This window comes from Hemiscyllium ocellatum, chromosome 23, assembly GCF_020745735.1.
Source record: "Hemiscyllium ocellatum isolate sHemOce1 chromosome 23, sHemOce1.pat.X.cur, whole genome shotgun sequence".
Lineage (NCBI taxonomy): Eukaryota > Metazoa > Chordata > Chondrichthyes > Orectolobiformes > Hemiscylliidae > Hemiscyllium > Hemiscyllium ocellatum.
This window is the reverse complement of record NC_083423.1, coordinates 42,307,192-42,520,179: the sequence shown is the minus strand read 5'-3', so window position 1 is coordinate 42,520,179 and position 212,988 is coordinate 42,307,192. Positions and strand designations below refer to the sequence as shown.

At 40.1% G+C, this 212,988-nt stretch overlaps 1 protein-coding gene across 1 annotated transcript; it reads left to right on the top strand.

Annotated features, from left to right (window-relative positions):
• The first annotated feature begins 59,540 nt into the window (after positions 1 to 59,540).
• On the top strand, positions 59,541 to 200,230 carry lrrk2 (leucine-rich repeat kinase 2). Its single transcript, XM_060842940.1, has 48 exons — positions 59,541 to 59,644; positions 75,329 to 75,463; positions 78,546 to 78,680; positions 79,022 to 79,153; positions 79,270 to 79,389; positions 80,299 to 80,408; positions 85,432 to 85,511; positions 85,643 to 85,749; positions 85,837 to 85,966; positions 90,128 to 90,252; positions 94,975 to 95,090; positions 100,512 to 100,653; positions 102,323 to 102,462; positions 109,099 to 109,215; positions 109,320 to 109,490; positions 118,395 to 118,656; positions 120,091 to 120,291; positions 120,955 to 121,046; positions 123,065 to 123,137; positions 126,359 to 126,579; positions 128,293 to 128,537; positions 131,630 to 131,778; positions 135,249 to 135,342; positions 140,527 to 140,713; positions 140,949 to 141,130; positions 143,332 to 143,567; positions 144,405 to 144,532; positions 146,503 to 146,721; positions 147,799 to 148,000; positions 149,076 to 149,164; positions 149,806 to 149,993; positions 150,793 to 150,947; positions 153,305 to 153,457; positions 153,891 to 154,082; positions 156,858 to 157,004; positions 157,852 to 157,964; positions 161,462 to 161,652; positions 163,358 to 163,518; positions 167,057 to 167,227; positions 169,516 to 169,616; positions 177,273 to 177,467; positions 179,372 to 179,565; positions 186,813 to 186,885; positions 188,401 to 188,582; positions 195,260 to 195,409; positions 198,079 to 198,251; positions 198,903 to 198,983; positions 199,298 to 200,230. Exons 1-48 carry the CDS (start codon positions 59,626 to 59,628, stop codon positions 199,417 to 199,419), a joined length of 7,101 nt encoding a protein of 2,366 aa, XP_060698923.1. The 5' UTR covers positions 59,541 to 59,625; the 3' UTR covers positions 199,420 to 200,230.
• The last annotated feature ends 12,758 nt before the right edge of the window (positions 200,231 to 212,988 follow it).

Genomic DNA, 212,988 nt, shown 5'->3' with positions numbered 1-212,988 from the left:
ACATTGTCATCAATTTGTTGGCTGCTAACAGCTAATATTTGTGACTTTGCTTTCTTTTTAATAGTCACGGTTTGATTTGTCAAGTGGAGAATTACTGGATTGAACTCTTCCATTGAGTTGAAAGTAAAAACATTCTGAAAAAAAAGTCTAGTCGGAAAAACATTGTTTTTGTTTGTATAGTCAACAAAGGTTATTTATCTCAGTTAGTATGTGTTTTTTTAGTTCCCAATTTCTGTTAACGAATGATAGTATATAAAATTTTATTTAATACAAGAATCATTTTGTGATGTTGATACTAATTTGAAAAGTAATCATGCAATTAATATGGGTACAGTAAAGAACCTTAACTGAAATTTATTTTTGAGCTTTTCCTGAAAAGAGAGCATTGAACAATTCCATTTCAGAAAGTATAGCTCCACCCAGAGGTACATCAACCAACAATTGCAAACACATCTCTGCTAACACCATTGTTTATTTCTCTGGTTCTTGACTTGAAAACAAAATACCTGTGTTTCTGCTTCACAATTTTGGCCAAATGCTTAACCCACTTGAAGAGTTTGAAACAGATTATTGTAATGTTAAGTCGTTTAAATTGTTTTCCTTGTTATCTGTATAGTTAACTAATCTAATTACAAGTCACGTTATAGACTGTCATTTAATAATCATTCCATTATTATCTAATTGTTAAGTTTTTTTCCCTTGGGATTCTTACACTCTTGATGCAACTGCAATACCCCAACTTTGAAAACAACCAAATTTTATTTGAAATTACAAACTTTCTGGAAGAACCTTTAAAACATACTTCACAAGTGGAGTTGTCAACAATCTCCCTGAACAAAGGAACCAGTCCTTCCTTTATACAGTATAAGAATTTCACTTTACAGTCAGTAATGCCCACAAGACAACCCTTAGCCATGTTCCCCACCATCACATGCCACTCAAGACTCAATGTAGTGATCACATCATTTCCAGAAATAATATAATGTAAATCATCTCTTTAATGGTTAAATCTGTTATGCATCTTTTTTTAAACTAGAGGGAGTATTCAAAATTCCAACTGTAATGTTCTTTCTGAATAGAGGATGAAAATGTAAATTGGCTTCTGAATAATTAGGAAATGGCCATGCAAATGGTTCTGAATGACAAGAGATGGGAATGTAAATTCCTTGCATTCTACCTGTAAAACAGACATCCCATCCTAGTCTCTGGACATCCAAATTCCTGCATGTCAGCAGAGCTATTTAACTCTTTAATATCTCATTCCATCTTATCATTCTGTGCTAACCACCTAAATGGGGGATGAGAAAGGTGCGGCCAGTTTATTAATAAGAATCTTGCAGCAAGTTATTGATAGACAACATACAGTGATAACAAAAATTACTCGAACATGCAGTAGATCGATCTGCAGGTTTCTCCCACGTGGGAAAAAAGTTCACCAGTAAAGTTCTTAAATTCACAGTCCTTAGTGACCAGTCCACCCCTTCCAAGCTGAGTGGGAATGAACCAGTTATCCAAAATTTCGTTCAGTAAAGCTCAACCTGGAAACAATATCTAGTCTGTGCTTGCACACCACTCCATGGAGAAATCTGAATTCTTGGATAAAAGCAGTTAAATACTTATCAAAACTGATCAGACTTGCATCCTTGCAGAGATGCTTCAGATGGTGGATACCAGTGCACCTAAGTGTGAAGTGGGATGGCTGCAGCAGCAGAGTAGGTGAACACAACATTCTTTGCTGCTTCTGCTCCCACTCTGCTGTCAAATGTAACAATGCCAACTGGCTAGTTTGATCAATGGACCTACATATGCCTTAAATGATTGAAAGAGAACATAAAGCTCACATGGTTTAATATCCATAGGAAGGCTACTGACAAAAAGCATACAAACCTCCTCTTCACTGTTGTTAGCTTCTTCACTTTTTTCATGCTCATGACTGAAGAACTAAATGAATCCATTGGATCAGGTTGTGAAGGGGTGGGTGGTGGTTCAAAGGCAAGCTTTACCTGTGAATGGAGAAACTCTAGAGACGATGTGAACTGCTGGAAGTATATGAGCATTACTTTTCTCACTCCTTTCTTACCAAGGTGGGTATCAGTATGAAAACAGTCACACATTTAATCACACTAAATTGTTTCTGCCTATTTCAACATTCTGAGTTGTGTTGAAGTCTGTTACTCTTCACTATTTATGACGTTATCAACTTTTATGCAATCCACAAACTTCTAAATTGTACCACCTAAACAAATCAGTGGTCCTAAAATCAATCCCGCCGCCCAGGTACCTCATTCAGGTTATTCAAAAATTATTTTCCTTTAACAACTAAATACTTGGCTAATTGAAAGCTGTCAGGAAAAGTATTTCAAAAATCTGGAAAAGCAAAAAAACAACAGTGTCCTGTATTTTAGCCATTGAAGAGGCAGTTTCAGTTTAGATTTAAATCTCAAATATTTGTGGGAAACAAATGCAGAATATTTCAAAATATGTTCTCCAAATGAAAACTCTCTAATTTCTCTGTTAAAGTAAACAATAACCCAGTACCACATATACACATATAAAATCTAACTTCAGATATAGTTTAAAGGTCTGACATTAATGACAAAAATATTTGTTTTTTTTAAGTTTCATGATCAGTGTTTTTAATTATAATGTATGATTGCTGTCAAACTGACATTGTAAATTTAATTTCCCAAAAAAACAGTTACAGTGGTTCCAGACCAGTAACTGTACAACTTTGGTACAGATCAACATTGAAGGGGGCCAATGAAGTCTTAACAATAATTGACATCTCAGCCTCGAGTTCTAATATTGTCTGAAATCTTAACAAAATATCAAAATTAAAATGCACTCTTTTTAGGAACACTCTGCATTAAATAAAAACAGCAAAAATATTTTAATACAATACCCTCATCTGGCTAAAGCATGACCACTGACACATTATTTTTGAAACAGGCATCGTAAAATTTCTTACAAATTAGGGGCTCAAAGCCCTCAATCAATTTGTTTTAAGGTTACATGTTTGATCATTTTAAAAGGACCTAATGTTCTATACTATTAATGTAAAAACAAAATCTGCCCTATTATGTAACCAAAAAAAACACACTGAATTGAGATTCAAATAAGTCAAAACACTTACTTTGATATTTTCTCAACCAGTATTTTAACAAACCAAAATATTGAAATATCAAACATTTTCAGTATTGCATAATTTATATTGAAACTTCCCTTTTTGACCCAAGTATTAGTACAACCTTAATTTCAGCGTTTCTCGTTTTTTTTTTTTGTCGCATGCTTTCAATGAAATCTCACGTATAAAAAGAGAAAACCTTCACAGCAGACCACACGGCGCTGCAGTCTAAGCCACTCCCCATAAAGTTTAATTTCAAAACTTCTACTTTCCTAATCACTTAAGTAAGACTTTACCAGTAGTATTCACGTGTAGAGTTTTCCTTGAAATTTAATTTTTTTTGCTGCTGTATCTGCTAGCCAATCTTTAAAAGTCCTGCCAGCTGAGAATCATTCAAATGGAACCGATACCCCATTGCTGGACTCATTACATTGTCCTGTCAGAAATTACAGTAAGCACTATACTAATTAAGTTCTTATGTCATCTTGCACAAAGATCTCTGATTCTAAAATGTTGGAAATAATTGATAGAAATAATGTTTTACATAGAATATGAAATCAGTACACAAAATATTTTGATTTTTTTTTACCAAGTACTAACCGCTGATAGTGTTGTGTAAACTTATAGAAAAAAGAAATAAGTAGTCACTTAACAAAACAAAGTAATGTATGAATATTTTCTAAACAACTGCAATTTAAATTGACATATGTGAACTGAAACTTAAAATGACAATAAAAAAAGAATAAAATTAAATATTCCAGGTATTATGATCATTGGTAACAAAGCATCAGGTACACACACTTGGCCAACTGGAGTAACCCAGAGTAGAGGCCTTTTGACGCAGACTGCGAACACCCATGTGTCTTCCATATTTGTTTTTCTGGGTCGGGGTGCCCGCCCCGCCCAAACACTACACAATGACAAAGTCTGGTATATCTGTTGTTTTTGAGACAGTGCCTGACGGTCCACAGAGAGCAGCACATTTGATTATGGTCAATTGCTTGGGGAGAAGGATGGCTTTGAGGAGATTTTGAAAATATAGTGAGTTCTGAATAGGTGTCCCTAAGAAGGTCAGAAATCCATATTGTGACTATAGCTAGTCATCTGTGTCATTATTTTGAAACATTATCAGCAGACCAGACGTGTCAGGAGGTACTTCCATTTTATCCCACTCGAAAGTTCAGCTTGGCATTTCAATGCTGATTCCTTATTTTGTCTTTCCTTTCTAAATTTTTCCTGTTTTCCTTTACTTATGTCATAATCCTCACAATAACTCGTCAGCATCTGCCAAGACTTAGGGTTTCCCTCTAATTCCTCTTTGACATGCATTATTCTCCCAGCTTGTCTGTTTAGATTTGTTCATAATTTCCTCAGCAGTCTTTCTTCATGTGGATATGAAAGTTTTTTTCCATTTAGTTCCTATATCTTGTTTCAGTTGCTGCCTCTGCCTTTAAACATTTAACTATGTCCCAAGCTCCTGCCGGCAACCAAATTTCATTTCCCAGCTTTTCATTTAAGCATCCTGATAGGTGCCTGAATCTTTCCTCATTTTGGGGAACCTCCCAGCATAACTAATACAAAGGAGTCCCGACACCCAACTTATCCAGCGTTTGTCTCTTTTTTTCATTTAAAAGTCTGAACTTCCGACTTATTTCTGCATACTAGTCTAGTGTCTTTAGTCTCCATACCCACTTCAGGGTACTGATCTTTGTGTGGGGATCTCCCCTCTTAACCGGTCTAAGGCAGGCTGTTTGAGACAGATACAGCAATTTGTTTTGCACTATGCTCTTGAGCCTCAAACCTCACCACTGGAAGACTCCAGCCTCTTTTCCAGGGGACATAAACCTTCTTTTTCTATTGGATTTTAACTTCCTTTTCCCAGGGAATTTGAACCTCCTTTACTCAGGGTGACTGGAACCTCCCTTTCCAATAACTTGTGATTCTGAAAGCAAACTCGTTGGCATGCAATTACATAAATCAACTTGAGTATCTGAATATCAACTGTCCGAATTTCGGATTATCCGAAGAAAATCTCAAGGTGCCGATAGAAACATTACATCAAAGAGGTGTTTCCAACACTGATCACATCTTTTGTTTATAATGATTAAAAATTAACTCCACTTACTGAAATGCTGCCAAGAACAGTCCAGCCCAGGCACTGTCTCCAAATGACTGATCACCAGCCCTCTCTTTCCCCAGACTTTCCCTGGAGCTCTACACAGGGGTGTACCCTAAACCACCCCCCCACCCCTCCATTCTTCCCCAGATAATCTGCCCAACATAGGGCAAAGGAACTTGCCAAAAGGTTGCAGTTAAAAGTTTGTGTGTATTTTGAGACTCATTCTTCCCCCCCCCCCCCCCGCCCAGGCAGTAGCAGTCTTGCTGTTGGCGTCCAGTCCGGCTGACGGGGACCAGGGGGAAGGTGGGAGGTGGCAGTTCGGATGGGGGTGTGGATGGTGGGGTGGGGAGGACAATGTGCAGGGTTGGAGGGGCGGGCAGGTGTGGGAGCAGATGAGGATATAGGGGCTCGCATGCAGTGTGCTGCTGCTTAGTTTCCTGAACAGGGAGTGGACTTAGCAAGTGCTTGCTGTGTGAATCCCATTGAACTGATTGTGTTTGGGGCGGGGGGGGGGGGTGCAGTGTGGGAGGCTCCAGCAATGCTGCAGGTCCCTTACACATGTGTATGTCTGCTCTGAATCAAACCATGAGAAAGAGAGGGAGCAAGGCAGGCAGAGCGAGGAAAAAGAAAACTCTGAACTCCAGAGGAGAGACATTGAATCAATTAACGAAAGAATCAATTAACCAAACAAAATACTGCCCGCCCATCTCGGATTTTCAGATTTTCGAGGTTCCTCTGTACAACAATAATCAAAATGAACCGATACAAACATAACCAAAGAGACAAAACTAAAGTCTTGATATAAGAATGCTCAAAGCATTCAAAGCAATGTAAACAAATTGATAGAACACATTGGAATAAATCCAACTGATAGCAATTTTGGAGGTATGGCTACAGGATGACAAGGATTGGAGTCTTGAACAATGAGAAAATAGGAGGCTAAATAAAGGTAGAGGGGCACATCGTTAATTCAGAATGGCATTTGTGCAATAGTTAGGATGACCTTGGTTCAGATCAGGATGTGGAATCAAGTTGGGTAAAGATAAGGAATAATTTTATTCAATCTTTTCCTTTTGTAAGATTACTCATTCTATCTATTTCTATATATTTATCTCGCTTTCTATTGTACTTGCTCTTCTTTCCCATATAATGCTTTAAATTAATCTTTGCTGCTTATATATTCTGTCCAACCTTTTCTTTGTATGTCCCTATGAGTTGATAGTTTCCTGGTGATTTGGGGTTTGCCCACTGCTCCATGTGTAATGAGCATTGGCTTATTAGTAATGGTAGAATGAGGGGTATGTTAGGTATCCAGATTACAGATTGTGACTTAATTACAAATCTGTTGTTGCTGATGGCCCACAGTGCCTCATTGATACCCAGCTTAAACTACTAGGGGCTCCAGGTTTACTTTGACCAATTAGTTTTAAAAAATGTTGGATTGTACATTGCCTAATAAAAACATGTGTCAGAAATAGGGCAAAAGAGAGCGTTAGCAGCTTTTTAAAAATGATATGATTATTATGAGTGCAATTCCCATTCTTCTGTCCAAGGCAGGGTGGTAAAGATTCAAACTGGAGGGGATCCAAGATGGCGGCGACCCAGCAAGACTGAGTCCACAGTGCTCTACCCAAAACTTGGGAAAAGTGGCTATCCACCCCCACCACACTCACTAAACCATTTATAATAGTTGTTAACCTTAAATAGTTACCTATTAGTACATTTAAATAGTCTAATACTAGCTGGAAAATGAGTAAAGGGAAGGGAACAGGCGGGTCTAAGAAAGCAGGGACCCCTCCCCCACCCTCTCCCTCTTCATCTGCAACAAAGGTGTCTTCAGCTACTTCAGGAGATTTACCAATGAAGATGAGCTTTGAGGAGATGTTTGCCAGGTGGGAGGCGAAGATTGATGCTTTTATCGATGAGTCTCGGCAGAGCAGAGAAGCACTATCAGCCGAGCTGCAGAAGCAGGGCAGAGACATTCAGGAATTGGAGTGCCGAGTCAGAGAGGTGGAGTCGAAGGCCGCAGCCTCAGAGACTGGGATAAAATCAGCCGACCACATCCGTTTTCTCGAGAATCGAGTCCAGAACCTAGAAAACCACATTGATGACCTCGAAAATCGATGTCGTAGAAAAAATATTCGGTTGTTGGGCCTGCCCGAGCAGGAAGAGGGAGGCCAGCTGACAGCATTCTTAGAGCATTGGCTGCCACAACTTTTAAATCTGCATAATGGATCAGGCCAGGTAAGGGTAGAATGGGCCTACCGGGTCACAGTACGTGGGCCCGGCTCAACCCAGCGCCCACGCCCGGTCCTTTTCCAGCTGCAGAGCTACAGGGAGAGGCAGATGCTCCTGGAAGCCTCAAGAAATCTGGGAAAAGATCCCCAAGCTATGACCCACAAAGGATCCAGGATCATGCTGTTCCAGGACTACTCCCCAGCTTTGGTCCGAAAGAGGAAGGCATTCGATGAGGCGAAGAAGCGTTTAAGGGACTTAAATATCCAGTACTCCTTACGATATCCAGCGACACTACGCCTTAGCCACGAAGGATCCATATATAACTTCGGATCACCGGAGAAGGCTAAGGAATTCTTGGACTCTCTTAAATAAACTGTAAGAGATTGTGGACGCTGGTCTGCCTTTCCCATTATTTTGGTTTACATCCCTTCATCTTTTCTTATCTTTCCCCCTATGTGTGTATGTATAATATATATATTGGGGCGTTTGGTTAATGTTGATGGGGAGAGGTGGTCACCTTATTCTATTTTACTTCTGTTTTTAGGAGCGGGGTTGTTTTTCTTTCCCCTGTTATTTTGTGGTATTATATTTAAGTATTACATGTTGAGATTGTAAGCTTATAGTTATATATGGTATTAATATTCCCAAATATATTTAGATGTGGGGGTGGGTGGGGGTGGGGTGTTCACTGTTAACTCTAGCTTTATATTATATTTGAATTCTCCTCATTTTATTGAGGAACACCTGGGTCAAGGGTGGGGCACTGGTTGGAAGAGGGTAAGATGGACTGTGGGAGAGGAAGTGACGCTCCCTGGGAACAAGGGAGAAAATCTCCAATTCGGAATGTTTTATATTTTTTATACTTAGAAAGAGTTTTTTGTTATATTGTTTTGAGTGTATCAGAGAATCTTTACTTTTGTAAATCTTGTATGCTCCATGCTCGGGATGTTCTAGATAGGGTTTCCCCTCCCGAGGGGTCTCGGATCTGTCCAGATGATTATGGCTGAACAGTCGGTTAAGTGGTGCACCTGGAATGTCAGGGGGAGTAATTCGCCAGTTAAAAGGAAGAAAATATTATCAAATCTTAAGAAGGAGAGAGTTGATATAGCTCTCCTACAGGAGACACACCTGTCGGATAAAGAACACTTAAAATTACGACAGGGCAGATTTGATCAGGCCTTTTTTTCCTCTTTTAATTCAAAAAGCAGGGGAGTCGTTATCCTTGTCCGGAAGAACTTCCCTTTGAAAATTCTAAATCAGATAAAAGACGAATCTGGGCGATATATTTTGATTAAAGCCCTCATAAATGGAGAGGAATATGGGATCTTAAATGTATACTGCCCCCCGGCACACCCCTTTAAATTCATAACGGAAGCTTTTTCAAAACTGATGGCCTTTGGTGCCCGTCATACAATTGTAGGGGGAGACTTTAATTGTATTATGGATCCGGAAATAGACAGGATTCCCAAGAGTGCCGCTGGAGTATCTCCCAGATCTAGACAACTGGCGGACCTGAATAAAGAATTAGGATTGGTAGATGTATGGAGATGTCTCCATCCACAGGGTAGAGATTTTTCTTTCTACTCTAATCCACATAAATGTCACACAAGAATTGATATGTTTTTTGCCCCATCGATTTTTCTAAACTCTATAGCAACCTGTAAAATAGGTACTATAGCAATCTCTGACCATGCCGCTGTATACATGGAAACTAAGGTAAAGAACAATGGGACATCTGCTCGGCATTGGCGTATGGACCCCTTCCTGATAAAAGATAGCAAATTTTTAAAGTACTTCTCCCAAGAACTTAAAACTTTTTTAGAAATTAATACTGGTACGGCTAGCAATCCGTCAATGATGTGGGAGACCATCAAAGCTTATGCACGAGGTTTGATCATCTCCTATTCAGCGACCCAGAGGAAAATGAAGGGAGAGCAACAGCGTCTGCTCGAAGCTCGCCTAAAAGCAGCCGAAACAGCATACGCTGATAGACCTTCTATCACAAAATTGCAGAGGATTACAGCTCTTAGGACAGCTTTAAACACCGCGCTTACTCAAACGGCTAAAAGGGAAATATTATTTGCGAAACAAAGATTATATGAATATGGCGACAAACCGGGTACTTAGCATTTCTTGCAAAGAAAAAGAAAGCCCCTCAAACTATTCCGACCATCAAGGAAAGTACAGGTACCCTGACTCATGATCATAAAAAGATCAATGCGACCTTTAAAGAATTTTATTCTGAACTGTATAGATCGCAGGATTGTGAAGATAGGATTAGGAGGATGCAGTCATTTTTTAAAAATTTGACCTTCCCGGGCCTGACTCCGGAACAGGTGTCGGCCCTAAATACTCCTTTAACAGTCCAAGAAATACTTGAGGCAATTAGGCAACTTCAGAGCGGAAAAGCACCGGGCCCGGATGGTTTTCAAGCTGAATTCTATAAAGAATTTACAGGAATATTGGTTGACCCACTTATGGATATGTATAATTTTGCACATAGTCAGGTCTGTCTCCCGCCCACGCTGAAAGAAGCAAATATTTCTCTTATCCTCAAAAAAGGAAAAGACCCAGAAAATTGTGCATCTTACAGACCAATATCCTTACTAAATGTAGACTTTAAAATTCTCTCAAAAATGTTAGCACTAAGACTAGAAAGGGTACAGCCATATATTATAAAGGAGGACCAGACGGGATTTATTAAGGGCCGCAGATCATCCAATAATATCAGAAGGGTCTTGAATATGATCCAAGCCTGTCATCAGGGAAAGATACCAGGAGTAGTAATTTCATTGGATGCGGAAAAGGCATTTGATAGGGTTGAATGGTCATATTTATTTTACACATTGGAAAGGTTTGGCGTTGGACAGGTGTTTACCAAATGGGTTTCAACATTGTATAATGACCCCAAAGCAGCTGTTATTACTAATGGGTTAAGATCGGATGGCTTCAGTGTGGGTAGGGGCTGCTGTCAAGGATGTCCTCTCTCACCATTGTTGTTTACACTGATAATCGAACCATTAGCAGAAGCCACCCGGACTGATCCTAATATAACGGCCCCGAGGATTGGTACAGGTAAACACAAAATTACCCTCTATGCAGATGACGTTCTCTTATTCCTCAGTAATCCTTTAATGTCAGTGCCTCGTCTAATTCAAGTTATTAATACATTTAGTGCATTCTCAGGCTATAAAATTAATTTTTCAAAATCGGAAGCCATGCCAATGGGTGGTCTGGCTATGATACCACACTTAATGGACGGATCCCCTTTTCCCTTCCGTTGGTCCCTGGAGGGCTTCTTATATTTAGGTATTTTTATCACGCCAGTATTTGATCAGCTGTATAGGGCTAATTTTGTACAATTAATGGAAAGGATAAGGCAGGACCTCCAGCGATGGAGAGACCTTCCGATTTCCTGGCTAGGGAGAATAGCATTAATTAAAATGAATGTTCTGCCCCGTCTCTTATATCCTATGAGAATGCTCCCGCTGACGCTGCCAAGGCTAGCCCTACGTAAATTATATGGCTGGTTGGGCTCCTTTATTTGGAACCATAGACGGCCCCTTATTAAGCTGAAGAAGCTACAGCTTCCACAGGCAAGGGGAGGACTGGACTTCCCAGACTTTAGGAAATATCAGTTAAGCTCCCTACTAAGTTACATAGCTGATTGGGTTTCATCTGATCCACAATCAATTTGGCTGGATATCGAAGCCTCCCAAGTAAAATACCCACTTATTAACCTTTTATTTTCAGATAAGAGGAAAATCATTACAGACCACTGTAAAAATCCCATAATATTAAACACAATTAAGGCCTGGAATATAATGCGGCAAAATGAGGGTAACTCACATAAAACATCCCCCCATGCACCAATAGTAGGCGCATGGGGATTCCAACCGGGGATTACAGATGCCACCTTTAAACTCTGGAGATCCAGGGGCATCTCATGCTTAGGGGACCTATTTAAAGATGGGATCCTGATGTCCTTTGAGCAGCTGCGTCTGAAATTCGGAATACCTAATGGGGATCTCTTTCGATACTTCCAAGTTCGAGATTATATACAGAGGAAGACTACATTAATAGATAGTCTTTATAAATCAGACAGATAACGTAATGTCTTACGACCAGCGGGGGCATCCTCCGTTAGTACTATATACCATTTGCTACATGATGGAGTCTCAGGAGACATGGATGACCTGCTTAAAACATGGGAGCAGGACTTGGGGCTAGAAATCTCTGAGGATATGTGGAATGACATTTGGGAAAATGCTAGAAGAATTGCTATCTGTAACAGAACTCAGGCTATCCAACTAAAGATACTTCATAGGGCCCATATAGCTCCGGCTCGACTGGCAAAATTTAAGGCAGGAGCATCTCCAATGTGTCCTAAATGCAAAATAGAGGTGGGTACTCTTGTACATTGTCTGTGGACTTGTCAGAAAATCCGCAGATACTGGACTAAAGTGGCAAATACCCTGACAGAAATTTTAGGAACGGAAATTAGGGTGGACCCTGTATCTCTCCTTTTGGGCTTTTCGAACCTCTCATCTCTGGATATGCATGGGAAGAGACTATTTTCTATTCTCTCTTTCTGTGCAAGGAAAAATATTTTGGTGAACTGGGTGGCTGAGGGCCCCCCTGGACTTTCAAATTGGCACAGATTAATTATGGAATATATCCCCCTTGACTTCCTCACAAATATGGTGCACCGAAAGACTGAATTATTTTATAAAATATGGCAGCCCTTTTTGAATTATATAAATGCAGATATTTTGGCTATCCTAACAAGGGCTTTTATTTAGTGAAGATTTCAGACCGTGCTGCTCCGGGGCCCCTTGGGAGAGGAATCCTGCGCGAATACGGGTTTTATTATATTTGATGTTTATACATTCCGAGCATGTAAGAGACTTAGGTATACACTCTGGTTAGTTATAGGTTAGATTATTAGAAAGTTGAGTTTTTTTTTTCTTTCTTTTTTCGTTTCTTTTTTTTCTTTTTTGTTTTCTTTCTTTGTCTTTTCTTTGTTAAATTATGACTATTGTATATGTGATTTAATTGTACATCAATGTTTGTATTTGAGAGTTTTGTTTATTTTTGTAAATTTGCAAAAATGTTAAATTTCAATAAAAATATCTACAAAAAAAAAGATTTAAACTGTTGAGTCTAATTTCTGTATGTTTCCTTTTGTGTTTTTTTTCCATCTGTCTTAATGCCATTTATCATTTTTTCCCTCATTTCCCTTAGAGAACCTGAAAAAGACGGTTAAACACAATATTCATTCACAATATTCACAGAAACCCCCTGTCCTATCACTATTATTGCAGTGGTACCTCACATTTCATGCAAGAAAAAAAGAGTTTTGTGCTGGACTCTGTGCATCCTTAAAATGTTTCCTACAATAGAAATGCTCCAGTTCAATATTTATTCTAACTAAATCCTGCATTCAACCTAAAAATATTTAGTGGTATCTGGCTATGGTTTCTCATTGCTACCAGATGCACACTGTGAAAGGACTCTTTTTGTCTTCACAGGGCTGCTTTGGTGTACCCAAGATATGTAGATTTATTTTGCAGAATTTGGCTGCATTATTGTTGACATCATTTTTAGGCTCTTTCTGTCTTTTCTTAGGTCAGTGTTCAATCTCATCTCTGACATTATCCTCCTTCCATCTCATTCCATAGAGGAGAAACATGACTTTTTTTCCCCCAGGACCACATTGTAGGGATCATTCAGATGCATCTTGTGAATGCCTCCACCAAGTGAAGCAAAAAGTACACACGGGCAGGGACACTCCTGCAGATGCCACTGCTCAGTGATGGAGTGGCAACAGCAGCTGCCTGTCACATATGACACTGCCGACATAATCACATATACTGTGCCTTTCCTTCCTTTTGAATGTTGATTTTCTTCCCACGCCTTCCCTAGATTGAATCAATATGAGGAGCAGGAAAGGACATGGAAAGTGGTCGCGGCAGCAATGTGGGAATTGTTGCTGTTTTTAGAAATTAATTACCACCAAATGAAAATGTGTTAGCGTGCACATGTGCATACTGACTAGTGATATCATCAGTGCATATGCAGACAAACCATGAAGTCTGTCACATACAGCTGATATGACTGGTCATTTGCGCTTGGGTGGGTGGCCACATTGACATTACCAACAATTACTGTATTTAAAGATACATTGATATGTGTATCACTGTCAATGTGTATTCAAAATATTTGTTTATAATTAAATAAAGAAAAAGGTAATACTCCATAGATGAAGTAGAAGAACAGTCATTCTTGAAATTCCACAATTGAATAGCCAAGTTACTTCTGACTTAAAATCAACAGTGCAGAATCTTCTAAAAGAAGCAAGAAAAAATGCTGGTGAGGGGACAAGTCAAAATTTCAGATTCTTGCCAGCAGAATAAACTTTAATGATTAAGTTATCCAACCTTAAAAGGCAGATTGATCTTCCTGAACATAAATGTTGGAAAGCCTACCGATGCAGCTGCATCGCTTTTAAATCACAACTATTGGAATTATGTGTTGACTCCAAATTAAGTTCTACCCAATCAAAAAATTCATCTTCGATACCCGACCATATTTAAGAAGCATTTACCTGATGACCTTGACCTGTTGCTAGACTTTGGAACACATCTATGTCCCTGTGGTAATACGGCTTTAAATCAATTCCATTGAGTTGCAATCTTCAAGTGGAGTGAAAGTGGCAAAGGGACAGTTCTCCATTCTACCTGTTGACAACGATGATTTCTTAATGTTATATATGTCTCTGTCCTAAATGCATTAGAATGTTCAAATCCTCTTTGAGGTAATTCTCTGTCGGCTTAAATAACTCACTGCTTTGCATACAATATCATAGTCCTGTCTTCCTTTGTAATTTTAAGCAAGTCTTGGTTTTGAGTTAGTAAGCGGGAGAGAGAGGTTGAAAAACCTATTAAATTATGGAGGAGATTCAATGGGCTGAATGGCCTAATTTCTGCTTTAATGTCTTATGGCCTTATGGTATAAACCCCTTTTGATATCTATGGCTATGTGTCGCTCCTACAACTAGTTACTAACTTCTACATCAGCACTACTTCATAGCAATCCCGGGTCCAGTTTCCTTCCTTTATTTTCATCAAACTAGGCATTTGTCTCTGAAACCAATCTCAGTTCTAGGTCTATATGACATTTGGTCACGAAAACAACATTAGCGCACATACGTTGCTGATGATGTGACAAAACGTGCTGATGGAAACACAGTATTACACTCCACTGGGGAAAGAGCTCCATTCACTTTGGAAAACCATGAGAGTACTGAGCAGAATGAGACTACGACAAATGTAAAGCAGTACAAGTTGAAGATATATTTTTTATTCTCGAATGACATGCTGATGAAGTTTGAGAACCGCAAAAGTAAAACATTCTAGCTTACTAGCTTATCATAGTATTTCGGAGTATTGGGAACTGAGGGGTTAAAGATCCTCTCTGAGAGTGGCTAACTATATGTTTGATTGTGAACCTCTCCTTTGACAGGCTGAGACCAGAAATCACAGCAGGTGTCTGGCTACCTCTGAACTGTCAAAATTGTCTGGAGCCGTACGTGTGTATTTTGCTCTCAGCCCCAGGTAAAGATATTTGTTTCTCTGAATAAGACTGTCGGCCCTGATTATAAATTTTATTAACTGCCTCCAGTTCCTATTAACACACTTCCTTACCTATTAACAACGGAATGCGAAGACCAACAATGAGGACAATACTAAATCCTATTGTCTACCTCCTTTCCGATTAACATAAGATTGTGAATAATACAGTAACAAGCTCCTGTGAACAATTCAATATCTGTCACAGGAAGGTAGCAATTACTACTCACTGTAAAATTGAGAAATATCTGTTCGAACAACATAATAGCAATCAGCCATATGATGTTAAGAATTTTGTTTTAGTCCACTCGTACAAGGTATAAAATATTCTGCTTGCATGTGATTTGTCATGTGGTTCCACACAAGAAGGCTACGAGACTCTTTTTGGTGTCACCCAGAATCTCTCACCAGCTGTTCACTAATAAATGGCTACCTTTGAACTGAAACCTGTGTCATTCGGAGTTAAGAGTCAACAATGCAAACCCAAATGCTCTCAACAGATTGTCTTTCTTGCTCTATTACAATGTCTAAGTACTATCCCAACTCAGGTGGAGGCAGTGTGCTGACTGCACCACCCTGGTGACTGATGAACTGGGCAGGCATGCTCTGAGCTCACAGCCTGGTGGGGCCTATCTGCTGAGAGCACCCTGCCCAACTGCAGGTGCAGTCTACCCAGCTTGATCTATGGGAAGTAACAAGTTCACACACAGACAAGAATTGAGAGATAGAATACATTGAGTGTCTCCTTGGAGTGCCAAACTGGCACATACTTCCTGTGAGTGCCTGGTAGCACTTTTCTCAACTTGAGGTGAAGGGGCACCTGGTGTGAAGTCAAATGAAATCCCATAATTTTAAAAACTATTACAATTAGAATAGTAGAAAAACAATTTCGGGGTCCATTGTTTATGCTTGCATTTAGGAACACAATCTCATACACAGAATTCCCACAGGTGGAAGCAGGCCATTCGGCCTATTGAGTTCACACCACCTCTGTGAAGTGTCTCACTTAGACGCACCCCACTAACTAATCCCTGTAACCCAGCATTTCCAATAGTTATTCCACCTAGCTTGCACATCCACAGACACAATGGATAATTGAGCATGGCCAATTGACCTAACCTGCACATCTTTAAGCTGTGGGAGGAAACCCACATAGATATGAGTAGTGTGTGCAAACCCAATACAGACACTTGACTAAGGATGGATTTGAACCTGGATTCCTGGTGTTGTGAGGCAGCAGTACTAACCACTGAGCCACCTTGCAAGGTCTGATATACGGAAGTTTCCTTATACTTACAAATGGTTCTTTTATATTCAAAAGATGTGGTGCTGGAAAAGCGCAGCTGCTCAGGCAGAATCCGAGGAGCAGGAGAATCGACATTTTGGGCATAAGCCCTTCATCAAGAAGGGTGTTCTAACTTGCATATGAATTGACTCCTGACCAGATTCAGGAATGGAACCCATTTGCAAACCTGGGACTTCCTGCATTCCCAAGCAGCTTCCTTCCATGCATGGAACAATGTAAGAGCTAACTACAGGAGGCTGAGATCTGATCAAACAGCTATCTCCTTTCTCTGTGGTACAGCAAGAACCACGCCACATAGCTCTCATGGATGTAGCTTTGTCTCTAATTGCCTGTCCATTTTGAATCTTTTCCTTTCCTGCTCCTCTAGGTGATGCTGACTGCCTCTGCAAAGGTCCTCATCTTCTCAAGCCTATGCTAGACAGTGGACGCATTGTGAGGTGAATGTATCCATGCCTGTGAAGGGTTTCAGTGAACTTTATGGAGGTACATTTTCAGAGATGAACATTTCAGTTTTTGATTCTGCTAGATGAAGGACATGATGTCTTGTTCTTCCTTATCTCTTGTTTGCCACATGCACCCTGTAGTGGAGAAGAAATAGAAGTAGCTGTTAAATATGCAAAGTAAGCAAATGTCTGACACATCTGAGAACAACATATTGAAGGCTTCCTCATGCACATGAAGAGAAGAATAAAATGTGATTGCAATGAATACATGGGTTGTCTGATTTTGTGGCCTCCCCAGTAAGTGACTTGCCATGTTACTGTCATTGCAACTGTCAGATTATTGAGAGCATGAGGTAACTATTAGGAATTCAGTGCTCAGGCTTGTGGATAATTACATTATTCTGCACTGGCATATGTAGAATGAATAATGTCATTATGAGTGTCAGTTTACAGTATTAGATAGTGTCACGTAGCCTTGTGATGTATAGGAAATAATTCAACATCTTCCCACACTAGAAATGGATTCTCTTGAGAGCCCAAAAGAAAACTAACATGAATTGTGATCTTAGTTTAGGCCAGTTTGGACTAGAAGGCTTCCTGTTGCCTTTATTGGGAAAGAGGATTCTCCCATCTCTCCTAGATGGTCTGGATGAGATCCTCTGTCATTGGTGGAGTTGGACAAAAAAAATTATCTGCTGCAAATCATTTCTAGGGAGCGGGACAACAAATTCAGACTGAATGATGCTGCATGCTTTCAGTGAATGCAGGGCTGTCAATGTGCAAAAGCAAGTGGTGAGGATGACACAGAGTCTACAGAGGGATATTGACAAGTTAAGCCAATGGGCAAAAACTTGGCAGATGGAATATAATGTGGGAAAATGTGAGGTTATACTCTTTTACAGGTAGAGAGGATAGTGAAGAAAGCATCTGGTATGCTTCCCTTTATTGGTCGGAGCACTGAGTATAGGGGTTGGGAGGTCATGTTGCAGCTGTACAGGACATTGCTTACGCCCTCTTGGAACATTTTGTGCAATTCTGGTCTCCCTCCTATTGGAAGGATGTTGTGAAACTTGCAAGGATTCAGAAAAGATTTAGGAGGATGTTGCCAGGGTTGAAGAGTTTGAGCTAAAGGAATGATTGAATAGTCTGGGGCTGTTTTCCTTAGAGCATCGGAGGCTGAGGGGTGACTTTATAGAGGTTTATAAAATCATAAGGGGCAGATAGGGTGAATAGACAAGGTTTTATTCCCCTGGAGTGGTGGAGTCCTGATCTAGAGCCCATAGGTTTGGGGTGAGACAGGAAAGATTTAAAAGGGACCTCCAATTGAAGATTCTCCAAAGGGTCCACTTGGCTCCAGATCATCTCTCAAAATTTAAAGTGGGAGTACCTTCAATATGTCTCAAGTGCAAAATGAGTATATGGGTACTTGTACTCATTGTCATTGGTCTTGCCATAGGCTCTGGGCATACTGGAACGATGTGGCAGGCAGAATAGAGAGGGTCTTGGAGACAGAGGTGGAGATGGACCTCGTATCTCTTCTTCTTGGCCTAGCTAATGTACCTCCTTTAGACATGCATGAAACAAAAGCTTTTCAGTAACCTCACTTTTTGTGTCAGAAAGAACATTCTGTCAGGGTGGATGTCTAAAACTTCCCCAGGGTTGTTGGGCTGGCGTAAACTAGTCATGGAGCCTTTGGATTTTGTCAAAAGCATGGTGCACCATAAAACGGAAAACTTCTATAAAACATGGCAGCCCTTTTTGGACTACCTGGGCACATGTGTGTCTGCCATATTAATAATGGACTTTATATAACCATGCGATTCTATTTAATTAATTTGGTATCTAGAGAGGAGGAATTACGAACACATGAATATTTATAAATTTATGCTCTCGATGATCGAAGGCTATTTCATTGTTTTGCTGAGCCGTATTATTATCATTACTATTATTATTGTCATAATCTTTTTAAGTTATTATTTATTTATTTATGTAATTAGTGGATTTCTTTGTACTGTTATGTTTTGTGTTTATTGTAATATCCAAAAAAATCTTCTTTTTCAATAAAAATATTTATTAATAAAAAGGGACCAAAGGGGCAATTTTTTATGCAAAGAGTGGTGTGTGTGTGTGGAATGAGATGCCAGAGGAAGTGGTGGAGGCTGGTAGTATTATAGTATTTAAAAGGCATCCAGATGGGTATATGAATAGGAAGGATTTAGAGGGATATGGGCTAAGTACTGGCAAATGGGACTAGATTCATTTAGGAAATCTTATCAGCATGGACAAGTTGAACTGAAGGATTTGTTTCCATGCTGTCCGTCTCTATGCCTCTAACAGTGGAGCAGAATATTATTTAAATGGAGAACAACTGCAGAAAACTACAGACCAGCGAGATTTGGTAGTCCTCATGCATGAATCGCTAGCATCTAAGTTAAGCGGGTACATTCAGAGGGAAGGCAAATGAAATGGTGGCTTTTATTTCAAAGATAATGGAGTATAAAACTAGGAAGTCTTGCTAAAACTTTCCAAGGCACTGGTCAGACCACAGTTAAAATACTGTGAACAATTTGAGACCCTTATCTAAGGAAAGATACACTGACATTGGAGGCAGTCCATGGAAGGGTTATAATGTTGATACCACGTGAACGAACCTTTATTATTGTACTCGTTGGAATTTTAAAGAACAAGAGGTGAACTTATTGAAACATGCAAGATTCTTAAGAGACTTGATGGGATAGATGTGGAAAAGTCCTTTCCCCTTGTGGGAAAGGTATAACCTCAAAACACTGGATTGTACATTTAAAACAATGATGAGGATAAATTTCGTCTCTAAGTGGATAGTGAATCTGTGGAATTCTTTACTGCATTGAGGTGTTGAGGCTTCTTCATTAAGTAAGTTCAAGACTAAGATAGACAGAATTATTTTAATAACTAACGGAATCGGGTTATAAAAAAACGGCAGGAAAATAGAGTAATCCATTTGGGACTTATAAGGGATTAGCAGACAGAGGGCACAAATAAATATTGATAAGGCATGAAACAAACAGTACCAGGCAGAGTGAAGCTAGGATAAGATTAAGCAGCCCCTGCTGGATGAATGAAGATACATAACTCGAACTGGAGATAACTGTTTATTGCAAAATGTGTAACACTCATCCATTTATTTCCTCCCTCCTCAGTATCCAAAGACCCAAACACACCTTCCAGGCGAAGTAGTGCTTTTTACCTGCACTTCACCCAACCTAGTTTACTGCATACACTGCTCACAATGTCGTCTCTTCTACATTGGGGAAATGAAAAATAGACTGGGTGACTGCTTCACAAAACACCAATGATTTTGTCTGCAAAACAGTTCCTGAGTTTCCAGTTGCCTGCCATGTCAACACACCATCTTCCTCCTGGCCAACATCTCTGTCTCAGACTTGCTGCAGTGTTCCAGTGCACACTGGAAGAACAGCACCTCATGTTTCAACTGGGAACTCCAAGACTTGGAGATTCAATGTCAAGTTCAACAATCTTTGGGCTTGAACTATTACACAGAACCCATTGTTAGCTACTAATAGTCCCCATTGTACAGCTATTCACCCTCCTAACTGATTGTTATCCACTCCTTTGTCTGTTCTCTCTCTTTGGGCTCTATCTCCGTCAATTGTTTACTCCTTAGCCCCTCCCCATACTCTATCCTCTGCATAAAAACCAACATTTTCCTACCTGCCATCAGTTCTGAGGAAGGGTTACTGGACCCGAAACATTAACTCTGATTTCTCTCCACGGATGCTGCCATATGACTTGCTGTGCTTTTGCAGTAATTTCTGTTTTTGTTTCTAATTTCAGCACCCACAGCCCTTTCAGGTTTTTTCTAAATATTTTTATTGAAAAGAAAAAAAATTTTGAGTTTTTTTACAAAATTAATACAGTATGACTAACTACTAATCTGGTCTGTAAACTACCGAAACACAAGATATAAGAAAGAAACCTCCATTTAAAAAAAAGTGTTGTACATTATTGACAACAATAACAAAAGGAAAAAAAAGGTAAATAAATAAATACATATTCAAAATAAAATTATATCAAGTCACAACAAAACCCGTATTTATACGGGATTCTTCTTCCCACGGTCCCCCAAACCAACAAACATCATCCTCACGACTAAACAAAGGCCCTAAACCGTATGGCCGATACATCTGCATCGGTGTAGCTCAAAAAGGGCCACCATGTTCTGTAAAATAATTCCATTTTTTGGTGGAAGTCCAGGGGAATATATTCCATAACAATCCTATGCCAATTCGAAAGTCCTGGGGGGCTTTCTGATACCCAACTTACAAAGATATTTTTCCTCGCGCAAAAGGAAAGGATCAGAAATAACTTCTTCCTGTATGCATCTAGAGAAGGAAAATTTGGAAAGTCCAAAAGGAGAGACAATAGGTCCAACCCAATCTCTGTTCCAAAATTTGTAGGTGGCACGGTGGCGCAGTGGTTAGCACTGCTGCCTCACAGTGCCAGAGACCCAGGTTCAATTCCCGACTCAGGCAACTGACTGTGTGGAGTTTGCACATTCTCCCTGTGTCTGCGTGGGTTTCCTCCGGCTTCCTCCCACAGTCCAAAAATGTGCAGGTCAGGTGAATTGGCCAAGCTAAATTGCCCATAGTGTTAAGTAAAGGGGTAAATATAGGGGAATGGGTGGGTTGCGCTTCTATGGGTCGGTGTGGACTTGTTGGGCCGAAGGGCCTGTTTCCACACTGTAAGTAATCTAATCTAACCTAAAAAAAAATCTTTGCCAAGGCATTCTCTACACTATCCCAATATCTATGAATCTTATGGCAATGAGTGAGAGTGCCAACTTCTATTTTACATTTAGGGCACACTGGGGATGCTCCTGCCTTGAACTTTGCAAGCCGCTTTGGTGCCATATGAGCCCTACAAAGTATCTTCAATTGAATATCGTGTTCTATTATAGATAGAGACCTTCCGAGCATTTTCCCAGATATCCTCCCATATCTCTTAGGGGATTTCCATCCCTAATTCTTGATTCCAGGTTTTATATAACCGTTCCATGTCCTTCGATACCCTGTTACCTAGCAAGTGGTAGAGAGTACTGACCAAGTGTGCACCCATCGGCTGAAGCACTCTCTTTTCCATATCTGATTTGTATGGATTAATCATTTTTTGTATGAAATCTTGCACTTGAAAATATCAAAAAAGGTCCATATTAGGCAACCCGAACTTCTGACCCAGCTGTCCGAAAGATATGACCTCCCCATTGAACAGATCTCCCAAACAGGAGATGCTTCTGGACTCCCAAATTTTAAATTCAGCATCAGTCAGGCTTGGCTGAAATCCCAACGTTTCCATTATGAGAGTAGAAGGAGAGGTTTTTGTGAATTACCCTCATCCTGTCGTGTCATCCTCCAAGCTTTGATTGTATTTAATACAATTGGGTTTTTACAATGGTCTGTAATAACTCATCTTATCCATAAATAATAGATTGATATGGGGTCATTTTGCTTGGGAAGTCTCAATATCCAACCAAATTGATTGTGGGTCACAAGAGACCCAATCAGCCACATATGATAACAGAGAACTCAGTTGGTACCGCCTGAAATCCAGAAAATCTAGACCTCCCTTACTTCTGGGAGCTGCAACTTATCTCATTTAATAAGGCCCCATCTATGATTCCAAATAGAGGAGCAAAGCCAACCATAAAGCTTACGCAACGCCTGTCTCTGCAGCATCAAAGGAAGCATTCTCATGGGGTATAGTAGGCGAGGTAGAATATTTATCTTGACCAAAGCTATTCTTCCTAGTCAGGATATTGGGAGATCTTCCCAGCGTTGAAGGTCCTGCCTTATTTTCTCTAATAAATGTGTATAATTAGCTTTGTATAGCTGACCAAATACTGAGGTAATAAAAATACCTAAATTGAAAAAAAACCTCCCAGTGACCACCGAATGGGGAAACGGGATCCATCCGGAAAATTGGATATGCTAGTCAGACCTTCTAGCGGCATGGCCTCTGATTTCGCAAAGTTAATTTTGTAACCTGAGAACATACCAAATAAGTTAACCACTTGAATTAAGCGGGGCACAGGTATCGATGGGTCACTTAAGAAAAGAAGAACGTCGTCTGCATAAAAAGTGATTTTATGCTTACCTGATCCTACCTCCAGGGCCGTTATATTAGGGTCAGTTCGGATAGCTTCCGCCAGAGGCTCAATCACTAGTGTAAATAGTAGTAGTGAGAGGGCATCCTTGACAACAACCTCTGCCAATACTAAAGCTTTCCGATCATATGCTGTTGATAATCACCGATATTTTAGGGTCGTTATATAATACTGCGACCCACTTGGTAAAGACCTCTCCAATGCCAAACCATTCCATAGTGTAAGAGAAAGTGAGGTCTGCAGATGCTGGAGATCAGAGCTGAAAAGCCCTTCCTGAAGAAGGGCTTATGCCCGAAACGTCGAATTTCCTGTTCCTTGGATGCTGCCTGACCTACTGCGCTTTTCCAGCGTTCCATAGTGTAAAAAAGATATGGCCATTCTACCCGATCAAATGCCTTCTCTGCATCTAGAGAGACGACTCACCCAATATTGCTCCCTACTGGCAGGCTTGTACCATGTTTAACACTTTTCTAATGTTACTAGTAGATCTGCTACCCTTGATAAACCATGTCTGATCCTCTTTTACAATAAATGGCAAAACTCTCTCCAGTCATAATGTCAATATTTTTGACAGGACTTTAATGTCCACATTCAGTCAGGATATTGGTCTGTATGAAGTACACTCATTCGGAGTTTTTCCTTTCTTAAGAATGAGAGAGATATTTGCTTCTCTCAGGGAGGGCGGGAGGCTACCCTGACTATATGAATAGTTTTACATATCTGTAAGTGGTCCGGCCAATTTGTCTATGAATTCTCTGTAGCATTCAGCCTGGAATCCATCTGGTCCAGGCGCTTTACAGCTCTGGAGCTGCTTCACCACCTTTTGAACTTCCTAGGTTGTCAGGGGGGCATTCAGAAGCGACACATGCTCCAAGGTTAAGCCAGAGAGGGCCAGGTTTTTAAATAAAGACTCCATCTTCCTCGCTCTATCCTCACAGCCCTCCGACTTGTACAGCTCAAAGTAGAACTTTCTAAATGCTGCATTGATCTTTTTAGGATCACAAATCGAGGTACCAGCACCCTCTTTAATCGACAAAATGGATTGGGGAGCCTTTTTCTTTCTGGAAAGATATGCTAGATACCTGCCCGGCTTCTCGCCATGCTCAAATAATCTTTGCTTCGCAAACAGTATCTCCCTCTTTGCTGTTCGAGTAAGTGCGGTATTCAAAGTAGCCCTGAGGGCTGTAATCCGCTGTAATTTAATTGGACAGCCTATCAGCACATGCTGTCTCAGCTGCCTTCAGGCGAGCCTCCAACAGATGCTGTTGTTCTACCTTTTGTCTTTTTGTGGTCGCAGAATGTGATATAACCAAGCCATGCGCATATGCCTTAGCAGTCTCCCACATCACCGATGGATTGCTGGCCATACCTGAATTCATACCCCAGAAAATTTTAAATTCCGGCGAGAAATATTCAATGAACTTACTATCCTTCAATAGGAAAGGGAGCATACACCAATGTTGAGAACCTATCTTGTCATCACTAGTCTTGACCTCCATATACACTGCTGTGTGGTCGGAAATAGTTATATTCCTATTTTACAAGACAATATTGAATTCAGGAAGGTCGAGAGGACAAAAAACACATTGATTCTGGTATGACACTTGTGTGGGTTAGAGTAAAAAGTAAAATCTTTACTCTCAGGGTGAAGACACCTCCACACATCTACCAGTCCCAACTCCCTATTCAGATCAGCCAACTGCCTAGATCTCTGAGATATACCTACAGAGCTTTGAGGTATCCTATCCATCTTGGGATCGATTATACAATTAAAATCTCCCCTTATGATGTACGCTGAGAGCCATCAACTTGGAGACCGTGTCTGTTACAAATTTAAAAGGATTTGCCAGGGGGCAATATACATTTAAAATCCCATACACCTCTCCATATATTAGGGCTTTAAGTAATATATACTGTCTGGACTCATCTTTTATCTGGCTTAATATTTGGAAGGGAGGATTCTTCTGGATAAGAATGGCCACTCCCCCCTACTTTTTGAGCTGAAAGATAAAAAGAACACCTGACCAAATCCTCCCTGCTGCAGCTTCGAATGCTACCTATCAAGGAGATGTGCCTCCTGTAAAAGTGTTACATCCACCCTCACTTTTTTAGCACTTGATCATGTCTTTTTTCTTTTAATTGGCGAGTGGCTCCCCTTGACATTTCAGGTGCACCATTTAAGCGAATGACTAGCCATGATCGTTCAAGAAAGTCTGAGAACCCCCAAGAGAAAAAACCCCACTCAGGAAGCATTGAGTAAAGACCATAACAATTCACATAACTTTAAAAATACAACCTCCAAAACAACTAAATTAAAACAACGAAGAACTACACCTAAAAAAAAATATATAATTCAAAGGAGACTTTCCCCCTTGTCCATGGGGGGCACTCCTACTTTCCAGTAATCCTGCCATAACACCTCCCAGCTGGAGCCATGCCCTCGGCCCAGACATTACAAAGTAAAATAAACAAATGCCAATATCATATAATGTAGGAGTTGGAAGTGAGAAACCAACCCTTCCCTCCAAATTATTATCTAGGCATTCTTAACAAGACAGCAACATAAAATAGAATATATAAAACTACAATCCCAGCAAATATTAAGGAAAAAAAGACCCAGAAACATTCCCCAACAACCGAATAAATCAAACAAATTAAGATAAGAGTTAAAAAAGAGAACAAAACTCCCCACCCAAGGAAGAATGGAAAAGAAAAAGGGGGAGAGAGGAGGAGAAAAACAAAAGGGGGTAAAGTAAAGTCATTGTCCATGTAATCCAAGTCCATCAGTCTATTTGAGAACATCCAAAAATTCTTTTACTTTTTCCAGCAATCCAAAGTATTGCACAGACCTCCATGAGTGAAGCGCAGTGTTGCCAGGTATTGCATGGAATATTGAATATTTAAATCCCTCAAATGCTTCTTTACCTTGCCAAATGCCTTACTCTTGCATGACACATCTGGAGAAAAGCCATGGAACAACATTATTTTGGATCCCTTGTATACCATGGCTTGGGGATCCCTCCTCAAAACTCTGGAAGCCTCCACCAACATTTTTGTTCCCTATAGTGCAGGGGCGCTGGTCCAAGCTGTGCCTGCGTACAGCAACTGGGTGGGCCCGCTCAACCTGCATCCGGCCTAACTCAGACTCCAGCTTCAGCAGTTGTGGGATCCATTGCTCCAAAAAATCAACAAGCTGGCCTTCCTCCTCCTGTTTGGGAAGGCCCAGCAACCGAATATTTTTCCGCGACCTCGATTTTCTGGGAGGCCGCGGCCCGTTGCTCCACGGCCACCAACACACTGCTCAAGTTTCTCAATCGACTCCCACCTGGACCAGGTCTTTTCAATCAACGTGTCGATCTTCTCTTGGAACTTTACAAACTCCGAGATCAGGCTCGCCTCTGCAGATAAGTTCCCCAGGACGGCTGTGGATGCATCTGTTGCTTTTGGGGTGGGGGGAGGGGGGTGGAAGGTAGGGGTCCCTGCCTGTTGTGAACTCCATGGTCCTTTGCCTTTGGTCATTTTAAATTGTATTAAACTGCAAAATTTTGATGCAGAGTGGCTGTAGCTGCTGGGAAAAAGCTATTTTTAGTAGTTGAGAAAGTGAGGGGAGGGTAGGCACCTCACTTTGCCTGAGTCCTGGGCAGAGTTCAGCAGACTCAGACCGGCTGTGTCTCCGCCATCTTGAATCCCCCCATCCTTTCAGTTTTTATGAAAATCCATTCAAAAGTCTGATAACAACGGGGAAGAAACTGTTGTTGAATCTGTTCATATGTCTTCAAACATTTTTATATAAATTAAGTTGCTGTCTGAAGAGAGAGACCCACTAAATGCCCACCTGGAGCACTAAAGGAAATCTCAAACAACCTTCAAAGGACAGAAGAGGTAAATCAAAGTTATGTCCCAAGCTGCATTTTCTTATGTTTGTTTTGCAAGATGCATGAGGACAGGCTCTTTCAACTCGACTAAAGTATGAAATTGAGACTGAATATTCTTTTGTACACCAGCCTGGCACCAAAAACAAAGAGTGATCTTATGGATTTAGTAGAATGCACAAGGGTGTCCAAATTTTTCTTCTAAATGTATTGGTATGTCTTTCCAAACTGGAAATAGCAAAGCTTGTGAGGAATACTGCAAAAAAGCAGATAATTTTGTATCTGACAATTTTTCCAGCTCTTTGGTGTATTAATAATCTCATGCCATCCCAATAATTATCTCAACTGTGTTTTCACAAAATTCAGATGCATTTATCAATGATGTGTTATCTTCTATCCCAGTATATTCGTTTGCAGTATTTTTGCAGAATATTCAGAACTGCAAAGTGTATTCCATCAACAATTCTGGGAAGTTACGTTTTCGTGAGTTTCTTAATAAAACAATGGTACATTTCTCGAACCACATCTTAATATTGAAGATTGGGATGTTGGCCTTCAGAAAGCAGAATACAACACCATCTTAAGCACAAGCAGCCACCAAGGGTGGTTACCTTTGAAATATAAAGTACATAAAACTATCAGCTTCCTCAGTCATAAAGTTGAGAAATGACTCATTTAGAGTCAGAGAGTCATAGAGATGTACAGCATGGAAACAGACCCTTCGGTCCAACCTGTCCACGCCAACCAGATATTCCAACCCAATCTAGTCCCACCTGCCAGCGCCTGGCCCATATCCTTCCAAACCTTTCCTATTCATATACACATTCAAATGACTCTTAAATGTTGCAATTGTACCAGCCTCCACCACTTCCTCTGGCAGCTCATTCCATATACGTACCACCCCTTAGGTCTCTTTTATATCTTTCCCCTCTCACTCTAAACCTATGCCCTCTAGTTCTGGAGTCCCTGATCCCAGGGAAAAGACTTTTTGTCTATTTATCCTATCCATGCCCCTCATAATTTTGTAAACCTCCATAAAGTCACCCTCAGCCTCCGACACTCCAGGGAAAACAGCCCCAGCATGTTCAGCCTCTCCCTATGGCTCGAATTCTCCAACCCTGGCAACATCCTTGTAAATCTTTTCTGAACCCTTTCAAGTTTCACAACATCTTTCCAATAGGAAGGAGACCAGAATTGCATGCAATATTCCAACAGTGGCCTAACCAATGTCCTGTACAGCCACAACGTGACCTCCCAACTCCTGTACTCAATGCTCTGACCAATAAAGGAAAGCATACCAAACGCTTTCTTCATTATCCTATCTACCTACAATTCCACTTTCAAGGAGCTATGAACCTGCACTCCAAGGTCTCTTTGTTCAGCAACACTCCCTAGGACCTTACCATTAAGTGTATAAGTCCTGCTAAGATTTGCTTTCCCAAAATGCAGCACTTCGCATTTATCTGCCCATTGGCCCATCTGGTCCAGATCCTGTTGTAATCTGAGGTAACCCTCTTCACTGTACACCTCCAATTTTTGTGTCATCTGCAAACTTACTAACTGTACCTTTTATGCTCACAACCAAATCATTTATGTAAATGACAAAAAGTAGAGGACCCAGCACCAATCCTTGTGGCACTCCACTGGTCACAGGCCTCCAGTCCGAAAAACAACCCTCCACCACCACCTTCTGTCTTCTACCTTTGAGCCAGTTCTGTATCCAAATGGCTAGTTCTCCCTTTATTCCATGAGATCTAACCTTGCTAATCAGTCTCCCATGGGGAACCTTATCGAACACTTTACTGATGTCTATATAGATCACATCTACTGCTCTGCCCTTATCAATCTTCTTTGTTACTTCTTCAAAAAACTCAATCAAGTTTGTGAGACATGATTTCCCATGCACAAAGCCATGTTGACTATCCCAAATCAGTCCTTGCTTTTGAAATTATATGTACATCCTGTCCCTCAGGATTCCCTCCAACAACTTGCCCACCACTGAGGTCAGGCTCACCGGTCTATAGTTCCCTGGCTTGTCCTTACCGCCTTTCTTAAACAGTGGCACCACGTTTGCCAATCTCCAGTCTTCCAGTACCTCACCTGTGACTATCGATGATACAAATATCTCAGCAAGAGGCCCAGCAATCACTTCTCAAACTTCCCACAGAATTCTCGGGTACACCTGATCAGGTCCTGGGAATTTATCCACCTTTAACTTTTCAAGATATCCAGCACTTCCTCCTCTGTAAACTGGACATTTTGCAAGATGTCACCATCTATTTCCCTACAGTCTATATCTTCCATATCCTTTTCCACAGTAAATACTGATGCAAAATATTCATTTAGTATCTTCCCTATTTTCTGTGGCTCCACACAAAGGCCGCCTTGCTGATCTTTGAGGGGCCCTATTCTCTCCCTAGTTACCCTTTTATCCTTAATATATTTGTAAAAACCCTTTGGATTCTCCTTAATTCTATTTGCCAACGCTATCTCATGTCCCCATTTTGCCCTCCTGATTTTCCTCTTAAGTATACTCTTACATCCTTTATACTCTTCTAAGGATTCATTCGATCTATCCTGTCTATACCTGACATATGCTTCCTTCTTTTTCTTAATGAAACCCTCAATTTCGTTAGACATCTAGCATTCCCTATGCCTACCAGCATTCCCTTTCACCCTGACAGGAATATACTTTCTCTGAATTCTTGTTTTCTCATTTCTGAAGGCTTCTCATTTGCCAACCGTCCCTTTACCTGCGAACATCTGACTCCAATCAGCTTTCAAAACTTCTTGCCTAATACCGTCAAAATTGGCCTTTCTCCAATTTAGAACTTCAACTTTTAGATCTGTTCTATCCTTTTCCATTATGATTTTAAAACGAATAGAATTATGGTTGCTGGCCCCAAAGTGCTCTCCCACTGACCTCAGTCACCTGCCCTGCCTTATTTCCCAAGAATAGGTCAAGTTTTGCAACTTTTCCAGTAGGTACATCCACATACTGAATCAGAAAATTGTCTTGTACACACTTACCAAATTCCTCTCCATCTAAACCTTTCACACTATGGCAGTCCCAGTCAATGCTTGGAAAGTTAAAATCCCCTACCATAGATACCCTATTATTCTTACAGATAGCTGAGATCTCCTTCCAAGTTTGTTTCTCGATTTCCCCCTGACTATTAGGGGGTCTATGATGCAATCCCAATAACGTGATCATCCCTTTCTTATTTCTCAGTTCCACCCAAGTTACTTCCCTGGATGTATTTCCGGGAATATCCTCCCTCAGCACAGTGTCAAAATTGCCACTCCCCCTCCTTTCTTGCCTCCCTGTCTATCCTTCCTGTAGCATATGTATCCTATAACATTAAGCTGCCAGTCCTACCCATCCCTGAGCCATGTTTCTGTAATTGCTATGATATCCAAGTCCCATGTTCCTAACTATGCCCTGAGTTCATCTGCCTTCCCTGTTAGGCCCCTTGCATTGAAATAAATGCAGTTTAATTTATTAGTCCTACCTTGTCCCTGCCTGCCCTGACTGTTTGACTCACTTCTGTTCTCAACTGGACCAGTCTCAGATTGATCTCTTTCCTCACTAACTCTCCTCACCCCCCGCCCCCCCCCCCCGCCATCAACCTTTCTAGTTTAAATCCTCCCAAGCAGTTCCAGCAAATTTCCCTGCCAGTATATTAGTCCCCTTCCAATTTCGGTGCAATCTGTCTATTTAGAGCTTGGTCAGGGAATTTCAGAGATGAGTGCTTAATGTAACTAGATAGCCAGTTTATTGTTTCAACCTCCTACAGTAATTAATAAGTGTAAAAATGCCAAGTTGTTCTGAGTTTTTCAGGACATTTCAAAATCTTAAGCATCCACAATTTTTGTGATATCTCTATCTAATATGATTGTTCCATTGAAGGGAATTCTCATGACCTTGTTAGCCCTGCCTAAATGGCAAAACCAGGCAAGGGGGTTTGTTCCTGAAATGGAAAGTAAAAAATGGGCCATTTCTTTGTCACTGGTATAGTGGCCAATCAAAATAGCAGCCAGCTGTCCTCACAAGAAGGTAACCAGCGAAACATCAGTTAAGATGAAACTCAAATCATTAAAGTTCAGGTGGACTCGGTAAGGTAGACAAAATAATTCAGAACAGACCTCAAAGCTTAATGTGAGGCTTTTCATGAAGGATAGCATTATTGTGAAGATTTTTGTCATGGGACCTGGGAAAAAAAGTCAATGCATAACACAATGACATAACTGTAGTTCAATATTGGATTACAAGAAAATTCAGAGCAAAGAAAAGAAAGAAAAACAGACAGGACACCATATTTGCTTTCTGAAGGACCAAATAATAAACCAATGCACATGGCTACCTCAGGGAGAGTGATTCTCAGAAATGGATGAAACATAGAGAGGCATTAATGCTCATTGACAATAAGGAATTTAAATATTTCTATCATTTTTATAACCTTTAATTAATTTAGAAATATAGGGGTTTCATGTTTCTCCCTTTGAAGTGATTACCTGGCAGACACTTCAGTAAATCACTTCTTCGTACAGATGTATCTTGATCCATCAGAAGTTGGGTGGCATGGTGGCACAGTGGTTAGCACTGCTACCTCACAGCGCTAGAGACCCGGGTTCAATTCCCGCCTCAGGCGACTGACTCTGTGGAGTTTGCACATTCTCCCCGTGTTGGTGTGGGTTTCCTCCGGGTACTCCGGTTTCCTCCCGCAGTCCAAAAATGTGCAGGTCAAGTGAATTGGTCATGCTAAATTGCCCTAGTATTAGATAAGGGATAAATGTAGGGGTATGGGTGGGGTGCGCTTCGGCAGGTCGGTGTGGACTTGTTGGGCCGAAGGGCCTGTTTCCACACTGGAAGTAATCTAATTTAATCTAAAAAAAAAGTTGCCTCTAATTAAAGCTTATGGTCGTCTCTTGATTGTCAAGGGTTTGTTGGGACGGACCCGTAGGGTCTCGTCTCCACGTGTTCTTTGGAAGGAGAAATCACACCGGCTAGAGTTTGGAGCATAAACACCGTTTATTACAGAATCAAGACTGGCAAACTATACAATTAATTCAAGAGCATGCAATTCGTTGGAGAAGGCGTTCTGTCTTCCTCTACGGACCTGGAGCAGTTATACTTCGCGCTTCCTCGAGTTCCCGGTCAGGTTCCCCTCGTTCGGTTCTCTCATTGGTCGGTTCACCTGTCTGTGAAGGGATTAGTGTCTCTATTGGCTGCCCCGAGATACCTGTCCAGCTCCTGCTGTGCTGAACAATGGGTAGACATCCTGGGTTCAGCAGTTTCCGATCTTGTAATTTAAAAGTTTATTGTTTGGAAGGGTTTCCTCATTGCTGTGCGTCTGGCTGTCTGGGCGTTCACAATAGTTCTCCATAGTTGAATATACAGGTATTATCATTTAACACAGGACCCGAATGAGTTTGACGTCAGCGGAGGCATTAGCAAGTACTTTATCAATCAAGTGTAGTATCGGTGCGATTTACACTATCCGATAGTTACCGGTTTCCTTTATTAACAATGAGATTGTAACAGGATGATCTGAAACTGACGGACATGTTCTAATCCCCAAGGAATGTGGCCTGCAGTGGCTGGGTTTACTTTACATGGCTGTGTTTTAGCTGGTACCTGACAGTGTCTGCTTTAATAATGGTGCTCCCCTCCCTAGCCCCAATGTAGGTACCCCGATAGCAGATTATCCCCAACATTCCCTCCCTTGGCCTCGAAAGAGGCCACACCCCCTTATCCCGTAAGGAACGCAACCCCACGAGGCGACTGGTGTCCAGTGTTGTATCGACCAGACTCATCGGTTCTAAGGAGACAGTCATATGGGGATGAAGGGTGCCCTGAAAAACGCGCCGCTACACAATTAAGCAATAGATAGTCACAGCTGCATGCTAAGCTAAACTAATAGTTGAAGTAATTGAGGCAGTGTCTGCAGAAATAACGAAAAGCACAGGATTAGACAAGCATTGCAATAAGTCATTCAGAGCTGGCAAAATGTACGCGAGTGCGTTAGAATGAGTAAGCCATTTAGTAAACGCAAGTCTGTAGTCCAAAGAGCCGGCAAATGTAAATAGGCATTGTAAGTTTGGAAAGGGAGTAGGAACAGCCTGGTACCAGCAGTTAGGTACCCGCTAGAGATCTGAAACCCAGTGTGAAACTGTACTGTGCCCCGGTGGTCCCGTAGATCAGTATACTCCAGAGAGCAGCAGTGCTGTCCAACCATCCGACACGGATGCAAGCAGGCAGAAATCTCATCAAATGGAGACGGACGGAGGCCACCCGTTCCGATGTCAATGCGCGACTGTGCCTGTCTTAGGTTGTCCCTCGCCCGAGGGATCTTACCCGTCATTGGCTAACCAGTCGTGCTGCATTGAGTAATAGATGGCGACATCCATTTCACCGCCACAAGGACAGACGTGGGCAGCTCAGTAGCATGGTCAGTGGCCTCTGAGAGTGGCTGAGGCCAGTCAGGAATATTGGACAGTCCGCAAGGGCCGCTTGCGAGAACAGCAGTGTTTCGATTGCCAGGGCGCACAGTACATCTCCCCCACCCGCTGTTATGGAAGGATCAATTCACATATCCCCAATTTAGACGGGCAAAATAAATGAGTAGGGGCTCTTTGGACAACCAGGCTTCATTCAATGTACATGAAGATGAAAATTTAGTCATGATCACAACAGGATGCACAACAGGATCATATGAATTCGAAAGAAAACCATTGAGGGAGCTGGCACACCCCGGAGAGATAGCCTCTACTACGCCCGAACCCCGAGCTCATGCAACGGCGGTACTATAGCATTGAAGAAAAGAATTGGGAGGTCCCCACTCGCCCGCCCTTATCGCAACCAGCCGTAAGCAAGAAACCCGGTATCATGGCTCACGAGCGGAAGTCGCATTACAGCATGTATTGGATATGTCCCTGTCCGTTTGTAGGAGGTCACACACAGGCTGTCGTGTTGTCGGAGTTGGTGGCAGCGGCGTCTCCTGGTGGAGCTCAACGTATGGGGGTCCGGTTGAAAAGTAATGATACCTCAGTACCTTTAAATCAGTGAGATGGGGCTGTGGGAATGCAGTAAAAAGGAGTCCCCGCATCACCAGGGTGATATATGGCGGGGTCAGTCAGGAACTATGTGACTACTATGGGAAATAAAGTGTTGTGTTGTATGGGGTCTTTGAGGTGGCATGTCTGGGAGACCGGAATGGACGGGAGGCAGTCCCCAAATTCTCCAGTCAGTACTTCTGAACATAAGGTCTGTGCTCATGTGGACTGTCAAATGAACCAGGAAGAGTGTACTCAACCATTTGTGCAAGAGGAATGGGGGGGCAGATATAAAAAGACAATGGTGAAAATAATGAAGGTAGTCTGAAACCCTTAACCATTCTTATGAGTTGCGTACCTGTACGTGGCAGTATTTCAATGAAAAATATCCACCAAAAGGAGTCACATAAAAATAGAGAGAACTCTGTGTGAGGTAGAAGGAGTGGTTTCATGTAAGGGAAAGGGTACAACTTTACACAAAGGAAGTCAGAGGGATTCGTGATCTCAAATCAGAGAAAAAAGGCTCCCCAGCACGGGCTGCCACAAAAAGACAGTCGAGGCAGGGGTAGCCAGATTATACTATAGGTGTTTTAATGTTCGTCGAATTACGAAGAGGCAGAGGAAAAATGTAAAAAACGTAATCATGACACTGGTCCAGTGTCGGTGAGGTAATTGCGGGGAGCAGTCACGCAAAAGGTGTCAAGTCGCAATATTCTGACAAAGTTAAAATCAAGTGTGCGCAGACTGTGGAAGACAATTAGTAGGATAATCCGTGTCCATTTGAGCAGCAGCACTACACGGGGTAGATGAAAGTCGGGACACTGATACAAATGCAAGATAGTACGAGTGGCAGTTATGACTCGGTGGGAATGTGTGCTAGCAGCTGCAGGAGCGCAGGCGCCTGTATGTTTTAAAACGCAATGTTTGAAGAGTAAAAACATTCGTCCAGGAGTTGTGTCGAAAAAATAGAGTAAGTCCCTCGAGAGGGAAGTGGGATTGGTAATAGTGAGAAGGGAACCACAATAGACTGCATAGGGGAAGGCAAACAGTACGCTTTGATAATGCACAGTAAGGGACACAAGTAGTTTCGATTAGCACACCGGGGAACTGCCGGTGCTCGGGGCGCACAACCAATGGTGTTGTCGTAGGACAATCGTTCGATGAGGCGCCCAAGGAGACCGTTTAGTATAAAGGTGGAAATGATGAGGATCCCCATCAACTCTGTGGTAATAGGACAATAGAGCAGGTGAAATTCCAGTGTGTGGTTAGGGAAGACAAAGCGCAGGAGATGCCCCTAGCCTCACAGGGCGCGCAGAATAAGCGGCAAGGTAGCCGGGAACCCCCTTTAGCAAGCAGGGCGGGATTGTTGCCCTCAGACACTTGGGTAGGATATTGGAGCGATCCGCGACTCTGAGGCAGAAAGTATTGGTAACATCAGGAAAGGCGCCTATACAATGGAGAAAGACCAATGTAGACAAAAAGGGGGTTGAGCCACCAGCTAAAGGGCACAACCTTATCCTGGCGGCTATTTGCCCGCTCGAAGCGGAGTCCATGATAAACAAGGTGGATCTCTTAAGATAAGGCTGAATGAAGAGTTTAGAGAGCGGAATAAAGTACACGAAGAGTAAGGATATTAGTGAAATGGACCCATGTCGGGCCGTGTGAAGGTGGGGCTGCATGTTTCCAGCTCAGACTGCACCTCCCCATCAGGTCGTGTCTCATCGAGTGATTTTAGAGATATATTAGGTTCTGCTGACCTGGAGCAATGAGAGAAGTGGTGCGTGTAGTGGCGTATGTGTTTCCAGCCAGCTCGGTACAAGATATGATGATGATGATTATGGAGCGGAGCTGTTCTCACTGGGAGCCTCATGAGCAAAGCAAAACTCTGGGCAATTGGGAGATTTGCGGTGGTATGAAGTTGGACCAATTCCCTGAGGGGGCTTGTTGCCCTGAATGAGGCGCAGAACGAGAGGTGCAAGGACGATCCTGGCCTAATGAAGAACCTGCTTGTGAGAGGGGCCGTGTGCTCTAGCCAAAGGAGTGTGCGCAGGTGCTGCGGGCATGTTGGAAAGGAGACAGAGAGAGAGAGAATCTCAAAAAGCTGGTCAGACAGATCAGGCAGAAATTGGCTGTGTAGCAGTTTCCTACGTGAAATACATGAAGATTTGATGAATTTGGGGGAAGTAGCAGCCTTTAAAACATACCCCTAGGAGAGGATTCATAGAGGAACCTGGTCACCCTGCCGTTCTCAGTGCGAACCTGCGCGTCGCAAAAGATATGAACAGATGAATTGGTGAGGAGTACTCGCAGTTGAGGAGACTGAAGGATTTGGGTAGGAGCTGAGTATTGATCCCCATGGGAGGCGTTTGTATGCCTTGAAGCAAAAGGCGACGGCAAAGTGCTGCCGAGACTGTAGGTGCGGTGGAGGACAAAAGAGAGCGTTGGCAAGGAATGTGACAGAGAAAAATGATAGGCCGGCGTGAGCGCCCACAGTGCAACAGAGGGGTCGGAAACCTTTAAGTTTGCAGTGGCGGTGGACCCATTTATTATTTGGAGATGACGTGACGAAACCTGGTAGCAAACCTCAGGGAGAATAAGACTTGGGAAAGACCTGGTAGCAAATCTCAGGGAGCATGAGACTTTGGAGAGAAGATGGAGTATGAGAGTGTGGAAAGTCCTGGTAGCAAACCTCAGGGAGCATGGGACTTTGGAGAGAAGATGGAGTATGAGAGTGTGGAAAGTCCTGGTAGCAAACCTCAGGGAGCATGGGACTTTGGAGAGAAGTTGGGGCGCAGAGAACGGCAGTAGAAGCATAGTGAGTGAAATGCGGCCAGAAGATGAGTTACTGTGTCCTGGTAGGAAACCTCAGGGAGCTGAAAACTTTCTATTCAGTGAGACCCATGCAGGCTGAGTGAAAGATAGAACTAAGATGACCTCAGATCCGGCGGTGAACATGAAGTGTGTAGGTTTGGGAGAAAACGATGAAGGGGCGTGACCATGGCGTGGGGAATGGGGAGCGGGGGTGTAGGATAGGGCAGTACAATCGGCAAGAGGAGTCTGTACGAGATTTCAATGGGAAGGTTTGGTACTGACTGGCAGTTACAGGTTGCATGTTCAAAGCATTGGAGAGTGTAGCCTCAGACAGGTAGACTGGCTGGCATCTTCACCCCGCATGGTTGCCAATACCCGCTTTAGGGACTGGAAATGGCAGTGTCTGTGGCAGCAGTAGCTCAACCCTCCCTAGCCGCAAACTTGAGGAGGGGGGACAAGTAGCAGGAGGAAATTGCTTTAAAATGAGCGTCCATAATGCTTTAGCGAAAGAAAAAATCTGTGGACTTGGGAGAAAAGATAAAAATGGGTGCGTGAGAAGGGGCATTAAAATTTGGAGGGCATAGACGGAAGAAGGAGTAGGTGGGCCCCCCCTCGTTCTTGGCACTTTGTGAACACGAGGGGAAAAGGGATGGCCTAAACACCCATGTAGGCGGACAAAAAGATGAGTGAGCGGCCGCGAGGAAAAGAAATGGGCCAAGCACCCTGCTGTGTGCTGAGTAGCACGTCCTAGTTGGAGGCCTGAGGCCTGTGACCAGCGGGGGAAAAAGAGAGAGAGACAAAAATAAGTGGGTTGGGGGATATTTGGGCAGTAGGACGGCCAAACACTGGACATACAAAACATTGTAAATGAAAACGCACAGTATGGCGATACGGCAATGCGCATGTTGTTGGTCGGGACGTTATAGTTAAAAGTAAAAGGTACAACCTGTCAGACAAGATGTGGTTAGAGGCATGATTCATATCGACATCCCAGTAACTGAAGTGGACCTGTTCATCGAGTAATCCCATGGAGTAGGGCAATGACGCTTGAGAGACCCATCGGTGTAGTGGTGGCGCGGTAGTTGAGCTAATAGGGTCACGGAACGTCCGCAGGCGAGCAGCCCCTTCTAGACTGTGCAATCCTGCCAAGAGTGAGCATTCGCGCCAAATGCGAACGGGCACCGCCCCAACTGAGCGTTCGGGCCAAAAGTCAGCTGGCCTCGCCCAACCTGAGCCTTCGCGCCAAAAGCAAGAAAGCCCGCCAAGAACTAAGGTGACCCGCCCAGAGAAGGGTGACCCGCCAAAACTAGGGTGAGCACGGGACACCCCGGGATTTACCGTCTTAGGATTCCACAACCGTAGTGTTATTAAAATAAAAAGCTCCACCATCCCTTCCTGCACCCCCTCCCTACATCCAGGTATTCCTTTCCAAGTATAAGAGTAATTAAAAGTGATAGTGGGGGGACAAGCGGTCTTTAATCCTAAAAATCAAGACGAGACTATGGAGAAAAATCCCAGACCGTTAAGTGATCAATCCCAAACCACTAAGTGTAGAGAACAACACTCACGTACTCCGACACCAGTGAAACTGCTTTCGGCTGCTGGGCGGCTTCCCATGGTCCCTCTCCGTCACTCAGGCTGTCGGCGCCGGTCCACTGTACACCGAGACCTGGGATGAAACATTTGCTGCGACACCTCCGTTCGCCACGTCTGTTAAAAATCACTGCACTCACTCACTCACTCCCTCTCTCACTGGGCCGGCCCCACACTGGTTTTCACCCACATACATGCCAAGCCACACATACTGTCGGTGTGTCCGTACCCTCGTCTCCGTCTGTCGCAGTCCCTCATCCCCAGTTTTAGTTACATGTTTCGAGGCATTACATCCTCGGCGGTCCGAAATCAAGTCCCCCATGTCGGTACCGCTTTAAAAACAGCGTCTTTCAAAGCCTGACCTTCGCGTGGCAGACTTCTGCTCTTAACAACCGGTCTAAGGCAGATGCCTGTGCAGGTAAACCCTATCCAGGAGATGAGATCCGCCCTCTGTCCCCTTAGGATGCTAGCAGCAAGTGTGTCTATCGATAGTTGTCAGAGTTAAAGTGCTTATTAAAAAGAGAAAGGATCCAATCAGTCAGCGCTGTATTAATTAATTTCAAAAAGCGTCCAGGCTCCGTAAGCCACGCTGTAGTTTAACTCAGAAAGCTGCGTCCAGGATCCGAAATCCACGCGTAAAACTCAACTCAAAAAACTGCGTCCAGGATCCGAAATCCACGCATTAACTTAACTCAAAAACCGCGTCCAGGATCCGAAATCCACGCATTAACTTAACTCAAAAACCGCGTCCAGGATCCGAAATCCACGCGTAAACTCAACTCAAAAAAAAACTGCGTCCAGGATCCGAAATCCACATATTAACTTAACTCAAAAACCGTGTCCAGGATCCGAAATCCACGCGTAAACTCAACTCAAAAAACTGCGTCCAGGATCCGAAATCCACGCATTAACTTAACTCAAAAACCGCGTCCAGGATCCGAAATCCACGCGTAAACTCAACTCAAAAAAAACTGCGTCCAGGATCCGAAATCCACGCATTAACTTAAGGCTAGCCACGGATCAATTAGTCACTTCAGTACCGCGAAAACAGGCAGGTATTAGTGAAGAAGTGAGAAAATAGCTTACCAGTATGGACTCTGCAACGTTGCTGCCAAACTGATTTAAAAGTACTGTTTGTGTTGGTGAGGATCAGGGAGCAGACAAAGACTGACTAACTAAAAGAAATTTACCTACTGGAAGTCTTTGCTTTAACAGGCGCTTCCTCACCTTTTGAAAGTTCGGCCGAAAGTTTGTCTGCCCTCTGGTCCGCCAACGTGGCCAACTTGCGGTCGTCTCTTTCCCTTCCCACGTTCAGGCTCACCAGCTGTTGGGACGGACCCGTAGGGTCTCGTCTCCACGTGTTCTTTGGAAGGAGAGATCACACCGGCTAGAGTTTGGAGCAAAAACACCGTTTATTACAGAATCAAGACTGGCAAACTATACAACGAATTCAAGAGCATGCAATTCGTTGGAGAAGGCGTTCTGTCTTCCTCTACGGACCTGGAGCAGTTATACTTCGCGCTTCCTCGAGTTCCCGGTCAGGTTCCCCTCGTTCGGTTCTCTCATTGGTCGGTTCACCTGTCTGTGAAGGGATTAGTGTCTCTATTGGCTGCCCCGAGATACCTGTCCAGCTCCTGCTGTGCTGAACAATGGGTAGACATCCTGGGTTCAGCAGTTTCCGATCTTGTAATTTAAAAGTTTATTGTTTGGAAGGGTTTCCTCATTGCTATGCGCCTGGCTGTCTGGGCGTTCACAATAGTTCTCCATAGTTGAATATACAGGTATTATCGTTTAACACAGGACCCGAATGAGTTTGACGTCAGCGGAGGCATTAGCAAGTACTTTATCAATCAAGTGTAGTATCGGTGCGATTTACACTATCCGATAGTTACCGGTTTCCTTTATTAACAATGAGATTGTAACAGGATGATCTGAAACTGACGGACATGTTCTAATCCCCAAGGAATGTGGCCTGCAGTGGCTGGGTTTACTTTACATGGCTGTGTTTTAGCTGGTACCTGACAGTGTCTGCTTTAATAATGGTGCTCCCCTCCCTAGCCCCAATGTAGGTACCCCGATAGCAGATTATCCCCAACAGGTTACAGGAGAAAGCGGGGGAATAGAGCTGAGAAGACCATAAGACATAGGAGTGGAAGTAAGACCATTCAGCCCATCGAGTCCACTCCACCATTCAATCATGGCTGATGGGCATTTCAACTCCACTTACCTGCATTCTCCCCGTAGCCCTTAATTCCTCGTGACATCAAGAATCTATCAATCTCTGCCTTGAAGGCATTTAGCGTCCCAGCCTCCACTGAACTCTGTGGCAATGAATTCCACAGGCCCACCACTCTCTGGCTGAATAAATGTCTCCGCATTTCTGTTCTGAATTGACCCCCTCTAATTCTAAGGCTGTGTCCATGGGTCCTATCAGCCATGATTGAATGGCAGAGCAGACTCGATAAGCTGAATGGCCTAATTTATGTTCCTATGTCTTAATGTCTTATTTTAACAGCCATTACGAGCAGCAATACCACTTCAGATGCCATACAGACTGCACAGCAGCACAAGAAAGCAGAAGCAGCAAACAAGGTAGTGTCTTTTTTGGGGAAGAATCACATTGATTGGGATCATGGGGAGAGGAACATCAGTAGTAAGCGTAAGAGGTGTCTCACCTACCAGGGACACAATTAATTGGGGTGGTCGCAGGATAAGGCCCTTAACTGGTCATTAATTTCCCCCATTTAAGGGACTTAATTGGTGAGGATAACCTTCCTGACCAGAACTTAATTTTGGAGGTAACAGATAGGGGCAGATATCTGTGCCAATCTGCCTAATTATTTGTCCTTCTCACAATCTTCCTGACACTTCTCAGGGGAGAAAAGTCCAAGCCAGATTTTTGTACTTACCTCTTACAAGTTCAAGATGTCTTTATTCTTGCACCAGGTTGGCAAAATCCAATGCAGGCTCACAGTCGTGCTTTCAAATGATTGTGTCCAGCTGCCTTAATTCTTGAACCCCCCCCCATGATCTAGCATTCCCTGCCACCTCTCCACTCACCTTTATTGACAGCCTTCTGCTCCACTGTGCTGTGGTCTATATTTTGGATGTCCTCCTGAGATTTCGTTTTTATCTACACAAGGACTAAGTAAATTATACCTGTTAAATAGGATCAATTTCTTTAGATCCTTATTCTCTGTGTCTTCAGGTTTCCTCCTGTTCTAAGCCAATCATATCAACCTTGTTCTAATGCTGCACCACAACTCATTGTGACCAAAGTCTGGCATAAATTGTTCAGATACTTCCTCTAATTCTAACTCAATCACTATGAGCTGTGCAGATGCAAAACAGAGACATGCAACACAGATATGCTCATTTAGAATGGTGTTGCTTTCCATATTCCCTAGACATACAAACTTCTCCTTTATTTTAATCCAGAGTCATAGATTCATAGTGAAAACAGACCCTTTGGTCCAACTCAACCATGCTGACTAGGCATCCCAGTCTGACCTGTTCTTATTTGCAAACATTTAGCCCATATTCCTCTAAATCCTTCCTCTTTATGTACCCATCAGGTGCCTTTTAAATGTTATAATTGTACCTACCTCCATCACATCCATTGGCAACTCGTTCCATACATGTACTATACTCTGATTGACAAAGTTGCCTCTCACATCCCTTTTGAATCTTTCCCCCATCACCTTAAACCTATGCTCTGTAGTTTTTGATTCTCACTTTCCAAGGAAAAAAAACCTTGGCTAATCACACTATCTATGCCCCTCATGATTTTATAAACCTCAATAAGGTCAGCATCCAACGTTCCAGGAAAATAAGCCCCAGCTTACCCAGCCTCTCCCAATAACTCAAACCTTCCAGTCTGAGGAACATTCTTGTAATTCTTTTCTGCATCCTCTCAAGTTTAGCATCCTTCTAAATTATTGAATTCAATATATATTTTGTTGATTTGTTTTCTTTCTTCTACTCTAACTTTCACAAAGCAGAGGAGAACTGAACACGAATCCTCCCGCAAATCCAAGTCACAAGGAGCAGCAAATAAGAACCATTTCCTTCCCACTTCCCAATTTTTGGAATATTAGAATATCCTTTATTGTCACCTTATTGGCACCAAGATGGCAGTGAAGTAGTGACATTCAGGCTTCTCAGTCCAGGGCTTGTCAATCCTTTCACCTTTTCACCCCTTTTGTTCTCTCTTTTTTTTAAGATTTTAAAGTGTTTTTTTTCTGATAAGATGACTTATTTTGGAGCATCTGAGAGCCAGAGAGAAGCAGACTTGGAGGCATGGAGCGGCTGAGAACCAGAGTGGAGCAGGTTTGAGTCCTGGAGGTGTGCATTGCTGCTGAGAGCTGGAGCAGGGTGGACTGGAGACCTGGAGAGGTCTGGAGCAGGCTGGAGGCCTGTAGCTACACAGAGCAGCTGAGAGCCAGAACAGACGGGAGACTTGGAGGGGCTGACAACCAGAGCAGAGCAGGCTGAGGGCCTAGAGTGGTATGGAGTGGGTTGGAGGCCTGGAGTGGTGTGGGGCAGCTGAGAGCCGGAGCGGGTTGGGCTGGTGGCCTGGAGGGTTGAGGAGGGGCTGAGAAGTGGAGTGGAGTTGGCTGGAGGCCTGGAGCAGTGTGGAATAGCTGAGGGCAGGAATGGAGCAGGTTGGATGCATGGAGCAGTGTGGAAAAGCTGACAGCCAGAGTGGAACAGGCTGTAGATCTAGACCTATGCAGAGTGGCTGAGAAGCAGAGTGGAGTGGACTGGAGGCTTTGGGCAGTGCGGAGTGGCTAAGAGCGAGTGTGGAGTGGGCTGGAGGCATGGAGCAGCATCGAGTGGCTGAGAACCAGCGTGGCCTGGGGCAGTGCAGAGCAGCTGGAGGCACGGAGTGGAGTGGAATAGTTGTTAGACTGGGGTTTGGCATGGGCGGTCAGAACACGTATGGAATCTCCTGTGCTGAGCTACTGCAATGAAATGTTTATCTGAGTGTAATGTTTATCCTTTTAGCTGTGTCTTAATTCTAACTTATACTATGAGTCACCTTAGGATAATGCAATTTCTTTTCTTTTTCTTCTTCTTTTTGTATTGAAGATTTTTACCAAGGTACTTTGTACCTCAGGTGGCACCATGAGAGGCGACATTGTAAACTTTTATAAAAAATAAAACTGCAGATGCTAGAAATCAAAAGCAAAAATTGATGGAAAAACTCATCAGGTCTGGCAACGTCTGTGGAGGAAAAGCAGAGTTAAAATTTCAGGTCCACTGATCTTTCTTCAGAGACATGCAGACATTTGTTCTCTGTTAACAAGGCATTCAATCTATTCAGCAGCTGATACAATTTACTTTTGTGCATTATTTTGTGTTACACATAAATGCTCACTCAGCTTCCTGTTCATGGTATTTTACAGACAATTACAAATTAATAGAAGATAATTGCCACTATTGACGATCTTTTATTTTCTTCTAGATGCAGGTGTTAAAAATTCAAAGTCAAATTCAAAATGAAAAACTGAAGTGATGGTGGTTGGGTCTTGGAATTGAGGTGGGCTCCATTAGCTGGATGGCTCTTGTTGATCAGATTGGTGACAACAATATGGGGTCCAATTCCTCTTCTGACAGGGGTTGATTTCAAAACTGGATTCTTGCTGAACATTTGTTTGGATTGCAGCTCTCTGAGTTACACCTGCCTTTGAACTTAAGAAGACGAAGACCGTGGCAGGGATCTTCACTTTAAAGTGAGAGAGGAAATCGTGGGTTATAGGGTCACAGAGTCATAGAGCATGGAAACAGACCCTTCGGTCCAACTCGTCCATGCTGACCACATATCCCAACCCAATCTAGTCCCACCGGCCAGCACCTAGCCTATATCCCTCCAAACCCTTCCTCTTCATATACCCATCCAGATGCCTTTTAAACAATGCAATTGTACTAGCCTCCACCACTTCCTTTGGCAGCTCATTCCATACACGTGCCATCCTTTGAGTGAAAAAGTTGCCCCTTAGGTCTCCTTTATATCTTTCCCCTCTCACCCTAAACCTATGCCATCCAGTTCTGGACTCCCCACCCCAGGGAAAATACTTTGTCTATTTATCCTATCCATGCCCCTCATGATTTTGTAAACCTCTATAAGGTCACTCCTCATCCTCTGTTGCTCCAGGGAAAACAGTCCCAGCCTGTTCAGCCTCTCCCTATAGTTCAAATCCTCCAACCCTGGCAACATCCTTGCAAATCTTTTCTGAACCCTTTCAAGTTTCACAACATCTTTCTGATAGAAAGGAGACCAGAATTGCACGCAATATTCCAACAGTGGCCTAACCAACGTCCTGTACAGTCGCAACATGACCTCCCAATTCCTGTATTCAATGCTTTGACCAATAAAAGAAAGCATACCAAACACCTTCTTCACTATCCTATCTACCTGTGACTTCACTTTCAAGAAGCTATGAACCTGTACTCCAAGGTCTCTTTGTTCAGCAACACTCCCTAGGACCTCACCATTAAGTGTATAAGTCATGCTAGGTTTTGCTTTCCCAAAATGCAGCACCTCACAATTAATCTATGTATCTGCCACTTCTCAGCCCATTGGCCCATCTAATCAAGATCCAGTTGTAATTTGAGGTAACCTTCTTCGCTGTCCACTACACCTCCAATTTTGGTGTCATCAACAAACTTACTAGCTATACCTCTTATACTCACATCCAAATCATTTATATAAATGATGAAAAGTAGTAGATCCATCACCGATCCTTATGGCACTCCACTAGTCACAGGCCTCCAGTCTGAAAAACAATCCTCCACTACCACACTCTGTCTTCTATCTTTGAGCCAGTTCTGTATCCAAATGGCGAGTTGTCCCTATATTCCATGAAATCTAACCTTGCTCACCCAGTATCCCATGGGGAACCCTGTCATTAAAGTGAGGAAGCCTGTTTGATCTGTTTGCAATCAGACCATATAACTATAACTGAATTAAGACTTCAGATGAGGAAGTCCCACACATATGAAGTTAGACTAATCACAGGGCTATCAGCTCTAAAATATAGCAATGCCACTGTGGCTGTTGGATAACACACAACTCTCCAACCTTGTTCCCCCTCCCAAGAGTCCTGAGAAGGAAGGATCATTGATGCGTAAGGCAAATGCAGTTTGAGGGAGATTTTTGAGATTAGAGGTCACAGGGTCAGGGGACAGTTGTGGTCAAAAGCTTGTGCAAGGGGAGTGACTCTCAATAGCCAGCTTCCTACTTCAGTGTATTGTCGCAATCATGCACAAATGAATGCATATTAAAAGACTCCACACTGACAGCTTGCACTATTGGTTAACCCATCAAATTACCAACTCTTTACTTCCCCATTTAGAACTGAAATATTCGCAGATTGACTAATTAAGGTTTCCAGTTGGCAGTATTCTGAGGGCCTTTCATACTTAATTTTTCTTGGAGACAATATTTTAAGGATTATGTGTGATATTGCTGTTCCTTTAACAAGATTGTGTTGTACCTAGTATTTTTTGAAGAGCAGTTGTAAAAGACACAGATTCCGAAAAGTCTGATTTTGTTTGTTTTAGAGCAAACTTACAACCTGAATGTCAGGGATCTAAGAAGGGATCCTGGTCAAAACTACATTGAGTTTGAAAGGATCAGACCATGTAATTTTTATAGGTTGATAAGGGCATTAGATTTAAAATTATAAATTAAAAATAAAATTTAAAAATATGCTGCTCTTAGAGAGACAATTATTTTGGAGGAGTTCAAACATTGACTTCCTGAAGCAGTGAGAACTCGTGCAACAGCAGAGCATTTAAATGGCAAGATTAGCAGCTGAAATAGCTGATGATGATGAGTTGGTCCATAAATCTAAATTTGGATTCCAAACTCAATTTCAATCTGTGAAGAATAGAAATTATGGAAAAGAGAAATCCTCACCTGGAAAGAGAAAGGTAGATCTTGGTGAAGATCGTAAGGATAACTTACCACAGGGTAAAAAGGAAACCCCTGAAGGGTCAGAGAAATTAAAAGAAAACTCTGGTGTTTTCACTGCAATAAAGTAGGCCGCATGAAATCACAATGTTGGTGGGTTAGGAAAAGCACTGGGAAGCCAGATGTAGGAAACAGGATAAGCCAGTTAATTTTGTTGGAGTGGTAATGGAAAGTATGGTGGAGGCTAGAAAGCTGCACCAGAATATATGAGCTTGTTGGAGGTTGTTTAAGGAGGAAGTGCTAGATTTTCTTAAACCATATACCTGCGAGTAAATTTTACTCGCATAAGCCAGGAGCAGCAAGTAAAGGGGTTACAATATTAAGAGATATAGGATCCTCTCAATCTGTGATTTTAAAAGATGGGATGAGTTGTACTACTGCCAGAAAAAATACTAATAACGTGAATTTACATTGAGACAAGAAGTGTTCAGTTATGTAAAGTGAGATTAGAGTGTCCAATGAAGAGTGGAGAAGTCATAGTAGGTGTATTAGACAAACTCAGCTCCAGGAATACAATTTGTCCTTGCTAATGAGATAGTTAGTTCACAGATGGGAATGCTGCCCACTGTGGTTGAAAAGCCAGTGGAAACTCAGGCAACTGAACTATTGCAGGACATGTACTTGGGACTTTTCCTGACTGTTTGGTAATGAGGTCACAAAGTCACTAGTTGAATCAGAAGAGATCAAAGGATACAGATAACAAAATTGAAGTGGAATGAGCAGAGACCCTGTTTGATCAGATGGTGGAGACAAGCCAGAAGCAGATAGATGACACGGCAGACATCTTTAGCTCAGCTAAATTAACTGAGTTACTACAGAAAGATGAAAATTTAAAGCAATTGTATCAAAAGGCATAAACAGAAAAAGAATTTGAATGTATCCCTGAATGTTATTATTTTAAAATGATGCCTTAATGAGGAAATGGAGACCATCACACATTCAAGCAGATGAGAAATGGGCAGAAGTTCATCAAGTCATATTTCCAGTGGATTAAAGAAAGGAGGTGTTGAAAGTGGCACATGAGGTACCACTAGGGTTTAATTTAGGAGTAAGAAAAACTCAAGCTAAAATACAAAAACATTTTTACTGGCCTGGACTGCACAAGGATGCAGTTGAATTTTGCCAGACATGTCGAACATGTCAGGTAATTGGAAAACTACAGACAGTAATAAAACCCACACCTTTAATACCTATTCCTGCATTTGAGGAACCTTTTACAAGAGTTTTAATTAATTGTGTAGGACCCCTACTGAAAACAAAAAAATGGGAATCAGTATTTGTAAACAATAATGGATGTGACCACTAGATTTCCAGAGGCCATCCCATTATGCAATATTACAGCTAAAAGGATTATACAGGAGCTCCTCAAATTTTTCACTAGATACAGACATATAATCAGATCAAGGGTCAAACTTCATATCGAAACAATTCAAGGAAGTTATGGACAGCTCAAGAAGAAAACAATTTCAATCTACTGCATACAGAATTGCAGGGAGCCATAGGGTTTGTGTTGCAGGCTTATAGTCAAGACTATCCAGATGATTGGGATAAGGGAATTCAGTTTGTTGCTTTTCGATCAGAAATACACCAAATAAATTGACCATATTAAGTTCAATTGAATTAGTTTTGGGGCATAAAGTGAGAGGACTGCTAAAATTGATTAATTAGAAATTGGTAAGTCAAAATTCAGAAACCACATATTTTGACTATGTGCCAAATTTTAGGGAATTATTAATAGAGTCTGAAGAGTTGGATAGACAGCATTTAAATGTATCACAGCATACAATGAAAAAGGGAGCAAACAAGAAATCAAAAACTTGCAGTTTTGCTATTGGACATAAGGTGTTAGTGTTACTTCTGGTGATAGGTGGACCTTTAAAAGCCAAGTTTAGTGGGCCTTATTAAGTTGAAAGGAAATTGAGTGAGGTGAACTATTTGATAGGACTCCAGACAGAAATAAATCTCACAGAGTGTGTCATGTGAATGTGCTCAAAATGTATTTTGATAAGGAAGGAAAGTAGGTTACAACACAGAATGAAGAACCATGTTCAAGGATTCTGAATTTGACATTCCTCAAATTAAATTGGACAAGGAGGAAGTTGTCAAAAATTGGGATAAATTATCAAGTTACCTTCCAGAGAAAAAATGAAATGACCTGAACAAGTTATTATTATCACATGGGGAGATATGCGGAAATAAGCTGGGAAATACTAACCTAACTATGCATGATATAGTTGTTCTGATTAAGCAACATCCTTATAGGCATAATCCTTTCAAGTTGGCACACATTCAGAAGGAGATAGAACACATGTTCTGAGATGGCTTAATCAAAGTGAGTTACAGTGAATGGAATTCACCTATAGTAATAGTGCCAAAACCAGATGATACCCAATGGATATGTGTGGGCAATCGCAAAATCAATGCAGTTCCAGAGACTAATGCATATCTGAATCTGAATTTGGAAATCTGTGTTGAGAAGTTGAGATAAGCAACTTATATTTCAAAGTTGGACTTGCTCAAAGGATACTGGCAGGTACCTTTGTCACAAAGAGCAAAGGCAATTACAGCTTTCATAATGCCAAATGGACTGTATCAGTTTAAAGTCATGCTGTTTGGTATGAAAAATGCACCAGCCACATTTCAGAGACTAACTAATAAGTTCATTGCTGGATTACCCAATTGTGTTGTATATATTGATGACCTGGAGATTTTTAATCACACATGGAAGGAACATTTGCAACGTTTATCAGACTTTTTTGAGCAACTTTAGGAGGCAGGCTTGGTGTTAAACCTGGCTAAAAGTGAATTTGCCAAAGCCTAAGTCACCTTTTTGGAAATTGACAAATGGCTCCACATGACGCAAGAATAAAGGCAACTGGGGAGTTTCCCATACCATTGACAAAAGGAGCAGTACTATGGTCCCTGGCATTGAGTGGATTTTATCAAAAATTCATACAAAATTTTCGCAGTGTGGCTGCTTCACTCACTGAGTTGCTAAAAGCAAGAAGTTTCAGTGGATTGTCAGAAGGCATTTGACAGCCTGAACGCTGTGTTAACCACTGCCCCAGTATTAGCCACACCTAATTACGCAAAGCCATTCAAGGTAACTATGCAAGTATTCTGGGTGTCGGTGCTCTTGTAGGAAGAGGACAATAAGATGGAAAGGTATTTCTCCAGGAAATTTACCATTCGTCAGTAGAAATATTTGACGAATGAGAAGGAGACTTTTGAGGTTAGTGTTGCCGTTACAACATTTCAATGTTTATGTTACCAGTAACGCAGCTGAGACAATTATATACACTGATTATAAAAATTACATTTTGTAGAGAAATTTAAGGACAGAAATGTCAGACTGCTTAGATGGAGCATGTTGTTCCAGCCATTCAATTTGAAAATTATGCATGTGGCAGGATGAGAAAACGAGATGGCTGATGCATTGAATGAAAAGCAGAGGCTTTCCGTGGCAGGAGTAAAACAGACTGAAACAGAATGTAGTAGAGCATGTTTGCTTGATTATTATCAATATAATGTATATGTGTAGTGTAGAGTACTAACAGTTTAAGATAAAGGGGTTTTAAAATGCAGCCACCTTTACATACTGATGGTTCATTTTTTTAAGGGGGGGGGGGGCGGGGAAGTGTGGCAGTGCTGTTCCCTTAAAAAGGTTATGTTGTCCTTGGTATTTTTTTGAACGATGCCATAAAAGACAGACCCCAAAAAGACAGATACTCTGGGTTTGGATTGGTTTTTGGGCCAGTTTGATTATAGCTACCAGATACTGACTATGGAAAAATGCTTTCAAGTTTTAAAAAAACCCTTGTACAATGAAAGTGGAGTGGCCAGTGGTCCCAGCTCAGCTTTACTCAGGTTTGGTTTGGTTTTAGCACAGTAGTGGACCCAAAGAAGCAGGTTCATGCTGATACTCTCTCTAACTTCTCTCCTGTAAGAATCTATGTTTGATTTTACCTTTTGTGCCAAGAGGTGTTTATGTGGATTGTTGCAAGTATTGGGAGCAGCATCATAAAGTTAGAATGATCTGTTGAGTTTTCGGATAAGTTAAGTTATTCTGTACTCTTTTGTTTGTGTTTCATTCAGTAATTTTATAAATAAACTCTGTTTTGTTAAAAACTAAGTGGATTGGCCAGCTGCATCACTCCTGGAATATTGTGTTACACCTGTTTAAAGCAACAAGCAAAGTAAGGTCTGGGCTACTTCCTTGACATATTTTGAAGGGATCTGGCCTGGTCCAACACATGTGACAAAATTGATTTATTTCAAGTTAGTGGTCATGCCTGGAGTGGTTTCTTTGAAAGATTATTTGTAAAAATTGCAGTAGAAATGAAAGAGGAAAGTAAATGTACTATTGCAAGTTTACAGATGACACAAAAATAGATGGGATGACAAGTGGTCAGGACAACACAAAGAGATTGCAGAAAGAGATAGATCTGTTAAGTGATTGGCCAAAAACTTGGCAGATGGAATATAATGTGGGAAAATGTGAGGGCAGGAAGAAGAGAGATTAATATTATTTAAATAGAGAAAGACTGCAGAAAGTTACAGAGGAATTTGGAAATCCTTGTGCATGAATTATAAAAAGCTAGCATCCAAGTTTAGTGAGTAATAAGAAGGTAAATGGAATGTAGATCTTTATTTCCAAGGGAATGGAGTGTAAAGGTAAGTAGATTTTGCTAAAGCTATGAAGGTACTAGTCAGATGATAGTTGGAATGCAGTGAATGGTTTTGTGCCCCTGATAATAAGGAAAGATATGTTGCCTTTGGAGGCAGTGCAGAGAAGATTCGCTGGGCTGATCCTGGGTTTGCCAGCTTCTCTTATGAGGAGAGATTTATGTCACAAAGCTGGTCCCTTTTTTCTAAAAGCTGTTGCTTTTCTCAAGGGTACTGTGTCCTTGATTTTTTTCAGAGGGATCGTAAATGGGCCAGGCTCTGATTAGACTAGTTTGGTACAGAGATGAAAAGCATTTTGAGAGACCTTTTGTTTATATGTAATCAGATGAGACTTCAGGCCAAAGTGGTCATGTTTTAGAAGTGACCTGCATAATGAAAGGGGAGTGGTCAGCCCTCTAGCTGAGCATTTCAGTCCAGAACTAGTTTGGAGTTCAGTAGTGGACTGTGTGAACAGGTTGTCTCTCTTTCTGCCCCTCTAACTTCAATCTGTAAGCACCTGTTCCTTTTTTTATTGTGTTTTAAGGGCGTTTGCTTAGTGGGACTGTTGTGTACATTCGGAACAGCATAATTAAGTCTAGTTTGGATAGACTGAGTTCTGTAGGGGTTGTTTTTTCTGTTCTTTATATTTCATTGGGTAATTTTGTGAATACATTTTTGTCTGTTTCAAAACCTGGTTGTCGACCTCACTAACCTACTCCGGGTAATTTTCACTGTACAGTTACTGAAACAAATTTCAAAGTTATGGTCTGCGCTGTCTGCTTACGAATGTTTTGAATGGTCTGGCCTAGTCCATAACATTGAGTAGATTGTTTGTTTACTTATTAGAATTTAGAAGAATGAGAGGTGATTTTATTGAAACGTACAAGATTCTTAAGGGATTTGATACGGTAGAAGTGGAGAGGTTTCTACTTGTAGGAAAGTCTAAGACCATGAAGGGATAACCCCAGAAAAGGGGGTTGCATATTAAAGACCAAAATGAAGAGGAAATAATTTTCTCAATAGCTAGTTAATCTGTTGAATTCTCTACTAGAGGGGGCTGTTGAAGCTAGGTCATTATGTGTATTCAAGGCCTAGATGGACAGATTTTTAATTCGTGCGGGAATCAAGGGTTATTAGAAAATACAGGAAAGTGGAGTTACTGATTATCAGATCAGCCATGATCTTATTGAATGGCACAGAAGACTTGCTGGGTTGTATGCCCACTTCTGCTCCTAAATCTTTACTGGATACTTTTAAAATATGTCTATGACTGATGATAATTGGTTGTACTGTTGTAGATACCTGCTGGGTCTGGATGGAGAGTAATTTGATAGCTGGACTTAGTTTAGCAAACAAATGGCTATGAGGAAGTGCTATTCAGCTGATCTCTCCTATTTCAGAAAGAAACTTTCTTGTGTTCATACTGAAACCTATTTGTTCTTCTGAAAGAGTGATTCAAGGAACTTCGTTAATGCACGTCTTAAGCAAGCTGTGTCTGTCAAGACTTCAGAGACTAACGTGCCTGATTATGGACTTGGCCACATTTGGTTGAATATCAAAGCATCAGATTTTGGAACAGACTGCAGCTTAGCCTTTTTGCCTTCAAGAAACCCTAATGGCTAGAAAATACATTTTTATTTAAAGTTAATGTCTGCAGATAGAAATTTATTTTTTTCCCTCCTCTGAAGAGAGAGATTATTTGTATGTATATTTTTGATTATTTGAAGGGATTGACATGTATATTGCCAAGTTTATTGACCATGTATGTTAATCAGTTATGGCATCTTCATTGAATAAGTTTGTTATCTTGCTAAACCAATAATATTGTATTTATTAAAGAAACCCAGTAGATCTTTTTATTTAAATTCTAAATAGAAAAGTTTAATTGGCCATCTCAGTAACTGAGAATTTTTTTAATGTTGAGACTGTGCAGTGGGACTAGAATGACACGGTTTTCCTTCAGCCCCGGTTATAATTGTGATGAAGTGGGAAGGTCAAATTTGGGCCTTTCTACCAAGAACGTAATTTGTGCAAATTCAAGAAGGGTTCCATCAACCTGTTTAATTAATTTCAATATGGCTTCTGTGCCTGCCACCTCGAGGCCTGGAATTTCAGTTTAGTTATATTCACTCACTGCTTACTGGAGAATTCCACTTGCAGCAAAATCCTAGTTTTAGCTTTAAACTCTTGTTTACAAATACTCTAAATGACCACTTTATTAACTCTGTAACTCTTAACCTTGTCCAACATTTTGTATTTTTCTTACACATGTTTGCATGCACTGTTAGCTCTAATCCATGGGTGCTGACCTACACTTTAACTTACAAGATAATACATGGCTTGGAAAGGGTGGACGCTAGGAAATTGTTTCCGTTAGGTGAGGAGACTAGGACCCGTGGACACAGCCTCAGAATTAGAGGGGGTCAATTCAGAACAGAAATGTGGAGATATTTCTTCAGCCAGAGAGTGGTGGACCTGTGGAATTCATTGCCACAGAGTGCAGTGGAGGCCGGGAAGCTAAAAGTCTTCAAGGCAGATATTGATAAATTCTTGATGTCACGAGGAATTAAAGGCTACGGGGAGAATGCTGGTAAGTGGAGTTGAAATGCCCATCAGCCATGATTGAATGGCGGAATGGACTCGATGGGCCGAATGGCCTTACTTCACTCCTATGTCTCATGGTCTTAAACTATCTTCCACCAGTTGATTCCAAAGCACAAATTTCCTATTTTCAACATCAGAATTGTTTTATCAACATTCAATAACTCTGACTCCAGGCAAGTTCAAGGCAGAGACATCTTCTACAGATATATTCATCTGGGGAAGTCCTTCTTTCTATAAATTCCCAAATACTGCAGTATAGTCATGTAAGTTGCTCTGTCATAACTTAGTCTGCACTCCTTACTTAAATATTTAATTGGTGGTATACACGAACTCACACTGTGCGCTTAAGAACTGGATAAAGTTTGAGTAAGTTAATGTTAAGATATTCGATCCATCACATCTGAACATGATGGAAGAGTGACAGCGGTATTTAAAAATATTTTGATTCACACTCTTCATGCAACAGACATTAGAGCTAATCCACAGAAGGTTATAGCCTTCAGTGCTTTCCCATCATTTTGAAACATCATGGAATTGCAGCAATTCATAGGAATGGTTAACCGAGAAGGGACTTGTTTTTACCAAATCTGGCAGAAGAAAATGAACTGCTATAATAATTACTTAAACAGGGTCAAGCATGGTTAAATGTGAAAGCCAACGGTTGGTGATGGCTTCTTGTGGGGTTGTTGTCATTTTCAATGTTTCCAGCAATCCAACCAGTCCCAAATCCACATGCTGTTGATGTTGAAACTTCCCCCATGCTTTCAAGATTCTATTTTCACTTCTTCATATTACCAATATCTGGTAGTTACTGTGCATTATATGCTAATTCAGGCTGGGCTGGCGGAGTTGATGGAGGGATTGAATAGATTGGGACAGCTGTTTTGCATTTATTTCATGTGTGATTCATGTTTGGGGATTTTGATATTTATGGACGTGGGCTTCTATTATTTCATCAATCATGCGATTTTAGCATGTCTACCTGACCCCACCCCCAACTGATTGAGTATAGTGTAGGTAGATAGTAGTACCTCTTACCCAATTTAATTACTTTATCAGAGAAAGCATAACTTTATTTCACTTATTTAGAAATAAACCATTTGGACAGATGAATTATTAAAGAAAGTAAATTGCATTTGTATAATACCTTAGATTCAAGACCTTAGATTTTCACAAAGTACTTCATGGTCAACAAAACACTTTTTTGAAGTAAAGTCACAAAGATAGACGACATGTTTTGGTAATTTTTTGCAAGGTAATGTTATTAGAAGTGTCAGAGCTGAGCAGGCAATGTGGCAGAACTCCCCGTTTTTGAAATAATACCGTGGGATCTTTTAGATGAAATTGTGACGTCTCATAAAATTTGATTATGGCAAGATTACAACTCTGGAATTTTAGTCTCAGTCTGGATTATCTGCTCAAAATCAAGTCGTGTGCATTTCAGAAGCTTTATCAAAAATGTTTTGTTTGAATACATTTAGTGGAAGCGGAAACCCTGCAGAGTGACCACTGAGTCGTTGACGGGTTCTATCCTGTGCCAGGCTGACAAAAATTAGGTTATATAAGGTTATTTAGGGATAAACGTGGGTCGACAAAGTGGAATTCATGATAACTATAGGTTTGCGGGCTATATGGCAAATTGCCAAATGTGCTTCGGGACTGCGCCAAGGGAGTGTCTGCAGTTTTTGACGGTCCGGCCTAGAGATCGGTTTTGAACTTTTCAACAACACTAACACCGACTTAGTCTTTAGAAACAAGTGAGGTTGAACTTTCGTTGTAAAAGAAAATCAGAGAAGGGCGTACTCAAGATTACTGACAGCCGCCGAGGAACAGCAACAGCCTGGTGATTAAGTAAAGTTCCTTTCGGAAAGTCCCCGCAGACTGAAACTTCCGTAACTCACATTTCTGATTTTCACTTTGAACAGCTACTTTTGCAGAAAACCCGAGCAGTCATACCGTGACCAGAGCTGACGGAAGTAACCGACTGTTTAAAGCCTGGCCATTCTCACGATCCAACCAGATGGTTTTGTCTACGATTAAACATGAAAAGCGGTCAAAATTAGAACTGTCGACTAACCATGGCGGACTCGGAACAACAGGAGGAAAACCTGAAAAAACTAATTGTTCGTCTCCAAAACGTCGAGCAAGGGAGTGAAATCAAAACTCTGCTTCAGATTTTAGACGATTTGATTCTCCTTACTACTGTTCGAAATGGTAAGTAATGGTCTAAGAAATGATGTGTTTTAAAAATCCGTTATCGGAAGACAGAACGGACTCATTTTGATGCACAGTGCTGATTGTTTACATCTTAAACAGCTTCGATTTTATTCGGGAATAAGAACATCCACATGCCATTGTTGGTGGTTCTGGAATCGTTCACCGAAATTGCCAGTATCCAACAGGTAGGCTCTTTATTTACGTCTGGTGCTATGACTGGGGTGAGTGGTGCAGATGAATAGTTTTATTTTCGTCTTGACTTGTTCACCATCCAAGATCAGTGTAGGGGCGTTTGTTTTTTGTAGTCTAAATGAAGCAAAAGCTTCAAGAAAACGATTGGCATGCGTTGATTTCCAGAACTTGAATGATCTGAGTCTCGTTGGCATGTCACATATGCGTACCGTTGGGACCAAAGTGACGCACGCCTCCCCTTCTCTCGCCAACTAATTTAAAAGTTGGTTGCCAAATTTTTTCTCTGAACATCATGTGTCCCTCAGTGGAAATTTGTTCTCACTAAAATAGCCTGGACTCGACGTACATCATAAGTATGTATGTCACTCACTCCTTCAGTGAGACGAGATCCAAGAGTACTTAAATAGATTTGTAAGCTATAAAGGCAGGTACCCTATATCTGACAAAACTTGAACAGCACCACAGTGACCTTTTGCAGGCCTTTGTGAGGCTCTGCATATGCCACAACACAGACAGCAATGGTAGTTGGCCTACCCACTGTAAACCCAATTGGGCCAGTCCGGAGCTGTTTGATACTGTTTATTTGACAGGAACACAATAAAAGTGCAATAAGCTGTCAAGGTTTATTGTTTTTTAAGAAAGCTGGAAGGTTGAGAAACAAGGCTCTTTCTAACTTTATCTTCAACTTCTAGCCTTGTATGGGAAAAGCACTAGAGAAGATTTCATGAAAGACATATTTTGGGTCAGGAACCACATATGGTCTAAACCACACATTGTTTCCTTTTCTGAAAGGAATTAGTAACCTATCTAGGTTTTTATTACCAATCTAATAATATTACTATCATGTTTGTGTGCAAATACCAGTAGAAATGAAGTTCTGATTGTTAGATTAGATTAGACTTACAGTATGGAAACAGGCCCTTCGGCCCAACAAGTCCACACCGACCCGCCACCCACCCATACATTTACCCCTTACCTAACACTACGGGCAATTTAGCATGGCCAATTCACCTGACCCGCACATCTTTGTGACTGTGGGAGGAAACCGGAGCACCTGGAGGAAACCCACGCAGACACGGGGAGAACATGCAAACTCCACACAGTCAGTCGCCTGAGTTGGGAATTGAACCCGGGTCTACAGGCGCTGTGAGGCAGCAGGGCTAACCACTGTGCCACCGTGCCGTTCCTACATAGTATAGAACTTGAATACTGCTGAAACAAGTAAACACTGCTGAGCTTTTTGAGCCTGAAGACAGCAAGATAAGAACACTTAATTTCAAAATGAATGACAGCTTATATTGCATGTGAAAGAGTTGTTTCTGGCAGGCACATCAACTGATTGATCAAGGTATCAGGTCCACACTTATGAATTTCAAAACAAAGGGCAATGCTTGGGCATCTGTTTCCTGCATATGTGAGCCACATTTCAAGACTGACAATTTTAATATTGGTTATTCGTATAATTCTTAGTGTGCTCAAGGTTGGACAGCATTTGCTGAACAATCACTGGACCACATCCAGCATTAGGCATTATCTTCTGATTTCTGCAAGCATGGGCTGGTTGAATACTATCTGTTGCAAGAGCCCCAAGGGAGGTGCTGAAATTTCTGTTAGGATTCCTACAGTATCATGCACTATAAGATTGGTCCATTCAGGAATCTTGTATATAGACCCTAAACCATTTGCTCATTTTTAAGTTTTCTGTCAAAGTAGGATGCATCAAGCTAGCCAGTGGAATGATGACTACTCTATCAGATCATTGCTCACTGTGTATTGCACAGACTTGAGAGTGGTCCTAAGGCTGTCACTTAGAGACGTGAAATATGATAGTCTAACTCAAAGTTCCTGAGAAGGGTAATGAATCTCAAATATTTGAGCACCATTTCGCCTGCTCAAATTTGAATGGCGTTTTGAACAGAATGCTATAATCAAGCCAAAAAGACACAAATAAATAATATAGTATATAGACTTTGGTACCCTTATAATGTAAGGTAAGTAAATTCTACATCCCAACATCTATCAGATTTTATCAAGCGGGATCTGAATGTAACACGTCAGGTGTAAAAGTAAAGTCTCTATTGTCTTTATCAGACCATAGGAGTGGAATATCTCAGGGGTCAGTGCTGGATGCATTGCTGTTTGTTATCTTTATCAATGATTTGGATGAGAATGTACAAGGCATGATTAGTAAGTTTGCAGATAATACTAAATGGGCTGTATTGTGAACAGTGAGGGAGGTTATCAGAAATTGCCGCAGGATCTTGATCAGCTGGGGAAGTGGGTTGAGAAATGGAAAATGGAGTTTAATATAGATGAATGTGAGGTCCTTCATTTTGGAAAGTCAAATCAAGGTGGGGCTTTCATGGTGAATGGTAGGGCCTGAAGGAGTGTATAGAAACAGAGGGATCTTGGAGTTGAGGTGCATGGTTCACTGAAAGTGGAGTCATAGATAGACAGGACAGTGAAGAAGGCTTTTGGCACACTGACCTTCATCGGTCAGGGCATTGAGTGTAGAAGTTGGGAGGCTATGTTGCAGTTGTACAGGATGTTGGTGAGGTCACACTTGGAATATTGTGTTCAGATTTGGTCACCTTGCTATCAGAAAGTTGTTATTAAACTGGAAAGAGTGCAGAAGAAATTTACAATAATGTTGCCAGGACTCAAGGGTATGAGCTATAGGGAGAGGATGGACAATCTAGGACCTTTTTCTTTAGAACATAGGAGACTGAGGGGGAATCTTATAGGAGTGCATAAGATCATGAGAGACATGGGTAGGGTGAATACGCTCTGTCTTTTTCTAAGGGTTGGGAAATCAAGGACTAGAGGGCATCAGTTTAAAGTTAGAGGGGAAAGAATAAAAGGGAACCTGAGGGGCACCTTTTTTATACAGAGGGTGGTATGCAGATAGAATGAGCTGCCAGCAGAAGTTGTTGAGGTGGGTACATTAACAATATTTAAAAGGCACTTCCCTGAAGCTGTCAACTATTCAAAGTCTACAATTTAAATAGAAAATCAAATTTTAGGAAGGAATAGTATCTAATACAAATTACTGCAATATTTAAACGAAATGAGTTCAAGCTAATACCTGTCATTAGCAAGATTAAAACAGAGCAGGCATTTTTTAAAAAAAGTTTCTTATGACTTGTATTTAAACCACCTTGATGTATTTTTCAATGATTAATTTTAAAATGTAACTCATGCAATTTTGTTAGAGGCTGCCCTGATAAAGATTTTAGCTCTGCTTTCAATTGAGTTGTTAAAAAAGTGTTCTCATGGATATTTCAGTGTCTTGGATTATTAACTTTCCCATCGTCTAAATTTGCATTTTACCAAAACTCTAAGAAGTTTGTTATGATTTTTTTCCATTTTTCAAAAAAATTTGTTGAATTATTTTTTACTTTAATTATAATACAAAGCAAGTTTCAACTTTCTTTGCAAATAAAGGGCAAAAGAAACATGAACATTGTTTATATTCTTCCAAGTAATGTGATTCACTGGATGTACTTTTTCCTTTCCTTCAACTAGGCAGGTTGGTCTTTATTATGTAAACTGATGGAACTCTGTCCAAGCATTATTAACAAATTGACAACTCCTCAGGATATGGGAAAGGACTGGGATGTTCTTGGAGTGCATCAGTAAGTATTTTCTTTGTTCACTTGATAGGATGAAATGATATGAATGGAATTAAACTAATTTTATTTTCAAAAATAATTTGGACTTGACAAAATTACAGTCTGCACCACCATTCAAGAGATCATAGCTGACCAAACTCAACTCCATCATCTCATATTATCCCCACCTCCATTAATTCCATTCATCCTGAGAAATCTATTGAGCTCTGTGTTAAGTGTGCTGAATGACTGAGCATCCAAGGCTCTCTGACAGAGTGCAACTCAAGGTTCACAACCATTTGTGGGATGAAACATTTACTCATCTCAGTCATCATAAATGCCATGTTCAAGATTCAATAGTGAGGAAAAATATCCCCTCAATGTAAAACCCTTCAAGAGCTTCGTATGTTTAAAGTAGATCACCTCACTTTTTCCTAAACTTGACAGATTCCCCAATGTTATCACACATGACAATCTCCACATTCAAAAAACCTACACAGTGAACCTTTGTTGTTTTCCCTCCAGGGAAATATATTCTTCCTTAGGTGAGGAAACTAAAACTTCACGCAGTATTTAAGGTGTGGCCTCACCAATCCCCTTTATAATTGTGGTAAATCTTTATGCCTATACTCTATTTGAAGTTGTTTAAATGTTATTTGCTTCCTTAATTACTCCATATTAATTTTCTGTGGTTCATATGTAAGAACACTCACGTTCCTTTGAATGAATCATAGAATCATGCATTAACTATGACACAGAAGAAAGCAATTTGGTCTGTTGAGCACGCATTGACTTTTTGCAATACCAATTCACATAGTCTTACTCCCTTACTCTTCCCTAGTAACTAGTTGTACTTTTATTTTTGGGTGCTTATCCAATTCCCTTTTGAAAAACACAATTGAATCTGCATTCACCGCCATCTCAGGAGGTGCATTCTAGATCTTAACCATTCAGTTCGAAACAAAATGTTTTTCCCATGTTGTCTATAGTTGATTGACCAATCGTAATGTGTGTCCTTTAGTTTTTAACTGCTCCATCAGTAGGACTAGTTTCTCACTATCTACGCTATTGAGGCCCTTATGATTTCACTTATTTGATCTCTCAAAGTTTAAATTGAATGCTGATATCACTGAGCAACTTCTCTCTGCAATCGTAACATTATATTCTTTGCTCTGCTCTAGTACACCCATCCACCATGTATGTATAGTCTGCTTGATTATGAAAAACAAATTTAGATACCTGTGACAATAATAATAAATCAAATCAAATGTTATAACCTTCTCCAAGGGGAATAATCACTTATCCAATTTACCCTTGTTCCTGAACCTCCTCATCCTTGGTCCAATTATGATATATCTTTTAGAGATGACAGACCAGTTTGGATTTGCCTTGACTAAGGAGTACAAAATAACCTTCAGGAAATGATAAGAGACAGAGAATCAAGCATGAAGGAGCAGCTGGAGGATATCCTTATTAGTCAGGAAATGGTATTGGGGAAATTGATGGGATTAAATAGTAAGTAGTTTGGGGCCAGAGCTGAGCGGGAGCAAACAGAGAGTAGTCTGAGAAGTTAAGAGATAATAAAGACTTACCTCATGGATTTGGGGCCTGCACTTTGGGACTGGAGCTGAGCAGGAGCAAACAGAGAGCAGTCTGGGAATGTAATGTTTCTGATTCTGAGGGGCAACTGAAAAGTAACATCACAGGAAGACTGTGATTTAATTGTCTCATAAGAGGTCTGCTAAATTTGAATTTGTTAAATTGAATCATGTTAATTTATTGGTTACAACTTGCATAAGCAGAGATACAAAAACAGTTAAAAATTTAAAAAAATCAAATTTCAAATGTAATTAAATAAAATAAGGATGGAAGATTGGGTGATGTGTTGTTTCTGCATGATGTGGTAGCTGTTGTGGTTCCCAGTGACCATGTCTGCGGTAAATATTGGTTGCTGGAAGAACTCTGGCTCAGAATCAATGAGCTGGAGGCTGAGATTGAAACATTGCAACACATCAGGGAGGGGGAGAGTTACCTGCATGTTGTGTTTCAGGAGACAGTCACACCTTCAGATTAACTAACTATAATTTGGCCAGTGGTCAAGGACAGGAGGGTGTAGCTGTGAGTGAGGCATGTAGATGGATCCAGGAGGGAGAGTTGCAGAAGCCCTTAGCCCCTGTCCTTGTCCAACAAGTTCAAGAGATTCGCTCCCTATGTGGACAAGAACTGCAGGAAGGATGAGCTTACTAACCACAGCACCATGGTGCAGGGAGCAATTCAAATAGGGGGAGAGAAGCGAAGAATATAGACATAAAGATTTCCCACAGTAAAAAAGGAGACTGGTGAGGCCACACCTGAAATATTGTGTGAATTTTGGGATGTATTGTGTGAAGTGTGAAGGAAGGATATATTTCCCTGGAGGGAGAACAACAAAGGTTCACTGCATGTTTCTTGAATTGTTGTAATTGGGGATAGTATAGTTAAAGGCATAGACACTGTTCTCTGTGACCAGGATCGAGAGTCCCAAAGGTTGTGTTGCCTGCCTAGTGCTCTGGTTCAGGATATCTCATCGAGACTGCAGAGGAACCTGGAGTGGGAGGGTAAAGATTCAGTGGTCGTGGTCCATGTAGGTCTCAATGACATAGATAAAACTAAGGGAGTATGAACATGTAGGAGCTGAATTACAAAGCAGAATCAAAAAGGTAATAATCTCTCAATTACTACCTGAGCCACAGTCTAATTGGCACAGGGTCAACAAAATTAAGCAGGTAAATGAATAGCTGAAAGATTGGTTTGGGAGAAATGGGTTTGAATTCATGGGACATTGGCACCAGCACTGGGGAAGAACAGACCTGTTCCGATGGAATGATCTTCATCTGAACTGTGCTGGAACCAGAGTCCTAGCGAAACACATACCTCGGGCTGTAGACAGGGCTTTAAACTAAATGGGGGGGAAGAGTTCACTTAAAGAGGAATTTAGAAAACCTGAATTAAAGATGGAAGTAAGAGTGCAGAACTCAGGAGAGGTTATTAAAATCTCCAGCACAGACACAAATAGAACAGTGTATGGAAAGGGAACAATCAAACTTCAAGCACTCTGGACAAACGAATACCAGTGAGAAGAAAGACAGTTAATCCAGGAAAGTGTTATATGTGAATGCATGCGAGATAAGGAAAAAGGTAAGTTAACTTGTGGCGCACATCGAAATTGGCAGGTATGATGCGGTGGGCATCACAGATGTGGTTGCAAGGGGACTGGACTTGGGAGCTGAATATTTGAGGATGGCAGGTGGCCAGAGGGGGGGTGGGGTTGCCTTATTAGTAAGAAATGAAATTAAATCAATGGTAAGAAACAAAAGAGGGTCAGATAGTGTAGAATCTGTGTGGGTAGAATTGAGGAACCGCAATGGTAAAAAAAAATCTTAGTTGGAGTTATACACAAGTAGTAGACAGGAGCTGGGGTGCAAGATATACCAGGAGACAGAAGAGATGTGTAGGAAAGGTGATCGTGGGGGAATTTCAATATGCATGTGGACTGGGAAAATCAGGTTGGTCGTGGATTACAAGAAAAATAATTTGTGGACTGTCTACGGGATGGCTTTTTGGCACAGCTTGTGGTGGAACCCACTAGGGAACAGGCAATTCTAGATTTAACGTTGTGCAATGAGGCAGACTTGATAAGGGAACTTCAGGTGAAGGAACACTTAGGAGGCAGTGATCATCATAAGATTGAATTTACTCTGCAATTTGAAAGGGAGAAGGTGGAATCAGAGGGAACAGTATTACAGTTGAATAAAGGCAACTATAGAGGTATGAGGATGGAGATGGGTAGAATTGACTGGGAGAGGCACCTAGCAGGAAAGACAATGGCAGGAGTTTCTGGGAGTAATTCAGAAGGTACAGCAGAGCTTCTTCCCAAAGACAAAGAAGCAGGGAGGATGAGGATAAAAGCAAGAGAGAAAGTAAATTATGTGGCAAAGGGCAGAGGGAAACCAGAGGATTGGGAAGTTTACAAAGATCAACAAAAAAGAAATATGGAAGGTGAAGATTAAATATGAGGGTAAGCCAGCCAGTAATATGAAGGAATACTGTAAGAGTTTCTTTAGATATATAAAGGACAAAGAGAGGCAGAAGTGAACATTGGGCCATTGGAAAATGATGCTGGAAAAATTGTAGTGGGGAACAAGGAAATGGCTGAGAAACTGAATAATTGCTTTGCATCAATCTTCATGGTGGAAGACGCAAGTAATATCAAAAAAATTCAAGAGAGCGAGGTGCAGAGCTGACTATGGTGGCCATCCCCAAGAAGAAGATACTAGAAAACCTGAATGGCCTGAAGGTGGATAAGTCAGTTGGTCCAGATGGACTTCACCCCAGAGTTCTAAAGGAGATACATGAAGGGATAGTGGAGGCATTAGTGCTGATCCTTCAGGAATTGCTAGAATCTAGAAGGGTCCCAGAAGACTGGAAAACGCTAATGTGACACCCCTATTTAAAAATGGAATAAGGCAAAAAATGGAAAACTACAGACTGATTAGCCTAACCTCTGGTAAGATTCTAAAATCCATTTTGAAGGACGAGATTTCTGAATACTTGTAAGCATATGGTAAAATAGGGCAAAATTAGTATGGTTTCATCAAGGGGAGGCCATTCCTGACAAATCTGCTCGAAGTAAAGAGCAAATTAGACGAAAGAGAGCCAATGGAAGTTATCTACCTGGACTTCAAGAAAGCCTTTGACAGGTTTCCCTGCACAGGGTGCTGCTGAGTAAGAGAAGGGCCCATGGTGTCAGAGGCAAATTGCTAGTATGGATAGAAGTTCTGCTAGTAAAAAATGAGGTCTGCAGATGCTGGAGATCACAGCTGAAAATGTGTTGCTGGTCAAAGCACAGCAGGCCAGGCAGCATCTCAGGAATAGAGAATTCGACGTTTCGAGCATAAGCCCTTCATCAGGAATCGAGATGAAGGGCTTATGCTCGAAACGTCGAATTCCCTATTCCTGAGATGCTGCCTGGCCTGCTGTGCTTTGACCAGCAACACATTTTCAGCATAGAAGTTCTGCTATCTGGCAAGAAACAGAGAATGGGATAGAAGGGTCCTTCTCGGGTGACATGGTGTTCTGCAAGGCTCAGTGTTGTATGAACTTTTCACTTTAAACATTAATGATCTAGATGAAGGAACTGAGGGCATTCTGGCTAAGTTTGCAGACATTACAAGGATAGGTAGAGGGACAGGAAGCATTGGTGGAGGGGGAAGCTGCAGAAGAATTTGTACAGGTTAGAAGAGGGGCCAAAGAAGTGGCAGATGGAGTACATCATGGGAAAGCATGAGAGCACGCATTTTGGTCAAAAGAATAGAAGCATGGACTATTTTCTAAATGTGGAGAAAATTCAGAAATCTGAAATGCAAAGACACTTCGGAGTTCTCGACCAGGATTTCTCTCAAAGTAAACTTACAGGTTGAGTCAGTAGTTAGGAAGGCAGATGCAATGATGGCATATATTTTGAAATGATTTGAATATAAAAGCAGGAATGTACTTCTGAGGCTCAATAAGGGTCTGGATTACAGTGGTGCTGGAAAAGCACAGCAGTTCATGCAGCATCTGAGGAGCAGGAAAATTGATGTTTTGGGCAAAAGCCCTTCATCAGGAATAGAGGCAGAGTGCCTGCCTGCAGGCACTCTGCCTCTATTCCTAATTAATGGCATTTGCCCGAAACGTCGATTTTCCTGCTCCTCGGATTGCTGCCTGAACTGCTGTGCTTTTCCAGCACCATTGTAATCTTGAATCTGGTTTCCACATCTGCAGTCCTTGTTTTTACCTAGTTGATCTATAAGGGTCTGGTCAGACCACATTTGGAGTATTGTACAGAGTTTTGGGCCCTATATCTCAGGAAGGAGGTACTGGCTGTAGAGTGTGTTCACAGGAGGTTTGTGAGAATGGTCCCAGAATGAAAAGCTTAATATATGAGCAATGTTTGAGGACTCTGTTTATACTTGATGGAGTTTAGAAGGATGAAAGGGAATCTAGTTGAAAGATACAGAATACTGAATGGCCTCAGCAGAGTAGATTTTGGGAAGATGTTTCCATAGGTAGGAGAGACTAGGTCATGAGGGCATAGCCTGAGTAAAGGGAAGACCTTTTTGAACGGAGATATGGAGAAACTTGTTCAGCCAGAGCATGGTGAATCTATGGAATTCATTGCCACAGAAGACCGTGGCGGCCAAGTCATTGAGCATACTTGACACTGAGATAGATAAGTTGTTGAGTATCAAGGGAAACAAGGGTTATGAGGAGAAAGCCAGAGAATGGGATTGAGAAACCTGTCAGTCTTAATAGAATGGTGGAGGGCTGAATGGCCTAATTGCTGCTCCTCTGTCTTATGAAAGTCTGATAGGTCTATGGGGCCTGATTCTCGCATCCAAGAGTACTTAAGAAATGACCCTAAAAATAGCAGATGTATTAGTGATCATTTTCTGCATCATGTAGATTCTGGACATGTTCCATTGGACTGGATGGTTGCTAATGTAACCCCACTCTTTAAAAAAGGAAGAGAGAAATGGGGAATTATAGGCCAGTTCACCTGATATCGTTAGGAGAAAGTAAGGACTGCAGATGCTGGAGATCAGAGTTGATAAGTGTGCTGCTGGAGAAACACAGCAGGTCAGGCAGCATTCAAGGAGCAGGAGAGTTGACGTTTGAGACCTAAGCCCTTCATCAGGAGTGTGGGGAGAAGGGGACTGAGAGTTAAACAGGAGGGAACTGGGGGAAAGGTAGCCTGGAAGGCGATAGGTAGATGCAGGTGGAGGGTGATGGTGACAAGTTGGAGAGGAGGGTGAAATGAATAGATGGGAAGGAAAATGGACAGGTGGGACAGTTCAAGAGGATGGTGCTGAGTTGGGGGATGTTGGATCTGGGAAGAGGTGTGGGGAAGGGAGATGAGGAAATTGGCGAAATTGGCATAGATGCCATCTGGTTGGAGAGTCCTGAGCCAGAAGATGAGGTACTAGTGAAATCGACCACCCTCTGCTTGAGTTTGTCACAAGCACACTCCATCTACATCTACCTACTACCTTCCCCTAGTCCAACCTCCCTTTCTATTTATCTCTCAGTCCCGTTTCTGCTCCCTCCTAATCCACATTCCTGATGAATGGTTTCTGCCAAGGACATGCAAGTTATTGATTTGGTCGAAGGAATTGAATGCAATATCTCCAAAGTTGTAGGTGATGATAAGCTGGGTGGCAGTGTGTGCTGGTTGGAAGATGCTAAGAGGCTGAAGGGTGACTTGGACAGACTGTCTGAGTCGGCAAATACTTGGCAAATGCAGTATAATATGAATAAATGTGAAGCTATCCACTTTGGTTGCAAAAAACAGGCAAGCAGATTATTATCTGAGTGGTGGCAGTCTAGGAAAATGTGAGGTGCAACAAGACATGGGTGTCAAATTGGAACAGTCGCTGAAGGTTGGCATGCAGATGCAGCAGGCAGTGAAGAAAGCTAATGATATGCTGGGCTTCATAGCAAGAGGCTTTGAGTATCAGAGTAAGGATGTCTTGCTGCAGTAATACAGGACCTCGGTGAGGCCATATCTTGAGTATTGTGTGCAGTTTTGGTCTCCTAGTCTGAGGAAGGACATCGTACTATTGAGGGAGTTCAGCAAAAGTTTCCCAGACTGATTTCCTGGTTGGGAGGACTGACGTATAAGGAAAAACTGGATCAACTGGGCTTGTACTTGCCTGAATTTAGAAGAATGAGGGGAGAATCTCATTCTTAAAAAATCCTAATGAGACTGGATCAGACTAGAATGGTGTAAGAATGTTCCTGATGTTGAGGAAGTCCAGAACTAGCTGTCACAGTCTAAGAATAAGGAATAAACCATTCAGGAATGAGATGTGGAAGATTTTTTTCATTCATCGTTGCAACCCAATGCAATTCTCTCCCACAGGAAGCAGTTGGGGCCAGTTCATTAGATATATGCAAGAGGAGCTGCACATGGCTCTTGGGCCTAAAGGGATCAAGGAGTATTGGAGACAAAGCGGGAATGGGATACAGGGATAGCATGACAAGCCATGATCATATTGAATGGTGGTGTAGGCTCAAAGATCTGAAGGTCCTACTCATACACATATTTTATAAAGTTAAAAATCACACAACACCAGGTTGTAGTCCAACAGGTTTAATTGGAAGCACACCAGCTTTCGGAGCAATGCTCCTTCATCAGTTGGTAGTGGAGGGCTCAATCCTAACACACAGAATTTATAGCAAAAATTTACAGTGTAATGTAATTGATGTTACTCATTGAAAAATTGATAGTCTGTTAAGCCTTTCATCTGTTAGAATACAGTGATATTTTCACTTCTTTCATGTGTAAATCACAAAACCTTTTTTATAAAAACGTTGCATTCTTGGGTTAGCTGTTAACAATGGTGATAGCTAGACAATATGTTGAAGGTGTTGGCCCCCTGTGTTCTCTGTCTATGCCATGATGTTTAGATTGATTCTAATCTAAAAAGTGAGACAACAGAGTTTTACATAAATTCATGCAGTTTTTGAGCTCAGAGTTCTACATGAATGCATGCAGTTTTTGAGCAAAGGACAATGTAACCCTGCAAGTACAAATTCAACCACAAAATGTGTGTGTGTGTGTGTGTCTGTCTGTCTGTCTGTCTGGGTTGGAGATTGTGAGTGTGAGAAAGTGTATGTGTGTGTGTGTGTAGTGAGTGCAGAGTGGCTTAAGTCTGTGAGGGGGTGCATGTGTGAGTGTGTGTGTGTCTGTAAGGGTGTGTCTGCGTGTCAGTGTGCACGTCTGTGTGTCCATGTGTGTGAGTGTGTGTATGTGTGTGTGTGTAGGAGTATCTGTGTGTGTGTGTATAGTGCAATGGTGGTCACCTGTAATGTGACATGAACCCAAGGTTCATATGTCACATTTAACAGACAATCAATTTTTCAATGTATAATTTCAGTTACATCACACTGTAAATTTTTGCTATAAATTCTGTGTGTTAGGATTGAGCCCTCCACTACCACCTGATGAAGGAACCTCACTCTAAAAGCTAGTGTGCTTCCAATTCGACTTGTTGGACTATAACCTGGTGTTGTGTGATTTTTAACTTTGTACACCCTAGTCCAATGCCGGCATCTCCAAATCATAACCTATTTTATATGTTTCTATGTTTTTGTATCTTCTACAAAGCCTTTCGTCTCTTCTAAAGTAAGGTGTCTTGAATTGAACACAGAGAGGGGTTGATGCATGGAATATACTGTCAGCAGTGGTATTAGTGTAAGATATCTTACACTAATACCACTGCTGACAGTATATTCCATGCATCAACCCCTCTCTGTGTAAAGAACTCTGACATCTCCCCTAAACCTTCCTCTAGTCACCTTAAAATTATGTCCCCTTGTGATAACGTTTTCTGCCCTGGGGAAAAGTCTCTGACTATCCAGTCATCTCTCATCGTCTTGTACACCTCTATCGTAGTCTCTCGCCCTTCTTCACTCCAATAAGAAAAACATTAGCTCCCTCAACCTTTATTCATAAGACATGCCCTCTAGTCCAGGCAGCATCCTGGTAAATCTCCTCTGCACCCTGTCTAAATCTTCCACATCCTTCCTCTAATGAGGTGACCAGAACTGAACACAAAATTCCAAGTGTGGTCTAACCAGGGCTCTGTAGTGCTGCAGGATAACCTTGCGGCTCTTAAATTCAATCCCCCTGCTAATGAAAGCCAACACGCCATACGCCTTCTTAACAATCCTATCAACTTGGGTGGCAACGTTGAGGGATCTATGGACGTAGACCCTAAGATCCCTCTGTTTTTCCACACTGCCAAGAATTTTGCCTTCAACCCTGTGATCTGTACAGGGGAACCTTGATTATACGAAAGTGATGGGCAGGCACTATTCAGATAATCGATTATTCGGTTACTCGATTAAATGCCTTTCCTCTAGGGCTCGGAGATTTTAAAGTCTGTACCCCTTTCAGGCGACTGCAGCAGCACACAGCGCGCAAGACCCTGCCCCCAACACTGCCTCCGTCTGCCCCCAGAACCCCACCCAAACCCTGTCCAACAGCGCTCCACTGCCCCCAACACTCGCCCTCCAACAGCCCCCCCGCCCCAACCTCATCCCCCAACACCACCCACCCCAACCCCGTCTCATGCCACATCCCAATACCCCCTGCCCTGACCCCATCCAACACTGCCCCCACCACCCCACCGCCCCTGACCCTGTCCAACACTCTCCCTCAACACCCCCTGCCCCTAACTTCGTCCCACAACACCACCCGCCCCAACCCCATCCAACACTGCCCCGCAACACTCTCCGCCCCCAACCAGCACTCACCCCCAACACCCCCCCGCCCCCAACCCCATCCAACACTACGCCCCAACACCCCCTGCCCCAACCCCATCCAACATCGCCTCCACCAGCCCCTGCCTCCAACTCCATCCAGCACTGCCCACAACACCCCCGCCCCAACCTGTCCAACACCCATCCGCCCCAACCTGTCCAACACCCATCCACCCTCAACCGTGTCCAACACCCCCGCCCCCAACCCCATCCAACAACCCCCATTCCCATGCAACACCCCCGAACCCTGTCCAACACCTCCAACCAACATCCTCTGCTGCCAACCCCATCAAAAACTGCCCTGCCCGCCCCTCCAAACCCCTTCACTCCAGCCCCTCTCCGGGGCAGTCAGACTGTACATCAACATCAAGACTGCTGCAGTTGCCTTTGTGGGGTAAGTCTCCAAAAGGTGTGCGCACACGCGCGCTCATACACACAACTTTTTACTGCAACGTTTTGACAGGTTCCACCTTTGCCCTGTGCATGACAATTTTGGAGAGATGTGGGGAAGCAGGGGGGGTGTTGGTTTAGGGTAAACCCCTGTGTAGAACTCCAGGGAAAGTGTGTGGAGAGAGAGAGGACGGGCAGTCAGTCATTTGGAGATGGTGCCTGTTTAATCACTGTAAACAAAAGAGGCAATTGCTGCCGGAAACACGTCTTTGATGTAATGTTTCCACTGGGGCCTTGAGGTCTCCTTTGGATAATCTGATTTTCGGATAATTAGCATTCAGATAATCAAGGTTCCTCCGTATTCAAATTCTACCTTCCAAAATGGATTACTTCAAACTTTTCCAGGTTGAACTCCATCTACTACTTATCAGCTCAGTTCTGCATCCTATCAATGTCCTGTTGCAACCTACAATAGCCCTCCACAATATCCACCACTCCACCAAGCTTCGTTTCAATGGCAAACTTACTACTCATCCTTCCACTTCCTCATCCATGTCATTTATAAAAATCACAAAGAGCAGAGGTCCCAGAACAGATTGCTGCACAACAACACTGGTCACTGAGCTCCATGCTGAATACTTTCTATCTATTGCCAACCTCTGTCTTCTATGGGCCAAACAATTCTGTATCCAGACTACCAAATTTCCCTGTATCCCATGCCTCCTTACTTTTTTAATCCCATGCCTACACTAGGGAATCTAATCAAATGCTTGCTAAAATCCATGTACACCACATCCACTGTTCCATTTTCATCAATGTGTTTTGTCACATCCTCAAATAATTCAATAAGGTGTGTGAGGCCTAATCTGCCCCTCACAAAGCAATGCTGACTACCTCTAATCAAGTTTTCCAAGTAATCATAATTCCTGTCTCCCAGAATCTTCTCCAATAATTTGCCTATCACAGACTGACAGGCCTCTAATTCCCAAGATTATCCCTATTCCCTTTTTTGAACAAAACAATAACATTTGTTCCCATATTCCTCAGCCAGATTCCTCTATTTATTAAGACTAGGCTCCTTTGTCTCTTTTTAAACACTATTTCAATGTGCACATTTAGGCATCAATCTCTTGATTTCTGCACCATCATGAGAATTATACCCAGTAATTTATTTTGCCTCTTCTCATTCCTCCCACCAAAATATAACACTTCTCGCTTGCCTGTATTAAAATTCACCACGTGTCTGCACTCTTGATGTTTATCATTAAGCTTGTCGCAGTTTGCAACGCTTCCAAGTTTAATTTCATCTGAAAATTTGGAAATTGTGAGCTACACACCCAAATCTGTGTCACTATGTGTGTGCATATGTGGTGATAGTCCTTGTATTGACTCCTATGGAATGCCATTTTATGGCTTTCTGCAGTCCAGAAACAACTGCTACCATTACAGTCTGTTCTCTGTTGCTAAGCCAACTTTGTATCCCTGCTGCCACTGTCCCTTTACTTCCATGCTCAGTCTCTTCTTCTTTCAAATTTAATACTTGTTTACTTTTCCTGATAGTCAGCAACTTCACATTATATTTCATCTGCAAGATTTTTGCCTACTCGCGCAAGCTTGTCTTTACCATTCTGCAACTTAATTCTATCTGGTAAAACCTTGTGTTGTGTTGCTACAGTATGACTGGCTCATTCTTAGGGATGCATCAAAAGTCTGTATTGTTGACAGACTTTGAGACACTATAATCTGTGAACTCATCAAAGTCTTTGTAAATAGATGAAGCCAAAGATCTAATCCTTGTGACTGCCAATCCGCAAAAATTTGGTTTATTCTTGCTGTCTGTTCTCTAATGAATAAACAATTACCAGATTGTTGATCATCAAGAGTGGTGGATTTATTACCACTTGGTCCTATTTTTCTTCCAAGTTCCTAACTATTGTTGCTTTTTATATTCCACATGATGATAGATACAAGTATTTGCTTTAATGTTCCTGCTGTTTCCTCCTTCCCATTAAATTTTACCTGTCTCTATCTCCAGTGCATCTACAGTGACCTTCCTCAATCTCTTCCTTTTTATACACCTTGAGAAGTATTTACAATATGCTTTCATGCTTCTTGATAATTTACTGTTTTTATTGTCTTTTTTTCAATTCTTCTTGATTTAAGTAACTCTTTCCCCCTTTGCGTAAATATGTAATGAATAGTTTTCTGTTCTTTTATGCATGTGCTTACAGATACTTATTTCCATTCATTGCTTTCACCAGTTTTTATAAAAAGCACTTAATGCTCTTTAATTTCTTTCAAACAAGGTTGCAATTAGTGCTGTAGATTGAGCTGATTACATCTTCTTGTCTGTGTGCGTTTACATGATCATGATCACCATTACTATTTGCTTAAGAATCACATTATGTATTATTCTTTCCTAATACATCTCTTCCCTGCATTCCTGAATATGCTGACTTTGATGGGATATGGTGCAAAGTTCTCTTGTGGGCCTCCAATATAATGATTAATCTTGTATGAACTTGGGTGATGAATGTCATTATGCTATTCTTTTGAAGAGCAAGTCACAACCAAGTTTGTTTCAATCAGTAAATTTGAATGGAATAAAAACAATTCCCACTTCAAAACTGATCAAATTATCATTGAGAAAGTGATGTAACCAAGCAACTTGGTCCACCTTAAGACTGTTCTGAAGAAGAGTCATATTAGACATGAAACATGCACTCTGTTCCTCTCCCCACAGATGCTGCCAGACCTGCTGAGCTTCTTTGGAACCTTTTTGTTTTTATTTCAAATGTCCAGCATTTGCATTGCTTTGCTTCTATTTCTTGAAGTTTATCAGATTTTTAGCAGCAGCTTCTGGAATTGGCATCCTGATTTTTGTATCTTCCCACCATAGTGGTTGTTGAAATTTGTAGTGCTAAACTTATTTAACTAAGGTCAACTACCTTAACAAGACTTTCTTGGTTTTTATTTGGTTAACTATTGTATCATGTTTGTCAGGGCTATTTTTCTATCAGGACATGAGGGACCTTGATGACAGTTGCAATTTAAGAACAAATTACCAGTAATATCAGAAACCATTTTATATTGAAATAAAAGTTTTAAAATGATGTTTTCTGCAATATTTGACCACTTTTCTTCCTCTTCATATTTTAGACAGATCCTGAAATTGTTGTTGATTTACAAATATCATCCCACCATATTGCTGCTGGGCCTTAAGGTGTTAACAATCCTAGTTCAATCAGGTACAGTAGTTCTAGTTAATTTTTGAAAACATTTTCTAATTGAGATAGAATCCATACATGAAAAAATAATGTAATAGGAGCCTTTAGTGCATTATCTGATTTTATACCAATGTACTTCTCATATAATTGGGATGGCAATTGTTGCAGGAAAATATAGTGAAAATTCTACATAGCTGTCAGGCAGATACACTGGTATGATTTGCAGATTTTGATTTGTCTGAGAGTTAGATTAATAATTTAAATGCTGTGCAGATTTGTTCTTGAGTTGGGTGTTTGATATCTGTACTTAGATTCATTGCTCACTGTAAAGTATATCAGTCATTTTAAGAAATCAGAATCTGTTTTTGTCTGACACAATGTACTTGTCAAAGCACAAGTGTTTTCTATCAAATCTATGTAATTACCAGATGACATTTTTTTAAGAGCAAATATGATATCTAATGAGTTCATTTCTAATTAGCAAACCTTAAGGCAATTCATGAGAACAGAAGTAAGCAGGGCTGTCCTTGAAACTATGCTGCCATTCAACTAGATCATGGGTGATCTAAATCTCAATTTACTTAGCTGCCTTTGACCATACTAACTGAAATAGCCAGAATTATTAGCTAAGCTTGAAAATTTAAATTGGTTTACTATATAAATTTCAACATTTCGAGGTTCTGTAAGCAATGTTTGTTGATCATGCTAAGTAAGAATGCGAGATTAACGTTTTTAACATAATTGATCAGAAAAATTGAACTAAGCAAAAATCAAAGTAGGTGAAGTTCTGACCAGTCACAAACCTGACTTGTAAACTTATTGAGCCATGATTGCTGGATTTTTCTCAACTTCAGATCCACAAATTAGCAACTTGTGATTGTGTCCCCATTATTAATCTTTCATTGTCCATCAAGTATATGAGCATGTTGTAATTCCCACCAGCTCAGAATTAGACCAAATAAAAAGTACTGCCTTCCTTGTGTTTGTTTTTAAAAATGCATTATATATAGAACAATACAGGCGTCATTTGTGGAATTCAGAAGACTGTTAATCTAGTTAGTCATTATGTTCTGTCCTGTTAAATTAGATGTTTATTGTTTATGTTCTGTCCTGTTAAATTAGATGTCTATTGTCTGTACTGCAATTTTTTAAGAACTGTGTTAGAAAGGCCTCTGTTTTCAATCATGTAGTTTTGGTCTTTAATTATCATTTGCCTTGATAAAAATGAGAAAATATTTTCCCTGCAATATTGAGTTAAAAGTGAGTTTAAAATGTAATGTGTGTGGATTGGATTACCACGAGCTACTTTACCTTTTTAATAATAGCTTATAGTGGCATATGTGGACATTGGGGGGGAAAAAAGCTCATTATTTGCTTCAGCAATATAACTTGTATACAAAGTTTTTGTGGAGGTAAAATCTGAAACAACAGATTGTGCTGTTTGATCAGCAGGTTAGCTTGGACCTTGTTAGATGAAGACAAATGTAGTTGTGTAGACTTTCAACGTTCATTAATACATGTAGAATTTGTGAATTTTTTTTCTAAAGAAAGCCATGCTTTGCACCGTTTGTTTACTTCACAATGAATCCTTTATGCATCAGTCATTTTAGTCAGTAGGTAAAAAGGAAAATGAATATTTAATCTTTCTAACTATTATGTATTTTATTTCTTGCATTGGTGCAGTGTTGGCAATTAAATTCTGTGCGATATCTTTGAAGAAAATTATGCTTTTGAAATCATATTGCAGATGAAATTTCATTACTGCTTCGAGATGATGAAATGGATGTATTTTCTTTGGTTCTTGATGGAATGAAGAGACTTGCTGACCATTGTGGAATTCAGATATATGGGTGTCAAGTATTGAGTGCACTTTTAGGAAAAGGTAATTCTGTAGAATTTTTGCTCCAGAGCTCCTTGAAATATCAGGTTTTTTGAGGAGAGTTGTATCAAAAGGGTTGTAATTCTTGTATTGTGGTTACTTTTCAAGAGATGTGTGAGTTGAACAATTTTACATCTCCTTAGAAATGATTTTACATTTTATGTAGTATCTGAAAGCAATTTACAAAAAGAAACATGCAGGTAAAGTAAGTTTTCTTGCATGCAGGTAAGATTTTGCATACCTTTTGCTTTTTGTATATTTTTTAAACAAACAATATATACAAGAATATCCCAACAAAGCTGATTTACAGATCTTGCATATGTCTGCAATTTACCTGCAAGCAAGTTTTGAGAAGATTTGTAGCTGCAGTTGAGGCTCTGGATGTAGGTTTGCTCGCTGAGCTGGAAGGTTATTTCATCACATACTAGCTAACATCATCAGTGAGTCTCCGAATGAAGCACTGGTAGCATGGCTCGCCTTCTATTAATGTTTTAGGTTTCCTTGGGTGGTGATGTCATTTCATTGTGGTGACGCATTTTTTGTTTTTTTTTTAAGGGGTGGTAAATGGGATCTTGCTTGCTTGTTGCAAAAGACTAATGTCATTTACAAATTACTTGCAAGAACTGTAATAAACACTACAATGGACAAACAGGCAGAAAACTAGCCACCAGGAAACATGAACATCAACTAGCCACAAAAAGACATAACCCACTCTCATTAGTAGCCTTGCATACAGATGAGGAGGGACACCACTTTGACTCAAACAACACATCCATCCTCGGACAAGTCAAACAGAAACACGCACTAGAATTCCTAGAAGCTTGGCATTTCAACCTGAAATCTATCAACAAACACATTGTCTTAGATCCCATTTACCACCCATAAGAAAAAGAGCCGGAAATGACATCACCACAGGAAATTACATCACTAAACCAACAAAACCTAAACACATAAATAGAAAGTGGGCCATGCCACCAATGCTTCATCCGGAGGCTCATTGATGATGTTACCTCGTGTGGTGACAAAACGACTGAAAACAAACTTTCCAGCTCCAAACCAAAGGAGTAGCCATGGGCACCCGCATGGGCCCCAGCTATGCCTGCATCTTCGTAGGATATGTGGAACAGTCCATCTTCCGCAGCTACACTGGCACCACCCCCCACCTTTTTCCTCTGCTACATCGATGACTGTATTGGCGCTGCCTCGTGCTCCCATGAGGAGATTGAACAGTTCATCCACTTTACCAACACCTTCCACCTCGACCTCAAATTTACCTGGACCGTCTCAGACTCCTCCCTCCCCTTCCTAGACCTTTCCATTTCTATCTCGGGCGACCGAATCAACATGGACATTTACTACAAACCGACCAACTCCCATAGCTACCTAGACTACACCTCCTTCCATCCTGTCCTCTGTAAAAATGCCTACCCATACTCCCAATTTCTTCGTCTCTGCCACATCTGCTCCCAGGAGGACCAGTTCCAATACTGTACAACCCAAATGGCCTCCTTCTTCAAAGACCGCAACTTCCCCCCAGATGTGATCGACGATGCCCTCCACTGCATCTCCTCCACTTCCCGCTCCTCTGCCCTTGAGCCCCTCCCCTCCAATCGCCACCAGGACAGAACCCCACTGATCCTCACCTACCACCCCACCAACCTCCATATACATTGTATCATCCGTCATCATTTCCGCCACCTCCAAACGGACCCCACCTCCAGAGATATATTTCCCTCCCCTCTCCTATCAGCATTCCGAAAAGACCACTCCCTCCGTGACTCCATTGTCAGGTCCACAACCCCCACCAACCCAACCTTCATTCCCGGCACTTCCCCTGCAACCGCAAGAAATTCAAAAACTTGCACCCACACCTCCCCGCTTACTTCCCTCCAAGGCTCCAAGGGATCCTTCCATATCCATCACAAATTCACCTGCACCTCCACACACATTATTTACTGCATCCGCTGCACCCGATGTGGCCTCCTCTGTATTGGGGAGACAGGCCGCCTACTTGCGGAACGTTTCTTGGAATACCTCTGGGACACCCGGACCAACCAACCCAAGCACCCCGTGGCTCAACACTTCAAATCCCCCTCCCACTCTGCCAAGGACATGCAGGTCCTTGGACTCCTCCATCACCAGACCATAGCAACACGACGGCTGGAGGAAGAGCGCCTCATCTTCCGCCTAGGAACCCTCCAACCACAAGGGATGAACCTAGATTTCTCCAGTTTCCTCATTTCCACTCCTCCCCACCTTGTCTCAGTCAAATCCCTTGAACTCAGCACTGCCTTCCTAACCTGCAATCTTCTTCCTCCTGAAGAAGGGCTCATGCCCGAAACGTCGATTCTCCTGCTTTTTGAATGCTGCCTGACCTGCTGCGCTTTTCCAGCAACACATTTTCAGCTCTGATCTTCAGCATCTGCAGTGCTCACTTTCTCCTTCCGGCTCAGTGAACAAACCTACATCTATTTACCTGCAAATTTGCTCTTCAGCTTCTTTTCCCATATACAGAGATTAATTATCTGTAATCTGCAACCTGCAACATAATTGGTCCTCTTCTATTCCGTAATTCTGAGCAAATTGATTCTGTTTTTGAACCCTCAACCCTTTTTGGTGCCATAGTAGTATCTTTGACTAATACTGCCATGCCCTCCCAATTTTAGTTCTTTTGCTGTCTTTTCTGCATACGACGTAGCTAGGAATATTAAGTGCTCACTCTTCCCCTTGTTTGAATCAAGGTTCTGCTATTGCCACAAAATCATAACATCATGTGCCTACTCGTCTATGTAGATTACCATCCTCAGTTTTCCTTCACATGCACTCCAGGCCCATTTTTAATCAAGTTCAAATTTCATCCTTGACCAACTACTTCTGAACTATTTATTTTCATATTGTTTGTCTCTCCAATTTCTGTGTGCATTGTTTCTTTAATGGTGCCTCACATTGCAGCATCATTTAACCGCCTTGTGAAGATATTGATCCCAACTGTGTTGAAGTACAGCCATTCACCTTTTACAGTTCATGGGCTTTTGTTCTCTATTTATCTTTGATGCTTATTCGTAATGTTTGATTATGATTTAAGTTCCAGATGAGCAGATGATTGAATTTGTAGAAGAGAAAGATCACTGGGTAATTTTAGAAGCCATAACAAAATTCAGTGAACATGAAGATCTGGTACTGCATGGTTTGAGAGCTCTGCTTCCTTTGGCTAGTCCACGTAAGTTGAGTTGTTTATCAAAATTGTTCAGAATCATGTTCCAAGTTGTGTGTAAAGTGATCTTTTAAGTTGTAATTATATAAGAGTAAACAATATTCCTGCTTTACATTTGTAAAACAAGCTATTTTGAGCTGCCATGAGATTATTATTTCACAACTAATGTCTAACAGTTGTAAAATGAGAAAACATGGGCTAAACTTCATAGACCTGGCTGTGAAATGTGATATTTGAGACCATTTGACAAATCGATGGCTAGTTACTTTAAGATGCATGTTGAAATATTTGCACGAGGGAAGTGAAAATTGCTACATGCAAAATTATTCATAGAATTTTATTTTCAGAAAACAATGTCGAAGTTCTGATGTCAGGAAATGAAAAATGCTACAGTCTAGTAACTGATGCAATGAAGAGATTTCCTGACAATGAGGCAATTCATGAAACTGGCTGCTGTTTACTACAGAGGTTTACTCTTGGTAACCTTAATTCTTTTATCATCATTACATTACAATTTTGCTATACTTATTGAAAAGCATGTTAATGAAGAGAATTTGAGATAATAAATGAATGCAACTTAATTTTTATTTTCCAGATAATTTTTACAATATTTTATTACTGCACGGAGCACCTGAAGTTGTCATTAATGCAGTTCTGAAATATCCACAGAATGGTACTCTGCAGGCTGCAGCTCTCAGCAGTTTGGCACTCTTAAGTAAGCAACATTTCAAATTAAAATAATAAACTTAAATAGTCATTTGTTAGACTTCACCAAAACTTCAGTCACAGCTCAGGAGGAAAGGTTTCCTATATTCCAAAATGTCTTCAATAAGCTTTTGAAAGCAATTAGTTGCTCACAAGAGGTTAATAAAGAAAGCTGATTTTTGAAACAATCTCTAGAAATCACGAAAAAGCTTTTGTGGAAATTTTCCTTGTTGCTTTCCCCACTGCACTTTCACTCAATTCTCTTTTTTAAAAAAAGCAGTTGATTCATTAGGTGACAGTAGGCCATCACTTTTTGCTTTAGTAGAATGGCTGCATTTGGGACCATGGAAAAGAGGAAGTCTGCTGTCTTGAAACTCTCAGCATGAAATGTTGAGGGTCTAATCAAGCAGTGTGATTCCGTTTGCAAGAATGAATTATAAACAAAAAATATGATGCAGAACAACTGTTTCAGAATAAACTAAAATTAAGTAGCCAAATATTGAATCCACTGGATGCATTAAAACAAAACCAGGAAATACATTGTATAGTTGGTAGCACTTGTAATAAGAAAAGTTGAATTAACACTTTAGGTGCAGAATTCAGAATCTGTTGAGGGTCTGACCTAGAAAAATCAGGCACTTTTTGGTTTTGGAAAATCTGATTGACCTGTGGATTCTTGAAATTTTCCATGGTGTATTTTTTTTCTCCTGGCATTAAACATATCTGTTCTTGTCCAGTTGCTACTTCAAATGGATGCTTTGGCACAACATGACACTTTTTTCCTTTTTCACAATGTACTATGCCATTCCCTGTTGGTGTACCACAATTAATAAATTACACTTCAATTTCTGAGTGCTACAATCATAGTGTCCCTTTAGAGCTAGGAAAATTCTAATACCTTCAATGTACCTTTGTGAAGCTGAAACGATATTTGTGAACAAGCACCTTGAAGAAAGAAAAGATGATCTGTGTTGGACAGAGGCTTGCTGTCGAGCTTTGGAAACATTCAAAGGGAATGCAAAGGTCCAGGTGAGGGATATTACTGTTTAGTTTCATGAAATGCTTAACTTTTATATCATTTTAAAAAAAAGTTACTTTAAACTGCTAGGAAATGAACCAATATCAATATTTTGATTTGCTGAATTTGACTGTGAAATAGACCTGGATTTTTCTGAAGGTTTTAAATCCCCTTGAAGCATTGAAAATCTGCTGAAGAAATTTCTCTTATCATTGAAGCAGAGTTAATTTTGTAATTTCATATTGGCTCAGTTTGAAAAATGCTCTGTACAGTCTGTAAAGTAAGGATGCCATCTTGTTGTTGCTATGAAAAACAGTAGGAGGAGCTTGTAGTTATTCAGCTGAGAAGTGCATTAGAAATGAGGTTTTGAGCCTTTTATGATCTTGTAAATATTTAAAAATGAAATTGGAATGTTCAGCAATTAAGCAACAAAGCTACAAAGCAAAAGCAAATTTTCCACAGAAACAAACTTGCTTATATATTGAAAAGAATTAAACAAAGAAAACACTTCTAACTTAACGCAATAGTTTACAAATACCTTAATAAGTTTTAATTTTTAATTATCTGCCCCCTAAAATTCTTTTATACATTTTAATAAGCCTGAAGGTTCATTCACTTCCGTTAGGTATGGAGGAGCTGGTGTTGGACTGAGGTATACAAAGTTAAAAAATCATGCAACACCAGGTTATAGTCCAACAGGTTCATTTGGAAGCACTAGCTCTCAGAGCGCTGCTCCGTCACAACTTCCTGATGAAGGAGCAGTGTTCCGAAAGCTAGTGCTTCTAAATCAACCTGTTGGATTATAATCCAGTGTTGTGATTTTTAACCACTTCCTTAAGGAGCAATCCAAAATATGCCATAGTCCTTCTAAATTTCTTTCGATGCTTAGTTATCATTCAGTTATCATTTGAGGTAAGATTCTTTTAATAGCTTAGTTGGCTAGAAAGAACATTCATCTTTATGGATAGTGCTGCTCCTTGTTCAGGTTGTCAGCAGATACCCAACTGTCTTCCCACAGCTTTCCAAGCTAAGTCTGTTTTCTGCTGCAAGGCTCTGTACAGACTTCTTCCACCATGTACAAGCTAGAGCAAATCATCCAGCTAATTTTCCCTTTGAAAATGTACCGTCAGATAGAGCCCACCTGTATTCCATACATTTGATGAGAAATTAGTATTTTCTGTCTTTAAAGTTTAGACTGAGGTACTCTTGTTTATTTTCTTTGGCTATCCCAGCTCAGTAATCTACAATGTACACCTAGACCAATGCTGAAACATCATTTGTCTTCTCCCAATCTGCTTTACTTGCTCTCTTGTTGCTTGTTTGGGATCTGACTCTATTTAGTCAGAATCCATGGAACTTTGTGCAAGAACTTCTTATTTACGTAGAGTCATAGAGATGTACAGCATAGAAACAGACCTTTCGATCCAACCCGTCCCTGCCGACAAGATATCCCAACCCAATCTAGTCCCATCTGCCATCACTGGCCCATATCCCTCCAAACCCTTTCTATTCATATACCCATCCAAATGCCATTTAACTGTTGCAATTGTACCAGCCTCCACCACATCCTCTGGTAGCTCATTCCATACACGTACCACCCTCTGTATTAAAAAGTTGCCCCTTAGTCCCTTTTATATCTTTCCCTCTCACCCTAAACCTATGCCATCCAGTTCTGGACTCCCCAACCCCAGGGATAAGACTTTGTCTATTTATCTTATCTATGCCCCTCATAATGTTATAAACCTCTATAAGGTCACCCCTCAGCCTCCAATGCTCCAGGGAAAACAGCCCCAGCCTGTTCATCCTCTCCCTATAGCTCAAATCCTCTAACCCTGGCAACATCTTTGTAAATTTTTTCAGAACTCTTTCAAGGTTCACAACATCTTTCTGATTTGAAGGAGACCAGAATTGCATGCAATATTCCAACAGTGGGCTAACCAATGTCCTGTACAGCCACAACATGACCTCCCAACTCCTGTATTCAGTATTCTGACCAATAAAAGAAAGCATACCAAACACCTTCTTCACTATCCTATCTACCTACGACTCCACTTTCAAGAAGCTATGAACCGCACTCTAAGGTCTCTTTGTTCAGCAACACTCCCTAATACACTTAAATGGTAAGGTCCAAATCTTGCTAAGATTTGCTTTCCCAAAATGCAGCACCTCGCATTTATTTGAATTAAACTCCATCTGCCACTTCTCTGCCCATTGGCCCATTTGGTTAAGATCCTATTGTAATCTGAAGTAACCTTCTTCACTGTCCACTACACCTCCAATTTTGGTGTCATCTGCAAACTTACTAACTGTACCTCTTATGGCTGCATCCAAATCATTTATGTGGGTGACAAAAAGTAGAGGACCCAGCACCAATCCTTGTGGCACTCGTTGGTCACAGGCATCCAGTCTGAAAAACAATCCTCCACCACCACCCTCTGTCTTCTACCTTTGAATCAATTCCATGTCCAAATGGCTAGTTCTCCCTGTATTCCATGAGATCTAACCTTGCAAATCAGTCTCCCATGGGGAACCTTGTCGAATGCCTTACTGAAGTCTGTATAGATCATTCCTATTGCTCTGCCTGCATCAATCCTCTTTGTTACTTCTTCAGAAAACTCAATCAAGTTTGTAAGACGTGATTTCCAATGCACAAAGCCATGTTGACTATCCTGAATCAGTCCTTGCCTTTCCAAATACATGTACATCCTGTCTCTCAGGATTCCCTCCAACAACTTGCCCACCACTGACGTTGGGCTCACTGGTCTACAGTTCCCTGACTTGTTCTTACTACCCTTCTTAAACAGTGCCAACCTCCAGTCTTCTGGCACCTCGCCTGTGACTATCGATGATACAAATATCTCAGGAAGAGGCCCAACAATCACTTCTCTAGCTTCCCACAGAGTTCTAGGGTACACCTGATCAGGTTCTGGGGATTTATCCACGTTTATGCATTTCAAGACATCCAGTACTTCCTTCTCTGTAATATGGACATTTTGCAAGGTGTCACCGTCTATTTTCCTACAGTCTTTATATTCCATATCCTTTTCCACAGTAAATAGTGATGCAAAATACTCGTTTACTATCTCCCCCATTTTCTGTGGCTCCACATAAAGGCCACCTTGTCGACCTTTGAGGGGCCACTATTATGCATTCTCCCAATTGTACATTAGAACTTCCACTTCCATTTATTTTTCTTTTATTAATCATGTCTTATATACTCTATAACCATTTTACCCAAAGTGTCAGACCTCAGGGCCAGGCTGTGCTGCTTTATTCCTTGTCTGTTTCCAATCTTATCCTGCGGTTCAGAATGGTCCACAGTCTTCCTTATTTCAGTGAGTGTGTTCCTCTTCTGACTAATTGTTCAGCTTTCATGTTCCTCCTCTTCTGAGAAATAAGTCCAACTTGTTCTAATTTCTGTTCAATGATATCAATGCATTATGATTTCTTCATATCATTCATTGATCACTTCAACTTATGATATTGGTTGTTGTGTTTTTGCTATGCTCATTTCTTGTTTTTGATTTCATATCTGTACTCTGTGCATGGTTTGTGGCTCTGATAACTCTTATGCACTGTGTCTTTTAAAGTTTTCAGACTTGGTTGTCTCTCTTTTTGATTTCACACATGGCTTTTATGTTTTATAGTAATTCTTAATCTCTAATTTCTGAGGCAGACATGAAATTTGAGTTCACAGTCCAGCAATTCCTCTGAAGGTGATAACTGATATTTTAAACCAACATGCCATTTTAAAATTATTAATTTGTTCACAATTATGAGTTGTATTTGCATCAGGATTGTTCTTTGTATCAGTCTTTTAAACGAGATGTCCACTTAGAATAGTGCATCAAGTTGCTGCCTTGGCATGCATTTAGTCTAATACACCCCTTAAAGCACACAGTGTCCGTTTCACTATTACTTTGAAAAAGTAATTTCAGTTTTTTGCTGCTTAAGGTTTCCTATCCATGAATCCATCAAAATGGTCTGGTGCAAATTGTAATTAAGCTGTAGCTTGATTAGCATTGCAATGATCCAACTAAAGAGTTAATGTCTATTTAACCAATTACTGAATTTTTAGCTCATTCAAAATCATTTGTCGGATTCAAGAAAATTGCAACGTGTAAAGTTAATTTTGATGTCTGTACATTTTATACTACTATTCCTTTTATTACAATGGAAATATGGAGTATTTGACTGATTTAACTAATTATTGGTTCTAAATTTTGAAGTTTCTTCTCAAGTGCATTTTTTTTTTAAAAAATGGGTTAAAAAATTTCTTTGTCCCCAAAGAAATTGAAAGAAGAGCTTGTGTAGCCCTTGTTGTCGACATTCTCTTTTCCCTTCCATACAAAGTGTATGCCATAGTACTTATGGAGCCTCTGCAGCCAATGCATCAGAAATTTAAGGCATTCATAAACCTTTGCTTTGTCAAGCTGGCATTTCAATACCAATCAGTTACAATTGTGAATGCTCAGTCTTGCTTCTGATGTCATAATTACACTACATAACCATGAATAGTTATGCTAAACTGATGTACTCTGATTATTCCTTCATATGTAAATTTAAACATTAAGATGTGAATTTCTCAGATGATATCAATGAAGAATATACATGGAAAATTGGATAATTTACAAAAAGCAGTGCAAAATAAGTAACCTCAGATATGGCAGCTGTGAATGAAAGGTTTGTTTATGTCAATTGCAGTTCCCAAGCCTATATGTTGTACAACAGTGATTTAATTTTCCAACTTTACATTAAGTTTTTATACACAATGCTAAGAAGAAAATGATTAATGATAAATTAGATTGGCATTATTATAAGTTTCCAACAATAAATTAATGGAGATGCACCTGACATTGATGGTTCAGAGAGTCGTCAGTCCTCGTCATGAAAATCATAATGTAACTGCCAGTTTTGTTGGAGGGAAAATATATGGTTATGATGAATTGAAAGTGTAATATACTAGTCTGCAAAACATATGGAACAAAGATCAACATGGAAATGATCACTTGATTTGCAATCTTTTTCTTTCAGGAAGCAGCTTGTTGGGCATTGTACAATCTACTTCTGTATCAGAATGATCTACATACAAAATTTGAAGATGAAGAAGCATGGTACTGACACTTAGCTTTTTTTTCAGATGTGCTTCAGTGTTTTTATAACTTTGAATATGTTTTGAAATGTGAGTTCTTATGTGTATAATTCTGATCAGAATTTGTGAAAGAAATATCTTATTGTACTGCAGCTATCCAGTTCACAGACTGGTGATGACAGCGATGTTATTACATTCCAATTCAAAGCAAGTATTTCAAGCAGCAGCAAATGCTCTGGCAACTTTGGTCAACAAAAGCGGTGAGTTAAAAATGAAGAAACATCCAAGAAAATAATATAGCAAGCAGTTTTTTTTCTAACAGTATTTTATTGAATTTTAATTAACAGTACAAATCAGAAGGCTTCTCTTGGCAAAAGGGATACATATCAACATTCTAGACCTTATGAAAAGACATTCAAACTCTTGTGATGTCCTGGAAAGTGCCTGCAAATTCCTGAATAAGTTATTTATTGGAAGGTAAATGTTTATCTTCGATTTTTTTTTATCCAGGTAGCAAAACCTTCTGTTAGAAGTTTTTGGAACTGTTGACCTTTTAGCACAAACTTACCTTGTAGTGTCCAGATATTGGGTTCACAAGGACATGGAGTTAGGCTTTACATCAGCCATGATCTCTAATAAACGGTGGAACAGGCTCAGGGGTGAATGGCTTACTCCTTTTCCTATGTTCCTATAAAACAGAAAATGCTGCAAATACTCGTTCAGCATCTCTGAACTAGAGTCAATGTTTAAAATTGATTACTTTTAATCAGGACCAGTATTACAAATGGTTATGTATTATAAAAGATTGTTATATTTTTGAGACTCTCTGCTTAATTTAGAATAAAATAAAGAACATGTGACTGTTCTATGTCTGTCTGACAATGGATCTGGATGAGAGCTATTGGAAGAATAAAGCAAAGCCCAAATTATTCTGCATGGACAGAAGGTGTAAGGTGTTCATTCTAGAAAATAATGGCAGCAACATCTACAGTTAAAGTGACCATACTATTTGTCTTCAAAGTCCCAGGAAAAGGTTGAGAATGTCAGGTTATAACAGTTACACTTAATACCAAATGGAATATATTTAGAGGCTAAATATTAGCCAATTACCATTTATATCTGGATATAAAGCCCATGTAATTCATGTTACCCTGGATATGTAGTTTATAGGAGAAGAGTTGTTAAGTTATCCCTGAAAATGCTGCCACACAGATCAGGACCCGAGAGAGGAAGCTGCTAGGGGTCTGAACGTTTCTATGGTTCTGTATTGCTCACAAGGCAAAGATTTTCACTTTGCCTCGGTACACGTGACAATAAATTCAACTCAATTTGCTGCACTGGAAGGTGGGTGGGAGCTCAAGCTGGATTGAAAATAGTAGATTCTAGAGGTTTGAAAAGACTGAAAAACTTGCTCAAAGTGTGCTTGAGGGGAAAAAAACATGAATGTGAAAGACAGTTCTGAGGTTAACACTTTCCAGAGTGAGAAACAAAGGAAATGAAAGTAAAAACATAGGAGCTGAGAATAACTTCAGACTAGGCCCAGAAAAATGAATTACTGCATAAGGGACAATATAAAGTACATCTATGAAGTGGATTTTTCAATTTGTTCAAAGTAAAAAGGAGGAACCTGACCTGTGCAATAGAATGAGTCACTCAGAGAAGGAAGTTATATTTGGTCATTGGTCAATTTTGCTTTCAATCTGTTAAAATTCTTAAAGCATATGCACCATCCATTTCACTATCACCTGGAAGTTTAGAATACTTTCTAAAAAAATCTTCAATCTCCACAGGGGTCATAACAAGTTTTTGAAATGTCATCAACCTACAAAGCAACTAGGAGTAGAAGTAGGCCCTTTGAGTCCGCCCGATTGTGGCTGATCATCCAACTCAGCACTCTGTTTTCATGTTTTCCCTATACCCTTTGATTCCTTTAACGATAAGTACTGTATATGACTCCCCCTTGAAAACTTTCAATGTTACGTCTCAACAGCTTTCTGTGGCAGAGAATTCCACAGGCTGACCATTCTTTGGGGAAGAAATTTTTCCTTATCTCAGTCCTAAATGGCCTACTGCATGTGTAGTGATCCTGGTTCTGGACTGTCCAGTCATCAGGAACCTCCCTTCATTTACCCTGTCTTGATCTGTTAGAATTTGATAGGGTTCTAGGAACTGTCTAAACTGTCTTTCTTTTAAACTCCAGTGAATATGATCCTTGCCAATCCAGACTCTCTTCAAATGTCATTCCTGTGATCCGAGGAATCAGTGCATTCTTTCCATAGCCAGGACATCCTTCCTCAGATAAAGAGACCAAAACTGTGCATGGTATTTTGTGTGGTTCACTGAAGCCCTGTGCAGGGACACCCAGGCCTTGTGCATCCCCCTTCCTCAATCTATCACCTATCTGATAATAATCAACATTCCTGTTTTTGCCATCAAAGAGGATAACCTCATATTTATCCACTTTACACTTCATTTGCCATGTGTTTGCTCACATTGAAGCATCCTTGCATCTTCCCAATAGCTCACCCAAATTTGTGCTGTCTGGGATGTTACATCTAGTTCCCTGATCTAAATAATTATATATCCTGTGAATAGCTAAGGTCCAAGTGCTGAACTCTGCAGTATCCCATTTGTCACTGCTTGCCCCATTTGGGAAAAATACCTATTTATTCCTACTTTGCATTTCCAGTCTCCCAGCAGTCTTTAATTGTTAACTGCTGATCTCTTAATAGATCCTGTCTGACCTGTTGAATACTTCCAGCATTTCTGGTTTTATTTCAGATTTCCAGTATCTGCTTTATTTTTCTTTTATTTGGTATTTTTTTTGTTTTCCCATTGTTCTCTAGATGAATAATTTAATCTCCAATTGCAACATTGCTGAAATTCAAAACAAAAGTATTATAAATGCAAGCCTACTTTCTACCATTCCAAGGTTCTGGGTAATTGTGCTTTATTATCATAGGTTCAGTTTTTCTCCTTATTTGAGATATTTGTGGCCAATGGAAAAGACCGGACAGAAACTTTGTGGTTTTATTTTTCTTACCCAAGTAGAAACTGTGCAATAATTAGGAGAGTAAGGTTCTTGTGTTTACTTTCTCAGTTTGTTGGTCACCGGATTATACCATTTCCCTTTTGGCATTACTAAGATCACAAATGCACTGGTGATGAAGTTCTCTTTTTGGTGCTGACTCTAAGCTGAATAAATATTTTACACTAATAAGTGATTATTGCACAAATGTAGTTCAGTTGCAAAAATATTGCAAAGCATGGTGTTTCAGGAACTCTTTGTGATAAGCTCTTAGTTATGGGGAGAAAACTAAAATAGTGTACATTTTTGTTACTGCTGTCCCAAGAATATTACTAATGCCATGGTGCGTTGTAGCATCCCTATTTCAGTTTGTCATATTTCACACCAGATCGTCACTTATTATGTGATATGCAGTAGAAAGTTATAGTTTTAGTTAACATTTCACTAATCATGTCGCTGACCTCAAGCAAAGAAGTAATCATCATTTTTATTTTTCTAACTATTCTGAGAGCTAGCCACTGGCATGCACCATCATACTTTGTTAAAGATGCAAAATAGTCATAGAGGAAAGAAAGTAATCACTTTATAAGACCTAAGACATAGGAGTGGAAGTAAGGCCATTCGGCCCATCGAGTCCACTCCGCCATTCAATCATGGCTGATGGGCATTTCAACTTTGTAAGAGCGCTACTGATTTTGGGGAAGGACCATGGATTTATAACTAGCTGTCAAATTGATGAATCAAACATTTTTTTCAGTCATCCTCTAATTACCTCCAGATCTATTTATAGCAATTAGACATTTTGCCCTTAAATATACATCACTCTTTCTGACTATTAGTATACTATTAGCAGAAGATCTGCTAATAAATATTTGCTGTGCTAACAGACATGGAATTTCAGAATTTTTAAAAATTTTGCATTTTGCAAATGTTTGCATTTGTTGGTAAGATCTAACTTGAAGTAGATTTAGGTTTTTTTTTGATGTTTTGCATATTGTGCTCAATTCCAATAACTCCTGGTTCGGTTGTAATTCATGTTCTTTTCAAAAGTGGTCTCTAAAATGTAACCTACAATACTACTTGTCCAACTTCTATTGGCAACTATGTGAATTTCTCATCTTTGCAAACCTGCTGCACTTGTGGTCTCTTTAAATTAAATTATGGTTTTAGACTGGAAGTAATAACCTGCACATTACATTGCATTCTCGCAACAGTAAATGAGTGAACGGTTATATTCAAATACAGAGGAACCTCGATTATCCGAAGGCCATGAGTAGGGAGTATTTCATCTGGTTAATCGAATGCTGGATAACATACTTTAACCATGCATTGGGACCTTGCAATCTTGTTCGGATAATCCAAAAATTCAGATAATCGAATGCTGGATAATTGAGGTTCCTCTGTAGTCTGTTTTGTTTCAAAGTTTATGTCAATTTATATCAGAAAAGGTTGACCTTTGATGCATTGAATTGTACAGTAGCATTATGAATATAGATCTGGTTTAGTTTCTTTTCTTGTAGACCTTTGAATGAAGTAAAATGAATTTTTCAAAAAACTCTAATTTGGTTTTATGCCATTATTTATTTTTGTGTCATTTCCTGTCTTTTCAGCAATCTGAGTTGGGATATCATGAAATTAACTTCATGTAGAATAATAGACACATTGAAGAATACTTTACATAACTCTTCTGTACAGCTTGAGGCCCTTCGGGTTATGTCACACCTTATTTGTCCTGGTAAGTGAGAAAAAAAACAGACGTGCTTTTTAATGTCAAAAATATTTATTTACTAACATTTTCTACACTAACTGACTTGCTAAAAAGTTATATTGATGGACACCTTTTTTTTAAGTATTGGGGAATTTTGCTGGAATTTTAATTCTTGCTGGAGATGTGAATCTGTGGACAACCTGGGATTTGCACAGCCCACATGTCATCAACTTGTGAAAGCCACCATAGGCAACTGAACTTTAAAGTCTCATCACTTCTTTGGCTCTCAGACACTTGAGCTCCTTATGATCTGATTTCAGCTTAATTATTTTTAATATGTAGTCATTTGATATTACAGAACTTATGTATTGCTGAAAGTAGGCATTTTTCTCAAAATATTTTGTCTTGTACTCATCAGAAGGATTTACAAGAATAGAAATGTGAAACCGAATAACATTTTTATATTGTCTGAACAGCACATGCTATTTGAGTGTCCAGTCAACTCTGCACAAGTTAATTGCCAAACAATTTAAATGTGAATCAAGCAGTTTTAAGTTTTGCTCTGAACCAGAAAATGGCTATTACTAGTTTGTTCTGTTGAAACAAGCATTATATGAACACAAGCTATTTCTGTCTGCAAAAGACAAGTCCATGTGAATTAGTATTTCTAACTTCAAGTGCATGCAAGTGAACCACTGTAAGACTCCAAATGACAATCCAAAATTAGATGTCAATGTAGTTCCTTGCATGCTTGGTATTATTTAGCAAATGTTGTCCAGTTGACTCCTAACTAATATTGGATGCTATTTTAGAGTTTTGCGAATATGAGGTGGTTGTACACAATAAGTGCCTGACTTATTGCGAACATCTGAAGGGTCATGTTTGTCATAGGAATGTAGGTTGCACACGTCAAGAGTCACACCGGCACTGAAATTCATGTGCTATATGACTCATTGAGTAAAAGGCACATGTCTTTTACTGGCAAACACCACTCATTCATAATGAAACAGCTCATTTCACCTTTTTCTTATATTTTTAGAAATCTTGCCTTTTGAGTATTATTTGTGGTAGACTGCATAGTTCTTAGGACTGAAAGTGGAGGCTTTAGATCTGTTTATGGTATGTGTGACATATAGTGAGCGATAGTTTGATATAGGTAGCCATTTTCTTGCAAGATGACACTGATGTAACCTATTTCAGCATGAAGTTTGTACAGTGAGCAAATGGCTTAGGTCATATTTAAGGTTACCAATGAGGCCAATCTTTTAGCATGTGAGCATTCTTGTTCTAGCTCTGGCAGGAGGTGAAATGAACTAAGGGTTTTCACATTTGAACAACAGTTAAAATTAGAGTTTCATGCTTCTGCTATGTGGTAACAACGCAAATGGTGTTTGCCACTAACCGGATGTTGCCTTTAAAACAAAACCACATCTGTTTTTCTCTTAAATATGGTGCTTGAACATATGATGTGTGGCAGAGATGTTTTGAATGGGGAAGCTCTTTGGATAGAAGGAAAAGCCAAAGGAAACCTTCCCATGTTTACGAGAGGGAGAGAGGAAAGAGAATGATAACAGAAGTGCAAAAATGGATCTGAGAGGCAACCATGCTGGTCATCAGGTCGTCCTTGGTTGCAGGGAAAAAGAAAGACATATCAGGCACTCTGGAGTGGAAGGTTACAACAGATCATAGAATCCCTACAGTGTGGAAGCAGGCCATTTAGACCAACAAATCCACACTGACCCTCGCAGAGTGTCCCACCCCGACTAATGCACATAACCTACATGTCCCTGAATGCTATGGGCAATTTAGCATAGCCAATTCACCAAACCTGCACATCTTTGGACTGTGGGAGGAAACCGGAGCACCCAGAGGAAACCCATACAAACATGGAGAAAGTCGCCCAAAGCTGGAATCGAACCCGGGTCCCTGGGGCTGTGAGGCTGCAGTGCTGACCACTGAGCCACCATAAAATCAATGACCTAGTGCTTTTTTGGAAACAGCTGGGAGAAAATATAGTCAAGGAAGCTTTGCGAGGCAATGGGCTTGGAGTGAATATTGACAGCCAGAAATTGAGTCATTGAGGTTGAGGAAAGGAAGAGTCAATTACAGGCCATGTTAAGGCAAAGGAAGTGTAGAAATTGGAAGTAAAACTTCTGACATTTTCCAGTTCAGTAAGTAATCTAGAAATGTGATATAGTAATCAATCACAGAAAAAATAGCTGAGGGACAGATCTTTGGTAAGTCCAGAACAAAGAATGTTCCAAATAGTTCCGAAAAGATATGTATAAATCAGACCCATAACGATTTTCATAGTTACGTTTTTTTGGAGAATGTGTGGAGTTAAATTAGAAGCTGTTAAGTGGGAGATAAGGTTGAGGTATAATAGGATTATAATGGATAGGATATGTTTGGGCTTCTATTTGAAGAAGAAACTAAAGCCCTTCAGCCCTCCTGGATTCTAAGTCTTTGATGAAAAGGAAAGAGTAAGGAAAGGAAACTAGAAGCTGTTAAAGTAATGCAGGATTAGAAGGGTATGAACAAGGAAAGACAAGTAGAGTAAAAATAGGAAGAAAAATATCTGGTTGTCCAACAGCAATCTGAAATTATGGTTTTACCAGGACAGTCTTGCTCTCGCTCTGATAGGAGGAGAAGTGAACTAAGAGTTTGGAGGTTGGGAGTGGGAGCTTGGTGATAAAATTTACAAAGGAGTTGATGTCAATGCCAATCTTGGAAATAATGGCTTGATGTTCAAAGGTGAGATACGGTAAGATAACGGGCAAGTATGAGAAAGTGTTAGAGAGTTGAGGCAATATTTTTTCTATTGATAATTTAACAATGCTGTTAGGTTGAAATGGGTCAGAAGCACACATTCTGACTGAAATTTGATGAGTCCAATGGGCCCAATGGTTACAGAACCATTGGAGACCCATGTCACTTTTTGGAAAGCCTAACACAGGCAATCATGCACTAAGCTGAATAATGACAGGCCTCCCATGCAATCAAGCCTCCAAGGGGGAGAACGTACTACCCAAGAATAGACAATTAGAGATAGGTTAGAATAAATGAGGGTACTTGAGAAATTTACGGTGGCTCATGACATACTGACAGTCTTCAGTGGAAAGAGTAAGAGACAAGAGGATCATAGGACTCTGCGTTTCCTTTTTGGGAATTGCCTAAATACAGCGAACACAAGGCAAAGACCTGGGGAACCTCAGACTGTAACATTGTAATATCTTATAAGTAGTGCTATTTCTGGCTGTCAAGGATAAGTAACACATGGAGTGCTGAATATAGATGAGGGCCTTTAGTTTATGTTAACATTTCATTAAACAATAAACCTGTGATAAATTCCCATAACAGCATTGTTTTTAACGATATTGTATAACTTAAATATGCTGAGCATGTTGTGATTTTTCTCGGTCTGACCTACAGTTAATCTCAAAGGTTTTTAAAGGTTATTCAATGGCGTACTCTGCTGTCTTGCAAGATTTGACATACGTGCTTGAAAGATACTTTAAATCCAGAATGATAAGCCATTTCAAATTGGCAACTCACAATAAATTAACAAACTTTCAAGATTAAGAAAATTGAAGTTATGGTATATTGTAATTGTGGTCAGCATTAGGTTATTAACTTATAATAAGCATTTTAAAAATGTTATTATCTTTCCATGGTCGTGCGATTCAGAAAAATAGTGATCTTAATTTTTAATTCAAAGATGGTCAAATAAAGCATTTTGTGCAATGGCTAATAAATTGACACTGTTGAGGTATCAACACCAATAGAAGACTTGACAATGCTATTAGTAACAATGAGTGGTGTGCAGACAACAAATGTTTAAAGTAGAAAAGCCACCAATCTATTTTTTTCTTTCCCTGTACTTACAGGACTCTCTCTTAATTTGATAAAAGCATGTCATTTCAATTTGGCAGTGCAATAAATTGTAATATTTGAAAAATTTTGACAAATAGAGAAACTGACCTTTAAAGAAACTTCAAAGGATCAGCTTGCATCAGTTGAGAATGCCAGCAAATTAATGGACGTGGTTTTGAATCATGGTCACAGCGCCTTGTATGAATCAGATTCTCTGTTCAGGCTATTTTCTGGCCTGGATTTGCATAATTTTGTGCTGCTGCCACTTCAATGCAATAAACAAATGACTTACATTGTTTACTACTGTTAACAGAATATATTATTTTTTTTCTGCAAAACTTCCTAAACAAACTAAAACTTTTTCGCCTGAATGAACTCAAGTCATGCTCATAGAAAATGAAGGAGAAATATGGAGAACATTGCAAACAAGATCTATTTGGCTAAGTGAAGGAGATTTTTGTGCAAGAAAATGCAGAAGAAAAAGGTAGTTGTGTTAGGTTGGTGCAGCAGAACTGAAGTAGGAATTTAAGGTGGTCGAATTATTCTGAAGAATGCACCCAAATGGCAAATGTTATATGGGATTTACTAGTTTTGAAATATAATAGTTGGGACCAAAGCTGTAAAATTCAAAACTTGAATAGTCCAGGAGAGAGAGCCAGGATCATCCTTAGTAATCATGGAATATTTATGCAATGTTTTCAGCAGAATGTTAAAGTATGTGAGATCATTATCGTAAATAATGACATGGCTGTATGAGGAGTAATTTTGATAGGGCAACTGCTTTTACCCTGCTTTTTTTTTTAAAGTTGTTGTCACTCTTCCTGATGTGTGCATATATAGTTGTTTATTACCATGTGTCCAATGTCAATCATACAGAGGACATGCTGGATGCGGAGGAAGATACAGATAAGTTAGAAGCAATAAAGAAAGCAATTGGAAAGCAGTGTTTGTCTGATGGTTTTCATGGATTAGTCCTTGAAGCTTTGAATAAGGTAAGACCAAAGTGGTCCACTTTTTCCATTTGCTGTTACTTTTTTTTGTCCAAATTCTGCCCCTATATCTTGTAGTCTAAAGGTAAGGAACCTGCAATTTATAATAAAAACACAGCTTTGAACAAATGATGTGGGGGTACCACTGTTGGACTGGGGTGGACAAAGTTAAAAATCACACAACACCAGATTATAGTCCAACACATTTATTTGGAAGTACTAACTTTCGGAGTGATGCTCCTTCATCAGGTAGCAGTGGAGCAGGATGATACGTCACAGAATTTATAGCAAAAGAACACAGGGAACATTCCTCGTCACAATGGACGTTTTGGCACTCTACACCAGCATATCCCATGGTGATGGCATTGCTGCAACAGCTTCAGTACTTCATACCAACAGCTACCAATCTCTGAGCACCTTCCTACAACTCATCCACTTCATCCATGACCACAACGTTTTCACCTTTGACAACTTGTTCTTCATCCAGGCTCACAGAACATTCATGGGGACCAAATTTGCACCCCAATATGCCAACATTTTCATGCACAAGTTCAAACAAGACTTATTTGCCCCACAGAACCTCCAGCCAGTACTATACACCAGATACATTGACAACATTTCTTCCTCTGGACCCGTGGCGAGGAGTCACTGAAAAACAACTACACAGTGGCATCAACAAATTTCATCCCACCATCAGACTTATCATGGACTATTCTTCAGTATCAGTCTCATTCTTGGACACACGCATCTCCAACAAGGACAGTACCTCACTCTACTGCAAGCCCATGGATACTCTCATGATGCTGCACTTCTCTAGCTTCCAACCTAAGCATATTAAAACAACCATCCCCTATCGACAAGCCCAATGCATACAGAGGATCTGTTCACATGAGGAGGAATGCCATGGACACTTGATGGTGCTGAAGGACACCCTCATAAGAACTGGGTACGATGCTCAACTCATCGATTGCCAGTTCTGACATGCCACAGTGAGAAACTGTAATGACTTCCCTGGGAGACAGACACGGAATGCAACTGATAGGGTACCCTTCATTGTCCAGTACTTCCTGGGAGTGGAGAAATTACACCATGTTCTTCATAGCCTGCAAAACCTTATCGATGAGGATGAGCACCTTGCCAAGAACTTCCCTATGCCTCCACTTCTTGCCTTTAAACAATCACCAAACCTTAAACAGACCATTGTTCACAGCAAACCGCCCAGCCTTCAGGACAACATCGACCGTAACACAGTACAACCCTATCATGGCAACCACTGCAAGATGTGTCAGTGTTGACAAGCATGCGTGCAGCACACACAACCCACACACACACGCTGTCTCTCTCACACTCTCTCTCTCATACTCTCTCTCTCACACACTCTCTCTCACACTCTCTCTCACTCTCACATTCTCCTCTCTCACACTCTCCTCTCTCACACTCTCTCTCTCATGCATGCACTCTCACTCTCTCCCCCTCTCTTCCCCCCCGTCCTCCCTCTCCTCCTCTCACATTCACGCGCTCATTCATGCGCTCTCACACTCTCACTCCCTCTGACACTCACTCGAACTCGCACTCACTCACTCACACACTCATTCATTTACACTCTCACACTCACCCACTTTCACACTCAGATCCTCTCTCATGCACATGCTTTCTCTCAGACACGCGCACATACACCTCCTGATTCACACCCACGCATACACCCTCTCATAGGTTTATACTCTGTCACACTCACGTACACATTCTACCATGCATGCACATATGCAAACACACTGTCTCATGCACTCACATGCGCGCTCTCGCTCTCTCTCTTGCTCTCGTGCTCTCTCTCGCTCTTGCTCTTGCACTCTCTGTCGTTCTCACTGTCTCTGACGCTCGCATTCTCATGTTCGCATTCGCTCTTTCTCTTGCTCACTCTCACACGCTCTCTTGCACTTTTTCTCTTGCTCTCTCTGCCTCGCACTCGCTGTCTGTCTCGCACTGTCAGTCTCTCTCTCTTACACATGCACACACACATATATATAAGTCTGTGGGGTGAATTTCCATTTGCAGAATTGTAATTGCAAATTTCAGAGAGCACCTGTGGGACACCGGGACCAACAAACCCAATCACTTCAACTCCCCCTCCCACTCCGCCAAGGACATGCAGGTCCTTGGTCTCCTCCATCACCAGACCATAGCAACATGATGGCTGGAGGAAGAGCGCCTCATCTTCCACCTAGGAACCCTCCAACCACAAAGGATGAACCTAGATTTCTCCAGTTTCCTCATTTCCCCTCCCCCCACCTTGTCTCAGTTAAATCCCTTGAACTCAGCACTGCCTTCCTAACCTGCAATCTTCTTCCTGACCTCTCTGACCCCACCCTCACTCCGGCCTATCACCCTCACATTGACCTCCTTCTACCTATCGTATTTCCAATGCCCCTCCCCCAAGTCCGTCCTCCCTACCTTTTATCTTAGCCTGCTGGACACACTTTCCTCATTCCTGAAGAAGGGCTCATGCCCGAAACGTCGATTCTCCTGCTCTTTGAATGCTGCCTGACCTGCTGCACTTTTCCAGCAACACATTTTCAGTGCTAATTGCAAATATATTCTATTTTGTTCAAGAAGTGCACAATCTGCAGGCGACCAATGCAGGCAATCAATCCATGTAACATTTATAAATTCCTACTTTGGAAATAGAACCAGTCCGACTCAAGATTGGGGTACAGACAGACACTAACCTCACACCCTTAATGCATTGTCTGAGCTGAGATGTCACCTTTTTCTAAATAAAACTTTGTTATCTTGAGAATGTGACTTGAACCAAGACCTGCAACTCATTCTAAAAGATGAAAGACTTGACACAATATATTGAACAAGCCTAGATTGCTATCAGTTGCATGACACTGTGATCTTTTGCGATAAATTCTGTGTCTTATGATCCTGCTCCACAGCTACCTGATGAAGGATCAGTGCTCCAAAAGTAGTGCTTTCAAATAAACCTGTTGGACTATAATCTGGTGTTGTGTGATTTTTAACTTTGAACAAATGAGGAAGCCTTTGGGGAAAAAAAAGGTATGGACTTTGAAAAAGCAGCCTTCTTTGAGAATTAATTTTTGACAGAGAGAGAAAAAAAAATTGTAAGCCCAAGATGAAAATCAAACTTAAAAGAAACAAATGCAAATTTAGAACTTTAAAATTTTATGTAAATAACTCATCTTTTTTGATTTGTAGAAGGTTTATACTATTGTTCACCAAACTATTAATTAATTCTGATTAAACTTTGACCTAAAACATTATACTATCCACCAGTTTCAGCTGCTAACCTGTCTTGTATTTATTATCTATTGTTCCATATTTTTGTAATTTTTGTGTACTTCTCTGCCTAAATAAATTCATTTTGAATTGTACAGTTTGCAAATGAGATTTCCTTCCCCCTTGAACATTTTGACATCCAAAGATAACACTCATGAAAATAGCAAGAAAAAATGGCCATTTCTTCATCATTTACTTGCTAAATTTAACATTTGACTAGGTCTTGGAACATTGATGTTATCACATATTATGATCCATATACTTGATCTGGTATGGAGCTGACCTGGATAACCAACCTTGTCAGTGACCAAAATTGCCAAGAGCTTTTATTGGATACAGCATTTATAATTTTATAAGTCTTAAATTGGTAAAACATTTAATTTGAAGGCTGCTTATTAGCAGCACTAATTTGAATATTTTATTGTATCATTATGGTGATAATCTTCCAAGAATCCTAAGATTCTGGAAAAGTCCCAGAGCACTGGAAAATTGCCAATGTAACACCTTCATTTAAAAAGGGAAGGAGACAAACAATAGATAACTTTGACCACTTAGTTCATTGTCTGTTCTAGGGAAAATATTAGTACTTATTATAATAAATGGGGTTATAGAGCATTTAGAAATAATTAATATGATCAAGTAGAGCCAGCATGGCTTCTCTGTGGGGAAGTTATACCTAGCAAGTTTATTAGAATTCTTTGAGGAGTTAACAAACCTGACAGATAGAGAAGCAGTGGATCTAGTGTGGTTGGATCTTTCAGAAAGCATTGATAGGATATCATGCATTAGACTACCTAATAAGACAAGGTCCCATTATATTGGGGATATTAAGTTATTATGGACAGAGGATTGTCTAACAGAACACAGAATTAGACTCATGGGTGTGTTTTCAGTATGGCAATCTCTAATTAGTGGAGTGCCACAGGGGTCAGTGCTGGGGCCACTAGCATTTACAACATGTATTAATAACATGAATGAGTAAAGTGAATGGAATATAACCAAGTTTGCAGATAATACAAAAATGTTTGAAAAGACAGATATCAAGGATGACAGATTCAGCAGATGGATACAGGTCGATCAAGTAGGTGGACAGAATCTTGGCGGATGTAATGTAATGCAAGAAATCAAGAATTCATGCACTTGAACAGGAAGAATAGAGGAACTGAATATTATTTAAATGGAGAAAGACTGCAGAAAGCTATGGAACATAGCTATGGATTTGGGAAACTTTGTGTAGTAATCACAAATATCTAGCATGCAAGTTCAGTGGGTGACAAGAAGGCAAATGGAAAAGTTCGCCTTTATTTCAAAGGAAATGAAGTATAAAATCAAGGAAGTTTTGCCAAATCTATACAAGGTACTAGTCAGACCACAACTGAGGTACAGTGAACATTTTACATCCTCTTGTCTAAGGAAAGATGTACTGACTTTGCAGGTAGTCCAGAGAAGGTTCATAGAGCTGATGCCAAGTACTGAGGGACTGTACCCATTGGAATTTAGAAGATTGAGAAGCGACCTTATTGAAACATACAAGATTCTTAGGAAACTAAACAGGGTAGGAGCAGACAAGTTTCTTCTTTTGTGGGAAACTGTAGGACCAGGGGAATAATCTTAGAATAAGGACTCGCACATCTAAAAAGGAGGAGGAATTACTTCCCTGAGACGGTAGTGATTCTGTAAAATTCTTTACTACAGAGAGCTGTCGAGGCTTGACCATTCAGTATATTCAGTTCTCGTTTCTCCACTATTCACAAAATCTGTCCCGAAATGTTTTATAATATTGGTGGTCAATAATGAAATATTATTGCTTAGCAGTTTGACTGGAGTTAGGGACTGGAGGGGAGATTTAAAAAGTGATCAGAGCTAGCGTGCGCAATTGGAGGTGGATACAAGATATAGAAATGGTGGTCTGAAATCTTTGTGTGTGTTCCTGTACTGAGAGAGATGATAATATATGTGTGGCCACTTAAACAATAGTTGTTTTTGTTTTAGACATGTGTGGTATTAGAGTAAAATTAATACAAAACTACTTTGTGGCAGATTTGTGTTGAATACTAGTTTCATTCATGCAACTCTTTCATTCTTAGATATTTTGATGCCAATCATTGTTATTATACTTATTTCCAGTATATTGAAAATCCAGCTATCCAACAATGTGGCCTCCAATTACTGTGCACTATTGCTGATTCTTCGGGTACATTAGAACTGATGAAAGAAGGAGCTTTAGACACTGTAATCCATACTTTACAAATGTACCCTTCCATGCAAGGTAGGAAAAAGCAATGGCCTTATCAACTTTTTTCATAACCTTTTTAAAAATACTGCAAGATTTTCTTTTCATTAACATGTTGTGATTATTAAAAAAAGTTTATTTTATCAGAAAAGAAAATTTGCATTGCCATAAACATATTGACACTTTCTTGGTAAATAACGTTTTCATGAGTCTCAAGTGAAGCTAAGTAAGGAAGCATGGGAGCTCTGTTTGACAGTCTCGTCCTTGCTCTTCCTCCTCAAGGAAAGGAGAGAAAGCAACAAGTGTTATTGTTAAATACATGAGTTTGGATTTGCAGTGTAGGGCCAAGCTTGCAGTGGGGGAAAGATATATTCTTTTCAACATACAGTTGAGAATCTTCTATGTATGTGAAATATATCATGGAAATGAACATTTTTGTTGTTAGCCTTCTACGATAGAGTAAAGCTCCTTATCGCCTGAGGATAACTGAGCATCCCAAAATTAGAATTTTTGCAAGTTTGCATTTTTACATTCTTTAGGTGTGATGATGGAGAGAAGTACAAGTAGAGTTGAAAAGGGTGGTATTGGATAAACACAGAATGTCAGGCAGCATTTGAAGAGCAGGAGTGTCAAAGTTTTGGGCATAAGCCCTTCATCAGCAATGTGGAGGGGAAAGGGTGATCAGAAATAAAGGTTGGGGATGGAGCTGGAGGGGGTGGGGGGGAAGATAGATGGGAAGGCAATAGATGAATGCAGATGAGGGTAATTGTGATTGGTTGGTTGGTTGGGGGGGGCGGAATGGAGCGGACAGGTAGGAAGGAAGATGGATAGGTAGGACAGATAGTACAGAGCGCTTTTCTTGATCTGTGGATGCTTCAATGAACTTCACTCCAAATGAGTGAGTTTATTTTAACTGTAGCCATTGTTAGACTGTCTGAAGTTGCAGCAGCTATGTACACACAGCAATCTCCTATGTGCAGCAAATGAAATAAAAGATGATGCTATTTGTTAGCAAGAACAAAAAGAGAAACTATCATGCTCTTTTTTGACTACTACCAAGGAATCTCGCAACAAAATGACCGAGGATCATTTTGTGCAGCATTCCTGAGGGAAGGCTGAATATACAGTCTTCTGTTTAGGCAAAATCTGAGCTAAAGTAGGAATTCTGTGCATCAGCTCATGGGATTGCAGTACTTAACACAGCTCACAATTTATTTGTATTTGCTTTTGGGATGTGAACAACACTAACAAAGCTATTTTTATTGCTCATCCCTATTTGCCTTGATAAAGTGGTAGTGGGCCTTTTCCTTGAACTATGGCATTCCTTGAGCTATTGTTGCAAGACAGGCAATTCCATAACTTTACCTTGTGGAATGAGAATATGGTAAATAATACACGCTCAGATCTGGGCATTGTATGACTTAGATGTGACAGTGTAACTATGATCATCCTGCTCTGAAACTTTATGGAGATTGTGAAGCTGAATGCTACTGTATAGATGTGTTGGAGAAGAATGGTAAGTTAATGGTTCAACCATTCTAATATGACGTGCATTGATAACTGAAGACCGTTGATGTTGCTGTTGTCTGCATTTGTAGTTGCTCCAATATGCCAACAGAGTTGAATATAAGAAGTAACTATTGCATAATTATTCATTTCCCATACGAATGGACCATCTAATGTGTTTGTCCCTGTTTTGTTTCAGAAATTCAGTATCTGTGCCTGAAACTCGTGACGATACTTGTTCCAAAGAATTATTTAAGTCATACATTCTTGACTTTGGTGGCAAAGCTTTTATTAGAAACAGTACGCAGATATGCAGACAAAGTAGAAGTGCAAATGCAGGTCAGTTGTTATTCAAGTGTAATTGCATAGAAGCTTAAAGAAAGATGAGTGTCACTTTTGGATTTTTAGATATGAATGCATGCTTTTTTGTTTGGGTGCTTACTTCAGGCATATTTCTAGTTTTGGTTAAAATTGAGTATGATGATGAAGGTGAGTTAATGGTTGATAGGTTAAGTTTTAATGGTCCAGCCTTCTGAGATACAGAAATCTACTTAGCACCCTTTGGAACTCTGATGGGGACACACCTACTGTATTTGGAATTGAAAGTTGTGATGGGCTGACTGAAGCTGCCCAGGAGGCTGACTGAATCTTTCTTTGCACTGATATCAAAGCAGAGACTTATGACTGATTCCAGGTAAGTCTTACCTTACAAATGTTAACTTCAGTAATCTCAGGAATAACTCCATGATTAGTTAACATAACTGAGCTGAGCTTGGAACCCAACCTGATTAACTGCTGACCCAACTGCATCCCACTACTGACCCAAATCAACTATAACCACTGACTTGACCTGACTATACCTGATCTGAATCTGGTATAACTTTTGTGAAAAGCCATTGTACCTGAACTAACCTGACCCTCATCCTCCCCCCAACTGACTACTGCTCCCCGACTTGACCATAACTGTCAGAACAATCCCCCTTGACCCAACTATCCCCTCGACCCAAATTGAACTGATTACCCTTGTTCTGATCTGACCCAACTACAGCAATTACGTGAATCCAAATCTTCTATTCAGTTTCTGTGAAATAAGGCAGTCTATGATGAGTACTTGGCAGTGCCTGAAAGAAAAGTTTCAAAGTATGCAAACAAAAGTTGAAAGAGTTGTGCAAATATTGGTGAAAACTGAAGATATTCAATTTAAGCGTTCAAAAGATGTGTTGTTCCTTCTTCTGGATTATGCTGTCATTCACAGATAGTGAGCAATGTAAGCTGTGTTTGGTGCTAAAACTGTGTTGGATCCACTTTTAGAAGTGAGCACTGCCGTTGAAGCGCTCATTGGAAACCTGATATTTACAATGGTAGTCTATTTGCTTGTAATTTTTAGATCAGATTAGATCACTTACAGTGTGGAAACAGGCCCTTCGGCCCAACAAGTCCACACCGACCCGCCGAAGCACAACCCACCCATACCCCTACATATACCCCTTACCTAACACTGCGGGCAATTTTAGCATGGCCAATTCACCTGGCCTGCACATCTTTGGACTGTGAGAGGAAACCGGAGCACCAGGAGGAAACCCACACAGACATGGGGAGAACGTGCAAACTCCACACAGTCAGTCGCCTGAGTCGGGAATTGAACCCAGGTCTCAGGCGCTGTGAGGCAGCAGTGCTAACCACTGTGCCACCGTGCCGCCCACTATTCTGAATGTGATCTTGAATTCATCTCTGCTGTGTGTCTTTCTGCCGATTAAAAAAGAGCGTAAGTTAATTTTTGAAAGGTTTTAACCTATTTTTATTTTGAAGTCAGATCTCCACCAATAATAAAATACAAATGAGCAGAGAAAAGAAGTGCTAAATCTTTAAGAGACAGGTTGGGCCTCAACTGGGGTTTCTGTTCGACTCTTGAAGAATACCAATTTTGTAGACAGTGCATAAAATGATACCAGGAATGAGGACCATCTATTATTTGGAAAAACTGAGGTTGTTGTCCTCCTTAGAAGCAGAGAGGTTTAAGAGGAGATTTGATAGTGGTGTTTAAAATCATCAACAATTTTGTTAGAGTAAATAAGGAGAAACTGTTTGCAGTATCAAAATTATCAGGTGATTGGTAAAAGAACTAAGTTGTGGCCTTTTCTTGAAAGGGTTGTAGAAATCTATTCATTTGTGAATTTTTTCAAAAGAAATTGGACAAATATTTGAAAGGAAAACGTTTGTAGGACTTTGGGGAAAGAGCAAGAAAGTGGGATTAATTGGCAATGGATTTAGGCAATAAATATTACCCGAATCATGTTTCAAGTTAATGAATGGCTGAGACTGTAGTGGTTGTAACGAGATCAGCAAGTTGGACTTCATAGAAATATGTCTTCCCTGATTTGGACTGTTAATCTGTTTAATCTGTCTGACAAATAAAGGGGGGAGTGTCAGAGGTACTGCCATTCTGATAGCCAACTTTGAATGAGGCAGTACTAAAGACCAGGGTTGTTAATGTGTAAATAAAAGGTGAATTGGTGATGGGATACCGGCCTTTGGAGTTATTTAAGTGATGATGAGAGCGGGATATGATTGTGCAGAAACTCACTTGCCACAGTTGTCTTTGAGTTGGGATAAACATTTCTTGCTTCATGCCTTTGTCATGGGGAGCAAGAACTCCAACAGGGCCATCCAGGGGTTTCTGAAATGAAGACTCTGGAGAGATGTTGGGTCTGGTAGTCAGGTGATGCAGACATAGCTGCATTAATGGGGCATGCCCAGAGTACCAACGAGGACAAAAACTACTGTCAGCAACTTCCCCACACCCAAGGGAATGTTCAGGTAAACCTTAGACTCGGCTGCATGTCAACTATGAGGTCCTTTCATGAGTTCAATGTCCTTAGTCATTGTAGATTCCCATTCAAAGTGGTTGGATGTGCATAGGGTCCATTCATCAAACAAGAGTATGACGGAGGAAAATTGTGTGCACCTTTTTCAATACACAGACTCCTGGAAGTGTTGGTCACAGATAATGAGCCATCGTTTACCAGCAGGGAATTTGGGTGTTTTCTAAAGTCAAATAGGATTCAACATATAAGGACAGCTCCATACCAATCATCATCCAATGTCCTGGAAGAAAGAGTAGTACAAACATTGAAGGCTGACTTGAAAAAACCGCCTACAACCTCACTAGAAAACAAGCTGTCATGATTCTTAGTTGATAATAGGGCATCCCACAAGCAACTACAGGGATAGCACTGGCAGAGTTGCTAGCGTGTAGAAAACTCCACACAGGATTAAGTCTGGTCTTCCTGGACCTGGGTTGGGCATCAGGAATACCAATGCCAGACATAAGACTCCATCAAATGAAACTCCTAGAGTCATAGAGTTATACATTATGGAAACAGACCCTTCGGTCCAACTCATTCATGTGGACAAGATATCCTAAAAAATTTTTGTTTCACAACATTTGGCCCATATCCCTCTAAATACTTTCTATTAATGTACCAATTATACCGACCTCCACACTTCCTCTGGCAGCTCATTCCGTACATGCACCACACTCTGTGAAAACGTTGTCCCTCACATCTCTTTTAAATCTTGCCTCTCTCACCTAACCCTGTGCCCTCTCGTTTTGGACTCCCCTACCCTGGGAAAAAGACCTTGGCTATTCATCTTGTCCATACCTCTCATAATTTTATAAACCTCTATAAATCACCCCACAGTCTTCTCACCAGGGGAAAAAAAAGCACCAGCTTATTCCACCTCTCCCTATAGCTGAAGCCCTGTAACATTCTTATAAAACTTTTCTGTACCCTTTCAAGTTTCACAATGTCTTTCCTGTTGCAGGGAAACTATAATTGAATGCAGTATTGCAAACATGGCCTCACCAATGTCCTGTACAATCAACTTTGTATTCAGTGCACTGACCAATGAAGGCAAGTGTGCCAAATACCTTCTTCAGCACTCTGCCTACCTGCGACTCCACTTTCGAGGAACTATGCATCTTCACCTCTAGGTCTCCTTGTTCGGCAACAATCCTCAGGGCTCTACCCAGGCCTCTACTGGAGAAGTTCTGCTCTGATTTGCCTTTCTAAAATGCAACACCTCACATTTATCTAAACTAAACTCCACTCCATGGCCTATTGGCCCATCTGATCAAGGCCCGTTGTGCTTTGAGATAACCTTCTTCACTGTCCATTGCACTACCTATTTTAGTTTCAGCTGCAAATGTACGAACCATATCTCCTGAGAAAGTTTAATGCAGGGTATGAAGTTTGGGGTAATATTCATGGAAATGACCCTATGTGAGTCAGAGGTATGGTCGACGCAATGTCCGGACCAGTGACGTAGCAAATTCAGGTAGTATAATGGTCCTAAATAAGCAGGTGGAAGATACGAAAGCTGCAAATTTACAAATAGTGCAAGAGCAAAATATGCTCTGCTTCTTAGAACTATTAGAAAGGCCATTGGAACCAGTTGAGATATAATGGAGGAAGCTGCCATGACAGCTTTGCTTCTGGAAGAAGTGAGTGAAATTCTACTGAGGTGCTTCTAGTGTAAGTGGCAAGCTCCCATGCATTACAAGCCACCTGTATTGGACACTGAGGCAGAGGAACTTGGCCCAATGCTAAAACACAACTGGAGGCTCTCTAAGAAAAAGGACCAGCCTACATCCTCAAAATCAGAGGATTAGATGTAGTGATTGTAGCAAGATCAGCTAGCTGGACCTAAGAGAATATGAGTTTTCTGAATGGTACTGTTAATCTAGTCAAATCAGGAAGCACTGGCTGACTGATTAAAAAAAAAATGGTAACTGACCTTGAATGAGGCAGTACTAAAGTCAAGGACTGTTCATGTGTAAATAAAGGGTGACTTGGTGTCAGGATATTGGCCTCTGTGCAGTTATTTCAGAGACCACACTTTTTGTTGAACAATCTGAAAATGCTTTGTCATTTATACCTTTGTGTGTGCGCAATGCAAAAATGACAGATGGTTGTTGATTAACACTGAAATGTTATAGAGTCAAACAGTGCAGAAATAGACCCTTTGGTCCAACCAGTCCCTGCTGACCATAATCCCAAACTAAACTAGTCCCACTTGCCTGTGCTTGGCCCATATCCCTCCAAACATTTCTTATTCATGTATTAATCTAAATGTCTTTTAAATGTTGTTACTGTACCTGCATCCTCCACTTCCTGTGACAGTTTTTTGCACACATGAACACACTTTTTAAAAAAAAGTTGCCTCTCATGAGTCTTTTAAAACTACTTCCTGTAGCCTTAAATATATGGCCCCTATTCTTGAAACCCCCCACCCTGGGGAAAAGATACCTGTCATTCATTTTATCTTTACCCCTCGTTATTTTATAAATTTCTAAAAGTTCACCTCTCAACCTTTTATGCTCCAGTGAAAAAGTCCCAGCCTATATAGCCTCTCCTTATAACTCAAACCTTCTATGCTTGGCAGCATCCTGCTAAGTCTCTTCTGAACCCTATCCAGCTTAATATTAGTCTCCCTGTAACAGGGTGACCAGAACTGGACATAGTACTCCAGACGAGCCCTCACTATCATCTTTTTCTTCCTCAGTATAATACCCTCATTGCAATATTCAAAGGTCTGAGCAACGAAGGCAAGTGTGCTAAATGCCTTCTTAACCACCTTATCAAATATGATGCAAACGTCAAAGAATTATGTACCTGAACCCTTAGGTCTCCCTGTTCTATAACATGGCCCGATGCCCTACTTTTAATTGTAAAAGTCTTGTTTTGTCTGTTTTTCCAAAATATAGTATCTCACATTTATTCAAATTAAACTCTGTTGCCACTCTTCAGCCAATTGAACCAATTGATCAAGATCTCTTAGATAACCTTCTTCACTGTCCACTATACCACCAATCTTGGTATCATCCATTAGCTTACTAACCATGCTTCCTATTTCTCGTCTACACCATTTATAGAATTAAAAATAAGAGTGGACCCAGCACTAATCTCTGTTGGACACTGCTGGTCTCAGGTCTCCACTCCGAAAAACAGCCCTCTACCATCACTCTCTGTCTCATGTCATTAAGCCAATTTTGTGTTCATTTGGCAAGTTCACCCTGAATCCCATGTGATCTACCTTTACTAATTAGTCTATCATGTGGAACCTTATCGAAAGCTTTACTAAAATCCAAATAAACAATGTCTACCATTCTGCCCTCATCAATTTTCTTGGTTACTTCCTCAAGAAACTCAGTTGAGTTTGAGACGCACTATTTTCCACACACAAAACCATGCTGGCTATCAGTTCATTCCTCACCTCTCCAAATGCATATAAACCATATTCCAGGATCGCCTTCCAACAACTTACCCACCACTGAATTCAGACTCTCAGGTTTATAGTTCCCAGACTTCTCCCTACATCCGTTCATGAACAAAGGCACAACATTAGCCACTTTACAGTAATCACTGTATGGGTCCTGCAACTCATCCCTAACCTCTCATAACATCCTGGATACACTGTCAGGTCCTGAGATGTATCCACAATCTTTGTTTTCTAAGACTTCCAGCACTTCCTCTTCTGTCATGTGAACTATTTTCAAAATATCAGTAGTTATTTTCCTGAGTTCTCTAGCCTCCATTTCTTTCTCCACAGTGAAATTATCTTGTGGCAAAACATTGCATGTTGCCTTAAAACCGTGTTCATGGTATTCAGCCATTAACGCAACTTCAGAACATATAAAGTTTTTTTTTGAAAGGTCAGGGAAGTTTGGTTAAACATGCTAACTCAGCTCTGATCGTCACCTGTGCTACTCATATATATATTAATCAAAATTGTGATTTTTCAACAAGTGCATTACCGCAGACACCTTGACAAATGCAGTAAATGTAACTTGCTCAGAAATATCTCCGCCGAAGATTTCAAGACAACATAATTAAGATTAGATTTTTAAAATAATTTGGAATACAGTTGAAATGTTTACTGAATTGTGATTTAACAACCATATTTTGTTTTTAGGGTTTCCAAGCAATCTTGATGTATTTTGAAACCATACCATCTGCGTTTGTAATTTTCTTCAAGGAGGGGATTGACAGATTTATTTTTCGTCAGATGGCAGAACACAGAAATAAGCAGGTTATATTACATTTCCTTCTGGCTTTCAAGAGAAAATTTTGAGAAGCATTATTTTTGAGATGGTTTTAGCAATTATCTTTACATTACTTCTTTGAAATGATTAGCTACAGAATCTCCTCTGCAAGTGCTTGTACAAGTTGGCCATTGATCGTGGAATAAGAAATCAGATGCTTGAGAATGCTTGCTCTGAAAATAATGTCGTAATGGCAGAATATTTAATCCTCTTGGCGGCTGATGTCAATCACAAGTCTAAAAATGAATCACTGATTTACCAGGTGAATATAATTTTGTTCAAATGTAACTCAATTCCATGACCAAGAATCAGCTTTTGGCAATTTCCAATATTGTCAGTAGTGTGATTGTGGCTTAAGTTCTGAAATACAGACATAAGTGGGGAATTTGACTTCCTTCTCAAAATGGAAATTGTTTGTGCATAATTTTTTTTTGTAGATATTTTTATTGAAATTTAACATTTTTGCAAATTTACAAAAATAAACAAAACTCTCAAATACAAACATTGATGTACAATTAAATCATATATACAATAGTCATAATTTAACAAAGAAAAGAGAAAGAAAGAAAACAAAAAAAGAAAAAAAAAGAAACGAAAAACGAAAGAAAAAAAAACTCAACTTTCTACTAATCTAACCTATAACTAACCAGAGTGTATACCTAAGTCTCTTACATGCTCGGAATGTATAAACATCAAATATAATAAAACCCGTATTGGCGCAGGATTCCTCTCCCAAGGGGCCCCGGAGCAGCCCGGTCTGAAATCTTCACTAAATAAAAGCCCTTGTTAGGATAGCCGAAATATCTGCATTTATATAATTCAAAAAGGGCTGCCATATTTTATAAAATAATTCAGTCTTTCGGTGCACCATATTTGTGAGGAAGTCAAGGGGGATATATTCCATAATTAATCTGTGCCAATTTGAAAGTCCAGGGGGGCCCTCAGCCACCCAGTTCACCAAAATATTTTTCCTTGCACAGAAAGAGAGAATAGAAAATAGTCTCTTCCCATGCATATCCAGAGATGAGAGGTTCAAAAAGCCCAAAAGGAGAGATACAGGGTCCACCCTAATTTCCGTTCCTAAAATTTCTGTCAGGGTATTTGCCACTTTAGTCCAGTATCTGGGATTTTCTGACAAGTCCACAGACAATGTACAAGAGTACCCACCTCTATTTTGCATTTAGGACACATTGGAGATGCTCCTGCCTTAAATTTTGCCAGTCGAGCCGGAGCTATATGGGCCCTATGAAGTAGTTTGTGCATAATTTTATCTCTTAAAAAATGGATGAGTTTGAACTGAATGGGAAGTTAAAATGGTAAAAATTTGAGATCTAAATCCAATCTGCCTCAATTATTGACCATTTTGGTTTTAATGGTGATTAATCTCCTTTTGGTAGACAATTCAATGTTTGAAATCTTTTTAAGGAAATTGGATACCTCTGGTTTAATGCCTTTTGTTTCTATTTCCAACTTCTGATAGCTAGAATTCCCTGGGTTTTGGTGAACCTAACAGGAAAAAAGGTTTAGAAGTGTTAAAGTTTAGTGCCTGTATAGCATTGCCATGGGTCATAAGGAACAAAAGTCTTTTCTCCAGGTCCAACAAGGTACTGTGTAAACCTACCTTCAATCACTTGCCTCAATGTCGACCCTACTGCCTTATCCAATCAGTTTGCTGTTGCCAGTTGTCATTATTATGAAGGTCCAATCTAAAGCACCAACAGTGACATCAATCCAGATCTGATTTTGGGAATCTCTAAATTGTAAGAGTTAAACTTACAGCAAAAGTATTGTAAGAAAGCATTTTTCCACTAGTTCTTCACTGTCTAAGGCAATCCTGGCTAACATAGGTGACTGTGGACTTCCAAACATTCCAATTCTAGCAACAGGAGATGACCTTGTTAAGCCACTCTTCAATATTGTCTCTCTGCTTGCTTCATTGTCATCCCCTTGTTTTTCATCCATTAGTACTTCTGATGGTAATCCAACTCTTCTGCATGGCTAACATGTAATTTGATATCCTTTTGTTTTGATATTATATGGAAGTTCTCCTCTCTTGTTCTCTTACCACATTCAGTACTACTTCCTCAGTTCTTTGCTCTGTGCATTTTGCTGTTAGAATTGTATTTAAATGCCACATTTCTCAGTCAGTTTTCTTCCTATTTCCCAGTGCTTCAAGCTTCAGATCAGCAACTTACTACTAACTAGATATAACAAGCTGAATCTTAGGACTTCTTATGGCTAATTTAAAGTAGTGTTGAGTCTTTTGGATGCTTTGTTGCCATGAAGCTTCATAAGTTTTCTTGTCCTATCTTACTAATGGTAAGATATCATTGATTATCTATTCATTGATTATCTATTTCGCCCCTATGGCATCTCTCATTTGATTTTTATCCCATCTTACCATTCACCATTCCAAGGACAACACACCACTCTGTGGATATCTGACAAAAGATATTCCTTTTGCCCACACTATCTTTGGAGGCCAGACATTTGGCTTCTAACATCTTAGAATGTAGAACATAGAAAATTACAACGCAGTACTGACCTTTCAGCCCTCAGTGTTGCACTGGTCTGTGAAACCAATCTGAAGCCCATCTAACCTATACTATTCCATGATCATCCAAATGTTTATCCAATGACCATTTAAAATTCCCTGAAAGTTGGCAAGAGTCATAAAACTGCAGATGCTGGAATCCAAAGTAGACAGGTGAGAGGCTGGAAGAACACAGCGGGCCAGACAGCATCAGGAGGTTGACATTTTGGGTGTAATCCTTCTTCAGGACCTGAGGTGGGTGTGTGGGGAGCTGCAGATAAAGGGGGAGGTAGACGCAGGGTGGTCAAGTAGGGATAGGTGAAGACAGGTAGTGGGTACGACCTAGTTGGTCAATGGGAGGAATGAATCCGGTTGGTAGCAAGGATGGAGTGGGGCTGGAAAGGGAGTCAGAGGATGGGAAGGGACGTTATTTGAAATTGGAGTACAGTGTTGAGTCCTCCGGGCTGTAGGCTGCCTAGGTGGAAGATGAGGTGGTGTTCCTCCAATTTGCAGTGTGGTTTGTTGTGGCAATTGATGGTCATGTCGGAAGGGGAGCGGTTGAGGAAATTGAAATCGGAGGTGACTGGGAGGTTCAGTCAATCCCTGCGAGCCCAGCTGCGATGCTCACTGAACAGTTCCCTAAGTTCTCCACAATTCGGTCTCCCTGATGCAGCGAAGACCATATCGGGAGCACCGGGTGCAGTAAACTAGTTTGGAAAGGAGCCAGATGAACCCCTCTCTCACCTGGATGGAGGTGAGGGTCATGGTGTACTGGCAGGTTTTGCATCTTTTCCAGTTATAGGGGAAGATTCTGGGGGTGGGGGAGGGGGGTGAGGGGTGAGGAGGTCGGTGGGGAGAGTGGTGCAAACACAAGGAGTGTCAAAGGGAACAGTTCTTGCGAAAAACAGAGAGGGTGGGGAGGAATGGGGAAGATGTTCTTGGTGGTGGGGTCTAGTTGGAGTTGGTGGAAATGTTTAAGGATAATGTGTTGGATGCAGAGACTGGTGGGGTGGTAGGTGAGGACAAGGGCAACTCTGTTTATTACATGGGGGGGTGTTTAGAGCAGTGGAACAGGGAATAGAGGTGGTGTAGCACAAGGCTGTCTGGAAGACGGAGGGAGGAAAAGCACGTTGTTCAAAATAGGTGGACATCTGGGATGCTCGTGAATGGAATGTCTCCTCATCCACACAGATGCACAGAGATGGAAGAATTGGGAGAATGGGATGAAGATCTTGCAGGATTCTAGGTAAGAGGAGGTGTAGTCCAAGTAGTTTTGGGAGTCTGTGGGTTTGTAGTAAACATCTGTCTAGAGACTGTCACCAGAGATGGAAATGGAGAGATCAAGAAAGGGGAGGGAGGTGTCTGAGATAGACCAAGTGAATTTGAGGGCAGGGCGGAACTTGTTTACGAAGTTGATGAACTGCTCCAGTTCAGCCTGGCTGCAGGACGCTACACTGATGCAGTCATTGATGTAACAGCGGAAGACCTGGGGTACAATACCTGTGTAGGTACTTAGAGGGACTGTTCGATATAACCAACAAAGAGGCAGGCGCAGCTGGGACCCATCAGGTATCCATGGCCACTCCTTGATTTGGAAGGAAGGGAGGAGTGAAAGGAAAAGTTACTGAGGGTGAGGACCAGTTCAGCAAGGAGAGTATTAGTATAGGGGTCTGGATGGGTCTGTTGGAGAGGAAGAAGCGGAAGGCCTAGAGGCCATCTTTTGTCAGGTATGGGCGTATATAAGGACTGCATGTCCATAGTGAAGATAAAGCGCTGCAGCCAGAGAAATGAAAGTTGCTGAAGAGATGGAGGGTGTAGTTAGTATTGAGGATGTAGGTGGGAAATACCTGAATTAAGGGGGAGAGGATGGAGTTGAGGTAGAGCGAGATGAGTTTGATGGGGCAGGAGCATGCTGAGGCGATAGGTCGGCCCGGGTAGTTGGGCTTGTGGATCTTGGGGAGCAGGTAGAACCAGGCTGTACGGTGCTGGGGGTGTATTAATTTGGACGCAGTGGTTACTGTTGCAGGCTGGGCATTCCACATCCTTACTACTCTCTGAATAAAGGAACTACCTCTAACATCTGTCCTATATCTGTCATTCCTCAATTTAAAACTATATCCCCTTGTGCTAGCCTAGGAAAAAGGCTCTGTCTACCCTATCTAAACTTCTGATCATCTTGTATGTCTCTATTAAGTCAACTCTCAACCTTCTTCTCTCTAACAAAAACAGCCTCAAGTCCCTCAGCTTTTCCTCATAAATTGTTTCCTCCATATCAGCCAACATCCTGGCAAATCTCCTCTGCACCCTTTCCAATGCTCCCACCTCCTTCCTATAATGCGGTGACCAGAAATGTGTGCAAAACTCCAAGGATGGCCGCATCAGAGTTTTGTATAGCTGCAACATGACCTCATGGCTCCGAAACTCAATCCTTTTACTCATAAAAGCTTACACACCGTATACCTACTTAACAACCCCATCAACCTGGGTGGCAACGTTCAGGAATGCGTATACATGGACACTGAGATCTCTCTGCTCATCCACACTACCAAGAATTTTACCATTAGCCAAGTATTAGTATTAGCCAAGTATTCCTATTACGCCTTCCAAAACCTTGCACTTTTCCACATTAAACTCCATTTGCTACCTCTCAGCCCAGCACTGCAGCTTATATATGGCCCACTGTAATCCGCAACATTCTTCCACACTGTCCACAACTCCACCAACCTTAGTGTCATCTGCAAACTAACTCATCCTACTACTCCCTCATCCAGGTCATTTTTAAAAATGGCAAACAGCAGTGGCCCCAAAACAGATCCTTGTGATACACCATTAGTAACTGAGCTCCAGGATGAACATTTCCCATTCACCACCACCCTGTCTTCTTTCATCTAGCCAATTTCTGATCCAAACTGCTAAATCACCTTCAATCCCATGCCTCTGTATTTTCTGCAAGAGTTTACCATGGGGAATCTTATCAAATGCTTTATTGAAATCCATATACACACATCAACCACTTTATCCTCATCCACTGTGTTTGGTCACCTTCTCAAAGGACTAATAAGATTTGTGAGGCACGACCTAAAACCTTATTGAGTTCTTTGAGAAGGTGACCAAACAGGTGGATGATGGTAAAGTGGCTGAGGTGATGTATATGGATTTCAGTAAAGCATTTGATAAGATTCCCCATGGTAGGCTCTTGCACAAAATACGGATGAATGGGATTAAGGAGGATTTCATAGTTTGGATCAGAAATTGGCTAGCTGAAAGAAGACAGGGGTGGAAACTGTTCATCCTGGAGTTCAATTAGTAGTCATGTACTGCAAGGATCTGTTTTGGGGCCACTGCTCTTAGACCACATTGTATTGGAGACTGCCCTTGATTTACTGGGCTGGGAACCCCTGAGTGAAGGTTATCTCCCTATACCCATAGATTGAGGCCTGCTGACAACAATGACAAGCTTCCTGGCTTTGTGACTGTGTTTAAAACAAGAAGGCAATGCAGCAGTAACATGAACCTAGTATCTTTGGCTTAGGAGCAAAGTGCTATAAGCCAATGCCAGTCCAGGAAACTGTAAGTATCTAAGTAGGCTCAGATCAATTGAGCATTATGAGAGCAAGTGAAAAGCCTGGAGATGTAGCCTGGTCAAGTTCATAAGCCAGATTCATGTTGCTGAGCATCAAGTTGCTGTAGCATTATAATACAACAGATGCAACACTGAGGTGCAGAAGTGCCCTTTAAGTAGTACAGGGATGTGCCACGAAGAATCCCTGAACACTCTGGGCAATTTAGCATGATCAGTTCACCTAACCTGCAGATCTTTGGATTGTGGGGGGAAATTGGAGCACCTGGAGGAAACCCATGCAGACACAGGGAGAATGTGCAAACTCCACACAAACAGTCACCCGATGGAAATGAACCCGAGTCCCTGGTGCTGTCAGACAGCAGTGCTAACCAATGAGCAACCTGTGACAATTGATGATACAAATATCTCAGCATGGGGCCCAGCAATCACCTCCCTAGCTTCCCATGAAGTTCTTGGGTACACCTGATCAGGTCCTGGGGATTTATCCACCTTTATGCATTTTAAGACTCCTAACTTTGTAATATGAACCTTTTTCAAGATGTCACTATTTATTTCCTCACATTTTCTATCTTTGATATCCTTCTTCACAGTAAACACTGATGCAAAATACTCCATATTTTTTAATCTCCGCCTTCTCCTGTGGCTCCATGCATAGGCAGCCTTGCTGATCTTTAAGGGGTCCTATCATGTCCTAGTTACTCTTTTATCCTTAATGTATTTGTAGAGTCCCTTTGGATTCTCCTTAACTCTATTTGCCAAAGCCTTCTCCTATCCCCTTTTTGCCCTCCTGATTTCCCTCTTAAGTGTACTCCTACTGTCTTTATACTCTTCTAAGGATTCACTTGATCCCTGCTGTCTATAGATGGCATATGCCTGCTATGTTTTGTGATGTCATTCAGATCAACAGTACATTGTACATGAGAACTTCTAGCTTGGAATTGAAATCGCTATGGTGATGTTGCTGTCCTGAGAACTGCACCATTTTCTTTCTTGAATTAATTGTTCAACGAAGAATTCAAGGTCCTCATCTGGAGATAAGAGAACTGTTCAGCTGTGTTGGCACATATACCATAGAATTTATTTTGCCTTCAGTGAGTCAGTCTGTTGAACAGTTTGATTTTCTGAATCAAATCATGAGTTTGCAGAAGTGACTAACTTTCTTCCATTTATATTGAATAGCTATTGGTTGGAAGATGACTTTTTTTGGAATATTTATATACTGTGTTCCAATAATCCTTTATAACCTTGCTGCTTAACTCTCTGAAGTTTCCATTTAAAATAATTTATCATTACCACTTCCACCACCCTCATTGATCTTCATTATGTGAGGTCCTGATCACTACAACTTACTGTGTTTAAAGAAAAATTTTCCTCTCATTCACTCTGTCTCTCTGGCATAAAACATTAAATCTCTGTCTGCAAGTTCTTGTTCCATTGATGAATGGAAACCGTTTTTCTTTATCTAGTTTACTTAAACCGATGGTAGTCTTGTACTTTTCTATCAACACTCCCCACAATTTGTTTTGCTTCAAGGCAGGTGGTGAAGACTGGACTTGTCCCACTGTGATGCATTATTCCAAGAATGAGCACCCAAATGAGACCATTAACTCAGCTAGGTTACCATTGTCTATTTATTTTAACTGTTCCACTCATCTGTTGTTGCCTTGAAGTAAGTTCTTTGCCCTTGCTGTCAAGTGTATAGTAACCTAAAATGGCAAACAGAGTCCAGAAAATTAATTTGGGTTGTCAGGGGGAAAGTAACCAGGTACAAGTTGCACAGTAGCTTCTCGCCATCCTTATTGATCTGCAGTCCTTGAATTCTTGGTTCCTTGTATAGAATGAGGTTTTACAAGCGTGGTGTTGCACCTTTCACTGCTGTGATAAAATGTCTTGATGAGAATTGTTAATATTGACCATACTTGAAAATATAAGCATGTGAAGTTTTACTGTTGCTTTTCTCATGTATGTTTGAAACACAAACTATTCTTTCCAGAGTACCTGCATTTAGCACTGGCCAGGCATTGTCCTCTGAATGTGCTATTCCTTTCCCTTTATAACTATGGAAACTGTCAGATTTCCTATTGACTGTCATTTGCAAGCCTGAGGAAAGAAATTTTCCAAGTATTATGAGTGGGACCAGTTGGATCCCGGGTCTTGCACACTCAGGAAGTCATTCTGATAGGAGGTAAAAACAATGACTGCAGATGCTGGAAACCAGATTCTGGATTAGTGGTGCTGGAAGAGCACAACAGTTCAGGCAGCATCCAAAGTGCAGCGAAATCGACGTTTCAGGCAAAAGCCCTTCATCAGGAATAAAGGCAGAGAGCCTGAAGCGTGGAGAGATAAGCTGGAGGAGGGTGGGGGTTGGGAGAAAGTACCCTTGCTATCCCTTTCCTGCTAGTAAGTTTCCTAACAAAAAGCAGCTGAGTTCTGAGAATTTGTTGTTGTACGTTCAAAGTTTAATCAGCCCTTTCATTTGCTATGGTGTTCTTGACTTGATTTAAATAACATGGTTCAGGAAGTGTAGGAAACCCTTGGAAAGAATTATTTTTGGTACCAGTTGGTTCTATTTTCATTAGCACATTTGTCATTAGTGATCTCTAGATATGTTCTAACCAACCTGTTTACAAATGTTAACACATACTTCTGGAGCAGATAGGATTTGAACCCAGGACTTATGGCTCAGAGTTAGGTCAGAACTCACAATGTGCTACAAAAGCCCCAAGGAAACCCATAGATGATCAAGTTGAATGAGTTGCATTATCATTCAAATTGCACAATTAGTATTTGTTAGTTGAATACCAGCCTGAGTTGTTTGTAGTAGTCTGTATGTTTGAACCAATTGTTGGGCTTTTGCCAGCTTTAACCCAAGTCCTGCATGTAATCTGTGCCTAAACCCAGTATCTGCATGTCAAAATGTCCCCTATAATTTGAGCAAAAGTGTCACTGTGCTTTTTGAACTCTGAGAAGAATAAAAACTACGCACTGCAATTTTACTTGGTTAACTTAATGGTACTTAATTGTTAACAATTTCTTAATGGTTTTCATAGGCTTGTACACAAAGCAGTAACCCATTGTTAGTGGAACTTTTGCTTAACCATGGAGCACGTGAGCAAGATATTCGGAAAGCTTTAGAAGTCAGCATTAAGATGAGTGATGAGAGAATCATAAGCTTGCTTCTAAGAAAGCTTGGATTGGACCAAAACAATAAGGCCATTTGTCTGGGTGGACTTCATATGGGCAGGATTGAAGCAACTTGGTTACATCCATTGTTTCCCAATGAGACATCTCCCATGTCAAAGCAACAGCTGTGTAAGTATGTTAATAGGTTTAATAGTTAAAGTTGTTACAGTTTTAAATGGAATTGTGGATGTATGGACCTGTTATATATTTTTAGAGCGGCACGGTTAGCACTGCTGCCTCACAGTGCCAAGAACCCGGGTTTGATTCCATCCTTGGGTGATTGTCTGTGTGAAGTTTGCACATTCTCCCCGCGTCTGTGTGAGTTTCCTCCTGGTGCTCTGGATTCCTCCCACAATCCAAAGATGTGTAGGTCAGGTGAAGTGGCCATGCTAAATTGTCCATAGTGTTAGGCGCATTAGTCAGGGGTAAATGTAGGGGAATGGGTCTGGGTGCGTTACGCTTCAGAGGGTCAGTGTGGACTTGTTGGGCCGAATGGCCTGTTTCCATACTGTAGGGAATCGAATCAAATCTAATCAGACCTAAGTATGTGTTAATAAGCTGGTCACATGGGAATTGCCTGGGAAGTATGGACTTCCACTGGACAATTCCCTTTCTCCCCAGGAGTCAGAGAGTTTGGACAGTTCCAATTTATTCGCCTGAATAGTTACACAGGAAATGTTAGACAAATAAAATCCAGTGTAACTCCTGGGCAACTAAATCTAGTGTAATTCCTAGTCATTTGTACTGACAAGGCAAATATTTTCTTCCACCCCCATTAAACTCCTTGTGACTACCTCTCATGAGTAAACTTATCTACCTACCCCTACCAAGCACCAAACTACACTCTCAACCTATTTGAGTATTTTGCTCGGTTAAATCTATCACTTCTCAAATATTCTCCTCCCCACTTGTTCATGCACTCACACCTCTTCACTAATTTTCACAGTGGAACGTTAACCTAATCTTTCTGCAGCTAGTAAAATTTAAAACAAGGTGTCCTGTCTTCCCCCCTATGCAATCAAACTCTTTGAAGGCATGCCTCTAATTCTCTAGTGTTCATTTTTTCCACCAATTTACATTAATAATTTTTCCTCCTTCCACACCAACATTCCCTCTAAGCTGCATGGTTGTGCAGCCGCTGGGAAGCACCATGCTCGCAGACAGGTGTGCCAATGCACAGCTTCCGTAAGTAGAATTCGGGCCCATGCATCAGCATGAAAAAATAGAGTAAATGTTGCTCCATGCCCTCCTGCCTTCAGCCATGCACTGTTTTCCCCCTTTGCCAGCTCACAGCAAGATTCTTGGAGGAATTTCCTAGAGCCTGTTTTATCTCCAGCTGCTTTACTTCTGGAGGCAGAGCTATGTGTCCCGTACTGCAGTGAGGCATTTTTGAAGTAGAAAATATGTTTGCGACAGTATAACTTCTCACTATAAGTGCTAATTTACCACCCTGAGATACTTGGCAACATGTTCCTCTGCATATAAATTTCTATTGCTCGACAGATTTTGTATAGTTTTGTTTACAACAGGTGCATTAACAGTGATTACTTTCTTGCTGAATAGCCACAGGTGTCTCCTTGGCCAAGCTTTTATCAAAGGATGGGGCCGAATTGTTGTCATCAGTGGTGCAGAGTTCAAGTACAAATTTTGGATTGAGCTACTCTGAGGCAGCATTAAATAAGAGCAATGATTGCACTGCATTGTCGGATGTGTCAGCAATTGATACAGAAGAAAGTAGCCTTTTTGATGACTTGGAGAATGAAGGTTTGATTCTGATAAATATTCAAACAACTTTGTTGCCTTCCTTTCATTTTATCATTCATTTATTTTAGGTATTATCAAATGATAAGTTAGGATGATAGTATTCACTTGCTTATTATAAATGCAGAAAGTTACTTTGCACATGACTTAAGCTGTGGCTTGCATAATTCCAGTGACAAATTACAGCTGTTTTATTTGTACTTTTTAAAAGGACAAATGTTCTGTGTACGTATTTATTTCTTGCAGTGAAGTTTGATGCATGGTTCCGTAGTAGAAATTAAATTCAAAATTTAGTAATACACCTGTAGTTCTCTTCTGCATTGCATTTGGGGAATGTCAGTTATTTGTTGATGACTGAAATATAAGGTGATGATGATGATTAGGAGAGGTTTGCAGGCCTGTGTGTGTAAACCAAACTAACAGTGAGATGATGTTTATGAAAGAACTAAAACTTTCCAATTTTGTCGCCTAAATTAGTTTATATGAAAGTAAACTGTGCAGCTAAGCAGGGAAATGCAATTATTTTCAACCTTTCTTTCCACAACTGGGTTATACATTTCTATATTTAAATTGTGGTTAGATGGATTGCGTTGATTGTGTGCGACAAAACAATTTCTGTGTATTTCCATTTTCTCATTAACTTTTGTTTTTCTCTTTTAATTTTAGGGAATTTTGTTATTATTCAAAATCCAAACAATTACTTGGATGTTGGCGATTACAGTGAACCTGCAATTAATTTGAGATGCTACCGTTCGTTAGTACGTTAATTAAATGATGTAGACAGTCAATGCAAAGTGCTACTGAATACTTGAACTGCTATGTCTTTATTTTTAAAAAAGATTGTAGTGGTCAGATTACCTATCTCTGTTGGTTTCTAACTTGCTTCTAGTTGATTATTGGCAATTGCTGGTTAGTGTGAAACAATTCACATTCCACAACAGAAAACACTCGTCCTACACCAAAAATTTAAATTTGAAATGTCCATATTTTTCAAAATGTCAAACAATTTAAAGATTTGAAATAATTTCTAATCTTTAAGAAACAAATTCAAATGAATAAAGGAAGGAACTGAATCTGGACAAGTTTAATTTATAAGTATAGGAACATTGGAACAATAATAAGCTTTTAAGCCCATTAAGCCTATCCTGCCATTTAATATGCCATTCCTGTTGAAGGGCTTATATTCGAAATGTCGACTCTCCTGCTCCTCAGATGCTGCCTAACCTGCTGTGCTTTTCCTGCAGTCCTGCAATCTGAGGACCTGCAGTCCTCATTTCCTCCTAGTCCATTTAATATGATCTCATGGCTGATCAAACACTTCAGGGCTTTTATTCACCCCATCATCATAACCTTGCATGCCACTGGAAATCATAAATTTATCAATCTCTAACTTAAAATATATTCATCTGCTTCCCTCCATCATGAAGTCAGAGGTGGGGATGTTTGCCAATGATGGCAAAATGTTCAACACCATTCGCAACTCCTGAAGCAGTCCATGTTCAAATGGAGCAAGACGCAAACAATTTCTAGGCTTGGGTTGACAAGTGGCAAGTATCATTTACGGCACACAAATGCCAAGCAATAACCATCTCCAGTAAGAGACCAACTAACCAACATGCCTCGACCTCTGATGGTGTTACCATTCACTGAATACCCCCCACTATAAATAACCAGAAACTCAACTAGATTTACCATTGACTTCTGGGCAATTAGGAATATACAAAGAATGTTGGCCTATGCAACGACACCTACATCCTGTGACTGAATGAAAAAAAGAATTAAAACAAAAAATAAATGAATACAGTGGCTACAAAAGCAAATCAGAGGCTAGGAATACTGCAGCGAATAACTCCCCTCCTGACTCCCCATCCTGTTCACCATCAATAAGGCACAAGAGAGAAGTGTGGTGGAGTACTCTCCACTTGCCTGGATGGGTGCAGCTCTGACAAAATTCAAAAATCTTGACACCATTCAGAGCAAAGCAGCCTGCTTGATAGGGACCATGTTCACAAGCTTCCATTCCCTCCACCACTGACTCAGCAGCAGCAGTGAGATACACTGCAGAAACTCACTAAGGATCCTTGGAGAGTACCTTCTAAACAATGATCATTTCCATCTAGAAGGGCAAGGGCACCAGATTCATGGGAACACTATCACTTGCAAAGGCCCCTCAAAGCCACTCACATTAAGATTTTCAACTCTTATACTCTAACTCTCTTGAAATAAGGGCTAACTCCTGCTGGAGTCGATCTCCAAATATTTTTGGACATGCTTTATGAAAGAAATGGTAGGTTTTAATTTGAATGCTTCAGTAGAGATATACATACTTCAGTTACATTATAATTCTTGCACTTATATTGTGTAATATGGCAAAACATCTTCTGGTTCAATCATAGTTCTGTAGACTATAAAGCACAGAAATAGACTGTTTGGCCCAACTGTCTATTTTCTAAATGAGCCTCCACCTACCACTCTTTATTTAAATTGAACAGCATATCCCTTTAATCCTTTCTCTCGTGTGCTTATCTAGTTTTGCCTTAAAGGTATCAAAGTGATTTGACTTGACTTTGAGCAAATAAATTTCTCCTGAATTCAATATTGATCTTAATGATCACAATCCTTTATAACTACTGGGCTCTCTCAAATTTTGCAGTAGAAGTTTTATGCAGAAAAAGAAATATAATTGTGTGATTTTAAAATATTCATATTTATGGTTTAAATAGAATTTCTTCAAATGTTGTGATCCTTTTTTAAAATTAATTTACTTTACTGACAGAGTGCACTTGACGATGTTGAGCCTGCAGTTAACCCAAGGCAGAGATCTATTTCTCATATAGTTCATAAACCAGGTAATGAAAATTACTAGTCTGATCATTTATTTACACTATGTGAAGCCATTCCAAATCAGCAGATATCAAATTCATTATTTTGAAAGAACCTCCAGTCTTCATTATAAGTATTGGTATATTGACTGTTCGAGAAGTTATTTCAACACTTTTGCTTCCATTGCCTTCACCAGAGATACAATCCAAATGTTTGATCATTTCTTTGAGAAAAATGTTTTCCTAGATTTTCCTTTTCACTATAAACCCCTACCATCTCCACCTACTTAAATATTTATCGTGATGTAGTTTCTCTCTACCCGAGTCATATCAGCTGCTCTCCCACAAACTTGGCACCATTTTGAAACAAGACTTTGTCTTTTAATTCAGTGGTCTTAGTTCAGTTAAATAACATAGATCAATTTTATATTATACATGTTCCTCATGATTCGAAAACCTTGATCATTTATCTCTGGAATAACTCTTTCAACTCCTCTATGAATCCCTTCAATCTATCTGTGTTGACTTGCTTTTGAAAGTATCTAAGCTGCTTATGCTTTGGATGTGAATGGGGGAGTGTATGAGAGAGAGAGAGAGAGAGAACTTGTGTATGAGAGAGAGTTTGTGTGAGTTATGTGTCTGTAGGGTTGTGTGTGTGTGGTGCAACATGAACCCAAGGTCCCAACTGAGGCCATCCCAATTGGTACTGAATTTGGTATTGGCCTCTGTTCAGCCACTTTGTCTGTCCTGAAGTCCGTCTTGGAGGGTGGTCACCCGAAGGTCCGAAGTTGAATGTCCTGAACTGCTAAAATGTTCTCCAACTGGGAGAGCACTACATGTGACCTCACTGCATTACTCTCCCACTCTTTTTTCTCTCCCTTTTTTTCATCCCTCTTTTTTTCTCTCCCTCTCTTTTCTTTGTCTTTCTTTTTTCTGTCTCTCTCTCTCTCTCCCCCCAGCCTTGAACTCTCTCTCTCTCTCTCTCTCTCTTCCCCTCTCCCCCCCCTTCCCCACTCTTCCCCCCGTCTCTTCCCCCCGTCTCTTCCCCCCATCTCTTCCCCCCGTCTCTTCCCCCCGTCTCTTCCCCCGTCTCTTTTCCCCCGTCTCTTTTCCCCTGTCTCTTTCCCCCTGTCTTTTTTCCCCCCGTCTCTTTTCCCCCGTCTCTTTCCCCCGTCTCTTTCCCCCATCTCTTTTCCCCCTGTCTCTTTTCCCCCATCTCTTTCCCCCATCTCTTTTCCCTCGTCTCTTTTCCCCCGTCTCTTCCCGTCCGTCTCTTTCCCCGCTCCCCCGTCTCTTCTCCCCGTCTCTTCCCCCCCGATCTCTTTCCCCCCTGATCTCTTTCACCCCGATCTCTTTCCCCCCCGATCTCTTTCCCCCCCCATCTCTTGCCCCCCCCCCCCGTCTCTTCCCCCCCACCGGTCTCTTCTCCCGACCCCGACCCCCCCCCCCCCCGTCTCTTCTCCCCCACCCTCCCGTCTCTTCCCCCTATCTCTTTCCCCCCTTTCACTCACCCTTACAGACTTCGGGACAGGCAAAGTGACCAAGCAGAGGTTGATAGCCAAGTTCAGTACCCATGAGGATGGCCTCCACTGGGATCTTGGGTTCATGTTGCCCACGCACATGCATACACACAGACAAGTTTTTGGGGTGAATTTGTGTTTGCCCAAAAACTGCATGAATCCATGCAAGGTTCTGTAAATCCATTTGTTAGATTTGAATCAGTCTGACCATTGGGACACAGACAGCCTCACACAGGGCATCTCACACCTTCAATGCATTATTTGAGCTGACATGGCACCTATTGTTAAAGTTCACTTATGAATGTATATTTTTAAAAAAAGTTCTAAGATTTACATATGAAAGAACTGAAACTAACATGGTCATTCTAAAAGATGAGAGACTTAACCAACAATCCAGGTCTTTCTCAATACAGTGGAAACTCGATTATCCGAATGTGATGGGCGGGCACTATTTCGTTTGGATTGTTGAATATTCGGAAAATCTATTAAATGCCTTTCTTCTGGGGTTTGGAGTTTTAAAGTCTGCTCCCTATTCAGGAGACTGCAGAAGCACACAGCTCGCAAGGCCCTGACCTCAGGACCATCCCCAGCCCCATCCAGCACCGCTCCCCCAAATCCGGTCCAACCTTGTTTCCTCCCCCTCTCCCCCGCTCCCATCCCGGTCCAACCCTACCACCAAACCTGGTCCAACCCTGCCCCCAAACCCAGTCCAACCCGCCCCTGTTCCCAGCACAAAGTGTGTGAACCCCTGCCCCCAACACAGCCATCCCCACCGCAGCCGCACTATACACCAACATAGAGACTGCTGCTGCTGCAGCTGCCTTTGTGGGTTAAGTCTCCAAATAGCGTGCATGCACACAGCCACACACACAAGTTTTTGCTGCAAACTTTTGACAAGTTCCACCTTTGCCCTGTACAGGACAATGTTGGAGAGATTATTCCTGGGGAAGGGGGGGGGGGTGGGGTTAGGGTACACGCCTGTGTAGAATTCCAGGGAAAGTGTGGGGGGAGAGAGAGGGCAGGAGGTCAGTCATTTGGAGATGGTGCCTGTTTAGTCACTATAAACAAAAGACGCGATCACTGCTGGAAACACGTCTTTGATGTAATGTTTCTATCGGGACCTTGAGATCTCCTTCGGATAATCCAATTTTCAGATAATTGGTATTCAGATAATCGAGTTTCCTCTGTATATAATATGACATGCGTCACACTGTAAACCTTTGCTATAAATTCTCTGTCTTATACTCCACAACCACCTGATGAAGGAGCAGCACTCTGAAAGCTAGTACTTCCAAATAAACCTGTTGAACTAAACCTGTTGTGTGATTTTAATTTTGTAACCCCAGTCCAACACCACCATCTCCAAGTCATAAAAACAATGGGGATTACTTGGGGTTTCAGAACTGCAAATAATTTCTCTCGTGTTCATATGTTTCTGTTATATCAGAAAATTCATGAACAGCTCTTAAGTTGCTTTATTTTTCTACTTTTATGTTAAGAACTGCAGTGCTAAACGTTCCTACCTATTTCTCTATTTTTCTATTTCTGTAATTAAGATTTTGTACCGAGGTACTTTGTACCTAAGATGGCGCCATGTATGGCAACATTGTACACTTTACACTGTACTCTTGTACCCTGTTCTTTAGTACACGTGACAATAAAATCTAAATCTAAATGTGAAGAAACTAATGGGGCAACATTTATAAGTTGAGATATATTTTATCCTAGACTGTGCACCGCCAAGACCTTCATTTGGAAGTGTGAATGACCACTGGGTGCAGCATGCTACTGAGACAGAATTCATCTGGTCTTTGGATCTTTCTGCAAATGACTTGGAGCACCTAAATTCCATCAATCACACATGTTGTATTGCTCCATACCTTGCACAACTACAAAAGCTGGATTTAAGTCAAAATAACTTAACAAGTTTCTCGCAACACTTATGCACCGTAAGAACTTGTTTTTTATGTATAGATATTAGAACCTATCATTTCAGACAATCTTAATCATTGAGGATTGTGTTCATTTTGATGACCTATGTAACATGGAAAAAGCAAGAAGAGAAATGAAGGAAGGAGAGTTACGTTCTATTGATAGCCATTGTAAAATCTAGAATACTTGAGTATAACTTGATATGAAAGTAAATAGTAGTCTTAATAACATTATAAGATTTAAGTAACAGGAAGACACAATAAAGTCTCATTCCTTCATTTCCCTTTCTCAGTCCCACCACTACCATTTTATTTCTGAAACAACATCTCCAGCATGTACACACTTTTGGTACTGATGATATTGGATACTTTTGATGTAAGCATTGATATCCAAAGACCATGCATTGGAACTATGAAAAAGTAGACAGATTATGAGATAAGTTGTCCTATAATTTCAATTTCATGCCAGCACTGCCATATCAGAACTCACTGCTCCAGTAATGCCCTCTATTAGCCTTGCACCACTAAGCATGTGTGAAGCAGCAGGAATGACCTTCACTAGCAATATTTAAAAGATCATCAAGTACTTTCAGGTTAGTTGGTGATTTATCTCAATTGGCTGTTGCCTTGATTGATTGCAAAATCCCTACCATTGTTCCTTGGATGATGCCTCAGGTCTGCCAGTAATAAATTGGAGAACATTACTGGATTAAGGTATCCCTTATGCATTCACTCCTTTAATGGCAGTAGTGAGATTTTCCTCTGTTATATTCAGATTGTACTCTTTGTGGCAGTGGGAGCCAATTAAGTGCTGCATCATGGTTGGATCTACACATGTGCCAAATTGTGTCCGCTACAAATACATTCTGGTAAAAATGGCAAGAAAAGTTTTGTGAGAAACTGTGTTCTAAATTGGTGTTGTACTATCTCCATGTAGATTTTTTCCTCTTCACTAGTTTTAGTCCCATAACTTGACCACAGCCTAATTGTGGCGAGCACCTTCTCCAGCAAAATATTGTTCATCTTACCTGTTACCATCAGCATGCTAGTAAGGTGTTACTGCCTGGGTTTGTGCAATTCCTCCTTCTGCAAGAGAAAAAGAAGTGTAACAGTTACACACAATTAAGATTTGTGGTGCATTGAGAAGTGTGTGAGGCTGGTGGTGCAGATTTGGGCATGGGGATTTTGCCTTTACCAACATTTGTAGAATGGTTTCTAGTGTCTGTTTCAGTTAACTCCCCTTTAGGAGTACAGTCTGGCCTGAGGTATGCAAACTGATTTTTACTAGCCTCACAATTTTACCCATCCTAATTGGACATGCAATAATCAACAGTATGCTTGGCTCTGGCTGCCTGCTTTAATAATTTGAATTAGTCGACTGCATAAAATTTGTGCACTACCTGCACCAGAAACAGTGGATGTTGTGCAGTCTTGGTTTGCAATTGGCATGCCAATGTTTGTGTTCTGTTTTGCTGGAGAGCTGGGTTATAGAATTTCTTAAAGAAAGCAACAGATTTGTTTAGAAAGTGGCATAGTGTTCACACAGCATGAAACACATTAGGCACATTTTGTCATGTCAATATTTTATCAGCACATTTGTTAATGTACAAAATGCTGACATAGTTGTAAATGCTTCTAATGCAGTGTAATGGAGAAAACTGATCAGGATTTATGATTTGATGAAAGATTTATTATTTTTATATTATGATGCTGTTATATTTTTACTCTTAGATTCTCAGGTGTCTGACAGATTTGGATATCAGCAATAACAAGTTCACTACTTTTCCAACATGTGTACTGGAAATGCAGTCTATTAAGTCTCTTGATATCTCCAGGAACAACATTGGCCATTCTCTAATCTTGAACTCCACGTGCCCAACCCTGAAAAAATTGAATTTGTCTCAAAATCAACTCTCCTCCTTTCCAGAGTCTCTTGATAAAGCCACAGAAAAATTAGAAGAACTATTACTTAAAGGGTAAGTTTTTAGAGAGATTATTCTGTATGCTAAGTCATACTGTGATTATTGCTAATAAGATTGTTAGTTATTTAAGTACAGTAAATGCTTAACTTCTCTCCAGCACTAACAATGTAATTATAAGTGAAAGGCCAACTCACAAAGCAAAACATATGCTTGATATAACTTGAAAGTGGCTCTGGAATTCACTAAAGGAGTGAAAATGTGTCATAAGCATGAAGTTGGGTTGAAGGATGCACTCTGAAATTCTCTCAAGATTGATGTTAGATCCCACCATGTTCTTAATAATGTTCGTGAAATGTTCATTAGCTGTTTAGCTTCCCAGATGATGACTAGGAAGATGAGTTAATGGGGGTGTGTGAGTGATGATGAGAAACAACTGTAGTGTTTGATGAAGAGCCAGGCATTGATACAAAAAACCAGAACAGTTTTGTGTAATTATTGAATGGAGTTCAATAAGCTGACAGTACATTCTCTACTGACTATAGACTGTCATTCCAAATAAATGATCAAAATAAATACTAAATTACAGTACTAAATTAATATAGTATAAATGTAATGTCATAGTGTTCAAACCAAATAGCAGTTTACTCAGCTGAATGTGCAATGCCACATTTACTAATTGCCATGAAATTCAGTGTATTTTGTCACTGTGGAAAGAATAGTAATTTGCCACCCAATAAGCCCTATAAGATTTTGTGTATTGTCTGGAATCAAAGGAATTCAAGCATTTGATATGTTTTCTTGCTGCATATGATAAGTTAGAATTGAAAAGACCCAATACAGTAAAGTTAGATTTAACTGATATTACATTCAATTATTGACGCCACAGTTTTGCTCTGGATGGAACCTGAAGTGTAAACTTTCAATGCATTTTGGTATGTTACATCTCATTTGTCATATTTACTGTTTTTGGCAATAAATACATTTGATGGAATGTTGGTGAGATATGCAAGTTAGGTCATGACAATTTTGTTTCCAACTGCAAGCATAGAAACTAGCTCACTGTGTCATGGGGGAGGCCTTGGATTTTACTTTTGACAGACAACAAACTGAACTATGAAATGTGAAACCAAAGCACTACCAATAATCCTAAAACATGAAATCATACAAAAGAATGCCCATGATTAATTGCCATGAAGCTGTGGTCTCAGACATTGAGCTTTATCAGTTGAATGAGATTGCTTGAGCTGTCAGCATTTTGGAAGCTGTTAACAACTTGTATGGACTTTTCTAAGCTTTTCTGCAAAGTTTGTTTCTGAATGTAGCAAAATTATCATCCCTCCCACTTAGATTTTTCAAAAACAAAAGCTTTACATTCGCACATCTCTGCAGTTTGAGTTCACTCTGTATTTGCTGAGCATAACCTGTAATTTAGATCCATCTGTTACCTCATGCTTCAGTGAAAGATAATAAGTTACATAGAAAGATAGGACTCCTTTAATGTGGAGTAGTTGACTGATGAATTGTTCACGTCTGCTCTTCAGACCTTAACTACCTAATTCAGATCAATAATCCAATAAGTGTCGTGATTCAAGAATGGCCGTTTAAAAATAAGTGGTTTGGAAGAAATATGCTTCCAACGTTTGCTGAATGACCGTTTCCACTAAACTAACCACAGGATAGCCTGACTTGATGTCACAAGCTGTGATGCTTCTGTTCTCCATTATTCTCTTTTTCATTTTTATTTCATAGTTTTTTTCATTTTGACTATGTTTTAGTTACTTTCTAACCAATGTACTCTATTCTACCAATTTTAAGTTATTTCCTAATTCAATCAATGTTGAAAATAATTGGAAACTGTATCTAAAATTTCATCTGCCTGAAGAAAACCTTGAAGATGGATGTGTTGGTAAATCAGTTGCAATCAAGTCAATGTTGTATTGGTTAAAAGAACTAATATTAATCAGGCAATATTAGCCTAATTCAGATTAACCTTATTTGTTGATTTTCAATGTCTATATTGTTGTATTATTGAATACAGGTCGATTTATATAGCAAAAATGTAAAAGGAATGAATCAGAGATGAGTTCAGATCCATTACCATAGCTGGAGAACTTAAAATTAATTTATTTAATTTTGAGTAAAAGCCAACAACTGATTTTTGTGCATAGCTATTTGGCTGACCAATATTCTTTCCGAAAGAAAGCTGCAGACTTGACTTAGTCTGGCCTGTGTCATTTAGATGTGCATCAATGTGGTTGACTGTTAATAGCCATATAAATAATCTAACAAGCCACTTAGTTTGGGCCATTAGGGATTGGTAATAAATGGTAGCCTTGACAGAATATCTAAGCCTTAAAAAGGTAAAGTCACCAATGTCCTACCAGACTGTAGGGCTGCACTCATGCTAGAGAGACAACTAGTGGTGGTTTAACTGAGGTTGAGACTGAAAGTCCTTGCGATAACCTCAAACATTGTGCAAAGTAAACCCATGCTATTGGCATAATTCCACATTGTAAACCAGTTGTCCATTATAAACCAGATCTAAGCTGCCCTAAGCTAACTTCAATGAATTAATAAATACTGTTTTGTAATAGAATAAGATAAAAAAAAACTCTTGTGTTTTGTATAAGATTTTCAGGTCAGAGGTTTTCCTTCACTGTCAATGGGATCATATTATGAACTCAATCATGAGAAAAAAGTACTCCTTCAGAGATAGCACTGAATTCCATGTGGCTCCAGTATCAAAATATGTAATACATTTATTTCAAATAAATTCCGAAGTGGAAATCATGGAAGTAAATTCATGAAGGCAATAAAATTTATGATTGTGGACTAATCCTCCACCCCATCCATACTTTAAGAATTTCTAGAATTGTTTGAGATTGAATTCAGATCATTGATTTGATCTGATTTAACATTGGGTTAACATAGAGTAACATTGAGTCTGGAATTACATAGGCTGAACTAAGAAAAGTATTGTTTCCCTAAAAGGTAGTCACCAACCAAATGGATATTCATGGCAGTCAATTGCTGGTTTTTATTCCGTAGTCAATGTTTAACATGGAACTAATATCTTAGTGTTTTATTTTGTAGATTCAGAAACTTGCTTTGAATTTAATTTGGATTCTTTTTTCTCTCCAATTTAGAAATAAAATGAGGACAATTGTATCTTCACTGTGTTTGACTGAGCTTAATCTACTAGATCTTAGTCAAAACTGCATTCCTAACATTCTGGACACATTTCTGATGCAATGCTCAAAGCTAGACACATTCAGAATCTCAGAGAATCACCTCAGTAAGTATACTGATAAATAGATTCCAAAGATTAAAGGTTATAGAGTTATAGGCTGGTTAGTTACAGCACAGAAGGTGACCATTTGCATTGTTGCCAACTTTCTTCAAGTGCAGTTTAACTTGTCCCATTCCATAGTTCTTTCCTGTAATTTATTTTCCCATTCCATGTTTATTCCATGGAATAACTGTGACTGTATCTATCAACCCCAGCACCCTTTCAGGAGTGCCTTCCAGACTATAACCTCACACTGCTTAAAAAAAAATGTTTTCTTCATATCTATATTGATTATTTTGCTCATTGTTTAAATCTGTCTCTATGCCTTTTGGTTCTCCGCCTTTCCATTAATGGGAAAGTTTGTATCGACTTTGTCCAGACCTTAAAAGATTGACTTCTTAGCTGAGAAATATGAGCTCAAAGCTATCTGAATTCCTTCTGCTATGCTGAAGCCCTTGTGAGTTTTGCATTGTGGCTCTTCTAGCGACTTGACACGAGTTGTGCTTTGTTTTTATGATAAGCGGAACATTCCTTACTTTGAGATTTTGGGAAGATTAGAGAAATTACAGTCGTGTGCCAACCTGTAATTGCAGATTTAGTTTGGAAATTAAGGTTGGAAGAGAGGTACTGTTTCTGTCTTCTGTAAATTGATTGTATGAAGTAGTTGATTCTAACAAAAAAAAACAGTAACTCCTGTTTATACAGTTCAGGCTGAATGGTATCAAATCAAAAGAATCCACCAAAATCATTCCTTAGAGACAGCTGGAAATTTTTGCAGCAGTGAGTTCCATAGAAGGAACTTGCAAACCACCAACAGTAATGAGATGATAACCAGGCAGTTTTATTTTTAATGACATCGGTTGGAGAATAAGTATTGAACAGGGTGCAGGAGTGAATATCTTCCTTCCAATAATGCCATGTGATCTTTTACATCCACCAGTGATAACAGACAGAATTTGATTGTAGTGTCCCATCTAAAAGAAAAAAACTCTGCTATGAAATAATACCCATGTTCCACTCTCAAGCATCAGCTTATATGTGCACAAGTTTTATGTACATGGATTTTCCCAGCATCTGAATGACGTGAGCAATGACAAGTCAGTTGTGAAAAATATGATGAGCATGTAAAATTAAATTCTCAAAACAAGGAAAAAGTAGTCCAGTTTTCCACCCAAGGTTTTCATGGTTGGATGAGAAGCTCCCTCATGAGCAGTGAGGGCCTGAACGAACGAATAGTATCCCATTATTGTCTAATCTCAGTTAATTTAAATGCAGGCTGCTATTTTCCCAGTGGAGAGAAATTTCATGCCAACAAATTCCAAGATGACTGTCAGAGTGAGTATCTGTTGGTTGTAGCTCACTAGTATCTTCTCTGAGCCTCGATCTTGACCAATATTCCCCTACATCTCAGTCACATTCCAAGGGCAGTGATTGCTTGCACCCTCTGTCCATGGAAGTTGATGTTAGCATAGCACCAGTCTTCTCACCTCATCATGGCACTTTTGAGACTCAACTTTAATGTAATTCGACACTTCAGTATTATATGTCGGAGCTCATTGACACTGTAGGCTGGCTATTTTGTCCACAAAGAGAGGCATCCACCTGGTGCATTGAACATGTCAAAACATGGGTCTCTCAGCTTGCTTTCTTAGTGTTCACTCACTTTGCATCCACTTGAACACTCTCATCTCTGCCTTGCCTTTTAGCACAGATAGCCAGATAGTTTATCATATTTGATCATTCGAGGGGGAATTCTGGTCAGTCAAAGATTTTTTTTTCCTTTATCGGTTAGGAAAGGTAACACAATTCAGTACGTAGGAAGTGCAAAGGGCAAGAAAGTTTTTGGGATGGGTGAGGTTGAATGCCATTGAGAAAAGATGTTGTATGCAATATTGTGAGTGGTAGTCTATGAACCTTTGTGGATGCACTGCCAGAGTGAATGAGTGAGTTTGAGGTAGCAGAGAGAAGATGGTGGAATGTATCCATTAACTTTTTTGCAGTGTTGCTGTGCATTTCTCTTATCTGTGAACACTGCACTGACTGAGGTGGTTACTTCAGTCCAGGCTGGCAACATGGTGCAAAGTTGGAGTTTAAATATGATGCCTACATTGTGAATGCTGGCAGTTCCCAGCATCAAGCATTGCACCACTGTTGAGGGCAGGATTGTATGAGGGTTGTCAATATTGAATGAGTTCTGTAGTATTAGATTGCATGACACAAGTTGCGAGGACTCGTGAAGGGAGATATTCCATGAAACTTACCAAGATTGATGCATAACTGATTTTCAGGAAAATTGAACTCTAAGTCTTTGATTCAGAGTTAATAATGCTACCAATGCGCTAAAGCTAACATGTCCTCAAAGCTATTTTGCTGCCTTTATTTTCTACACCTTTTTATATTTCAGCCTTCTGTCAAAAATAGAAAATCAACCTATTGTAAATGTGGAGGCTTGTTTGAAGATACACTTGAAAGCACTTATTTGAAAGCACTTAGAAAAGTCTTAGGGAGATCAGATTTCTGCTCTCTTTCGTATGTTTTTAGCTTCTCAACAAATTTCTTAATGAGGGGTATCTAAAATTTCTGTTAAATGTTTCGTGCTTTTTGTGTGGATAACCAACACCAAAGTTTGGAGTATCTTCAGGCAAATGATTTTCAGTACAGCTCGAGTCTTCATGCTGATTTGTGCAAGTTTAAGAAAAGGCACTGAAAGTAGGCCTCACATTAAACTCTTTGCACACTCCCTTCCCTTTAGTTTGTTTAACTGATTATGCTCACTTCAGGTCTGTGAGGAGGCTCTAAAACAACTGTTGTATTTTGTATGCCTGTGACACTAATAAGAATGTTTTGAAAGTCTTTGAGTGTAATTTGAAATGATCAAGAAACTGACTGCTATATCTCAGATTAACTAGGAAATGGATATTTCCACATTTGTTGTGGAATTACCCTGTTATAAAAGTACTTCTATGAATTATAGTGGAAGCAACTTGCAAGATGCTTGTTGAGAGAATAAACTTCAAATGTTTTTGTTGTGTAGAATTTCAAATTTAGAAATTTTATTCATTGAATGGAGGAAAGAATCCACAATAGAAGTTTACATTCCTTGAAGACTACTGTATTCAGCTGGACTTTGCAGACATAATTGGTCATTTTAGTTTAATTAAACTGTTGTCAGTGTAGTTTTAGTGGTTATGTTTTAAAATCAGCATATACCTTACTTCTCCAATGATCTTGCACTTTTAATTTGTTGAACTTAAACAAGATTATTTCAATAACAATTCACAACAATATTGCATCGTAAGAAAATTCACTTTTATTCCTTCTTTGGACTTGAAAAATGTTTTAAATTCGACTTTCCTCCCTGTTGAGCTTTATTATTTTTGTTTCATTTGGGTTTGGATTCTGCATCACTGACAAATAAAATTCAGACGAGTAACTTTTGTTCTGTGGTTTTCTAATTGTCTATTTCATTTTAATAGGTACGTTGCCAGGTTTGCCACTAAAGATTACTACAATTGATTTAGCCAGCAACAAGTTTGACAGAGTTCCTGAAGCAGTTCTTAAGCTTCAACAGTATGTGCCATTGTCTATCAACTTTGCTTTATATCAATTTTGAATGCATGAATGAATGTATGTGTTCATCAGAATGGGGGATATTATCCTCGAGAATCGAATATTTTATGACCTGATGTTTCACATCAAGTGCTTCTAATTCGAGCAAAACATTTGCAGACTTGGCAGCAGCACCTCATTACTATGTATGAACAATATCTGATCTCTGAAGTGTATTCCCCACAGTAACATTTATTTTCTACTTTCCACATCAACTGTCCTTACGGTCTTCACTAAAATGAGATTCATTCTTCTTGCATTCTGCTCCATTGTAAATAATCAAAGGTCTGTATGATCTAGGCATTGCTGGCTGTGCCAGTGTTTGTTACCTATATCTAGTTGCCTTTGGAAGGTGGTAGTGAAATGTCGTCTTGAACCACTGCTGTGTATTGGTGTAGGTTCACCCACAATGCTGTTGGGGAAGAGTTCCAGACTTTTGACCCAGTGACATTGAAGGAAAGATGATACATTTCCAAGTTATGATGGTGAGTGGCTTTAAGGGGAACTTACAGGATGTGTTGTCCCATGTATTGCTGCCCTTGTTCTTCGCAATGATTTGGAAAGTGCTATCTAAGAAATCTTGGTGAATTTCTGCAATGTATCTTATAGTTGATACATCCTGATGCCCCTGCGCATTAGTGGTGGAGGGAGTGAATGTTTGTGGATGCAATGCCAGTCAAGCGAGTTGGATATGTCGAGCTTCTTCAATGTTAGAGCTGTACTCATCCAGGCAAGAGGGTAGTATTCCATCATACTTGTGAATTGTGCCTTGTAGTTAGTGGAAAGGCTTAGGGAGTCAGGAGGTGAGTTACTTACAGCAGGTATCCTTGCCTTGGGCTTCTATTACAGCCACTCTTGCAAAAACGGTGATTTCTAAAAGAAAATATGCTTTCTTTGTATTACTGCCTGGTTCTAATAGTCAGATCTATTACATGATTGAAAATATTGCCTCTGCCACAGTCTTCAAGTGTGACCATCTATTTGATATTTTCTAATGAATCTGTTCAGAAATGTTACCACACATGTCTGGAGCTGGTGGGACTTGAACCTTGGTCTCCTGTTCCATATATAGGGACACTGACTGTTCCAAAGAGGGCTCCCAAGATGATTTTATTTTAGATAACCGCAATGTGTTACAAATGTCAAATGCCACGCTTGTCTAATTATGTCAAATAGCAGTCAATGAAATTAATCGTGCTGATTTGCTCAATGGTATAAATCATATACTAATAATTGGTTGAAAATGACCCAGCCAAATATTTTGCATATCTAAGCTACCACTCAGTATCAACAGACACAGTTCTTTAGCTGTATACATCTTTTAAAAATGGAATTTGTAACATAATACAAAGTTGCAAAATCTGATATATAAAACTTAGATTGAGCCAGGTTCTGTTGAAAACTCATTTATATAACTTAATTTCAACAACCTGCAGTTTCGTAGATACCTGCGGCTTGGGTTTTTCCCTTTCTTCAATTAGACCTTCCCACTTCATAATGTTATGTGCTGCTGCCGATGAGTCACTGCAACTCTCACAGGGAATTTAGATTCCAGGAATGTTTTCAGTGTAACATCATCAAAAATAAATGATGTAACAATATTTGGGAACTTCAAATATTTAAACAACTCTATTATTCTATTTGTATTGATGAATTTTCCCAATTGTATCAAGTGGCCCCAAATCCTGAGGTTGAATGTTTTGTATTGTGTTCTCAAATTCCATTGCTTGCTCTAAACAGTCTTTTCTGCTATCACTGTTTCCCCCTCCAACCTTATACAGCACTGAGCATTACAGATGATGTTGTTGCTTTAATTCCCTTGGCTGGCTCCATAGTTTGCCCAACCCTCTATGCTATGCTCCTGTATACTATTGGCAATATGAAATATTTCCCTGATAACTGGGTGCATTTCCTTAAAACTTGCCACATTGTTTCCAATTTGCTCATGTTTTCCCTATTTTCATTGCCCATTCCCTTCTCTAGCTTCCAATCCAAATCCTTAACCTGGTGCCACCATTGTCAGTGTCACATCTGCTGTGAAATTCTTCAAATATTGCCAGAGGAAGTGGTGGAGGCTGGTACAATTTAAAGACATCTGGATGGCTATATAAATAGAAATGGTTTAGAGAGATACGGTGGGTCAAATGCTGGCAAGTGGGACTTGACTAATTTGGAATATCTAGTCAGCATGAATGATTTACACCAAAGCGTCTGTTTCCATGCTGAACAGCTCTGTGACCTAACCAGCTTGAGGATCATGGAAGTTGATGAACTTCCATTGCTTTTGACTCATTGTACACAGTTAACATTTTTGATAATATTCTCTGGTTATCTTTGTGGGAAATCTTTCCTACTGATAACTTGTTGATGCACGTATTTCAAATGACCCAACTGCATTGGTAAGCACTTCTGAAATAATAAGAATTTAAAAAAAGTATTCATATATTAGAAATGGATAACTGGAATCAATTGAATCTCTTCAAGACTATAAATAATACAGGGGCATTCTTAAGAATGTAATCAGGAAGGTAAGGGGGGATATGAGATAACTTCACCTATATGGGGCGGCATGGTGGCCCAGTGATTAGCACTGCTGCCTCACAGCACCAGGGTCTCACGTTCAGTTCCAGCCTCAGGTGATTGTCTGTGTGAAGCTTGCACATTTTCCCCTCTGGGTGCTCCGGTTTCCTCTCACAGTCCAAAGGTGTGCCAGTTAGGTGAATTGGCCAATGCGAAATTGCCCACAGTGTTAGGTGCATTAGTCAGAGGGAAATGGGTCTGGGTGGGTTATTCTTCGGAGGGTCAGTGTGGACTGGTTGGGCTGAAGGGCCTGTTTCCACACTGTAGGGAATCTAATCTAAAGCTTTGGCAAATGAGGGTGAAAATAATCCACAAAGATTTTACAAGTATACTAAGAGCATGGGAGCAACTAGAGAGAGAGCAGGGCCCGTTCGAGATCAACAAGGTTGCCTTTGTGTTGAATCTCAGGCAGGAATTTGGAGAGATATTAAATGAATATTCCGTGTCAGCTTTTTTTACTGTTGAGAAAGAACTCTATATTATTCTATTTGTAATGATGAATTTTCCCAATTGTATCAAGTGGCCCCAAATCCTGAAGTTGAACATTTTGTATTGTGTTCTCAAATTCCATGTATTGATGTTTCGAAAACAGTTCACATTACAGAAGATATGTGCAGGAAGTCTTAGAAAATATAAAGGTAGATTAATCTCCAGAAACTGATCGAGTTGCAGGAAGCTAGGGATGAAATTGCAGGGCTAGTTGCAGAGATATTTGTATCATCTGTCAAATATGGATGAAGTACCGGAGGATGGGGTGGCTGCTAATGTTGGGCCAGAGTTAAGAAAGGCTGTAAAGAGAAGTCTGGAAACTATAGACTTGTGAAGCTTACATCGGTGTTGGGTAAGTTGTTGGAGGTGAGTTTGAAAGATAGGATGTATGTGCATTTGGAGAGGCAAGGATTTATTAAATAGCATGTGTGAGAGAAATTGTGTTTCACGAAGTAGAGTTTTTTTTATTGAAACAATCAAAAAGATCGAGGTTAGAGCAGTAGACTTTGATTACTTAAACTTTGGTAAAGTCTTTGACAAGATGCTGCATGGCAAATTAATTAGTAAAGTTAGATCACATTGGATTTAGGGTGAGCTTGCAAATTGGATTCAAAATTAGCTTTATGGTAGGTAACAGAAGGTGGTGGTGGTGAGTTGTTTCTTGGACTGGAAGCCTGTGACCAGCGGTGTTCCTCAGGAATCGGTGCTGGTTCAACTGTAGTTTGTTATTTATATAAATAGTATAGATGAGGAGGCATAGTTAGCAAATTTGCAGATGACACCAAAATTGGTAGTTATAGTGGACAGTGTAGAAAGTTATATCTAAGATTACAAAGAGATCTTGATCAATTGGGTCAATGGGCTGAGGAGTAGTAGGTGGAGTTTCATTTGAATAAATGTGAGGTATTCTTTGAAATTTGTGTCACAGGTAGGCAGGGTGGTTAACAAAGCGTTTACATGCTGGCTTTCATTTCTCAGACCTATGATTATAGGAGTTAGGCTCTCATGTTGAGGTTGCACAGGACGTTGGTGAGGCCTCCTCTGGTGTACTGTATGTGGTTCTGATTGCCTTTTATAGGAAGGATATTATTAAACTGGACAGGGTTCAGAAAAGATTTACCAGGATATTGCTCAGATTGGAGGGTTTGAGTTATAAGGAAAGGCTGGGACTTTGTCAGTGGAGTATAGGAGGTTGAAGAATACCTTATTGAAGTTTATAAAGTTATGCATATAATAGATAAGGTGAATGACAAGAGTCTTTTCCCTAAGGTGGTGGAGTTCAAAACTAGGGGGTATATTTTTAAAGTGAGAGGAGAGGGAATTAAAAAGAACATGAGGAGCAATTGTTTTTACACAGACAGTGGTTCATATGTGGAATGAGCTACCAGGTGAAGTGATAGATACAGGTACAGTTACACTGTTGAAAAGGCTTTTGGATAAGTTCACGAATAGGAAAGGTTTAGAGGGATATGGGCCAAATGCAAGTAAAAGAAACTAGTTTTGTTTGAGGATGTGGACTGTTGGATTAGAGGGTGTTCAGTGCTGTGTGACTCTGTGAAATTTTTGAGTTTATGTAAATAATACATTAGTTGTGAAACCGAAGTTATGTTAACTCATGCATTGTTCTGTTGGCATTCTAAATAGCATTGATTAAATAATGGGAAAATGCAGGCATGAGGGACATGGATAGGATGAATAGACAAAATCTTTTCCCTGGTGTGGGAGAGTCCAGAACTAGAGGGCATAGGTTTAGGGTGAGAAGGGAAAGCTATAAAAGTTTTGAAACAACAAGTTTAGTAATTCTGTCTTTGGTCTTATGACTGATGCACTTTTATGTATCCTTTTAATAATTTCCATGTATTGTATAAAATGAGTGCTGGGTTTAAACTGTGGGTATTTAATGATGCATATATTGAGTCAAGCTCAATGTTTTGAAGGGAGTCTGAAAGCACATATGAATATTTAGGAATTCAGTAAATTAAATAATTAATCCTGTTTTTGCTATCTTGCAATTGACTACCATAAATTTAGTTTATTTTTAGCAAATGATGTGTGTTATCTTTATTTTCTTTCTAGTTTAAGGAGTGTAAACCTAAGTCACAACAACATATCCGAGCTTCCTGGACCATTGCATTGGGAGTCTTCAAGTTTAAGGGAGCTCATATTCAGCCATAACCAAATCAGTGTTTTGGATTTGAGTGAAGGAGTGAATAAATGGTCAAGACTAGAAAAGTTGAATCTCTCTAATAACAAATTGAAGGAGGTGAAATTTTGAATTTTATATTAATACATTGTAAAATAATTAATTAATTAATTATTGAAGCTTTCTAAAAATCTTTCTAGCATGTCAGAAATGTAAAGGAATTTTTTTTTCAAAAATGTGCCTTGCTACAGTTGTCCACATTCATGTTTTTGAAATGTTTAGGTTTAATTGATTTTCTATTTAGATATATCAAGGCTTCAGTTGCAATTTAATTTGGACTTTCTGTTGCTTTCAGCTACCTCCTCAAATTGGTCTGCTAGAAAACATGACATCATTACTCTTGAGTAATAACTCTGACTTGAAATCCTTGCCAAATGAAATGGGGAAGCTGCATAAGTTGTGGGAGCTTGAACTACAAGGGCTGTTTCTGGATTTGGATTTAAAACATGTGGGCAGCAAAACAAAAGATATCATAAGGTGACAAACTTTACTTCCTTCAAAATACAAACTATGTTTTGTGCTAGTTTCTGGAAATTGAAAGGAGTTTATGCAGGTGTTATAAAAACCTTGTCTTTTATTTTTATGTTTTTAAAAATCATGGTCTGAAATGAGAAAAAAACTATTTTAAAATCAGGTTTTAAAAGATTGTCATGGACGAGTTAGACTGAAGGGCCTGTTTCTGTGCTGTATGACTCTTCTTTCTGAGTGTTTTCAAAAGCAAATAATCTGACACTTACTGCAAGCATCATTTCAACAGCTGCTTGAAAAGGTAAATGATGATTAAGTCGCAGAGGCAAGGGTTCTGAATTCAGATGGAGCTTTGGTTGGTAACAACAAGTCTATGGACTAGTGACCAGTTATCGATGATTAAGGTCTTGTACCTGCCAACAGCAGTGTGATTGGTTCTCGTGTAACTGAATAATTGCAGCTGGGAACAAAATACAGAGAAGTGTCAAATCAGGACTCCAGCAATTCAGGAGCTGTCTCTGTTATATGCAGTCAAAATCCCCTTTAAATCTGAAGATAATCAATTTACCTTTCCTTCAGTGGTTGATATAAGTTGTGATACTTAATCACAATAAGTAATGAATCTAAATAAGGATTAGCAAGTTATACAGACCCAGTGGGCTGAAAGGCCTGTTCCTGTGCTGGATTGCATTATTGTATTGATACACTTATAGAAGGTCTCAGGTTATCAGTCATCATGTTTCTCTTACAAACCTGTGGAAGAATTGGGAATTGTGTACATTTTTTAGAATGTTCAGCTTTATGATGACACTGAGAATAGCTGGGTTTGATTTCCAGTGCATTCCCTCAGGTAGGTGTGACAGTTCTCAATACATAGTTTTGTGTTTATTGAGACTTGGAAGTGTGTGAAATGTGAAACTAAAAGACCAATTATGTTATTGTTTCACTTGGGTATAAAGTGACTGGACTATTACATTACTACACCTTGAAGGAGAGACTGCTTCTGTTTCTAGGATGCTTGCTAGCTTGAACTACTTTTCATTCATACAGTACAATTCCATACAAAGTCAAAACTTTGTAGAAGTTAATTTGATCACTATTTTCTAGTCACAGTGCAATGGAACATGTTGCTAGTCTGCAGTCAGAGTAGATGTGTAGATTTTGTATTAAGAACACTGGTTCTCCATTAGAGAATATTGGCTCAGGTTTTGGTCTGAGTGTTGAAGAAATGGCTGTGATACCTCATGTATAGTTGTCTCGAAACTTTTCACAGGGTAGTTACTGGACATTCCTGTATGTGCCTAATCCAAAGTGGCAGCCTCTATCAGGGGCTGCAGTGTCTGTGAACAGCATCAACAACAAATGACTCTTCAAATCAATCAGATATTTTAAATCCTTATTGGGAGGCACAGACTAATAACATGGAAGCAGAAAACAGGAAATATTAATGAAGTTTGAATCACTGTACAGAAGGCAAAAAAAAAATCCATAAGGAACAAATCATAAGAGAGAACTTCTTTGCTAAAAGTGTAGGATGAATTTTCTTCTGAGCGAATGATATACCACATTTGTAAATTTTCTTTATAGTGGCAAGAAATTCTTTATCTGTTGTTAGCACTTACTGCATCTATTTCCTTACTGCACTCAAACTAGCATTTTCATCAGTCTTTAGTGTGGAACCTGTGATGCATTGATTTGGGTTCATGTCATTATGGTGATTTCCATGGAATCCCTATGGTGTAGAAACAGGCCATTCAGCCCAACGAGACCACACTGACCCTCTGAAGAGGAACCCAGCCAGACCCATCCCCTACCCTAAACCTGTAACCTTGCATTTCCCATGGTTAACACGCCTAACCTACAAATCCCTAAACACTATAGGAAATTTAGCATGGCCAATTCATATCTTTGGACAATGGGAGAAAATCAGAGCACTTGGTGGAAACCCACTCAGACACAGAGAAAATATGCAAACTCCACACCGATAGTTGCTCATGGGTAGAATTGAACTGGGCTTCTGGCACTGTGAGGTAGCAGTGCTAAACACTGAACCACCATGCTGCACCTGTGCAGGTTCCCTGTCCTCTGTGATTCCCCAGTTCCCACCATCCACTTAGTTCCCAAGCTGAATCAGTTTTGGGGTCAATATTAATTTGATTGCACCTTCATTTTTTTTTCAAGAATTCTCTTATGTATCTTTCTCATTTTAGATTTCTGCATCAGCGCTTGAAGAAAGCTGTGCCTTATTACAGAATGAAACTTATGATAGTGGGAAATGCCGGTAGTGGAAAAACCACATTGCTTCAGCAGCTGATGAAATGCAAACAACCAAATCTGGAGCGAGAGAAAGCCACGATTGGAATTGATGTTAAGGAGTGGTCAATTCATGTAAAAGAAAAGAAAGGGAAGAGAAAGGAATGCACGTTGAGTGTCTGGGATTTTGCAGGTAAATTGCTGTTTGTTTTCCTGAGGCTTGTTTTCTTAAACTTTAAATATCCAGCTTGTTGTTTTTGTTCCCTTCAGTCAAACTTCACCTGCTAAGATCTGATTTGTGATATGCCGACACCACTGTTGGAATTGAGAAGCATGTAAGTTTGGTGTTTTCATCTCATTGCCAAGATTGTAGCACAGGGGAAAGTGTGTCTCTCACTTCAAGTGGTGCAGTGGTAGTGCCCTTACGTCTGAAACAAGAGGGTTGGGTTCAGGTCGTACTTTTTCTCGAGGTGTGTAATAACATCCCTGAACAAGTTGATTACTTACTCACTCCTGGCTGCTGTGTGCTCAGCACTGTTGTACTCTTAAAAACAGTCTGTCCCTCTTCAAGGAAAGCTGCACTGAATAGTAATGTTGGAGTTTAAAAAATTGCAAATGAAACAAATGTAGGCACAATGAGGGTTCCTGTGTGATGAATTTGATGCTGAAGGAATTAGTGTTAGTGCAGGATGATACCATGGTTTTCAGCTTTTAAGGATCAAACTCAGAGTGAATTGGGAGCAAATGACGAAGGAAGTAAATCTTGGTATCTGGACTTAAGGGCATGACAGTTGTTCCATGAGAACGGTCATTGTCAGTGACTGTGCCTTCACGTGACATTTCCTGCCACAACACAGACAACATCTCATCTCATCACACTACTGTTGTTCACCCAGCAGCACTCCACGGCATTCATTTGCATGCATAGCTCATACCTAGATATTCCACCTCCTTCCTCATTATAAATCAAGCACAAAATGTAACTGGCCAATTTTCTTTTTACATAATCATGCAATTTTATTTTTATAAGGGCAAGAAGAGTTCTACAGCACACATCCCCACTTTATGTCTCCACGAGCCCTATACCTTGTTGTCTGTGACCTTAGTAAAGGAGTTGGTGAAATTGATGCTATCAAACATTGGCTGTTTAACATAAAGGTATGAAAGGACTGTCACCCGTATTTCCTCATTTTTACATAGTCTTGTATATATTGTCATATTGCTTACTGGTAGTATTCTTTCTGTGGATTAATTGAGGAAATCCAGCCAATTCTGCTATAATGTGTGTTTCTCAACGCAAATTAGCTTTAATGCGATTGAAGAATTTAGCTTGCTATTTGTAGAACATGAATTATCCTTACCTGTATTGGCAAAAACGCGGTTCCAGCCCCATTAGTTTAAATGGAGGGGCTATGGAGGGGCTACTGAGTGATTTTTTAATATATATATATATATATATAGCAAGTTCGTATGAGAATGGAACTATCACGTTATAGCAGAACTGACTGTAGTTAGTATAATTTATTAAAATGTATTTTACTGGGTATCAATGTCCCTGCCTTTCTTGGTGGAAAACCTTAAAGCAAACCCACCTGTATTCGGCCGATCTACCCCACAGCTATTTAATCTGCATTGAAACTTTTTTTTGCCTTGAGACAAAAAAATGCAAATGCTGGAATCCAAAGTAGACAACCAAGAGGTTGGAAAAACACAGCAAACTAGGCAGCATCAGGAGATGGAAAAGTCAACGTTTTGGGTATAACCCTTCTTCAGAAATAGAGGTGGGGATAGGGGGAGTTGCAACTAAAGAGAGGAGGTTAAGGGTGATGAGTGGGAGAGGGACAGAGTGGTGAGATAGTGATAGGAGAATGCAGGTGGTAGGTATAACCTGCTTGGTCAATAGGAGGAATGAATCCAGGGCTGATAGCTAGATGGAAGGTCGGTTGGAGAGCAGCTACCAACAGGATTCTTTCCTCCTATTGACCAACCAGGTCATACCCACCATCTGTATTCACCTATCACTACCTTGTCACTTCACCCCTCTCCCCACCCATAACCAACCCTCCAACTCTTTATCTGCAACTCCTGCTAATTTCTGAAGCAGGGTTATACTCGAAGCATTGACTTCTCCACCTCCTGATGCTGCTTGGCTTGCTGTGTTCCTCCAGCCTCCCACTTGTCTACTTTCCTTGGCTTGATGAAGGAACTCTGTCATCATACCAGAGGAAGACCTGCATCTGGATTCTGCCTGACTAACTGTGCTTTTCCAGCACCACGCTCTTCAACTCTGGAAGCTGTCAGCCAATCAAATTACCACCAGTTCTCCTTCCAGCAGGCCCACTGGCAGTTGGTGGTTACTGGGCTTGACAGGGTGGGATTGAGGTGGAATATCTTCTGGGCATTCTCCATTGGGCACTGAGTATCCAAACAAGAGACCCCTGCATATTCCAAACTAGTCACAAGTTTGCTGGAGACACAGCATTGGTCACCCTAGCCCCCATGGCAAATATCTCTCTGTTTATGAGAGGAGACCTTTTATATAGCCCTTTTATATAGCCATTAACTAGCCACTTCAATTGACATGCAATCATGGTATCTTCCCCAGTCTTTCTTTAGCACTTGGAGCACTAAATCTTGCCCTAAGAATTTTAGCAATAAAGTAGGTATTTTTAACACTATCCTTTTTTGTTTGTTTTAAACACATCTTTTTCCAGTATGTGCTCAATTACTTGGGTTGCCAGAGGAAAGAGCATTAACCCAAACCCTAACCAAATCGAATCATCCAAATATGAAACTCCATTAATGATTCTTTGATTGGTACAATAAAAATCAATTCCTCAGTGGGCACTGGATTTTGTACATTACAGTTGTAAGGAACAGAGGACACTGGGATATTTCACATGTATTGTTTTGCTGAGTATAAGAGAAAGTAAAACATCTTGAACTCATAATTTATTTTGACTGATCTTAACACTAATTCTTGTGTTAACTCATATTGCATTCTTGTACAATATGCACTTTGAATGTTACCTGTGCGCATACAGGTATATGATGTCTTTTTTTTGTGTTTCTTAATTAAGATGGTTGATTTCTAATATGTTTAAAAGTTTTTTTGTTTCTATTAATAGGCCTGTGCCTCATCCTGTCCTGTAATTCTTGTCGGTACGCACGTTGATATGATTAATGAAAAACACCAAAAAAATTGCATATCCAAAATTAAGATGGAATTCCTTCAGAACCATGATTTTCCTCCCATCCGTGATTACCATTTTGTGGTGGCCACAGAAGAATCTGACTCTGTTTTAAAACTGCGTAGAGCCATTATTACAGAAATACAGAGTTTCAAGGTGCTCAAAAGAAGTGTTATAACGACTGGAGTTGTGTGTATGTGTAAGGATACTAACCCGAGTCTCAAACTTCAATGTTTTAATTGGGTCTAGTTCCATAATTAATGTCACTTATTTTCATCAATCATTACACAGCCATTCAGCAATGATATTATTTGATTACTATAAAATTTGTGTTTCAATAAACTTCCTGCAGACACATTTCCTTTGTAGTCCATCTAAAACAAATGTACAAATGCCAGAGGATGACTGCAGAGGGCATTATTTCATTTGTAGCCCAATTCTCCATACTGTTTCATTTTTCTTCTGCATTCATTCATTTATCATTATGAAAAATCTTCAGATTTGGAATTTCCCTTATATTTACTTGGTAAAGTAAAAAATTTGCATTTCTGTGCATTCATTGTGGAACAGTGGATCCCTGCGCATAATTAGACAGAAGTAAATTAACTTACAAGACAACTTGCAGTAAATTATTCATTGCCAGAATGTAGCTCATGTGGTTTATAATCATCTGTTGGTTCAAGGACCTTATATTTATCATCATGGCCACAACAGGCTGCATACTCAAACTACCTTCAAATGAAGAGAAAGAAATTTTATAGAGTATCTGAAGATCAGGGAAGAAACTCTGAGAAGAGGTCATATTTCATTTCATAAATTATTTTTCATAGATTACTATTATTACATCTGAGCAGACCTCTGAGGTTAAGAATTAGAACCCAGCTCAGTTTAAACTGATGATGAAGTCATTTATAACAAATCTGTGGGATCAACTATGAGTGAATTATATACATCATCTTTACTCCTATACAAGCAGCATTTTTTCATGATGAAATCTTTTAAAGATTATCGATTAGAAATAAAACAACAATGATAGTTTTAGCAAATCGTAGAATTGATAGGTCTTTGCTAGCAGCTAAATTTAAATTAAATTGCTTCTGCATGCTAACTTGCCAATTTTTATGGCTTTGTTACTGTCTGTCCTAATTATTTTATAGCCTGCTTTCTTGTTGCATGAGTGGTCTGCTTTGACATGACAAAATGAGGTTCATATTTTCAAACAATATTTTTCAGATCAGAGACCAGCCAGTAATAGGTCAGCTCATACCTCATAGTTATATGGAATTGGAAAAGAGGATTATACAGGAACGAAAGAATGTTTTGTCAGAATTTCCAGTAATTCATCAACAGCGGCTGCTGGAAATAGTTCAAGAGAATAATTTGCAACTGGATGAAAATGAACTGCCCCACGCTGTTCACTTCCTCAATGAATCTGGTACTTTAATATTTAAATGTCTTTAAATGTCTGTAACAGCAACTAAGTGATCTGTTCCAAATAGTTACTCTGCCTAATTAGTCTTGCCTATGTGAGAGGGGAGGTGTTTGTTTTTATTCAAAAAGGGACAAAGCCAGTTTATTCTAGTAGATGTTGCAGAATTAATTAATGCCTGTTTGCAGACTTGATTGATTTTTAATGAACTGTATTTAAAATGGTATTTTCAGTTCAGTTTTTTTGTCACTTTCTCTTTTTAGACTTCTCCTTAATGCAGTTAATCAAGTAGTCATCACCCATCTCTTTCTTTAAGTAGTTTAAGATAACTACTTAAGATAAAAGGGTATGTGAAAACAAGAAGGGTGGTTATCTGATTTTAACTGCTGACAGCAGTCTGCTGAGAAATGTCACTTAGGCTCCTAATCTCTAGAATTCTCCATCTGACTTCTACTTTGCTTTCTCCTTTAACTGTCCTCCTGAAAGCCCATCTCTTTAGCTTTTGCTTATCTCCACTAGTAAATCTATCTGTGGAGTGGTGTCAGTTACTTTTCTTTGGATGTCTATGATGTGCTGTGGAACAGTTTTCTTTGTCATCAGTAATCGCTAGCAATTCTAAAGTAACAAATGGTACAACCAGAGGGGAAAAAAATGCAGGTGTATTCTTAAATGACATTTTAAAATGGTCAAAGAATTCAGCTGAATGTATTACTTTCACTTTTGCCATTCATGCCTATTGGAGAATCAAGATGGTGCATCACAATTCCTTGCAGAGATCGTAGACTTAACAGAAGGGAAAAGAAGGTCAATTAGGGAATCCAGTTCTTTCTAAATGGAATATATATGTTTACTTAAACTTATTTAGATTGAAAAGGTTACTGCTGCTTATGCAGCTGCATGCAATTCAGTACCTTTGTGTAAATGATGCAAATTATCAAGAGCTTTAGAAATCATGAACAAAAGTGCTTTGCAACAAATTGCAACTCAGAAGTCAAATAACATGTTTACCTTCCATTATGATTTAGCATTGTAAGCAAGTTTCAACCAATTGCACTATTTTGAAGGTGTTTTCTCTCTACAGGTGTGTTACTGCACTTCCATGACCCAGCTCTTCACCTGCGGGATCTTTATTTTATAATTCCACAATGGCTGTGTAAGATGATGGCACAGGTACAACTATTAGATGAGTTCACCTTATGTTGTACAATCAATTATATTTGAAATACTGTTCAGACTGTGAAATTCCTTTGCTACTTAAATCTTTTTCAGACATACTTAAAAAGATAAACATTACAGTCAGATAAACACGTTACAGATAAACATTACGTTGCAGTAGATCAGCGCAGGGGCTTCCACATGTGGTCTGACCGGCCTTGTAAGCCATTGACCGCGTGCGCTGGACCCCAGTCCAACAACCATCCCTGCTGCACTACAATGCTCCATATTTCTAGCCTGCTCCGGCTCTCAGCCACTCCGCACTGCTCCGTGCCTCCACTGGCTCTTAGCTGCTCCAAAAAACACTTTAAAGTCTTAGGAAAAAACGAGAGGCAGAGAAAGGAAGGAAAAAAGGAAAAAGTTTGGATACTTGAATTTCATTTTGATCTATTGTGTGGGGTCGTATAGCTCTCATATGGTTAATGAAATATGGTACAAGCTAGAATGAATATGACTGGGTCATATTGGCACACTTCATCATGATCCTGACCTAATTAAATCAGTTATTAGATTGAAAATTGGATTGATTGATTTCATGTAGAATTGCTCCAAAATATTACAAATATCAATGAATGCATTTTGTTTTTGAAATTTAGATTGTGACTGTAAAAGCAGCAACTTATCCAAAGCATCCTTGTGGAATTATTTATCGAACAGATGTCGAGAACTTTCTCTCACAGAAAAACAGTTTCCCTCAGAAGTATATATCCCAATACATAAAGCTCCTGGAAAAGTTCCAAATTGTTTTGCCTTTAGGAGAGGAACAACTACTTGTTCCAAGCAGGTATCTCTTGATAAAAAACACATTAATCATGTGCAGAATTCATGAATAAAAATATATATGTCAAAGAATATTAAGTAAACAAAAGAGGAGGAATAAGACATAGTTTTCCATCGTGGTTGTGTGGTTCTTCATCAATTTGTAGGAATAAAAATAAATATAACTGGAAAGTTTAAAAAACATGTACACGGCACTTGCATTTTATTACAAATAGTCTTGAAGTTTTAATGTGCTTTTTGTAGTCTGGCATAATGGTAATGCCAGTGTACAAGTAATCCAGAGGTCCAGGCTCTGGCACCAATATTTCAAATCCCAACATAAACAGCAGGTGGTTTTAAATTCAGTTGGTAAATGTTGAACACACCTTTAGCCTCAGTAATAATGACCATGAAACTACCATTCATTGTCCTAAAAGAAATCCAGTTTACTGAGGTCCTTTAGGGAAGGAAATCTGCCATCCTTATTTATTCTCGTCTATTTGTGAGTCCAAATCTGTAGAGATATGATTGATTCTTAAATGTAATCTGAAATGACAAGCAAACCATTCAGTTCAATGTGAATTAGACATGGGCAACCAAACATCCCATTGATATTTATAATCAGAGGAATTAAATTATGCTTCTCCTTTTATAGTTTTCTGCATTTAAAAGATTTGGCCAGTTTCAAAACCAAATTCTGAATGTTAACTATGATGTTAATCAACTGCTTTATCAATTGCTTTATTTTTTTAATATAACTTTCAACACATTTATTTTATAAGATGTACAGCATTTCTCATGCCTCTTCATTTTATTTTTCTTAGTTTACCTGATCAGAGACCTGTAATTGAACTCCCACATTGTGAAAACTCCGAATTGATAGTAAGGCTTTATGTAATGCCATATTTTCCAATGGGATTCTGGTCCAGACTCATCAACAGGCTACTGGAAGTTTCTTCTTACATGCTTGGCAGACAAGGTCAGTCTTGCCTTTTTTGTTGATTCTGATCATTTGACAATCTTTTATAAAGATGGTAAATATGGTGTGTTCATATTCTGTTGAATGACTGGCAGAAATATAGGAGCAGGAACAGGCGCTTCAACCTTTGAATCTGCGAAATCATTATGCCATTTCAATGCCATTTTCCTATGATATTTCCATTCCTCCTCATCTCAGTTTTAAATTGCTTGCCCATATTCTGAGACTGTGTCTCTAGCTCTAAATCCTTCCTGTGTCTTCCCTGCCTAGTGCTTCAAGAATTTTATAACTCAATACAATCACCTTTAATTCTTCTGAATGCTGGAGAACATGGATCCCATCTCCTGAATCTCTTCTCAAATGCTAACCATCCCAATACACTGTCCCACAGCCAAAGCCAGATTTTGGCAATCATCATTGACCACCGTCCTGGAGTTGCTGGACTGACTGTAGCCCATTCTGTGGACTAGAATTACACAAACCACTGACCCTGACCTCCCCAAGCAGCTGACTGACTGTGCCTGAATCTCTGTACTAAGACTGGACACTGTCCTTGACAGACTGTGATGGAATCCCCTGAACTCAATTCTGACTGCTCCCATTAGATTTTGAATCATGGCCATTAGGTTGAAGTGCATGCAATGTGTTTGCACTTGTGTAATTGTCACATTTACAATGTATGGAGCAAAACAGCAACATGTCTATCCCTTGACTGATCATACCTAGCAGTCGTGACAAGCTACCTGGCTCTGTGTCTGCGCTAAAACAAGAGATGCCAGACATACAATGAGGGTCTAAGTTATGAATGAGGAGACAATATGTAAAAGGGCAAGGCAAGGATGCAGAGGGCATCCAAGTAAGTACAAAGTGATCAAGTTCTAAGAAAACGAGCTAAGAGCCCTAAGATGCACAATGTTTCATTGCATAAGAGTGTCTGCTCCTTTAAGCAAAGTGGCATGGCAGCAACATTGCAATGCAAGGTATCTGTGCAATACAAGATATAATATTAAATGTTGAACATATTATAAAGCAGTCAGGATATGCTATGATGTTGTGTGGTTGGTAGGTGTCTGATGGCAACCCCTGTGGATGAAAGATGAAGGTGGTTGCTGCCCATTGAGTATGTCCTGAGGTGTTGGGGAATGCCATGAATTGTTGCCATTTATTTTCTCTCCACTGCCTGTTAAAATAGCAAGATATACATAATATGTAAATACATGCAAATCAACATCGTGCTGCTCAATAGTAAGGCTCATGTCTCACCATTAATAACTTGAGTGAAAAATTGAATATTGAGAATCTAATTTTTTTGATCTTTTCATATTTTACTAACTGACCTGCCATTGCCCATTTTGCTTGGGAGCTGGGAAGATTCTGCCTCATTCCTTTGCTGAATTCTAAAATCTCTCATTCCTCAAACTTGTCACATTTTTTTGGGCAATTTTATAAGCCTCATCCTTCGATGTGATGCCATTGTTAACTTCATTTGATAGCCATGGTTGACTCATTTTTTTTAATTACAGGAGAGGTAGACATTTAAATTTTGGTAATGATAAGGCTTCAATTATTAACTAAAGTAGTCCAGTTGCTGCCACTGTGGCAATTAATATCATAATTTCAGGATATTGTTGAGCCTTTGAAGGAATGGTGATACATTGTTAGGATGTTAAGCTGTGATGATGTTCCCACAGTCATCTCTTGATCTAGGCAATGCAAGTTGCTGGAAAATGTGCTTTTGATGTATGTTTGGTGAGTGACTGCAATGTATCCTTTAGATGGCATGTACTTGCAACCATTGTATACTGGTGGTGAATAATATAAGGTTTTGAGCACAATGCCAGTCGTAAGAATTACTGTGCTCTGCATGAAATGAAGAATTGAACAGTGGTATCCTCTCATGTTTGGTGCTCTTGATTACAGAAGTCTATTGCTTCTTTCAGCATTGCCTGTGCAATTAATTTATTGAAACATTTTTAATACTTCTCCCACACTGTAACATTTCCTTCCTTTGCTGACAATATTTCATTATATGGTTTGATCCATCATGTTGAGAATATTGATTTTTTTGAAAAATATTTTCAACTTAATAATCACATTATTAAAATAACTAAAAACATCAAGAATGCAATTCCCAATACTCTGAAATTACAACATTCCTGGATTAAATTATATTGTTAATTCAACATGACCTTTGCTAATATAGAAATAAAGAAGAGCAATAAATTACTAACTGAACAAATAATATGTAAAAGTTAGAAAGTATTGTGACATTGATGTGAATGAAAAATTCATAATTAATGAATGGTATATTGTTTGTTTGTCTTTGCTTAAGCACATGGCTAACTATGTCATTTCAGATAGAGAGAAACGTTTACGGCCTAATAGGACATATTGGAGACAAGGAATCTATCTGATTTGGTCACCAGAAGCCTACTGCCTGGTAGACTCAGCTGTATTGGATGATAAGCCAGACAGTGTTGTCAAAATAACTGTTCCATGCTGCAGGAAAGGTAAACAGCTGCTTTCCAGTTATTCATTCAAATGTCATTTTTTGTTGAGCAACATTTTGGGTGGTACATCTTTAGCAAATTTTTATCCAATTCTATTTGTGTTATTGGACATCATTATGTATACATTATGTTTTTCACTGAGATGTTCTGAGAGCAGTAGCAATTGAAAGTTAAATAAAATAGAGCCACTTAGTCTGTTTCCATGACTTAAAATGCTTTGCTACACTTTATGAAGATTTTGACCTTCTACTTAATGTCCCCCATTACCTTGCTCGTAAGCTTCAAGTACAAAGTAAAGAGCTACAAACAAATATCAGACACAAAGCACAATGCTTTGAAGCTTCTGAGAAGTCATATTTAAAACTCAACAAATTACTGCTTTCCTGCTGTGATCACAAAATTGTTCCTTTTTCTGTTTCATAAAAATGAGCAGGGTTCATTTTAATGGGCCAGATTGTAGATCACATTGATTCTCTGCTGGAAGAGTGGTTTCCAGGCCTACTGGAGACAGATATAATTGGGGAAGGAGGCACTCTTCTGAAGAAATATGCTTTGTATAGCTTTGAAGATGATCAAGAATGCCAGCAAATTCTACTGGATGACTTACTAGACATAGCTAAAGAAGGTATTAATTTCTGTGTGATTTATTAAGTATTAATAATTAGCATTAAAACTGGGATCTCAATGAAATATAATCTGTCATATTTGAATTGTGACAAACGTATGTAATTTAGTTAAAAATCACATAACACCAGGTTATAGTCCAACAGGTTTAATTGGAAGCACACTAGCTTTCAGAGCGACGCTCCTTCATCAGGTGATTTATATGTAGATCTGAATTCTGAATATTTTCAATTTTACAATAGCTGCTGTTCACAATGACAGAAGCAATTTGAAATTATAAATGATGTTAAATATGCAAGAATCATTTTGCACAGCAATAAAGTGTACTGGCTAAAATGCAAGTCCAGGGCCTCTTCCACTGTCAAATCCTAGCCACTCAGCACCTGGAGGATGAAGCCTCATCTTCCACCTTGAGACCCACCACCACACAGCATTAATGTTGATTTCACCAGTTTCCTCATCTCTCCCCACCTCCCAATCCCAGATCCAGCCCTCCTGTACTGTCCCTCCTGTCCATCTTCCTTCCCACCTATCTGCTCCACCCTTTTCTCTAACCTGTTACCATCACTCCCCCCACCTCCATCAACCTATCGCCTTCTAAGACCACCATTCCACCTCTCTTCCTATTTATGTCTCAGCCCCCTTTCTGTCCCACCCTCCACATCACGATGAAAAGTTCATGTCCAAAATGTCGACTTTCCTTCTCCTTGGAGGCTGCCTGACCTGCTGTGCTTTACCAGCACCACACTTTTTGACAATATTGTAAAATCACAAGCAATCTATTAACCTTCTTGATTACATGCTGCACCTGCATGCTAAACTTTTGTGACATGCTCCACAGCACTCTTCCATGTACCAAAATCACTTTGCACAGCCACCCTGCTGTAGCTGCTCTCTTCCAAAATGCTGAGAGAACTCCACCTATTGGCTGATTACAGAGACTGATATTTGTACTCCTTCCTTCTGAGTCCCCTTAACTTACCTTACTCACAGTCATACTCTCCTGTCCATGAGTAAAAAGTGAGGTCTGCAGATGCTGAAGATCAGAGCTGAAAATGTGTTGCTGGTTAAAGCACAGCAGGTTAGGCAGCATCCAAGGAACAGGAAATTCAATGTTTCGGGCCAGAGCCCTTCATCAGGAATCTGACGTTTCAGCCAGAGCCCTTCATCCTGATGAAGGGCTCTGGCCCGAAACGTCGAATTTCCTGTTCCTTGGATGCTGCCTAACCTGCTGTGCTTTAACCAGCAACACATTTTCAGCTCTTCTATCCATGACCCCTGACCAAACAAACAGATCTTACCCTTACTGCCTCCTGGTACAACGGATGCAGGTAAATTTATATCTCCCAAATGCCTAACAGTGACTGTAGTTCAGTTTCGAGGAAACTGCTCAGAATTCGAACAATTACTGCAAATGTGTTTGTCCCAGATCACGATGTTATTCAGGAGCTCCCATATGCTGAAGTTATAATATCTGAACTGCCACCTTTAAAGTTATTATTCACTTACTAATGTTAACTTTTATATATATTGCACATTAAAATTGAACTATCAGAAAATTCTTACTAAAGACTCAACAGCTAGCTCCTTTCTTTGCTGTAGAGCAAGAACCAGTTCTCATCAGCTCCAATGCAGCTAGCTCTCTCTGATTGCTTGTCTCAGAATCCTTAGCTTGCCTGCTCTTTTTTGCCCCAGTAATGTTTGACAATTTTACCTCCCCCCCACCTCATAAAGTCATTATTGGATGGCGAGGGAGGAATGATTTCATTTTAATCACTTGATTCTTCTTTCCTAGTTCATAGTAGCCTTCTTTGGGAAAAATCATTTCCTTCATGACCAGTGTCACCTTCACTGATCTGGAATTTCAGCGATATTTCTCCTGACATTCTCCCTCATCCTTTTATGAAAATTCCTGATTCTAATAATTCCTCCACAATCCACCATAGCGTAACTTAATTTCATTGATTCCTTATTTATCTCAAAGTCGTATCCTCTGCCTTAAGTATTTCAGCCAATTCTTTTATCACCACAAACTGGTCATCTTATAAGCATCCTGCTCATTTTACTCATAAGCAGGAAGCCAGATCTCCCATGTTGAGTGTTAAAGGGATGTCTGGAGCATGCCCCAAGAATTGGCTCCAAACCTGTTGAAGCTATTATACAGGGCAAACTAACTACATGCAAAACAACCAAAGCACTTTACGGATATTACTGAATGGTGGACAACCAACAGACTTAAGCTCTCTTACTGCATCATATTCAATTGTGAAAGGTACTGAACAGCAGGCATTTCACAGTAGGAGAAGTTTCCATGAGCATTCTTTTCTTTCACTTTGGTAAAGCTTATGAAGAGTGGGAGAAAAGGCAGACGCATTTTGCTATAGGTACTCGGGCGAGTGATTTTACTCTCCCCTTTCTACCTGTGCAAAGCTATTTTGACAAACTGCATCGTGATAGTAGGAAATATTTGAAGACAACATCCTGAGTCTTAATAGTATTCCAGTTGTATATCATTTGGATCTCAAATTGATTAATGGCACTCAAGTGCCTTAGATAAAGTTGCAGCATTTTACATTAGACTGTGTGTTAAATATGGAGTATTTGAATTGAAAACAAATGGCTGAGATTTGTTTGTGAGCGTATTTCTGTACACCTCATTCAAATATCTGTACTCTATGATATCTTTGCAAGTAATAGTGGAAAGAAATGGCATTACTTAGGGCAACAATAGGGTATACTTTACTATATTTAGATATTTTCTCTGTTTCTTCTAAAGGAGATTTTTTAACTTGTCCTACTGATAGAAGCAACAAGGTTTCCATCTCACGAGTGGCTCCAGACCTTGTGCTGGTTGATCTACCCAGGCATATTATGCTGGATGTTAACCACCTTGAGCTAGAACAAACGCCTGATGTTTTGCTGGGTAAAATCTAATTCAAATTATTTTATAGTTTTATTCTTTCTGCTTAAAATTGCTATATCATGGAAATGGTGAAAAGTTTGTTTATACATTGAGTAGGTGTACTAATTTATATTTGTACATACAAACACATGAATAAGGAGTAGAAGTAGGCCATTTGGCCCCTCAATCCCACTGTAACAATCGAAAAGATGCTAGCTGTTCTGATTGTGGGCTTAGCCTCAAACTCCTGCTATAGACTAACAAAGGAATCAATCTAGTTTTTCCTGAAAGATATTAAATATTAATATAAAATATTAAATGACTCTACCTCCATTGCTGTCTGGGAAATTCAGTTCCAAAGATTTGCCATGCTCTCAGCAAAATATTTGCCTCATCTCTGTCTTAAATGGTAAACCCCTTTTTTTAAACAGTGTTTGCTAGTTGTAGTCTCTCCCTTGAGGAGAAATATCCTCTTAGGATCTTGTAGGCCTAAACACAGTTATTCTTAATCTTTCTAAACTCCCATGGATGTAGCCTGTTCTGCACCTCACTTTAGAAAACATCAGCTAATAATAAGATTTGTTGAAAATGTTTGAACTGCTGTTCACCAGAACCTGTTGCACTGGGAATAATTCAAACACTCTGATCTGGCACTTAAGGTTGCTTTGACAAATAAGTTATTCAGATAGTGAGAGATTTTTATTTTATTAAGACACTAATTCTGAATTTGATCATCTTCTCAAGTACATATCTAATTCGGCTTTTTAAGGAATTAATTATTAAAGTTTATCAAAATATTGGTGAAAAATTTGCATACATAATTTTCTTTGTGAAATGTGAACTTCAGTTTACTTGTTTTCTTATAAAGGTGATGGAGGTTTTGCATCTGTCTATCGGGCAACTTATAAATGTGAAGAAGTGGCTGTTAAGATTTTTAACAAGCATGTGTCACAAATGCATCTACATCGTCTTCTGCGACAAGTATGTGATAAAAATTGCATTTCATAGTGCACCTTTGTGCTTCATAGAAATACTTTCCTTGTGAAGTTTTAGCAAAAATTAAACTTGCTGACCACTTGACTGATTTTCTTTTTGCTTCTATGAAGATACCCCAATTCAGCTCTCCTGCACTGCAATGTAAGCCATGAATATTCATACAATACCGAACTGGCATCAATATTTCTATATCTTGATGTCTCCAAATTGTCAGTGTCATTTCCATAGAGCTCCTTATGGAAATTTAAGATACAAGTTACTCCAAAAATTAAATAATTCAGAACATTGTATTTAGATACTTACAGATAAGCATATAAGAACTAATATTGACCATAAATAATCATACAGCCAATGGTAAGCCTATGGTATTTTACCTTACAAAACATATTCGAGTAAAAAATGAGGTCTGCAGATGCTGGAGATCACAGCTGCAAATGTGTTGCTGGTCAAAGCACAGCAGGCCAGGCAGCATTTCTGAGATGCTATTCCTGAGATGCTGCCTGGCCTGCTGTGCTTTGACCAGCAACACATTTGCAGCTTACAAAACATATGTTAACAACAAAATATTAAACTGATGAGAACTCATGAAATTCTAAGATTCCACTCCAGTCCTATTATATTTTTGTTACTTATTGCTTCTTCCATAGCCCATCTATGACTTTCACATCTCAGTTGATCAGATTCTTCAAATGAAGTGACATAAAGATCATCACTGACTTTAACATTCCTATTCACATTGTATTTTCCATCATGTCATACCTATAAATTATCTATCAGTGTGACTTTTTGCATAAGACTGCTTACTGATCAATTTTGGAGACACCTGGTCTACTGCCAGTTATCATCTCTCTCTTGTGACTTCAACTTGAATGACAACTTATGCATTGATGTTCTATCTACATATCACCTGCTCAAGATCTGTTCATATTTCTGTCAAAAGAAAATTAAAATACTCATAATAATTGGAATTTCATTGTTAGAGTCAGAGGTCTACAGCACATGAAAAGGCCCATTAGCCCATTCAAGGGTTATGGAGATAAGGCAGGAACAGGATACTGATTAATGATGATCAGCCATGATCATATTGACTGGTGGTGCAGGCTCAAAGGGCAGAATGGCCTACTCCTGCACCTATTATCTATTGTCTATTGAGTCTACGACAGTCAAAAACAGCCACTTAGCTATTCTAATCCCATTTCCAGTACTTGGACCATAGCCTTGTGCACTGGCAATGCCAGTGCTTGCATCTGAATACTTCTTAAATGTTATGAGGATTTCTGTCTCACGCTTGCCAGCTGTGAGTTCCAGATTGCCATCACCCTCTGAGTGGGAAAATAAAACTATCGTCTGATCCCCTCTATGCCTCCTGTCCTTTAAATATCAGTCCCGGGGACTGATCCCTCTACCAAGGTGTAAATTTCCTTTCCGTCTACACTATCTATGCGCTACATAATTTTATACATCTCAATCACTTCCCCACCTCTCCTCCAAAGAAAACTCCCGTCAATCCAACCTTTCTTCATAACTGAAACTCTCTAGTCTAGTCCTTTAAATCTCCTCTGCACCCTTCCCTGTGCTATCATATACCTCCTATAATGTGGATTCCAGAACTGCACACTAGCTGTGGCCTAAACAACCTTTCAGTGTAGCCTCCCTGCTCTTTATCTCCAAGCCTTCGCAAATAAAGCTTTCTTGACTACTATATCTACCTCACCTGTTACATTAAGTAACCAGTGAACATGCATACCAAGATTTCTGACCCTTGGTACTTGCCAGGGTCCTGCTATTCATCATGTATTCCCTTGCCTTTTTTTGCCTGCCCAAGTGCCTATCCTCACACTTATCCAGATTGAATTCCATTTGTGACTGATCAGCCCATCTGACCAGTGCATCTATATCCCCTTGTAACTTTGGCTGACCCCTTCACACTTTATGACCTCACCAGTTTTCATATCATCCACCAAATTACTGATCAACCCTCTTTCATTCAAGCGTGAATTGTTTATGTATAACACAATTAGCATGAGCCCCAAAACACATTGATGCCTGCGTAACCCCATTGGACACAAGATTCCAGTCACACAAACAGCCCTAATCCATCACTTTCTGTTTTGTGCTACTCAGCCAATTCTGAATCCAATTAGATAAATATCCTTGGATTCAATGAACTGTTACCTTCGCTGAAGGTTTCCCTTGCAGGACCTTATCAAAAGCCTTTCTGAAGTCCAATTAATTAACATCAGATGCATTATCCTCATCCATACACTTGGTCACCTGTTTTGAAAATTCAATCAAGCTGGTCAGATGTCACATTAACAAAACCATTATAACTGTTCTTAATTAATCTCTGCCTCTCAAGTACAAATTAATTGTAACCCTCAGAATTGCTTTCTATATTTGCCTCACTGCTGAGGTTAGACTGATTTGACCTGTAGTTTCCGAATTTAGCCCTTGATCCGTTCTTGAATAACAGTATCATGTTGGCTGTCCTCCAGTCCTCTGGCACTTATCCTATGTCCAGAGAAGAGTTGAAAATTATTGTCAGCACCCCTGCTATTTCCTCCATGAGCCTGGGATTTCATCCAACCTGGAGACTTATCTAATTTTAAGCCTGGCAGATCACTCAGAACCTCCTCCTCTGTCTTGCTAATTTCTTTAAGCATATCACAGTCATTCATTCTAATTTCTGTACCGTGTTGTCTTCCTCACTAGTAAATTGGTGCAAAGAGAAATTAGTAATCACGTTTGATTAATCTTTTACTAGTAGTCCGTTTTTTGATTGGAGGCATTAAAGACTGTCAATAATCATTATTTCTTCGGGATTGTACATCTAGCTCCATCAACTATGTCACACATCTATTTACCAATTGTTTTTGCACGCTGCATGATCCAGAGCTATTATGGTAATAGTGATACCTTAAAGTATTCACCTTTCAATGTGTAATCATCACCTGGATTTAAAAATAATCCTCAAGTACTGATTATTCATAATTTTATTCAAATTACTTGAATTGTAATTTGTAATTTTATGTTATTTCATTGAAATAGTCACAGTCTATAGAGAACATCAGTGCCTTGAATTTAAAAATCTGTTCATACTTGGAAGCAATCTTTACAAGCTAATGTGACTGAACATGTCTGAAACCCTACTCTTCATTGCATCTTCATTACACATTCTGCTTGTTAGTGGTGTCACATGTTACATTTGTATTCCAAGATCATCTTACAAACGTACTAAGGCAGAAACCTTTCCTGTGCTTGCATGCCATCTTATTAATGGATTTTGAGAATGCTTTAGTTCAAGGCACATTTTAAATTCAATGAAGTGAGTTTGAGTGGAAAGCTGAGATAAAGAATACTTCTTAAAAAACCTTAGATTTTGAGTGAAATTAATACTTAATTGTCAATTCCACCCAAATTTGAAACTACCTCATTATTCTTGCCTATAGAAAATTAATAAACTTCAATTCTATTTTATTCAGGAACTTGCAATTCTTAGTTGTTTGCATCATCCCAGTTTAGTCTCTCTCTTGGCGGCTGACTTTCGACCCCAGATGTTGGTAATGGAATTGGCACCCAAAGGTTCTCTGGACATCCTGTTTAATACTGAGAAAGACCACCTTACTCAAACACTTCAACACCGGATTGCTTTACATGTAGCTGATGGCTTAAGGTAGCTATAATTCAATACATGGCAGCTTGTTGTAATTAGCACCAGACTTTGGAGGATAAATTCAAGCTATTAATTATAACAATGGATCTTATTTTTAAGTTTGTCAGTAAGAAACTTAAATGGGAATCTTACCTGTTATGAACCATGATTGTGAACTGCAGCCATTATTCTTAATATAAACGAGAAATCTGAGAGAAAGTAAATTTTTAACAAGTTTTAACTTAATTTTGGAAAGGTGAGAAAAAGGATTATTTCTTCTTTGGCATTGTTTAAAGAAAAAAATGTTGGTGTGTTTTACGACAAAAAGCTCAGCTGTAGAATAAATACTAGCAGAAGAACAGTATATTGTAATAGACTGATATTTTATTTCATAACTATTTATGATATTGCTCACATTGAATGGTCTGTCTGGCCCAGGAGGTAGATCTGTTTTGCCTCCTCTCTGCTTTCAGACGCTCTCTTAAAGTCTTGAGTTTTGATTCTACTCTCAACTAACCACTGCTTTTCCTGCTGCTGCAAATCAATAGATTTTTCTTTAATTTGGAAAGCACTTTTTGATATCCCTCTGGAAGTGAGGAGTGGTATAGAAATGCAACTTGTAGCAGTATGAAGCACAAATGAAATAGTGTGTTATTGAATGTCATTACCAAGTCATTTCTATCAGTGTTACTTAGACTCATTTTGACTACTTCATGTCACTTCATTTAAAATAAAGTTGACTTCTAGAAAGCTGATACCTCTTGCTTTTTTTTTGTAACATTTCTGTTCATAATCTAAAATAGTAAATGGCACACAGTAAGTAAATACTAGATAGAGTCATAGAGATGTACAGCACTGAAACAGACCTTTCGATTCAACTTGTCCATGCCAGCCAGATATCCCAACCTAATCTAGTCTCATTGGCCCATATCCCTCTAAACCCTTCATATTCATATACCCATCCACATGCCTTTTAAATGTTGCAATTGTACCAGCCTCCACCACTTCCTCTGGCAGGTCATTCCATACACATACTGCTCTCTGCATGAAAAAGTTGGCCCTTTGGTCCCTTTTATGTCTTTCCCCTGTCAACCTAAACTATTGTTCTCACTCTAGTTCTGGACTCCCCCACCCCAGGGAAAAGACTTTGTCTATTTATCCTATCCATGTCCCTCATGATTTTATATATCTCTAAAAGGCTTTCCATCAGCCTCTGACTTTCCAGGGAAAACAGTCCCAGCCTGTTCAGCCTCTCCCTATAGCTCAAATCCTCCAACCCTGGCAACATCATTGTTAATCTTCTCTGAAACCTTTCAAGAAGTCCAGAGTTGCATGTGATATTCCAAGGACTAAAATAGCTTAATTTTGTTTCTTGGTAGATTTCCAATAATTACACCCAGACAATTAATCCTAAAGATAATGTCATCTTGTACAAAAACATTTTACTGCTGCAAACTTTATATTGTTACAGGCTTTACAGAGTTACATGTCAGCAATAAATCCCTGAAGCTTTATAATACGATAATTAATCGCTTGAAGTGACTTCTGCATTTTTGCTTAGTATTAGGCCAGATTCAGGTGATGAATAGAAATCATAGGTTTCTCATAAGTACTTACTGGATATATATCGATCAATTAGATTATTGCTTTCTCACTCCCAAGTATAAATTCTGTAAAATGCTTATGCTTGCCCTTGACTGTTAACACGTTATATCTTTTTTGACAGATATCTGCATTCATCAATGATAATTTATAGGGATTTGAAGCCTCACAATGTATTGCTGTTCAGTTTCAATCCTAACTCTGCTATAATTGCCAAAATTGCTGATTATGGAATTGCTCAGTACTGCAGCAGAATGGGAATCAAGAGCTCTGAAGGCACACCAGGTAGAAATTTACAAGTTTGAACAAATAGGATCCTCTGAACCATGTTTTATGATGAAAATTTCTGCTAAATTCCTCTCTGAAGCTTGATCAATTCATCGTGGCTTCTTGAAATTTTCCTGATCAAATCCCACTTACTTTCTATATTTAGAGATGTTTTCCAATCCTGGGATACTTGCAACTCTTCTTTGAACATGTACTGTGAATCTGCATTCGCTGCAATTGTTGGCGACTTATTTGAGAGGTGCATGACTGCAAGGAAAAAAGCATTTCCTCTTACCTAACCTAGTGCTGTGTATTCTAAATTTAAAGTGTAGGCCCAGTCTTTTTCCTACCTAATCTATCTAACTCTATTAACTTACTCATGTATACTAAATCTAATACTGTATTTTTCTTTAAAGCCGAAGTCCTCTGTGTCTGTGTTCTTCCAAAATGAAAGAAAGCAGTTCTGTTTATCTGATCTGGAAACCTAAGGACTTTAAAACTGAATATGGTTCTCTTCTGAAATGTTCCTTGCTCCCTTTATTTCGCGTCATGTCATAATTAAGAAAGTATGATGTGACTTAAAGGACAAGATTGTGGGTAGAGTATTTTGCCTCATCAATTGCTTTACCTATTCAATAAATCCAATTTCTTGTATGAAATCAAGGTTTTGTGAAGATTATATATTATTTTATTTTGCCTCTGCCCTTCACTTCTAGGATTGTGATCATCAAATCAAAATATATTAGTGAAAGAAGTAAAGAACAACTTGCATTTGAAACCAAACATCAGAATATTCCTCTAATTTTAGACATCTTATCATGATCAAGTACTGCTAGATAATATTAGATAGCAAATTTGTTTGTTTACCCTGCCCTATTTCTGTCTGCCCTTTTTGTTTCAAAACAAATTACTCTTATCCCTGCAAAGAGACTACTTTTGCTTCCTTAACCCTTGTCGATTAGTTCTAACTTCGGTGCCAGGTTTGAATTAAGACATTCTGCATGGAACAGATTGTATTGGAATTGGCAAATACATCTCACATCAGATTGTTTGTATAATGTACCACATATACTTGAGTAATAGTTGATCTCATGAAAAAATTGACCCCTTTCTTTGGCCAAATAACCTGGAATTTTCCATATATCTTGTGTAAAAGTCGACCCTAGTTCTTCACAGATAACGGATCAACATTTATGAGTCAGTGTGACAGCCGTCACATCCCGCTCTCACTTTTCAGTCTGTCATTTGTTATGCATCTGGTCTTCCAGTCCGCTGGCTGGTAAGTTCTGTTCTGGATTTTCAGAATGACCATAATTCATTTGTTTTCTTTATTCGTTTCGAGATCAGTTGGCCTTCTGCTAATCATGCAGTATGAATTTTGACAGGCATGAATTTCAGCCCCTCAAAAGTAATTTAACTTTGTTGTATTTCTGTTCGTCGAGCTGGGAGTTTTTGTTGCAAATGTTTCGTCCCCTTTCTAGGTGACATCTTCAGTGCTTGGGAGCCTCCTGTGAAGCGCTTCTGTGCTGCCCTATAATAGTGGTGTTATCCCAATCGAATTCGTGTTGTTTGTCATCTGAGTGTATGGCTACGAGGGATAGCTGGTTGTGTCGTTTCATGGCTAGTTGGTGTTCATGGATGCGGGTTGTTAGCTGTCTTCCTGTTTGTCCTATGTAGTGTTTTGTGCACTAGTGTACAAAATTCCATGCAAGGACTGCACAAAACACTACATAGGACAAACAGGAAGACAGCTAACAACCCGCATCCATGAACACCAACTAGCCACGAAACGACACGACCAGCTATCCCTCGTAGCCATACACTCAGATGACAAACAACACGAATTCAATTGGGACAACACCACTATTATAGGACAGGCCAAACAGAGAACAGCCAGGGAATTCCTAGAGGCATGGCACTCATCCACAAATTCCATCAACAGACATATCGACCTAGACCCTATATACCGGCCACTGCAGCGGACAGCAACTGACAACCGGAAGCGGCAGATTCAAACCACTACAAATGCTGGAGGAATCAGCACAGAAGCGCTTCACAGGAGGCTCCCAAGCACTGAAGATGTCACCTAGAAAGGGGACGAAATGTTTGCAACAAAAACTCCCAGCTCGGCGAACAGAACCACAACAATGAGCACCTGAGCTACAAATCTTCTCACAAACTTTAATTTAACTTTAAAACGTAGTCAAAAAATTCAACTATTACTCAAATATACGTGGTATTTAAAAACAATATTGAGTAAGTGAAAAATCACTATTGCAGTGTTTCACAATCAGTAACAACACTGAAATATTAAAAAGGAGCAAGTAGCTTCCTGGAAAGTGCATATGTCGAGATTTTGAAAGTTGGAATGGCAATAAAACACTGGAATGAATTCAGTGGCCCAAACTGACTTCAGTTGATAAATTTATGCACCAATGATTTTAGCAGAATGGAATTAAACCTTATCATAAAGATGTATTATATTTATCTTGGGAATTTGAAATTTAAAATAAAAGTAAAATAGATATGTGCTTTCAGATCTGTGAGGGTAAATGCATTTTTCTTTAGGAGGTCAGAAAGTTGTTTAGAACAAACAAAATTTTCAAGACAAGTTGATTCAGTCCAGTAATCGGGAGGGTATCTGTGAAGTTAAGGAAGAGGCTGAATATGCTGGGGCTGTTTTCCCTGGAGCTGAGGGGTAACCTCAAATCATGAAGGACATGGATAGGGTAAATAGATAGGATCTGTTTCCCTGGGTGGGGGAGTGCAGAACTACAGGGCATAGCTTTATGGTGAGAGGGGCAAGTCTTAAAGGGACTTAAGGGGCAGCTTTTTCATGCAGAGGGTGATGTATGTATGGAATGTGCTGCCAGAGGAAGTGGCAGAGGTTGGGACAATTATAACATTTAAAAAGTCCAGGATGGATATATGAATAGAAAGGGTTGAGAGGAATATGGGCCAAGTGCTGGCAAATAAGACTAGATTAATTTAGGAAATCTGGTTGGCATGGCCAAGTTGGACCAAAGGGTCTGTTTCCGTGCTTTTAGAGTCATCTCTATGACTCTAATTGATGAGGTGTTTGCTAAGCTGAATTTTTGTGACATATCAGAAAACAGACCAAAGGCCATGAGTGTTTTTGAGTTCTGTTTAGAAATATCAGATTTAAGAATAAAAGAATAATGGAACAATTTTACACTAGCAGAAGGACACTTTATTGGGAATGAGTATCTGTAAAGGATATTGCTGTGTAGATTTGAAGAGTTTGTTTGCTGTTTTATGTTAAAAACTTTATAAACTGTCTTCAAAGCTTTTTTTTTATTTTGAGGGATAAAGTTATATTTTTAACTAAAAAAGTAGTGACAGCATGTGAATTTGTTCAGTGACTAACCATCATGGTAATCAACTGCAAAAGCAAAGCCTATAATAATGAAGCTAGGTTTTGAAGCCATGGGATCTGACTTTGTCCAGTATTACAGTCAGCTAGAATCCTCATATTTTTATGTTAGCTTGACTAAGTGTTTCTGAATTTACATAATCATTATTTTTTGTTTGCTAGGATTTCGAGCACCAGAAGTTGCTCAAGGAAATGTCATTTATAATCATCAGGCTGATGTTTATTCATTTGGATTGCTTTTATATGATCTGATTACTAATGGTGAAAGAATCTCTTATGGAATGAAGTTTCCAAATGACTTTGATGAGATGGCGATTCAGGGGAAATTGCCAGGTAAAATTTTTAAATTGGTGAATGACAAAATAATTTTTATTTAAATTTTGTATAAAAAACATAATGATTTCTTTTTCATCCCAGTACTTTTTTTTAGAAAATGTTGGTTAGATTACATTAAGCATTCCTCTGAAGACCAGTATTATTGCACAACATGACATGTGATTTATGACTAATTCCATTTTATCTTCCTCTTAGGCGAAGCTGTAGTTTAGAATTGTGTCTGATGATAAAGTTGTGGTTCCTAACATCAGGACAATTACCAAGAACACATTGTCACTTTTGATGAAATCATGATCTTTTGATTGCTAAAGCATAACCTTCTAGAATTGAGAAAAGAAAGAAATTGAAGTAACACACAATACACAAATATCAAAATGGGCTTGGTTCTGCAAACTTGACACTGAGCTTGAATTGTTCTTAGTCCCAAGGAAAATCTTCTTGGAAAACTGCATAGGTTTTAAACAAAAGATTATTTGACCTGAAAAATTAACATTCTTTCTCTCTGCACACACACTGTCTGACTTAATATTTCCAGCACTTACTATTTATATTTTTGATTTCCAACATCTTCAGTATTTTGCCTTTATAGAAAGTCCTCATTTATCCTTGCCCGAATTAACAGTATTTAACTTTAATGCCATTACAGGTGGCTGATGACGGAGCAGTGCTGTAAAAGCTAGTGCTTCCAAATAGACCTGTTGGATTATAATCTGATGTTGTGTGATTTTTAACTTTGGCCAGTCCCATACAACACTGGCTCCTCCATGTCATACTTAAATAGTAACAGTATATCCATTTCTATGACCTGCCTGCTGACAATATCTTTACCCTCATGTCTCCACTCCTGCATGCAATGCTAAATTCTCTGTCCTTTCTCTAACTCCTATTCTACCTTCTTCTAACTTCTAACATCTCTGGTGTTTGTTGCCACCACTGGAGATTCTTCCTGTTCAAGTTGGCATTCCATTTTCTACCAGGTTTTTGCCCCAACTTTTACCCCAGCCCTCTTGTCACACCAAGCCAGCTCCTGTTCCTGTCCTCTGTTCTGATTTTTAACATCTCCAGTGTCCATTGCCATGACCAGGTACTTTCTGCTCTGCTGTTCTGCTGACTCCCATTCTGAACTCATTTTGAAGTCTTAAGCGCTATCTAGTGGCAGAAAATAGTCAGTGCAAGTAGTCCTGGGTTTCTGCCATTAGATGGAAATTGATCAATTAAAATCTCCTCAGCTGAGTGTAATTTTAAAATTTGCAGTGATTATTTCTTTGTTTCTTTCTATATTTTAAGATGGATTTTACTTTACAGGATATTTTGTTTATGAATGTAGGCATTTCCTCTTAGCATCTGCAGTCCTCACTTTCTCCTACCATCTGCAGTCCTCACTTTCTCCTAGATATCTGCAGTCCTTACTTTCTCCAAGACATCTGTAGTCTTCACTTTCTCCTAGGCATCTGCAGTCCTCACTTTTTCCGAGACTCCAGCATCTGCAGTCCTCACTTTCTCCTAGGCATCTGCAGTCCTCACTTTCTCCAAGACATCTGCAGTCCTCACTTTCTCCTAGAAGATTTTCTCCTACTGCGAATCCTCTTGCAAGGATGCCTTCCTTGAAGAAGCTCTCTTCCTCCCTGTACAAGGATTTCAGTGAGTCCCTCTCTCACTGCACACCCCAGGTCATCTCCTCTGCCCAGAAGCTCTTCAGCCACGTTCTCAAATAGACTCGCAACCACAGCCACATCTCCTTCCTCAGCATCTGTCTACAGAACCGACTCATCCCGCACGGACTCCGGACTACGTTCAGACCAACAAAATTTGGACCCAACCAGGACAACCAGTACCTACAACAAATCCGAAGCCTCCAGCAACAGACCTCCCTCCAGCAACACATTTACATTTCGGAATGTACACCATTTTAACTTGATAATTTCTTAAAACTATTTTCTGATGTCAAAAGTCCTGAAGTACTGAACATTAGAGTTTCGTTTATATTTTGAATTATTTTACAACTTATTGATGGTAGAAATACATAGCATGTGCGGTACAGTATTTACAACGGTGTTGTTTTTTGTTCTGAACAAGAAATATCTGAAGGAACCTAACTCTACTTTTAGCATGGATTGCGATGGGAACCTAAAATTCACTTAGTAATTTCACTTTCAGTCACAATTTTCAGGAAAGCAACGATTTTAAATGATGAGTTCTGTTCATATTTTATGCCCGTTGTAAGATGTAGACTTTTGAAAGCGTCATTTACTTGAATGTAACATGCAATGTTTGTTTCTTTTTAGATCCAGTCAAAGAATTTGATTGTGCTCCATGGCCCACTGTCCAAAGTTTAATTGATGATTGTTTGAGGCAAAACCCTGAGGACAGGCCACCAGCTTCTCAGGTAAGAATTTACAAAAATAGTAAACTAACGTGTAAACCAAAATAATCTACAAATGATAATGTGTTCGGGATCAGTGGTGCTGGAAGAGCACAGCAGTTCAGGCAGCATCCAAGGAGCAGTGAAATCGACGTTTCGGGCAAAAGCCCTTCATCAGGAATAAAGGCAGAGAGCCTGAAGTGTGGAGCGATAAGCTAGAGGAGGGTGGGGGTGGGGAGAAAGTAGCATAGAGTACAATAGGTGAGTGGGGGAGGGGATGAAGGTGATAGGTCATGGAGGAGAGGGTGGAGTGGATAGGTGGAAAAGGAGATAGGCAGGTAGGATACGTCCGGACAAGTCATGGGGACAGTGCTGAGCTGGAAGTTTGGAACTAGGGTGAGGTGGGGGAAGGGGAAATGAGGAAACTGTTGAAGTCCACATTGATGCCCTGGGGTTGAAGTGTTCCGAGGCAAAAGATGAGGCGTTCTTCCTCCAGGCATCTGGTGGTGAGGGAGCGGCGGTGAAGGAGGCCCAGGATCTCCATGTCCTCGGCAGAGTGGGAGGGGGAGATATGGTTGCGGTATGGTTGATTGGTGCGGGTGTCCCGGAGATGTTCCCTGAAGCGCTGTGCTAGGAGGTGCCCAGTCTCCCCAATGTAGAGGAGACCGTATCGGGAGCAATGGATACAATAAATGATATTAGTGGATGCGCAGGTAAAACTTTGATGGATGTGGAAGGCTCCTTTAGGGCCTTGGATAGAAGTGAGGGAGGAGGTGTGGGCGTGGGTTTTACAGTTCCTGCGGTAGCAGGGGAAGGTACCAAGATGGGAGGGTGGGTTGTAGGGGGGCATGGACCTGATCAGGTAGTCACAGAGGGAACGGTCTTTGCGGAAGGCAGAAAGGGGTGGGGAGGTAAATATATCCCTGGTGGTGGGTCTTTTTGGAGGTGGCAGAAATGTTGGCGGATGATTTGGTTTATGCGAATGTTGGTAGGGTGGAAGGTGAGCATCAGGGGCGTTCTGTCCTTATTACGGTTGGAGGGGTGGGGGCTGAGGGCGGAGGTGCGAGATGTGGACGCGATGCGTTTGAGGACATCTTTAACCACGTGGGAAGGGAAATTGCGGTCTCTAAAGAAGGAGGCCATCTGGTGTGTTCTGTGGTAGAACTGGTCCTCCTGAGAGCAGATACGGCGGAGGAATTGGGAATACGGAATGGCATTTTTGCAAGAGGTAGGGTAGGAAGAGGTGTAATCCAGGTAGCTGTGGGAGTCGGTGGGTTTGTAAAAAAATGTCAGTGTCAAGTCAGTTGTCATTAATGGAGATGGAGAGGTCCAGGAAGGGGAGGGAGGTGTCAGAGATGGTCCAAGTAAATTTAAGATCAGGGGTGGAATGCGTTGGTGAAGTTGATGAATTGCTCAACCTCCTCGCGGGAGAACGAGGTGGCACCAATGCAGTCATCAGTGTAACGGAGGAAGAGATGGGGAGTGGTGCTGGTGTAATTACAGAAGATCAACTGTTCTACGTAGCCAACAAAGAGACAGACATAGCTGGGGTCCATATGTGTGCCCATGGCTACCCCTTTGGTCTGGAGGAAGTGGGAGGATTCGAAGGAGAAATTGTTAAGGGTGAGGACCAGTTCGGCCAAACGAATGAGAGTGTCGGTGGAAGGGTACTGTTGGGGACGTCTGGAGAGGACAAAACGGAGGGCTTGGAGGCCCTGGTTATGGCGGATGGAGGTGTAGAGGGATTGGATATCCACGGTATTACAAACCCACTGACTCCCACAGCTACCTGGATTACACCTCTTCCCACCCTACCTCTTGCAAAAAATGCCATCCCATATTCCCAATTCTTCCGCCTCCGCCATATCTGCTCTCAGGAGGACCAGTTCTACCACAGAGCACACCAGATGGCCTCCTTCTTTAGAGACTGCAGTTTCCCTTCCCACGTGGTTAAAGATGCCCTCCAATGTATCTCGTCCACATCCCGCACCTCTGCCCTCAGACGCCATCCCTCCAACCATAACAAGGACAGAACGCCCCTGATGCTCACCTTCCACCCTACCAACCTTCGCATAAACCAAATCATCCGCCGATATTTTCGCCACCTCCAAAAAGACCCACCACCAGGGATATATTTCCCTCCCCACCCCTTTTCGCCTTCCGCAAAGACCATTCCCTCCGTGACTACCTGGTCAGGTCCAAGCCCCCCTACAACCCACCCTCCCATCTTGGCACCTTCCCCTGCCACCGCAGGAACTGTAAAACCCACGCCCACACCTCCTCCCTCACCTCTATCCAAGGCCTTAAAGGAGCCTTCCATATCCATCAAAGTTTTACCTGTGCATCCACTAATATCATTTATTGTATCTGTTGCTCCCGATGTGGTCTCCTCTACATTGGGGAGACTGGGCGCTTCCTAGCAGAGCGCTTCAGGGAACATCTCTGGGACACCCGCACCAATCAACCATACTGCCCCGTGGCCCAACATTTCAACTCCCCCTCCCACTCTGCAGAGGGCATGGAGGTCCTGGGCTTCCTTCACCGCTGCTCCCTCACCCAGACACCTGGAGGAAGAACACCTCATCTTCCGCCTCGGAACACTTCAACCCCAGGGCATCAATGTGGACTTCAACAGTTTCCACATTTCCCCTTCCCCCACCTAGTTCCAAACTTCCAGCTCGGCACTGTCCCCATGACTTGTCCGGACGTATCCTACCTGCCTATCTCCTTTTCCACCTATCCACTCCACCCTCTCCTCCCTGACCTATCACCTTCATCCCCTCCCCCATTCACCTATTGTACTCTGTGCAACTTTCTCCCCACCCCCACCCTCCTCTAGCTTATCTCTCCACGCTTCAGGCTCTCTGCCTTTATTCCTGATGAAGGGCTTTTGCTCGAAACATCGATTTCGCTGCTCCTTGGATGCTGCCTGAACTGCTGTGCTCTTCCAGCACCACTAATCCAGAATCTGGTTTACAGCATCTGCAGTCATTGTTTTTACCTAAATGATAAAGTGTGTCCATCTGCAAATGGAGTTCGAATGAAATTTAATCCATTCGGATGCATTCGTGTAATATGTAGTTTATAAAATTAATCAAAAAGTCTTCGATCTTGAGGATATTATCTATATAGTGTATAGCTGCTAGTACTTTCGCTGGGGCAGTTTTTTTTATCTTTAGCGTGTTCTGCAGTGCGGAAGCCCACTCTTGGCCACATCCATAAATGGTGAGGAAACATGCACAAATACACTTGGATTCTGCATAGAGTAAATTTGATGTGCCAAATTGATTTTGCCTCCCTTATTTTTTTTGTGTGTTCTTAAATTCCAGAATTAAGCAGTGATCCAATTAGAGGCAATTAATGAGGAACTAATCTGGCTAGGAAACAGTTCAGTTATTTTAAGAATAAAGAAAATATCAAAGTGTCAGGCTGTCTAAGGATAAACTAACACATTTTCACAGTCATTGCTGCCAAATCCGTAGATGTTATTCAATTACATCTCCATTTGGAATTATATTTTTTTTGGGTTTCCAATATTACATAGCTATGTTATTTGTATTTAATGAGTTATTTGATAAAACTAAGCATGTGTGAAGGAATCGATGGTTATGGCAAACTTCTCTGACAATAAAGACAATAGTGTCAATCTTACTCAATGAAGTTTAATGCTGAGTGTAATTTTAAAATTTGCAGTGATTATTTCTTTGTTTCTTTCTATATTTTAAGATGGATTTTACTTTACAGGATATTTTGTTTATGAATGTAGGCATTTCCTCCTAGCATCTGCAGTCCTCACTTTCTCCTATCATCTGCAGTCCTCACTTTCTCCTAGACATCAGCAGTCCTCACTTTCTCCAAGACTCTAGCATCTGCAGTCCTCACTTTCTCCTAGACATCAGCAGTCCTCACTTTCTCCAAGACTCTAGCATCTGCAGTCCTCACTTTCTCCTAGACATCAGCAGTCCTCACTTTCTCCAAGACTCTAGCATCTGCAGTCCTCACTTTCTCCTAGACATCTGCAGTCTTCACTTTCTCTTAGGCATCTGCAGTCCTCACTTTCTCCGAGACTGCAGCATCTGTCTCGCATTGTCCCATTGTGAGTGTGGTGATATTTAATCAGATGGGAGGGTGGCAGTTGGAGACTTCACAAGAAGGAGCACAGGGGCTCTTGTCAGCTATCCAGCCAGTAGGAGAGACCCTGTCACCTGGGAGTCTTAAACACATATTATTACAATGTTTGTTTAAATGTCCCTTTATCTACTCCTGATGGTTCTTACAAAAATGATGTTTTAGGATGGGCAGAGAGAAATTGTCTTACAGAATAATTTTGTTGAGATGTTTCAGTACAAAAGAAAATGAAAGCTTTCTGTTGCTTGGTTCTAATGAGAAAGGCTGAGGTCACCTATCTATTATTGCCAAAGTAGAGGAATAATGGATTATTTAGACAGCTGTTTAAAAATAAATCAATTATGAAGAAATTGAATAATCATGATTTTAGGGTAACAGGATATGCTAATTAATTTAGTTGTATTCTACATTGCATTTTCACCCTAAACCAGGCTTTACAAATCTATCTCATATTTTTGTTTTGATAGTGGTGATTTCAAATTGGCATGATTCCCAAATACGCTTCTGTTTCCTGCAATAAATCAGTTGAATTGAGCTTTTTAAACTGTTTTTACTGAGTGAGTCTGGTTTACATTAGAACCAGTTCTGAAACCTTCATTTATCTCATTGCATGTTTTTTTTGGTCTAAAAAGAATTCTTGGCAAAATAGCAACTAAATCATTATTTTACTTCCTCATGTAATCAGGCATTTCTGTTATATCAGCCATGAGAACCTGTTTTCTATCTGCCCTGAAAACAGTTGATGTTTTCTGTAAATACCAACTGGACAGAATTGAAACGCTTACATCATGAGTTCCAGCCACACTTATGATGCTAACCACATAATTGAGGCAAACACTGCAAAGCAATACTGAAGAAATACTACATGGGCAGCATTAGAGTGCTTTGGGTAAAATGTTGAACTTGTGCCATACTTGCCAATTCCAGTGGTTTAGTAATTGTTGAACATCCCAAAATAATACAGAGAAAAGTGTAAAGTTCTTGCATATTCCCGTACCTTGATCGCAGTGCTTCTTTGTAGGATTTTGATGTGAAATGACTGCATTGCTGCTTCAACAATCCAGTAGACTTCAAAAATCAAATTGGAACAGCTTTTAGCCACTTAAGAAATGAAGTAAGGCATTGTAAATGATTTGCCTCTTTTCTTTGGGGCCTATAAAATTCCACATTGGGCTGAGTTTTTAGTTTTCTCAAAATTTGATCAGATGAACCTGAGAATTCAGAAATGAGTAGAGGGGATTGGATGACTCATTTTGGCAGTGATTGGAAGTTGATGATGTATTGGTCCCTGGGAGGCAGGGAGTGGAGAAGCTCAATAGTTGGGAATGTTGGAGATTTGTTGACAAGATCAGAGGCGTCTGGATGGGAATTGCAGACTTTCGGGAGACTTGGGAGGGAGGTTGGAATGTGGACAACAACAGAGACTCCTCATGCCAGCTGGATCCAGGAGTTTGGTGGAAAGGCAGTTACGTCCAGAATCTGCCAAAACGTCATTTAGATCATGCTGAGGAGAACTGCCAACCCTAGTGAAAATCAAAAAGCACACAAAAAAATGAGATTTGAGATGTATGTGCAGTCAAATCAAACCTGTATTGCTTCCTTACCATGTTTTACGTGCAGTTAAACCAAGTCTGCACCTCACCATATGGTAGATTTCTATCACAAATCCTTCTAAGTATAAGAATCCGCAGGATCTAGTGTGATAAAGGAAAAATATTTCCTCATCTAATGAGAAGGGACTCTTGTGTCAAATAAGATGTTGTTGGTTTTGTGTTGGCAACTAGTTGCAAGTTGTATTGTGTGATTGACATTGTTACAGAGTTGATAAAGAGGACTGGGATATTAGGCCTCGCGCCTTTGAAATCCTAGGTAAAAACAATGACTGCAGATGCTGGAAACCAGATCCTGGATTAATGGTGCTGGAAAAGCACAGCAGTTCAGGCAGCGTCCGAGGAGCAGTACAATCGACGTTTCCAGCAAAAGCCCTTCATCAGGAATACAGGCAGAGTGCCTGAGGGTTTTTTCCCGAAACGTCGATTTTACTGCTCCTCGGATGCTGCCTGAACTGCTGTGCTTTTCGAGCTCCACTAATCCAGAATCCTTTGTATTCCTAAACTGCTTTGCTCACTAAGCTATATGAAATCATCATTAGTGGTCAGTCTTAAGGTGCTTCTCAGAATTAACTGTTTCAAACCCTTCCACCCTTGCACAACAATGCACAACCTCATTATCAGATTTAATCTGCCTCCTTGAAACTGGTTGATTGTCCATTGACCTGGTCGTCATTGAAGCTGGAAATGGGCACATTGCAGGTGGCTTTGGTTTTGGAAACAAATTTCTCAGACTTTAATCCTCATATTTTTTGATTTTAGCCAAGATTAAAATTCCTTCCATTGGTTGGAATAAACTTGTGCATAACTCGATAATGATGATTGGTATCTTTTATTGAAACTTTAAATTGATATAATTAACTTTTGATTGTGTCTATTTCTTGGATAGATTTTGCAAGTATTCTGCAGTTTTGGGTTTTAAATCTGAGAGTGAGCCGGTATTTCTATTTGTTGCAGGACATCATCTAGTCTCTTCCTAATGCACATAATTGCAGAGCATAAAGCTTATCAAACTATGCCACAAAATTGAGCATCTCTGAAGGCAGAGCTTATTTTGTTGTAAGGAAGTTGTCCTTCTGTGTTTGGAGTTAAGAGAAATTACAGGAGCAGATTGGACGCATCCTTAGTTCACTTGAGTTATACTATATTCTTGTTGGCAATGCTCTCTAGTCCATTAATTTAGAGCCAAAAGAACAGCAGCACATCATGCATCAATATACACTGTTATAGAATATGTAAAGGCAGGTTTGATTCCGCCACTCTGTAGAAAATACGAAAGAAAGAGTCTTCATTGGATTTCTGTCCTTTGATAACCAAACCAAGACCAAATCAGTGGCCCAGGCTAAGGCACTGCGGATATGGGTTCAAATCCCAATCCTTAAGTTTGATTCAAATGTTTAGAATATAAAGCTGGACTTGGTAATGGTGACCATGCTAAATATTATCAATTATTGTTAAAACCCACTTGGGTCACTGTAATGTCTTTTTAGTAAGGAAACCTGCCATCTTACATGTTATGTGTGACACCAGATCCCCAACAATGTGATTGAATCTTAACAACCCTCTGCCTGAACTGCTGTGCTCTTCCAGCACCACTGATCCAGAATCTGGTTTCCAGCATCTGCAGTCATTATTTTTAGCCCTCTGAAATAACCTGGCACGTCACTCATTTCAAGATGGACAACAGGAATTAGATATGGATGACAAATGTTGATGTGTCTGCTATGCCTACATCCCATGAAAAAAATAAAAAAAACAAGTTGTAGTTTGGGACAGGAGAACTATTATTTATTTACTGAAATGTAAAGATTTCAAGTGATATGTTGGAGAGACTTTTACAAAATATATACTTTGAATATTTTCACTATAAATGGCATCAAAAAATATTAAACGATACTGTCGCTCTTTTAAGTGTGTACTTATGCACCCTTTTTTTCTGTAGGTGTATGAGACTCTGAATTCAGCAGAGCTACTTTGTTTGAAGAGAAGAATGATAGTCCCTGGTAACCTCACAGCAGAGTGCATGGTAGCTACAAGCTCTGTTTGCAGAACGCCGCGTGTCTGGATTGGCAGTGGACAACGAGACAAGGCACAACTCTCCTGTTTAGAATTGGACACTGATGGACAGGCTATTGTGGTATGTAAAGAAGTGTAATATTTCATGAAAAATAAGTTGGAACTCCCATACCATAAGGAAAATTACGTAGTAGACAGATGTTTGATCCCCTAACCTAGTGATAATGGTAGACTATTGGGCCTTTAGTTTGTAGATTGTCCTCAAGTACAGTCTTGCTGCTACTGATGTCCCACAGTGCCCTGTGAAAGCCCAACCTTGAGTTGCTAGATCAGTTTGGAATCTGTTCCATTTTGCATAGTGGTTGTGTCATACATTGGCTCGTTGTAGAACGATCCAAATGAGTGAGTTTTAGTGAACAGGATAAATAGTATTAAGTTAGCAAGCTCTCAGAGAAGAAGAAACAGCAATAAGCCACAAAAAAGAGAAACAAAAATATAACGGCACATGGGCTATAGCGGTTGTAGAAGACCACTTACTGCCATCTTCTCAGGGCAACTAGCAGTGGCCAATGAATGCTGGCCAGCCAATGATGCCGACATCTGTTGAGTGAGAGAGAAAAAAAACAGGCATCAAACAGCCAGGCAAAATAAAAATTGATGAAATAATGAATGGTTTTGACAGAACAGAAATTGTCTTTCAATTTGTTATCCGTATATATGAAATGTAAAAGAAAAATAAGGAAAGAAGATATAAATAAGTCTGTGATATCAAGAAGCTGCTGTATCTGCCATATAACAGTCACGCTGTTGCACATTTGGCATCATACTCATGCTGAGTAGTAAATTATGAAAAAGCATATCATGGAACAGAATCATTCTTCCCAATGATCAGCACAAAACAAATTCAGAAATTGCTGACAAAGGACAGCAGGTCTGGCAACATCTGTAGAGAGAAATCAGAATTAATGCTTGGGTCCAGTGACCCTTCCTCAGAACTAATGGTAGCTAGTAAAGTTTTTTTTTAATGCAGAAGATAGAGTGGGGACTTATCGTGTATCCTGGTGGCTAACTTTCTTCCTGTTTGTCCTACGTAGTGTTTGTGGCAGTCCTTGCATAGAATTTTGTAGATGACATTGGTTTTGACCATGGGTTGTACTGGGTCTTTTAAGTTTGTTAGTTTTTGTTTGAGAGTGTTGGTGGGTTTGTATGCTACTACAATTCTGAGGGGTCTTAGTAGTCTGGCTGTCATTTCTGAAACTTCTTTGATGTATGGTAAGGTGGTTAGGGTTTCTGGCTGTGTTTGGTCTGCTTGTTATGGTTTGTTCTTGAGGAATCTGTGATAGGTGGAGATACAGCCCAAGGAGAGCAAGAACAATAGTTGGACAGACAAAGAAGTGGGCAATGATCAGCTTAGGTGATTGAATAGCTACTAATGTGGACTATTAGTGGTTAACGAGTAAAAAATGAGGTCTGCAGATGCTGGAGATCACAGCTGCAAATGTGTTGCTGGTCAAAGCACAGCAGGCCAGGCAGCATCTCAGGAATAGAGAATTCGACGTTTCGTTCATTCCTGATGAAGGGCTTATGCTCGAAACGTCGAATTCTCTATTCCTGAGATGCTGCCTGGCCTGCTGTGCTTTGACCAGCAACACATTTGCAGCTATTAGTGGTTAACAATGGGTTTTGTGTAATAGCAGACCATGTGACAACAAGGCCTATGTGTGGGGGTTGGGTTAAGGACATGGGAGAAATTTTTCAACTCAATATTGAGTCCAGAAGGCTGTAGCGTTCCCAAGTGGAAAATGAGGTGCTGTTTATTTAGTTTCCGCAAAAACTAATTCTCTCAAGCCATTAACTTGTGTTCTAACTATAAGGGGTCAGAAAATTGATACTATAAATATTTTTTCAGTGAAGGAGATACTTATTTGAAATGACAGTGAATAACTGTGTCTTATTCACATTATTTCCTTTAATCAGCTTTGATTTAATGTATCTTCTGTTCTAAATGTTTTGACCCTTGACCAGGACATTGAGGATAACCGCATTTTGTGCCTAGCACTGGTATGTGTGATTGGCGAGCAAATTAACTGGGTTGTTGCAGGCACACAGTCTGGACATTTGTGGATAGTCAACACAGAGAACATAAAATCTGTTCATCAACTTCGGAAGATGTCTGATTCTATTACCTGTTTGTATTGCACTCATCATTCCAAACATAGGTAAGTATCTTCTTGAGCAGTTTTTAAAATGCTAACCGTGAGAGATATGATTGATTGATTAATTACTATGCTCTTTTTCTTATAAAATTACTATAATCATCATAATTTAGAATATGAAATTTGTCTTCCTTACTAGATTGCTATGTATACAGCAGGATAGATTGCTATCTGGATATTAAGTCAAATATGAATTTGGTTTGCTGAGTCTCCCACAAGAGCTATTGAAGGCAAAACTTATCTGAACACTTCGAGTAATGTGTGATCAGCAATTTTTTTTAATGGAAAACTATAGCATGATGCTCTGTAATTATGCAATGTGTATGGTCTAGTATTTCTCTCACTTTGAAACTGAATGATACAGTCAAATATGAACAGAAATCTGCAAAAAATGGTCACCTTTCTAAAAAATAAGCTGACAGTCCCAAACAGCTTTGATTAAAAACAAACCTTTGATTGTAATTTACAGATTGTCTAGTATCTTTGTTTGCAGCTGACATCAGACACACAGTGAATGTGAGATGTCAACAGGTAGTTATAAAAGTAAAGTTTTCATATAATCAAATCCAAATAATTTTACCTAACATCCTTTAGTGTGAAAAAACTCATCAATCTATATGATTGAATGCTTATACAGCTCAGTCAGAATTGAGGTTTAAATTAGATTCCCTACAGTGCAGAAACAGGCCCTTTGGTCCAACCCGTCCACAGAGTAACCCACCCAGACCCATTTCCCTCTGACTCACCTAGCACTATGGGCAATTCACCTAACCTGCACATCTTTGGACTGTGGGAGGAAACCCACGCAGACACGGGGAGAACGTGCAAACTTCACACAGGCCATCCAGGAATTGGACCAGGGATCCTGGTGCTGTGAAGCAGCAGTGCTAACCACTGAGCCACTGTGCTGTCCTGGTTCTGAGAGATAGGATTTACAAACAATTGGAGAGGCAAGGACTGATTAGGGATAGTCAGCATGGCTTGTGTGTGGGAAATTGTGTCTCAACCTTGATTGAAGTTTTTGAAGACATCTCCAAAATGATGGATGTCAGAGCAGCAAATATTGTCTACATGGATTTTAATAAAGCTTCTGACAAGGTTCTGTGTTGTAAACTAATTACTGAAGTTAGATCACATGGGATTCAGGGAGAGCATACCAATTGGATACAAAATTGGCTTGATAAGTAGGGGATGGAAGGTGGTGGAGGAGGGCTTTATTTTTGGACTGGAGGCCTAAAACCAGTTGTGTTCTGCAGGGATCAGTGCTTTGTTGTCAATTATGTAAATAATTTGGATGAGAATTTAGGAGACATGGTTTATAAGGTTGCGGATGACACCAAAATTAATGGTATAGTTGACAGTGAAGAAGACTATCTAAGATTACTAAAGGATCTTGATGAATTGGGCCAATGGATTGATGAGTGACAGATGGGGTTTAATGTGGATAAATGTGAGGTATTGCATTTAGGTAAACCAAACAAGAGCAGGATTTATGGAGGCTTTCCTGAGCTGGGGTAGGGCTGATTGCAGGGAATGTAGGTAGCGACGCATGATTGCAGGGAATGTAGGCAGGATTTATAGAAGATTTGTGTAGGTTTGTAGCTCAGGTTGAGGTTTAAGGTGTAGGTTTGCTCGCTGAGCTGTAGGTTTGATATTCAGACGTTCATTACCTGGCTAGTAACATCATCAGTGGCGACCTCCAAGTGAAGCGAAGCTGTTGTCCCCTGCTTTCTATTTGTATGTTTGTCCTGGATGGGGTTCCTGGGGTTTGTGGTGATGCCATTTCCTGTTTGTTTTCTGAGGAGTTGATAAATGGTATCTAGATCTATGTGTTTGTATATGGCATTGTGGTTGGAGTGCCAGGCCTCTAGGAATTCTCTGGCATGTCTTTGCTTAGGCTGCCCCAGGTTAGCTGTGTTGTCCCAATCGAATTGGTGGGTTTTTTCATCCGTGTGTAGGGTTACAAGGGAGAGAGCGTTGTGTCTTTTTGTGGCTAGCTGGTGTTCGTGTATCCTGGTGGCTAACTTTCTTCCTGTTTGTCCTACGTAGTTTTTGTGGCAGCCTTTGCATGGAATTTTATAGGTGACGTTGGTTTTGTCTTTTAAGTTTGTTAGTTTTTGTTTGAGAGTATTGGTGGGTTTGTGTGCTACTATGATTCCGAGAGGTCTTAGTAGTCTTGGCTGTCATTTCGGAAACTTCTTTGATGTATAGTAAGGTGGTTAGGGTTTCTGGCTGTATTTGGTCTGCTTGTCATGGTTTGTTCTTGAGAAATCTGCGGACTGTATTTTTTGAGTATCCGTTCTTCTTGAATACGTTGTAGAGGTGGTTCTTCTCTGTTTCCCGAAGTTTGTCTGTGCTGCAGTGTGTGGTGGCTCGTTGGAATAGTGTTCTGATACAGCTTTGTTTGTGTGTGTTGGGATGGTTACTGGTGTGGTTAAGTATTTGGTCAGTGTTTATCAGTTTTCTGTATACGCAGGTTTGTAGTTCTCCATTGTCCTTTCTTTCGATCGTGACATCCAGGAAAGCTAGTTTGTTGTCGGTTTCTTCCTCCTTGGTGATCTTTATGCCTGTGAGGGTATTGTTGATGATGTTAAATGTCTCTTCTATCTTGTTTCGTTTTGTGATGACAAAGGTGTCATCAACGAAGCGGACCCAGATTTTTGGTTTAATGGTTGGTAGGGTTGTTTGTTCTACTCTTTGCATTACCGCTTCTGCTATGATTCCTGATAGCGGAGATCCCATGGGTTGCCATTGGTTTATTTGTAGATTATGTTGTTGAAGATGAAGTGGGAGGTGAGGCACAGGTCCACTAGCTTCATGATGTTTTCGTTGGTAATGTGATTGATGGTGGTTGGGGTGTGTGTGATGGTCTCTTCTAAAAATGTTGGAAGTGTTTCCTTTGCCAGGTCGATGTTGATGGAGGTGAACAATGCTGCTACGTCGAATGAGATCATTTTCATCGTCCTCTATTTTGATGTTTTTGATGATTTTTAGGAATTCCTGGGTGGAGTGAATGGAATGCTGTAACTCTTCTACTAGGTTCAAAGTTTGTGCGAAGATTTGTAGCTCGGGTGCTTGTTGTAGTGGTTCTGTTCGCCGAGCTGGTCTCTTCTACTAGGTATTTCAGTCTTGCGTGTAGTTCTTTGGTCAGTCTGTAAGTTGGTGTTCCGGGTAGTGAGACTATGGGTCTGAGGGGGGCTCCTGGTTTATGGATATTTGGTAGTCCATAGAATCGTGGGGTTTTGGTCCCGTGTGCTTGCATTTTCAGGAATTCCATCTTGTTTAATTGTCTGGAATTGTGTAATTTTCTTAGGAGATATGTAAAAAATGAGGTCTGCAGACGCTGGAGATCAGAGCTAAAAATGTGTTGCTGGTTAAAGCGCAGCAGGTCAGGCAGCATCCAAGGAACAAGAAATTCGACGTTTCGGGCACAAGCCCTTCATCAGGAAGGGCTTGTGCCCAAAACTTCGAATTTCCTGTTCCTTGGATGCTGCCTAACCTGCTGCGCTTTAACCAACAACACATTATCAGCTTAGGAGATATGTAATTTTGTTTCCTAGATGTGGGGTCGGGTCTAGCGCCACCTGTTGGTAGGTGTTGGTGTCTGCGAGTAGTGCATTGGCTTTCTCTATGTAGTCCCTTCTGTTCAGGATGACTGTGAGCCGATCTTTGTCTGCAGGTAATGTAACGATGTTTTTATGTTTTTTGAGGTTTTCTAGGGCTTTCTTTTCTTGTGTGTTCAGTTTGTTTCCTTCCCTCTTTCGGCTCAGAGTAGGTGCAACTGTCTGTCTGATCGGTTGTTGTGTTTCTTCCGTGAGTTTGTTGTCCTTCAATGTGGTTTCTAATGCTGCTAGGAAATCCTTCCTGTCAGCGTCTCGGTAATTGAAATTTAGTCCTTTTACTAGTACTGCTTTTTCTGTATCTGATAGGGTTCGGTCTGATAAGTTCTTTATCCATGCCCTAGCGGCATTAGAAACCACATTGAAGGACAATAAACTCACGGAAGAAACACAGGAAACGATCAGACAGACAGTTGCACCTACTCTGAGCCGAAAGAGAGAAGGAAACAAAGTGAACAGACGAGAAAAGAAAACCCTAGAAAACCTCAAAAAAGACAAAAAAATCGTTATATTACCAGCAGACAAGGGTCGGCTCACAGTCATCCTCTATGAAGGAACTACACAGAGAAAGCCAATGCACTACTTGCAGACTCCAACACATACCAACAGGTGGCGCTAGACCCGACCCCACAACTAGGAAACAAAATTACATATCTCCTAAGAAAATTACACAATTCTGGACAATTAAACAAGACGGAATTCCAGAAAATGCAACCGGACGGGACCAACATTCCACAATTCTACGACAAACACTGACCAAATACTTAACTATACCAGCAACCATCCCAACATGCACAAACGAAGCTGTATCAACTATTCCAACGAGCCATCACACACTGCAGCACAGACGAACTTCGGGAAACAGAGGAGAACCACCTTTACAACGTATTCAAGAAGAACAGATACTCAAAAAAATACAGTCCGCAGATTCCTCAAGAACAAACCATGACAAGCAGACCAAATACAGCCAGAAACCCGAACCACCTTACCATACATCAAAGAAGTTTCAGAAATGACAGCCTAACCACTAAGACCCCTCGGAATCGTAGTAGAACACCAACTGACCAACACTCTCAAACAAAAACTAACAAACTTAAAAGACCCAGTACAACCCATGGACAAAACCAGTGTCACCTACAAAATTCCATGCAAGGACTGCCACAGACACTACGTAGGACAAACAGGAAGAAAGTTGGCCACCAGGATACACGAACCCCAGCTAGCCACAAAAAGACATGACCCTCTCTCCTTGTAGCCCTACACACGGATAAAAAAGACCCACTAATTCGATTGGGACAACACATCTATCCTGGGACAGGCTAAGCAAAGACATGCCAGAGAATTCCTAGAGGCCTGGCACTCCAACCACAACACTATAAACAAACACATAGATCTAGATACCATTTATCAACCCCTCAGAAAACGAGCAGGAAATGGCATCACCACAAACCCCAGGAACCCCATCCAGGACAAACATATAAATAGAAAGCAGGAGACAACAGCTTCGCTTCAGTTGGAGGTCGCCACTGATGATGTTACCTAGCCAGGTAATGAAACGTCTGGATATCAAACCTACATCTCAGTGAGTAAACCTACACCCTAAGGATTTATATAGTTAATGGTAGGGCTTTGGGTAGTGTTGTCAAACAGAAAGCCCGAGGGGTTCAGATACATAGTTGTCTACCTGTGATGCAACTTCAGAGTGTTTAAGATGGCATTTCGCATGCTTGCCTTGACTGCTCAGACCTTTGAGTATAAGAGTTGGAACATCATGTTGAGATTATATCGGATGCTTGTGAAGCCTCTTCTGGAGTACTGTGTCCAGTTCTGGCTGTCCTGGATTAGAAAGAATATTATTAAATTGGAGAAGGATTTTGCTGGCACAGGAGGGTTTGTGTTATAAGGACAGGCTGGGACTTTTTCACTGGAGTGTAGGAGGTTGAGGTGACCTTGTAGATGTTTGTAAAATTTTGAGAGGCATAGATAAGGTGAATCGCAAATGTCTTTTCTGTAGGGTGGGGGAATTCAAAACCAGGAGGTATATTTTTAAAGTGAGAGGTGAAAGATTTAAAAATGACCTGAGAGGCAACTTTTTCACACAGTGGATGGTTCGTATGTGGAATGTACTGTTGGAGGAAGTAGTAGATGCTGGTTCATCTACATTTAAAAAACAATTAGATAGATAAAAGAACAGCAAAGGTTTAGAGGGATTTGGGCCAGACACACACCAGTGGAACTAGTATGGTTTGGGAAACTTGGTCAGCATGGACGAGTTGGACCTAAGGGTCTGTTTCTGTGCTGTATGAGTCTGTGACTCTAAGTCGTTTGTCTGCAGTAATGCTGGGTGAAAAACATCATTTGCACTAATGCTGGAAATTGCTTTGAATGATCTGCGCTGTCTCAGGCTGGTCTTGACCCTCCAGATTACTAACTGTAGAGGATTTACTTAGTAAACAATCAGGTTAAATTTCCTGCCACAATGCAAATCTTCCAAAATAATGTCACCTGGTCATGGCTGTAACTAGGAAGGAGTTGGAGGTGAAAAATTCTGAGTAGTGATGTTTGGACAGAGGTCCACAAAACAGTCTTAGCATTTGATGGGGAATTTTGAAATTGGGAGTAGGGTATCTTTCAAATCAGATTACAGGGAATCCTGCATTTGAATGGATTATAAAGATTGAGGTATGCAAAAATCTGAGCTGGAAACTATCTGAAGTTTATGGATTTGGGAAGGGAGGCTGGGGAGAATGGGGGGAGATGGTGGAGTTAGGAATTACAGATCAAAATAGAAAGAATTGGCTAAAAGACTGGAGACTGCACCTCCAACGGGGTTAGGCGTGCTGATTTGGTGAGGTAATGAAGGGATAGAAAAGTTCATCTTTTTAAACTTTGGACCAAATGAATCCTTCATCATACGTTTCTAATCTAAAATGCTATTAAGGGCAGAACAGATAAAGTCAGCTACTTAGGAGGAAAGCTCTGATCCAAACCCAATTGAAAACTAGCAAGTAGTTAGTGAAAATGGAGTAAGCATAAATCTTACAAGTGGAGGATTACACCAAGTCCATCAGCATATGAGGCACTGATACGTTGCCACTCTCAAACACCATACCCACCAAACATTACATTGATCATTATGGTAATAAGGACACTGACACATCGCTTAGTACCTTAGGTAATGAAAGTACAACAGAATATGGGGTACATTTGACATGGTCACATGCATTTTGTATCTACTTCCCAGACTTGCTGACCTTAGGACAATCATTGAAAAGAATAACACATACCAGGTTATAGTCCAACAGGTTCATTTGAAAGTACTAACTTTTGAGGCATTGCTCCTTCAAAGGGTAGCTGTCATATTCCAAATAAACCTGTTGGACTATAACCTGGTGTCGTTGCGACCTTTAACTTTGTCCACCCCAGTCCAACGCCAGCTCCTCCACATCATTGAAAAGAATAGAATTCTTCTTTTATCTTGGTGTATAGGAGTCACTGGCATGACAAGAATTAGAGTCAATCCCTTGATGTAATTCTTTCTTTGTGGTAGGGTACTACAAACATTCTGATGGACAGACATTGAAAATGGTGATTTTTACATGCTCACCAAATATTTTCTGTTGCACCTAGCAAAGAAGACAATTTTCTGTTGGTGGGAACAGCAGATGGAAAGCTTGCTGTTTTTAAGGATACAACAGTAAAGGTAAACTTGACTTTCATCAAAATACAGCAAGCCTTGTGTGTAAATACATAAAAATATTTCACGAAGTATGATTCAATCCATGTCATGGGATTTTTTTCATACAAGTTTTGATTCAACTACATTCACAGCTTTGCTTTCCTTAAAAAAAATCTCAAATGTACTGTTGTATCCCAAATCCATTCCGTGTTTCATGTGACTGTATATTTGAGCACCTTTCATCTTATTTCTGGTTTTCTACAATTTTACAATAGCCTTAATAAAAGTTACAAATTATATCCTATGTGACCCTGTAACAGTGATAAACTACCTTTTTGTATTCTTGTCATTTGGTGTGCAGCTTTTGACCACACCATTCTGCTCCAGTGCATTTCCGCCATTGTCCAATTATGTGGGAGTGCCCTCATCTTGTTTCATTCTTATGCAACAACTTTTTTCATATTCCAGACCAATCCAGAGAATCATCTGCAATGATTTTTTTCTTGTTACTCTCATATAGTTAACTACTGCAAAGCCTTAAGATATCTATCAAAACTCTTCCCTATTTCTCACCTACAAGCCACCCATTAATGACATTATCTAAAAACATAATGTCAGTTTGCACCAATACACATATCACCTCACCGCTACCTTTCTTGGTCATGTGTCCCTATCCCCTCTGCTCTGATTTTCCAGACTGTTCGTCCAACATCTGATATCAGATAAGCAGCACATTTCTCCAACTAAATTTAGAGAAGACAAAATCCACTGTCTTTAATTTTTCAGTTGCTGAAAATCTCATCCATTTGACTGTTGATTCTGAACTTTGCTCTTCTGGCCAGCTTGCCATCTTCCATTCCCTCTAATATTGAATTCATCCAAAACTTCACAGCCTGCATTCAGGAACAACTTTGCCCATTGTTCCTCTTATTGCGGAGCTACTTAGACCCACAGGCCTCAATGAATATCTTCATCATTTTAAAACCCCTGCTTGTCCCTCCCCATTTCTGAATCGCTGCTTTGTGCATACCAGATCTCTGAATTCATCCAATTTGACATGTTGTGCATCCCTTATTCTATACACTTCATCATTGTTGGTCAGGCATTCAGTTGTGTAGAATCTAAACTCTGGAATTCCCTTGCTAAAGTTCTTCTGCAAGCCTTTCTACACTCCCCTCTGCCCTCTTCTCACTTACCCCCTTCTCTTCTTTGCCTCGCTCCCCCATCAATCTTTTACCACCTTTTCTGACATTGTTCTAATACTCCTCCCATTTGAAGGCATCTTACTCAGTTTGCTTAGGACAAATCCTGTTCACTTTGATGGTGCATTTGTATGTCTGCATGTATGTAGGTTCTTCATTTGAATGGTTTACAAAACCAGCAAAATTAATTGTGGTGTATTATAAGTCCATTTTCAAAGAGGTCTTGCGGCCTCCAAATATGTGAATCCAAGGATACTCGAGCAAAATTTTTGAACCTGTGTGATCCTAAACTTAAAGCAACACACTTAGTAATTAGTGTTTTATTCTGATCTGACAGTACCAAGATGGCGCACCCCTGAAGGTTGTGGATATTGGTGACATCAGTACTCCTTTGGTATGCTTGAGCATATCACTCTCTTCAGAACAGATAGCTTTTTGGGCAACCTGTGGAACAAAGATCATATCACTTAGCAGCAATTTTACAGTTCAGAAGGTGATAGACACAAAGACAAGGACTCTGTAAGTTATTAGACTCTTTGGTTCATTTTGGAGATTTTGCTCTTATTTTAGCATAAATTTAGCATGTTTTGGTTGACATGGAATTATGTAAGCTGATTATTTTCAGTGGCTTTTTTCATAAAAATTTAAATGAATTGTTAAAATATTGCAATTTTGTCATCTGTATGTGATGGTTGTCATCTTGTCCTATTATTGTAGCTTCCAAAATGAATCTGTTTCTCATAAGTTTAATTTTTCTTTTGTTTTTTTTAATTGATTCACTTCCTATTTGAAAGTTTGATCATAAAGTGTAACAGAACTAGGTGAAGGATAATAACTATTCTGCCTACTTATTTTAATTTATTTTACACACATGTTGAAGAAAAGAATGCCAATTAAGACTATCCTTTTAAGAAGAGTTTCAAATTGCTAGACATTTACCTTTCAGCCAAATTAACTGTTATTGTTAATGAGAATATTCTGAAGCTCCGGTTCTTTGACAGAGGTGAAGTAGGGTGGCATGGTGGCACAGTGGTTAGCACTGCTGCCTCACAGCGCCAGAGACCTGGGTTCAATTCCTGCCTTGGGCTGCTGTCTGTGTGGAGTTTGCACATTCTCCCCGTGTCTGCATGGGTTTCCTCCGGGTGCTCTGGTTTCCTCCCACAGTCCAAAAAAAAATGTGCAGGTTAGGTGAATTGGCCATGCTAAATTGCTCATAGTGTTAGGTGTAGGGGAATGGATTTGGGTAGATTGCTCTTCGGAGGGTCGGTGTGGACTTGTTGGGCCGAAGGGCCTGTTTCCACACTGTAAGTAATTTAATTTAATCTATTGCTTGATCCTTTGTGGTTAATGGTATGTGACTATAGATGGGTTTATATTTTGAGGTTAGCATCACTTTAAAGTTGCTACAGGATTAAATCCTTACTTGTTTTGCAGTTGAATAAAGTCTTTAGACTCCAACAGTTTCAAACTACGATAGTTGGAAAGCAGAAGGGTTTTTTACAAACTAAGGAGAGAATGACAGTGATATTTTGACTAACGAAGCAGAAGCTTGTCAGGAAATTTTCTGAATCACTGGACCTACCTCAACAATATATACCCTGAATTCTGCGATTTTCGTGCATCACTGTACTCCAGCCCTTTAGATATGAAGGCCAGTATTACATTAGCCTCCTTGACTATGATCAATATCTGTTAGTGGCAGTTTAAAGAGTTGTGCGCTTGAACTTCCCCCAACCTCGATGGACGTCCACTATGTTTAACTTCGTGCATTTTTTAAAAATACCCTTATCTATCCCTTTTTGTCAGATAAAGATAACCTCACACTTGCTTATTAAAATCCATTTATCACAGCTTTACCCATTCACCTAATCTATCAATAAGCTGTTGTAATTTTATGCTGTTGTCAACATTGTCTCCAATGAAGGCCAATTTTGTGTCATTAGCAAAAGTGGATATTTGACTTTTATTGGCATTATCCAAGTCGTGACTGAATATTGTTAGTAATTGAGGCCCCAGTACAGATCTCTGAAGGACACCACTGATCACATCTTGCCAATTTTTATACTTATCCATAATACCTATTTTCTGTTTTCTGCCACTCAACTGATTTCCTATCCATGTCAGTAATTGCCCTCAATTCCATGGGCAATGGAACCTTAGCTAAAAGTTTTCTGGAAATCCATATAAATAGCATCCGTAGACTTGCCTCTGTCTACCACTTTGCCACCTCTTCAGATACTGAGGTTTATCAGGCATTAATATCCTTCATGGATCTGTGATAGGATATCTCAATTATCTGTAAGAATAATAGGGTGGTTAGGGTAGTGGATTTTAACTTTCCAAACATATGCTGGGACTGCCATAGTGTTAAGAGTTTAGATGGAGAGGAATTCGTTAAGTGTGTAAAGAACATTTTCCGATTCAGTATGTGGATGTATTAGAGAAGGTGCAAAACTTGACCTATTCTTAGGAAGTAAGGCAAGACACATGACTGAGGTGTCAGTGGGGGAGCACTTTGGGGCCAGCGACCATACTTGTATTAGTTTTAAAATAGTGATGGAAAAGGATACAGCAGGTCTAAAAGTTGAAGTTCTAAATTGGCAAAAGGCCAATTTTGATGGTATTAGGCAAGAACTTTCAAAAGCTGGTTGGGCACTGCTGGAAAATGGGAAGCTTTCAGAAATGACATAACAAGATCCAGAGAAAGTATATTCTTGTTAGGGTGAAAGGAAAGGCTGGTAGGTATAGGGTATGCTGGATGACAAAAGAAATTGAGGGTTTAGTTAAGAAAGAGAAGGAAGCATATGTCAGGTATAGACAGGAGAGATCAAGTGAATCTTGAGAAGAGTATAAAGGCACTATGAGTATATTTAAGAGAGAAATTAGGAGGGCAAAAAGGGGACATGAGATAGCAGTGGCAAATAGAATTACTGAGAATCTAAAGGATTTTTACTAATACATTTAAGTACAAAAAGTAACTAGGGAGAGAATAGGGCCCCTCAAAGATCAGCAAAGTGGCCTTTGTGTGGAGCCACAGGAAATGGGGAGATTCTAAATGTGTATTTTGCATCAGTATTTACTGTGGAAAAGGACATGGAAGATATAGAATGTAGGGAAATAGATGGTGGCACCTTGAAAAATGTCCATATTACAGAAGAGGAAGTGCTGGATTTCTTGAAATGCATAAAAGTGGATAAGTCCCCAAGACCTGATCAGCTATACCCTAGAACTCTCTAAGAAACTAGGCAAGTGATTGCTGGGCTTCTTACTGGAAGCTGGCTAACATGGTGCCGGTGTTTAAGAAAGGTGGAAAGGACAAACCAGGGAACTGTAGACCAGTGAGCTTGACGTTGGTGGTGGACTAGTTATTGGAGAGAGTCCTGAGGGATAGAACATTCATGTATTTGGAAAGACAAGGACTGATTTAGGGATAGTCGAAATGGCTTTATGGGTGGAAAACATGTCTCACCAACTTGATTGAGTTTTTTGAAGAAGTAACAAGAGGATTGATGAGGGCAGAGTGGTTGATGTGATCTGTATCGACTTCAGTAAGGCGTTTGACAAGCTTCCCCATAGGAGACTGGTTAGCAAGGTTAGATTTTATGGAATACAGGGAGAATTAGCCATTTGGATACAGAACTGGCTCAAAGGTCAAAGACAGTGGATGGCGGTGTTTTTCAGACTGGAGGCCTGTGACCAGTGGAGTGCTACAAGGATCGGTGCTGGGTCCACTATTTTTCGTCATTTATATAAATGATTTGGATGTGAACATAAGACGTATAGTTAGTAAGTTTGCAGATGACACCAAAATTTGAGGTGTAGTGGACAGCGAAGAAGGTTACCTCAGATTACAACGGGATCTTGATCAGATGGGCCAATGGGCTGAGAAGTGGCAGATGAAGTTTAATTTAGATAAATGTGAGGGTGCTGTATTTTGGGAAAGCAAATCTTAGCAGGACTTATACACTTTGGTAAGGTCCGAGGGAGTGTTGCTGAACAAAGAGACCTTGGAGTGCATGTTCGTAGTTCCTTGAAAATGGTGTCACAGGTAGATCCGATAGTGAAGGAGGCGTTTGGTATGCTTTCCTTTATTGGTCAGAGTATTGAGTACAGGAGTTGGGAGGTCATGTTGCGGTTGTATAGGACATTGGTTAGGCCACTGTTGGAAAATTGCATGTAATTCTGGTCTCCTTCCTATGGGAAAGATGTTGTGAAACTTGAAAGGGTTCAGAAAACATTTACAAGCATGTTGCCAGGTTTGGAGGATGTGAGCTATAGGGAGAGCTTGAATAGGCTGCGGCTGATTTCCCTGGAGTGTAGGAGGCTGAGGAGTGACCTTATAGAGATTTATAAAATCATGAGGGCATGGATAGGATAAATAGACAACGACTTTTCCCTGTGGTGGGGGAGTCCAGAACTAGAGGGCTAAGGTTTAGTGTGAGAGGAGAAAGATATAGAGTCATAGAGATGTACAGCATGGAAACAGACCCTTCGGTCCAACTGACCAGATATCCCAACCTAATCTAGTCCCACCTGCCAGCACCCGGTCCATATCCCCCCAAACCCTTCCTATTCATATACCCATCCAAATGCCTTTTAAATGTTGCAATTGTACCAGCCACCACCACTTCCTCTGGCAGCTCATTCCATACACGTACCACTCTCTGCGTGAAAACGTTGCCCCTTCGGTCTCTTTTATATCTTTCACCCTAAACCTATGCCCTCTAGCAACGTTAGATCACATGAAATACAGGGGGAACTAGCCATTTTGGATACAGAACTGGCTCGATGGTAGAACAATGTTAAAAATCACACATCACCAGGTTATAATTCAACAGGTTTATTTCAAAGCACTAGCTTTCGGAGTACTGTTCTTTCATCAGGTAGCTGTCACCAGCTCCTCCACATTGAACGTAGAAGACAGAGAGTAGTGGTGGACGATTTATTTTCAGTCTGGAGGCCTGTGACCAGCAATGCGTCACAAGGATCAGTGCTGGGTCCATTGCTCATTGTCATTTATATGCAAGATTTGGATGTGAACTTAGGCGGTATGGTTGGTAAGTTTGCAGATGACACCAAAATTGGTGGTGTCGTGGACAATGCAGAAGTCTGCCTCAGAGTGCAATGGGATCTTGATCAGATGGGCTGAGGAGTGGCAGATGGAGTTTAATTTAGATAAATGTGCGATGCTGCATTTTTGAAAGGCAAATCAGTACAGGGCTTATGTATTTAATGGTAAGGTCCTGGGGACTGTTGCTGAACAAAGAGACCTTGGAGTGCAGGTCCATAGTTCCTTGAAAGTACAGTCGCAGATAAACAGGATAGTGAGAAAATGTTTGGTATGCTTGTCTTTGCTGGTCAGGTTAAAAATCACACAAAACCTGCTCCACAGCCATCTGATGAAGGAGCAGTGATCTGAAAGCTAGTACTTCCAAATAGACCTTTTGGCCTATAATCTGGTGTTGCATGATTTTTCACTTGTCTTCTCCAGTCCAACACTGGCCCTTTCACATCATGACTTTATTGGTCAATGCATTGAGTATAGGAGTTGGGAGGTTGTGTTATGACAGTACAGGACATTGCTAAGGCCACCTTTGGAACACTGCATTCAATTGTAGTCTCCTTGTTATAGGAAGGATGTTGTGAAACTTGAAAGGATTCAGAAAAGATTTTCAGGGATGTTGTCAATTCCCAGTTGAGCTACAGGGAGAGGCTGAATAGGCTGGGGATATTTTCCCTATTGCATTGGAGGCTGAGGGGTGATCTTATACAAGTTGACAAAATCATGGGGGGTATTGATGGGTAATAGACAAGGTATTTTCCCCTGGGTAGTCAAGTCCAAAACTAGAGGGCATAGATCTAAGGTGGGAGGGATTTAAAAGGGCTTAAGGGGTAACATTTTCATGCAGAGGGTGATGTGTGTATTGAATGAGCTGCCAGAGGAAGTGGAGACTGGTACAATTACAACATTTAAAAGGCATCTGTATAGATGCATAAATAGGAAAGGTTTAGAGGGATATGGGCCAAATGCTGGCAAATAGGACTAGATTTATTTCGGATATCTGGTTGGCGTGGACAAGTTAGACTGAAGGGTCTGTTTCCACGTTTTACAGCTCTGTGACTAGGACTAGAATTGATTAGCATTTCAAAATAAGTACCGTATATATTCAAGACATAGTGAAATTTTTTAAACTACTTTTTAAGGTTAAATTTATGGTGTCATCTATTACATGAATACAACTTTTGAGGGGCTGAATTTCATGCCCATCAAAATTCATACTGTATCATTAGCAGAAGCCCAATTGATCTCTAAACAAATAAAGAAAACAAAATGAATTACAGTAAATCTGAAAACCCAGAGTGGAACACAACAGCCAGCAGACTGGAAGAGTGGAAAGCTGGAGCAGGATGTGACAGTTGACACATTTACTCATAAACGTTGATCTATTAACTATGAACAACTACGGTCAACTTTAACATGAAATAGATGGAAAATTCCATGTTATTTGGCCAAAGATGTGATGTCGACCTTTACATGAGATCGACTATTACTCAAGTATATACGGTAATCCTTAGTAGATTCCTTAAATTGTCAATCAAATTGTGAACACTTAACCCAAACTGAGTAAGTTGTAGGTTTTGAAAGTCAGCTAAGCTTCCACATGACATGGTAGTACCAGGGAAATATTGACAAAGATCTCTCTCGAAATTGCACAACCAGATGCTATTTTAATTTCTGACCCATATCTGCAAGCACTCAATAATAAAAGTCATAGTCTTTTTTTTCCAAGTTTGAAATGCAGGGCATTCAAAAAGCTTCAGGTGACAACAGATATTTATATATGCAGTTTTCAAAGAGCCCAGCAGAGTCCATGTTCTCAGCTGCTTTGAATCGTGGAATACTATATTTTTACCCGATGTCAATAATTGGATCTTAGAAATCAGGGTGCAAAATGTCTGTATCCACAGATCACATCCTATTTTTAAGGATCCATGGTATCTTCCAAACTCCGTGAATAGCCAGCCTCAATTTTCACCAATGTTCGAGGGTCAAATTTGTAAATATTTAAGTCTTTGGAGACATAATTGTATCTGTCTGAGATACATAATTTCCTTAACTCTTAGACTAGCTATTTACTGAGTACAGTTGAAATAAATTATGATTATTCATTCTGCTGTTTCTACTATTTTTGCAGAAGCCAGAAGTATTACAGTGATGGAAATATTACCACCATGGTGATTGATAAATACATTTATCTGGCAAAGAAGGATAGCCATGTTGTTGAACTTTGGGACAAGAACTCGTACAAAATGACTGTGTCAATTGATTGTGCTTCTATTCTTAAGTAAGTATTTATCTGATTTCAATTAGCTCAAAATGTTAGAGGAGAAACCATGTTCTGGCAATTATTTAAATGCCAGTGCCCTTCAATTATGATGTGGAAGTGGATTTTCAATTCATCCATGAAACATGGCCACTGTTGGTAAGTAAAAAATGAGGTCTGCAGATGCTGGAGATCACAGCTGAAAATGTGTTGCTGGTCAAAGCACAGCAGGCCAGGCAGCATCTCAGGAATAGAGAATTCGACGTTTCGAGCATAAGCCCTTGAAGGGCTTATGCTCGAAACGTCGAATTCTCTATTCCTGAGATGCTGCCTGGCCTGCTGTGCTTTGACCAGCAACACATTTTCCACTGTTGGTAAGACCAACGTTCATTACTAATCCCCACTTATTATTGAGAAGTTAGTGGCGTGCCATCTCCTTTAAGAACTACAATTGTATGATGAAAAAGCCTCACGCTGTTCATTCTCTGATCTTTTACTAGCAACCAATGCTGCAGTTAATGCTCGCTGCAAATGTGTTGCTGGTCAAAGCACAGCAGGTTAGGCAGCATCTCAGGAATAGAGAATTCGACGTTTCAAGCATAAGCCCTTCATCAGGAATAAGAGGATGCTCACAAACTTTTTTTTTATAATTTATATTGTATCAGTTGAAGGATTGATTTTTAAATTGCAGAAATTGTTTGTAAAAATTAACCTGCCATTTTGATGTCACTGCTTTACATCCAATAGCGATTGTTAAAGATTATTAAAAGTCGTAGAGTCATCCAACGTGGAAACAGACCCTACGTTTTAACTCGTCTGTGCTGACCAGACATCCCATTTGGCTCATATCCCTCTAAACCCTTCCTAATCATGTACCCATCCAGATGGCTTTTAAATGTTGTAATTGTATCTGTTTTCACCACTTTCCCTGGCAGCTCATTCCATACACACACTATCCTTTGCATGAAAATCTTGCCCCTCAGGTCCTTTTTCAAATCTTTCCCCTCTCAAAACCTATGCCCTCTAGTTTTGGACTCCTTTACCCTAGGGAAAAGAGGTCAATTGCCTATGGCTATTCACCCTATCCATACTCCTCATGACTTTATAAACTTCTGTAAGGTCACACCTCAGCCTCCAATGTTCCAGAGAAAGTAACCCCAGGCTTTTCAGCCTCTTACTATAACTCAAATACTTGAGTCCTGGCAACCTCCTTTGAACCTTTTCAGCACAATCTCAAGTTTAACAACATCTTTCCTTTAGAAAAGCTACCAAAATTGTAAGCACTATTCTAAAAGTGACCTCACCAATGTCATGTATAGTGGCAACATGAAATCCCAACTCCCATACTAAATGCACACGTACCAAAGCTGTATTCACCACCTTATATACCTGCAACTCCACTTAAGGAACTACGCACCTGCACCACCACAACTCTTTGTTCGGCAGTGCCTGCCATGGCTCTACCCTTAGCTGTATACGCCCTGCCCTGGTTTGACATAACAAAATGCAACCATACCTCATTTATTTAGGTTAAACGCCACTTGCCAATCTTTGGACCATTTGTCCATCTGATCATGTCCCATTGTGTTCTTGTGTGAAGGTCTTCTTCACGGTAGACGACATCACTTATTTTGATGTTATCTGCCAACTCACTAACCATGCTATATTCACATCCAAAACATTTGTATAATTGATGAAAAGCAGTGGACCCAGCACAGATCCTTGTGGCACACCACTGGTCACAGGCCTGTAGTCCAATGGTTCTGTACCACCACTTTCTGTCTCCTACCTTCAGGCCAATTTTGTATCCAATTGGCTAGGTCCCGCTGGATCCAGTATGATCTAACCTTACTAATCAGCCTACCATGCGGCACCTTGTGGAACGCTTTACTGAAATCCATATAGACATTTACCATTCTGCCTTCACTAGTCTTATTTTTCATCTCTTCAAAAAAACTCAATCAATCATATAAGACATGATTTCCCATGCACAAAGCCATGTTGACCATCCCTAATCAGTCCTTGCCTTTCCAAATGCGTTGAAATCCTCTCTCTCAGAACCCCCTCCAACAGCTTATCCACCACAGATGTCAAGTTCAGCAGTCTATGATTCCCTGAGTTTTCCTTCCAGTCTTAAATGATGGCACCATGTTAATCATCCTCCAGTCTTTTCAGCAAGGGGGCCAACCTTCGCTTCCCACAAATGTCTGAGAAACACTCGATCTGGTCCTGGGGATTTATCTACTTTTTTGCATTTTAAGCCCACCAGCACCACCTCTTTTGTAATATGAACTCTTTCATACTCATCATAAGTAGAAAATCTTATTGTTTCCTATAACTTAATTTCACTGTTTAAGTGATAGGTTTTGTTGCTGTGTTGCCGTCCACTTCACAATATTTTTTAACAGTCTGCTTTCGTCCACGTTCTTTATTTTGGTAGAGGGAATAAATTGTAGAAGTATGCAAACATGAAACTCTGTGGATGAGCATTGGTAGAAGAGCTGAGTGCAAAGCATCAAAATAACATGATTTCATTTAGAATCTTGTCATCAGAATCACAATAATAGGTGGTTTTATTATTTTTCATTTCATTATTCTAATTTTCATTAATTTGCTCAGTTGCCTTAAAGAAGGAATACATTTATTTTTCATAAATGCATTGTAAAACAAAATAATCATAATTTTCCTAGGAATGAGGCATATTCAGCTAGAGTGAAAGCACTTCATCTTCAAAAGACAAGTGCCCTTTGGATTGGAACAGGAGGGGGTGATGTCATACTATTAGATCTTTCCACTCATCAGCCCATTCGGGTCATTGAGAAATTCTGTCATTCTATCAGAAGTATGGTGCCAGCACAAATCGGTAAGGTTTTGAGCCTGATTTCAAACATTGAATCATGGATTATTTCAAAGCATTTTTTTAAAAAAACTGCTTAAATTATAAAAGTAATCCCGTAAATGCAACTTTTGTTTACTTAGGAACAATTTTTTTCAAAATGTTATTGTAAAAGAATAGTTGTCACAATAGGTGAAAAAAAGTAGGTGAAAAAGCATGTCTCAAGTTTCCCAGGGTGATCACTGTTTACAACCGATTCTTGGTGACTGTTTTGATGGGGTATAATGTTAATTTTTGTTCCAGTGCTCTCAATTATCAATATTTTGTTATGTTAACAATTATCTTTATATATGCGCCTGGAATCTCTGCACTACTCTTACTATGTAATAGAATAGATGCTTTTGTAAAAGAATAATCATGAATTTCTGCTGGAGGTTCTTCTGCTAGTGATACTTCAATCTCCTCCAAGAGTTAAATTGATGTTTACATGGATAGCGTCCATTTAAACATTTGAGCATAGGAACTTTAAATAAAAAAGACCAATGAGAAGCTTGTGCCAATTTTAAATGAATAAATATCAATTTCAAATTATAAATCAATGCATTACTTTTAATAAAAGATTGAGATTGTTTGTTCTTTTATTGCTGCTAAACACATTTCTTTAATTCTGTGTTTTAGAGAAGGGATGCCTTCATACTGTCATCCTGATCCTAGGAAATGTCTGTACAGATTCCAATGGAAACAACAAACAACAGAGTGGTATGGTTAATTTTCTGAATATTTTGTGGTAATAGTTTGAAAAATAAGCAGCATTATAATTTTAATAATTAATTTTGTCTGCACATCTACAGTTGTGTAATTAAGTGAAGATTTTCACCTGAGTTATTGAATTATTTTACACTGTTGTTTTTAAAAAAAAACAAATAATTAATTCCACATAAAAATTTCCTACTTTCACTTTTAATTTTTGTAGGACGCAATGCAACTTTATCTTGTGTAAAGGTTAAACCTTTTCACACATAAACCCTCTCACCTTGTTTCTTGAAATTAATAATTGAAATTTGATGTTACAGAATTGCAATCACAGCTGTTTGTTTGGGACTTGAACCTTCCATATGAGATCCAAAGCCTGAAGAAGCACACAGATATGAGAAGAGAAATAACTGAAAAAATGAAAACTGGTTCTTTGGAATGAGTGCACATGGACAAATACATATGTATATATTTTCTTAATTAATTTAAAGTTTTGGGTTCATTGAAAATACAAAGTGGTAAACCTAACATACACAAAAGAATTTTTAAATATGGGATATTGCACAAAATGGAGCTAAATTACCTCCTGTATTTATCCTCTTGAGAAAACTCCCTCCATGGAGATTGAAACTAGTCATATATTTTTGTAACTTGATATGCAGTTAGTTTAAATTTTTAGATCCCTGAACTTTTGCACTTGTAATATTGCAATAATATAAATAAATTTACAGTTTGGATACTAACCTGAATGACTTGCCAGTGCAATGTGTTGCTGGGAGTGTTCTGAAGTTAATGATTGAAACGTCATTAACTACACTGGAAGTTAAGTGCTGACAGTATAAGATAATTGATTTTTGGATCTGAGACCAAACCCAGTAAGGGATTGCCAAGGTGGAATTTGTGACCACCCAACTGATTCATTATTGATACCTCTAGACTCTTCAGAGTTTGCAGAATTTGTTTTTAGTCTGCTATTGAGAATGGTATGAAGAGTTCAGACTAAGTGATCATGTCCTCAGAAAGCTCATCACAAAAATGGCAGTCTCTTAATGAAAGAAAATATCCCAGAAACGCTTGAGAGAGGGAAAGATTGTGGTTACCTTTAAAATTGCTGTAAATGAAATGTATCTATGTTACCTCTACACAGGCACATTTGCAGCAAAAAGTATAGCTGGTAATGCCTGGTGACTAATACAATAAAAGGGAGTTTGGATGCTGGTAATTGAATTTTTAAGTTTTGGATATTGTACATGAAGGAGCTAAAATAATTCCTGTAATTATCCTTTTGTGGCATTTGAACCCCCGTTTAGTGACTTTTAAATGACTGTGCTATTCCAAGAAGAACATAAACTGCATTTAAACATAAATTTGCTACTCCAGAATATTTCCTACAGTATTTCTGATAAGAGGTAGTGACAAGAGATAACAGTCAACTAATCATGGAATCTGGGAATAAAGATTGGAACAGCTTCTCAACATTGCCATAGTTATTACTAATAGCTAAGCCATTTCTCAAATGTCTGTGGATATAGAGCTGGCCCATGCAAGCTGTCTCAGAACTTTGTATTCTAATCATGCAAAACCTTAAGGCACATATTTTCATTGTAAACTAATGCAATAAACTTGGCACATCATTACACTCAAAGGATTTTACACATAAAATACAAGCTAGCTTTATATTTATGATAAGTTTTACTTTTCAAATGCCTATTGCTTTCTATGTGCTCCTTCAATTTACAGCATTTGAAAAATACTCTGGTTGCTTATCAAAGTTATACGTCATTCAAGAGAACCATCACAAACAGGAGGAAGCTATGGAAATTGTATGCTCATAACTCTGTTGAGGATATTTTTTAGAAGAGCATTCCTTAATCCACACAAGTATGCAAATGGTTTGGAAATAGCAATGCAAAATCTATTAAAATTTATCTCCTGGAGGAGCCACTGTAACATTAATGACAGTTGCCATTTTAGGTCTGGGGCAGCAGCTTGCAATACTGCAGAACAGCGCACCACTGTCTGTCCCTTGTAACATTGTTTGCAAGGAACATCCCAGCAGCACGTTGTCCTGAAGTATGCAGTTCATAGGTTGAGGAAATAGCTGCTGGTAAGTCAAAAGTGAAAAACTGATGATGGTGGGGATTGGAAAGACAGTGTCATTGTGGATTGCAACAAATAGTTCTGTGCTTTGGGAAGTAGCATTGCAATAAAAATGAAAAGTATAGATGCAAAACATGTTAACTTGCGGTGCAAATATTAATTATGCTGGAGTATTAAGGATGCAAAGCTACAACATTGAATGAACAGCTCATGTACCCTGAAAAGTAATGTCAGAACCAACCGTATTGTGCTGGTTAACCATGTTAGTGTGTCTGGCTCACTGATTGGTCTGCTGCTGACACGTTTCCTGGCTAGCCATTTCACAGTCGTTGCTGGGTAAATGTGTCTTGTTCTACAGACAGGGTTAGGGACATCTTGGTAGACGTAGACAGTCTGGCTGTGTTGCTTTCTGTTTTGTGAACCTTTGTTATTCATTGCACCCTGAGATGCTGTGATTAAGGGGGAAGAGGTGGGTTGCCAAATATCTGCCCGAAGTAAGATAACAGACTTAACTGAAGGATATTTTAACTAATATGGTTTCAGGAAATTGCAACTTTAGATGTCATAAGTTTTGACGTTAAGGGAGACTTGTTCCAGTTCATGCCACCTTTAAATATCTTTGTGTTCTTTCTGATTGTTGGAAAGAGTTCCTGTGCAACCAGTATCTTAAAATGCTAAATGAGCTTCCTACTAAATTGTTACTGAGTAATTGAACAAGTGGTATGGCGGACAGCGTTGCATTTTCAACCAAGACCAGACAAGATCGGTAATCTCATTGTTGGTAGAAACAACATTTAGTAAAATATCTTTATCCTTCAAATAGTGTATTAGTTTTGTCAGTATGATGCCAACACATTGTTAAAGGTTTGTCTTCTTTAAATTCCAATTCACTATCCTATGACACCTGGAAAAAAAGTTTAATTTGAGTATATTTTATTAGCAATATTTGTTAATAATATTGTAATGAAGGATTGACAATAGAAGTACTGTCATCACATGCAGAGGAACCCTACTCAATTGACTGGTGATGCGAAGCATGGTTAATGCGTCCCATTCTTTAATTATGGAGGGTTTATATTTAATTGCATCATAGATAACATAACGTATGAATTTAATCGATTGTTTCTCTCTCTTACTAAAATATTGGGGTACTAGTCACACACATGTGGTTAGGGCCAGTTTTGTGATTAATTGTATCATTGAGTGATAACTTCCTCCAAAGGTAAGTTCCCCTGCTATGCTGCAATGTAATGGTTCAGAAACAGGAGTGTGGAAAAGCCATTGTTCCCAATCTTCTTCCTGGTGGATCTGGTTATTGTTATAAGCCATCTGCCTAAAACACCAGTGTCTACAGCATGCACCCAAGCAGATAGGGTTTTTGCTGTTGTGTGCTATTTAAAACCGAAAAGGCAGTAGTTAGATTGTTTCTTATTTGGAGATGCCATTGCCTGATTTCTATGTAGCATGACTATTGCTTGCCACTTGTCAATCCAAGGAGAAAGTGAGGACTGTAAATGCTGGAGATCAAAGTCGAAAAGTGTGCTGTTGGAAAAGCACAGCCGGTCAGGCAGCATCTGAGGAGCAGGAGAGTCGACTTTTCGTGCACAAGCTCTTCAGCAGGACCTTATGCTCGAAATGTCGACTCTCTTGCTTCTCAGATGTTGCCTGGCTGGCTGTGCTTTTCCAGCACCACACTTTTTGAAACTTGTCACCCGGAGCCTGAATATTGTCCATTTCTTGTTGCATTTGAACAGAGAATGCTTCAGTATTTGAGGAGTTGCAAATCATGCTAATCATAGGTGAGCATCGCCACTTCTGATATTACTATGGAGGGAAGGTCATTGATGAAGTAGCTGAAGATGGTTAGACCAAGGACATTTTAATGTAACAGCAAATCACCCTGTAAATTTTATCTCCCTTTCACTAATAACCACTTTCATTGTTTTAAAGACAGCTTTTCATGAATCATGTCTCTGTCTTACCATTTAAACATTTTTTTTTCAAACCACAATAATCATTTGTCAAGTTAGGTGTACATGTCGGAGTCCTTCTCTTCAGTGCATTTTCATCATTCTCTCATATTTGTTACGTTAGATGTAGCCATCATACTTGGACACTTACATTTGGTATCCCAAGATCATCCCATTCATTCTTGACCTTCAACTAATCTTTCAAAAGATCAAAAGTTGGTGGAGAGTGCATGTATATTCCACCCAGTCCCAGTGTTCCAGGTGATGGTAGCAGAAAACATTACTTCTGCTGATCTCAGAAGGGGTAGGACCCAAGTAAGCAGGTGACATCATGTCACAATTTATGTATTTAGTTTTTAAAAATCTGTCAAAAATCTTCTGATAATTTCAAACTAGCGTTTTAAATTTCTATTGTCTTAAATGAAACCTTTTTATCATTTTTTTAAGGTGGACTTAAAACAGCAAATGTGAGTATACAGGAAAAAATTTCTTGCTAATAATTTGGAGTTCAAATTGGATGCTTTCCAAACCGTTTTATCTCTGTTTTGAGAGTATGTTAAACCATTTCTTTTCACAGCATGTTATGTTTTTTGAACTATTCAATGAAGTAAGATTTCAAAGTCTTGAACCGATAATGCTTTCAGACTCCTCCTTTAGATGGGGAAAGGGAGGGTAAATATTTTCACAGAATGGTGGGTGCCTAGAACACACTGCCAGTGGAGGAGGTGGAAGCAGGCACATTAACAATGTTTAAGATGTATCTTGGTAGACACATGCACGGGAGGTGAACAGAGAAATAGTAACCTCGTGTGGGTAATCAGTAGCAGGTGTAAATAGGGATTAGGAATTGGAGCAGAATTGGTGCACTGAAGGACCTGTTCCTGTGCTGTATTGTTCTTTGTTCTCTTTGTATTCTTATTTCAATACTGACAGTAATGAATGCTGTCATAGAAACCTCTGTAAAAACAATCCAATTCCACAGAAAACTTCTTTAGTTTCACTGGAGGGAAAGGATTGTTGATCTTTTCCCTTGTTTGATCTAAGAATCCTTTGTTCACCCCTTCCTGCTTTTGGTGACATTACACATTTATTTTGTCTCACTACGCTGCGATGGAATGGCTACAGCTACATTCTCAAGGTTACCTGCCTTGTCTTGCAAGATAATAGTCCCAATTATTGTCTGCTTTCAGATTTCTGTCTAGCATGTTTTGATTTTTGCTGTTGGATAATTCTGTTCCTTTCTTCAATTGGTTTCATTTGATTGCAGTCAATTCCAAGAGGTAAGTTTTCACCAAGCCCTGAAGAAACCAATTCCACTGGAGGATTTTTTTTTCAAACACAACTATTGATTGTTCTTAAAAAGATACATCAAGTTAACAATGAATGTCTTAAACTGATACAAACAATACACTGTCACATCACCGTACACTCACACTATATAAACCAAATTTCAATCTTCCTGAAATCTTGAGTTCCAGGGAAAAATGCAAATGACACAAAACAGCATTTTGGCAGCCAACGAACGAAAACACGTGAACCGGGCCACAAAGGGTTAACATTTAGTGCACTGTGGACACCCAAAGAATTCACATTCAGACAGTGAAGTGTTATTCCCTTAACCAAATTTTGAGAAGATTTGTTAGTCAGTTTGAGGTTCTGGATGTAGGTTTGCTTGCTGAACTGGAAGGTTCATTTTCGAACATTTCATCACCATACTAGGTAACATCTTCGGTGAGCCTTCGTCCGGAGACTCACTGAAAATGTTACCTATTATGGTGAAGAAACGTCTGAAAATGAAACTTTCAGCTCAGTGAGCAAACCTACATTCATTTATTCCCTTATATTCAACAATGGATACAATAGCCAGGCTTTCTCGGTCAAGTACTGCCAGAGGCAGCAACTGTGTCAGGTCCTGTAGTGGCTGTGCCAAGCCAACTTTGAACTGAAAAATCATACAACTAATTCACTATCTGCAACATTTGAATATTGCATGGACCTTTCTCTTTTAAAGTGGAATGACTAAATTATTTCACTCCATACTCAGAGTCCGCTTGAAGTATCAAAGGGATTCATTGCAGATATCTCTCACAATTAGATTAGATTACTTACAGTGTGGAAACAGACCCTTCGGCCCAACAAGTCCACACCGACCCTCTGAAGAGCAACCCACCCAACCCATTTCCCTACATTTACCCCTTCACCTAACACTACGGGCAATTTAACATAGCCAGTTCACCTAACCTACACATTTTTGGACTGTGGGAGGAAACTGGAGCACCTGGAGGAAACCCACGCAGATATGGGGAGAATGTGCACACTCCACTCCTGAGGCGGGTATTGAACCCGGGTCTCTGGCACTGTGAGGCAACAGTGCTTGCCACCGTGCCACCTACAGTGAAGCTAAAAAAAGAGTACACTTTCTTTGGATTCATCTTCCAAGTTTTGCCCACTTGTGAATGGTGACCAACTTACAGGCTACACTAGACTGCATTACCTTGGCTTACCAATCCGCCCTCTCTCTGAGGCAACCTTCTGCTGTTCTGCTATGGTTGAAGCAGCAGTCAGTGTAATGTTCACCTCCTTTCTTTCTCATATGTCCTGAGATAGCTTATAGAGCCTGTCAGCAGAATCCGTCCTTAGGGCAACACTCTTTGTTTACTTGGAACACCTACATCCTCTAGACAGTCCCTCTTGGCATGGAGTAGCCCCTTGGGATTGTGCTCCAAATCCACCCAAAACTGCAGCCACTCGTTTGCTAGCACAATAAGCCCATCATTAGAGGACCATTCTGGAATACAGAATGATCTTTCAACCAGGATATCCTTCTTGAGCAATTTGCTCAGGCCCTTCTTTAAGGTCTCATCAAAATGATTGCAAGAAAACACATGCACTGCAATTCAAAGCAAATTTATTAGCTTAATTTACTTATCCAAACTAATAAGCAAATCTTTTAACTTAATCTACTTTATATAAACTCAAACTAATGAGTCTCACTGCCTTTTGGCTTCGGGGACTTGTGCAAGTGGCACTTGGAGCTCGATCTCAGATTCTACTACCCTAGTCTCTCAAACTCCAGCCCAATGGTAAAGGTCCATAGCCCCCCCTCTCATGAATCCCAGCCCAATGGTGAAGGTCCAATGAGTGGGGCAAAGTCCCTGCCATTAATACTGTTCTGAATCAAATGTAATGTACTGCATCACTATTTCTTAGTACTTCCAGTACTTTTCCAGGCATTTAATTGCACAAAAACAACTCCAGGTGTCTCCAAGCTAACTGCAGAATATTCTGTTTCCAAGGCCCCAGCCAGAACAGGCTGTTTGTGCATCAGGCCTGCTTGTAATGTAATTTTCCATTTTCTTCAATTGCTCATTCTCAGTTCCAATTAACACCTAATAATTAGCCCTTCACAATACGGTTTGGAGATATCATTTTTTAAGCCAATGTTATAGTTGGTAATGTTGATAGATACATCAAACAAGAAGTGTTCACAGTCCTCTAGGTCCTGTTGTTGTTTGTGAAAGACACATTTAGATAAAATTTCACTTGTCTTGCTACTGTGGCAGTGCCAATGACATTCTCTGGATTGAAATTATTTGCTTTTCTTTATGCTTAAAATAAAGAACATAGCAAATACAGCAGAGAAACAGGCACTTCAGTCCACCAGGTCTGTGCTGACAATGATGCCATTCTAAATTAATTCCATCTGCCTGTGTGGTCTGTACTTTTCTATTCCCTACCTGTTCTTATATATGTCTAAATGCCTCTTAAACTTTGCTATCATATCTGCTTTAACCACCACCCCATGGCAGTAAATTCCATGCCCCTAACATCCTGTGTAAAGACTTACCTCTCACATTTCCCTTTTACTTTCCCCATCTCAACTTCAACAACTATTCCCGAGTATTTGACATCCCTGTCCTAGGAGAAAGACCCCGATTATTCACCCTGTCCATGCCTCTCATAATTTTACAAATTTTTAATCAGACCGCCCCTCAGCCTCCAGAGCTGTCGTGTCCACAATTCAAGTTTGTTCAAACTTTGCAGGTAAGTAATACAGTCCAATCTAGGCAACATCCTGGTAAATCTCTTTTGCACCCTTTCCAAAGCCTTCATCTCCATCTTATAGTGTGGGAATCAGAACTGCACACAGTAATCCAAATAAAGCCGAACTGAAATCTTATACAGTTGCAATATGACTTGCTAAATCAACACCAAGTCTTTGAATATGCAGTCCATGGTCTCAGCATTTGCTTACTTAATTACTTGCCCATTTGTGAATTATTTCTTTTGTTTAGCCAGAAGATGGCAAATGCAAAATGACATTTCAGTGCCAGCCTTAGCTTTTGTTGCTGATTTAGGGAAAAAAAAATGACTGCTGACGTTTCAAAGTGGTCTTTAGCTCATCAACTTTGTTCACAATGTATTGCTTAAGGGAATACTATCTGTGAATTTACTGTGCATTTCTCCATTTGCCTATTGATAAATTTTTGTGATATATAAGATAAACATTCTAATCCTCATTAGTTGTGAACAAAAATTCATTTTTCTTATTCCATGTGGATTTTTTACATTTTTAGTTTCTTTTAGATATAAGATGCATTTTCTGTATCTTATAAATAAACAAATTGGACTAATTGTTATACTATTATTTTTGCTGAACTTTTTCCCAAAGGCACAGCCTCAGAAAATCTTATTGAAACAACCATGGCTATTAGCAGATATTGATTCCCATTTTTGGTTTTAGTAAGGTGTCTTAAACAATTTATTAAAAGCCTCCTAATTTGAAAGCCAGTAACAAATTTGAAGGTGCAAGTTTAACTGTTGTTTGGGGTTTCCCACTTCCTGACATGTATGGCATCTTTAATAATATTTAAGCTTATCGTTATGCTTAAATACAGAAAAAAAAACATTGAAGATTTTAGCCCACATTTTTCTAATTCCTAACTAACGTGCATTGGAATTTCATGAACTGCTTCTAAAATGTCACTGTTAGACTCAGATGGATTGATGCCCATTTCTCATTGACTGGTTTGAGGTGGCCTGTATTTCCTCTTTAAAAGTAAGCCATAGGCTTAACTGGACCATAGGGCTCTTCTCTCATCAGAGAGAGAAACAATTGGTGGTGGCTTGACCTGAGGGTCATCATGCCTCAGGTGAGAAGTTGAGAAGGAGAGTCCTTCATGGTGACCTCAGCTGGTATGGAAGTTAAATCCATGCTGTTGGCATCAAACTGCAAACCAGCTTTCCAGCCAACTCAGGTAATCAAGGGAAAATGCTTCACCTCTACCATTGCTGCAGTTTTCCTATCTAGTTCCTTTCTTCTCTTTTTCTGAGGATGTCTGAGACATTCCTGCTATTATGATTGTTTGTTTCTATATATTTTTCCTTTATTCATTCACAGAATGAGGGCATCACTGACTAGGGAGCATTTATTGCTCACCTCTAATTGCCTAGAAGGCAGTTAGGAGTCAACCACTTTGCTGTGAGTTAGGAGTCACATGTAAGTCAGACTAGGTAAGGATGGCAGTTCCCCTTCCTAAAGGAGATTAGTGAACCAACAATCAGCAATGGAATCATGTCATCAGCAGACTCTTAAGTCCAGATATTTATTGAATTCAAATTACACCATCTGCCTTCCACCATGGTGGGATTCAAACCCAGGTCCCCAGAACGCTATTGGATCCAGCGAAAATACCACTAGGCCACTGTCTCATCTATATGATCCTTTCTTGCATGTAATGGTCATAGGCATCTGACAAAATTGCTGCTTCTTGGTTCTTTGATAATTGATGTTCATCAAAATAAATCTTCAGAGTTATTGGAATTGCGTGGAGGCAGAGCCGGGGAGTCAGACATTGCACAGAGACGTGGTGATAGAGGACTCCATAGTGAGAGGAACTGAACGGGGTTTCTGTGGCAACAGGTGGGATTTAAGGATGGTGTGTTGCCTTCCTGGTGCCAGGATTAAGGACATCACAGAGTGCAGGAAATCCTCAAGGGCGAAGGTGAAGAGCCAGAGGTGGTGGTACATGTCGGCACAACTGATGTCGGGAAGAAGAGGAGGAACAGACTACAGCAGGACTTCGGAGAACTAGGAAGAAGGCTGAAAAGCAGGATGTCCAGAGTGGTTATCTCCAGCTTGCTTCGAGTTCCTCGGGCTGGAGAGACCAGGAACAAGGAGATAATGGACTTGAATGTGTGGCTGGGAAACTGGTGTAGGAAGCAAGGATTTATATTCTTGGATCACTGGGTTATGTTTTGTGGTAAGTATAAATTATACAAAAGAGACGGTTTGCATCTTAATAGGTTGGGGACCAACATTCTGGCAGGCAGGTTTGCTACTGCAACACAGCTGCATTTAAACTAAATAGTGGGGGGAAGGGGACAAACTGGAAATTTAAGAAGGAAATTGAAGGGAAAGTAAGAAGAAGGGAAGTCAAGAAAGACAACGGTATCAATGAAGCAGAAAACTCAAAAAGGGATCATGAGCGGTACGGTGGCACAGTGGTTAGCACTGATGCCTCACAGCATTAGAGACCCGGGTTCAATTCCCGCCTCTGGCAACTGACTGTGTGGAGTTTGCACATTTTCTCCCTGTCTGCGTGGGTTTCCTCCAGGTGCTCCGGTTTCCTCCCACAGTCCAAAAAAATGTGCAGGTTAGGCGAATTGACCATGCTAAAATTGCCCGTAGTGTTTAGGGGCAGGGGTAGATGTAGGGGAATGGGTCTGGGTGGGTTGTGCTTCGACGGGTCGGTGTGGACTTGTTGGGCCGAAGGGCCTGTTTCCACACTGTAAGTAGTAAGGTTGCGTGAAATAGGGGTTGATAGGAAGGTGAGGGCAGTAACAAATTAAAAATACTATATATGAATGCACGAAGTATTAGAAATAAGATGGATGAGCTTGAGGCTCTTTTGGAAATTGGCAGCTACGATATTATGGGGATAACTGAGATGTGGCTTCAAGTGGACAAGGCCTAGGAAATGAATATTCAAGGCTATATGTGCTATCATAAGGTCAGACTGACGGGCAGAGGGGGTGGGGTGGCCCTGTTGGTAAGGAATGATATTCAGTCCTTTGTGTGGGGGGACCTAGAATCAGGGGATTTAGAGTCAATATGGATAGAGCTGAAAAATTCTAAGGGTAGAAAGACCCTCTTGGGCCACAAACAGTAGTATGGATGTAGGGTGTATGTTGAATAAAGAGCTGAAATTGGCCTATCGCAAAGATGTTACTACAGTTGTTATGGGGGATTTCAACATGCAGATAGACTGGGAGAATCAGGATGGTATTGGACCTCAAGAAAGAGATTTTGTGGAGTGCCTCCGAGATGGATTCTTAGAACAGCTGGTGCTGCAGCCTACCAGGGAGAAGGCAATTCTGGATCTAGTATTGTGCAATGAACCAGAATCAATCAGGGACCTCGAAGTGAAGGAGGCATTAGGAGGTAGTGACCATAAAACAATAAGCTTCAGTCTGCAATTTGAAAGGGAGAGGGTACAATTGGTAGTGATAATATTTCAGTTGAATTAAGGGAACTGTGGAGCTATGAGGAAGGAGCTGGCCAAAATTCAATGGTGCAATATCTTAGCAGGGATGACAGTGGAGGAACAATGGCAGATATTTCTGCCTCATCTTCCGTCTGGGAACCCTCCAACCACAAGGGATGAACTCAGATTTCTCCAGTTTCCTCATTTCCCCTCCCCCCACCTTGTCTCAGTCGACTTGAACTCAGCACCGCCCTCCTAACCTGCAATCCTCTTCCTGACCTCTCCGCCCCTACCCCACTCCAGCCTATCACCCTCACCTTGACCTCCTTCCACCTATCACATCTCCATCGCCCCTCCCCCAAGTCCCTCCTCCCTACCTTTTATCTTAGCCTGCCTGGTACCCTCTCCTCATTCCTGATGAAGGACCCTGGCCCGAAACGTCGAATTTCCTGTTCCTTGGATGCTGCCTGACCTGCTGTGCTTTAACCAGCAACACATTTTCAGCCATAATGCAGAAGATGCAGGATCAGTTCATTCCAAAAAGGAAGAAAGATCCTATGAGGAGGCAAGGGTGGCCGTGGTTGATGAGAGAAGTTGCATTGGGTGTTGCTCTTTAACAGCTTCATAGTCCACAGTTTACATTTTTGACAAACTAATACACTTACTCATGTTGTACCTATCAGAACACTCTAACATTTCAGACCCAAATATCTTTGGCCATTTCAACTTCAAATTTATCTTTTCAAGTGAGGTTAAATATCTTTTAACTCCATCCTTCTTAAATTTAGACACTAAATGACGATTTCTGCTTAATTCTCTCTTTGGAATCAAAATCAGCCTCTGAGCTACCGCCTCTTCTTTCCTCTATTACTCTATTTGTTTCTTAAGCCAAATCATAGTATCTTGATGACTTTTTCTTTGGAATTCAAACTTTTACATTCCATTTCCATTTTCTTCTTTCCCCTCTCTTCCCAGTTCAAGGTTGCCTACTTCCAATTTTTTTTTATCCTTCCTTTAACAGGGTGACCAGAACTGTATGTAGTACTCCAGAAGAGGCCGCATTTAGATCCTATTCGACCTCATCGTGATACCCCAACTCCGATAGTCTGGGCAATGAAGGAAAGCATGTGAAACACTCTTTTAACCACCCTGTCGATATGGGAGCTGAAAATGTGTTGCTGGAAAAGCGCAGCAGGTCAGGCAACATCCAAGGAACAGGAAATTCGATGTTTCGGGCATAAGCCCTTCATCAGGAAGGCTTCATCAGACATCGGGCTTATTTCCTGTTCTTTGGATGCTGCCTGACCTGCTGCGCTTTTCCAGCAACACATTTTCAGCTCTGATCTCCAGCATCTGCAGACCTCACTTTCTCCTGTCGATATGTGATCCAACTCTCAAAGAACTATGTATCTGAACCTGTAGGTTTCTCTGTTCTACAACATTACCTAAAGCCCTAATTGTATCCATCCTTCCCTTGTTTGTTTTACCAAAATGGAATATTTGCATTTATCCAAATTAAACTCTGTCTGCTACTCTTTAACCTATCGACCCAATTGATCAAGATCTCTTTGTAATCTTAGATAACCTTCTTAACTGTCCACTGTGCCAATAATTTTGGTGTCATCTGCAGACTTACTAACCGTGTCTTCTAAATTCTCATACAAATCACTTATGTAAATGACAAACAAAAGTGGACCCAGTTTGATCCCTGAGGAACACCACTGGTCATAAGTCTCCCGTCCGAAAAACGGCCATCTACCTCAACCTTCTACCTCCTACTGTCAAGCCAATTTCATTTCTAGTTGGCAAGCTTTCCCTGAATCCCATTTTATCTGCCTTTAATTAGTCTACATGTGGAACCTTGTCAATAGTTTTACTTAAATCCACGTAAACATCTGACCTCATCAATCTTTTTGGTTACTTCCTCCAAAAACTCAATCAAGTTGTGAGACATGATTTCTCTTGCAAAAAACCTTGCCAACTGGAAACAACAATGATGAAGAGAAATTTGGGCAATGGATATGGAATAGTGGTATTCGTGAACAAAAGGATTGGAACGGTGGACACATTATGCACCTTCTTGGCCTGCAGTGACAGCCCACTACCTGTCACTTTCTGGCCAAAAATAAAATCAGAAAAGAGCCAATTCATCAATAAAGATACAGAGATGAAGAGAAGGCAGTGAGGCAGAAAAACAATGTTTCATATGCATTAAAGAGATATGACCATGAGCAATGCTACAGCAAATCCCAACCCGCAAACCCCCACCATGTTATAATACATTTGAATGAGATGGAGAAATATACCTGTTCCCAGGTTGACACGGTTAAGTGATGAGGCAAGTGATGATGGTTGGACTGAAAACACTGCCCTAATGCATTCTCATAATTATATCCAGAGGCTATGATGATTGTCCCTCAACAACTAAACGTTATGGGGAGCAGACAAAAGAGT

Coding starts and splice junctions, on each gene's coding strand:
- lrrk2 (XM_060842940.1), top strand. Junction 85,967..90,127: donor AATAAGTTATTTATTGGAAG/GTAAATGTTTAT, acceptor CTGTCTTTTCAG/CAATCTGAGTTGGGATATCA. Junction 179,566..186,812: donor ACTCATCATTCCAAACATAG/GTAAGTATCTTC, acceptor TGTTGCACCTAG/CAAAGAAGACAATTTTCTGT.